The sequence below is a fragment of the Cornus florida genome, unplaced genomic scaffold (genome assembly GCF_030987335.1).
Source record: "Cornus florida cultivar Cherokee Brave unplaced genomic scaffold, ASM3098733v1 CherokeeBrave_3.0.0_Hap2_Chr07, whole genome shotgun sequence".
In the NCBI taxonomy this organism is placed as follows: domain Eukaryota; kingdom Viridiplantae; phylum Streptophyta; class Magnoliopsida; order Cornales; family Cornaceae; genus Cornus; species Cornus florida.
Window position 1 is genome coordinate 51,953,025 of NW_026775577.1, and position 261,643 is coordinate 52,214,667.

The 261,643-nt window shown below is 33.3% G+C and overlaps 5 protein-coding genes and 2 pseudogenes across 10 annotated transcripts; 1 reads left to right on the forward strand and 6 right to left on the reverse strand.

Annotated features, from left to right (window-relative positions):
• Positions 1-21,832: 21,832 nt before the first annotated feature.
• On the forward strand, positions 21,833-28,811 carry LOC132267199 (uncharacterized). Of its 5 annotated transcripts, none has more exons than XM_059768287.1 (6): positions 21,833-22,370; positions 25,147-25,431; positions 25,512-25,596; positions 26,441-26,491; positions 26,819-26,927; positions 28,525-28,811. In XM_059768287.1, exons 1-6 carry the CDS (start codon positions 22,350-22,352, stop codon positions 28,601-28,603), a joined length of 630 nt encoding a protein of 209 aa, XP_059624270.1. In that variant the 5' UTR covers positions 21,833-22,349; the 3' UTR covers positions 28,604-28,811. The 5 variants fall into 5 exon arrangements, with proteins under 5 accessions (XP_059624270.1, XP_059624271.1, XP_059624273.1 ...); XM_059768288.1 differs by having other exon boundaries at positions 25,518-25,596; XM_059768286.1 differs by having other exon boundaries at positions 21,845-22,370; positions 25,503-25,596.
• Positions 28,812-29,393: 582 nt separating this feature from the next.
• On the reverse strand, positions 29,394-48,850 carry LOC132267200 (ras-related protein RABH1e). Its single transcript, XM_059768291.1, has 6 exons — positions 48,560-48,850; positions 31,892-31,962; positions 31,382-31,470; positions 30,794-30,905; positions 30,192-30,282; positions 29,394-30,002 (listed from the first exon to the last, which is right to left on the reverse strand). Exons 1-6 carry the CDS (start codon positions 48,674-48,676, stop codon positions 29,859-29,861), a joined length of 624 nt encoding a protein of 207 aa, XP_059624274.1. The 5' UTR covers positions 48,677-48,850; the 3' UTR covers positions 29,394-29,858.
• Positions 48,851-74,607: 25,757 nt separating this feature from the next.
• On the reverse strand, positions 74,608-159,130 carry LOC132267201 (uncharacterized). 2 transcript variants are annotated; one of them, XM_059768292.1, is made up of 3 exons: positions 158,420-159,130; positions 158,212-158,277; positions 122,427-122,605 (listed from the first exon to the last, which is right to left on the reverse strand). In XM_059768292.1, the coding sequence occupies exons 1-2, from the start codon at positions 159,120-159,122 to the stop codon at positions 158,222-158,224; spliced, it is 759 nt and encodes a 252-aa protein (XP_059624275.1). In that variant the 5' UTR covers positions 159,123-159,130; the 3' UTR covers positions 122,427-122,605; positions 158,212-158,221. The 2 variants fall into 2 exon arrangements, with proteins under 2 accessions (XP_059624276.1, XP_059624275.1); XM_059768293.1 differs by lacking the exons at positions 122,427-122,605; positions 158,212-158,277 and adding an exon at positions 74,608-75,179.
• Positions 128,628-128,726, reverse strand: LOC132267989 (small nucleolar RNA R71; annotated as a pseudogene).
• Positions 159,131-159,354: 224 nt separating the features above from the next.
• On the reverse strand, positions 159,355-183,889 carry LOC132266211 (disease resistance protein At4g27190-like). Its single transcript, XM_059767064.1, has 4 exons — positions 181,595-183,889; positions 179,044-179,292; positions 159,448-159,789; positions 159,355-159,366 (listed from the first exon to the last, which is right to left on the reverse strand). The coding sequence occupies exons 1-4, from the start codon at positions 183,887-183,889 to the stop codon at positions 159,355-159,357; spliced, it is 2,898 nt and encodes a 965-aa protein (XP_059623047.1).
• A 36,081-nt stretch (positions 183,890-219,970) lies between these two features.
• On the reverse strand, positions 219,971-256,407 carry LOC132267672 (uncharacterized). Its single transcript, XM_059768798.1, has 3 exons — positions 255,697-256,407; positions 255,490-255,555; positions 219,971-220,149 (listed from the first exon to the last, which is right to left on the reverse strand). Exons 1-2 carry the CDS (start codon positions 256,397-256,399, stop codon positions 255,500-255,502), a joined length of 759 nt encoding a protein of 252 aa, XP_059624781.1. The 5' UTR covers positions 256,400-256,407; the 3' UTR covers positions 219,971-220,149; positions 255,490-255,499.
• LOC132267815 (small nucleolar RNA R71) lies at positions 226,166-226,264 on the reverse strand (annotated as a pseudogene).
• Positions 256,408-261,643: the final 5,236 nt, after the last annotated feature.

Below are 261,643 nucleotides of genomic sequence, written 5' to 3' on the forward strand. Positions count from 1 at the left end.
TGTATTTAATACTCCTATACCTAATTCATTTACTTTAAGATACTTAATGAGATATTTAAGTGAGATTAGATAGGGCGTATGCCTACGTATTATGTCAGACTTGAACACCATCAAGATAGCCTAAGGAACTCCAGTATGAAATTGTATTTTGAAAATGATTGTTTATTATTAAAAAATTAAACTGGAGGTCAATAGGGCTGACTTGAATGGTAAGTTTCAAATTGATATGATTCTTGCCTTGTTACCAAACTGGTTTGGCTCTTTCAGAGTAAACTAAATAAGGAATCAGTTTGAGTTCACACTTACTGATATTCTTATAGAATTGGTAACAGATGAAGGAATAATTAATAATATGGGCGTTTCTATAAATCTAACCTAGTCTACACCATTTTCTTCTAGGCCCAAGTGGAAGGGTAAAGCAAAGAAGAAGGATGATAATAGGACTAGGCTAGCACAAAACATGGGTATTCAAAAAGGTTAAAGGGAATAAGGCAGTGTATGTTGAAGGCGAAGAAAACTGTTTCTTTTGTCGCTAACTAAGACACTAAAGGACGAGCTATCTAAGTAATGACGTGGCATAGGAAAATATATATTTAATCATTGAGCCATGTTATGTGGTTGCATCTATTAATTCCTGATGGATAGATTCTGGAGCCACTAAACATGTTTGCAATTCATTATAAGGATTTCAGGAATCCAGAAGCCTTGATGATATGGATATATATTTATCTTTTGACTTGATGCCAAGGTTGTACTTAAGTCAGTGGGAGTATTACATCTGAAATTAGAGAGTATGAGGATATTAGTATTAAAGAACTATCTTTATGCACAAAAGTTAGACGCAATCTAATTTTTGTTTCACTTGTGGTTTATAAAAACTGTGTTGTTATTTTGTAAAACTGGTTTTATAAAATTGAATAGATATGCGATTGCTTCTGGTGCATTGAAAGATGGTTAATATATTATAATCACAAACTCTTAAGATTTGCAGAATGTAGAAACTAATGTTGCATCTTCTAAATTGAGTGTCAAGAGAAAATTTGTTATTCTTGACTCATTATATTTTTTTGGTGTCTATTTTTGGGTTGTAATTAATCAAAATGAGATTCAAAGATTGGTCAAAGAAGGTTTATTACCTAGTGAGGTAGAGGAGCCTAAACCAAACTTGTGAATCCTGTTTTGAATGATAGATAACTCTAAGGGCTTAATCAGCCAAATGAAATAGACGTAAAGAACAATTGGAGTCGGTACACACGGACACGTGTGGTCTTATGAACATCCAAGCAAGATTACTCACGTTTTGGATAAATTTACCTGTTGCGACACAAGTCTTATACTTTTGGTATATTCCAAGAGGGTCAAGACTGATGTAGAGCACAAATTAGGTAAACTTATCAAAACACTTCGATCTGATCGTGTATATGAGTATTTCTTGGGATAGTGCAAAGACTATATGGTCAATGAGGGTGTTGTGTACCAGTTTTTCGCAATTGACGCTCAATGGATTGAGGTGTCAAATAGGAATAACAGAATTTCGCTTAACATGGTTAGATCTATGAATAGTTATGCTACATTATCTCTTTCATTTAAAAGTTTAGCGTTAATAATATCGATGTGCATTATAAACTGCATTACATCTTAGTCTGTCTCAAGGATACCATTTGAGCTGTGTTTTTGACTAAATCTTAGTTTGAATCACATGCACATATGGGGTAATCTTGCACATGTGCGCTTGATATAAACAAGTAAGTTGGAAACAGATCATATGCATGATAGATTTGATAGCTACTCTAAATGCACTAGGATGGATTATTTTATGATCTCAACGATAAAAGTTGATTGTTTACACTCACTGTTTATCTATAGGAGGATTATATTGTGAATTACATACCTAGTAGCATAAGGTTAGAGAATATGGTATGAGTACCAAATGTACCACATATGAACACACTTATTATAGAGATTGAGAATAATATATGAATTCCCTGTTGATGCGTCAGTATCATCTAGTACACAGATTCTTGCATCGGTATATTATAGTAGTGGGAAGATTATCATCCAATCCGACAGAATCATATTTTTTTAGGTGAGACCGTTATAGACATCCCTGTTAAACATGAGTTGGACCCAATAAGCTACACGGAAGCGTGAACCGATATGGATGCAGATCATTTTTGGCGAGTTGCTATAAAATCAGAGTTGGAATCTATGTATTCTAATAAAAGTTGGGATCTTGTAGAACTTTCTAGTAGGGTGATACTTATGGAAGGCAAGTTAATCTACAAAAAGATACTAGAAGATTTCTTAGTAATTAAATCATGAGTGTATAAGGGAATGTCATTATTTTTCCTAATTCTATATATTAATGACATCATACTCATTTATAATGACGTGTAAGTTTTGTTATCAATAAATAGGTAATTGTTCAATTACTTTGAAATGAAGGATCTTCAAGATGTAAGCTATATTCCTAGAATCAAACTTTTGCAAGATCAGGTTAAAAGGATAATAGGCTTATCTTAATAATCCTACATTGATAAAGTTTTGACCAGGTTTGGTATGTAAAACTCAAAGAATGAGTTCTTACTTGATTGACATGGATTGCTTTCTCCAGTAGGTAGTTTTACAAGACTGACAAAGCAGATTGAGCAAATAAGACTGGAACTATATGCTTTGGCATATGGGAGTCTCATATATGCCATGGTCTATACCAAACAGGACATCCGCTACATTATAGGGATAGTTGGAAGATATCAGTCCAATCCTGAACTTGGTAACTGGTCTGTTGTGAAAAATATCATTGTACTTAAGGAGAACCAATGATCTCATACTTATTTATGAATGTGATGATGTGGTTCCAGTCAGGTATGATAGTTCTGTTTTCCAATCAGAAGTAGATACTATGAGGTTCATGACTTAGTGTATGGTCACTCAATGGAGGAGAAATCAGTTAGTAGATTGTTAAGCAGATTTCAACTGCTGACTCAAATCTGAAGGTGGAGTACATTGCAGCCTTAAAGGCAGCAAAGGAAACATTTTGGTTTGATCTCACTGATTTAGAGGTTGTGGAGCATATTAACTTGCCTATCGAGCTATATTGCGATAATAGTGCAGAAGTAGTCCAAACCAATGACCCAAGGTTCCATATAGGAACAAGGTATACTGAGAGGAAAGTGTCATGTTCTACATGATATTGTCCGGCGTGGAAATGTACTCGTGGCTATAACATTGCATTGGAATACAACTTTGTTGATCCGTTAACAAAGGTGTTATGATCAAAAGTGTTGATCGTCACCTGGATAACATTGGAGTTAGATGCAATCCGAATTGGCTATGAGGGCAAGTGGGAGCTGTTGGGATTTATATGTCCTGGCATAGAAAATTCCCATTTGGATTATAGTGACATAAGTGCCTGACGTTTCTGAAATATTTATATTTTATACAATTGGTGAATTCAATGTATTATGTTTCGATTCATTATAGAATTGATAGTGTCCACTTGATTACAAGAGATATTTATATATGCATGTGATGGTGATCAATACATGAATATAAATAGTAATCATAAATGGTTTATAGTCGGTAATTATGGATGGACTCATAATTAATTAAGACTTGAACTGGATCCGCGTTAGGTTGAGATATATTGCGAGAGCCGTCGTATGCAATTGCTCCATATCACTGTCATGGCATTTAACTCTTAAGCATGAGAAAAGTATAAACTCTTTTATTAATTAATAATTACTTTGATTTGTTCGGCGGATTCTTCGGGATCCTTAGACCGACACTTTGGGTAGTTATGTAATTAATAGTTAGAGGGTTATATTTTCAATATTTTCATCATTGCTACTTGTATTTATTTTATATTGATAATGGTTGATCACAAAGTAAATTCGAAGGCCTTTGTGAGTTTTTAGACAAAATGATTTATTATATATTTATTTATTTAAATTATTATTTTTGTCAAACAAATGTTTTATTGTGATCAAGCTAGAAATAATCAATGGTACCAAAATATATATATTAATTAAGTAGTCGGATTGATGGTTTTATTTATCCGATAACTAATTATGCATAGAGGGGTCAAAGTGCAATATTGATTTAGAGGTTATTTATTATTTAATTGGAGTTTAATTAATTTCTTTTAGTGGAGTAGAAATTAATTTATGAATTAATTGAATTGGGTCCATGGACCGGGCCAATTATTAATTCATTGTAGCCAATAAAATAATAGGCCCAATGGATTCTCACTCATAACCCAACTTGATATTGGAATCATATTAGATTTGAGATATGTGAATTAGAGATTGAGAATGATTTGTTGTTTCATTTTCTTTATCTTTATGTTGCTTATAAATATACATGGTTTATGTATATTTTTGGTGTGATTTTTAGGAAAAGAAAAGGAATATATTTTCTCTCTCTAGAAAATTAGGGTTTATGTTCTTATCTAATGGAGGCTCCCACAAGCCTAGTTTTCCAAGGTCATTCATGGAGGCTTATGAGTGATTTCTAAAGGCAAAACAATTACCAAGAAGATGGAGATCCAATGAGAAGGCATCTTACTAAGGGATTTACAATAAGTGAGAACATTTACTTTAGAGGAAAGATTTAAAGGTTTACTCAGACCTTTGATGTAAGTATTCAATCCATTAATTGAATGATACATCATATTTTTATTTTTGCATAAAACTGTCTTTATGTGATGAATCAAGATCTATGAATCAAAATCCCTCGAAAAGTTTTTAAAACTAGCACGTTTCCCAACACCATCAATATAGGAAAGTAGTACTCCTCGTTCATTAGGCTTGGGATGAATATTTTGGTGGAATACCTTAACCAACCGGGGGTAGACAAGTGTGCTTGCCGGCTTGAAAAGATAATCAACCTGTCGGCGCCGCAAGTCAGCAATAGACCATTGGGTTTTCGGAATTAACCCAAATAACGTGGCCACATCAAAACGGAGTTCCAAAGTAAGAGGCCGTCTATGCCACCTCTCATCCACGGAGTCCCGAAGAAGTGGCGACGGCATGGCAGGAGATGGATTTGGTCTTGGGCGGCTAGTGGAAGCACTTTATTTGGGTCGATTCCTGAAGAAGTGGCGGCGGCATGGCAGGAGATGAATTCCAATGGGGGTAGGGAAGTGGGTTTATGTGGAAGGAAGTTTAATGGGTTTAGGAAGAAATAAATTGGTAGATGGAAATGGTAAAGATTGAAAGAAGATATGTATATGTAAAGGCGTATATATATATATAAGAGATGTGAGAGGAGGTAGAGTTGGAGAAAGAGAAGAAAATTTCCCAAAAATGAAGCTGCCCGCGCCTGTATATAGACCTGGCGATCGATTGCCTACCCCTGTAGCCGCTTCATTCGGTCGCCCCACCCTCGGCCGAGGGTGGGTATGGTCGCTATGGGGCGATCAATCGCCCAGCCCCAGTACCTCATTGAATTTTTGTTGGTTCTCTTATTTTCTTCATTTATCTCTACTCACTTGCTAAAAGTGTTCACTAGCACATTCAATCACGGGCAATGCATCCCTATAAAGCTAGTATCCTGCAAAAATAACCTGAAAATCTACAAGAAACAAATTAAATTCTTCTAACCTACAAAGCACATGAAAAAGATTAAATCAAATAAAACTAAAAATACACAAATGAAATCCTATCTACAACTCATACAGTTAACGTATGTAGGCGACATGGAACCTAGATGATTAGGTCGAGTAGATGGGATCTATCAAATTGACGAATTCAACACCTTCCTGAGGCATGGACTATTTAATACACAATTTAAGCCTCTGACCATTTACTTGAAGTGTTCTTCCTTTCTTCAGGTCCAAAATGGTGATAGCTTGTAAGGGGTTACCGTTTGAACTGTATACGGACCATCCCATCTTGAGCGCAATTTTCCAAGAAATAGCTTTAGCTTGGAGTTGAACAACCAAACCTTACTACCTGGCTTGAAAAATTTCCTTACAATGTGCTTATCATGAAACGTTTTGGTTTTGGCTTTGTAAATTCTTGCGCTTTTATAAACATCATTGTGAAGTTTTTCCAATTCACTTAGCTGCAATCTCCTCTTGGCCCCAGCTTGGCGCATGTCAAAGTTCAAATTTCTCACGGCCCTAAAAGCTTTATACTCCAATTCCACTGGTAAGTGACATGCTTTCTCGTAGATCAAGCGGTATGGCGACATCCCAATTGGTGTCTTAAATGCAATGCGATACACTCATAAAGCATCAGTAAGGCGTAACGACCAATCCTTTTGATCCGGCCAAACAGTCTTCTCAAGGATGTGTTTGATCTCGCGATTCGAAATCTCCACTTTGCCACTTGTTTGAGGGTGGTAAGGAGTAGCTACCTTGTGAGAGATGGAGTATTTATGAAATAATGCTCGAAGGAAGTGGTTGCAGAAATGTTTTCCACCATCACTAATTACTGCTCTTAGCATTCCGAACCGACTAAAAATATTGCTTTGAAGAAATTCGACCACCACCCTGTGATCATTAGTTAATGACCAAAGAGTTACCTTTCTTTGAATCATTGTAAGTTTCTTTCTCTCCCTCACAGAATCAAACAAAAATACAAATTTTGTTCTTATTAAGTCAGTAGAGCCTTGTTTAGGGCTAAAGTTATAAGGACCAATGAGAGGCTTATTTCTGCTCTGCACAATCGCTGAAGTCAGATAATGTTAAGACTACAGTCCACGTCAGCAGCACCAAAAATATTTGCTTAGCTGTGTATAGTTTGGCCTCAAAGCCAGTTTAGTTACAAATTGAACCAACTATGATCCTATAGTCCTGACACACCAAAAATGAGGAAACTTACATACACGCACTAGCTCAAGCACCCTCTAATATTATCACAAAAAAAAAGTATCGTTGCACACAGTTTTCAAGAGTAATTTTATCATTCTATTCATTAAAAGAATGATGTTCACTATACAACGAAAAAAGTGAAGCCTAAAGCAAAGCTATGCTGAGCATGATAAATTTAGAAATTATTCTAAAATTTAAAATGTAAATATTAGAATATGACTCTTCAAATTTAAAAACACTTTGAATAATAGTATTTGTTTGTTCTTTATAATACACAAAACTTTCAGGTCACTGTGGGCCCATTTTGTTCAGACTTGTAAAAAGCTTCATTTTGAAAATAAAAAAAAGGCATGAAAATATCTCTTGAAATTTTGTATTTGGTGAAGTGAGGACATTCTCAAAATTAAGTAAAAGATATCAATGTCCATTACTTTTGAAACAATCTATCCAAAGCATCACCATGTGTACAAGGCTTAAGCCCAACAGGTGGGTCCATCATTGTGTTCCCAAAGTTTTAATGGGCCTTTCCAAATAAACACCGTTATTGGCCAACAACCAACATGGATACTATTTCTATTATTATTTATTATTATTATTATTTTATTTTTTTATTTGTCCTGGCAATGTTAGAAGTTAGAGGGGTTAGAGGAGTTGGAAGGATGGATGGCTCGAATACTGGCACTCACACCTGAAGATACAAGAAATTTTCTCTCTCTAAATTGACAGAGTTTCATTACACTTCCAATATTTTGATCCCCTCTTTCCTTCATTTTTCACCTATTTATAGATTGTTTACAATGTTTTAGAAGATCCTTAAGTAACTTCCTCCATTGGGCTCATCATCGAGGCTTTTGTATCCATGGATCCATTTGTCTTTTAGGCCTTCAGCTTCACTCTTCAGCATTGGGCTTGCCTTACGATAGCTTGATTTGGGCCCAGGCCATTTACCTGGCCCATTCTTCATCATGTGGGTTAGATCCGGCCTATGCCGCCTTTGGTATCCTCATCTGCCCTTATAATCACTCCCTTATTAATTAAGGTGTGATTATCAATAGACCTAATGATGACTTGACAGCTAATAATGATTCGATGGCTCGAGACGATTACGTGGGGCATCGAGCGGTCAGCCTCGGAATTAATGTCTTTGAAATTTGAATCTTCTTAACTCCCTGACGTCTCGGTTAGCGGTCTATTTCCCCTTTATATACCACTCATTCGTATCCACATCTTCCCTTGTCGTACCCCCCACAAATCACTATCAATTGATTTCAGTTTGTTCTCTCAAGGCAACTCAGATTTTTCTAGTCAAGCCAAATATTCTCCGGCGAATCCAGTGAAAGGTTCTTCTCTCTCAATTCTTTTGCAACATCCCTTGCTGATCTTCATTTTTTTAAGGTTAGTTCTGTTTCTTCTTCTTCTTAAAGTATTTGCACATTTTCCCCAAGGATCATAATCGTCAGCATCATGCCTATAGACTTGGATATTCTGCGTATGAAGCTCCATCTCCCTTCCGATATTCACCTTAGAGAATGTGCCAAAGATGTTAATGTCAGAACTGGTGCCGGTCTTCTTCCCGGTGAAGTCTTGTTTTCCCTTCATCATCTCAACATTATTAGATTCCCTCTTCACCCTTTCTTTTGCTATGTGTTTAATAGGTTGAAACTTTCTCCTCTTCAAGTTAACCCCAATTTTTTTAGGGTTCTGTCCGTTTTGTTGTTTCTAAATCATGACAGAGGCCTAGATATTGACTTGGTTGATCTTCTCCTCTGTTACAAGGTCAGCAAAATCAGGCTGGAGGATGCATATTACCATCTTTACCCTCTTGAAAAGAAATCCATCTGTACAGACAAGCTTAATTCTGAAAAGGGTTAGAAGAAGGGTTTTGTTGGCGTTCGGGGTGCTTGGTTTGCTTTAGCTGCCAAGGACTACCCTATCCCTACCGCCTTCGGTGAATGCTCCATGTCTTCGTATAAGAAATTCAAAACTTATAAGATAGACTGCCCTTGTGAAATTTGCATTCCTCAATTCTGTTCATTTCTTTGCAATTCTTTGGGTATCCCGCAGGAGAACAAACTTAGTTATAACATTTGTAGGGATAGGACCAATTACCTGAAGGACTACGTTTTGAACGACATCTCTTCCTATTTGGAACTCCTCATATCCGAGAATTTAAGTGATATATCTCTCCTCGGCACCACAATGAGCCAGCTTCAGATTCCATCCTTCAACAGGAGGAAGGATCCTCCCAGGGTCAATGTTGCTTCCGCGGCTTCTTCTTCTCCAGCTTTGGCATCTTTATCTGCTACCACATCCAGCACTACCCCGAACGTGGTGACTGTTCGCCCGATCGTCACCGCTCGACCTGTCAACTAGAACTCCGCCCCTCAAGCTCGGAGTACCATTGCCCCCATTGCATCCGTTCAGGATAAAGAACGGGGAAAAAGGCCTCAACCTGAGAGCGAAGGCAGCCCTGACGATATTCCTCTAACAAGGAGGATTCGAACCTCCGGGCCAGGTTTGCTTATCCCTCCTCCGGTTAGGCCAACTGCTCCTTCCGGGTCCAGCACTGCAACCGGCTCCTTCTCTGGTGAGGCTCCTTGGACCCCCAAATTAGTCTGAGCTGACTGCTCGGTAGTGAAGCCGAGCGAAACCATGTTCAGGGAAGGCCCAACAGCCATGGCCTATTATAAGAACTTGTGGTCTCCTAAAGACATTGAGGTCGCCAAATCTCTGTCTCAGAAGGAGGTCTTCAGCCGTTTTCCCCTTGCAGCCATGAAGGTAATTCCCTACCCTCCTACTTATTGCATTTGAAATGCCTTTACATTATAATTTCTCTAGACATGCGTTCGGCTTAATTAGTACTCATGTATTGTTTTACAAACTCTTTTTGGCATGATGGACATGCAAAAGCATGTTGAGGCTGCCAACGCCAAAGCGCGTAAGTTCGCCAGCAGCCTTGAAGCATCCACTAAGGAGAATAACATTATTATCACCAAGAATGTTGAATTAATGGTGCAACTGGACAAGGTTGGGAAGGAAAGGGATGGTCTGAAAAAGGAAACAAACTCCCTTCAAGACTAAAAAGACGCCTTTCAAATCGGGAAGAGCGTTTGGCAGACCGAGCGCGAAGTGCTCAAGGCCGAAAGAGACAATCTTCAGTGCCTGCTTCATGATGAACAAGCAGAGCGCATGGCCTTTGAAAAGAGGGCTCTGGATGAGCGTAATGCCCTGCTCGGTGTCATCGGCAATGGAGGGATGATGGCTCTGCACAGTCGTTTCTCCCGCATTGGGGCCCTCAGGCATGCCGAATGATATCGAGAAGGTTTCAACGATCGCTTTCTAACTGAGGGTTAGACAATCTCAGGCACAGGCCAGGATGATGTTGACAAGGAGCTGGGAATTAATCCTCCAGGAGTCTATGCTGATCCAGACCCTACTCCTGCCGAACACATTTTTGAAGGATGTGATGGGATTGCCTCATCTGGAGTTATCCCTGTTCCTCCTCCCGCTCAGCCTTTAGATATACCTCCTCTCTCTACTGTGGTTCCCCTTGTGACTACCACTGAAGGTGGAACTCAGCAGAATGAAGTGGTGATTTAGCTTGACTCCCCCCCTCACAGGGATGTCGTGACCAATTATGGGGAGGGGAATGCTAACCGTCCTTGGGAGGCTGCCGAGGGTGAACAGGTGAACGAGGAGATAGACAGAACTTGATTGTACCCATCTTATGTATCTCTTTGTAATCTTTCAACTTATAATGAATGAAAGGATAATTTTTGACTACATTTGATCTGAATCTCTGCATCACTTGGTAGTACTTAATAATAATTTTTTTTTTTTTAACACAAGTGTGTGGCCTTCAGCTAATAACACCAACCACTTGTCTTTTTCATTACTTTTAGTAAGTGACAACAGGCACCATGAGCCGAACGCCAAACACTTGCTAAAAAATAATGAAAAAGCCAAGTGGCAAGTGGCAAGTGGCATTCTAGTCGAGCGCCAGGCACTTAAGCAAAGTAAGTGGCAACTGGCACCACGAGCCGAATGCCAAACACTTGCTAAAAAATAAGGGTAGTCCTTCGCAGCGTAACTTTGAGTGGAGTAACCAAATCATCCTCCCTAGGTCTCTTCTTTGCCTTCCAGGAGGTTTGATGCTGCGTAGGAACTTGCTTCTGCCGTATCTTCGCTTTGGACTTCTCTTCTGTGGAGATGATAGATGTCTTCCTAACATTAGCTGCTTCTTCCTCTTCCAGGCGCACGAAACCATCAACTCTCTCATTTAGCTCGTCTATTGTCTTCGGCGTGTTCACCACCAAACTGGTATAGAACGGTGTCCCTCGGGTCATAGCTAACTTAAACGCTTGAACTGCTGTGGAAGGATGGCACTCTATCACCATGCTCTTGGTTAGGTTAAACTTGGTAAGAAAAGCTTGGAGGCGTTCATCGTCATGCTGTTTCATGGTGAACAAACTAGAGATATCTTTTGCTGGGCGTTTATTCCCATAGTACTGGCTTATTAACCGATCACACAAACTACGAAAACTGTCCACTGAGCCCCTTGGCAGGTTCTTGAACTAGTTGAGTGCCGGTTCGGCTAAGCTTGTAGGAAAACATTTGCACATCAAAGGATCATTCTATGTGTTCAGTGCCATCTTCAACTGAATGTGGTATACATGATCAATCGAATCGGTCGTTCCATCGAACAGAATGAAAACAGGCATAGAAAACTTCCTCGGGCTTGGAGCATTCAGGATCTCATCAGTAAACAGCGAATCAACCATCCGCGTTGCCGAAAGGAGGGCCTCATTCTCTCTTTCAAACCTCGTGACGACTCTTTGATCTATAGATCTTCTTTCCGAACTCCTATAATCATATGTGGCCATTGAAGGCCGATAAGGTGGATCGAACGACCTTTCCTCAGTGAACTCTTTCTGCCACGGCGAGTTAATCTTGTGAGAATCAAACTCTATATCCTGTTCACGATTATGCCTTTCCTGATGCGGATTGAAAGTTGTATTTTCTTCCCGCCGGATATGCTCACGATGTGGATCGAGATGTACAGATCCTTCTCGATCCTCAGCTCAACGAGCGTTTGGCGGTAAATTCTCCATCCTAACCTCCTCGCGGTGGAGATCGACTTGGTTATCTCCCTCTTGCTCGCCTTGATGTGCTTCATCAGGTCGCACGCCTCTTTCACCCACCGGAGGCGGTCGCGGCGCAACCGGAACCTCTCGGCGTTCCATTCCAGCTCTCAACTCTGCATTCTCTTTTCTCAGAGCCTCGATCATGTTCATCAGTTCATCAAGCTTCATCTGCTGGCCATTCTCTACTGGATTCGAACTCTGTCCTCCGATCATCATTCCGGATCATAGCAAAGTCATTAACCGCGAATTTCTGATTAGATCTGAGCTTTGCTAATACAGACACTCTAGATCTGGATTCTATCTCAGCTGAATTTCGATCGCGATTAACCAGATCTGAGTTGCTCCGGCGACGAATCTGCCAAATTCAGCAATCTCAGCAACTTTCGACTGCACAGCTCTCCAAAACAAGCACAAATCAGAATTGCGTAGATCGAATGCCAACTTCTCCGATCACGATTTCATCAACCTTGATTTTGCCTTCAACGATCAGGCTTCGTCTTCACGCGCTACACTACTAGATCAAAACAATTTGAGTGAAACAACAATGAATTCTCATCGATTCCGACGGACGGCGCCATTGAAGATGCAAGAAATTTTCTCTATCTAAATTGACAGAATTTCATTACACTTCCAATATTTCGATCTCCTCTTTCCTTCATTTTTCACCTATTTATAGATTGTTTACAATGTTCTAGAAGATCCCTAACTAACTTCCTCCATTGGGCTCGTCATCGAGGCTTTTGTATCCATGGATCCATTCGTCTTTCAGGCCTTCAGCTTCACTCTTCGGCATTGGGCTTGCCTCACGATAACTTGATTTGGGCCCAGGCCATTTGCCTGGCCCATTCTTCATCATGTGGGTTAGATCCGGCCCATGCCGCCTTTGGTATCCTCAACACCCAACCTGAGGCGCGCCCACCACCTGGGCTACATGGATGCTATTTCTATTAAATAAGTGAGACTTTTCAATCTCTTATCTCTATAATAATAAATAATAATAATAATAAAAATAAAAATAAATAAATAAGTTTACCTCCGGAGAATTAATACTTGAGCATATGAGACTGTAGCGGAGCGGCTGAGCCCCTTGCATATGTAGGATGCATTATTGTAATGCAAAGCAGCAAAAGGTTTAATCGAAGATTTTGTCTGTATAATATTGTCGAGTCAATCTGAATTAGATAGTTCTTGATTCGTGTAGTTCAATCAAATCAAAACTATCGAATTAAGAAAAGTAAACTTATAAAGAAATCTGAATATGAATTTTAAGCAACCCGACTCACTTAAATAGCCCAAGTCTAAAAATATCTAATAATTCATCCAACGCGAGAGGCTCAAAAAGTTATCACTAGACGTGGTCTTCGTAATTGAGAATACTTCACCTTTAATTTGACATCGAATGATTGATTATTCATAATCTCAAGACTACATTTTTAGGTTTATAAACGCTTCTAAATTGTCGTCGTTTCGAAGACTGTATCAATGTATCACCATCATTCTTACTATTCAAATCTGTTACATTCATTGCACCATTCATAGGACTCTAATTTTTCATGCCAGATTAGGTTGTAGGGTAGGGTCACAAACATAGGAAATATATATGACAAGAAGTTTTGTTATATAATTGTACTACATTGATTTGAAAATGTCGTCTAAGTAGGAGAGACCAATACAGTTCTACATATTAATTGTTTTAGTGGAAATTATTGCATTGTCAAGAAAATTTCAATGAAACATTTAATTTTATTATGATTTAAACTTAAAATTTTAGTATTTTTATTTTTATTTTTATTTTTTTTTTCGCTTTTTTAGTAAATATGTTTTTCTTCGAGTAAAACTATTTTTTTCTTCTTTTGAAAAGGAGTAATTATTCCAATCACGTGAACTAAACGAGCCTGCAAGGTAAATTTTGAATATACATTTTCACTCACAAACTATGCATATTATTTAAATTCAAGTATTTTTGAACTTCGTGAGAAAGGAGTAGGGGTGTTACTTGGATTGTGCAGTCCGAATCCAATCCAAGCTTAACCTGATTTTTTGTGAGTTTCAACAATCATTTTTACAATTAAGGTTGGGTCTAAATTGAAAAAATCTCAACCTGAACTTAATTAGAATTGTACCTGAGTTGAGGTGCTATCAACCCGAACCCAAATTTTAATATTATTTTAAATACATTATATATAATATTAAAATTACGGTCAACTTTTTTTTTCAACTTCCTTGTTTTTTTTTTATTAATCTTAATTTATTATATGTTAACACTATGGAGAATTAATTTTTAAAAATTTATTTGTAATTTATTAAAAGTTTGCAATAAGTTTTTAGAGTTTTGTGTTTAGTAGTAATTTAAACTGAAACTAACTCTTCAGGGTGGAGATTGGTGACTTTTTAATCTGAAATTCAGCACAAGTTACAAAATCAAGTTTAAAAACAGAAGGATGATTGAGCTCAAGTTGAATAGTTAAGATTGAAAGTCGAGCTAATTTTGAATTAGTTTTAAATATTCAATAAGTGGAATTGGGTTCGAGCTATACCTCTAACCTGTTCAAATTGTAGTCCTAGAGGACATTCAAATTTACAATTTGCCTAGGGAGATTCGTATGCTCTGTTTGGTAGGATAGAAAAAAATTGGATAGAAATGAAAGAATAAGAGACAAATGAAACATTCCTAGGCAATAGACTGCGTACTTCTCTTCTTTTCTTTTTTATTTTTTATTTTATTTTTTTATTGGATGGAAGAGAATAGAGTGAAATAATACATTGTTTTGTGTCTTTCGAGAAAAATTTAATCGAGACGGTTGTAGTCAGGGCTGATCACGGATCGGATCGGCTCGGTTTTGGGTAAATTTCAAACTAATCTGGTCCTCACGGATTGGCTAAATCTGAAACCGAACCGATCCATGGGGACTATCAATCTGAACCGAACCGAACAGTGAATTAACGGATTGGTTTGGTTCGGTTTCCACGGATTGAACTTTTTCAAATAACCCAATATAATTATATTGTAGTTATGCCCAGCCCAATATATAATTATATTTTACTATTTTAATTATGGCTTAGCCAAACAATAAATATGTCAAAATAGTGTGTTGTAACACATTTAATCTAAAAAAAAACAGTAAGAAAGTGAGTGATGGAGATTTGCAAGAATTTTTCAGATGTTAGGGTAATAAATTAATAATATGGTTTCTTCTGGAGATGAGGAACAAAGAGAGAGAGTCGATAAACATGCAAAGAGACAGAGAGTTAGAGGCTGGGAGTAGAAAACCTAGGATTAGATACGCTTATGTAGGGCTAAAATTTAAAAGCAAGTAATGAATAAAAAATAAATAAATAGAAATAATATATTACAGTATACATATAATTATATATATATATTATATAATATAATTCACGGATCGGATCGGTTAACGGATTGGTTCGGTTTTTTCAAGATTCAATTCGTTAACCGAACTGCTCATTGCAAATTGCTAATTTTTAAAACCATCATCGAACCATTAGATCAAAAAACCGAACCGAATCACACGGATCGGATTGGTTCAGATCGGTTTGATGGATTAGTGCATTATTTGAACACCCCTAGTTGTAGTTATGATATAGTATCACTAACTTATTAAATATTATCATGTAGTGATACGATCCATTAAAATAAATCACTTTTACTTATGTAATATAGTACAATTGGTTAATAACACAGATAACGAAGTATTAAAGGTGTAATGAACTCTTTCTTGTGTCTTCCTTCCATATTTGAATTGAAAAAAATTTACGAAGGAAAAAAAATGATTCATTCATCCTATTTTTTCTTCTCTCCTCATCTCCTCTTTAGCAAACGAATAAAGTTTATTTGTTCCTTTTTGTCTTTCATTTACCTCCCTACTTTCCTCCCTACGGGACGAATTCAGCAAACTCAAAGCGGGTCGCAGGGGTATGTGAACACTAGACAACCCGTGACTACCTCTCATTTTCATATAGTAGTATGAAAAAGAGACAACCGGACATTTGAATTCACATGCAGCTATGAGACAACCGGACAAGTCTCGTACAATTCCAACGAAGATTCCTCACTCTCTTATACTCAAATAACCCTCCACTTCCTTCAAATTCCATCACTTTTTACATTTGAATTTTATTAATATGTTTTAGATCAAATCTTTATTATATGAAAAATAATAATATTAATAATTCCTTTGTACAACAACAATTTTGATGGGTTTGAGCCCATTATGGACATTTATGGATTTGTACGTGTATATTTACCTAACCATAAACAAAATATAAAAAAAGATTTTAAAACTTTATGACGGAAATTATTTAACAATGTTGCTTTGAAAATCGTTATTGCTTAAACTTAAATCTAAAATTGTATTCCTATATTTTCCTCTCAAAGCATTTGATGCATATTGCTTAAAATTAAATCTAAATTAAAAAGGGTAAAGTGCCAAAAAATTATATATATATATATATATATATATAAACCATGTTATATTGAATGTGCAAATACCCACATCTTGTTCAAAAAAACCCTAGAGTTTTCAAATTGAGTAAATAAGGACCATTTGTCAATTTGAAGACTGAAATACATAGAATGTCTTTAAGACAAAATAATTAAAAAATAATAATTATTTCAGTTTTTAAGAGTATTTTGGAATTTTTATATATATATATATATATTTGTGAAAATTGACAATCGACAAATGTAAGGGGGCAATTTACAAATATTTTATATGCGCATACTTTTTTTTAGTACACTTTATTCATTAATAAAATCTAATTTGAATTACGCTAGTTCTTAATTAATTGAATATGAATCTATTCATTTTAACTCGTTCAATTTAAGTGAGCAGTGTGTGTGAATTTTTTGTCAATGACAAAACCGAAAAAAAAAATGGAGCCTTAATTTTTTTGTTTAAAAAGGGGTTGACCTTTTGAGTTATTATTATTATTTTGCCCGGCTTTTGCATAATTTATAAAGTATAGATTTAAAGAAGTCTTAAAAGCATACGGAGTTTAGGGGTTCAAAGATAGAGTTGAAGAAGAATTTAAAGGTTGTACATTTAAAGATTTAATAATAGTGACATTATGACATTATCTTAATTGTAGGGTTTGAAAAGTTAAGAGTTGAATAATGGAGTTTTTACCTTTTCAAAGCATTGAGTATTAAATTCTCTTTAAAAAAGTTTGGAGAAAGGTCATTTTTAGTTTTAATTCTAACAATAGTTATTATACTACAATTCAATTTATCAAATACATTCCTCCTTGTTTTAATTATAACAATAGTGTCTAAGGCATTTAATACAATTCAATTCATCAAATACATTTCTCTTCTTAAATAAAGAATCACTAGATATACATAACATCGTAAATTTGACTCACTTTAATTTAAAATTCCAAACAATTAATTCTAAAAAATATATCTAAAACATAAAGAGATTTTTTAATTTTAATTTTCTTATTCTTAATTGTGTCAGTGGTAGGCCTCTTTAAGTTGAAAAAAATTCTCTCCAGTTACTCTCTCTCACTGGATTGGTCTATTGACAGGTGAAAAAAGCTGACTTGGCGATTGAGTTAAATTAATGGGAACGGATCATCTCCAAGAAAAATTCTCTCCAAGCATCTACAGGTATTAATCCTACAACTATTAAGACGCCACATCAACAACTTTTTTGACTCACGGATGTACTAAAAGTTACGCACTTTCTTAAAATATCTAACTATGTTAAATTACAGGTTCAATCACACTAAAAAAAACTTTTTTTTTTTTTTTTTTCTCTTTCTCCTCTCTTCCTTCTCTCTCCTATATATATATATATATATATATCTACATATTATATACGGTTCGAGTCTCGGCGATGGTGTCTCTGGCGTCCATGCGCTCGAATTGGGTTCACTAGAATTTGTTGAAAAGTGGCAAACAAATGCTTCAAACCTTCAATCAACAAAACTTTTCAAGCTTGAAGCCTTCAAATCAATTAATAATTCCAATGCTTGGTGATGGCAATCAACAAAACTGTTCAAACTCTTAAATATATATTATTGGACAACTATAATTTAATTTTCTAAATCGGATATAAATACAAGTTGAAGGATCATAATTAATTTTAATTGGAATTAACAAAAATGAAAAATAAAAAATCAGTAAAAAAGAGAGTTGAATCGTATATAATTTGTATATATATATATATATATATATATATATATATATTTTAATGTGGGTAATTTTGTAATTTAACATAGTTACATATTTTTATAAAAGTGCCGTAACCTTTAGTATATCCAATGAGTCAAATTTTTCTTGGAGAGGATCCGTCCCGTAAATTTATAGTTACTAAATTTTTAGTTAATATACAACTTCCATATACAACATATCTATTATTTAATAAATTGACTTTCACCTCATGAGTCCCAGTTGATTGAAATTTGAACATCCCTAAGAAATAACGAAACCCTAAAAAAGAAATGTAAAATACATTCAAAAATTTGGATTTATAAGATTTTTTATGTTCATCGGACCTAATAACCCAAATTTCAAATTCTTTGGATAACCAAAGTCACCTAAATAAGATAATAGTTGTTTTCTCATTTTGAAAAAAATTACAAAAAAATAAAAATAACATCCTATCACTTACCATTGCCAAATGGCTAGAATATTCTTTCCGAAATAGGTCTGATTTTGTTTCTTTGAAGAAAGAGCTCGTTAATCAAAAAGCATCACTTTATGTAATAATGTGTTCTGGATTTGCTTTATGTTTGGTCTAATTTTGCTTCTTATAAACTTAATTTTGATGAGGTGAAGTTTTCATTTCGTTTGGATACAAATTTGACTTTTTGGTTTTTTTCTTTGTGAGAAGTTTAATTTTCAACTTTTATGCCACTTATTTTGTCCAGTGGGACCCAAAAAGTGAAAATTAAATTCATTAAATATTACAATATATATATGTTGAGTAGTGCTATTTTCCCCGACTAGTTAAAAATTACAAAAATACGACACCAACGTGTATATCATTGTGTGGGCCAACTGTATTTTTTTTTTTCCACCACCAAAGAAATCATGCATCATCTCTGTTCCAATCACAACAAACTCTAATTGTGCAATGACGAGGCTGCTTGATATACGCCAAAATAATGTAGTGAATGTGCGGTTCAAGAAAAGCCTTTTGGGTCAAGTTTAAATTTATAAAAACCATTACCAATACTACTACTAAAGTAGCAAGAGTGAGTAGGAATCGTCCTAAGGGATTATACGTGTTGGAATTTAACTTCAACTCTAGCGTATTACAAGATTGCAAAAGATAGAGATTAATTGATTAAACTAGAAAACAATTAATTAAAATGAAAGTGAAATAAAACTAATTAGAGATAGGGATTTAAGAGATATGAAGAGAGGATTTAAGGTGTTGGAATCACCACTAAGCTCGTGTAATTAACCACTTATTTTCCATTTATGGGGAATACATTGTTATGAACAAAATGCGACTACCAATTGCAATATTAAGCATGAACCATCTAATTTATGTATGAATTGTCTACTTAAACTAAGTGTAGCACAACCCATCAATTTTAAGCATGACCCAACTAAGTAGCAACAATTGTAGCATACATCAATCTAGAGAATCATGGAACTTGCGATAATAAGTCATGGAATATCTAAACAAGCATAGATTGTCTACCTACCTACAAGCATGAATTAAATTATAGAACAACCTCTCAAGTATAAGTATAAACCATCAAATTAATTGACAAATCTATTCAATGAAAACCCATGCTTAGCCATCACTAGATTTTCAATCAACCACACATCGACATGCAATTAATATAGAAAAACCAGTGTATAGATCAATTCTCAAATAATCACACATAAGACAACATGTAATTAAAATAGATAATCAATAGGAAGAATTAAACCATATGAATCATGTGAGACATAATTCATAATTTAATCACACATAGACATGTAAATAAACTAGAGAATTAATAAGAAGAATTAAACCATAGAAATCATAGAAATATACCAAGATTCATTAAATTCACAAGGCCAGAACACTAATCACAACAATATATATAAATCCCCAAAAATAGAAATACAAAGGTTTGGATTACACAAGACTTAGGGCTCATCCAAGCCCTAAGTATAGATCTAGCCAATCATGGAGGAGGTGGATGTAGTCATGGAATCAAGCTCCAAATATGACTCCATCTTCTTCTTCTTTGAAGCTCTAGAGATGGAGATAAAGAGTGGTCTAGAAATGGATCTTGAGATGTGCCTCCACTTCCCCCTTTTCTTCTAACCCTAATCTCTAACTTTGCTAGATAGAAAAATAAAAAATACAATATAAAAATAAAAAAGATAAAAAGCTTCTTTACAAAATGTGTCACTTCCCTTTATATAGAAAGTTCTTTTCTTAGTTACTAAGTCAGGAATATAGCTCCAAAAATATCTAATCCCGTACTATGTGGTAGGTGGACTTTTGGGCGCGCACGGGAATAAGACAGCTCACTGCCAGCAAAATTTCAATCGATCAGAGAAAAGTTTGCTCGATCTAACTTTGATTTTCGATTAATCCAACTTTGATCGATCTCATAAAAAGCGATCAATCTCAGAAAAAGTTGGATCGATCCAACTTGGCAGATTTTCAGCATCAATCTCTTTTTGCTCCAAATCAGCCTCTTTTTGCTCCGGATCATCACTAAGACTTAGTTTGACTCCAAAAAGGCCTTAAGAAACCATTTTTAGCCCATTTTAACATTATTGACCTGAAATAGACAAAAACACAAATAAGTACTAAAATAAAAAAAGATAGATAAATGTCCTAGAACACTCAAGCTTAAGGGGTTTAAATACGCACTTTTCAGCGCTCATCATGCATGTATATTCATCTAGAAAGAAATAATAATAAAAAAATACATATGTATTACCCAAATTCAATCTAGGGACCTCTTTCGATTCGATGTTGTTCAAGTTGATTTTGATGTGATTGTTTGGGCTCTCGTTGGTGTCGAATTCGATGGCGAGGATTAGGGCTAGACAATGGTGTTGGAGAAAACGTTGAGCACTTGCAGGAGAGATCACTGGCAGGTGAGGATGCAAGGCCAAATTTGGAATTGAAACTAATCTCCGATAAGGTGAAGAAAACAAAAAAAAAAATGTTTAGTTTTATAGTCCTAATTGCTTTAAAACGTTAATTGATTTTTTTTCAATGAGAGAGAAATTGGAATATATCTATGAGATTTTGGGATAATTTCGCTCACAGAGATAGATCTCTATCACCAAGTCGCTGTGGTTACGGCCAATGATTTCAAATGAACTATGACAGCAACATAGGAGATCGTGCGAACAAGAGAGAATATTTATGATTATTACGTGGTATTATGTTACTTACCAAGTTAATATTTTTTATTTATGTCGGTTTTAAGTTGTTAGATAGATGTCGCCAAAATTATCATTTTCCCAATATGTTTTATACATGTATAAATTGTGGGACTCATAAAGTGAAAATTTAATTTATTAGATATCGCAATATATGTTTTATACGAACGTTGTATGTATAAATTGATAGCTTGATAAATATGAATTTAACTCAAGTACCAAGTTAGCTTTTTTATCCCTCACTGGACCAATCCAGTGAGAGATTAAATGAAGAGGATTTTTTTTCCCCCTTCATATATCATTTGTAATGTTTTGTTAGGCTTCTCGAAATGGTTCCATAGAATTCAAATTCTCAACCTCCCAAACGAAACTTAAAGAATCGTTACCCTATCCTTTCTAGAATGTGTATTGTTACATAGACTTCAAACTAGTTGGATGTCGCACAAATTCATGAGTCCTACACCACAACATATGTGGTGGAGTTGTGTGTGTAAGACACTCATGGTTGGGTGATATTTCTCTATAAAAATTTATCAAAATATTTTTTGTTTGAAAAGAAAAATCAATGTAAAAAATATATTATGTTTCCTAATGGTTACTCTTAAAAAAACATAATAACAATAATAAAAATATTTGTATCTTGAAAAAAAAAAAGGAGAAAAAAAAAAAAAATGAAGTGATAGTCATAGTTTAGAAAGTGAAGGGTAATTTGGTCCGAAAGAAAGAGAGGAGTTTTGTCGCAGTCATGAATGTCGTTATCAGAGAGCTTCCCTGGCAAATCGTGCCAGTTAGAAAACAACCTCCTTCCGATGAAACCTTCGTATCCCACTCCAGGCGCCTCTCTCTCTCTCTCCTCTCCTCTATCTCTCTCTTTCTCTCTCTACATTGAACAAGTCTATACATCTGATTCAAAAATGCATAACAGAAACTAGACCTCTCTCTCTCTCTCTCCGAATCTGACTCCTGAAGAAATCAATCTCTACTTCTAAACACACTCTCTCTCTTAGCCATCTCTCAAATGGCGGTCAATACCTGCGAGGTCAGATTTCTCATTTTCTCTCTATCCAATCACTGTCAATTTTGCAACTATTTCAGCTCTGATTCTCTAGTTTTTGCTGCATTTCGAGCCCTTAATTTTGATTCATTATTGTTCTCTTTGGAGTGTAGCTCTCACTTTCTATTAATCTGTTCGCATTATTATGGTGATTGATCTTATTGCTGTTCTATTACTGGTTTTTTCTCGTCTCTGCTTTACAATTTGTGCTAGTCTAGTTGTAAATCGTGGCTTTCAACACCTAATAGGTCCGTTTGTTTCCATGGAAAATATTTCCGCCAAACAACGGTTCTTTTTGGGTAAATTTTCCAAGAAAAATGAGAAAACTCAATCCCCACCTTTATAATTTTGGACGAACAAAAGTTGTCTTGTAAAGCATTTATAATTTATAATTGTGTGGTGTGAGTTAAATGAAAGGAGATAAATGATTCTTCCCCAGTCTTTCGAGGGTAAAATTTGTTTAGATCAATGGAGCTTGGGGAAAAAAGAAAAGAAAAAGAAAACTATTCCAACATTTTCAGGAAATTATATTCTGTTGAAACAAACAATGAAAAGATAAATTGTGTATTTTCCCCTGAAAATCTTTTAACCAGCTAATTTCGTCCGAAAAAATGGAGCCTAATGGTTAATGATTGAACTCAATGTGAGTGCCACTTTATAATGGAAGGTATTCATTGCATTGCGATCGAACTCCATTGGATTTATAGGCCCTTGTCGATCCTAATACTGTTGCCTTTGTGGTGTTGAATCTCTGTACTCCCTATTAAGATATATGAACATAAGCATATGAAGAAACATTTGAGCAAGACTGTGAGATATATACTGCAACTCCACTACATGGTGCTCTGCTGTATACGTGGTCCTTTTGATCCATCTGGGACCATGAATTAGAACTAGTTGATTCTTGACTGTAAAATCATGGAATAGTCAACTTCAACTTTAGATCATGGTGCTTTATATGTGGTCCTTTTGAATATCTGGGACCGTGAATTGGAACTAGTTGATTGTTGACTGCAAAATCAGGGTATAGTCAACTTCAACTTCGGATGGCTTACCACCAAAGCCTTGGCTTGAGTGGTATGTCCTCCTCCTCCCCGTTGAGTGTTCAAGCCCCAATAGGGGCATGTGTACCTATCGGGACAAAAAAAAAAAAAAAAAGAAACACTTGGGATAGCTTCTTTGAATTCTAGACAAAGGGTTGGGACTATTGCTACTTGCTATTTTCTGTCTTTGCATAACCATGATTTGGTATATATAGTGTATGTTGAATCATATCGATTATTTTGCTTATCAAAGGCTAGTTTATGCAATGGGTTGACACATATATACTAGTAGGCGAAACCGTACCTGCAGGACATTGCAGAAGGAAGTTGCAATCTACCTGTCACACACTTTCAGTTCCATTAGCAGAGGCCTTATTAATTCAACCACTAGTTTCTGAAGATGATTGTAGTGCACTGAAATCAGTTACATGATTCAATAACCCGGTTGCATGAGAATGTTTGATAGATTTTCTGGAATCTGGTTATGCCCCTTTTCACAATTCACATGTAAATTCTTCTGTGGAACATTGCGGATTCAGTCAGCAGACTAAGTACTACCTTATTTAATACCCCTACCCCGTCACTACTTATTTGATGTTCTCGTTTCAGTTCAAGTATGAGTTTGATGCGTGAAATAGCTTGAATGTTCTATATTACTTGTTTATGTGGTGGTGAATAGAAAATTTGAACTCCAAAAATGGTAGAGAACAAGGATGACATATTTTTGAAACATGGATTGCTGCCTTGGTGAGATGTACACCAGAAACCAACTTTTTGTTCTTTAAGGCACATGAAGGACCCTCAAGTTTCAGTCTCCGTCGAGTAACAGTGTCTCTTGAGATTCAAGTTCTAAGAAATTTTTGACCATGCACTGGTGATCTTGCCATGAATTGTGTTTTAAGCTCCTAATGTCACTCCCATTGAAACGACAAGTTTCTCTATGTAAACGGGGCTTTTCATCATTTTGGTTTTCATCATTGGTCTCACAAATCAATTGCTCTTACCCTTATATGTCGGAATTTCCTGTTTTGGGATTCAGTTATTCCATTAGATTCTCACCTTCTGATATTTTACTAGTTAATACTTGCAAATTCATGTTTGAGTTAAGTAACTCCAGAATTTCCTCTCTCTTTGAGATGCAGAATTGCTTGCATGAGACATACACAGAGACACACATAAAGCACATGCACTGGCACAGCTTGGAGTGGATTTTGTTTTTAAATCAACTTTAACAAGTTATACCAACAGTTTAAATCGTTCTGTAGCAGCATGTAATTATCAAAAAAAAAAAAAAAAAAAAAATCGTTCTGTAGCAGCATGATATTGCTGTATTGAGGCTTCTTTAATTGTTTTACAGGAAAGAAAATCAGCAATTAAATTGACATATCTATTTAGCCCATTTCTTTTTCTTTCTTGATGAATGAATAGAGTACCATTGAATTTTAAGATTTTTGGTATGCATTATGTTAAAGTATTTGTTGTCTACCATTCTTTTGAATATAAGCTCTGATAGAAGTCATTTATCTCCTAATTATTCTTGTTCATTTTAAGTAATTTTCAAATATTTTCTTGTGGATTAATATCTAGATACTTATTCGCTGACCTTCTCCCAAACCTGCTTTTCGTATTTGTTTCCTTCTAAATTGTTGGGCGTTTGTTGGTAAAATAATAATCTAAAAACATTATCTGAGAAGAGCCTATATTTCCCTTTTGTGCAGAGCCAAGATGCCTATAGCATTTCAGTTTTGCCTGACGAGGGCACGACCAATACGCAATGTGAATCACAGTTGGCTTTCGTAACCCTCTTAGAAGTTCCCAATCCATTTAAAAGTCAGTTGTGCTTGGACGCGCAAATGAATTGCCAAAACAACGATCTAAAGATGGAAAATGCAGATGCTCATTCACCATGCATTGTGAATATAGATATTGATAAGAAAAATCTAGAGACACCTAAACCCAAAGACGAAGCTACAGAGAAGTTGAAGACTGAGGGTCCATTAATGGTAAGTTCGTTTTGTTTCCTCTGTTTATAATTTTTCCAATATTGTGTGATTTAAATTCGATGAGTTAACAGCATTTGCAGAGACAGATTAGCTTACAGATGGGAGAGAAAGTTATGCAACTTCTAATGAAATACAGTCCTATGTTACCCAAGTTCATTACTAAAGGTATATTAGCATCTTCTAGCAATATTATTTTTGCTCTTTTTTGCCTTTTTTTTTCTTTCCTTTCTGCAATTTTTCTGGAGTCCATTTCTATGCTATATGGCCTCTCTATGGCTTCCTGTATATTATGTGTAAGCACCAACTTAACTTTTCTTTCTAATCAAATAATCATTCTAAAGTACGGAATGCTCTGTCAGGTCAAGCTGACATTTGGGCATTTTCTGACAAGAAACTGAAATAAGAACAGAAGTCGTGATAAGGAAAATTGAGTATGGAAACTCTTGAATTAGTCTACCACATGTATGCTTATGGGTCCAATAATCAAGCCTAAAATTATAACATGCACACTAGAAGTCTTCAACTGGAAAAAATGGCTGGGTTTGAAAGTTGAAATCCCAGCTTTTGGAATAACGGGGATGGCGTGATACCACCAAGAAAGAGGCTGGATGTCATTACATGTATTGCTAAAAGCATACTTTTAGTTTATCATGAATCTAGATGTTCTTAAAAGAACACGGAAGTCATTGTGCATGATCCACATGCAGGGCTTGGCTAATCCAATTGGCCTGAATATTGATATGTTTTTTGTGCATAAACTTCTTCTCTTGCATAACTCTTCTTCCTTTCTCGTATTTTTGTACCCGAAAAATGACTCGCAAATAGTTGTACGACACATATTTCGGATTTTTGAACTGATAAATTGTTCAGCTTGGAGATCAGTCTACTTCTTCCTGTTATATAAGAAATGTGTATTGGTTTATCATGGAATGCTAAGAATTGTTTACAACTGTGACCTGTCCCTTATCTGAAAATCTACTTGTAAAATGTCACTCATTTGATTTAACAGATGGAGCAACGACTGAGAGAGTTCATGATACCACCAAGAAAGAGGATGGAGGTCATTACATGCATTGCTAAAAGCATACTTCTATTTTATCACAAATCTAGATGTTCTTACAAGAACACGTAAACCATTGGTCATGATCCATTGTATAACTCTTCTTCCTTTCTCGTCTTTTTTACCCAAAACAATGACTCGCAAATAGTTTGTACAACACATATTTTGGATTTTTGAACTGAAAATTTGTTCAACTTGGAGATCAGTCTACTTCTTCCTGTTATATAAGAAACATGTATTGGTTTATCTTGAAATGCTAATAATTGTTTACAAACTGTCCCTTATCTGATAATCTACTTGTAAAATGTCACTTGTTTGATTTAACAGATGGAGCAACGACTGAAAGAATTCATGATACGCCTAATAACAGATTGAGGAAATATAAGCGCTCTGCCTCATTCAATTCGAGAAAAGTTGTTCTCGTGTCCTCAGTCTTGTAAGCTCTGTACCATCATGTCATGCATTTTACTTATCTTACCAGTTATCTATTGGAATTATGGAATGTCAATTGTCATTAGAATCTTAATGTAACCTGACCAGTTATTGCATGATCTGCCTCTTGATCTTTTTAATTGTCTGCATCCTTGAGTTTTGTGGCACACGTGCACGCTCGTTTTGGTGGAGCTTTAACTAGCCTGAAAATAATTGGAGCGATGAATGAATAACCCATGTTCTGTTCTTACATCTAAGGTTAGCATTGAGCCTCCATCTTACATGATATTAGGAATGAACTATCCAATGCTTATCGAGAAGATATAGTGCGGTGCATGTACCTTATTGATGATTTGGCTTTATTAAATGAGGTCAAATTAGTCATAAATTGTTTACTTAAGACTTCATTTAGCTGCTTATTTCAGGATAAGAATAGGTAAGGCACTATATATTTTAATAGCCGCGATGTAATAACCTTGAATTGTATATATGCTTGACCAAAAGGCGCCCATGAGTAAGCATTTTGTTGTTTAGATGAATCAATGAGGAAGTAGTGGGAAGAGAGGGGGAGTATATTCATGGCATATGATATGCAATCTGTTACATTACGTGCTAGTCCAATTAGAATCGAAATATTTAAGAATAAACTTTTAGACGTCATACTTTCTGATACATAATGTTGAATAATTTAAAATTTTGTACCAGAATAAAGAGGGTTTTTGAGAATTAACAGATTCTTACTACTTGAGCGTTAGTAACAAGCCACGGGAGGGAAAACCAGTAAGAGTGCAACTGCACCTAGGTATGCAAAGGTGCCCAATCTGGCACACTAGTAAGAAGTTATACTGAAAAGAAATTATATCCTAAAATTTAACTGAACACAATACCCACATGAAGGAAAATCGTGAAGGATTCTTGTACCTAACCCAAATAGCAGGGATAGATTTCTTGATTTCAACATTTTTTTTAATCGAAATTATGCTGCTGTTGACATTTTTTTTAACTTCTGGTTTTTGTTGGAAATTTGTTCATGAAGCCTATCATTACTGATTTGATTAAAATTTTAATATGGTAAAAGCAAAATTTGTCCTCTTTCTTGCTAAACACTTTTTCTCGCTTCTAACTGGATGGTACCACTATAATTCCAGCAAAAAGACATGCCAAGTAAGTATTTGAACTGCCCATTAAAGGCTAACAACCCCCCATAAAGGATGGGATACCATGCCCAGTGCACCAAGATGAATAGAACCTTAAACTCGCTAGTTGAAGTAAAGTATGCCCCCGCGTGATTAAGCTGCTCTAACTGAAATCTTGATGCTGCATGTAAACATAAATGCTTTGCCACTTTTTTGCATGCCTTTTTCTAGGGCTATTGTTTCATGTTTATAATTCTTACTGCAAACATATTCCCGAAATGAATTTTTAGACTCGTTGATTATCAATATCAAGTTCGTAAAAATTCTTGCTGGCAATTATGAATGGTAATTTTTTGAATTCGAATGCAAGATTTCAGTTTACCTTGAGAAGTTGTTAAATTCAGTTACTGTTTTCTTTAACTGATTTCCAATTATTGACTTGTAACATATATATATTTTTTCCAGGTCCAGTATCGGAACAATTGTATTAATTTACCTCACATTGAGAGTTAGACAGATTGGAGATGGGTCTGTTCATGTCTAATAAGATTTAACTTTTATCGGTGATGAGCCTGTTCATGTCTAATAAGATTCCCTTCCCCGATCTTTTGCGGGAGGAGTTTTTTTTTTTTTTTTAGCATTGCTGTTAAATTTTCTTCCCCTTTAATTTTGTTAAATTCTTTGGGTTTCTTTCTTGTTCACTGTACATAAGTTGGAATCACGATCGTAATTCTAGTTGATGCTTCCTAGCATACCACTATTCCATGGCTACTATAGTTCGATTTTCATTACTTATTATGACGAAATGATGCAGAATAGTTTGAATTTCATTGGCAATGTGATTCAAAAAGCTTCAATTTTCACGGAACCAAAAATAATCTTATTGATAGCAGAACTTGGGAAATTTTGCAGACAAGTATTTGAGCATGCCTTCCTGAGAAATATAGCTGCCAAATCAGAGTTATAGGACCATGAAGCCAGAAATCAAAGTAAATAAGATTCGTAGTAACGAGCATTAGTCCAAATGGTATGATCGCTCCTCCTCCCCAAAGGGAGTTTGAGAGTTAGAGCCTTACAATTTTGCACATATTTTGCTTGAACTATCCCCGCGCGCGGCGGGATGTTTGGAATTAAAACATGAGATAGAGTTGTCTGTGTGTGTAATGCTCTGAATCTGATGCAAACCTAAAACTCTATCAAACTAGTAAAATTAAGGGTTTTCTGCCACATGATTCTGTTTTCATGTTCTACACAACACAAGGTATGGTTATGTAGACAATCCAATTTCAAACTCATAGTTGGCTCTAATGAAATTAAAATAGCTCATATACGAATTGAATTAACTGACAATGGATAACAAACTCGCGCTGCCTATAAATCATCTCTGTTCCTACATTAAGTGTCATCTTCTATTGCAAATAACTTCCTGAATAGAGTTTAGAAATCAAATACAAACATATAAAAAAGAACTCATAAAGAAAATAAAAGTAATTTTCAAAAAAAAGAAAATTATAAAGTGAGAAAACCAAAAAAAATTAAAAAAATAGTAATAGTAACAACAATACCAGAACACTTCTATGAACTACCAATCTCAGTATCTTAAAGCAGACCATTGCCGCCATCTCCTCTCTGGTGACTTGAGTAGCGCGTTGGTACACTAAAGAAAAAGCATCAAAACTGCCGCGATCTTATCTGACACTGGAATTAACAAATTGCAACATCACATTTGCAGGATTTTCATTTGGTGTCCGGTGATTCAAATGCTTTCCTATCTTTTTCTTCCTCCTAAAATACATTCTCTAGCACGCGCAACCTCCTCCCTGCTGCTCTGTTTGGGATGTATGGATGGCAGGTTTCAAATTCACATCAACCATGTCTTCCTGTTTCGTGGAGGAAAGGGTTTCCATTCCCGGCAAGGCAGCAGCAATCTTCCGGAACAGAGGCTGCAATTTTAGATTAGCAAAGAGCAAGCATTTTGCATCAGAATAGGAGGAGATCATTATGTGAGTCATATAAGATCATCATTACAAACTTATTAACTACATCTCTCGGAAATAGCCTACCAAAGGAATTAGTAATTACTACTGGCATCTAACGAGAAAAAAGAAGTATAAAGGACTCGAGGTCTCCACCTTGATATTGAATCCTGCCTTTGCACTGGTTTCGATGAACATGACTCCGGACTCACGAGCCTTGCCATCTCCTTCTTCAATTGAAACTTGTCTGTTTGATCACCAGAACGGCGGCATCAGAAATTCAGAATAAATCTCGAAATAAAAAAATTCGATACGATATTCAGGTATTTATAAATAATTGGTGAATTGTGATGCGTCCCTTCCTATTTATAATAAAAACAAAACTCTTAAAGAACCTGATTTGCTTGATCAATAGCAAAATGCTTAAACTACTTTTTTACTTTTATTTTTTTTGGGGGTGGGGGGTGAAGGCCCAACACTGCCAAGAAATAAGGGAAATAGCTCGAGGAAAAGAAGGAAAATATTGAGTTTCAAAGTTTTAAGCTGCCCAAAAGGGGAACAAATAGAAACTATACGCAGTACTCATGACAATGGCAAAGTATGCATCCCAATGCGATCCAATACAGAAAGCTAAGACAAAACCATCATATTTGGTGATAAAATACAGAGGCATACATAAGTCATAGGTAACTGGTACGTGCTAAAAATTGCCATTCTCAAACAAGAAAATATGTAATTTATCAGTTAATTCCCCCCACCTTTTTTCGACGAGATCAGTCTTATTCCCAACAAGAACAATGATGACATCACTGCCTCGTTCTGTACGTACTTCCTCAATCCACTTGGAAGTGTTCAAAAATGATTGTCGATCTGCATGGTGACAATTGAAAACTACAGGTTTTAATGGATGGCATAAATCGAGGGAAAAAAAAGAGACTACATATGGACGTTTCATAAAATGTGAAATTATATATTAAGACTCGAATTACATGAAAACTTTATATATGCATGTGAGTACCATGTATGTATCATATCGTGCATGCATGTTGTGCATGTAAAAAAAACATGCTAGCACGAGCTTGCACATGTTAATACAGCTTATTCTACTCAAATATAAGAGAAAAATCTAAAGACATAAAAGAATTATGCAAAATGTTTGTCCATTCTCTCTTCAAAATCAGTCTTGATGAACAAAAATAATACCACGGTAAAAAAAAAAAAAAAAAAAAAAAAAATTCTTCCCTTATTTCGTGCATAATGTATTCATACTGACATGAAAATTGGCAAAAATCTAAATTGAAATAATTTGACCAAGATGCCATACTGTAAGATTGATTACTACTCACTTGAAACATCATAGACGATCACCGCAACAGAAGAATCTCTAATGTAGCTTGGAATAAGACTCCTAAATCTCTCTTGCCCGGCAGTATCCCTGTAAATTTAAAAATGTCAAATATTGCATAATAGATATTACATGAACAGAGGATAACAAACACTTAACATATATCTGAGCAAGTTAACTAATAAAGAAAAAAATAGTTTTGCAAAAAGCAACCAGATAATCCACAAGCCCAATGTTCATCACAACTTTTTAAGGCATTATCAAGCTTACAATGAAAAAAGAACAAAACTGTGGACTATTTTTATCTTTTAGAGGAGGATATATATATATTTATTAAAATACAGCAGAAAACACTAAAAGGTTTTCTTATAAATTGTAATAACTGCTTTACTAAATTTTAAGATACATTCGTCAAATTGTTTTATAAAATTTCTACTTCAAAATGTACATGAGGAAGCCCATGGGTGAAAAATCAACTTATTTAGACTAGAAGGAATGGAAGATGTCGTACCAAAGCTGCAACCGAACTGTTCGATCTTCTAGGTACATTGTCTTCGAAAGAAAATCAATTCCAATGGTAGCCTGCAATTCAAATTGCATAAATATAAGCCAAATTAAGCTTCAAATTAATTTGAAAGTTTTAGTGTTTAACTTGAATTAACAAATTTAGAAAAACCATATCATAGAAAGATCAACATGCAAGAGAAAGGGCAGTGCAAGATGCAGAATATGTTGCCAAATAATGGTAGGCAATAGACCAATACATTACGCAATCCATGCCTGCCATCTCTATATTCCACAAGTCCAAGAGTGTGCACATGATCTGATAGGTACAAAAATTCCAAAAATAAAGAAGTAAAACCCATTCTGCATATCATCTATGTATTAGCTACTTTCATGAAGCTTTAACATCTAAAATTGTTTATATTCTACATCAAGATCTTGCCAACTATACGTATTCAAAAGATTGCTATGTCAAGGGTTAATTTAAATAAAAATTCAGTTCTTTTTATTCCCTGATCCAGTATTAATGAGAATATGTTCTTGTGGCAGGAATTGGTAGATGCAATTTTACAAATCCCACCAACGGGTCAGTGGCTTAGAGGTATTAGCCTCTTACCTCCCAAAGGGAGGTCAGATGTTCAAGTCTCAGAAGAGATAAGTGTGTGTACCAACTAGGAAAAAAAAAATTTACAAATCCCATAATTTTAGTTTTAAATATTGTTCTTTGTGCCAAAAGGCAGGAAACATTATCTAGTCCCTAGCAGAAATAACTGCAGAAACTAAAATTTTCACCAAAACCCCTTAACTTTGTAAATCTCCCATATTTCTTTGTGTACAACTTTGCCTTTTTGCTGGATACAATATCTCCCGATTCAAAAAAAAAAAAGCTGCTATAAGAACCTTGTTGGGATTTATATGCCTTGGCATAGCAAATTCTTATTTGGATTAGAATGACATATGTTCCTGACATATCTGAAATATTTATGATTTATATAATTGGTGAATTCAATGTATTATGTTTCGATTCATTATAGAATTGATAGTGTTCACTTGATTACGAGAAATATTATATATGTATGTGATGGCGATCAATAAATGAATATAAATAATAATCATAAATTGTTCATAGTCGGTAATTATGAATGAACTCATTATTAACTAAGACTTGAACTGGATCCGCGTTAAGTTGAGATATATTGCGAGAGCCGTCATATGTAATTGCTCCCTATCACCTTCATGGCATTTGACTCTTAAGTATGAGAGAAGTATAGACTCTTTTATTAATTAGTAATTACTTTGATTTGTTCGGCGGAATTTTCGGAATTCTTAGACTGGCACTTTGGGTAATTATGTAATTAATAGTAGGAGGGTTATATTTTCAATATTTGTATCGTTGCTACTTCTACTTATTTTGTATTGATTATGATTGATCACAAAGTAAATTCGAAGGCCTTCGTGTACTTTTAGGCAAAATGATTTATTATATAATTATTTATTTAAATTATTATTTTTGTCAAACAAATGTTTTATTGTGATTAAGCCGGAAATAATCAAAGGTACTAAATAAATATATTAATTAAGTAGTCGGATTGATGGCTTTATTTATCCGATAACTAATTATGCATAGAGGGGTCAAAGTGCAACATTGATTTAAAGGTTATTTATTATTTAATTGGAGTTCAATTAATTTCTTTTAGTGGAGTAGAAATTAATTTATGAATTAATTGAATTGGGTCCATGGATCGGGCTAATTATTAATTCATTGTAGCCAATAAAATAATAAGCCCAAAGGATTCTCACTCATAACCCAATTTGATATTGGAATTCTATTAGATTTGAGACGTGAATTAGAGATTGAGAAGGATTTTTTGTTTCATTTTCTTATTTTTATGTTGCCTATATATACATGGTCCATTTATATTTTAGGTAAGACTTTTGGAAGAAAAAGAATATATTTTTCTCTCTTTAGAATTTTAGGGTTAGTGCTTATATTTAATGGAGGCTCCCACAAGCCTAGTTTTTCAAGGTTATTCATGGAGGGTTATGGGTGATTCCTAAAGGCAAAACTATTACCAAGAAGATGGAGAAGGAGAAGGCATCTGGCAAAGAGATCTACAATAAGTGAGAACATTCACTTTAGAGGAGAGATATAAGGTTTACTCAAAACTTGATGTAAGTATTCAATCTATTAATTGAATGATACATCATAATTTATTTTTGCATAAAACTTGTCTCTATGTGATGAATCAAGATTTATGTATGAAAATCCCTCAAAAAGTTTTTAAAACTTGCACGTTTTCCAACAGTGGTATCAGAGCATGGTTTGATTCATTACTAGAGATCATGTTTTTATCAAAATCATCATTCATGGATCCAAATTATATATGCATATATACATATATATATATATATTTATTTATTTATTGATGTATGTTGATGTATGATTTAATATGTTGATATATATTAATACATGATGATGATGTATGCATAATTGTGAATGGATGATGATGTTTTTATGGGCCATGGATAAAACTTATAGGTTTAATGTAATTTTATCTTTGGATTAATGTAATTAAAGCTTTAAATTAGCCATTTGAAAGTTCAATGATGTAATTTAATTTTTTCCATTGTATTTCAAGTGTAAATATTTTTTTAAAGCCATGCAATCTTCATCAAGGATGCTATGAAGCTTCAAGAAGGTCCAAGAGGGTTAAATTAGGCTTCAGGAATTTTTTAGAATTTTTCTGAAATTTTTTGAGCCTAATTTAATATTCTGGAATTGTTTTTTAATTTTTCTAGAATTATCGGCGATTTTCCGACAGCCGGAGCGTTGCCGGCGGCGAGGGCAGCGCCGGAGGAGGATTGTATAATCCGGTGCAGCGTAGTACATCGTAGTACCATGCGCCCGGATCCATATCCATTGGATCTAGGGCCCGGATTAGGTGCAGCGCACCTATTATGCATCTGGCGTGTGAGGAGCACGTGCCAGAGTCAACAAGCTTGCTGACGTGTGAGGAGCACGCGCCAGACCAAGCCATCTTTTTCCATGGGCGTGCAGGCGTGTGGAGGTGCATGCCTGCGCGTGCCACGCACTGCAGCGCCTCCCAGGCGCGTGCCAACGCGTGCCACGCGTTGCTGCACTCCCCAGGCGCTTGCCAATGCGTATGGGGTCCTCCGGGCGCGTTCCAAGGGCTGTTTTGCTTCCCTAGCGCGTTCCAACTCCCTACAGGTGTTTTCAAGCCGTTGGTGGACGCCCGTATAGCAAGAATAGTATTTAAATGTTAAAAGCTGATTCCATTGGCTATTTTATTTGTTTTTGTCTGTTGTTTAATTATTTATGTTATGCATGGAATAATTAATTGCTAATTATTATTGTTCATGCATTGGATCCATATTTTTTTTATCTAAATGACTTGATTTATATTAATTAAATTATGAAAATTAATTTGATTTGATTACTAATTAATTAGAGGACATTTATTGGGAAACGAAAAATTATTTTTGTAAATTATTTTTAAAGTGTGCCTCAAATTAAATATTAGTGGATCATTTAAAAGTTCAAATATTTTCTAAATTTAATTGGATTAAAATCAAGGCATTTTGCATGCATTAAATCATGAATTGAAAACCCTAATTATAAATAATTAAAAATTGAGTGGGAGCGGGAATTTTTATACATTACCCCATGGCCTTCGTTATTATAACCATTATAATTAGATATTCAAAAATAAGGCACCACGTATAATTTGAAGAGTCTAAAAATTACAAGAATGGTTGTCTCATGAAAATAAAAATCTTAAATGTTCATTATAATTAGATCTTTAAAAATAAGGCCTCATGCATGATTTAAAAAGTTTAGATTATAATGACAATATATTTAGTGTTTTATTTTTCATTGGAGCATTAATAACATTATACACTCAATTTAATATCAATAGTGTTAGCTCCCCAACGAAGTGGTCTACACTAGGTGATTTTAAAAAGGCTAAACAGAATCGGGAATCATTTCATATATATAGACAAGGCATTGTCTTAAGAGATATGGAAATGATAGGATTTGCCTGCCAATAGCAATAATGAACTTCGTCAACCGAATAAGTTATTGGCGTATTGGTTATCCGATTATTCATGCGCAGTGGTTAAGGGACCCACAGATATTTTAATGGAAGTGCTCACCTAATAGCAAATGAATCTCAGCAATAGTAATAATGAACTCCTCTATCAGGATAAGTTATTGACATATTGATTGTGTAATTTATTATGCTACGAAGTTGAGGGACCCACATTAATTAATAGGGATTGTTCACCAATAGTGATAATGAACTCTTATTCTATTGAGTTTTATTATATTATGTGGTTGACAAACTCATTTTAATTTTAAATATGCATGATAATGTTAAATAATTCACCTTATGTATTGTATTAATGCATTTATATTCAGATTATTTATGTTTAATCCATTTTTATCTGCTTGCTTACATATTCAATGTAATTGGACCTCATTTATACAAACTGAAAAAGGAACTTAGGTATTTTACTCACAACGTAAGGGTACAAAATGTATTTACTACTCCCATACCTAATTCCTTTTTACTTTAAGATACCCAAGATAACTTTAATTCTTTTAGTAAGTGAAATAAGGCAAATAATATGGTTCGGTGCTACATTTCTAGAGTTTATCTCGAATACGCTCTAAAGTTAATATTTGCATTATTTTTTTTTTTTTTTTTCAAACATCGTATTAAATGTCAATGAGATGTTTTGGTGAGATTAGATAGAATGTATGCTTTAGTACTGTGTCAGACTTGAATACCATTGAGATAGCCTAAGAAACTCTACTAAAAGATTAAATTTTGGAAAATGATTATTTATTATTTAAAAATTGAACTGGAGGTCAATGGGGCTGACTTGGGTGTTAAGTTTCAAGTTGACATAATTATTGCCTTGTTACCAAACTCGTTCAACTCTTTTAAAGTGAACTAAATAAGAACCAGTTTGAGTTCACACTCGCTGATATTCTTATAGAATTTGTAACATATAAAGGAATAAACAAAAGTATGGGCGTTCCTATCAATCTAACCTAGTCTATACCATCTTCTTCTAGGCCCAAGTGGAAGGGCAAAAGAAAGAAGAAGGATGATAATAGGACTAGGCTAACACAAAATATGGGTATCCAAAAGGTTAAGGGAATAAGGCAGTGTATGTTGAGGGCGAAGGAAACTGTTTCTTTTACAGCCAACTAAGACACTCAAGGACAAACTGTCTAAGCAACGACGTGGCATAGAAAAATGTATACTTAATCATTGAGCCATGTTATGTGGTTGTATCTATTAATTCCTGATGGATAGATTCTGGAGTCACTAAACATGTTTGCAATTTGCAAGGATTTCAAGAATCCAGAAGTCTTGATGATATGGATATATACATATATATTTGTCTTTTGACCTAATGCCAAAGTTGTAACTAAATCAGTGGGAGTATTATTTCTGAAATTAGAGAGTATGAGGATATTAGTATTAGATAACTATCTATATGCATAGATGTTAGACGCAATCTCATTCTTATTTCACTTTTAGTTTATAAAAACTGTATTGTTACTTTTGATAAAACTGATTTTATAAAATTAAATAGATGTGCGATTGCTGCATTAAAAGATGGTTAATATACTATAACCGCAAGCTCTTAATATTTGCATGATGTAAAAACTAATGTTGCATCTTCTAGATTGAATGTTAAGAGAATATTTGTTACTTCTAACTCATTGTATTTTTAGTGTCTATTATTAGATTATAATCAGTTAAAATGCGATTCAAATATTGGTCAAAGAAGGTTTATTACTCAGTGAGGCAGGGGAGCCTAAACCAACTTATGAATCTTGTATTGAATGATAGATAACTTTAAGGGCTTTAATCAGCCAAATAAAATAGACATAAAGAACAATTGGAGTAGGTACACACAGACATGTGTGGTCTTATGAACATCCAAACAAAACTACTCAGTTTTGGATACATTTACTTGATGTGACACAAGTTTTAAACTTTTGGTATATTCCGAGAGTGACAGGACTGACGTGGAGCACATATTAGGTAAACTTATCAAAACATTTCGATCTGATCATGGATATGAGTATTTCTTGGGATAATGCAAAGACTATATGGTCAATGAGAGTGTAGTGTACCAGTTTTTCGCAATTGACGCTCAATCAATTGAGGTGTCAAATAGGAATAACATAATTCTGCTTAACATAGTTAGATTTATGACCAGTTATGCTACATTATCTCTTTCATTTTAGAGTTTAGCCTTGACGATATCAATGCACATTATGAACTGCATTCCATCTTAATATGTCTTAAGGATATCTTTTGAGCTGTATTTTTTTACTAAATCTTAGTTTGAATCACATGCACATATGGGGTAGTCTTGCACATGTGCACTTGATATAGACAAGTAAGTTGGAAGCAGATCATAGGCATGCTTGATTTGATGATTACTCTAAAGGTACTGGGATGGATTATTTTATGATCTCAATGTTAAAAGTTAATTATGTACACTTATTGTTTATAGGAGGATCATATTATGAATCACATACCTAGCGGCATAATGTTAGAGAATTTGGTATAAGTATCAGTTGTACCACAAATGAACACACTTATTATAGAGATTAAGAATTATATATAAATTCACTATTAATGCGTCGGCATCATTTAGTACACAGATTTCTGCATCGGTATATTGATGTAGTGGGAGGATTATCATCCAATCCGACAGAATCATGTTTTTATTTTTTAGGTGAGACCTTTCTGGACATCTCTGGACACGGAAGCGTGAACCGATATGGATACAAATTGTTTTGGTAAGTTACTATGAAATCAGAGTTAGAATCTATGTATTCTAATAAAATCTGGGATCTTGTAGAACTTTCTAGTAGGGTGATACCTATGGAAGGCAAGTTAATTTACAAAAGGATACCAGAAGATTTCTTAGTGAATGAACCATATGTGTACAGGGTAATGTCATTATTTTTCTAATTCTATATATTGTTGATATCCTACTCATTTATAATGACGTTGAAGCTTTATCATCATTAAAGAGGTAGTAGTTCAATTATTTTGAAATGATAGATCTTCAAGATGTAAGCTATATTCCTAGGATCAAGCTTTTGCAAGATCAAGTTAAAAGAAAAATAGGCTTATCTTAATAATCCTACATTGATAAAATTTTGACTAAATTTGGTATGCAATACTCAAAGAATGAGTTCTTGCGTTATTGACATGAATTGCTCTCTCTAGTAAGTAGTTTTTCAAGACTAGCAGAGGAGATTGAGCAAATGAGACTGAAATAATATGCTTCGGCATATGGGAGTCTCATATATGCCATGGTTTATACCAAACAGGACATCCGCTAAATAATAGGGATAGTCAGTAGATATCAGTCCAATCCTGGACTTGATAACTGGTTTGTTGTGAAAAATATCATAGAGTACCTTAGGAAAACCAGTGATCTCATGCTCATTTATGGATGTGATGATATGGTCCCAGTCAGGTTTGCTGATTCTGATTTTAAATCAAGTATAGATACTATAAGGTCCATGATTTAGTGTATGTTCGTTCAATGGAAGGAAAATCAGTAAGTAGATTGTTAAGTAGATTTCAACTGCTGACTCAAACCTGAAGGTGGAATACATTGCAGCCTTAAAGGCAGCAAAGGAAGCCTTTTGGTTTGATCTCACTGATTTAGAAGTTGTGGAGCATATTAGCCTGCCTATCGGGTTATATTGCGATAATAGTGCAGAAGTAGTCCAAACCAATAACCCAAGGTTCCATAGAGGAACAAGGTACACTGAGAGGAAGTATCATGTCCTATATGATATTGCCCGGCAAAAAAATGTACTCGTGGTTAGAACATTGTATTGAAACACAACTTTGTTGATCCATTAACAAAGGTGTCATCGATCAATAGTTTTGATCGTCACCTAGATAACATTGGAGTTAAATGCAATTCAAATTGGCTATGAGGACAAGTGGGAGCTATTGGGATTTATATGCCCTGGCATAGCAAATTCCTATTTGGATTAGAATGATATATGTTCCTGACATATCTGAAATATTTATGATTTATATAATTGGTGAATTCAATATATTATGTTTTGATTCATTATGGAATTGATAGTGTCCACTTAATTACAAGAAATATTTATATATGTATGTGATGGCGATCAATACATGAATATAAATAGTAATCATAAATTGTTCATAGTCAGTAATTATGGATGAACTCATTATTAACTAAGATTTGAACTGGATCCGCGTTAGGTTGAGATATATTGCGAGAGCTGCCGTATGCAATTGCTCCCTATCACCATCATAGCATTTTACTCTTAAGCATGAGAGAAGTATAGACTCTTTTATTAATTAGTAATTACTTTGATTTGTTCGGCGAAATCTTCGGAATCCTTAGACCAATACTTTGGGTAATTTTGTAATTAATAGTTAGAAGGTTATATTTTTAATATTTGTATTATTGCTACTTGTATTTATTTTGTATTGATTATAGTTGATCACAAAGTAAATTCGAAGGCCTTCGTGTGTTTTTAGACAAAATGATTTATTATATATTTATTTATTTAAATTATTATTTTTGTCAAACAAATGTTTTATTGTGATCAAGCCGGAAATAATCAAAGGTACTAAAATAAATATATTAATTGAGTAGTCGGATTGATGGCTTTATTTATCCGATAACTAATTATGCATAGAGGGTCAAAGTGAAACATTGACTTAGAGATTATTTAATATTTTATTGGAGTTCAATTAATTTCTTTTCGTGGAGTAGAAATTAATTTATGAATTAATTGAATTGGGTCCATGGATCGGGTCAATTATTAATTCATTGTAGCCAATAAAATAATAAGTCCAAAGGATTCTCACTCATAACCCAATTTGATATTGGAATCTTATTAGATTTGAGACATGTGAATTAGAGATTGAGAACGATTTATTGTTTCCTTTTCTTATCTTTATGTTGCCTATATATACATGGTCCATGTATATTTTAGGTGAGACTTTTGAAAGAAAAATGAATATATTTTTCTCTCTCTAGAATTTTAGGTTAGTGTTCTCGTCTAATAGAGGCTCCCATAAGTCTAGTTTTCCAAGGTCATTCACGGAGGCTTATGGGTAATTCCTAAAGGCAAAACTATTACTGATGGATGTATAATTTAAATATCCATGATTAAATAAAGATTGCTAAATTAACGCACGATCTCATAAGATTAAGATAGGTTCTACAGATTACGATAAGGATTAAAGATTATGATAAGGATTAAATCTACGATAAGGTAACTCTACGTGACATCCTGACCTAAGCCCTATAAAGAAGGCGGGCTAATCAACGTTTTGAGGTACGCAAAAAACCCTAACTGAAGTTCTTGATTTCTCCTAAGAGATTAGTTCGCATACTGACTTGTTCGTCGGAGCCTACTCGACCGGTAACACACCGGTGCTTGTAGGATCACTTTTTCTTCTCTCTGTTCAGGAAGTCAGATCAGATCCGGGTTGCATAGAATCCATCATCAACAGTTGGCGCCGTATGTGGGAACGATTTTAGTTCTCTAAACAAAGCATGGTTCGATTGCGATCTGGTCTGGCTGCTAGCGAGGATGAAGCGTTGCAAACTTCTGTTCAAGGGGACTTAACGAGGCAAACCCCCATCATCCCAAACGATCAGGAATGCGTCGCAGCGTTGGAACAACAGGTTCAAACCTTACATGAAGGAATGAACTAGTTAGTCCAGCAAAATGCGACGATTTTGCAACGCTTAGCCGCCCCCAACGAGGAGAGAAACAGTGAAGTACCAAACAATGATTCCCTTAGGGTTAACAACGATGTTGAGTTTAGTCAAATAAGGGGTTAACAGAGGAGCCATCACCATTGGTCTCCTGAGCGGAATACCACCAGGCTCCGTGGAGATACTTCTAGTTATGTTGGTGACAAGACGGAGGACGTCACTTATTTCGATCAAGAGATGGAGGATCTGAAAGCTAGGGTTGAAGACGTCATGCAAGCGATGAAAGGGAAGGGCCAGGCCGCAGTGAACGATATGGTACAGAAGACCAACCTAGCTTTTAGCCCAGCTGTTATGAGTTGTCCTCTACCTAGCAAATTCAAGATGCCAACTCTTGAGAGCTTCGATGGGACACGAGATCCTCTCGACCATTTGGAGACCTACAAAGCTCTTATGTATTTGCAAGCCGTACCAGACGAGATTATGTGCAGGGCTTTCCCTACCACACTAAAGGGTTGGGCTCGTCCCTGGTTCAATAAATTAAAACCAGGCTCCATTGAAAACTTTGAAGAGTTGAGCAAACAATTCATAGGACACTTCATCGCTGGATAGAAGCATAGGAGACCAACAACACATTTATTAAATATGAAGTAGCAGAAGGGAGAGCCTCTTCGTGGTTATATAAGTCGCTTTAACACTGAAATGCCGCAGGTAGAAGAGGTGGATGACAAAGTTGCCCTCACAGCCTTTATGGGAGGACTACAGACCTCTAAGTTCCTGTTTTCCCTGTTAAAAGAAGCCCTTACGAGCATGACAGAGTTAATGGTTAGAGCACGAAAGTACATAAACGCTGAGGATGCTATGACTGCACGAAAAAGCAAGGATGGTGAAGATAAGAGGTCGGATAAAAAGAGGCCAGCACCTAGCACTAGGAAGGAAAGGGAATCGAAGTATAAGAAATTCTTAAACACCCAGGCTGACAGATCGTCTCGCCGTCCAGTGAGCCCAGGCAGGTATAATAACTACACCCCTTAAATACATCAGTAGAGCAGGTCTTTCTGCAGATTTAAGATGACGCGTCATTGAAATGGCCGCCAAAGCTAAAAGCTGATCCAGCAAAAAGGTCTCGAGATAAATACTGTAAGTTCCACTGGGACCATGGACATAACACAAAAGATTGTTTCGACCTTAAAAACCAGATCGAGAACCTTGTTCGTAAGGGTCATTTACGCAAATTCACGACTGGAAATGGAAAAGAAGGCTCCAACCCAACCCGAGAGGGCCGAGATGATCGCCTTCCTCAACACTAACCAATGGGTGAGATCAAAGTTATATCGGGTGGCTTCGCTGGTGGTAGAGAAACGAGTTCGGCTCGGAGGGCACATGCCAGGAGAATTCAGAATTTTTCAGAGGTGAATGAAGTTGGAGTGACAAGTCCTCCAACGAAATTACTGCAAGTTGAAGAGCCGGTTATAACCTTTTCCGAAGAAGATGATAAGGGAATTCACCAGCCCCATGATGACCTTCTGGTAGTTTCCATGGTCGTCGCTAATTTCACTGTGTGACGAATACTGATAGACAATGGTAGCTCGGCTGACATACTATTTCTCGAGGTGTACGACAAATTAAAAATCGGCCGAGAGAAGCTCCGACCCATGAAGTCACTACTGGTGGGATTTTCAGGTGACAAAGTATATCCACTGGGGGCAGTTACCCTTCCAGTCACTGCAGGAGCCAATCCAAAGCAGGTCACTGTAATGTTAGACTTTCTAGTGGTGGACTGCCCATCATCATACAACATTATCCTGGGGAGGACAACATTGAATGCCATAAAAACAATCACTTCCACTTACCATGTCCTGATGCATTTCCCAATCGATATGGTATGGGAGAGCTAAAAGGGGACTAAACAATGGCTCGAAAATGTTATGTCGCCTCTCTCAGAAAAACAAAATCACAAGAGGCACTTATGATTGAAGAGTTGGAAGGCAGAGATAGGCAAGACTTTCATAGAGCGGAACCTACAGAGGAGTTAGAAGAAGTCATCCTTGGTGATGGTGAGCCAGAGAAGAAAGTGAGTATAGGTGCCTACCTTTCTTTCGTGTGCTAAGGAAGGCTTTTAAATGGACCCCAGAGTGTGAACTGGCATTCAAAGAACTAAAGCAATACCTTAGTTCTCCCCCACTACTGTCTCGAACCATACTGGGAGAGGAACTATACATATACCTTGCGGTCTCCACGACAGCTGTCAGTTCAGCTCTGATACGAGAAGAAGAAGGGGTCTAAAGGCCAGTGTACTTCGTGAGCAGAGCATTCAAAGGGTGTAGAGGAAAGATATCCAAGGATGGAATAGCAAGCTTTTGCTTTAATTGTGTCCGCCAGGAAACTTAGACCATACTTTCAAGCGTATATGATAGTGGTGCTAACAGATCAACCCCTCCGACGGGTCCTACACAAGCCAGAGAGCTCTGGTCGACTGATGAAGTGGTCAGTAGAGTTAGGAGAGTTTGACATTCAGTACAAGCCAAGAATAGCAGTAAAGGCCCAGGTGTTGGCTGATTTCTTAGCTGAGCCTACCAGGTTCAAGCGAGTAGATAGGCCCAGAAGTAGTCTAGAACTTATTCGTGGATGGGTCATCTAATGTTCAGGCTAGTGGAGCTGGGCTTATTCTTGTCTCCCCAGAGGGAGAAAGTATATAGTACATACTTCGGTTTGGTTTCAAAGCAACCAATAATGAGGCAGAATACGAAGCCTTGATAGCAGGATTAAATGTGGCAAATGCCCTAGGGGTTGAGCAATTAAAGGTGTACACCAACTCTTAGCTGGTCGTTGGACAAGTTCGAGCGGACTATGAGGCAAGGGACGAGAAGATGAAGAGTTGCCTACAGAAGGTGGAGGAATTAAAGAATCACTTTCAGATTCTCAATTCATCAAATACTACGAGAAGAGAACGGGAAAACAGACACCTTAGCCCGACTAGCTACTGCATTGGAACCTGAGATCAATAAGACTATACCACTGGAATATTTGGACGAACCATTTACATCTCATGAAAGACAAATTGAAGTGCAACAAGTGATATTGAGTATGGAATGGGCAGATCCTATCATCAGATATACCAAGGATGGGGTGCTACCAACAGATCGAGCAGAAGCTCGAAAGGTTAAGATGCTGGTGGCTAGGTATACGCTTATCAAAGGGGTACTTTATAAGAGAAACTTCTCTATGCAGTAATTACGATGCGTTTCTAGCGAGGAAGCTGACTATATTTTGAGGGAGATCTACCTATGAAATTGTGGAAACCATGCTGGGGGTAGGTCACTTGCCAACAAGGCCATCCGATAAGGATACTATTGGCCTACTATGCAGAAAGATGCACTTGACTTCATTAAAGAGTGCGACAAGTGTCAACGATTTGCCAACATCCTGAGATAACCATCAGAGGAGTTGACTCCCATGTCAGGACCATAGCCATTTGCTCAATGGGGAATGGACTTAATTGGCCCTCTCGTCAAGGGCAAGGGCAGATTAAGTATGCCATTGTTATGATTGATTACTTCACTAAATGGGTAGAAGTTGAGCCTCTGGCCAAGATTACAGAGAATAATATAAAGAACTTCATGTGGAAGTCAATAGTTTACAGATTTGGGATTCCTAGAGTGATTGTCACTGACAATACAAAACAGTTCGACAACTCTCACTTTAAAAAATTTTGTTCCAAGCTCGGGATTCAAATTCATTTCTCATTGCCAGGACATCCCCAGGCGAATGGACAGGCCGAAGTTACTAACAGAACAATCCTTCAGATAATCAAGACTCGACTCGATGCTTCAAAGGGACTATGGCCTCTGAGCAACTGCCGAGTGTACTATGGGCTTACCGTACTACTGTAAGGACTCCCACAGGGGAAACCCTTTTTCTTTTAGCGTTTGGAAGTGAGGCAGTAGTCCCTGTAGAGATTGGCCTAACAAGCTTTAGGACGGAGTACTACGAGCCCAAGCAGAATGAAAGGAGTTGGAAGCAAACTTAGACCTGACCGAAGAAATGAGAGACCAAGCCTAGATTAGGATGACTGCCTATCAATAGAAGGTTTCCAAGTATTACAATGCTTGGGTCAAGCCTAGGAGGTTCTCAGTAGGATATTTAGTACTTCGCAAAGCAACTCAAGCAACCAAGGATTCAACATTAGGGAAACTGGGTCCCAAATGGGAAGGGCCTTACAAAGTTACGCGATGTCAGCAACCAGGAACATACTGGTTGGAGGACTTAGAGGGAAAGCCACTACCACACCCATGGAATGTTGAGCATCTGAAGAAATATTATCAATATTCATGTTAAAGGGTGAGCTGGGTGAAGCTCATAGTAATCTACTTCCCTTATTAAAGGGTGAGCTGGGTGACAACATAGTAATCTACTTCCCTTGTTAAAGGGTGAGCTGGGTGAAGCTCATAATAATCTACTTCCCATGTTAAAGGGTCAGCTGGGTGACGCTCATAGTAATCTACTTCCCTTCTAAAGAGTGAGTTGGGTGAAGCTCATAGTAATCTACTTCCCATGTTAAAGGGTGAATTGGGTGACGCTCATAATAATCTACTTCCCTTGTTAAAGGGTGATTTGGGTGAAGCTCATAGTAATCTACTTCCCCTGTTAAAGGGTGAGCTAGGTGAAACTCATAGTAATCTACTTCCCCTGTAAAAGGGTGAGCTGAGTGAAGCTCGTATTCATCTACTTACCTTATTACGAGCTGTGTGAAACTCGTCTTAATCTACTTTCCTTATTAAAGGGACGAGCCGACTAAAGATGTTAATAGGATGAAGTATTAAATTACATAATGCGACAATCGAAATAGCAAAACATAACTGTCCATCCTACTCATGAACCCTACAAATATAAATGGAAACTAATTGCAACAACAAATAATAGTAGGCTGCCAACGTGGCAGCTTGCCAAATAACTGTTAGGCTGCTAGCGTGGTAGCTTGCCAAATAACGGTAGGCTGCCAGCATGGCAGCTTGCCACATAACGGTAGGCTGCCAGCAAGACAGCTTGCCAAATAACTATAGGCTGCCAGCATGCCAGCATGACAGCTTGCCAAATAACGGTAGGCTGCCAGTATGGCAGCTTGCCATATAACGGTAGGCTGCCAGCATGGCAGCTTGCCAAATAACGGTACTACCAGCATGGCAGCTTGCCAGATAACGGTAGGCTGCCAGCATGGCAGCTTGCCACATATACGAGCTGCCAATGTGGCACTACGATAAATATACGAGCTTGCCAATATACGACGAATATACGAGCTTGCCAATATACGACGAATATACGAGCTTGCCAATATACGAGCTTGCCACATATACGAGCTGCCAATGTGGCACTACGACCCCCGACTGTATTCGCGAAGTGGCAATATAGGTCAGGCTAATGGACAAGGCTTTACAATTCTAACTATATATTATTATGTAATATTTTGGAATTAACGTTCTGGTGGTTTGATAAGCAATCCTCCGAAACGGGGGGCAACTGATGGATGTATAATTTAAATATCCATGATTAAGGGAAGATTGCTAAATCAATGCACTATCTCATAAGATTGAGTTAGAATCTATAGATTACGATAAGGATTAAATCTACGATAAGGTAACTCTACGTGACATTCTGACCTAAGCCCTATAAAGAAGGTGGGCTAATCAACGTTTTGAGGTACGCAAAAAACCCTAACTGAAGTTCTTGATTTCTCCTAATAGATTACTTCGCATACTGACTTGTTCGTCGGAGCCTACTCCACCAGTAACACACCGGTGCTTGTAGAATTACTTTTTCTTCTCTCTGTTCAGGAAGTCAGATCAAATTCGGGTTGCGCAGAATCCATCATCAACAATTACCAAGAAGATGGAGAAGGAGAAGACATCTAGCACCGGTGTGTTACTCAAAGGAGAGATATAAGGATTACTCAAACTTTGATGTAAGTATTCAATCTATTAATTAAATGATATATCATATTTTATTTTTGTATAAAACTTGTCTCAATGTGATGAATCAAGATTTATGTACGAAAGTCCCTTAAATCTTTTTTAAAACTTGCACACTTCCCAATAAACCTAGCAGCCAGAAAACCTACCACCAACTCCCAAAACCTGACTACTTTTTGAAATTGAAGGTGAAAAGGAGGAAAACAGGGGAAGAAGCAAGAAGAACATTCACCAGGTCCAAGGCCACCACAGTTGCCGGCATTGGCTACCGTCAGAATCGCCCACAACCTTCATTGTTGCCTTTTTTTCTCTCCTATTTATATGTATAACACTATGAATTACTATATTCCTCATCACCTCCTCTAGTTCTTCAAATGACCAGCCAAGAAGGAAAGAAAGTAAAACTGTAATTCTAATATTTAAAGTTCTGTTTCTGACTCCAAATATGGTAGAAGTATACTCAGATTCAACTATAATTTAACATAATTAGGTTTAAGTTTTTGCCAATAAAATTTGAAAATGACACAAAACAGCTTAAAAATTCAGATCCATCAAAAGCTAGTATTTGCAACACAGCCAAAATTTTCCAAAACACACTAATCTAATAATTAATCACATAATTACATAAAAACAGATAAATTGACTCTCTTCAAGGAGAAGCATCTTCAAATACAAGACAAGCAAGTTCTCGCGAACACACAACCAAATTCAAGAAAAAAACAGTATTGATCCACGTGAATTTCTTCGTAACATTATCAAATTCTTATCTCAAACCCTAATTCCTGAATATAAACGTAATAATCTGATCAAATCTCATTGAAAAACGAACACACACCTCAAGACACCAAATCTGACGAGAATTACGTCAAAATTTTCACAAAATGGACAGAAATGAAAAGGAAAAAAAGAAAAACACGAGAAATTACCTGATATGTGGTATCGAATTTGTCGTACATGAAGCGAGTGATTATGCTGGTTTTGCCTACGGATTGATCGCCCAAGAAGACCAGCTTGTATTTGGCGAGAGGTGAGACAACCGCCATCGAATTGAGTTCTCAATCTCTGTGTGGTGTTGAGACGAGAACAGACGACGAGAACAGATCTGAATCTGAATCTGAATCTGCGTTTTCTCAAAATGTAGAGAGAGAAAGAGAAAAATTTAAAGAAAGAGAATTTCAGAGGAGAGAGAAAGTGGAAGGAAACAACGAAAACGCTGCTCTAATTTCAATCAATTTATAATATATATGGGAGAAGAAACCGCCAACCCAACGACGAGGACGGCAGGTCAAAATCTTTGAAATTGAATGTGGACAATTTTGCCCCTGTTTTTAACTAGAATAACGTTCATGTTCTTTGTATGAGTGTTTGGGATGACGTATTACATGCCCTCATGAAGCTGCAGCATTTGGTTGGAGAAGAATTTTCAATCATCCTCACCATTTTCATTCTTCCTTAATTTATATAAATCAGATTTGCCGCATAAATTTTATTTTTCAACTTTTTTTTAAATACATCTCATATCTTTTATAATATTTGAAAATTTAAAATTATTTTAAATAACTTCTATTAATTTTAATAAACATCTCTATCTTTCAACTTTCTTTATATATATATATATATATATATATATATATATATATATATGTCCATACCACCTAAGTCTATTTTTTCTTTTTAATATTAAAACAAACACACACTTTTGCCCACGTCTTCTTGAAAAATTATTCTTTGCAACCGTTGAAACACTGTTATGATGTATAACGTAAGACTACAAATACTCAACCAGAGTGCATATATGAGCTTTTTGATTTTATTGTAAGTCCACTTTACTTTGGTAAAATGTGTTTGTAGTCGTCTATTACACCACGTCATCGTTGCAACGATTTTAATGAATAATTTCTCATGTCCGAGCTCTCAAGCCCTTATCATCATCTTTGAGGATGGATATGCATGCTGCTGGACTGGAGACCCTTTGATAATTTCTGTTATTTTGTTACCAATAAAAACTACTTCTTTTTCTAATTAGGAACTTTGCCTCTTCGAATATCTTATGTTGTCCTTTTTAATATCTTCATTTTCGCTGCATGACTTTATTAATTTGTTTCTTTTCTTTTTCTTTTTTAACCCATACCCTGCCCCATCATATAAAATAGTTGGCCTAGTAACTGTTTTAAATAAGAAAAAAAAAAAAAAATTCTTTAGATTTGTTTGTTATTCTTTCTTTCTTTCTTCTTCTTCTTTTTTTTTTTTTGCATAAAATACTTGTGGTTTGTATTAGTTTTGTCCAATTTGTTCCAATTTTCTACTAATGATCCAAATATTAACTTTTGATAACCCTCTATGTTATTAATATTTAGCTCTTTATTAGATTGCGTTTCATATTCAGTTTTAATCCTATTAATTTCTAAACCTTTTAATTCTAATGCATTTATCTGAATTCTAAGTTTGAAAAATAAATGAATATACTAATGTTACCTTTTAAAGAGTAGATTGAATCTCTAATTTACCCTTGATAAGGCAACATCAGTATCAATATAACTATTATATAAGGTAGATTAAATCTTATTTTCCTCTCCACAAAAATAAAGAAAAATACATTTTTTTTAAAATTTTTTTTAACAGAAATAAAGAAAAATACTATAATAAGAGTACATTTTGAATACATTGCCACTGTAAATGCATATTCAGCTCACATTTTATTTAATATTTAAATGCATTTTTGATATTTTTAGGATTTCTGAACTGAAAATCAAAACGTTCTACACAAATTTGTTTGGTGGACAATTTTTGAAAAAAAATTAAATTTAAAGTGTTTTATGATTTCTTGAGAATTATTTAAAAAAATTAAACTAAATAGATCTTATATCTCTTTGAATCTGAAGGATCCACACGTGAAATAGAACGATGGTAGCGCCCACAACCATTTCAACTTCGGACTATCTGAATTCGCAGAATCTATTATGACCTTTTGCACAAAATGGTCATCAAAGAGTCGTGATAAAAAAAAATTCTTCAAACTCGAGCCATATTTTCTAGTGTAAATACCAATTTCTTTCCCAAAATAAAATTTTTTTTTAAAAAATTTGCAATAGTTGTGATCCAGTAAAGTATAAGGATGTCAACTATGTGATAGTACATGTCGTCATACGAATTGAATACACTTAGATTTATAATCTGGCATTCTTATTACTGTTGCAACAAAAAAAAAAAAAAATTTGATTAGAACGACGGTGGTCTTCACATTAACCTTTACCCACGTCAAAATAATTTGTTTGATAGACTCCCTATCACGATTTTAGAAAGAAAATAGGACGAAGCCAATGAAAATTTATAAAATAATAATTTGATTATTATTTATGATTTGATAATTAAAATAAGACGTATCAATTTATTATTGGTAACGGTGAGTATGTTGTAAATTCTCATCAATGATGATCTAAATATTGTCCATATTTTAATACAAGAAAGGGAGATGATATTTTTACTCTACTTTTTAACATTTGCACTACAATCTTAAATAAAATGACAATTCTAACATTAACTTTACAAGTAAATAGTTATTACTTTTTAAATAATATAACTGTTCTTTCATATTTTCTTTCCTTATCTCCAATCTTTAATATTTTAAATATTTGTTGATGATAAGAATAAAAATAATAGGCGTCAAAAGAGAAATAAGATAAGGCTAAGGGATTTATCTTACCCAAAATCTCCATGGAATCATAATACCACATGTAACCAGAGTTACCATTCCTGTAAGAAGGGAACGATATCATCTTGGATCAGGGAGAATCTCGCTTGAAAAACTACTACCATTAATGCTTCTATAAAAGAAAGGATCAGTCAACCTAAAAAGGTACGCCATAAATTTCATATTGAATCCTTATCGGATATTGAATCGTCGAGTACTAACTTGACCGTCGGAGTGCACCCGGCCGGCACCACGCCGGTCATCACTTCTCTTGTCTTGTAGGAATTGTCACAGACTCCAGAGCGTGTAGATTTTTGGCATCAACAGTTGGCGCTAGACTCCGGAGCGTGTAGATTTTTGACATCAACAGTTGGCGCCGTCTGTGGGAAAGTATATTAGTCCCAACAAATTATGGTTCGTACAAGGGAAATCTACGACAAAACTTAAAAGCAATTCAGTCCCTTTACAATCTGGCTTTCTCTAAAAGAAAGAGAACAGTTCATGGATTGCATGGCCAAAAGTAAGGGTACAGTTGCTCAATCCGATAAAATTGCTAGAAAGTCCCGCCCGACCGCTAGCAGTTGTTTCATCATCGCTGTTAACCGGGTAAGTTTCATGCATTACGCGTATATCAAAATATATGTGTACACTTCCTCACATGATTTAAAGAGAAACAATTTTTTTATGTGTTTCCAATTGTTTGCAAAATATAGTTGTTCACCTACATAATGATGTAGTTCACCTGGGGACCCTCCGATAAAATACTACGCTTTGAGGGTATTGTTCACAAAAAAAAAAAAAAAAAAAAAAAAAAAAAAAAAAAAATTGTGGGTACTGTTCACAGGGTGTAGAAAAAAAAATATATTTTGTGAGTACTATTCACATGAATAGTACCCGCGGGTACTGTTCACAGGGTGTAGAAAAAAAATATTATTTTGTAAGTACCATTCACATGAATAGTACCTGCGGGTACTGTTCACAGGGTTTTAAAAAAAAAAAAAAAAAAGTTTCTTATTCTAGAGAACAATCGTTAGCTCCATTGATGATTTTGGTCCTATGATGCTCAATGATAAGTTTTTGTCTTAATTGTACCTATTCTGATATATATAAATATGTATATATATTATCCGTTCAAACTGGACATCTGTTCTTTTATTTTTGCTTTGCTAACTTTGCAAATAGAAAGAGAACATTAGTGTTCCGTGTACGTGAGAGGCAAGCTTGGGAATGGGGGCAGAAAGTTAACCTCTCTTATTAAAGATACGAGCTCACGAAATTTTGAAAAATCAGTTAATCACGAGGATGAACCTCTTATATTAAAAGGATAAATTCATGAAACTAGTAATTGCCATTCCCCGTATTATAAGGGATTCATATAAAAGCGCCCCGTACTATAAGGGCTCGAACTGAATAAAGCTCGTAATTGTTGTCCTCCGTATTAAAAGGGGTCGAAATCAACTTGTAAAATATACTTCCCTTTTTAAAGGGCGAGCTGAGTGAAGCTCGCAAAATATATTTTCCTTTTTAAAGGGCGAGTTGAATGAAACTCGTAATTACCATCCCCGTGTTATAAGGGATTGATATAAAAGTGCCCCGTACTAAGAGCCCGAGCTGAATAAAGCTCGTAATTGTTGTCCTTCGTATTAAAAGGGGTCGAAATCAACTTGTAAAATATACTTTCCTTTTTAAAGGGCGAGCTGAGTGAAGCTCGCAAAATATATTTTCCTTTTTAAAGGGCGAGTTGAATGAAACTCGTAATTACCATCCCCATATTATAAGGGATTGATATAAAAGCGCCCCGTACTATAAGGGCCCGAGCTGAATAAAGCTCGTAATTGTTGTCCTCCGTATTAAAAGGGGTTGAAATCAACTTGTAAAATATACTTTCCTTTTTAAAGGGCGAGCTGAGTGAAACTCGTAAAATATATTTTCCTTTTTAAAGGACGAGTTGAGTAAAGCTCGTAAATATACTTCTTTTTTTTTAAAAGGTAAGCTCATTCAGCTTAAAGAAAGCCTACTCCCTCAACTCATGAAATTCGGACAAATCTTAAGAGATCAACCAAAAAAGGTTGCCCAACAAGGGTTAACCTAAAAAAGAGATTGATTTATGCCAAAGAGACGTCACTCAAAAAAACACTTTTGACATTCTCGATACTTGACAAGCAAGCACGAGAATGAAAGACAACTGATAAGGATAAAAATAATAGGCAGCTCAAAGTCAAAAGAGAAATAAGATAAGGCTAAGGGATTTATCTTACCCAAAATCTCCATGGAATCGTAATACCACATGTAACCAGAGTTATCATTCCTGTAAGAAGGGAACGATATCATCTTGGATCAGGGAGAATTTCACTTGAAAAACTACTACCATTAATGCTTCTATAAAAAAAATGATCAGTCAACCTAAAAAGGTACGTCATAAATTTCATATTGAATCCTTATCGGATATTGAATCGTCGAGTACTAACTTGACCGTCGGAGTGCACCCGGCCGGCACCACGCCGGTCATCACTTCTCTTGTCTTGCAGGAATTGTCATAAACTCCGGAGCGTGTAGATTTTTGGCATCAACAGTTGACAACACAAATAAAATAAAATAAAAATTGAATAAATTTTTTGAATAAATTGTCTCTTTTGACCTGATCAAAAAAATAAAAAGCAACAATTTAAAAAATTATCTCTTTTGGCATGAAAAAAAAAAATCCAAAAAATATATTTATTGAAGAAATTACCTCTGTTGTCAATATCCCAAAAAAATGATAACAATAAAAAGTACAAAAGGAAGATGATAAAAAAAAAAAAAAAAAATTTGATTGTCACAAATAAAAAATTAGTATTGAATAAATTACTTTCTTTGAGAGGACTTCCGGAAAAAACAAAAAGAAAGGAAAAAAAAAAAGTAGTAAAGAAAGTAAATAAATTTTTTTTAAAAAAAATTAATGTTATATAAAAGGTACATATAATATTATAAATTAAAAAATTGTACATTACTAAATTGAAGGGCTTTTCTTATCATTTTTCAAATGATAAATAAAGTATAATTGGAAAAAAGCGGGCAGTGAAGACTTTGAATTCAAATTATAAAAATAGCAGTAGGAAAGTAAAGTCATTTCCCTGTCTGTTTTATGAGGTTTGTCATTTCCTTACATATCCTCCTTGCAATGTGTCTTTTCTTTTTGTCATATTTCTTATGTTTGCTTCCAACACTCATTGGCCCTAGAAGCCTCAGATGGATGCTCTTGCTCTTTGAAGCCAATAACGCGGGGCCCACACAAACGATTTATTACATGAGGGACCCCTACCTTTTGGAAGCAAAGCAGCCTCCTGTCTTATAGCAGTAGAACCCAAGAAGGTTCTTGCCGTTTTGATGTCATCGATCCGAGCATTCTCGCATTTGAGATTATCATCTAAGGAATTACTTTATATACATGCATGTAATATAAAATAAAAATTTACCGAGTATAAAATATTGTAATACAAGAAACTAAAAATTGAGATAAAAGAAAGAAAAATATATATGGAGGGGAGATAATGCTGACAGCTGATAAAAGAGATTATTTAGTGTATAAATAGTATTTTTATTGATATTTTGTAATATAACAATAATTGTAGATTACTTTTTCTCTTTACTAGATTTGAATTTAAAAAACAAATTCAATAAACTTTGAAGGCGCACTTGTATTTTATATAGAAAAGAAAGACAAAAGGCGGAGAAATATCCTTGAAAGAGAACATTGAGTTTGTATTTGGATCTACATTGAGACATTGAGTTTGTATTTGGATCTACTTTCGATTCTTTATCAATGCTCAGCTATACTATTTGGAACTACTATATATTGTGTAATTGAGCATTGAGAATGAATCAAAAGTAGATCCAAATACAAACTCGACATATATATTGTTAAATTAACCTCATCTGGCTTAGTATTTAAAGGTTGTGGATGTGGGTCAGGCCACGTCATCAAGAGTCAAATCAAGCTAACCCTATACCAGTGCTAACTTCAAGCAAAATAACAAAATGACCAACACTTGGTTGAGGTAAGGAATCTATCTCAGCAAAAGTAACTGTCGATTGATGGGCCTTGAACCTTGATCCAACCAATCCACAAACTATCGATCGATGGGGCTTTGAACTTTGTCCGACCAAACCACAAACTGTTGACCGACGGGCCTTGAACCTCGATCCGACCAAGCCATAAACTGTCGACTGACGGGCCTTGAACCTCGATCCGACCAAACCACAAACTGTCGATTGACGGGCCTTAAACCTCGATCCGACCAAGCTACAAACTGTCGACTGACGGGCCTTGAACTTCGATCCGACCACCACAAACTGTCAACCGACGGGCTTTCAACCTCGATCGGACCAAACCACAACCTGTCGATCGACGGGCCTTGAATCTCGATCCGACCACCACAAACTGTCAACCGACGGGCCTTCAACCTCGATCCGACTAAGCCATAAATTGTTGATCGACGGGTCTTGAACCTCGATCTGACCAAGCCACAAATTGCCTACCGACGGGCCTTGAACCTCAATTCAACCAAGCCACAAATTGCTGATCGACGAGCCTTGAATCTCGATCCGACCTAGCCACAAACTACTGATCGACAGGCCTTAAACCTTGATCCGACCTAGCCACAAACTACCGATCGACGGACATTGAACCTTGATCCGACCTTGCCACAAACTACCGATCGACGGGCCTTGAACCTTGATCTGGCCTAGCCACAAACTGCCAATCGACAGGCCTTGAACCTTGATCTGACCTAGCCACAAACTGTCAATCAACGGGCCCAAAACCTTGATCTGACTTAGCCACAAACTGTTAATCGATGGGCCAAAACCCCGATCTGACCGGACCACATTCTCCCAAGTAAAATGAACAACAAAGAGTGATGGTAGGATTCTTCGAGGCAAGAGGGAATACAGAAGGGACTTTGGAATGGAGGATGAAAAATTAGCCAAGTCTTGTTAAGGCAAGACCCAATTTGAGGATAAAATCAAAAGACCTATTGGAGTAAGTACAACTACCTTTACAGCTAGCCTTATTTGGGTCATTTAAGGAAAAATGTACACTTAGCAGCAGAACTAGAAGGATAGCGATTAGGGCAACATGACCCATAAATGGACATGGGCCTTGACTTATCTAACCTGGAGGCCCAACAAATACCACCTAAATGACCTAAGGGCTATATAAAATAGGTGACAAGGGCAAGACAAGGACAGAGGATTAGAGGCTCATACCATAAATACTTTAGACTTCGTCTTCTCTACCATCACTCCAATTCTCAGATTGGACTGGTTTTCTCTCCCTAATTCCACTCTTCTGTATTCGTCATATTGTTTTAGTAATATATCCCAGATACTTTAACTATTCAACCATCATCGAAAAACAGGTATATATATACATTTAACTACTCCACTGGGGAATATCCTAGTAAGAAGATGAATCCAGATGAAGTCCACCTTCCACCAGTACAGGCAGAGGTATCTGTCGTTGGAGCTACCAGCACCAAAGCTAACAGTGCCAGAGCTACTGACCCCAGAGCTAACAATGCCAAATCTTATTCGTCAGTAAGGTCAAGGCACAGGTCCTACACAGATGCCATTTTAGAGGCAATGCAGAGCATCAACCACCAACTGATGACTTGAATAGAGAAATTTGAAAAGGCCCTCCATACTCTTGACAGAGCTGCAACTGAGATAGAGCTGGCTCCGGCCAACCAGATGACACTTGCAACTGTTACTCTAGCCATACGAGCTTACCCTTATAGTGCGAGCAGCTGACTATCATGTAGTCACCGATGGACCGGGTTCATAACGCACACTAACTTTCATAGCCCACACCAGAACCCTATAACCCAGCACTACAAGGAACCCTTAGCGCTCCTCACACCCTCCCATCTCATGGCAAGGAGCCAATGTTCTACTCCCTACCCATCTACGCCCAAGCTAACCTTAGGGCACACCTTACTATTCCCTTTCATTTATACTCGACCCTAAAGGAGGTGTTTACACACTCTGAAGTGTGGGACCTTTTCAAGAAGAGCACTCTAACCTCCCGGGCTTTCAAATTTGGCAGTAAGCCCCCTTACCCTTGAGCTATAGCACATACCTCATACCCGTAAGGGTATTTGGTTCCAAAATTCTTACATTTCAATGGCAAAACTAGTGATCCATGAGAGCATTTCATGCGCTTCGTTGAGGCCCTAGGTTATTTTGGCGATAACCACTTAGTTCGGCTGAAGGAATTCTTTAAGTCCCTCACTGATCGCGCCTACCGATGGTACTTCAACCTTGAGCTAGACTCCATCAGCACTTAGGAGCAGTTAAAGGACCGGTTCCTCACAAAGTTCTTTCAGGCTGAAGAATGTGTTACCACACTCTCTCTCTCAACAAGGAAGCACAGGAGGACAGCGAGGATGTTCTCACTTTCATTAACCAATTCAACGACCGGGTTGACAAGTGTTTTAAGAGCAGCAATGAAATGAACATCGTCGACATTTTCATTCAAGGCATGCTGCAGGTTTACAAGCTCTATTTGGTCAATCTCTGGATTGTAAGCTTTGACGAGCTCAAAATCGCAACAAGAAATCTTAAAGATCTCAGACCTACCTCTCCTGCTAAGTATGAAACTACAAAGTACGAGACCCCAAAGTTTGAAGCTCCTAAGGTTTCCAATCGAAGGCCAGCACCCACAGCTGCCCTTGAAAAACGCCTACATAAACGATTCGACAAGACCCCTCAGCCAAAGCCCACATGAGAAGAGCTACCTCCATTCCCTATCCGTATTGAGGAAGTTAAAAATACCCTCTGATGCGAGTAATTTTTTTACCAATTAAAATTACCATTTGCAATAGCACATACCATTGTAGAATAATGCTATTATAAAGGGTTTGTTGAACCACAATGAATGCTAGTTTATGGCAACTAAAGTTGTAAAATTACTTTAAATTTGATAGAAGAGATGATTTTTTGATTTGTTTGTCATTTAAAATTATGAATTGAAATTGCATAAAAATAGTAAATAAAATGGATTTAAATGAATTAAACTTTAGAGAAAAGGTTAAGGAATTGACTTCACCAAAACCTCATAAACATGCTAACTTGCATTTAACTTGGAGATAAACAACTACGTATATAAAATGATGTGTAGAAGTATAAAATAACCACAACATCTTCCAGAAATTCATAACATTTCAGAACTAAGCATAACCCATCTTTAGCTGGAACGGTTCATCCACCTAAACTAAGTTGTGGTATGAACCATCTTCCCTAGGCATGGCCTATCAAGGTCCTTCAATTATATGTTGAAGCACATGAAATTCAATTATCTATCATAAATTATCTTTAGTTGATATAGACCATCTACCTAACATAAATTAACCTAAAGGTGTAACGTGGTCCATCTTCCTTAAGTATAATCTGTACAAATTCTCAATTAACATGCCAATATAACTATTTCATAAATTCATTCCCATTGTCACTATAGGAATATCAAGTATATAATTGTACCAATATGATTTCTAAGACAAGATATGCATATCAACATAATTATATATGCAAATGAAGAACACATACATTAATTCAATGTAAAAGTACATCAATTTAATGTAAACAACTTCTAATTTATGAAATCACATATATACAAAATGAATCCTGTAATACCCCTATATTTTAAAGAAATTATTTATAAGGATTAATTATTTTTATTTCATTTTTAAATGATTTATTTGATTCAATTGGGTAATTGATTTTATTTTATTTTTATATGATTTGTTGAGTGCTTAGATTAATTGTCTTATTAAATTATATTTCGTGATTGATATGGTGATTGTTGTGTGTGTGTTTAATTATTGATTGAATTATTAGTGTGTCGATTTTATTGGTAAGGTGTGATTTGGTTGTAATTTCTTATTTTGTTTATGTGTTTCATGTAATTAATTATTTTAATTTAAGTGTTTATTCAATTATTTGATTTATTTAAATTTATTGGATTTGGGCTTAAGAGAAGTGGGACCAATGGATGTGGTCTTGGACTTTAATGAAGTTTTGTTGGGTTAATTAATAAAGACCCATGATTATGTGATTATTTAAATGATCATGTGTGGATAATTATAAATATATATATAATTATATATATATATATATATATATATATATATATATATATATATATATATATAATTGATATATATAGGTATATATGAATTATTTAACTAATAATTAATTATGGAAGGTGTGTGTGTGTGTGTATATATATATAATATATTATTTAAGGATTATGATTATTACTTTAATTCATAGTCCTAGTAGTAATAGAATTTGGATTTATTGTGTATAACACATAAGACTTTAGGATTAAAATTTTTACACGTTAGAAAAATAAGAAAGGCAAAGAAAGAGAAGAGGAGAAGGCTGACAAAGAGAAGGCCAGATCAGAGAAAGAGGATGCCGGAATGGGAAGAGACAATCAAAGTTTGAAGCGTTGGTTTCGTTTCGAAACCTTCAGGCGAGTTCTTCTCTAACTTTTCTCTTAGAACTCATAAAGATTTCACCTTGAGTATCAGTATTTAGATTAATTTTATTTGCTTAAAAATCATTATTAGATCGGAATAATTAAAAGTAAAAATTATTATATTTGATTTTTGGATTATTGGATTTTAATTGATACATATAGGTGGTATATATATATTTTAAACTCAATCTATAGGTGGATATGTGACCCAAAAGGGTTAATTAGGGTTTCTTTATTTTTTGGAATTTCTGAAATTTTTATGATATTTTTCTATATTTTTAGAATTTATTTAGAATTATTTCTTTTATAATTTTTGGGTAAAATATATTGTGATATATATATATATATAAATGAGGCTTCTGTAATCGGCACATTAAGAGGGCGAGCAATCCAGTACGATGCAAAGTATAGCATAAAGGTGGGCATGCAAATCTGAGCAATATAATGGTGTTGATCGTACGAACTGATTTGGTGCGGCACGGCGTACGTAAGCTATGGTGCACACGGATTTGGGCCATTCAGGAGGCAGATTGATTCGGTGCAGTGCGCGTACGATATAGCAGTGTAACCGGCCAATGAAAGCGCGCCGCATCAGCAAGAGAAACAACTAGTGCGCGTGGCAGCGCGTGTAAGCGTTTGCTCACTTTCCAGCTCATGTAAGGGTGCATGCGCGCGTGAAAAAAGGTGTGGAAGTGCGTGCCGGGTGTCTAGGAGCGTATAGAGGCGCGTGAGGAGGTGTTTAGAGTCCTGGAAAGGTCCTGTGAAGTCCAAAGATGTTCTAGAATTGGTTTCAAGCTTATTAATGCTGAAATCAACCATTAGAGGATGTGTTATTGGTGTTCTGAGAGTTATAGAGTGTTACGAAGATATTTAGTAGTATTTAAATTGCGTAAATATAATTAAATTAATATATTGTTATGGAATGAAGTATATATATATATATATATATAATTATTCTTATATATGTATATATGGTTTAATTGGTTAGGATAAGTATGGAGGGATGTGTGTGTGTGTGTGTGTGTGTATGTATATATATGATTTTAATAATCAAGGATTATTCTGGATGTTATTATACATATTTATATATTATATAATATATGTGTATGTATATATATCATTTAAGATGATTAATATTAATTATTCTTATTTGGTATATCTGGATAGGCTAGTTATTAAAGTAATGTTATACTTATGAAATGCACGAGATGTCTATGTGTGATTTAGTTCATCGTTAAGTTTAAAGTTAGTACATGGTTGAATTGTGGGCATGAATGAGTTGTTATAGGCGTAAGTATATTGCCTAAGTATTTGTATGAAAAAAATATAAATAGGAAGTATGGATGAGTTGCTAAGTTAAAAGTATAAATATATATACTTAAGGAGGCATAGTTGAGTTGCCAATATATAAATAGATATATTTATAATGCCATGGTTGAATTACCAATGTATGAATAAAAAGACTTGTGGAGGCATGGTTGAATTGCCAATATATATAAATAAATATATTTATAATAGCATGGTTACTATGTGTTAGATGATTAAAATTTCATCTATGGTTATTGTATGTATAGAGTAGATTATGATTAAATATTCTTAAATTAGATTAATCTAGTACTTATAGATTAGTGTATTATTTTATAAATATTAATAAAATAATATTAGTGGAGATATCGATGATTTGTCAAAGCGTAGATATTGGATATGTGATTTAAATAATTAAAATCATATTTGGATTTTGGATTAATTATAATATTCCTTTATTTATAATTTATTGTTTAAATGATTAAATAACTGTCTAGGATGGGATTAAGTTTAAATGAGTTTCTTTTTTTAAAAAAATAAGTTTGTGGATTGGTTTAGGTATGATTAGGATTTAATCATTGATTAATGGGTTTGGAAATTCAATGAACGTATTAATGGATGGAATTAGTGTATTACATGTAATTATTTATGTAAATCTGTATCATTATATATTAAATATAAAACTTTATTAGGTTTGATTTTGATCAGAGATGATCTGCTTATTGGTTTTCAAAGGGTTGGTAGAGAGAACTTGTTCATGGGTTTAACCCACTTATTTTTATCTTTCAAGTTATAGAGGTCCAAATCTCAACGTTGAGGATCCGCAGCTGGAGGATTTATTCATTCTTTCTATTTTATTTCAAAGTAGGATATTATTAATTCATTTGACATTAGTTTTTATTTATGGATTTCTGGACAGTGGAAGTTGGTTAAGGGGTCCTTGAATTATGGGATTATTGAGTTGTAACATTTGGAGAAATATTATTTAATGGAATTATTATTTATTAGTTTTTCTTCGTCGAATTATTTATTCTTTTATTTCAATTTGTAATCTGTGTTTGTTTAAATACTTAAATTATTTTGATATCCCTTGGTCTTACGTGCGGACTTGATAAACCCGTGTTCCGAAATCGAGGGGTATCACAAATCTCCAAATTGAAAAGACAATTATAACATGTTTACTTGGTCTAGGATACATCAACTCCCTAGGAAGGGAGTTAGTTCCTAATGGACATGGTAGCAGCTTCACGGATTAAAAAAGAAGAAGAAGATGAATTCCACTCCAACCTCATGGATGCAAAACTCAGCATGAACCCTAAAAATCCCCTCTCTCTTTGTAATATAATTCACTAATAATTCAATGATGATCAATATAAGCCTTTCCCCCCTATTAATCCTAAAATGGGCTGCCAAACACCCTAGCCCATAGTATTTTAAATTCCTTAATAAAAGGGAACAAACTTTGACCAAGAGAGAGGGGGACAACATTGCCGTCCGTAGGTTGGCATCCGGACTCAGAGTGCGCCTTGTTGCACGCGCGCAGAGGAGTGTCATTGTGCAGCTGCGGCATTCGGCGTCCTTCTGCGGTCCTGCATCCGGACGCGGATTTGATTTGCTACTGGAGTGAATTTCTTTTGAACTTTGCAATTGTTTGCCTCGAAGGCGTCCGGACACAAGATTTGTGCATGGAGTTGGCGTCTTGACGTAATGTAATCCTTGGGCTTAAAAGTGCCACTTCTTTGTTTGGTTTTGGGCTTGGCCCAATGAGTCTACTTTCTTCTTTTTACATTGCTGAATGTATCTATTGAATATTTAGGCCATCTCTTCTTGAAAATCACTTGATGTTGAGGCCCGATATGACTTGTTCTTCAAAAGCCCTTATTTTTACAACTCGGGAATCCCATAATTCAAGAATCCAACTGGGGAATCCCATAATTATTATTTAAAAATAAGGATCCCCAAGGATGTTTGTAGATATCCATACCCCAACCATCGGGCATTAGTCATTTCTTGCTATGATGAGCTCAAGTAGACCAACCCAGGCCACAATGCAGAGCCATCTAGTTTAGAGGTGAACGTATGCCCCGTTGCAACCACAGCCAAGTCTACGCCAGCTGGAGCGAAAAAGGTTCTCTCCTTCACAGACACAGACAAACAAAGCCAAGGGACTCAAGGGGGTGGAGTTCAAGTGTGTGTTCCTCGACAATGGCTCATCCATCAATGTCATATCTCTATCCACCTTTCGCAATGCAGTCATTCTAGAGGATCGTTTGGTCAAAGAGCCAATCGAGGTGGCAGGATTTGAAAATGATCTTCGCCGCACAATAGGTTATGTCAACATTGACCTTGCAGTTAACCAGTTCCAAGCCTCCACCAAAGTCCATGTCATTGACAGCGACACCTCCTACCACATCTTGTTGGGGCGCACATGGATGCACCATTTTGGAATTGTGCCATCCACTTACCACCAATACTTCAAGGGCATTTGGAACAATAAGGTTGTCACAGTGCCTTGTTTGAACCGTTATTTTGCCACTTTTGAAGCCCATTACACCGATGCATTGTTTTTCAACGAGCTCGATAAGTATGAGTAATATGTTTCCTCTGTTTCTCATTATCAGTTGCACAAATCATATCATTTGGTTTTCGATAATCAAGTTCCTTGAAGATTGAGTTTAACTCATTGTAGTACTCTATAAGAGGCCGACCATCCTGACGCAATTAAAAGGACTTCTTCATCAGTTCATAAACCTGTGAAGAATTAGAGACATCAATATAACTTCTCTTAACCACATCCCAAACCTCCTTGGTCGTTCGACACTGCACAAAATGGGACATCAGATTAATCGTCATGGAATTGATAAGCCAAGACTTGACTAGGGCATCTTCAGCCTCTCATTCGTCATAGCTTGGATCATCATCTGCAAGTGCAACCTTTCTCCCTATGATATACCTATTTTTCTTTCTACCAGTAATATGCATCTCCAAAATCTGAGACCAAATACGATAATTAGCACTATTCAATTTAATAGGAATGGGAGAAGAAGTTTCGTGAATAGTCATCGTGGAAGACTTCTTGTTGTCAGATGAATTCTCGGTTAGAGGAAGAATAAGTGGTTCTGCCATCAATCGTGGCTAAGAGGTATTGAAGACAAGCAACAGCAACATAAAGAAGTAGATGACGGCTATTATAGGTCTTTAGATTAGGGTTACAAAAGGAAAAAGAAAACAGTAAAAATTCCATTCTTTTTACTCTGATACCAAATTGACAAATGGTTGAAAAGATTATTACTTTCATATATCTCAAGTGTATTTATACAGAATACACAGACGTATTTAAGGTAAGTCAACTATACAATTAAATTGATAGCTAATACATTAACTTCTAGATAAATAAGGAAAAAAACCTAAATATGTAGATATTTATACAGCTGTACACGCTAACTATAACTAGTGCAAAAGTTTGATGTGTTCGAATGTTTTATGTGAGTGAGCAATGATGTCATCATGACGTTATTCCGTATTGCCATAATTTTAGTAGGATGTGTCCGACTCTCGGACTCTGTATCATTACTCATGCCTACATTGTAGGGACACTAGAAATATCACTTCATGCCATTTGTGAAATTCATATACCAAAAATCATGAGAGTCGAGGGCAATTTGAGTCGTGTAGCAATTTTTGTTCTTTTTTATTCTGGCAGTTCTCATAATTTTGCAAGTGAAAAGTTTGCAAAGAAAGTGGGACTAAAGTCAGTATTAGGTGGAAAGTTTGAGGTGGATATGACATCTAGAGAGAAATTAGTATTCCCATGTAAATTTATATAAGGTTAAATTTATAAAACTCCCATTGTATCTTCTAAACTAACAAATAACACCCTTAATTAACAAATATGATCATCTAAGGCAATTTCTTTACCTAACTATTAGTTACAGTATGAAATGATGATAGTGGCACATTACCCTTGTCATACGAATATTAATTTAAAAGCTTAAAATTGTAATTTGGAAATGCCTATTTTAACCTTAAAAGATCACACGACGTCGTTTGGATATTCAAAAGAACCAAAATCACCAAATGACATCCTTTGAGTCTTCAAGCGAGCCAAAAGAATAAAATGACTTTGTTTAGATTTGCAAATCAATTAAAATTATGACAATACTCACTTCTTATAAAACCCAAGTTGGAACCTAAATACCAAAGGCCAACTTTATAATACCCCATGATTTTAAATGATTTATTAAATGGGTTAATTAATTTATTTACTAATTGTTATGTGTGTTTTAATTTATTGATTAATTATTTATATATTTTAATTAATTAATTAAATTATTTATTGGTATTTGTATTATTGCATTTAATTTTATTTATTTACTTTGGGTTGGATTTACGTTACTGGACCATAGGTTATTTGGGTCAGCCTTAGATTTCTATTTGGGCTTTGGTGGGCTTGTGTGGTAAGGTTCTAGTTTATGTTATATTTTGGTTTAACCTTATTTTTACGATTCGAGATTTCAGAATATATAGATTATATTATTATACATATAACATATAGGGTTCGTTTGGTTAGCCAGAAATTGATGGTAGAAATTAAAAGGAAAAGAAAGTGAAGTGAAAAAAAAAAAGAAAATTATGTTTCTATCATGCATTTAGTTAGCATGATTTTTTTTTTTGTAAAACTTTTGTGGGAAAATGTTGTTTAATTAGTTTGGTTAGCAAGAAAGTGAAAAGAAAATGATTTATATGCCAAAACTATCCTTATGAATTCAATACTAAGTAATACACATCTTGCAACAAGCATAATAAAAAAATATAAATAATTGTTTTATGAATAAAAATATATGTGTGTGCATATATATATATATACACAGAGAGAGAGAAAGGGTGTCCTAATTTAAAGATTCAGAAAATTGTAACTTAATTAGGAGTCTTAATTTAAAGAGTTAGAAAGTTGTAATATAATTAGGAGTCCTAATTTATAAAAAAAAAGTCCGCTCCTTTTGTGAGTCTGAAAAAGAAGGAAGAGAAATAACTGAAAGGGTATAATTGAAAACAAACATATAATGATACAATTTTTATGGGAAATTGAAATTTTCGCGTGTTTTATAGAGGAAACATTTTGAAGAAAATGAACCAGTTACGGGAATATCACTTTCCTGAAAACTTTCCTTTTCACGCTAACCAAACTACAAAACAATTTAAAAATTTCCCCTTTTTTTTCCTTTCTAGCTAGTTGATGCTAACCAAACAAACCCATAGAGATAGAGAGAGAGAACGAGAGCGAGAACGAGCGAGAGATAGAAAGGCCAATGACGAACCCTAGGCTCCAGATTTGTGGAAGGGAATCCGAAGAACACTACGACCTAAGATTGGAACCCTACGATTTCTTAAGGCAAGTTCATCTCTTCTCTTCCCCTTTGAATCTATAATCCTTTCACCTCCTTGTAATGTAAATTAGTAGGTTAATCACTGTTTTTATCATGAATAATTGAACTAGAGAATTGTGGATTAATTTATAAATGTTTTACTACTTTCAAGTTTCATAAATCTGAAGATCATGTGTTGTTATTGATTGATTTTGTCTTCGATTCCTCGCACTGCTTTAGATTAGTTGTTATTGCATGATTAGATTTTTTTTAGGCCATTGATGTTACCTTTGCTTTACAAAATTTAAAAGGAAATTGTATAACCTGGATTGAGAACTCGCAGTTTACAAACCTGTTTTTTGGTTCGCATACGATCTATTGCAGGGAGTTTGTGATCAATCTTAGCTAGGCTGTTTGACAATTGATCGCACAAGGATTTTGATCGATCTTAAGAGGTGTGCGATTGATCTTTTCTGGACATAACTCGATTATTACTTGCAATGATCTGGGGTACACTAAGATCGATATTAGGTGGCCTAAGATCGATCCTAGGTTGCATAAACTTATTTTTGGAACCTTTTGAACTTAGAATCAATCCCGAGCATCATCATCTTTCTTTAACTTTAGAATCACATGTATTATTATTATTTTGATTAATAATACTTAGGTTATCATGTTTCTGGTTTGTATGTTGTAATTCGGTAATTTTTCGAAACAGTGAAGTTTTGGCACAACGTTTTGTTAGTGTTTTCTAGTCTATGGAGTGTAACCCCAAACCCCGCCAGGGGGCGCTCAAAGAAAGACTGACCCCCAGGCTCGACTTTAGAGTAATTCGAGTTAAGGTATTAAGCATCACCGAAATCAGTAATGGGAATGGATAAACTAATTCCATCTTATTTGTACTATAAATGATATTAATCATATCGTGAATGTGGAATGTATTATGGAACCACTGTGAACTGAGTATTAACGTAGCTTCATTAGTACCCATTAGTATAGTTGATTTGACAAGGCATGGTTGAGTTGCCTAGGTTGGTGGTCTGGTTTATTGGCATAGTTGATTTGCCTGGTTGAGTTGCCTATTATTTTATGCTTTTATATGCTGATCACATGTTTATGAGTATCTTGTTATAGTTGGTTTTGGTTAGAGATGATATGTTTATCGATTCTCTGTTGGGTTATAGTAGAGAGGACTTGCTCATAGGTTTAACTCACATTTTGTTGATTTCAGCTCCCAAACAGTTTCAGCCATAGGATTGAGGAATTAACATCTCTTAGCTTGTTGTGATCATTCATTCTTTCAGTTATTTCAATGTAGGGGCTCATTATTATTCCTTATAGTCTTTCTTGAGATTATGGATAGTATTTTTTGGTTTTGCATTGAGGGGTTTTTATTTTACGTGATTTCTGAGTTGTAATAAATGGAATTTTAAGGATTATAAATGTTAAGATTTATTTGATTCTAGTATTTCCATTCGCTTTTGTTTCTTTCTTTATTGCATCTTGTAGTCTATGCTTGTTTATTACTAAGTGATTGATATATTCTAATTTTCATATATAAGTCTTGCCAACTTATATGTGGAAATTAGGGGGTGTCACAAAACTGCTTGAGTAAACTGGAGAAATTTGAACTGGTGACTTGGTTACAATTTTCCTAGAACAATGCAAGGGCCCAACGTCCCTTGCTAAAGGCTATGGTTAAACCAATTTGAAGCTGAAGGCTTGGTGGTGTTGGGAAAGGGAATTTTTTAAAATTTGGAAGCATGTATATAAGGAACTTGTTCATGTGTAGAGACCTATTTGTTGGAATAGAGATGATGAAAAAATATATATTTATATAGAAACATTAGAGTTTTACACCTTGAGATTTGGGTAAATTTCAATATCACTCCACAATAATGGTAAATAATTGCTCCAAGCTTTGTCTCTATAATATCCTTGCTTCAAGCCTTCTTCAATGGAATCATTGCCTTCAAGAATCTTCCCTATGACCTCCTTGACGAATGACCTCTTTGATGAACAACCCTCAACCATGTTGTGGGAACAAATAGATGAACAAGTGAAACTCTAGAACTTTGGTAGAGATCATTGATGCATATATGAGAGTATATGTATATGTTAGAGCAACCTATTCTTAAAGATTTCTCTACAAGCTTTCCTTTTATAGTGTTTCCTAGGAGTGACATTATCACTCTCTACAACCAACTAGGGGTCCTCATATCATTGTTTTAATGTACATGGAGTGCTCCTACCAATCTCTGCAAACCACTTTATTAATACTCACTAATCCCTTGATTTAAATTCTAACCTCTTAAAGTTAATTCTCAAGTAACTATGGGGACCTTCGTTTCATGTAGGATTTTTATATAAAATGGTCATTCTATGTGGGTTTTGATATATTTAACGTGACCATTCAATGTAGACTTTCCTTGTGAAAAGCTTATATCACACAAGGGATTTCAATTGAAGTTAGCCTTTAATGCTGCGTGGGAACAATGCCACTGAGCTTTGCTTCAACTTAATCGGGCTCTCACAAAAACTAAAAACTCTAGTAAAGGTGGATGAAATCATTAATGAAATATAATATAAAATAGCTTATTAGTTACCGTTAGACAATATTAAAAAGAAAACACATACACTTAACTTTTCAACTAGCTTAATGGTTTTAAGCTACAAATATAATTGAGTGTTCATCCACACTGAAGCAAAAAAATAGAATACGGTAGAAAGTAAAGCCAATGTATTTAAACATACATTACAAAATGTATGTAAGCAACATGAAATAAAGATGTTTGGAATGGAAATGGACACTAAGAAATGTTGAAGAACTTTTTTTCTTTTTTTTTTTTTTTTTTTTTTTTCCTTTTTCTTGGTGGGGAGAGGAGAAAACTAATACACACAATTACAAGATTTTTTTTTTTTTTTTTTTTTTTTTTTTGTTTTTTTTAAGTGAGGATAGTTAAAACACATACTAACTTGAATTTATTTGTTTATTTAGGCACACGCTTATACCTTGGCACAATAGCGGTCAGTTAAACAATTTAGCTCTGCATGGCAACACTAAGAATTCTTCCATGACTTAAAGCACATTGTTGATGGAGCAAAGCGTGACCGAACAAATCACCTGTGGCAAACATGAAAAAAAAAATGGAACATATAGCCAATATCTATAAGATGAAAACTCATATAGTAGAAATAAATGTAGTAATTCATCTATTTAGTTTCTTATCATATATAAAATTGGACATGCACATATAGAAAACGTCCATCAAAATACTAAAATATTATACTTAGAAAAGTTACATTTTACTGTTCAACACTTATTAAATGTGTCTTAAAATATCTAAGAAGTATCAAACACGCGACTAAAGTATTTGAGGCATATCATGTACGTGCTAGAAATAAATAAATAAATAAAATTTATTTTAAAATTATAAACAAGTTTATGAAGTATTAGACTCACACGATATACGAATTCATACGCTCTATAAGTGTACCGGTTTTTCAAAGATTTTCAAAAAGATTTTCAAAATGAATAGTAATTAACTGATAAACATGTATACTTGTGTTTACAATTTAACTTGTAGTAAGGAAATAAATGTAGGCTCCATGCAAAAAAAATACCATCTTACAGATATTTAATTTATTTGGTGTTTTATGTTGGATTTAATTTTGCAAATCTTTAGCATTCATAAATTCTCTAGAAATGTCTTTAGTAAAATTTAGAAGTAGATTGATGCATGTCTAGACTTCGTTTCCTTGAATTAATTTGGAGAGAAATAATAGTTGTACTAGTATAAAAAATAATGTTTTTGTCTGCACCCAAATTGGATATTTGGACCACCTAGACATTACTTTATGAAGAATGGGGTTCAAAATTGTTGAATGGTGAAAAAACAGGCTAGATCTTACTCCAAGCCACTTTAGTAGCTGACGTGACCAATTAACAATTCTTACGGCCTTGGCTATCTTGGTTGGGTGTACCATACACCAAATAAGAGAGTAAGACAACTATTACTGTTCAATCAAAAGATATAGTCTAGAGTGACAAGTCCAAAAAAAGGCCCTCGAGTACCTAACCGTCAGGTAAATGTCTTTTGTCTTTCACATCAAGCGTGGGTGAAGCCAACATGTCATATTCATGTCAGATAGAGGATGGCACATCACATGCAATGGTAGTTTCTTCACATTAACTTCATCACAACCATACATGTGGCGCCAATCCAATAGTGGTCCTCATTTCTCCAACACTAAATAAAATTCATTTATGATGAAGAGGAGGTCCTGCACCACCACACCTTTTTTTTCGTCTATTGTATCTCCGGCCCTAGGCCTACTATCTTTTGCTTTTACAGTTTTCATTTACATCACCTCACTTCAGGTTGAATGGAGTCCTTTCGTTAAGATTGAAGTGATACAAACCACTAAGACCACTTATAACTGTCAGACGAGGTTATTTGCTTCTTTCTCATTTTGATCTAACACGCCCACACATTGAGAAATTACAAGTGTACTCTTGAGAGCACACCTAAAGCCAAAACAGTTTCCTCCTCATGAGTAAGCAACCGAATTCCAAAAATGAAAAGCAAAAGCCTTAATAATGTACTACCTTTCCCCTTTATAACAATTCTACTTTATCTCAGTAAACTGGGTATCAAAACAACACCATAGAAGTGGTAGCTGAGAAAAAAAACATGTTACGACAAATTAAAAGTTCATGATAAAATGCAACTTTATCTAGAAAGTGATAACCCATTTCTCTCTCTCTCTCTCTCTCTCTATATATATATATATATATATATATATGAAATTTTCACATAATGGACCTATCGATCTCTTTCTAGTTCTTCACTTAAACTAACATTTCATCTCCAACACATCCATCAAGAGCATCACTACATTTGCCTAACGATAAATGCCACAATCAAATCAGAACTCGTTAAACTGAACTAGTATATGAATTAAACCAATAATACATGGTTGATTAACATGTTGGCACGGAAGTGAACTAACTACACAATGATGTCCGAAGAATAAATAAAAGATATACGTGTTTCATCAAAAATTTAGGGTTACGTTCACGGAATGCACTGGACAAATTCCACTATGAAAGTATGAAGGATTACAATGAAGATCTTCCTCTTAAACTCTCAACTTGATCGTTCTCTCTCTCTTGTGCAGACACAAAATTTCTCAACAATTAAGGCACTTACAATTCTTACACAATTGTCCCTTAATTGTCTCTCACAAAAGCTTCACTCACTTTTGCACACAAATCACTTTATGTCTCACCTCCTATAATCTAATTAAGGTTGGTATAAATAGTCCCATAAAAAGGAGCACTAGGCATGTTGGACCGGTCCATCTTAATGAAATTGCCATTTGGACCAGTCCATTTTGTCTAGTAGCCAAAATTCTCCGCAACAAACTAATTTGGACCCGTCTGTTTTGTTCGGTAGCCAAAATCATCTAGAGCAACAGCAGCTGGACCCGTCCGTAAATCATGAACTAGTCCAAGTCACCTAACTTATAGTCCTTCCAAGCGAAAGTCTTCATAACCTCAGCACTACATACTGCATTAGTCCTGACTAAAGAAATTTATTACATTATCCTACTTTAATATCAATCTAGATTTCTAATACTTTATATTTCTATCTGCATGTTTATTTATTGTTGTCTTGACCACCAAGCACATTAACGGAACCTACAAGAACATACAACTGTATGCTAAATTTTTTTCTCGTTTTTTCCCCTTGAATAACAAGAAGTCCAGTTAGATATATTTGTAGGAAATCTAATTGTGTGTTGGCAAATTTTGAAGTCAAAATTTGTGTATTGAATTGTAATTTTTTTTATATCTTTTTTTAGGTCTCAATTTTAAAAGCGGATAATGGTTTGATCATCACAAATTTTAGGCTGTACAAAATTTAGTTGAACAACACTTACGTCAAGTAAATGAGTCTTGTGAGTACACCTTGCACATTATTTTAGTTAAAGTAATTTGTGAAAATTCTATTACTATATTTTGGGGGCACGGAATTGGAGGCTTGGATTCGGAATTAGTGAAATTTAGTTTAAAAGATTTGGGGTTGGAAGAAATTGAATTCAAAATCTCAAATTCAAAGCACGCTCCCAAACACAAGTGTTTTTCAAATAGAATAGGATTCAACCAATTCTATGAATTTTTGTACCAATCAAACAAGCTACTTAGATTTATTGGTTTTAAAACAGAATGCTGTTCTACCGGATGTAGAATGGGCAGAACCGGTAGAACTTAATTCTACTGTAGAATTGAGCAAAATGAACTTCAATTGATTTTCAACTCTCTACTCTATTTTTTTTGGACGGTTAAGCAAATCTTAACGCACCCATGTCCTGTTACAAATTATATGATAAGTACCTTTTTTGGTAAGGAAACTTTGTATTAGAAAGGAATTAACAATTATGGAATATGTAGATCTATATCATCATACACATGTTTGAAATATATGTGTGTGTTTATATATATATATATTTAAAATTTGCATGTGTTTATTTGCAAGTATCTAATGCATACTGACATTAGATTTGCGTCGCAGTACAATTTTGTATAAGTATTCGTCCATCGTAGTTCTTTTTATTTGGTCATCATGACAAAATGTTTCAAAAATTAAATTAGAAAAGAAATGTTCACCATAATAGTATTAATTTGTAAATACATATATATATATATATATATATATATATATATATATATAATTATCATTTTTCTATATATATATATACAATTATCATTTTTCTATTGACCTTTTTTAAAAATAGTAAACCCAAACATGGTCGTGTTTTTCTCTTATTGTGGTATGTCATACGTATTTCATTCTCTTTATGATATTTGTTTTAGTATATATTTTGCGGAAAATATATTCCAAAATATGAGAAAAATGAAACCTAAATAAACAGAGGAAAATTTAATATGAGAAAGAAAAGCCATAGAGTAGAGGAAACAATAAGTAACATGTAAAACTGTAGCGGTAATTAAAGAGAAAATACAGTAAAAAATTAATTAAAAAAAAGAGTACTTTGATTACATTTTGGGAAAAAGTATCATTATTACCTCGACCAAAGATTAATAAATAAAAAATACTATTTTGACTAAACAAAATCTCGCAAATTTGAATAAAATGGAGTATTAAGAACAAAATAAAGAAGTGCTTTAATAACTTTATAAAATTTGTCATTTAGAGAAATGACAACTAAATATATTAGCATATATGATATCATTATTTTTATTGGTATTTTTGATGGACCACAAGTGGAGTTTATTTAAATAATAATTTTTAGAAGTTATACCTTATAATAGAATGCTAGTAATAATAAATTTATATATATATAGCAGGCAACAAAATTACTATTTTAAACTTATAAATGGATACAATTATATGTTTTGAATTTTATACATATCTATATGAGTACAATTATATATATATATTATCATTTTTTTTTTTTCAAGTTCTTATCGCCTGTACTATTGTATCTGGGTGCAGTGTCATGGTTTATATTACAGCAAAAGGGTGAATCAATTTCATGTTTCTCTAAAGTATTGTACAACATTTGTTTCTTTTGTTCCATCCACTTAGTTTCAAAAGTCAGAATTGAGTTCTAGTTAACTATGTTCAACAAAACATATTTAATCATTCAATCCAAGATTCACTAAAAATTGAAATGAATTTTCATTATGTTAATCTGCGACACATTTTGGGCTTGTAGAGGTTCCACAATAAAGTAACATTTTATTTGAGGTATTCAGAGATTGACTTGAATTTTCTGTGTGTTTTCTCTCTCTCTCTTTTCAAAATTATATGGATGTGTATTCTAGGTATATTGTACAATGTTTTACTAACTACAAATGCTATACTAGAGCCAAAGAACAAAGAGTTATTTGTTTATTTCTTGTCAATAAAATTATAATAAAAAAAAGAACAAAACAAAAAAAACACCTGAGTCAAGTGTCCCATGATTTTTCATAAATTCTCATAATGATTTTTATGCCTTTCGTAGTTTTTGAATCAGTAACTTAAAAATTGATAATTGATTTCAAAATAGTGTAACTTTTGGTTCCGTTTGTTTGGGCGTAAAATATTTTTTAGAAAATATTTTTTTATTTTTTGGTGTTTGGTTATCGTAAAATATTTACGAAGAAAAAATATATTAAAATTTAACAAAAATAATTTATCCATAAATTTTCGGCAAGTTATTTTACATGCCCCACCCAATGGACTCGACCTCAACCTCGACGTAAACCTTTGTCAAATACTGACAAAGTAAAAATAAAAAAATATTTTACCCGAAAAAAAAAAAAAAAAAAATATTTTTCGTCGAAACAAACGGAATTAATGAAGTCTCCAAATATAGAACATAAAAGAGTTTCGAATACAATTGATCAAGTGTTTTTCAATTGTAATGCCAACTCTTTTGTAATCTCATTTCTTTGTTACAATTATTTTATTTATGTTTTGGGGGATAATAAACAAATGAATATTTAAGAAACTACCCATAACTTATGCCACCAACAACAAAATTATATAAAAAAAGCATTGAAAGAGAAAAAAGGAACTTACACTTGGTTTGTTATAATTGTTGCCCTGAGCTCTCTCCTTCAACTTCATCCTCATTTGTTTCATCATCTAGCAATTGATATCAAAATGGAAAGCATTAGCTGAGTCATTCCTTATAGAAATTCAAGGACAAATTTTCATACAAATAATAAAAATACATAGTTGACTACTACTATCCTCAGAAAATAAAACTGATAGTCTTTATCATATTTCTTATTAGAATTTTATCAACTCCATATTTACCTCTTGGCCGTTGCCATTCCATGATTAATTTGTTGCTCTGCAAACCATGATTAATTTGTTGCTCATGGGACTTGTGAATATGATGACCAATTATTGTGAATTGGGTGAGACTTGTTGTTGCAATTGAGAGTGAGAATAAATATCTCACACTGTTGCAAAAACCAACTTTTAGACCTGTTTGGTTGTTGAAGACCATAAATCCCTGTCTTACTATGCCATTAAGTCTTTCACGGTTGAAGGCTACTACAGCTTCTAATGAATAACAATAATACATTTTGAGTTCTTCAACAGCCTCAAACCTCTGTAGGAGGTTAGGAGGAAAATGTAATAATTTGCTGCTCCGAGTTACCTCTTAGTTTATGTCTCTTAGTTTTGTAGAGGAGCTTGCTGGAAGCTGAGAATTCCAAATTTGTTCAAAGAGGCTCCCATCAGAGAGTATCAGTTTCTCCAACATTGGAAATGCAACCCGCAGAAAAATCACTCAGTACGCCCATGCATATATACATATTTCCATCAAATAAAGATAACACTATTGAAATCCATTCCCAAATTAAAGATGCAAGGCTTGACTCTTCATTATTTTAAATACCTCGGGTTTGGTTTGGCTCGCCTCGTCTAATAAAAACAGCCAAGATATATTCAGTGTTCGGCCTTGATTTTCGCACTGTGTTCAAGATCACTTTGGCTCGTGCCTACGTTTCATGAACGTTCCATGAGCTTAAAGAGTTGAGCTTAACAATTTTCGGAATTGGCTCGTTTATTTAAGAACGTACCTTGCGGTTGAATAGAGTTTGTATTTGGCGAATGCCTCCTTCCGATGATTCTTCTACTTCAGAACCACAGTAGCAAAAACTTTTCGAGCTTGGCAACTCTTCAAGTGACATTAACTTCAACCGAGTGAACGCGGCAATCTCATCACTTGCTCCTGCTTCTTTTCGTTGTCCTATTTCGAATCCGATTATCTTTTTCAGCTTCTCACAATCTCTTACAACTAATTCTTGGAGATACTGAAAGGAATTTTCCACTTCTTGGACGGGGAGTGATTGCTTGTATCATATAGCTGTAATGCTATTTAATTTTGCAATGAACAATTTCTCGAAGACAGGAAGAGTAACATGTGGTTCATTACATTAAATTTTGTTTATTACATATGCATATATTGTTTCCCTTCTAGGTCTTTTCAACCCAATTCACAATAATAGTTTTGAACACATAGATCAATTCCGACATTCTTTAAGAAAGAAGATAGTACTAGGGGTGGCAAAATGAGTCAAGAACCATCAATCCGCCCATATCCGCTCATTTTTTTAATGATTATGGGTGAACAATATTTAATTTGAGGGTCAAGAAAGGTTGTGTAATTTTTAACCACTTAATTTGAGGGTCAAGATGGGTTGACCATATTCAACCCATATTTCACCCATCACATAATAAACACACAACATACATCTATAAATCTATTTTATATTGTACTCAACTCATTTCTTTCTCTAAAATTCTCTCACTCACAATCCTCTCTCTCTAAATTTGTCTTTTATCAATCCCTTCTATTTAAGTTTCTCTCTCTAGAAACTTCTTCTTAAAAAAACAAATAATTAAAAAATAATTTTAAATAATTAAAATAAAAAATTTTAAAACCTTCCGAAAAAAATAGTAAAAAAATAATTAAATAATTTAAAAATGCAAAATAATTTAAAAATTTTTATGAATCACTATATCCAAGATCATAAAATTTCAATGTATTGTTGTATTTGATAAATTTCAAAACTAAACATTCAAACTAATCACCATTCTTTTTTTTCTTCTTGATGTTTGCGGATAAAAAATAAAAATAAAAAAACCACGTTGTTTTATTGTTTTCTTCTTAATGTCTTTCTTTCAATAACCTTTTATATTTTTATGTTTATCCCTATATTTAATCCTCTTATTTTTGTGATATTATCTTTCTTTTTTAATTGCTGTGAAAACTGCTCCAATCTGCACCAACTCAATGTATTAAAAAAATAAAAATTTGCAAATTGCACAATATTATGATTTTTTTTTTTCAAGGGTAAGAAAACGTTATTTTATTTATTTTTTTTAATGTTCACTTTCCTATTTGCACTTATCTCTAAAATTTTCTAACCTAAAAGAAGAGCTAATCGATACACCAAGAGAACGCACTTAATAGGATTACTCTTTTAATTTTTTACTGATTTGATTTTAATATATATCTGAAATGGTTGGACTGATTTGTAATTTTGTATCTGGTTCATATATGAGCTCTGCAGTATATTTCTGGAACAGTTGACTGATTTTGTCGTCTAGCTTATTTTATAATTTAAAAAGAAATACTTTTAAATTATTTTATAATTACTAATGTAATGTGTTCTACCTCTCAATATAAATGCATATTACCTCTACAGTTAAAGTTTTATTTTATTTTTGAATTAATTAAGTTGCGTTTTCTTAAGACACACATAGTGAATAATCAAATATATAATATATGTTAAATCATGTTAACATTTAATAAAAAAATTTTTAAAAAAATAATAATTAAAAATAATAATTAATAAATTCACGGGTCATAACGGGTTGACCCTACTCATTTCAATCGGCTTATTTTTAATCCGTTCTGAACGAGTTGAATATGGATCATGTCCTATGTTGACTCGTCCATTTTTAATACAACCCAAACTCAACCCGCCCATTTGCCATCCCAAGAGATGCTCTACTTTTTATCATCAACAACCATAGCACAACTTGAGATTTCTGTACAGTTTTTTTTTTTTTTACCAGGAAACAATAGGAATTGAGCCATAATTAAGAAATGTCTAATTCACACACTACACAAAATATAAATAAATAAATCAATTACAACAATAGTTTTATTAAATATCTTCCAAGTAAAAACTAACGTTTTTAGAAAGCAACATTTTATCCGATGGTTCTCCCTTTTGTGTTTTTGGGCTGCCTTTATTAGCTTTGTTTTTTTTCGGAAGGTATGCCTTTATTTAGCTTTGGTGGATGGAATTGCAGACAAGGAACATCTGTGAGTTGGTCTTTGCCTCAGTTTTTTGTTGTGTTAGGTGGCAACATCGAGGCCATTGATCATAGGTGAAATCAACATGGGCTTGGTGGGGACATGGAGTGGTAAGGGCAAGCCTTGGGTTAGGCTGGATCAAAATAAATCATGTCCGTTGGATTTGGGGACCATATGATCTATACATGACCAATCTCCACAGTCCACATTAAAGTATCATCGGCTTTGTCGACTGATTCCAATTTAATTGGGTATTTTATTTGGCAGCAACACAATATTCTCGCATTTAGAAATTCAGGAAAAAATTATTTCATTTGATGATGATTATATTATTTTTTCTTTTTCTTTTACATGCTGATTCAAGAATCTTTGATCCTCTAATTATTTATATTTATATTTATATATATCTACTTATATACACACATCAACATTTTCCTTTTCCCAAAAAAAAAAAATGAATTTGGTATTTTAAAATAAGTATTAGGAGGATATTTTGGACCTGAATAATAGTTTTATATGTATATGTAATCATTTTGCTTAATTCAACCAAAATAAAAAATAAATTTGTTATTTAGTACTTTTAACCTTACTTAAATGTAGTTTTCCCTACATATTATATATTTTCTTTTTTTGATTAGCTTTCTTTTTATTGAATTAAAAATTAGATATTAATGTGTTTACTTCTCTAATTAGATTTTTTAATATTATATATTTTCTTCTTTAATTATATTTTCTTTTCAAATAATATAGTAGTTGGAAAAAGTTATTTGTTTAGTTAACAAAAATAATATACTCCGTACTAGTTAAAATTGAAAAGAAATAGAATTTAAAAATAAATAAATATATATACTGAAATATTATAAATTTCATTCTCTAATTATTTTTCCTTTTAATATAATATAATAATTGAAAAAAATTATTTTTTTAGTTAACAATAATAATATAGCAGTTAAAATTGAAAAAAGAAATTAATTAAAAACAATTAATATATGTACTAAAGCACAAGATTGTACTTTTAATAATAAGTATAAATATAGATAGATATGATATAGGCATTTGCTTAACCTTTTAAAAAAATTGTTTACCTCAATTTGTATCAAAATTGTTTATCCATTTTTGTTGTTAATTTTGGTTTTCAAAATTTAAACGGATTAATAGCTCGACAATAGAGATGAAATATATATATATATTCAGAACTTTCAAACATGAAATCTGAGTAAAAGTTTTTTATTTTTCATTATATATATACATACCTTGCCATTGAAGAGAGCTTGTATTTCGGAAATGCCTTCCTCCGATATTTCTTCTTCTTCATAATCACAACTATTGCATAAACTTTTCAAGCTTGACAACTCATCAAGAATCAAAATCTTTAACTTAGTGAACATGACAATCACATGACTTGTGTCTGCTTCTTGGATTGAGAGTAATTGTTTGTCCCATATAATTGTAATGCTATTTAATTTTCTAATGGTCAATTTCTCCAAAACGGGAAGAGTAACCTGTGGTTCATTACATTAAATTTTGTTCATTACATATGCACATATCGTTTTCCTTCTAGGTCTTTTCAATCCAATTCACGATAATATTTTTGAACACATAGATCAATTCCGACATTCTTTTAAAAAGAAGATACTCTACTATTTGTCATCAACAACCATAGCACAACTTGAGATTTCAATACAGTGTTTTTTTTTACGAGGAAACAATAGGAATTGAGCCATAATTAAAGAGATGTCTAATTCACACACTACACAAAATATAAATAAATAAATAAATCAATTACAACAATAGTTTTATTAAATATCTTCCAAGTAGAATCCATCTCTTTTTCCAATCCACTTCGTCTACCATAAAAACTAACGTTTTTACAAAGCAACATTTTATCTGATGGTTCTCCCTTTTGTGTTTTTGGGCTGCCTTTTGGTGGATGGAATTACAGAGGACAAGGAAGATCTGTGAGTTGGGTTCTTTGCCTCAGTTTTTTGTTGTGTTAGGTGGCAACATCGAGTCCATTGATCATAGGTGAAATCAACATGGGCTTGGTGGGGACATGGAGTGGTAAGGGCAAGCCTTGGGTTAGGCTTGATCAAAATAGATCATGTCCGTTGGATTTGGGGACCATATGATCTATCCTTGACCAATCCCCACAGTCCACATTAAAGCATCATCGGCTTTGTCGACTGATTCCAATTTAATTGGGTATTTTATTTGTCAGCAACACAATATTCTCTCATTTAGAAATTCAGGAAAAAATTATTTCATTTGATGATGGTTATATTATTTTTTAATTTTCTTTTACATGCTGATTCAAGAATCTTTGATAGTCCTCTAATTATTTACATTTATATATATCTACATATATACACATCAACATTTTCCTTTTCCAAAAAAAAAAAAGAATTTGGTGGGTTTCTAAAAATTTTTTGAGTGAAGGAATTATCGAATTTAAGAAGAATAATTTGGTATTTTAAAATAAGTGTTTGAAGGATATCATATCTTGGACCTGAATAATAGTTTTATATGTATATGTAACTATTTTGCTTAATTCAACCAAAATAAAAAATAAAATTTTAAAATAAACCAATTTGTTATTTAGTACTTTTAACCTTTACTTAAATGTAGTTTTCCCTACATATTATATATTTTCTTCTTTGATTAGCTTTCTTTTTATTGAATTTTATATATTAATGTGTTTACTTCTCTTATTAGATTTTTTAATATTATATATTTTCTTCTTTAATTATATTTTCTTTTCATATAATATAGTAGTTGGAAAAATTTATTGTTTAGTTAACAACAATATAATATACTCCATACTAGTTAAAATTGAAAAGAAATCGAATTTAAAAATAAATTAATATATATATATATATATATATATATATATATACTGAAATATTATAAATTTCATTCTCTAATTATATTTCCTCTTAATAAAAATATAATAATTGAAAAAAAAAATTATTATTTTTAGTTAACAATAATAATATAGCGTTTAAAATTGAAAAAAAAAAATTAATTAAAAATTAATTAATATATGTCCTAAAACACAATAATGTACTTTTAATAATAAGTATAGATATAGATAGATATGATATAGGCATTTGCTTAACCTTTTAAAAAAATTGTTTACCTTAATTTGTATCAAAATTGTTTATCCATTTTTGTAGTTAATTTCACACAAAAATATAAATAAATAATTCAATTACTCTCATTAAATATCTTTCAATAAATAATTCAATTACTCTCATTAAATATCTTCCAAGTAGAGTCCATCTTATTTTCAATATACTTCGTCTACCATCCAAACCCCACAGTTAGATTAAGGCAGCGAGGGCTTTAAAAAAAAAAAAATCATAATAATAATAATAATAATAATCATTTCCCAAAACATTTAAATAGCAAAGCAAAATTTTTTCTGGACTCTTGATTATCTGATGGGCCTGTTACTGGGCTTTCTTTCTTTTCGGTCTTAAGGTTCTCCCTTTTGTGTTTTGGGCTGCCTTTATCAGCTTGGGTGTGTATGGCCTCTTTTTGCAAAGCCACCTCTATGGCCAGCACGTATTCTTGCCGTCCCCACCCACACACACACGCACTAGTAAAACGCACATGCGACCGTGATGAAAAGTTATATTATAATTATAATTTTAAAAAATTATATAAAAATTATCAAAATAAATTTACTTTTCAAATAATTGATCAATAACTTGTTAAAAGAAAACATAATGTACCTGTAATAAAAATAAAGAATTTGAACCATGTTGCGAAACAGATCAATCAAAATAAAGTAAAAGATATTTTTTCAAAAATAAATGATGACATGACATAATTAAACAAACACAAAAATAAAAAATAAAAAATTAACTTGATTAATGCAATTCAAAGAATAAAACATAATTAAACAAAAAAGAAAACTCAACATGATTAATGCAATTCAAAGAATAATGTGACTATAATAAAACAAAGAACTTTGAACCATGCTGTGAAACTGATCAATCAAAATAAATTAAAAATAAAGAATTTTGAACTATCATGCGTTATATCACCTGTTCGCTAGATCTCAATTTTTCGTATATAAATGTAACTAATGTATCTCACCACAGCATTATAATAAAACATACGAATAATTTTATTATAATATTATAATGTAATTCAATTAGCATGATTAATTCAATTCAAAGAATAAAACATAATTAAAGAAAAAAAAAATTAACATAATTAATGCAATTCAAAGGATAATGTTCCAACCAAAGGGTCAGTGGCCTAGCGGTATCAATCTCTTACTTTCTAAATGAAGGTCAGGAGTTCAAGTCTCAGGAGAGACAAGTGTGTGTGATTACCAATTAAATAATAATAATGTACTTTTAATAAAACAAAGAATATAAGTAACTTTTAATAAATAAATACTGAAATTTTGTAATTCATAGAAAATATTTTATTTTAATTCATTTTATTTATAAAAACTCTTTTATTTTAATTCATTTTATATCAAATATATTTTTATATTAATAAATAAATACTGAAACTCTTTCATAAAAACTCCTTTATTTTAATTCATTTTATTTATAGAAACTCTTTTCTTTTAATTCATTTTATTTATAGAAACTCTTTTCTTTTAATTCATTTTATATCAATTAATAAATATATTTTTATATTAATAAATAAATACTGAAACACTGCAATATTGAAACTATTTACACATAGATATATATATATATACATTTGCTTAACCTCTAAAAAAAATTTGTCCGGGAAAGTAAGGTCCTAACCAAAGATTGTTAATTCATCTTTGTTGTTAATTTTGGTTTTCAAAACTCAATTGGATTAATATGTCTACAAATAATTTCAAGAAATCACAGAATATATATATATAGAGAGAGAGAGAGAGAGAGTGAGCATACCTTTTCATTAAATAGAGCTTGTTCAACGGTGGAAGGGTTGCACTCTGTAGTTAATGTCTTTTTCATATTGGAATAGATGCTTCTGAGATTCGCCAAATTCACTAACCACAATTTTTTTAACTGACCAAAAAAAACTTTATCCATGACGTCCTCATCACCTCCAACTATTTCTTCCAACATTTCACAATTGCTAATTTTGAGCTCCTGCAGATTTGAAAGACCTCTTGCGGTGGAAGGAGAAAAGAGATACTTGATTGATCTACATTCGCCAACTTCTAGTATGCTGAGTTTACCAAAAGAACCCAATGGGCATGGTGTATGAGGTTTTCCTAGTAGATATTCCACGTCATCACAATTCTCAACTTTATGAGACTCCAAGTCTAAAAACCAGTCTCTGTCTATGTTGTGAAGCACCTTCTTTGCGCCTTCCGAATTAAGCAAAAATAGTACTTCTAACATTCTTCATCAAAACATTGAACTCAATTTTCCAAGGAACATTCTTGAGTCCCAAGATCTTTGTTTCCGTGTATTTACGATTGCACCTCCAATCATCATCCCCAATCCAAATATGAAATGTTGTCAACGATTGAAAGCTGGGAAGGTCATTCTTAGGCAATAAGATGACCGGATAGATGTGATAGGATGGCCGACTGAAATATTTCAAATCTCAACGAAAGGTACAATTCCTCTAGGCCGGATAGATGTGATAGGATGGCCGACTGAAATATTTCAGCCATCTCACAATTACATTTTCTCAAATCCAACTAATGCCGACGATATAACTGTCCTACTTCATCAACCATCAGTTTATGTTGGAAATCCTCATCAATACTTAGAATATCAAGGATTTTAAAATTCTTGAGGAAAGATAGATCCACCAACTTATAGTAGTGCAGACGCAACATCCGAAGATTAACCAAATTTGAAAGTGATGATTGTAATAGATTTATTCTATACAAATTCAAAACTTCAAGATTTTCTACCCATTCAAAAAAGTTACTAGGGAGTTCTAGTAATTGTGATCCACCAGATGTGTTGCATCCCAACACTAGGGTGCGTAGTTCTCAGCAAACTAATTGATCCAGAAGCCGAGTAACATTGTGGGAAGTCCTTAATGATATTGTTGTGCAACATCTATAATCATCTTTTTCGAGCCAAACATTGATAGCATCTTTTACGAAAAACACATTCGGATCTTTTGATGCAATTGAAATAGCAACATCTCGAATTACGTCATGCATTTTGACTGAATTTTTATCTTTACCTTCCAACAATAAATTAGAATTCTTGAAGATATTAACCAACGTTTTTGCTCTATCTCTTTTCTTTTTCATTGTATCCGAGCCTCGAAGAAACCCTGTTTCCACTCCATACTTTACCAAATCATCAATATAAATCTTGCAACCCTGGCTATTATCTATATCATCTGGAATTCCGATTTTCTTCAGTGTGATCTGATCACCCCAAAGGTCATCCAATATCACAAGGATTTTTCTCCCGTTCTTCAATCTATTGCGTAGTTCAGCAGCTCTCCCTTCTTCACTCTTTTTTTTTAGTTCCAAATTTAAACAATCTGCAAGTTTTTCTTGGATTTTCGTCAGATCCGGATTCTGAGAGAAAACTGCCTTTTTCAGCTTGTTTTCCAACTTCTTCCACCATTGTAGTCTTTCCAACACCAGGCATTCCATATATTCCAAATTTGTAATTACTGTCATCTTTCATCGCCTCCATGATCTTGTTAAAAACTGAATTTCTGGATTCAAATTGCTCAAAATTTGTGGAGGAGACATTCCAAATACCAGTGAGATGAGGAGTACGTGCATGTGTCTCAAACTTACCTTCATCTTTTAGGCCAGTAACAACCAAACTCTTCTTTTTTCCTTCCCTACCTAGCTGATGCCTCGAGCAAACATCAAGACAACAGAGGTTCTGTCTGTCTTGCAATAACTTCTTCACTTCTTCAAACGTGATCAACGACCTCTCTACTTTCTCAAGCCACTTCGAAACATCTTCCTCCACTACCATCCCATTGTCCTTGGCCATTTCGACATCGTCTTGGACCCTCTTCATACAAGCTCTGAGATTCTCAACTTCAACTTCAAAACTCTTGATGTTGTGTTTGTAGTGAAACACATAACCAATTTGACGCCGAGTGGATGTGAACAAAAGCTCTATCATTGGCTCTAACATTTTTCCCACAATAGTATCAACAACATCCATTTTCAACCCACTGGCTATCTACCCTTTTTTTTCTTTTTTGGGGGGTGGAAATGATATAATGAAGAGTTCTAACACAGGAAGTCTGATTTTAATTGAGAAACAGGAGAAAGGAAAGTACAGAAAAGTGAAGATTCTCAAGAGCAATAATGCTTACTCAAATTTTCCAGAAAAGTCAAGAGGGTGAGACCTCGAGAGTAATAGATATTGCAGATTGAGAGGTTTTTCTTTCTTTTTTTTTTCGGTAATTGCAGATTGAGAGGTTTGAGTTCACAGACAGACAGAGTGCGCCAAATTCAAGAAAGATTAGAAGCAAACATAAAAGGAAGGAAATTTTTTTTTTTGAAGGAGATGATGCCGTTTTTTTTTTTTTTTTTTTTTTTTTTTTCTAAAGGAAGCAATACAAAAGATATTACAAAACAATTGAGAAAAAGCTTACTCAAATTTTGCAAGAGGGTGAGAGTACGCAGATAGAGAGGTTTGAGTTCACAAATAGAGACAGAAATCGAAGGAGATGATGCAGTACAAAAGTTTTTTTTTTTTTTTTTTTTTTTTTTTTTTTTTTTTTTTTTTTTATAAGCAAGAAATACAAAAGATATTACGAAACAAATTGCAGCAAATATTGTTTTTGAAATTAAGAAAGCAATAGAAAAGATAATACCTCTAGCTTATGGATTTTGTTGGACGGAGCTAGTAAGCGTTTCAAATCCAGCAATAACAGACACACCAAGTTGGATTTTCTGAGTGAGAAACAAGCTAGAGAGAAGTGAAGGTAATTGCAAAAGAACAGAGATGCAAATTCAGATTTAAGAGAAAACCGAGGAAGATCGGAAGAAATGGCAAGGGGGTATTTTCAAGTAGAATATGGTGATAGAGCAGATTTTGCGAGCTTGGAGATGGCGAGAAGAGAATGAGACGTAAATGAAAAACAAATGTAAGCAACAAAGGTTTTACCAACAAAAAAACCACGAATGTAATTGAAATAACCTTTTCGAAGTTTAGTCAATATACACTAAATGTCCCTTGTGTAACTAGGTTGTACTTTCTCTATACCAAAGTAAAGGTCATATTTTTTTTTTTTGTACCAAAATAATTTTTTAAATTTTAAACTTAAATATTCTAAACTTAAAAGAGTAATTTAGTAACTTTTTAAAAAGATACATAAGCATTTTTGTTGTTCACTATGCTTGACAGTTAATAAAGAGGAGATATGTGTGACATCTACATTTTTATTTTTTTTATCATTAGACTGCAACCAATCGTAGCTATTAGTAAGAGTCCTTAAATTATTACTTTTTTATTGTATATTATTATTATTATTTAGCAATATTGTATATTATTAGACTTTTTCATTTTCCAATATTATTAGACTCCTTGAACCAATCATAGCTATTTAATGTTTGATTCATTCTAAAATTTCACTTTGTATCAAAATTCTTAATTTTATCCTTGTCTATTGTTTTTTTTTTCCTCCTCCCCTTCTTCTTCCACGATTTTATTGAATATATTTTTAACTAATAATTTAAAATAATCAAATTTTAAATTATTTAAAATAATCAAAAATTATACAATAGTGAAAAAAAAAAAAAAAAAAAATGTATTCACCTGATTCAAATTATAATCCAATGTGTGAGCCGCCCCTATTGTCAAAGAGTTTCTGTGACAACCCGATTTTTAGGACTTGATTTTATTTTTATTTTGTTCACGGTCGGTTGGTTACTTTTTGCCCTCTGTGTTTCATTTGACTAAAGTGGTTTGATGTTTATCACAAAGTTATCCCCATATATATATATATATATATATATATATAGGAAAGGCACGTGCGATGCACGTGGTGAATATTTTGTAACTTATAAAAATTTTGTCTTCATATTGATTAATAAAAATTTATTTTATATTAATAATTAAATACTGAAATATTTTGAAATTGGTGATAGAGTTTAAGTTTCGTAAATTAATAAATTTTTTATGTTTTTATATTAATACTGAAATATGTATATTTTATTTTTTATTAAATAATAATTTTTTATTTTAATAGTGAAATATTTGAGTTTTTCAAAGTAACAAATTTTTTTAGATAATTTGAATTTTATTATGTAATTTGTAATTTGAATTTTATTAGATAATTTGAAATTTAGTATAATTTTTAATTTATAATAGAAATTCAATTATATTAATTTTTAATTAAATTTTAAAATAGAAATTCAATTATACTAATTATACAATAGATTGAAATTGATATAAAAATTTATTATATGGAATTTGTGGTTTTTGGAAGACCCTAGGTTATATTTTATTTTCTTTAAATATGTAGTTTGAGGTAGAATTTTATAGAAATTATTTTATTTTATTAAGATATATCTTTGTAAAATTAGATTTTCTTTTATTAAAAAACTCATAAAAAATAGATAAATACAAGGGTTATATACTTATACGTGATAGAGTTCTCTTTTGTATTAATTAATGAATATTTTTTATATTAAAAAATAAATACTGAAATGTTTAAATTTTTTAACATTTATATTTTATTTATATGTATTATTATATTATTATATATTTTCTTTAAATATATTCTTGTCTAATGTGATAAAGTTATAGAAATTATTTTTTTTTCTTTAAATATATCCTTATTTAATTAGATTTTATTTTATTAGAAAACTTATAATAAATAGATGAATACAGGTTATATGTGATAGAGTTTTAAAGAAAATAAAATACTTAATTTGTGTTAAATTTTGGTAATTTTTGTTAGAGTTTTATAAAAACTATTTTAAATATATCCTTATCTAATGTGATAGAGTTTCATTGCAAATAAAATAGGTAATTTGTGGTACAATTTTATATAAATTATTTATTTTCTTTAAACATATATATCCTTGTCTAATTATATTTTTTTTATTAAAAAACTCATAATAAAAGATAATTTGTCGTAGAGTTTTAGAAAAATTATTTTATTTTTATACCAATTATTAAATATTTTTTATATTAATAATTCTTGTCTAGTTATATTATATTTTATTAAAAAATTCATAATAAATACATAAATAGGTAATTTTTATTAGAATTTATATAAACACTTTTAAAAATATATTTTATTTTCTTTAAATATATCGTTGTCTAATTAGATTTCTTTCATCAAAAAACTCACAATAAATAGATAAAAACAAGTTATATGTGATAGAGTTTTAAAGAAAATAAAATAGATAATTTGTGATAGAGTTTTATAGAAATTATTATATTTTCTGTAAATCTATTTATAATAAATAAGCAAATAGGTAATTTGTGCTACAGTTTAATAGAAACTTTTTAAAAAACAATTTTTGTATCAATTAATAAATATTTTTTTATATTAATAATTCTTGTCTAATTAAATTTCCTTTTATTAAAAAACTCATAATAAATAAGTAATTTGTGTTAAAGTTTATAGAAACTCTTTTCAAACCTCTTTTTATATTAGTTAATAAATATTTTTTTATCTTAATAATGCTTGTCTAATTAGATTTTCTTTTATTAAAAAAAGTCATAATAAATAGATAAATAGGTAATTTGTGATATAATTTTATAGAAACTCTTTAAAAACTCTTTTAATAAATAATTATTTATATTAATAATACTTGTCTAATTAGATCTCCTTTTATTAAAAAAAAAAAAAAAACACTTAATAAATATATAAATAGAAAATTTGAGTTAAAATTTTATAGAAACTCTTTAAATATTATATCTTTGTCTATTGTGATAGAGTTTCATTGAAAATAAAATTTGTGATTTGTGATAGAGTTTTATAAAAATTATTTTATTTTCTTTAAATATATCCTTGTTTAATTAAATTTAATTTTGTCAAGAAACTCATAATAAAAGTTAATTTATGGTAGAGTTTTAGAAAAATTATTTTATTTTATATATCAATTAATAAATATTTTTTATATTAATAATTCTATTCTAATTACATTTTCTTTTATTAAAAAATTCATAATAATAAATAAATAAATAGATTAACTTAAATTTTATTAGATAGATTTTAGAGTTTGATTGACATTTTTTTTTATTTATAAAAACTCTTTGCATATCAGTTAATAAATAATTTTTTATAAAAATAGATAGTTAAATACTGAAACTCTTTGCACATGTAATAATACTATAGATAAAAAAAAAAAAAATTTATGTCAATTAATAAATATTTTTTTATATAAATAAATAAATATTTAAACACCTTTGCACAACTTTTGTATTTTACTCAGAAAATTAGGTTTTCTTTTATTAAAAAATTCATAATAATAAATAGGTTAATATGAATTTTATTAGGTAGATTTTAGAGTTTTATAGAAGTTTTTTTTCTATAAAAACTCTTTTCATATCAATTAATAAATATTTTTTTATATAAATAAATAAATACTGAAATACTGAAACTCATTCCACATTTAATAAATATTTTTTAAATATATAAATAAATACTGAAACTTTATATTTTCTTTCATTAAAAAATATATAATAATAAATAGATAAATAGGTTAATTTGAAATTTATTAGGTAGATTTTAGAGTTTTATATACTTTTTTTTTTCTTTTATTTATTTTTTTTATAAAACTTTTTTCATATCAATTAATAAATATTTTATATATAAATAAATAAATACTGAAACTCTTTGCACATTTAATATTTTATTTTCTTTAAATATATCCTTGTCTAATTAAATTAAATTTTATTAAGAAACTCATAATAAAAGTTAATTTATGATAGAGTGTTAGAAAAATTATTTTATTTTATATATCAATTAATAAGTATTTTTTATATTAATAATTCTTGTCTAATTCAATTTTCTTTTATTATAAAATTCATAATAATAAATAGGTTAATTTAAATTTTATTAGATAGATTTTGGAGTCTGATAGAGTGTTTTTATTTTTTATTTTTAAAATACTTTTCATATCAATTAATAAATATATATTTTTATAAATAGATACTTAAATACTGAAACTCTTTACATTTAATAGTAGTATAGACAAAATCTTTTTTTATATTAATTAATAAATATTTTTTTATATAATTAAATAAATACTGAAACACTTTGGTAGAACTTTGTATTTTACTCTGAAAATTAGATTTTCTTTTACTAAAAATTTGTAATTTGTATACGTGTTAGAGTATTATAGAAAATATTTTTAAACTCTTTTTACATAAATTAATAAATATTTTTATATTTTAATAATTCCTATCTAATTAGATTAGCTTTTATTAAAAAAAAAAAAAAAACTCATAATAAAAGGTAATTTGTGGTAGAATTTTAGAAAAATTATTTTATTTTTTATATCAATTGAAAATATTTTTATATTAATAATTCTTGTCTACTTAGATTTTCTTTTATTAAAAAACTTATAATAAACAAATAGGTAATTTGTGTTAGAGTTTAATATAAACTCTTTTAAAAACTCTTTTTATATCAATTAATATATAATTTTTATTTTAATAATTATTGTCTAATTACATTTAGTTTGATTAAAAAAAACTAATAATAAATAGATAAATAGGTAATTTGTGTTATAATTTTTTAAAAACTCTTTTAAAACCTCTTTTTGTATTAGTTAATAAATAATTTTTTATATTAATAATACCTGTTTAATTAGGTTTCTTTTTATTAAAAAACTCATAATAAATAGATAAACAGGTAATTTGTATTAGAGTTTTATAGAAACTCTGTTGATAGAGTTTTATGAAAAATAAACTAGGTAATTTGTAATAGAATTTTATAGAAATTATTTTATTTTCTTTAAATATATACTTGTCTAATTGGATTTAATTTTCTTAAGAAACTCATAGTAGAGTTATATAAAAATTATTTTCTTTTATATATCAATTAATAAATATTTTTTATTTTAATAATTCTTGTTCAATTAGATTTATTTTATTAAAAAATTGATAATAATAAATAGATAAATAGGTTAATTTAAATTTTATTATGTAGATTTTAGTGTTTTATCATATTATTTAATAAATATTTTTTTACATAAATAAATAAATACTGAAACTCTTTACACATCTAACAATAGTATAGATAAAAACTCTTTTTATATCAATTAATAAATAAAACTCTTTGACAGAGTTTCTGTATTTTACTCTGTAATTCAACTCTTTTTATATCAATTAATAAATATTTTTTTATATAAATAAATAACATACTGAAACTCTTTGGCAAAACTTCTTTATTTTACTGTGAAATTCTAAATTTCTAGAATTCTCAATTTCTGTACCCCTTCCTCCTTCCTCCTTGCCTCTATTTATAGGTTTCTTGGATGAATAGGATAATGACATGTGTTCTTTTCTGATAATGACATAATCATAATTGGGTCGGGCCAGTTATATTGTAATAATTATTCATAAAAAATAACTAAAAATAAGAGTTTTATATAGAATATGATTGATTTTATTAGGTAATTTTTAGATTTTTATAAAAATTATAGTTATTCATAAAAAAAAACTAAAAATAAGAGTTTTATATAGAATGTGATTGGTTTTATTAGGTAATTTAGATTTTCCTTTATTAAAAAACTTGTAATAAATAAATAAATAGGTAATTTGTGTTAGAGTTTAATATAAACTCTTTTAAAAACTCTTTTTATATCAATTAATAAATATTTTTTATTTTAATAATTCTTGTCTAATTAAATTTACTTTTAGTAAAAAAAACTCAAATTAAATAGATAAATAAGTAATTTGTGTTTTAAAAACTCTTTAAAAACCTCATTTTGTATCCGTTAATAAATAATTTTTATATATTCATAATACTTGTCTAATTAGGTTTCTTTTTATTAAAAAACTCATGATAAATTGGTAATTTGTGTTAGAATTTTATATAAATTCTTTAAATATATTTTTGTTGATAGAGTTTTATTGATAATAAAATATGTAATTTGTAATAGAGTTTTATTGAAATTATTTTATTTTCTTTAAATATATACTTGTCTAATTAGTTTTAATTTTATTAAGATACTCACAATATTTGTGGTAGAGTTTTATAAAAATTATTTTATTTTATATATCAATTGATAAATATTTTTTATATTAATAAATCTTGTCTAATTAAATTTTCTTTTATTAAAAATGGATAATAATAGATAGATAAATAGGTTAATTTAAATTTTATTATGTAGATTGTATTGCTTTATAGATTTTTTTTTTTTTTTTGGTTTTAGTAAAAACTCTTTTCATATCATTTAATAAATATTTTTTTATATAAATAAATAATGAAACTCTTTATACATCTAATAATAATAAAGATAAAAACTCTTTTTATATCAATTAATAAATATTTTTTTATATAAAAAATGAATACTGAAAACTCTTGACAGAGCTTTTGTATTTTACTTTGAAATTCAACTCAATTAATAAATATTTTTTATATAAATAAATAAATTCTGAAACTCTTTGGCAAAGCTTTTGTATTTTATTCTGGAATTCTTGATTTCTAGAATTATCAATTTCTGTACCCCTTTCTCCTTCTTCCATGCCTATATTTATAGGCTTCTTGGATGAATAGGATGATGACATGTGTCCTTTTATGATAATGACATAATCATAATTGGGTTTGTGATAATCTATAAAAAAATAACTAAAAATAAGAGTTTTATATAGAATGTGATTGATTTTATTAGGTAATTTTTATAGTTTTATAGAAACTTTAATTATCCATAAAAAATAACTAAAAATAAGAGTTTTATATAGAATGTGATTGATTTTATTAGGTAATTTTTAAAGTTTTATAGAAACTATTTTTACAAAAACTATTTTTATATCAATTAATAAATATTTTTTGTATAAATAAATAAATACTGAAACACTTTGCACATTTAATAATAGTATGGATATAGATATGTGCAATGTGAGACTGAGATAAAAAAATATATATAAAAATAAAAATAAAAAAGAAGAAGAAGTGAGCAGTGGACTAAATTAGTGGTCAAGATAGTAATAATGTGATTGGCGGGTCCTATTATAGAGATATTTATTAATTAATGAGTTTATTTGATTTGTTGCATATTATATATATATATATATATATATATATATATATATATATATATATATATATATATTTTGTGTGTGGTGTGAAGTGGAAAGAAAGAGAACATGGATAATTTTATTTCAAATATTTTATTAATAATTATTTTATTCAAATTGTATATATATATTTTTGTTCAAAGATACATCTATTATTTTGTGAAGTTAATTTTTATAAAAAATTTTGAAATTCTTGTTATGGTTTTTTTATTAGGATTTTTCCGTCTCACTCCCTTCCAGTTTCAGGTACTGAGATGAACATGAATGGCTAGTTTCGGGCTTAGTGGAAGAGTTGGTGTTGAGAATTTAATTTATTTATTTAGAGATTTTGCATATTATTTGAGAAATTGGATTCTGTATCAATAAAATAATATTTTTATTTTTTATTTTTTTATTTATGATCCTGAGTGTATATTGAAGTATTTGAATTTTGATGAGATTGAGGAATTTTATTAGAATTTTTGAGTCGATTTAAATAAAGATTGTTAACATATTAAGATATTACTTTTATAATTTTTGCCTAAGACCTTAAATTATATTGAGCCATCTCTGGTTAATGTTTGGTGACACCAGCACCTTAAATTTGAAATTGGAGAAAATTTAAGTTATAATCGGTCGCATGGAATTTAAGCCTTGTAATTAAAATTGGAGAAAAACAACTCCAAAAATTAAATTCATTATTTTTGGAGAAAAACAACTCCAAAAATTAAATTCATTATTTTTTTCAAGTTCGTCAATTCTAATTATAAACCTCCAATTTCATACACCCAAACACGTTATTAGTACAAATTTTTAACTAAACTCATTACAATATCATATCCAAAGTACCAATTCAATACTCCCAAATACAATATTAATGGTACCAATTCATATCATATCGGTGAATTTTTTCACCCCCATCCCCGCCCTCATACCTGCGTAAAAATAAAAGATTGTCTGCTAAATTTTAAATTATTTCCACATGTTATATATAAATATATATATTTATATATCTAAAGGTATTTTTGTAAACTTGCAATATAAACCGGCCAGGCAGGATGTGTTTACCCTATCCCTGTCACCCTGAGATACCCCTCGGATCTGAGACACGGGTTGATCAGGCCCAGGCCCAAACCCGAGGGAATATCAAACAATTAATATTTTATAATGAACACGGAATACAAAATAAATTAAGAAATGAAATTAAAGCTGGAAGGAACTAAAAATAGAATCCGCAAAATATTATAATTATTAAAATCCATCAAACCCAAACTCCAAAACTCCATCAGTTTACAACTTGGGAATCTATCTCTAGTAGACCCCTATTAAACATCCAAACGGAAGATAGAACAACTGTAATAAACGTCCAGAAATAAAACTATAGAGAGAGCCCTACATCGTCGGAAGAGTGAATAGAGACCTCTGCTCAGCACGAACACGTCTAAGCCTGGAACTGTCGTGTACCTGAAAAATAGAAGTGAGTCAGGTCCACGCGCAAGTTCTATACTACTACAATCCAAACAGAGGCCCGATACGCATGCACATCCTAAACAATTCAACAATAGCTAATAGTCCGTAATTATATATATATAGTCACACTAAAGGACTCTCACTGGACTACAGGCCGGTTTCAACCTGAATAGAGGTAACATGCTAAAACGCACACGAAGTGGGCATATGTACCTATACCTAAACAGGGTACACCTCCAACCATCGTAGCCAGCTACACATCCCGATGCATATACGCTCCCTATCCATCGGTCCTGAGGCTCAAGCTCATACCGAGGCACCATAACAGTACATATATAAAATCCATCCAAAATCCCTGGTATTGCCGCTCAACAAGTAGTTGCCATGACAATACAAATCCACGGGACTTAACTTTTAGTTAATCCCATCCTTATTCCAAGTAGGTGGGTAATGGTATTGTTTTAAAAACCAAACCCATCCTTAGTATGCCACCGTCCCATACCGGTGCCTACTTTCCAATCCTCCAGTAGTCAATAATACCAATAAATCAAGTATATATCAACTAAATTCCAACATCCAACATTCAATGTTAGCAGTGATAAAATAAACATTGATAAACAGGGTTACAACAACAACATATACATGCCCAATTTAAGTTGTTCCCTTTAGTCTGATATAAAGACAGAATTAATTAAAACTTCCATTTAACACCTTACAAATGATATACAGATATGTAGGGTATGTATCACAAAATCCTAACCTCCACAGTTGATACTAACTGTGATAATGTAAGCATCAAAACAATATTCACAGTATATATGTAGACATGCTCAAATTATAGTGTTCCACAAAACCGATCTAGTGTTAAACTCAAATCCTCTTAGTATTTAAGTTCCAACAGTTGCTATTACAGAAGTTAAGATAGCTATCATCTAGATCCATCCTTTCAATAATTTATACTAGCAGTGGTAAGGATAAACGTGAACCACAGAACCACAATGCATCCACAAACATGCTTAGTCTAGGTTGAACAAGCATACAACACTACTGTAACCACCAGTTTAATAGCAAAACAGATATCATTTTAGTTTGGTTTAATCTTCATTAATCCTAAAATCATTTAAGAGTGCAAAGAGTATGAAGCCTAAGGGAAAGAATAAGGATAGAATCTTGCCTCAGAAACTTTTGTTCAAAGTTTCAACATCGTCTTCTTAAAAAAATCCCGGCGAGTTCCAAAACCCGGTTACTGTTTACGGGTACGAAACACTATTCCCGAACTCAAAATCTGATCTCCACCGTTCAGATTGTGCGACACTGAGTCATGAACCTATCCTCCAAATTTCAGCTCGATCGGACCACGGACGAAGACGGATCGGATGTTTGATGAAATCAGGGCAGAATGGAAAAAACCTGTGCAACCCGGTTACTGTTCATGAGTACGAATCACTGTTCACGAGGTCAAACTCTGATCTTCACCGTTCAGATTGTGCGTCACTGAGTCATGAACCTTTCCTCCAAATTTCAGCTCGATCGGACCACGGATGAAGCGGGATCGGATGTTTGATGAAATCTGGGCAGAATGGAAAAATCATGTGCGACCCAGTTACTGTTCATGAGTACAAATCACTGTTCCCGAGGTCAAACTCTGATCTCCACCGTTCAGATTGTGTATCACTAAGTGATGAACCTTTCCTCCAAAATTCAGCTCGATCGGACCACGGACGAAGCGGGATCGAATGTTTGATGAAATCTGGGCAGAATGAAAAAACTGCGTTTTTCCTTCTTCACTTCCACAAAACGTGTACTTTGTTTAAAAAAAACCCCTACACAGACGTCTACCTTATACTTATAGAGTTTTCCTAAACCCTAGGTTCATTTAAGTCCAACTCACAATCCTAACCGGCCCATCCAATTAACGTAGAAACCCACGACGGCTATAATATAAAACCCTAATTTATGCTGTAATTAAAACACTAGTTAGATGTATTTACCTAATTACCCTATTCACCATTAAATACTTAACAAATAATCTAATTGAACAAAATAATAATTAGTAAACCCAATTAAACCAAATAAGACACACATAAAATAAGACACACATTAAATAATTAAACCAATTACACTTAAACTATTAATGCCAATTAAATAATTAAAATACTAACAAGTAATTCCAATCAAATAACTAAACCAATTACACTTAAACCATTAATGCCACTAAAATAATTAAAATACTAACAAGTAATTCCAATCAAATAACTAAAAATAAATATCATTTAAATAAATTAAATCACCACAAAAGAAATAAATTAAATCACCACAAAAGAAAACAATTAAGCACCTAATAAAAAAATAATGACACATAATCAAATAAAATGCACTTAAATAATAAATTAAATACCATTAAATATCAGGAATATCTTTTTTTAAAATTAGGGGTATTACACACCCCGTCCCCGCCCGGTCTAGAAAACTACTTGTATCCCAATCTCCATTGACATAAAAGAGTCTCTAAACCATCCTAAAATCAAGAATTAATTAAAGCAAAAATAAAATGGTTAGATTGGAAGAAAATTATCATAAAAGAAAGTGAAGCAAATGAAATGAGTAAATTCTTCATTGTGTATTTATTTAGCAATATAGAAAATTATCATTTTATTTTATGGTTTGAATAATATGAACTTACCATAAAAGAAATGGCATTGTTATAAATTCATAAAACTTTTTCAAGAAATCACAATATCAGTGATTTTTAGAAGAAAATTTTTTTGAGACAGTTAGGTAATTATAGAAGTAATTTTTCCTCAATTTCTTTCTTTCCTCCTTACCAAACTTTTGAAGTGGAAAAAAATAGATTGTTTGGAGTCAGTAGACCAAAACGAATGGAGGCAACAAAAATATAAGGAAAAAAAAAAAAACACACACACACACTATATAATTGCATATCACCGCTAATAAATGGCAAAAAGGATATAAAAGATTAAAAAAAATAATAATAAAAATAAAAAACTTGAAACCAATCTGTGACTCTGTCTTTCATTTCATCTTGCAACTTATATAAATAGATATAAAAGATACAAAAATAAAAAATAAAAAACTTGAAACCAATCTGTCTTTCCTTTCATCTTGCAACTTATATAATTAATTACCTTTGGAAAAAAATAAAAAATAAAAAATCTAAATAATTAATTAAGTAAACCACGGATGTTAATGGCACTGGTGAAGATCCCCAGGTTCAATACATGTGGACCATCATTTATGACTTGGCTTTGTGCATTTGCAATGATAAAAATAAAAAAAGAACAATACTTAAAGTCTTCATTAGTGAAAATTTACACCATTCTCACTAGTGATGTGAACCAATAATAAATCACCATCTCTGTGATTTGGTAAGTGAATATTTATACACCATATTAAATTTAGCAACTAAAAATGATATGTATATTTATTATTGGTTCATATCACTAGTGAGAATGAAGACCTAAGCATTGCTCAAAAAAAAAAAAATACATGTGGACGAGTAAGTTTTTTTTTTCCTTTGTAGACGGCTAATTGAAGATATAAAATTGATTGATTTTGTTTAAACTTTATAAATTTTATAATTTATACGAGGACATTATATAAAAAAATGTACAAAAAACACCCGTAGAAAAACACTCTTAGTGTAACTTCATTTAGTATTCATCTTTTGAGCCAATTACCCCCAATCATAAATTTTGACCAAATATTTTATAAAAATCCCAAAATACCATCTGTTCTCTTTCCCAAGTTCCTCTCTTTATTTAAACTCTTTGGATCTCTCTATTCCACTCTCTCCCTTGAACCAGGCAACGGCCCTACATGCATATAAACAGTATACAGAAAGGATTAATACTACAACCCACAATTCTCATAACACAGGAACCATGTCCAGATTTGAAATTTTCTTTTTACTTTTTCTCATTGATAACTAGGGGTCTCACTCTTTTTCTTAGATGCTATTTCAGCCCCTATCATTTATCGATAATCAATTTGAAATTATTAATTAATTAGTTTATAATACTATGCTATCAATATAACATAAGTATTGAAAGTAGATGGTCCTAGTCTCTCTCAATAACATGGTTGGAGTTTTTTGTCACCACAAATAAAAATAATAATAATAATAAATTATTGATTACTCTCAATAAGGACTCACATGTCAATTGTCACCCTATAGATTCAGTAGAAGAAATTGATTACTGACAACCAATATGTAATTTTTGATTTCCACAACTCTTTTTCTTGGATGCTATTTCAGTCTCTCTCTATCAATTACTGACAATGGAATACATGCTCAGGGCTTTGCTACGATGAATTTTATTACATTATGCCACAAAAATATCTCATGCATTATTTTAGACATTTTTAAACACCTAATGGTCAATATGAATTTTAAGAATGTTATATATATATATATATATATATATATATATATATAAAACTTACAAAAGCATTTAACAAAAATATATATTTTTTCTTTTAAGCAGTTCTTGTTGGGTTTAAAAAATAAATAACACGTAGAAATCAAAATTGATCATAAATTAAAGAGATGTTTTAATATCATACCTGATTAGAAAATTAAACTTTTTGATACTTTTGATAATTCCTTATCGCCCTTTGAGAGATCTGAAAATAGAGCGCTTTACCCCCTTCTAAAAGTTGTCGATACGATAGGACTGAATAAGGGTTTTAAAACCCCTATATATAACAACAACAGGGGGGACGACTTCTCTACAAACAAGCATATCTAAGTCTTCCTTCCTATTATGGAAATTTAGATATCAATGGTTAGAATTAAATCACACCAAATAAGTTGGAAAACCACAATCCAACGGTATAAAAACCATACTCCCAATTAGACCACCAAATTGGAAAGTACAACCCAACCTATCAAGTATCAATAATCACATTGCAATCCTATTTTAAAAAACGTAGTACATAGGACCATAAAATAATTTTATTATTTAAATATATATATAAAAATTCCAACAATCTCCCACTTGGTCCATGCACTCTAAGCTTTATAAAATGACATTATGGATTGCAACACACTTTATAAAAGTCGAGTCGCCACTCATTTTTATTTAAAAAACACAATTATCGAAATTGATGGATTGAAACTTTAGAACACTCTCCTCCATAAATTTCCTCAATAGTGAATCATGAATGCGTAGACAAGTAATATATTAGTCTAAACAGTTCCATGGTCTCAAAACTGATTCCATCTAGGATTCAAGCAAATATAGTGGTTTTACTGTATTTCATGAGATGTGCAAACTGCATGGGGTCTAAACGCATATCTCACTATCCGTCCTGCTTCATACTATCACGGTATGTCACCTGAACATATTATAGCAAACCGCCAACCTTCTGTTCAGTGTGAGGGTTTACCGATATGGAGCAAGTCCCATATCTAACCCAAGCTATCCATCCTACTTCATACCATCGCGGTATGTCACCTGAACATATTACAGCAAACCGCCAACCTTCTGTTCAGTGTGAGGGTTTACCAATATGGAGCCAATCCCATATCTAGCCCAAGCTATCCTCATGGAGTATAAAAAAATTCCCATAAGCAAAATTTAATATTTATGTTTGGATTTACCAATGTGGTGTCAATCTCACATCTAATCCAAACAATCTCATGGGTGAAATACCACTCCCAGACAAATCTTATATTTGGATTTACCGATATGGCGTCAATCTCATATCTAGCCCAAACAACCGTATAAGTGAATTATCACTCTCAGACAACCTTTAATAATTATTTTGGATTTATCGATGTGGTGCCAATCTCACATCTAACCCAAACAACCTCATGAGTGAAATATCACTTCAGGCAAACATAATGGCACGTACATAAACCATATATATCAAAATAATAATAATTATGCATCATAACTTTATTTTGGATGCAAATAACTATCACCATAAGGCGTAAATTGGAGGAAAAATAACTGTCACCACAAGGCGTAAAGAAACTAACTGCAATGTAGCATATATAAAAGAAATACTGGACATCATAACATAATGACTCTCGAACACCTATCCGAATCACGTGCTTTATAAATACTTTATTATCTTTGGTTGAACACCTTTAGTGAGAGGACATGTAACAATCTTTCTGTAATCATATGGGAAAATCTTAAAGTCACTTAAACCTTAACTTTCTCATGCTTAAAAATGAACTTTATGTCAATGGGCTTACTACGCTTGGTCACCGTTAAAATTTTTCATATACTTAATTAATATAAGCCTTTTGAGAAAGTCCAAATATTTCAGTAGCATGATCTATGTGGATTCTAAAGCCAATGACATACTTTGCATACCCATGTCCTTCATGTCAAAACTTTACATAAAATTCTTAATATCATGTATCACATGAATGTCATTGCTACCTTGCAAAATATCATCAACATATAGGACAAGGAAAACAAAATGACTCCCACTGAACTTGAGGTATATGCATTTATCCATAACATTCTCTTTGAACTTACAATTAGTAACCACTGTATCAAAATTTTGGATACTACTGCTTTAAAACTTACTTAATCCATAAATGAGTGATAATGAAAGAATGACTCTTAAAAAGTCCTTTAATTAAGCTGGAGAAAATCTCAAAGAAATCAACATTTAACTTTTGTTTAAGCACTTGGCCATCAATTTTTGTCTTATATCCACCAAACATCTCAAAATTACCAACTACAGCATACTTCCAAGCTCTAGAAAAGCTCCTAAGCTAAACTGGCTTAGGAACTAGATTGGAAACTGAAAGAAAGGTCTGCAAAGGAGAAATAACTGAAAGAGTAGGAATATGAGCTTTAACTGAAACCACTAAAGAAAGTGGAATGAAGCCTGGAATAAATAGAATAGATGCTGAAAATACCTTTCTGCAAAAAGAAACTACAATATTTTAAACTCACACTGGATTCACCACTCTCATTAAATATGCATGACATATTCCAATAATCTCCATAGGTCTACAGGACAGTAAAATCTCAAATTCTTTAATCTTTCAAGATGTCTAGTAAAATTATCATTGGTAATATGAGTATTAAGCTCTTTAATATCTGCATTATATAACTATGTCTCTATAAGATATCCCTACACTTTCTATTTTCTGCAACTTTATTTTGTTCAGGAAAACTAGAAATAGTGTATTGTGGCACAATGCCCTACTCTTTAAGTATGTATTGAAAATACTACTATTTACACCCTCCTTATCATTTTCCTATTAAAACTCACTACCTTAGTCTGATCTTAAAACCATAATTTTTATACCAACTACTTTCAACTTTAGTCTAGTAGATTTTATACACATTAAGTGCTTCGGACTTCTGGTGGATTAAGTACACAATCATACCTTGAGAACTAATCAATGAAGACAATGAAATACCTTTGCTGCAAACGAGCTACAATAAGAAATGGATCATAAATGTCGGTATAAATATAGTCTAAAAACCAAATGACCGACTAGCCTCAAAATTGCGTTTCTTAGCATTTGTCCTTTGACACAACCAACGCATAAAATTTGTGGCCTAATAATCTCATCCTTGACCAAGCGTTCAAATCTCTTTTGAGAGACATTCCCCAATATCCTATGCATAACATAGATGAATCCTCTCTGACCAAAACACGATTTTATTCGGATGGTATCGAGTCAATTGAAAAACAAGAAGCAAGTAAGATCACACCCTAATCCATCCACTATGTTTATACCTATATTTTTACCAAGTTAGGCTCAAATATTAATATGGCAATTTTCTTTCTTACTTTGTTTTCTTTTCACCACAATAACCTTTTCTTTTGATGTCCTTTTATTTCTACAGGATCAACATTTATCATTTCATGATCAATGTTTTTATTCTATTTAGCCTATTCACTTTCTTGCCGCCTAGTTTCTTCATGAAACTATTCTTACTATCATCGTAAGATAAGCTGACTCAATTTTAACACCCTTGAGTCGTTTCCATTCAATAACACAAAATGCTAACAGCTGGTTAATGCCATATTTAACTTCTTGTGAATTATAATTCACCTTGAAAAGCTGAAAAATCCTAAGCAGAGAATAGATCACCATGTGGACTAATTAACTTATTAGCAAATATGATTCTCTACTACCTTAGATCATTAACCATCTTGCACATCTTATAGATGTACTCCCTCACTGAACCATTACCATCATATCTCACTAACATAATCCATGTTAGATAATAGTATTGTAGTTACTTCTTAATACCCATTAACTCTTTCTTGATCAAATCAAGAAGCTTCTTGGCAGTATCAAAACTAGAATACCACCCTGAATAGTATCACCAATAGAAGTATAAATTAATCTAATGGCATGGTATTACCTGTAGTTCACTTAAAAAAATGCAACAACTTTTCTACATAAGAAAACAATGCACTGGGCATATGGGTTTCTTTCTAAAACAACAGACACGTAGTCCAAGAAATCCAATATAATATCAAAACCTGTCTTCTAGGCAGTATAATTTTAACCATTTAATGGTTTAATCCTTATAAGATATCTTTAAATTGCGGAAGCGTCTGTAACCTGGATAAATGTTATATTGAATAACATCACATAAACAACATATAGTAATATATCTCAACTTTAGGGATTATAACTTTAATTCGTGCTTGGGGTTTTAAGCCGAATTTATCAGAGTGTTTTACTATGTGCAAAACCATCCACCCTGCGGGAACAAATAAAATGCCATCTAAAAATCACCTTTTGGCAGAATTTTAGATTTTATTTTACCCCCAAACCTACGATCAAATCGCACATAGATCTATTTGATTATACTTGAATTATTGCTAAACACTTCCACTACCTTTTGGCAAGAGGGTTATTTAGTTATAATCCAAACACTCTCAAATATTCTACTCACTTATCCCACACTAAGACATTGATCACCTTTTGGCAGAACTAATGCCTTCATGTAAGTAAATGCACTGTGAGACCTCAATAAGACCAATGTTTTAAAAAAAATTAAAAAAAAAAAAAATAATAGCTTCCGTGAGCGTGTCACCTTTTGGCAAGCATCACCTACTTTAGTTATTACCTTTGAAATGGTCACTTTACCGATCATCCTAAACCCCGAGGAAAGACCTAAACTGTAGATGTTCTATTTTATTTATGTTCATATTTATTTAGTGCACATAAGCCAAACCCAAAATTATGGAACATTTAATTTCACTGTAATATAAATGGCTTTAATACAAATAAAATAAAGCCTTCTCATACATTTTAAGAAATTACAGTGAATAATATAATAATAACATGCACATCAATTAAGATTTAAAAATCTCAATTCTATATATACTTTAATAAAAATAAAATAACTAAACCGTGATGCATGTATATTATATATCCGACAAATAATTTAAAGTACTTTGAATCTTTAAGTTAATTAGGTTAATAATACTTACTTATGGCACTCAAGCTCCTATAAGTTTTCAATTTAAAATTGAACAAGTATCATTAATTACTCAATGTGACTAAATAGGCACACAACCTCGTGTCACACTCAAAGGTCACTGATACATGTAATATAACATGAATTAAAATTCTCAATATCACTGTACTTTAGTTTTAAAAAAAACAACCTTGATATATATACATCATACCAGCATATCCAAGTATATCCAAGTACATATAATTCAAAATTAATCAAAACTTTTGAATTTTACAATTGAAATTAATATAATAAAATAATAAATTTCAATAGTAAAATGCAATTGTAATTGTACATATACAATTGCACGCAAGAAGCATTAAATTAGCAAGTTATTAAATAATTTTATAATACTTAGTTTTTAAGAAAAGACAAAACTGTGACCTAGAGTTTACATCTCAATAGTTTTGTTTTCATACCCTACAATCATATATATATATATATATATATATATATATATATATATTACAAGATTGATGTATGTAATTATAAAATATTATTTTAATACACCAAAACTTACCTGATTCCTATTCCACCACATCCTCCAAATATATGAAGTAAACAGAATTTTAGCAAATCTGTTATGCCTTGAATTCCCTTTGGAACTGAAGCATATAACTTCTATTGACATGAAACAATCTAATATACTCATTGATTATGATGTCTAAATAAGTTTCATCAATATGAATTGGCTTTGTACAATTAGTAGTCCAATTCAAGTAGTAGTGATAAATAGAGCTTGAACTTTTAGATAATTTCTCTTCAACAAGGATATAACACAGTCCAATTTAATTGTTCTGTCTCAGAGCGTCAAGTATATTCATGTTCTATAGAGTCAGATTCTGGGGAGTTGAGCAAATTCATTAATTGTTGTTTTATTCCTCGTTCGGCGTGTAAACTTATAAAGGAGACAAACAGCTTAATTGCATAACAATTCATGTAAAACAAAATCTCGTTTACTGATTAAAGACAAAGTGATTAAATTGCATAACAAATTCATACAAAACTCTCATTTGGCGTGCATGCAATTTGATCACGAAACAAACTGATAGCAATTTGTGCACTACTTTATTTATTTAAAAAATATAAATCAATTACATATTTTGATTTCTACAAACCCTAACCTTGCTCTGATACTAATTGTTGAGTTTAAAAAATAAATAACATGTAAAAAATCAAAATTGATCATAAATTAAAGAGAGGTTTTAATATCATACCTGATTAGAAAATTAAACTTTTTGATACTTTTGATAATTCCTTATCGCCCTTTGAGAGATCTGAAAATAGAGCGTTTTACCCCCTTCTGAAAGTTGTCGATACGATAGGACTGAATAAGGGTTTTAAAACCCCTATATATAACAACAACAGGGGGGGACGGCTTCTATACAAACAAGCATATCTAAGTTTCCCTTCCTATCATGAAAACTTAGATATCAATGGTTAGAATTAAATTACACTAAATAAGTTGGAAAACCACAATCCAACGGTATAAAAAACCATACTCCCAATTAGACCACCAAATTAAAAAGTACAACCCAATCCATCAAGTATCAATAATCACATTGCAATCCTATTTTAGAAAACGTAGTACATAGGATCATAAAATAATTTTATTATTTAAATATATATATAAAAATTCCAACAGTTCTTGCATACTATATATATGTGTGTATAGTTATAAAGGTTTGTGTGTGCTTGTAGCATAGATCTATTATGATTTTAGTGGAGGCAATTTTTTTTTGCTATTTTATTCACTAATTTTACTTATATATATATATATATATAATATTTAGATTATATTATATATAATCTAAATATTTTTTTTCCCCACCTGTCATGCTATCATCTTGCTCTCAATAATTCATTGTATTATTAGCTCTCCCTACCAGTCAATGACCCTTCGTTTTCATCCTTCACTTCTCCATGGACGTACCGACCCAAATTTTTTATATACACACACGAAAAGATAATGCATTTTATTCCCCAGCAGACACACTTTTACACCACTCCACTTTTTTTCCTCAAAAACTATAACCATTTTTTTACAATCTTCTTTTGTTTGGAATTTCTATAATCGTTGGATTAATTTTCCAATGATTATAAAAAATAGCTATATTCTTATATATTTGTTGACAAATTTAAAATAAATAAATCAAAAGGCAAAGGGCTCATTAATTTTTTTTTTCTTTTTTAAGTTTAAAAAAAAAAAATTCACAGTGTAAAGAAGAAGGGAAAAAATAATTGTTCAGTCCAAAAAAAAAAAAAAGAATTGAAGCATGGTTTGCATTCATGGTATCGGTCATGGTCGTGATGTAACAGATTCAGACGAATATCGGTGTAAATTGATTAAATCAGCCAAGTGTGTAACGGTATTGAAACTTTGAAAAATGGTTACGAACTGATCGATATGTTGCGTATTGATTAATACAGCAGAACATGAATCAAAGTGCTATTTGAAAAAAAAAAAAATAAAAAAAAAAAATAAAAAATAAAAAATTCCAAAATATGAAAACAAACCGTTGTAAAAATAAATATATGAATAAATACTTTTTAAAGTGATTGGATTATGACTCGCACCTACGTGTGACTCACATTCAGCCAATTTCACGCAAAAATAAATTATGGTCATTTGAAAGTATAATTGGTTAGCACTTAACCAAACAATTGACAATTCTATGATATTCACACATGACTTGGAAAATGTTCATGTATCATCAACTTTTGTAAAGTATTTAAGGACCTATTTCCAACTAATGTACAAAGTAGATATAGTGTCATTAAAACATCCAACTAGATTGCAAATGTGACATAGAAAAAGTCATTTGCAACTGCTGTACATTGTAAATATAATGGCAATAAAACTCGTACTATATTCTATTTTGCAAATGTTGCATAAAGAGAGAGAGAGAGAGAGAGAGAGAAACTGCAGGGCAAATGCTCTCACTCAATTTTTTATGATTTGATTTTTTATGTATTATTTTTAGTAATTGCAAACACACCTGCTCTCAATAAAAAATAAAAAATAATAATCTTTTGGGTCTTAATTTTTTATGACTTTTATGGTCTGCATTTTTTATTTAAAAAAAACTAAACTTTAGATAATTTGAGTTTGTAACTTTGTTAGGTATAAACCATTTTTCTCTCAAAGAGTTACGGAATCAGAATTGTTATGAAAATTATAAAATGAACACTAAATTAATTATTCTTAAATTTTCGAGAAACATGTTAATCACCAACTACATATTTAAATGATCAACTATACAAATTAAACACTTAAATGATGGTTTCTCTAATGAGTCAGAATATTAACTAAAAACTAATTTGACAAATTGAATGCTTAGCCATAACCATCAATATTTAAATTTGTGTAATTATTGTTTGGTTCATAAAATTTATTACTACTTACTTTGGTAGTTTAAGATCTTGGTTCCCTCCAACTAGTTCTCTAGTTCACTCTCCCTTCATAAACCCCACTCATAAATCTTTTAATCTATGCACTAATTTTCATTGGCAAATCTTATTATATCCTATCAGTAAGAGTAGGAGAAAGATTTTTCTATCACATAGGTATTAGCATTGAAAGGTGGATAATTCTAGTCTCCCAACAACATTGTGGGAGTTCGTTCCTTGCCATCACAAAAATAAAAAAAAATAAAATCAGTATGGAGGAAAAAAAAATTTATAAAAAGAAAAAGAAAGATGGGTTGTCAAAAAAAAAAAAAAAAGGGGTGTGTTTTTTAAGGTAGTGGAGCCACGAGATTTGACTATTAGAACTAATTACATGGTGACCCACAAACTCATTATACTGACACAATTATTTATGTGTCATACATTATTGACTCAAAACCAATAATCTCAAGATTACCTATTAATTTCTCAGCTATTAAATCTGCACCCATTTGTGACACGCATTTTGCTAACCCCTCGATGTAAATATAATGGCATTAAAGTCGTATTTTGCAATTGTGGCATAAAAAGAAAGAACAAAAAAAAAATAAATAAACAAAGGTAAAACCAGCATGGGCAAATGCTCTCACTCATTTTTTTATAATTTGATTTTATATGTCTTATTTTTAGTAATTGTAAACATACCTGCTCCAAAAAATAAAAAATAAAATAAAAATATTTTGGGTCTGGCTTGAGTTTATGGTCTGCATTTTTTATTTTTTAAAAAACTAAAGATAATTTGTGTTTGTAACATTATTAGATATAAACCATTTCTCCAAGACTTATTGAATTAAACTAAAGATAATGAACTGCAGCTAAAAATAATATTATTATATTAGAAAAGAAAGAAAACAGAAACTGATGGTTGACGGCTATAATTATTCTATATCAGTTTTATGGATGACATTGATCTGAGTCCAAGTAGAATAATCACTCTTAGCTATTGCGAACCCAAAGACTCTCTTCCCCATAAATTTATCATTGTTAATTGAGGTCCTTAAGATGGAACAAATTAATTTTTATAGGACAAGTGGTATAAAATTAAATGTTATTTAGGATATTAAGTACTCGTCAAGATGGGACAATTCAACTAATGTGACCCAATGAGTAAAGAAATAAATTTAATTTTATATGACAACTTGTATAAAGTCCATTTATTTTTCAAAAGAAAACAAGATTAGGTAACTTCCTATGATTATATATATATTATAATGTGATCTCATATGGATGAAAGAAAGCTTACATTTATTTATTCTATTCCAAGTCTTGTTCAATTCTTGTTCTTTCACCGTTATATTCTTGAATCAGTCTTGGGTTAATTAATTTTACTATTGCATATGTCAGATTGTTCATTAATCTTGGGTCTTCATATTATCAAGTAATTAATTTCCTTCCAATAATTATATAGAAAATAATAAATATTTAGAATTTAACTTTAGTGGCATTTCATCTATTTTTCAATTAAAAAGTTGAATATCTAATTTTCCATAATTGATAATTGTGATGTGTGTGTGATCTACTCAAAGAAACAAATTTAAATTAAAAATAATAATAATAATTGATTAAACAAAGTTGATGAGCAGTGAAGGATTATAAGCAACGAAAAGAAAAACAATATTCCCTCGTCCCATATTAGTTGTCCAATTCAAAAATTTGGACTCACTATTACTTTTTTATTTTTCAGTCATTTGAGATCATTTTTAGTCATATTTCTTTTATATAGTTATATAATATCTATATCCCATATTAGATGTCTACTTTGATAATTTTGACTCACAAAAATTGTTAGTCAAAATTTTTAAAGATGACAACTAATATGGGACGGAGATAGTAATAAATAAATACCTTTCATGCAAGCCTTTTGTGTCATCAACCTCTACAAGAATTAATAAAAACCAAAATAAGGGTGAACAATAAACATGTAGTACTTGGACTGAAGTGGAGGAGTCGGGTCAGGTAAGCTTGGATCAGAATAGCTTCGGATCTTCTATGGATAGTGGAGATGTTCGATTTCTTCTACAAGTACCTTCATTACTGGCCCCCAATCCCAATGTCTACAAGGTAGTCTATACATTTGTGCGTGTGTAATTTTATATACTCTGCTCTCTCTCTCTCTCTCTCTCTATCTATATATATATATTTATTACAAACGTTTGCTATATCACTTCTTCAAATTTGGGTGACAATGAGGAAAGATAAAGGAGTTTAGAAATTCATGAGTTTAATGGTGTAATTTAAATTGGGAGAAAGTAAACTATTTAACAAGCAAATGATAATAAAATCATTGCATTGTGCATAGTCATGCTTACTCAAGTGGTTATGTTGTTATATGAAGTAACTAGAATTCAGAAAATCAAATTAAGTCCTTTGAGAATTAAAATGAAATGGGACATTCTCTAAAGAAATTTTGGTGGAATTTGGATGTCCAAACTATATATATATATATATATATATATATATATAATTTCCATAAAGATAAATGAACTTACAATTATAGTAATTGTGATCAATTCAGAGACCAAGTGAGCAACTAGTCACTAAAAACATTATCGTCCTCTCCTATATTAATACATAATATACGTGTTATTCCAGGATTTAATAATAATAATAAAATGAGTGGAAGATTAATCTTCATTTGTCTAAAATTTCAATTATTTCATTTGCTTTGGTCTTTTGTTTTTCAAGATAAATGGATCATTTTAAAGCATCTGGAAATGGAGCCTTCGGCTCAGCTTAATTTAATCTATTTCGAACTAGTAAGACATTAGTTCATACGAATAGAATGGATCACGAGACGGCTTAGATGGATAAATGTCATCAGAAGAATGAATAACTGTCTCTACTTAGCACGAACAATCTCTATGCCTGGAACTGACGAACACCTGAAAAAAAAAAAAAAAAGTAGGTTAGGCCCACGCCTGAGCATCCCCAGCACTCTGTTAAAATACTCGTTTGTATAAAATATGCATCGCCACATACGATGTGTAAATTTTTTTTTATCTCCAGCAGTTTGTTAAGATACACTGCCATATCACTAATTTGTAAAATTATTATGTATTTTACACAATCTTTTTACACAATCACATCAGTATATTTCCTTTTTGCTTCCTCTTTCTCATTCCATTAAGGAATCAATTATATATTAAGTAGGTTTGTAAAAATTATGTGGGTCCAGACATGATATTGATTAGTTGTTATTGGGGAATACATTTTTACAAAAAATGTATAAAACAATAGCTGTAATTAAAATTAAATAATTCAAATTTTTTTTTTTTGGTAAATCTATAAAGACACATCAGATTTATATATATATATATATACACACACACACACAACGGTTGGAGATTTGTCATAATAGATTTACATAAAAAAAAATTTGATTATTTATTTTTAGCTCCAACGGTTGTGTTTATACCTTTGTGTAAAAATATATGCCCCAATAACAACCAACCAGTGTCATGCCTGGACCTAACATAATTTTTACAAGCCTATTTAATATAAGGTTGATTCATTAATGGAATAAGAAAGAGGGAGAAAAAAGAAAATATACTGTGTGGTTGTATAAAAAGATTGTTTGAAATACACAATAATTTTATACATTAGTGACATGACAGTGTATCTTAATAGACTGTTAGAAATAAAAAAAATTTATATATCATACATAACCGTGTATATTTTACACAAAAATATATTTTAACATACGATTAGAAATGCTCTTAGCACTCTTCTAATACAAAATCACCACGGGATTTGTATGACCTTTATAGTAATTATATGGGTTGTAATTAACATTTTTTGTTTTTTGAAAATTGTATAAAAATAAAATTGGTTAATAGTTTTTAAGAATTATTTTATGTAAATTCAGTTAAAAAAAAAAAAAAAACCAAATATCTCGTTATTCTTATTAATACACAACCAATAAAAAAGGGTCAAGGAATGCTGGTGGCTGAAAGTTTATGTATATAAGGGTGTGTTGGGTGGGCATGTTTTAGTGTGTTTTTGTTCATGCTTATTACACCATCAGTTATTTTTTTGTTAATGCTTAGTACACAATCAGTAATTTTTTTTCTCCAATAAATAGTACACAATCAATAATTCATGAAAGAGGTATGGTCCATGGGTTCGAATTTGTAACTATCTGCCATCAACTTTATAAAGCTACTTTATGGAGCCATGGGTTTCACATTGTCAAAATAATATGGTCCACATATCCCACTCACAGATATCAATTGTCTGCCGTCAACTTTATAAAGCTACTTTATGCAGCCATGGATTCCAATTTTTCAAAATAATATGGTCCACATATTCCACTCACAGGTATCAATTGTCATAATTTTTTTTTTTTTGTTTTTTTGGCGGTGGGGTGGTGGTGGACATGACAAATTTTTTGGAAGGTTAGTTTTTTGAAAAAATTTATTTGGGAATGGCTTCATGGCCATTTATAGGTTTTTAATTGTGCATGGGTGCAGTTTTTACATCCGAACAAGAGGATGGAATTCCAAAAACACTGTTCTCTCTTGTTAAAATTGTCTATTGTCTCCACCCTCTTGCACCCTCTTGTTCTTAATTTCTTTTGATTTATTCTCAAGTGTTCGGGTATAAAAAACTGCACTTACATTGTGTAATGAATTTTCATTCCAATGGAATGGTCATTTGCACTTTAAATTGCATACCAAACAAATTAATAGTTGGAATGAACATTCCATTCTATTCTATTTCTGCACACCAAACGTAGCATTATAGAAATACTGGGAACATTCCCCCTGCCAATACAGAAGACAATGGGCCACAAGAAAAGAAAATAATATAAAAGTCCACATGAGTGGCCCAAGCAAAATCCACGCTACAAAGATACAAAGAAAATATAAGCCCAGCCCAAGCCCAAGTCCAAACCCAAACCCACATGGTGGTGGATGCGGTGGTGTAGGAGGTGTTACAACCGTACAGGGTATGTTTGGTGGGTATTTGGGAAAGAAAAGAAAACATAAGCCCAGCCCAAGCCCAAGCCCAAGCCCACATGGTGGTGGATGTTTAGTGCCTAGTTAATTTATGCTCTCTTGTTTTTTTGAACTGCTGACTGGGTTTTGATATATTATTTTGTCAAGGAATGAAAATCATGCAAGCTTATCTTGTGATTTTAGCAGTAAAGGTGCAATTATTGGGTGTTGTGACTTTGGCTCGTTTTTTAAATCAAAATATAAGAAGTCTTCCTTTCTTTTACCTCTTGCCTTTGAAAAGAAAAAATCTTAAAAAAAAAAGGAAACAATTATGAATTTAAGTAGAGTTACGTCGTACACATAAACAAGTTCAACATTCTAACCTAAAATTAATTTTTTAAGTTCAACAATCTAACCTAAAATTAATTTTTTTTTTTTTTTTTAATGTATGACTAATTTATAATAGCCGGTTACAAAAAAAAAAAAAAAAAAACTGAACGTACTTGAATTGGTTATGTTTCTAACCAACCGATCGATTTGAAAATCAGGTTGAATAAGTCGTCAATTCTATTATTTTTGTTTTTTTAAAGATTTGAAAAATTAAATACTCTAATGTTAAAATTTAAACAATCTAATGTTACCAAATACTTTTATTTATTTACTTTATATATTGACTTTATTTTATTATCATTTTTTTTAACATTTTAAGATTACCAAATTAAATGATGAAGAAAAATATGAAAACGGTTATAACCAAATCGAACCAAAACAAGGGTGAACAATAAACATGTAATTCTGGGGCTGTGGAGGAGGAGGAGGAGGAGGAGGAGTCGGGTCAGGTGAGCTTGGGTCCGAAGAACTTCGGATCTTCTATGGATGGTGGAGATGTTTGATTACTTCTACAACTACCGAAAATGGCATTATTGGAGGATGTCCTTCACGTGTAAAAACATCCATAAAGTTTCAATTTGGTGCAAATAGGTCCCTCTGATCAATTCAAACCCTAAGTTGACTAACTTACTCTTACTAAACCATTTTATAAAATATATAAAATAAATAATTATGTAAAATGACAAAAAAAAAGACTATTAAAGGACGTCGACAATGGACAAGTAAAAATAAAAATAAAAATAGAAAATAAAAAACAAAAATAAAGTGTAAATTAAAGAAAAGAAATCTGCTCCAAACTTCGAAAACCAGTGCACACTTATATATATATATATATATATATATATATATATATATTTTAACATTGTTGGTACGAAAAAAGAATTAAAGGAAAAAAAAAAAAATATAGAAAACAGTACACTGAAATCTTAAAAAATTCAAATCATTATTTTACAAATTCTCAAAATATACATATAAAAAAAAAGTTTAGAGATATATATAGAGAAAAAAATTAAAAAAGCATATATATAAAGTAATACGCACATAACATCTAGGAATGGCAATTTACCCCAACTCGGTGGGGAATCGCCCCACCCCGGCCCCGTTTAAAGCGAGTTTGGAGAACTATTTATTTAAATGGGGTTGGGAAAAAAACCTGCTGAATTTGGGGTGGGGGAAGGTACTCCTGCCCCACAACTACCTCGATTATATATGGAACTACTCCTATTAACTCCTACCATGTTATTGTAGTTACTGATTTAACATATTATATATATATATATATATATATATATATATATATATATATATATATATATATATATATATCATATTATATTATATATACACTTCTAAATAAACCCTACTCATTCTTATCTTCTAAGGCGGGGCTGGGCAGGGCGGGGGCGATTATGGGAATTAGGGGTAAAAAAATAATCGGTTATGAGGCGGTTTTGGGGGTGTTAAATTTAAACAGGGATGGGGATGAGGAATGAGAAACCTGCCCCAATCTGTCCTATTGCCATCCCTAAACACCCTTATGAGATTAGTAGCATATATACCCTCTTGGACATTATCAGAAGAGTAAGGTTATGTTTGGTGTGAGTGAATGGAATCAAATGAAGGTGGAATGGAATACATTAGTTTTCATTCTTTTATTTGGTGTGTCACATTAAAAGTGGAATGGCCATTCCTTGGGAATGCCCATTCCATCAAAAAGGTGGAATACCCATTCCACTTCTTGAGAGGTGGAATGACCATTCCATTCCCACTAAGAATTAATAAAATAATAAAATAATTTAAAGAGATAATTCACGCATACACACACTACATAAAATATAATATATATATATATATATATATATATATATATATATATATATATATATATATATGCTGTTTGTTCACCCTCTTTCTATCTCGTTTATTTTTCTCTCTCTATTATCTCTTTTCCTTTTATTTTTGCAAATTAATTTTTTTAGTTAATTTTTTTTACTAATAATAAAATGTAATTTAAAGAAACAATATAAATTCATTATATTCTAACTTTCTTACCAAACATAGGAATGAGAATGAGATTCCATTTTTACACATTTCAAATTTACAACCAAACGGTTGAATGAGAATCATTATTCTCATTCCATTCCATTCTCATTCCATTCCCACCTCCATTCTCATTCCATTCCAATTCATTCCACCACACCAAACATGCCCTAAAAGTGCAAAACAAATATTACAGCACTAATTTATGTCAGATGTTTTATTGAGGGGTATTTTTGTACAATGTGAAAAGATTAGACGTGTTTTTTGCACACGTTTTCAAATAGCTAGGGAAAAAAGTGTTACGCGAAATATATTCTAGGGGTGTTTTCTGCACTTGTCCCTCTATACATTTGTGTATTTATATACTCTGTTCTTTCTCTCTCTCTTTATGTATCTATATATATATATATATATATATATATATATATATATATATATATTTTACACACACTGTTGCATCGGTTCTTCAAATTTGGGTCGACTAGAGATTATATATTGTAATGGTGGTCTACAAAATTTGACGATTTTATAAGTGTATATTTAAGGACAATCAAGAAAGATAAAAGGAGTTTAGAGATTCATAAATTAAGTGGTGTAATTTAAGTTCGGAGAAAGTAAATTGTTTAGCAAACAAATGCTAATAAAACCATTGTATGGTGCTAGTCACGCTTACTCGAGTGGTTAAGCTGTTACACGAAGTAATTGGAATTCAGAAAATGAAAGCATATATAATTATTGAATAGGATGGCCATGTGTGCTAAAAAAATATCAAATTAAGTCATTGGAGAATTAATCTAACATATCCGGTGATCTCTGGTGACGGTGAATTTTAAAATTGTCCTTAAATTGCACGTTTTAGATAGTTCAGGAGCACTACTTAATTTAGGGGGATTTTGTGTTATTTATTGATAGTTCATGGGGGTTTATTGTCCTTTACCCTAAATGAAATTAAAACTATACTTACAATTAGATATTAAAAAGAGCAAACCACACCCCCAAAGTCTAGTTTATCCGTACAGGCAACACTATAATCCTCTTGTCCAAGTCCTCATAGCTTGGTATGGAAACTCACTAACTATACCTGAACTAGAGAATTCAAATTAATTTGTAAATATTGGAATTCAAAACAATTTCTTTTTAGCCTTTGATTAATACTCTCTTAATCAGGGACGGACCCACAAATAAGGTAAGGGGGCAATAATGAAATCTCTTAATAATTTCAGGGGGTCAATAGTAATATTTTAGGGATATATAGTTGAAAAAGACCAAATTAGTAGGGTATATTAATAATAATAAAAAAAAAAATTCAGAAGGGCCAATTGCCCTCCTCATGTCAATGTAGGTCCGTCCCTGCAATTAATGTAAATTCTAACCTCTTAAAGTTAACAAGTAACAAATTTCATGTATGATTTTTATGTAAAATAGTCATTTTGTGTGGGCTCTAACAAACCCATGAAGTCTAGTAAAGGTGGATGAAATAATCTATGAAATATATTTTAAGATTTACAAAAGAAAAAAACACACACACATACAGAATGTTCATTCACACTTGAGCAAAAAGGAACACGGTAAAAAGCAAAGCCAATGTACCGCAAACATTGCAAAACGTATATAAGCAACAGGGAAGAAGTCGAAGCCTGGAATGGAAGTGGACACTAAAAAAACAGAGGCAGAACTTTTTTTTTGGAATATAGATAATGAGAAAAAAAAAAAAAAAAAAAAAACCTTATATATAGTGTTTGGGGGGAGCTTTTCAACATCATAAGTCCTTTGATGAATAAGGCCTTTTATAAGGAATTCTGGTAAAATGAATTTTATATGAAAAAATAGGTGTTTGGTGAGTATATTTTTTTGAAAGCCTTTTAATTATTAAATTAAATTTTAGTTGACAATATTACCCATTTCCTTTATTCCCAATTTCTATTGGAACCCGTCTTCTACGGACACCACAATTTTCTTTCACCCATCTCTGGTATACCACCGGTTGCCATAAAACTTTTGAATAATCCTCACTCTTTGGAAAAAAAAAAAAATTAGAATGAAGTAAATAAAAAAAACCAACAAAGCACATCCAATGAAATTTGACAGAAAATTTGTAGAACTATTTTCATTCCCATTTCAATTCTAAAAGAACCCTCAAGATTAGTTGTATAACAGAAGATGAAACCTGATTCCTGATTGTTGTCACAATCTTTTTGTCTCTTCTCTTCTAATTTTCATATCTGTCGCGAATTTGAAAAATTGATCAGAAGCAAAGTACTATTTACAGCTGATATTGGAAGTGTGGCAATGGCAACACCGGCGATGAGGCGGAAGAGGAAAAGTGGTGGCGGTGGATGCGAAACTGATGGTCGTAATTGATGGTGGTAAGGAGAAGGACACTGGGTTGCCGGTGGCCCGGTGGGTAGTTCGTTACAGCCGTCAGCCATTATTGGTGGAAGCCATGGATGTATTGGAGATAAATCTAGAGAGATAAGATTTGTAAAGAGAGAAGAATTATATAAGGAAAGGCATAATACCACCATCCAATTTAATAGGAACGGGAGAAAAAATTTCATGAATAGTCATCGCGGAGGACTTCTTACTACCAGATGAAATCTCGGTTAGAGAGGAAGAATCAGTGGTTCCGCCATGGATCATGGCTAAGAGGTATTGAAGACAAACAAACAGCACTACCACAAAGAAGATAGATGACCGCTGTTACAGGTCTTTAGAATTAGGGTTACAAAAGGAAAAACCAAAACAGCAAAATTCCTTTCTTTTTATTCTGATTCCAAATTGACAAACTGCTGAAAAGATTATTACTTTCATATATCTTGTTGTACATAATATACAGACCAATTTAAGTAAACTATACAATTAAATTGACAGCTGATACATTAACTTTTAGATAAATAAATAAAAAACCTAAATATGTATATAAGCTAACCATAAGTAGTCCAAAAAGTTGATGTGTTTGAATGTTTTATGTGAGTGATTAATGATGTCATCATGACGTCTTTTTATATTGTCATAATTTTAGTAAGATGTGTTCAACCCTCGGACTCTGTATCATTAATCATGCCTAAATTGCAGAGACGCTAGAAATATCAAATCATGAGAGTTAAGGGCAATTTGAGCTGTGCAACAATTTTTGTTCTTTTTTTATTCCGGCAATTCTCATAATTTTGCAAGTTAAAAGTTAACAAAAAAAGTGGGACTAAAGTCACTATTAGGTGGAAGATTTGTGGTGGATATGGCATCTAGAGATAAATTAGTATGCCCATGTAAATTTATATAAGGCTAAATTTATAAAACTCCCATTGTACCTTCTAAACTAACAAATAACACTCTTAATTAACAAATATTATCATCTAAGGCAATTTCTTTACCTAACTATTAGTTACAGTATGAAACGATGATAGTAGCACATTACCCTTGCCATACGAATATTAATTTAAAAGCTTAAAATTGTAATTTTGAAATGCCTATTTTAACCTTAAAAGACCACACGACGTCGTTTGGATATTTAAAAGAACCAAAATCACCAAATGACATCCTTTGAGTCTTCAAGCGAACCAAAAGAATGAAATGACTTCGTCTAGGTTTGCAAATCAATTAAAATTATGACAATACCCACTCCTTATAAAACCCAAGTTGGAACCAAAATACCAAAGGCCAACTTTGTAATACCCCGTGATTTTAAATGATTTATTAAATGGGTTAATTAATTTATTTACTAATTGTTATGTGTGTTTTCATTTATTTATTAATTAATTATGTATTTTAATTATTTTATTAAATTATTTAGGGGTATTTGTATTATTGCATTTAATTTTATTGGATTTACGTTACTGGACCATGGGTTATTTGGGTCAGCCTTAAATGTCTATTTGGGCTTTGGTGGGCTTATGTGGTAAGGTCCTAGTTTATGTTATATTATGGTATAGCCTTATTTTTACGATTCGAGATTTCAGAATATACAGATTATATTATTATACATATAACGCATAGAGACAGATAGAGGGAAAGAGAGCGAGAACGAGCGAGAGATAGAGAGGCCAATGACGAACCCTAGGCTCCCAATTTGTGGAAGGGAATCCGGAGAACACTACGACCTTAGATTGGAACCCTACGATTTCTTAAGGCAAGTTCATCTCTTCTCTTCCGCTTTGAATCTATAATCCTTTCACCACTTTGTAATGTAAATTAGTAGGTTAATCACTGTTTTTATCACGAATAATTGAACTAGAGAATTGTGGATTAATTTATAAATGTTTTACTACTTTCAAGTTTCATAAATCTGAAGATCATGCGTTGTTATTGATTGATTTTGTCTTCGATTCCTCGTGCTGCTTTAGATTAGTTGTTATTGCATGATTAGATTTTTTTTAGACCATTGATGTTGCCTCTGCTTTACAAAACTTAAAGGAAATTGTATAACCTGGATTGAGAACCCGTAGCTTGCAAACCTGTTTTCTAGTTTGTGTGCCTCGATCGCGTTAGGGGGGGTTTGTGATCAATCTTAGCTAGGCTGTTTTACAATCGATCGCATGAGCATTTTGATGATCGATCTTAGGAGGTGTGCGATTGATCTTTTCTGGATATAACTCGATTATTACTTGCAATGATTCTAGGGTACACTAAGATCGATATTAGGTGGCCTAAGATCGATCCTAGGTTACATAAACTTATTTTTGGATCCTCTTGAACTTAGAATCAATCCCGATCATCATCATCTTTCTTTAACTTTAGAATCACATGTATTATTATTATTTTGATTAATAATACTTAGGTTATCATGTTTCTGATTCGCATGTTGTAATTCGGTAATTTTTCAAAACAGTGAAGTTTTGGCACAATTTTTTGTTAGTGTTTTCTAGTCTATGGAGTGTTACCCCAAACCCCGCCAGGAGGCCCTTAAAGAAAGACTGACCCCCAGGCTTAACCTTAGAGTAGTTCGCGTAAGGTATTAAGCATCACCGAAATCAGTAACGGGAAGGGATAAACTAATCATATCGTGAATGTAGAATGTATTATGGAACCATTGTGAACTGAGTAATAACGTAGCTTTATTAGTACCCATTAGTATAATTGATTTGCCAAGGCATGGTTGAGTTGCCTAGGTTGGTGGTTTGGTTTATTGGCATAGTTGATTTGCCAATGCATGATTGAGTTGCTTATTATTTTATGCTTATATATGTTGATCACATGTTTATGAGTATCTTGTTATGGGATTGGTTTTGGTTAGAGATGATATGTTTATCGATTCTCTGTTGGGTTGTAGTAGAGAGGACTTGCTTATGGGTTTAACCCACATTTTGTTGATTTCAGCTCCCAGACAGTTTCAGCTATAGGGTTAAGGAATTAACACTTCTTAGCTTGTTGTGATCATTCATTCTTTCAGTTATTTCAATGTAGAAACTCATTATTATTCCTTGTAGTCTTTCTTGAGATTATGGATGGTATTTTTTGGTTTTGCATTTAGGGGTTTTTGTTTTACGTGATTCCTGAGTTGTAATAAATTGAATTTTAAGGATTAAAGATGTTGAGATTTATTTGATTGTAGTATTTCTATCCGCTTTTATTTCTTTCTTTATTGCATCTTTTAGTTTATGCTTGTCTATTATCAAGTGATTGATATATTCTAATTTTCATATATAAGTCTGGACAACTTATATGTGGAAATTAGGAGGTGTCACAAAATTGCTTGAGTAAACTGGAGAAATTTGAACTCGTGACTTGGTTACAATTTTCCCAAACCAATGCAAGGGCTCAACTTCTTTTGCTAAAGGCCATGGTTAAACCAATTTGAAACTGAAGGCTTGGTGGTGTTGGGAAATGGAATTTTTTAAAATTTGGGAGCATGTATGTAAGGAACTTGTTCATGTGTAGAGACCTATTTGTTGGAATAGAGATGATGAAAAAATATATACTTATATAGAAACACTAGAGTTTTACACCTTGAGATTTGGGTAAATCTCAATATCACTCCACAATAATGGTAGATAATTGCTCTAAGCTTTGTTTATACAATCTCCTTGCTTTAAGCCTTCTTCAATGGAATCATTGCCTTCAAGAATCTTCCCTATGACCTCCTTGACGAATGACCTCTTTGATGAACAACCCTCAACCATGTTGTGGGAACAAATAGATGAACAAGTTAAACCCTAGAACTTTGGTAGAGATCATTGATATATATATGAGAGTATATGTATATATTAGAGCAACCTATTCCTAAAGATTTCTCTACAAGCTTTCCTTTTATAGTGTTTGCTAGGAGTGACAATATCACTCTCTACAACCAACTAGGGGTCCTCATATCATTGTTTAAATGTATATGGAGTGCTCCTACCAATCTCTACAAACCACTTTATTAATACTCACTAATCCTTTGATTTAAATTCTATCCTCTTAAAGTTAATTCTCTCACAGTTAAGCCAAGTATTGTCCTTTAATGACCTACAGTACCTCTACTACAAAGGCTACTTTCTATATGGAGGTCCTAAAGGACCTCAAACTGTGACAAAACCGTATCTTTACGGTTTCAAAGTAATTATAGGGACTTTCATTTCTTGTAGGATTTTTATATAAAATGGTCATTCTGTGTGGGTTTTGATATAATTAACATGACCATTCAATGTGGACTTTCCTTGTGAAAAGCTTACATCACATAAGGGATTTCAATTGAAGTTAGCCTTCAATGCTGCATGGGAACAATATTGCCACTGAGCTTTGCTTTAACTTAATCGGGCTCTTACAAATGCCAAAAACTCTAGTAAAGGTGGATGAAATCATCAATGAAATATAATATAAAATAGTTCATCAGTTACTGTCATAGACAATATTAAAAAGAAAACACATACACTTAACTTTTCAACCAGCTCAATGGTTTTAAGCCATAAATATAATTGAGTGTTCATCCACACTGAAGTAGAAAAAGAATACGGTAAAAAATAAAGCCAATGTATTTAAACATACACTACAAAATGTATGTAAGCAACAGGGAATAAAGATGCTTGGAATGGAAATGAACACTAAGAAATGTTGACGAATTTTTTTTTTTTTTTTTTTTTTTTTTTTTCTTTCTTGGTTGGGAGAGGAGAAAACTAATACATACAATCATAAGACATTTTTTTTTTTTTGGGGGAGGGAAAGGGGGGAGGGGATAGTTAAAACACATACTAACTTCAATTTATTTGTTTATTTAGGCACACACTTATACCTTGGCACAATAGCGGTAGTTAAACAATTTAGCTTTGCATGGCAACACTAAGAATTCTTCCATGACATAAAACACACTGTTGATGGAGCAAAGCATGACCGGACAAATCACCTGTGGCAAATAGGAAAAAAAAAAAATGGAACATATAACCAATATCAACAAGATGGAAACTCATATGGCAGAAATAAATGTAGTAATTCATCTATTTAGTTTTTTATCATATATAAAATTTGACATACACATATAGAAGATGTCCATCAAAACACTAAAATATTATACTTAGAAAAGTTACATTTTACTATTCAACACTTATTCAATGTGTCTTAAAATATCTAAGGAGTATCAAATACGTGACTAAAGTATTTGAGGCATATCATGTACGTGCTAGAAATAAATAAATAAAATTTATTTTAAAATTATAAACAAGTTTATGAAGTATTAGACTCACATCTATGAGTATTCGAGGAATGTTGCATCCAACATAGACAAGATATACGAATGCATACACTCTATAAGTGTACCAGTTCTTCAAAGATTTTCAAAATGAATAGTATACCAATGCTTATTGTTGGACTCATTATAGTAATTAACTGATAAACATGTATACCTATATTTACAATTTAACTTGTAGTAAGGAAATAGATGTAGGCTTCATGCAAAAAATACCATCTTACAGATATTTAATTTATTTGGTGTTTTATGTTGGATTTAATTTTGCAAATCTTTAGTATTCATAAATTCTATAAAAATGTCTTTAGTAAAATTTAGAAGTAGATTGATGCATGTCTAGACTTCATTTCCTTGAAGTAATTTGGAGACAAATAATAGTTCTACTATTATAAAAAATAGTGTTTTTGTCTACACCCAAATTGGATATTTGGACCACCTAGACATGACTTTATGAAGAATGGGGTTCAAGATTGTCGAAAGGTGGAAAAAATAGGGCTAGATCTTACTCCAAGCCACATCAGTAGCCTACGCGACCAATTAACAATTCTTATGGCCTTGGCTATCTTGGTTGGGTGTACCATACACCAAATAGGAGAGTAAGGCAACTATTACTGTTCAATTAAAAGATATAGTCTGGAGTGACAAGTCCAAAAAAGGGCTCTCGAGTACCTAACAGTCGGGTAAATGTCTTTTGTCTTTCACATCAAGCTTGGATGAAGCCAACATGTCACATTCATGTCAGATAGAGGATGGCACATCACATGCAATGGTAATTTCTTCACATCAACTTCATCACAACCATACATGTGTTGGAAGATTAATCTAGACTTGTTTAGATTTATCTTAGAAGACCAAGTGATACTTGGGAAGGTGCAAAGAATCTCATAATAATTGCTAGTACATGGAACATTTTGGTTTATATGAAATATTTTGGTTCATTGTATGGTTCATTGAATGTATTAAATTCATGTATTAGAAGTATCTATTGAGTAGTATAAATAGGTGAGTCATGTAAGTGTATTTCAACACACAAACAATTGAGTAATATAAGATAAAGAATTCAGCTTTATAGAAGTGAGTGTTTTTGAATTGCGTGTTTACTAATTCAGTTGAATATATACGAGTGTATCCCATTTGTGTTCATTTGCCCACCAACTCCAATAAAGTGGTATCAGAGCCTTGTTACAAGATCGGCAAAGAAAAATGGCATCTAACAACATGTTGCAGCCCCAACTTCCCAAGTTTAGTGGGAAGAATTACAATCAGTGGAGTCTACAAATGAAAGTTTTTGTATGGATCCCAAGATTTATGGGAAATTGTTGAAAACAGTTTTAAAGAACCGACAAATTAAGCAGGGCTGAGTCAAGCACAACTCAATGAGTTGAAAGAGAATCGAAAGAAGGACATGAAAGCATTGTTCTTCATTTATCAAGCAATTGATGAAGGAATTTTTGAAAGAATCTTGACAGCCATTTCAGCAAAGCAAGCGTAGGATACGTTACAGGCCACTTATAAGGGTGAAGATAAAGTTAAAGTGGTGAGATTGCAAGCTCTTCGAGCTGAATTCGATACGATTAAGATGAAAGATTCTGAAAGTGTAGAAGAGTAATTTAATCGTATTCTTTCGATCACTAACCAATTGAAGGTGAATGGAGAAGATATTCAAGATCAAAGAATTGTTGAAAAAATCCTCCAAAGTATGCCTAGAAAATTCAAACACATCGTTGTAGCAATTGAAGAGTCGAAAGATTTGTCGACTTTGTCAGTAAATAGCTTGATGGGATCACTCCAATCTCATGAGCTTCGATTAAAGAATTTTGATTCAACGCCTCTAGAACAAGCTTTTCATGCTCAAACTTCTTTTAAGGAAGGTTGGAGAGGAACAAAAAGTGATCGAAATAGCCGAGGAAGAGGAAGAAATAATGAAGGAAGAATTTTTGAGTCTAAGGAAAATGCTAATTTTCCTCCTCATAGAGGAAGAGGAAGAGGAATGAAAAGAGGTCGAGGTCGAGGTCGAAGCAGAGGATAAGGTAGAGGTCGCGGTGACTCATATCATCTCCAATATTTCAATTATGGAAAACTGGGGCATTTTCAAGCAGATTGCTGGTTCAAAAAGAATGATAATGAAGCAAGCAATAGTTCGACATTCATACACAAGGAGGAAGAAAAGGAAGAAGGAATTTTCATGTTGGCTTGCAATACACAAGAAGAAATTTCAGAAAATATATGGTATATTGACAGTGGTTGTAGCAATCACGTTACTGGAGATAAAAATGCCTTTGTAAATTTGGATGAATCTATCCAAAGTGAAGTCAAAACTAGTGATAATAAAAGGCATTTTGTCAGAGGAAAATGCGACATTCTTGTCAAAAGCAAGAAGGGAGTGCAGAAGATTACTGATGTATATTATGCTCCAGGTCTTAAATATAATCTTTTGAGTGTTGGACAGATTCTGCAAAAGGGAAATGATGTACACTTCAACAATGATGTTTGTGTGGTCAAAGACAAAAATGGAAGGCTGATTATAAAGGTACAAATGACACAAAACAGAATGTTTCCATTGAAGCTTATGTACGAGAAGATGGTCAGTTTTAGTGCCTTGATGAATGAAGAATTGATGAGCGCTGAAAAGTGCGCATTTAAACCCTTTATGCTTGGGGATTCTAGGATCTTTATCGATCTTACTTTCCCGTTTTAGACTAATTTCATGTTATTGTCCTTTTTAAGTGCTTATCTCCAAAATAAGTTAATTCAGCAAAATAAGAGCTTAAAAGAAGCTAACTCAAGCTAGATGGAAGAAAGGAGCAAAGTGGAAACAAATTGAAGCAAAATGTGGAAATTCAGCATGTTCGATCGATCTCAAGAATACTTCGATCGATCGAAAGTTCATTGATCTAGACTCTCCAAGATGGATCCAAGCTTTTTTGTCCTTATCCAAAGATCCTACAAAGTTCGATCAATCCAACCATTCTCAGATCGATCGAAAATATTCCATCTTATCCTGTTGTACCACCCCACCTACCACTTTTGTTTCTTTCCTAAAATATCTCAGAGTTGTCTTTATCCAAAAAGGTGCCGCCATGGGAGGATCGATCCAGCCAAAGTTTGATAGATCTCAGCCAAGTTCGATCGATCGAACCCTCTCAAGTGCGAATTAAATCAATTTTCAGCTCATTAAAAGTTATCTTATGGTGCAATCATTGGAGGAGCCCTTGTGTACGAGCCTAAACCATTGGGTGTGACATTTGAGCTACCTATATAAGGATTATGAGCCACTTTTATAAAGGAGTTTTTAGATACAACATTAGATATCATTCTTAGAGAGAAAGAAAAGAGAAGAGGAGGCTAGAGACACATTCTTGGGAAGTTTTCCATCTACCTCAAGAAGAAGAGCACTTCTACCATGGAGATAGCCCTTGAGGGTTGGAGGACACCATCCATGAGTGGCTAGACATCCTCTTGGGGCTAGAGTTAGCTCTAAGCATGCCTTTTTTTTATCTTGATTTATGTATTTTTGAGGGGATTTGTGTTGTAATACATGTTTTGATATTTTTATATACATAGATCTTGTTTATTCAATGATTTGTGTGGTTTAATTCTTCCAATTGATCATTTCATTCTATTCATATGTCTATGTATGCTAGAATAGATGTTTATGTGTTTATCTCTAACTCTTGTGTTGTTGATGCATGTCTATGTGTGTTGATGCTATAGATCTAGAGATTGTCAAAACATAGTGCTTAATAGAATACTCTTGTGGTTTATTTGATGGTTCATACTCATTCCTTGATGGATTGTGCCTCTCCCTTAGTTTAATTAGTTTAATTTTCATTCCATTAGCTTAGATGTAGTATAGTTACCTTAATTGTTAAATGGGAGGACAATCCATGCTTGTTGTTTGATGTTCCATACTTATAAATGCAAGTAGTATATTTCTCTAATCATGTGATGTATTTGGATTGTGAGATTAAAGGAAGGATTAATGGCTTAGTTTGATATATTGTGCTATTCATTGTGTTGTTTAGACAATATATACTTAATTGATCATCCATGCTTGTTGAAGCAACCACATACACTCACTATTGTTGCAACATATGTTTTCCCCCTCATTAATTATGAATTGAGTGTATAGAAAAGTGATGCTTAGTGGTGACCTCTAAGTCCCAAGACCTCTCTTTCTTGTTTTCTCTATCCTTTAATTACTTGTTCTATATTGAGCTTGTTTAATCTTAATTGTAGTTTAATCAACCAAACAACCTACCTTTGATCACTAGACCTACTAAACCTAAGCATTGTTTCCATTACTAGTGCCCCTCTAATCCCTTGGGACGATCCCTATTCACCCTTGCCACATTAGTAGTAGTGGTAGTAGTGGTTTTTATAAATTTAAATTTGACCCAAAAGACTTTTCTTGAACCGTACATTCACTACATTATTTTGGCGTATAGGAATGGCCACCGTCAAATTTTGGTGCCGTTGCCGGGGATTGAATTGGCAACGCCGTGTTTTAGAAATAATTAAGAATTAATATTCTTTTGATCGTGTCTTTACTTTATTTTATTTTTAGTTACTTATTGTGTTTGTTCTTATTGGCTAGGTGAAATTGAGCAAGGAGGTTAAGCAAATGAGAATTGAGAAGCAAGGAGCTAAGCTAAGCATAAAAAAGGCTAAAAATCTAAAAATTGCAAAGCATTACAAAGCTTGGAAATTGAAAATGAATTGAAGTTGCTTAAGGACCCTTTGTGAGATCTTTCTAACTCAATCTCTAGTTAAATTGTCGGCCCGCGTGGAGGCATATTTTTGCATTCTTAGATAAATCATGAGCCCGCGTAGAGGCAATTTACTTTTCTTTGCATGTTGTTCAAGCATGGGGCCATAGGATCATTGTATGTGGAGATTTTTTGATTGAATTGTTATGGGGGTGAAGTGATTGTTATTTGCTTGTTATTTGCTTTGCTAATGTATACATGGTCGTAGGTCATTGAATCATACTCTTGTCCCTCTTAATTTGCATCTTGAATTGGTTGTTCGTAACCCTAGGGGAAGAGGTAGTTCTCATCACTTCATTTCACCAATGGAGGATTTGAATGACGACCATGTGGAGGACCTTGGTCACTTAGACCAATAAGGCATCCTCTACCCTAATGTGCATCATGAAATTGTTTAAGTACCATTAGGTATGCCTAGACTATTCATTCACCCACAACAACAAGGCCAAATTCCATTGGGAATGCCTCAGCCAATATTTGCTCCACAACCTCCCATGGTTCAAGCTAATCAAGGTGTCCATTTAGCACCACCAATTGTGAATCCTCCCATTGCATTAAGAGACCATTATGTGCTTAATGAATACAATGCACCCACTTGCATTCAATTGCCCCCATTTAGAGCACATCACTATGAAATTAAACCACAAACTATTCAAATGCTTCCAAATTATCATGGACTTCCTAGTGAAAAACCTTATAAGCATTTGGATGAGTTTCTTGAACTGTGTTCTACCGTGAAATATACGGATATGCCAGAAGAAGTTTTAAGACTTAAACTTTTTCCTTTCACCCTTAAAGACAAGGCAAAATATTAGTTCAACAATTTTAGGCCTTTTTCGATAACCTCTTGGGGCGAAAATGCAACAAGAGTTCTTGAAAAAGTACTATTCGGTTTCTAAGACCAATGCCATGAGAACTTCAATTAGAGAATTTTCTCAAGGGGATGGGGAAATGTTTCATGAGGTATTGGAAAGGTTTAATGATTTGCCTAGAAAATGTCCTCATTATGACATACCTAAGTAGCAACTAGTTCAATATTTCTTTGAAAGTTTACCGGATAATCACAAGGGTATGGTTGATGCATCCATGGGTGGTTCTTATCTTAACAAGCATGAAAATGATGTGTGACAATCGTATGAAAGCATGAGTGAGAATTCAATGCATAGGTCTTTATCTTCTAAAAATGGTAGAAACCTAGGTGGAAGGAAGAATGTTGGCTTATATTAAGTTGACCATTCCAACGACATAGCCGCCGAGATGAAATCCTTATCTCAAAGGTTTGATCAATTTTTTATTAACCAAAATTCGGTGAATCAAGTATCTTCCTCCCCTACTCATATTCATCATCGTGCATTTAATGAATCTTGCATGACTTGTTCAAGTGTTTTACATTCTACTTCCAATTGTCCACATGGACATATGCAAAGTGAGCCCCATGGGCAAGTCAATGCTACATTTGTTAATCAAGGGAACAATCCCTATGGCACTCATTACAATTCAAGTTGGAGGAACCATTCAAACTTTTCTTGGAAAAGCCAAGGGGAAGGCTCAAACCCTCCCTAAGGTGGTTTTCAAGGGACATATGTTCCGCTACCAATGCAAGGCCAAGGTTCCCAAGGTTTTAAATCATCATCATTTCAATCATATGGCAATCAATTTTCTAATTCTCATTTCCCTAACCAATCATCATATTTTCAAGGAAACTTTAGGAGTCCTGCCTTTGAAGAGAAAGTTTTGACCGCTCTAAGCACTCTAGAGGTGAAAACTCAATTGCTTCATTCCTATTCTCAATCCATTGCTAAGTTAGAAACCCAAGTCGAGTAAATAGCTAGTAACTTAAATGCTAGAGAAAAAGGGAAAATGCCTTTGAATGCACCACCAAAGCAACAATGTGTTGTGGAGACTCATTCCTCATCAGAAGGGCACACAATTGAATATGTTAATGCGGTGACAACCTTGAGAAGTGGGAAGGCTATTGACAACCAAGTAGGTATTCCCAATGAAGAGAGTGAATTGGTGCAACCAAAAGTTGACACTCGTCCCGTTTCTCATCATATTCCTCCTTTATTGCATATGCATGATCATTCAAATGAGAAAGTGGTAGAAAGTGATTTGAAAAGTGAGTTCAAAATTGATTTGAAAGATGAATTGAACAAAGCTTTGAAAAAGGATTTTAAAAATTCTTGTGTTGAAGATTCTTTAAAGAAAATTTTTGAAAAAGATTTTGAGCCAAGAGCTCCATCTCCGAATGCCTTAAAATGCTCCATCTCTCTTGAAAAAACAAAGGACCAAGACAAATGAAATCATAGATGTGTTTAGGCAAGTGAAGATTAATCTTCCACTTTTGGATGCAATTAAGCAAATTATGGCTTATGCCAAGTTCTTAAAACATCTTTACACCCAAAAAAGGAAGAACAAGAGCCAAACACCTAGGAAAGTGGTCTTGACCGAGCAAGTGAGCTTAATTTTGCAACATAACACTCTCCCAAAGTTTAAGGACCCCGGTTCACCTACTACTTCTTGCATCATTGGTGACCATGTCATTAATCAGGCTCTTCTAGACTTAAGAACAAGTGTTAATCTTCTTCCATACTAGGTATATGTCAAATTGGGCTTAGGAGACTTAAAACCGACGTCGGTGGTTTTACAACTTGCTGACCGATCCATCAAAAAGCCTAAGGGTATCATTGAGGATGTTTTGATTAAAATTGATAAATTCTTCTTCCCGGTCAATTTCGTTGTCATTGACACGGAATCGGTTCCAAATCCCAAGTGCCAAATTCCCGTTATCCTTAACCATCATTTCTTGGTAACCGCAAATGCCAACATCAATTGTAGGACGGGGGTAACGAAAATCTCATTTGGGCATATGAAAGTGAAGTTGAACATCTTCAATCCGATCCCAAATTCATTTGATAAGCATGAAGAAGTAAATATTGTAGAAAAATGTCTAGACAATGAATGTGAAAGAATAGAGTTTTTGCTTGAAACCAAAACTTTAAAAGTTTATATCTTTGACCTTGAATCCAAAGAATGATGTTTTAAAAACTTGCTTTGAGAGGGCATGGAAGCTTAAAGATCACATTGACAAAGGACTAACAATCTCCTTTGAACCTAATCCAACAAGTTCTTTGGGGAACCATTTGTTGGGTGGAATTTAAAGTACTTATCATCCCGACAAGGAGGGGATGCATTACAAGATGTTTGATCTGGGCTAAAAGAGCCCAACGTCTTGCTAGAGATGTTAAAGACTAGTAAATACTTCATAGGGATTACAACCCTATTCCTCCCTCATTTCTATTTTATCTTTCATTTCTTGCGTTTTCTAGATATGTTTTGGAATTCATACATATGGCTAGGATTTTGATCGAGTATGCATGCACTTTCATTTTGTTCCTGTTCGATCGATGTCAAAAGAGGTTCGATCGATCGAACACCTTTCCCTGCATCCAATCACCTCTCTATTCCATCGTGCGAATATTTTCTGCATAAATTAGCCCTCTGTGTATCATTTAAAAATTTCATTCGATCGATTTAAGTATTCCAAGATCAATCTTCATTCCACACTTAGAATTTTTTTTTAGATCCATAAAAAGGCCTCTCTGTGCATCGTTCGAGGTTGTCTGTAGGTTTTCATCTGTTCGATTGATCGAAGTATCTTTTCGATCGATCTCAGCTTGATCGATCTGTACCCTTTGTTGACTTTTGTTTTGACTGCATTTTAAATTCAAATTTAAAATTAAAGAAAAAAAAAAAAAGAAGAGAGAGTTTTCAAAATTTTCAAAAATACAAAAATATTTTTGTTTAGTTTGGTTTATTTTATTCAAAAAAAAAAAAAAAAAAACTCCGAAAAGATTTTCATTTTATTTTAATTTTCACTTTTATTTTCAAATATTTGTTTTATTTTATTTTCATTTTAAAATTTTCAAAAAAAAAAAAAAAAAAAAAATCCCAAAAACAATTTTCTTTTGTTTTATTTCCAAAAATTCAAAATATTTTTAACTTTAGTTTTTAATTTCCAAAAATTCAAACTTTTCAAAAATGTTTCAAAAAAATTTTGTCGTTTAGTGAGAGTAGATCGATCTCAACATTTTTCAGATCGATCTATCTTCAATCGATTGGAAATTTTTCTTGATCGATCGAACTTGTCAGGGAATGATTTTAAAAATAAAACCCTAGGGTCATTAGATCGATTTCAAGATCGATCTCAGACCCTTGATCATCTCCCTCGCCGCTGCAAATCCAACGTCTCCCATCTCCGGCGTATCTCCAGCGAGCTTCTCGAGCCTCAAATCTCTCTCCCTCATCTCATATCTCATCTCTCTCTCCTTCGGACAACTTCTCTCGTTAGATTTGGTAAGTTTGTGTTTCATTTCCATTTTCAAGCCTCAATCTACATGATTTTGATGTTTCCATCTTAGATCTTGAGATGCCATGCTTGATTTCCTTCCATTTTTGAAGCTTTGGGTATGTGTATATACGTGTATATGTATATGTATAGATTTTTGTATATATTTCATTTCCAAATTGATTTTGGGGGTCACGGGCCAAACAAGTGACCAATTTTTGTTGTGTTGTTATGTGAGAGGGCCCCATAAGCTTGTTTGGGTGCCCCCGTGCCATCCACGTCACAGATCTATGACTTTTTGAATTTCCCGTAGCAGTTCGATCGATCGAAGTTTTCTTCGATTGATCACACAAAGATCGATCGAACTTATCTCAGATCGATCTCACATTTTTATGATCGATCGAACTTCACAGATTTGCATTCCACACTTCACACACTCTCTTTTATGATTTCATGCTATTTCATACATGCCCAATGCATGTGTTTTTCACATTGGATGCATTCCATACTTATATTGTTTAGCATGCTTCACTTAAAGTCACTGTTTATTTAGCTCTATCATCATTTGTGTAGATTCATGATTCTTATTCTGAGTTGTCTATCTTATTTGACATATATGTTTCTATATACTGTACCTCAAATCTTTATTATCTAATACTAATTTTGCAAGTGTTTCGCTCTTTTGCAGGTCATGGCCCGAGTTAAGACTGTCGCTAAACGACAATATGAGTGGTGAGTTAGGCACTAGATAGAGGGGCCAGGCGAGCCCTCTCATGTTCAGCAGCAGCTAGAGCATCAGGCAGAGCCCTCCCATGTCCAGGATCCAGAACAGTCTATTGAGTCTGAGTAGCCTGAGCAGTTAGAGGATTATCTCAAGGTAGATCCAGCTCAGTCCCCATCAGCCGACTCTAGACTACAGGCTTCAGCCTCTATATCTTCATCATCCTATGATGAGGTTGAGCATACACCATCGCCTTCTCCATCTCCACCTCATGCACAGCCAGGCCAGGCCTTAGACAGACCTCTTCCGAGATACTCACGCTTTTCAGTGGCGCATAAGTCAGTTTTCGATATCTCTTTCTTCTCCCGGTACATTCTGACCCGGGCAGTTTACGAGGACATTGACTGGAGGGGCATTTCAGCCATTCTAGCCCCTGTCACATACCCACTTTACCTTAGGCTTGTTCGGATGTTCTTCCAGAACCTCCAGCCTACCCCGAGTAATCTGGTGGAGCTGCGCACTACTGTCGATGGCCATCCTATCAGTATCACAGTGGAGACGCTGGCCCGATCTTCCAGATGCCCGCATGTCTGCCCTCTTGATCTTGAGCTCGATTATCCCATTCTGGAGAGGATGCCTTCTTATGCAGACATGGCTGTGGCACTTACAGGCCATTACAATGAGGGCGAGACATTTGCTACTTGAAACTATTTGCCCAATGATCTATGATTCTTCGATTCGGTCTTGTACTGAAACATGTTTATTGCCGGCTACAAGATTCAGAGCCGAGGCGACTATTTGACTGCTTTATATGCATTCTATATAGGCTACTGGGTATCTATGCCGGCCTTATATTGGAGTGTCATGATGAAGCTATACACGGACTACATCAGCAAGGTCAAGCCCAAGCGGGCTAAGTTCCTTCCCTTTGGCCACCTTATTACTCAGATCTTGCGAGATCAGCGCTATCCATTCCATTCAGATGAGCGCCCAGAGATAGGAGCTTGCCACTTTGGCAAGAAGGATTGGAACAAGAGTTACAATACTCTTATCAAGAGTCTACTAGAGGATGCTGTGATAGCAGCTGAAGAGGAAGAGATGGCAGCAGCAGCAGCAGAGGTAGACACAGCAGTAGCGGATGACCCAGCAGTCAATCCACCTGCCATACATCTAGACATAGACTTGGAGCAGTATCCTACAGAGGATCTATAACATCACTCTCCGACAGGGTCACCATTACATTCCCAAGAGTAGGCTCAGGATGCACATATATCATTCTCTTGATCTAGTGGTACTTGAGGCTCCAGCACAGACACCCGGCTTTGGAGAGCGCATCCAGGCTTTGGAGGATGCCGTAGTCTCTATCCGTGCAGACACTGTCTCTATCCGAGCTGACATTTCATCTCTTTGTATGGATGTCATGGTTGTACTGCGAGACATATCCCGAGATATCTGTGAAAGTGCTCTGCCCGTCCTACCTCCTCAGCATGATATTCCTGATCTCTCTATTTCTATACCTTCATTTCATATATCTGTAATACATTACTACTGTTATATTATTTTTACGACCAGTTTGTTGGCCCAAACATTGTGATGTACATTATTTTTATTTTTCTATACATGTTATATTTTGGATGTTATATCTTTGTATTAATATATCTATCTGTGATTGGCTCCATCAGGTGCATCACAGTGACTTTAGTGAGAGAGAGTGCTGCCCAAATTTTCAAGACCATCCTTATTCCTCTCTCATTATTTCATTTAACTATCCCATTTACACTTGCATGTCCACTGCGCACTAATATTATCCCTTTTGTTATCTAATGAGTTTTATTCAAGTGCCATCTTTTCAGGACCACAATTAATCCCAAGTTTGGGGGGGTTATACCACCCACTTTGGATACTTGTGTCCTGGCCATTCTTCGCCATAGCTACACTGGTATACTTTTTCTTTTGTTCTCTTTGCACATTAAGGACATTGTGCCATTTAAGTTTGGCGGTAATGGTGTTAAATGCAGTATTTGCTTTCAATTCAAAATTTTAAGCATGACTTGTGTATTTGAGAGATTTTCTATGATTGGTTCATAACTAGCTATGATTTTGATCTTTTGAGGACTATACTACTTAAAATTTAAAAATTGCTTGACTTGAGAGTGTAATACTCCTTGTATGCCTTGTGAATGCCATTTAGGAGTAATTTTTTTTCGAAAGATTATTATCTTGTTTGCACTTGTGATCCACATCATCTTGATTTTGTGATTGTTTTAAGATTCACTCTAGAATTCTACACTAGCATAGGTGCACACTAGCATTCATTTGTAGGGTACATGTTTTGTTAATTATTGAATTGGTTATATTCCAATTGGGCTAGTAGTGTATTGAAAGCTTTCATTTTGATAAAGGTCGATAATAAACCCTTTTCATTGAGTAGCCGGGATTCTAGCCTCGTCAAGCATTGAATTTCTCGCGCCGAAAGGTAGAGAGCTTAAACTCTAGGTTAATAATTGAACTCAAAAAAAAAAAAAAAAAAGTAATAAAAAAGTGAGGACTTCTCCCAAAAGGTGAGAAGTGGGAAATGATTAGATGGAGGTTGTTTTGATTTGTAGCCTAGTTGATTTGAGCTTGTAAGTCCATAGAGGTATTTGAACGCCTAGTGCCATAAAGCCGTCTGGTTTAGGAGTCATTAACTTAACGCTCGACCTCATGGATCACTAGAAAACTTAGTAGATTAACACATTGCACCATGCTTCCATCTTTGATCCTTAGGATAGTTAAAAAAAAAAAAAAATCAAGTGAAAAGAATAAGTGCACCTAGATTAATAAAATTTTAATAAAAAGTCCACTCTTTGTTTTGATGATCGGGACTAGATTTGTGTGCTAGTTTGAGGGTAAGGATGTGGTCATTTCTTTAGTTGGCTTAGATAACAACACACTTGATGCCGGTCCACTCAAAAAGGATTCTAGTGTTGTTTTGATTTGCATGATCATTTTCTTGATGTGTGGAGGACCATACTTTCTTGTTTGATGTTGAAATTTTAGGAGATTGCTTGGAAATGGTTGAAAAATTGCATACTTGAGGTAGTTTTCTCCCAATGCTTGTTTGCAATATTGGTGCCTCTTTTGTGAGAATGAGCTTAATATTTGTGGGTATCATTTCTGGAAACCCTCACGAGACTTCACGCGTCCACTAGGGGTAACCTAGGGATTTAAAAGGCTTGTTACATATGCTAAATGCAATCGTGTTCCCTACGAAAGTGGCGTTATCCATTTATTGCTTTCTAGTTCATACTTGTATAGCTATTCATTTCATTCCTTTACTTTATAGTTCATTGCAAGGGATTAAAAATATTTAATTTTGGGGGTGTGATGAGCGCTGAAAAGTGCGCATTTAAACCCCTTAAGATTAGGTATTCTAGGACCTTTATATATCTTACTTTTCCGTTTTAGACTAATTTCGTGTTATTATCCTTTTTAGGTGCTTATCCCCAAAATAAGTTAATTTAGCCAAATAAGAGCTTAAAAGAAGCTAACTCAAGCTGGATGGAAGAAAGGAGCAAAGTGGAAGCAGATTGAAGCAAAGTCTGGAAATTCAGCATGTTCGATCGATCTCAAGAAGACTTCGATCAATCGAAAGTTCATTGATCTAGACTCTCCAAGATGGATCCATGCTCTTTTGTCCTTATCCAAAGATCCTACATAGTTCGATCGATCCAACTATTCTCAGATCAATCGAAAAAATTCCATCTTATTCTGTTGTACCACCCCACCTACCACTTTTGTCTCTTTCCCAAAATATCTCAGAGTTGTCTTTATCCAAAAAGGTGCCGCCATGGGAGCATCGATCCAGCCAAAGTTTGATAGATCTCAGCTAAGTTCGATCGATCTCAGAATAGGTTCGATAGATCGAACCCTCTCAAGTGCGAATTAAATCAATTTCCAGCTCATTAAAAATTATCTCATGGTGCAATCATTGGAGGAGCCCTTATGTACGAGCCTAGACCGTTGGGTGTGACATTTGAGCTACCTATATAAGGATTATGAGCCACCTTTACAAAGGAGTTTTTAGATACAAAATTAGATATCATTCTTAGAGAGAAAGAAAAGAGAAGAGGAGGCTAGAGACACATTCTTGGAAAGTTTTCCATCTACCTCAAAAAGAAGAGCACTTCTACCACGGAGATAGCCCTTGAGGTTTGGAGGACACTATCCATGAGTGGCTAGACATCCTCTTGGGGCTAGAGTTAGCTCTAAGCATGCCTTTTTTTTTTTTTTTTTTTTTTTTTTTTTTTTTACCTTAATTGATGTATTTTTGAGGGGATTTGTGTTGTAATACATGTTTTGACATTTTTATATACATAGATCTTATTTATTCAATGATTTGTGTGGTTTAATTCTTCCAATTGATCATTTCATTCTATCCATATGTCTATGTATGCTAGAATAGATGTTCATGTGTTTATCTCTAGCTCTTGTGTTGTTGATGCATGTCTATGTGTGTTGATGCTATAGATCTAGAGATTGTCAAGACATAGTGCTTAATAGAATGCTCTTGTGATTTATTTGATGGTTCATACTCATTCCTTGATGGATTCTGCCTCTCCCTTAGTTTAATTAGTTTAATTTCATGTCATTAGCTTAAATGTAGTATAGTTACCTTAGTTGTTAAATGGGAGGACAATCCATACTTGTTGTTTGATGTTCCACACTTATGGATACAAGTAGTATATTTCTCTAATCATGTGATATGTTTGGATTGTGAGATTGAAGGAAGGATTAATGGCTTAGTTTGATATATTGTGCTATTCATTGTGTTGTTTAGACAATATATCTTTAATTGGTCATCCATGCTTGTTGAAACAACCACACACACTCACTATTGTTGCAACATATGTTTTCCCCCTCATTAATTATAAATTGAGTGTATAGAAAGGTGATGCTTAGTGGTGATCTCTAAGTCCCAAGACCTCTCTCTCTCTTGTTTTCTCTATCATTTAATTACTTGTTTTATATTGAGCTTGTTTAATCTTAATTGTAGTTTAATCAACCAAACAACTTACCTTTGATCACTCGACTTACTAACCCTAAGCATTGTTTCCATTACTAGTGCCCCTCTAATCCCTTAGGACGATCCCTATTTACCCTTGCTACGTTAGTAGTAGTTGTAGTAGTGGTAGTAGTGGTTTTTATAAATTTAAACTTGACCCAAAAGGCTTTTCTTGAACCGTACATTCACTACATTATTTTAGCGCATAGGAACTGCCACCGTCAAGAATCGTGGCTATAGCATCACAGATATGGGCATGCAAGTTTCAACTCATTATCTTACATGTGTCAAAAGAACATGGTGAAAGGTTTGCTAAGAATCAATAGAGAAGAAAGAGTTTGTGAAGCCTGCATTTTGCGAAAGCATCATCGAGAGCCTTTTCCCATTGGAAAGGCATGGAGAGCTTCAAAGCCACTTGAGTTAGTATATACAGATTTATGTGGACCAATGCGAACTATGTCAATGGGAGGTAATCGTTACTTTCTGACATTTATAGCTGATTATAGCAGGAAAACATGGATTTATTTGCTGAAAGAAAAGGGTGAAGCATTTGAAAGATTTAAAGCATTCAAAGCCTTTGTCGAAAATAAAAGTGGCTACAAAATCAAAACCATACGATCTGATCGAGGTGGGGAGTACATCAGTTATAAGAAGTTTTTGATCAAGCATGGTATTCGACATCAGAAAACTGTTCGAGGGACTCCACAATAAAATGGAGTTGCCGAAAGGAAAAATAGAACCATCGTAGAGTTGGCTCGACGTATGTTGACAGCAAAAGGGATGCCAAAGATTTTTTGGGGTGAAGCAGTATCATGTGTGGTATATTTACTAAATTGAGCTACAACAAAAGTTGTTCAAGGAATGACTCCTTATGAAGCTTTGAGCGGTTTAAAGCCAATTGTTAGTCATCTAAGAATTTTTTGCAGTATTGCTTACTCCCATATTCCTGACGAGAAGAGAAGTAAATTAGATGATAAATCTGAAAAGTGTGTTTTTGTTGGCTACAGTGAAAGCTCGAAGGCATATAGGTTGTACAATCCTAACCAAAAAAAGATAATCATTAGCCGAGATGTGAAGTTCAATGAAAAAGAAGCATGGAAATGGGAAAATACCATTCAAGAAAAGAATTCAACTGTTGTGGATATGGAAAGCAAAGAAGAAGATCAAGATGTTTAGCATATTGAAACACACCAGATTCTCCAAGCTCGAGTTCATCATCATCAAGTGATGAAGAATCTCCTCCTCCAAAAACAAGAAACATTCAGCAAATTTATGAAGCAGCAAGAAGAATTGATGGGGATGGCTTGATAAATTTTGTAATGTTTGCTGATGCAATAAATTTTAAAGAAGCTGCAAAAGATGAGAATTGGAAGAAGTTATGGACCAAGAAATTGATACAATAAAAAGAATAAGACATGGGAATTGACCGAGCTTCCAAAAGATAAGAAACCACTTGGTGTGAAGTGGGTTTATAAAACAAAGCTAAATGAGAAGGGAGAAGTGGACAAGTACAAGGCAAGACTTGTTGTTAAAGGCTACAAACAAAGCATGGCATCATGAAGAAATTTTTGCTCCGGTGACTTGATTGGAGACATTTCGATTAATTCTTGCAATAGCAGCTCAAAGAGGATGGAAAATACATCAAATGGATGTAAAATCAGCATTTTTAAATGGCTACATCAAAGAAGAAGTTTATGTTGAGCAACCACCAGGTTATGTGAAGTAAGGTGAAGAAGGCAAGGTGTGTCATTTGAAGAAGGCCTTATATGGTTTAAAACAAGCTCCAAGGGCTTGGTACAGTCACCTTGATAGTTTCTTCATAAAGAATGGGTTCAGGAGATGTCCTTATGAACATGCTTTCTACACCAAGGAAAACAAAAGTGGAAATATTTTAATAGTTTGCTTATATGTTGATGACTTAATTTTCACCAGCAGTTATAAGAAGATGTGTGCTGAGTTCAAGATGTCGATGATGAATGAGTTCGAGATGACAGATATGGGTCTTCTTCATTATTTTCTTCGAATCGAAGTTAAGTAAGAAAGTGATAAGATCATAATTTCACAAAAGAAATATGCAAAAGATTTGCTTGCAAAGTTCAAAATGGAGAAAGCCTCACCAAGTACAACACCCATGGAAGTAGGTTTGAAGTTGAGCAAAAATGATGGGAGTGAAGATTTTGATGCTACTATCTATAAAAGTCTTGTGGGAAGTTTTATATACTTAACCGCAACAAGACCAGATTTAATGTTTTCAGTTAGCATGCTAAGCAGGTTCATGGCAGCACCAAAACAAAGTTATTGGGATGTTGGAAAGAGAATTCTGAGATATGTTTGAGGTACAATTGATCATGGAATTCATTACAAGAGGGGTCAAAATTCAGCTCTGATCGGATATAGTGATAGTGATTGGGGAGGTAGTGGAGATGATCACAAAAGTACTTCTGGTTATGTCTTTAACATTAGTTCAGGTGCAGTATCTTGGGCATCGAAGAAGCAACCTGTAGTAGCACTTTCAACTACAGAAGCTGAATATATTGCTTTGTCCACAGCTAGTTACCAAGCACTATGGTTGAAATGGGTATTAGAAGATTTGAAGTATTTTCAGGTAAAAGATAATGTTTTGTTTGGTGATAATAATTCAGCAATTGCACTTAGCAAAAATCCAGTTTTTCATGGCAGAATCAAGCATATTAGAATCAAGTATCACTTCATTAGAGATTTGGTTAAAAATGGAGAAATTGTCATCAAACACTGCAAAATCGAAGATCAGATTGCAAACATTTTTACAAAAGCATTGAAGTTAAAAAGTTTTATCAAATTGAAGGAGAAACTTGGAGTTGCACAAGTCTAGCTTAAGGGGGGATGTTGGAAGATTAATCTAGACTTGTCTAGATTCATTTAAGAAAACCAAGTGATACTTGGGAAGGTGCAAAGAATCTCATAATAATTACTAGTACATGGAACATTTTGGTTTATATGAAATATTTTGGTTCATTGTATGGTTCATTGCATGTATTAAATTTATGTACTAGAAGTATCCATTAATTAATATAAATAGGTGAGTCATGTAAGTGTATTTCAACACACAAACAATTGAGCAATATAAGATAAAGAATTCAGCTTTATAGAAGTGAGTGTTTTTGAATTGTGTGTTTACTAATTCAGTTGAATATATGTGAGTGTATCACATTTGTGTTTATTTGCCCACCAACTCCAACAACATGTGACGCCAATCCAATAGTAGACTTCATTTCTCCAACACTATAAATAAAATTCATTTATGATGAAGAGGAGGTCCTGCATCACCACACCTTTTTTTCATACATTGTATCTCTGGCCCTTGGCCTACTATCCTTAGCTTTTATAATTTTAATTTACATCAACTCACTTCAGGTTTAATTGAGTCCTTTCGTTAAGATTGAAGTGATACAAACCACTAAGAATTCATTTGTTAGCCATATGCACATACACTCACAACCACTTATAACTGTCAGACGAGGATTATTTACTTCTTTCTCATTTTGATCTAACACGCCCACACATTGAGAAATTACAAGTGTACTCCCGAGGGCACACCTAAAGCCAAAATAGTTTCCCTCTCATGAGTAAGCAATCGAGTTCCAAAAATGAAAAGCGAAAGCCTTAATAACGTACCTTTCCCCTTTATAACAATTCTACTCTATCTTAGTAAACTAGGTATCAAAGCAACACCATCAAAGTGGTAGCTGAGAATAAAAAATGTTTACAACACATTAAAAGTTCATGATAAAATGCAACTTTATCCAGAAAGTGATAATCCATTTCTCTCGGTCACTCACACACACTCTCTCTCTCTCTCTATATATATATATATATATGAAAGTTTCACAGAATGGACCTATCAATCTCTTTCTAGTTCTTCACTTAAACTAACATTTCATCTTCAACACATCCATCAAGAGCATCACTACATTTGCATAATGATAAATGCCACAATCAAATCAGAACTCGCTAAACTGAACTAGTATGTGAATTAAACCAACAATACATAGTTGATTAACATATTGGCACGGAAGTGAACTAACTACACAATGATGTCTGAAGAATAAATAAAAGATATACGTGGTTCATCCAAAATTTAGGATTACGTTCACCAAACGCACCGGACAAATTCCACTATGAAAGTATGAAAGATTACAATGAAGATCTTCCTCTCAAACTCTTAACTTGATCACGCTCTGTCTCTCTTGTGTAGACACAAAATCTCTCAACAATCAATGCACTTACAATTCTTACACAATTGTCCCTTAATTGTCTCTCACAAAAGCTTTACTCACTTTTGCACACAAATCACTTTATGTCTCACCCCTAAAGTCTAATTAAGGTTGGTATAGTCCCATAAAAAGGAGCACCAGGCATGTTGGACCGGTCCATCTTAATGAAATTGCCATTTTGGACAGGTCCATTTTGTCTAGTAGCCAAAATTCTACGTAACAAACTAATTTGGACCTTTTTTTTTTGGTCAGTAGCCAAAATCATCTAGAGCAGCTGGACCCGTCCGTAAATGATGAACCAGTCCAAGTCACCTTACTTATAATCCTTCCAAGTGAAAGTCTTCATAACCCCAACACTACATACTGCATTTGTCCTGACTAAAGAAATTTATTGCATTATCCTTCTCTAATATCAAACTAGATTTCTAATACTTTATATTTCTATCTGCATGTTTATTTATTGTTATCTTGACCACCAAGCACATTAACGGAACCTACAAGAACATACAACTGCGTGTTAAATTTTTTTCTTGTTTTTTTCCCTCCAATAACAAGAAGTCCAGTTAGATATATTTGTAGGAAATCTAATTGTGTGTTGGCAAATTTTGTAGTCAAAATTTGTGTATTGAATTGTAATTTTTTATTTTATTTTAGGTCTCGATTTTAAAAGCCGATAATGGTTTGATCATCACAAATTTTAGGTTGTACAAACTTAGTTGAAAAACACTTACGTCAGCTAAATGAGTATTGTGAGTACACCTTGCACATTATTTTAGTTGAAGTGATTTGTGAAAATTCTAATAGTATATTTTGGGGCACGGAATTGGAGGCTTCGATTCGGAATTAGTGAAAATTTAGTTTAAAAGATTTGGAGCTGGAAGAAATTTAATTCAAAATCTCAAATTTAAAGCACCACTCCCAAACGCAACATAAGTGTTTCAAATAGAATAATAAGATAGAATTCAACCAATTCTAAGAATTTTTGTACCTATCAAACAAGCTACTTAGATTTATTGGTTTTAAAACAGAATACTATTATACCAGATGTAGAATGGGCAGAACTGGTAGAACTTGATTCTATTGTAGAATTGAGCAAAATGAACTTCAACTGATTTTCAACTCTTTACTCTATTTTTTGGAAGGTTAAGCAAATCTTAACGCACCCTAACTGTTACCAATTATATGATAAGTACTCTTTTCGGTAAGGAACTAGAAAGGGTTTAACAATTATGGAATATGTAGATCTATATTGGAAGCATCATACACATGTTTGAAATATATATATATATATATATATATATATATATATATATATATATACATATTTAAAATTTGCATGTGTTTATAAAGCATTTGCAAGTATCTAATGCATATTGACATTTGATTTACGAGGAGTGCCCTTTTGGTCATCATGACAAAATGTTTCAAAATTTAAATTAGAAAAGAAATGTTCACTATAATTGTATTTATTTGTAAATATATATACATATATATATATATATATATATATATATAATTATCATTTTTCTATTGAGCTTTTTTAAAAATAGTCAACCCAAACATGGTCATGTATTTCTTGTATTGTGGTATGTCATATGTATTTCATTCTCTTTATGATACTTGTTTTAGTATATATTTTGTGGAAAATACAATCCAAAATACGAGAAAAATGAAACCTAAATAAACATAGGGAAATTTAATATGAGAAAGAAAAGCTATAGAGTAGAGGAAACAATAAGTAACATATAAAACTGCACTGGTAATTAAAGAGAAAATGCAGTAAAAAAATTAATCCAAAAAAAAAAAAACAAGGAGTACTTTGATTTCATTTTGGGAAAAAGTATCATTTTTACCTCGACAAAAGATTAATAAATAAAAAAAGTACTATTTTGACTAAACTAAATCTCGCAAACTTTAATAAAACGCGATTATTAGGAACAAAATAAAGAAGTGCTTTAATAACTTTATAAAATTTGTCATTTAAAGAATGACAACTAAATATATTAGCATATATGATATCATTATTTTTATTAGTATTTTTGATGGACCACAAGTGAAGTTTATTTAAATAATAATTTTTAGAAGTTATATCTTATAATAGAATGCTAGTAATAATAAATTTATATATATATAGCAGGCAACAAAATTACTATTTTAAACTTATAAATGGATACAATTATATGTTTTGAATTTTATACATATCTATATATATATATATATATATATATATATATATATATATATCATTTTTTTTTTCAAGTTCTTATCGCCTGTATTATTGTATCCGGGTGCAGTGTCATGGTTTATGATAGGGAAAAATAAACCTAACGTACCTTGACCAGCCGCCAGATCTCTTCAACATATTTTGTTATCAAAGATAAAGATTTCCATTGGATAAGAATGATGACATTTCTTATCCAGGATAAGGAAAGACAACGTGGTTCAACAGGGTAAGGATAACCTTGGCACAATTTGAGAAAGTCAAAAGAGTAAATCATATTCCCGACAAATCTGACAACAAATGGATCTCCTTTGATCTCGTACAAGCGGATGATAAGGGAGACCTCAACCATCGACATCGGCAGAACCAATTTGGTTCCAATCGACAGCCATAAATAGGGCACTAAGCCATTAAATGAGGTACGAGAAAAAACTCATAAAGAGAATATACATAATTATTATGTGATACGATTACAAATACTAACTTGATCGTCAGAGGGTCCTCGGCTGATATCCCACCGGTGCCATTCGAGGTGACGTCCCTTTGTTTTGTAGGTAAACGCTGTCGTTCCGAATTGCGAGGATTTTTGCATCAACAGCTGGCGCCATCTATGGGAACGATTAGTTCTCTGAAGAAATAATAATCCTGATGCAACTTGGCTCGGACGGCAAGACGAAAGTTTCCGATCATGGAAACCATCCCAAAGTCATTAGTTGACAACGGGTTTCCATGTTCTTATATAAGGACGGGTCTCTACATCATGATTACCCGTCCATCATATTGGGGGCAAAACGGTGGGTTGCGTGATGCCACCCAGTGTACGACGACAATAATCAAAATTTGGCACGTCGACCTAGGCAGTCCAATGTGGTGTTTTCCATCTAGTGATGCTTGGTCCCCTCACTACTGAGGTTTGGTCGTCTAAGACCAAACTCTATCTCATATCTGGCAGCAGCCAACTACGAAGATCTGATCGTTGAAGGCTAAGGCCTGGTCCTTCTGCGCTTACATAAATGAGTAGCTCTTCACCCATCAAGAAGATCACTACCAACAAGGGAGTTTTTACCTACTAGTAAAGCCTCTACCACTGAGGATATCTCTAGCAACGGAGTCTCATTACTCCGTCCATTCGTGCAATCAGGGTGGCCTTCTATACCCAAGAATGTATCGAGGCCTTTAGGTCCAAGGAGGTCCAATGTCCCTCAAGATCCCATGTCTAATGAGGTCTGTATTCCAAAAGAGGTTATTAAGTTAAAGGCGATCATGGACCCAACGAGGTACTGGCCACCAGGCCATCATCTGTCAGCCGTTGGGTACCACGCCCCCATCCACAAGGCATCAAGCCAGTCACTGGACACTAAGCCTCCACCTACCAAACGACAGTCGTTACCTCCCTTCTTTTGCAGGAATTGCCTATCGACTTTAGATTATGCAGAATTTTGGATTGATAATCCATTACAGGTTAATTTTTAGTAATCATTTCTAACACAATCTAATATTTTTAGACAACTGTAAATTGTTATAGCACCTGGCACCTCGTCCGCTGTATAAACGTCTATAGAATGGGTCATCACCCAAGATCCCACCATCGGGGGAGAATAGTGGATCACACGATATCAATCGTCGATCTAAATATGATGACAAGGTTTAGAAGATTGACATACCAACCTTGGTACATCGAGCTAGTCGAGTTTCTAGCTTCTCTCCTTTAGCGACCCCTCGGGGGAACTAGTCGTCCAAGACCGGTGCCCGATCCTTAGAAACCATAACCTAGTAAGTCTCTACACACCGGGAAGAACTTTAAGTCCAGTGAAGTTTCTATAATCAATGAGTCCACCGTGTCCAAGGTGGTCCCATGAGGTTTTTAACCATCAAGCACCAATGATGGTCATTTCAACCTAGAACCAAGCTTAGTCACATGCACTTCAAATTTGACGGGTCACTACCACTATAGCCACAAATCAAGGCAAGCATAAAGGATAAGTCTACGAAAGTGAAAAACTTTGACTCCCTTATTAAAGGGCAATCATATAAAGCTTGGGCAAAACATTCCCTTATTAAAGGGGAGAACTGGGTGAAACTCGTAAAAAATAACCCTTTCTAAAAGTTGCAATATCCCCGTATTACAAGGGATGATAATGAGTGTCCTTTATTATAAGGACCCGGGCCAAATGAATTCCGTAATCAGTGTCCCCGTACTATAAGGGACAGTAAATGAGTGTCCTGTATTATAAGGACCCGGGCTGAATGAATCCCGTAATCAATATCCTCATATTACAAGGGATGATAACAAGTGTCCTGCATTATTATTTCCCTTATCAATAAGGCATGCTGAGTGAAGCTTGAATATATTACAAACCCCTTACTAAAGGGATGAGCTGAGTGAAGCTCGTAAAACCTAATTTCCTTACTAAAAGGACGAGCTGAGTGAAGCTCGTAAAACATAATTCCCTTACTAAAGGAACGAGCTGAGTGAAGCTTGTAAAACCTACTTCCCTTACTAAAGGGACGAGTTGAGTAAAGCTCGTAAAATTTAATTCCTTTATTAAAGGAGTGATGAGCTAAGTGAAGCTCGTACAATTTATTCCCTTACCAAGGGAAGATTACCCAAGGGAAGAATACCCAAAGGTACTAAAAATAGTACCCAAGGGAAGATTACCCAATGGTACTATTTTTAGTATCCAAAGGAAGATTACTGTAATACCCCTAGTTTTAAAAAGGATAAAATTGGAATTTCAATTATCTTTATTGTATTTTTATGTGACTAGTTGCTTAAATGTTTAATTGGTTTATTTGTTTTAAACTGTTAGTTTTGTATTTGAATTACCTTATTTGGTTAAATATATTTTATTAAATTAATTGTATTTTTTGGTTGCTATGGTTACTTTAATTGTATTATAAATTATTTTCTTACATGGACGTAACTGTTAAATTAAATTAAGTATATGAATTATCTTTTAAGGTTTTAGTATTTTTATGGGCTTGCCGACATAATTAATTAGGATTTACGTTTAGGGTTTTTATTGACTTAGGATTTGGAGTTGGTTATAAATATATAACTTATACGTCCCTAGGGTTTGATAACCCTATTCACGGCATAGTGAAAATACATAGGAGAGTTTGGAGAGAACAGAGCAAGAGAAAAACAGAACAAAATTTAGAAGGAGAACAGAGAGGGCCAAGGGAGAGTTGTGGTGGATTAAACCAAAACCGTAGGAGGCTTGAAGGTGGTCAGTGGTTGCCGGAAATTAGGAAGACGACAACATAGTTTTAAGACCAAAGCTACAGACAAGTTCTTCTACTTTCTCCTTCCCTTTGACTTATGTTCTGTGCACCTAGGTAGTCTCTAGGGTTAAATAAATTATAAACTAAAACTTACATGTTAATTGTATGTTATATTGATAATTTGTTTGGGTTGTAATCGAATCTACTACAGGATTCGTACATATCTGTTTTCAGTTTTGTTGGAAAAGCTTGTTAGTCCGGTTGTAATTTTAGACTCTAGGGAATTTGTTGAGTCTTAAATGGATCTTGCATGATTATTATATGTCAAATTTTAACATCTGTTGTCTGAGAAATTGGTCTGAAATAAATTCGTTCTTGTCTGTTCCAGTTTTGCTCTTTAAGCATGCTAGTAAATTGTTTAGTTAAATCTCTGTATTTGATTTCAAATTGTTGTTCTAAAACCATTGGGAGTCTGTTTTGGTATTAATAAGACCTTAGGATAAGTTTTAAAAGTCAACTGAAGGGTGGACATAGGCCGGAGAAGAAGCAGAAGGACGAGGACGGAGCAAACGGGGACTGGAAGCTCTCAAAGGAGGTGAGAGCCGGCTCCATGGAAGTGGGAGCCTGCTCCCAGACTCATTGAGCCGGCTCTAAAGTCCATAGAGCCGGCTCCAGGCTTAAAAGAGCCTGCTCTTGGAATTTAGAGCAGGCTCTCAAATAGTGGTTTTCTATTTTTTTTTTTTTTTTTACGATCTGTTTGCAACTGTTGGAGCATGGGAACTGTTTGGATGGGTCTGGGTCTACACAGAGGTATTAAGAAATTTATTTTGGGTGTAATCAAGACCTTAAGTTGATTAAAGTTGACCTCTAAGTCAATGGGATAAACAGTATAAAATTAAGGAATTTTCTATGCTGTTAATGGATGGAAGAGAAATAAATTGCTTAATTAAATTTCAGCAATTGTTATGGGATTTAGTAAGTTATTAAAACTTATTTTATATGCACAGTGAAGTATTTTAATTAACCAATTGGACTTGTGACATAGTGTATGGCTCTGTGCTAAAAGATGAAACAGAATACGAGTATACAACTTATTACGCGGTTATCGGACAAAAGGAACTAAATTGGCTAGATTAGTTTAGCAATTGATTGGACTATAATATGATTATAAAACTTATTTGTAATGCATGATAGAGTCATTGATATATTAGATGTGATTTACGCATGCTTTGGATGCTAGTTGTTGAACCTTTAAACCGTTTCCTGCAAATACATGGTTTAACTCTTGGATTTAAATTGCTGAAACTATAAATAGTCTCCTGCAAGTATTTGGGATGGTTTTGAATTGTAAATTGCTAAACTGTTAATTATGTGTTGTAATTTACATGGGTTGGATGTTAATTGTGGAATCTCATATATTGTTCTACAATTAATTGGATTATGGTTTCGAACTGTAATTGTTGTGGCATTGTATCAACTATTCTGCAATGACATGGATAATTAGTTTTGGATTGTAAATTACTTGCTTGTTATTTATATGTTGTAATTTACATGGATATAGAGGATTGTATGCACCGGTATGGGACGGTGATATACTAGGTATGGTTTAGCTCAAAACGCTCATTCCTACCTTATGGATTTTAATTGGTGAACAGTTTTATCTGTTCAATCAATTATATGGATTTTGTGGATTGTATGCACCGGTATGGGACGGTGGCATACTAGGGACAGACTGATTCAATATAACTCAGTCCTACCTATTTTGGATTAAGGGTTTGAATTATAAAAACATAATTCTCCTTATATTTAAGTTTGTGCAGCTGAATAAACTGAACGACTTATTGGATTTCCTATGGATGGCTATGAATGGATTTTTAATATATGTTTATGGTACCACGAGATGAGCTTGAGTCTCAGACTCGTTGGTTAGGGTGCGTATATGCAATGGATGCGTAGCTGGCTATAATAGGTTGAGGTATACCCTGTTAGGTCTAGGTATTCATGCCCACATTTGGATGCGTTTTCGCATGTTGCCTTCTATTCAGGTTGAGACCCCTACTGTAGTCCAGTGAATGTCCCTTATTGTGGATATGTCTGTATGTATGGACTACATAGCTATTGTTTAGATATCTAGGGTGTATCGAGTCACTGTTTGGATTGTAGTTAAAGAAGAATTTGCATGTGGGCCTGACCCACTCTTATTTTTACAGGTGTTCGTTAGTTCCAGACTTAGAGCTGGATCGTGCTGAGCAGATACAGTCATTCACTCCACCGATGACCAGGATTTTATTTCATGTTTTAGACTTGGGTTTCATTTCCAGTCTTTTGAGTTTAGTGAGATTTTTAGGGGTCCACTAGATGGATTCCCGAGTTGTAATAGAAGTGGAGAAGTTGGATATATCAGAATAATTCTTTATTAATAAAATTTTATTCTGAGGTTTTTGGATTATTATTCTAGTTTTTAGCAATTTATTTATTCCTGTTTTCTTAATTGTATTATGTGTTCGATTATTGTTAATTGATTTGATATCCTCGAGTTATCGGGCGTGGGCCTGGCCAACCCACATCCAGAAATCCGGGGGTATCATAGTTGGTATTAGAGCACTCCAGGTTCTAGTGTCCTTAGGAGTGTTTTCGTTATAAGACTTCTGCGTTGCGTCTCTTAAAAAGTTAGAGCCATATTAGGACTCGTTGTACTCTTGTTACGGTTCGGTCGGAGGAGCTGATGTTAATTATATTCCATAGTTATGGAATGGTTGACACTAGGAGGAGGATCGGGTTCAGGGCAAAAGCGATACGGACCAAACGGAGTAAAGTAGGATGATGTCAAGTTCTTTGTCAGAAGCAGAACCTAGGATCGAAGGTTTTGTTCCAAGGTTGGCATTACTTAGAAAGTATACGCCAAGAACGGATTAAGGTGTAGGTGTTAGGTCACCACTTATCGGGACCAACACAACTTCAGTTGTTTTCAAAACAGAGACAAACGAAGAGTAGGGTTCTGAAGAGGATCCTAAGGGAGGAGATATCAGCGTCTCCAAGAAAGGGGATATTGAAGCTTGAAGATGAAGGATCGTACGAGGGTGCTCTCATTCACCAGTAGTATAGTGAATGATACTGGCAGTGTTAGTGTGAACCATTCTACATATGGATGAATTTTCGTATCGTCTCTGAGAGTTAATTGAAAAGTACTCTTTAAGAGTTTGGGAATTGGATGGAGTTCTTGTCAGAACGAAGACGTGATTTTATATCACAGTCTGGAGAGTATGGGGTTAGGTTGTGACGTTCTAAGTTGCTTTGTAAAGCCACGATAAGTGGGTTGCATTCCACGTATAAGGAGGATGAGGGTTAAGCCTTTGGTATTTGCTTAGGCAAAAGAATGATGCTTTTAAAGCTATGGTTACAGACAGGTTTCAAGGTTGGATGATTACCAACGAAACTACGAAATGAACTTTTGTGACATAATTTGTGAACTTGAGTTCAAATGAGGTTTTCTTCTCTGGAATGGAGGATGTTTTAATTAGAAATTTTATTTTGGTTATTTTGTTGTATTGTGTGTATCTATGTGTTTGATTTTGTTATTTTGTGTTGCATTCTGATATTATGTGTTTCATTTTGTTAATTTGTCCGGATTGGGAGTATGGAGTGTTGGGGACACAAGTATGCGATCAACCAACTATTATTTTGATGGCATGGATAATAGCACTATGTACGCTAGGATTTGTAAATAAATGGTCATATGATTGGGTAGAGACACAAACTCCTAGCCAATCTATTGGATTTGGATGTGCGTCAATAAGGTACGTTACTTGGGATGGGATAGTTAACTACCAATAAGAGTCACATAATCTACACTGAGTAGTTGGATATGCTCTACGCTAGGTAGGGATTTGTTTTTTTTGCAACGCTATAAGAATGGCGGTCGTGAATGTTTCAGGGGATTTGTGAGGTTGTGGTAGGTAAAGATCACTGTAATGCCACTATGGTTCGGACGGAGGATTTCGAGCTGGTAGGCACTTGTTAGAATAACGCCGAGAACGGATAATGGACTGATTAAAGCTTTATCCGTCTATTCGAAATCTGGACATGATTTTTTGAGGGTGTCATTTGGAGTAGTTGTTGTTATGTACTTGGAGGAAGAACCAAAGTTTCTACACTGTATAAAATGTGGAATATTTTTTTTTTTTTTTAGGGTCCTCATTTGCAACAATTAGTTGTTGCTTTGACATTGATGACTATATGGAGGATGGGAAAAGTTTCATAAGTTTTTGAAGTAGGACAAGGAGTCAAATTGACACTACTTATATTACAAAGGTAGGGTGTGTCAGAGATAGGATGGTGGGACCGGTCACCTGTCATCAGGAAGCGATGCACGGTGTGCGTGAAAAAGGTCATACTGTAGGGTTAGTTTTTAACGATGCTCCAAATTAAGTATTGGGTGCAGACGGAAGCTGGTGGTACCAGACTAATGGTACTTCTGGTAGACGGACTAGGAGGAGGATGTTGGGACTAAGGTTCATAACACTTAGTTCTTTCTTCATTCTGGCGGATAATATGATGCGCTCACGGTCTGGAGCAGTTTTTGAGGGTCAGGAGGAGGGACAACGTGGTTTTCTTCCCGTCTAATAAAATTAGATGGTCGAGATGGATCATCAGAGATAACTAAATCTTTGCAGTCATTTTTCTGTACTGAGGTGGAAATGATGGAGCATCATTACAGATTTAGTTGAGGGTTGATTTCTAAATTAAATCAGCTTAGGTCTTGTTTATTTCGAACTAGTGAAATATCAGCTCATATAAATAGAGGGGATTACAAGACGACTTGGATGCATCAGCGTGGTGATTCGCACTTTGTGTTAAGTTCTGGTTGGTGGAAGGGAACATGGAAGGGGACGCTCGCAACAACCGATAGGAGCTTTCGGTTAGTTCTTGTATTAGGAGTTGGGGTCTTAGTTTAGGTACTAATGACACTTGCTTTTCCCAAGGAAATTAAGGGGGTCGAATTCAAATATCGGAGCTGACCCTGGAGGCGGTATTACTTTATTCAGAAGAGCATAAGGTGCTCGGGGAGGATTTGTTGATTCGGTGAACGTTGTCGGAGTGACTAAGATGTAAAAATTTGTAGAAATTTTCTCAATACACTCGGACGGTTATAGGACATCAAATGTCAGTTCTAGTGAACAGGTTTAGAAAGGGATATGTATATAAACATCTATACGAGTAACACCTGTTAGGAAAAGGGAGTAAGCCTAGTTAGCAGTAGATAGTTGGTCGAGATTATCGACATTTATTAGAGTTATTAATTCCATGCGGATTAAGAGTGGTGGTTTGAGAAAGTTTGCTGCTAGACCTAAATCTCGTAATGTTCACTTTTGGACTTCGCATTAGTTCTATATTTGCACTGATAGCGGAGGTGTAACTGTGATTCATATCTCTCGGCGGGGGATTGGATCGCGAATGTCTATTTGATCATAGAGGAGATACTTGAGATAGATATCCTAGGTTTTATGGGAAGTTGGAAGTGTTTACTTCATTTCTCATCTTGATGGCACCAAGAGGTTTGCATGGGAAGCAAGGTGTGTTGTCGAGGAAGGTCAGTTGTTAGGTATTCGATTGTTTTCATGAATAGTGTTATTAAAACACTAGGGTGGATGCATAGATGTTTTGTAAGTCTATGATATAAATATAACTTACATGTTGGATAGTTTTTGTGTATCCTTTATTTCGGACCTAAATATTTTCTTTAAGATTTGGAATTTGGTGGAGCCTATACACAGAGGCAGAGTCCACAATGGAACGACAAATAATCAATAATTCAAGGTTTCATGAATTCCGAGGACGAAATTCCGTTTGTTAGGGGGGAAGAATGTAATACCCCTAGTTTTAAAAAGGATAAAATTGGAATTTCAATTATCTTTATTGTATTTTTATGTGACTAGTTGCTTAAATGTTTAATTGGTTTATTTGTTTTAAACTGTTAGTTTTGTATTTGAATTGCCTTATTTGGTTAAATATATTTTAATTAAATTAATTGTATTTTTTGGTTGCTATGGTTACTTTAATTGTATTATTAATTAGTTTCTTGCATGGACGTAACTGTTTAATTAAATTAAGTATATGAATTATCTTTTAGGGTTTTAGTATTTTTATGGGCTTGCCGACATAATTAATTAGGATTTACATTTAGGGTTTTTATTGACTTAGGATTTGGAGTTGGTTATAAATATATAACTTATACATCCCTAGGGTTTGATAACCCTATTCACGGCACAATGAAAATACAGAGGAGATTTTAGAGAGAACTAAGCAAGAGAAAAACAGAACAAAACTTAGAAGGAGAACAGAGAGGGCCAAGGGAGAGTTGTGGTGGATTAAACCAAAACCGTAGGAGGCTTGAAGGTGGTCAGTGGTTGCCAGAAATTAGGAAGACGACAACACAGTTTTGAGACCAAAGCTACAGGCAAGTTCTTCTACTTTCTCCTTCTCTTTGGCTTATGTTCTGTGCACCTAGGTAGTCTCTAGGGTTAAATAAATTATAAACTAAAACTTACATGTTAATTGTATGTTATATTGATAATCTGTTTAGGTTGTAATCGAATCTATTACAGGATTCGTACACATCTGTTTTCAGTTTTGTTGGAAAAGCTTGTTAGTCCGGTTATAATTTTAGACTCTAGGGAATTTGTTGAGTCTTAAATGGATCTTGCATGATTATTATATGTCAAATTTTAACATCTGTTGTCTGAGAAATTGGTCTGAAATAAATTCGTTCTTATCTGTTCTAGTTTTGCTCTTTAAGCATGCTAGTAAATTGCTTAGTTAAATCTCTGTATTTGATTTCAAATTGTTGTTCTAAAACCATTGGGAGTCTGTTTTGGTATTAATAAGACCTTAGGATAAGTTTTAGAAGTCAACTAAAGGGTGGACATAGGCCGGAGAAGAAGCAGAAGGACGAGGACGGAGCAAACAGGGACTGGAAGCTCTCAAAGGAGGTGAGAGCCGGCTCCATGGAAGTGGGAGCCTGCTCCCAAACTCATTGAGCCGGCTCTAAAGTCCATAGAGCCGGCTCCAGGCTTAAAAGAGCCTGCTCTTGGAATTTAGAGCAGGCTCTCAAATAGTGGTTTTCTAATTTTTTTTTTTTACGATCTGTTTGCAACTGTTGGAGCATGGGAACTGTTTGGATGGGTCTGGGTCTACACAGAGGTATTAAGAAATTTATTTTGGGTGTAATTAAGACCTTAAGTTGATTAAAGTTGACCTCTAAGTCAATGGGATAAACAGTATAAAATTAAGAAATTTTCTATGCTGTTAACGGATGGAAGAGAAATAAATTGCTTAATTAAATTTTAGCAATTGTTATGGGATTTAGTAAGTTATTAAGACTTATTTTATATGCACGGTGAAGTATTTTAATTAACCAATTGGACTTGTGGCATAGTGTTTGGCTCTGTGCTAAAAGATGAAACAGAATACGAGTATACAATTTTGTACGCTATTATCGGACAAAAGGAACTAAATTGGCTAGATTAGTTTAGCAATTGATTGGACTATAATATGATTATAAAACTTATTTGTAATGCATGATAGAGTCATTGATATATTAGATGTGATCTACGCATGCTTTAGATGCTAGTCGTTGAACCTTTAAACCGTTTCCTGCAAATACATGGTTTAACTCTTGGATTTAAATTGCTGAAACTATAAATAGTCTCCTGCAAGTATTTGGGATGGTTTTGGATTGAAAATTGCTAAACTGTTAATTATGTGTTGTAATTTACATGGGTTAGATGTTAATTGTGGAATCTTATATATTATTCTACAATTAATTGGATTATGGTTTTGAACTGTAATTGTTGTGGCATTGTATCAACTATTCTGCAATGACATAGATAATTGGTTTTGGACTATAAATTACTTGCTTGTTATTTATATGTTGTAATTTACATGGATATAGAGGATTGTATGCACCGGTATGGGACGGTGACATACTAGGTATGGTTTAGCTCAAAACGCTCATTCCTATCTTATGGATTTTAATTGGTGAACAGTTTTATCTGTTCAATCAATTATATGGATTTTGTGGATTGTATGCACCGGTATGGGACGGTGGCATACTAGGGACAGACTGATTCAAAATAACTCAGTCCTATCTATTTTGGATTAAAGGTTCGAATTAGAAAAACATAATTCTCCTTATATTTAAGTTTGTGCAGCTGAATAAGCTGAACGACTTATTGGATTTCCTATGGATGGATATGAATGGATTTTTAATATATGTTTATGGTACCACGAGATGAGCTTGAGTCTCAGACTCGTTGGTTAGGGTGCGTATATGCAGTGGATGCGTAGCTGGCTATAGTAGGTTGAGGTATGCCCTGTTAGGTCTAGGTACTCATGCCCACATTTGGATGCGTTTTCGCATGTTGCCTTCTATTCAGGTTGAGATACCTACTGTAGTCCAGTGAATGTCCCTTATTGTGGATATATCTATATGTATGGACTAGATAGTTATTGTTGAGATATCTAGGGTGTATCTGCGTATCGAGTCACTGTTTGGATTGTAGTTAGAGAAGAATTTGCATGTGGGCCTGACCCACTCTTATTTTTACAGGTATTCGTTAGTTCCAGACTTAGAGCTGGATCGTGCTGAGCAGATACAGTCATTCACTCCACCGATGACCAGGATTTTATTTCATGTTTTAGACTTGGGTTTCATTTCCAGTCTTTTGAGTTTAGTGAGATTTTTAGGGGTCCACTAGATGGATTCCCGAGTTGTAATAGAAGTGGAGAAGTTAGATATATCAGAATAATTCTTTATTAATAAAATTTTATTCTGAGGTTTTTAGATTATTATTCTCGTTTCTTTTCAGCAATTTATTTATTCCTGTTTTCTTAATTGTATTATGTGTTCGATTATTGCTAATTGATTTGATATCCTCGGATTATCGGGCGTGGGCCTAGCCAACCCGCGTTCGGAAATCCGGGGGTATCACAATTACCCATGGGAAGAGTACCTAAGGGTACTAAAAATAGTACTGAATGGAAGATTACCCATGGGAAGAGTACCCAAGGGTATCAGAAATAGTAACTAAGGGAAGAGTACCCAAGGGTACCAAAAATAGTACCCAAGGAATCATTACTCAAGGGAAGAATACCCAAGTGAAAAATTCCCCAAGAAAAAAAAAAAATAAATAAATTACTATTCACATGAACAGTACCCCCGCGGGCATTATTCCTGGGGGAACTATGCCTAGGGCAAAAAAAAAAAAAAAAATTGTTCACTTGAATAGTACTCTCGGGCACTCTTCCCAAGGGAACAGTGCCCAAGGCAAAAAATAAAATAAAGTTTACATTCCCAAAGTTAGACGAGCAAGTTTGGGAATGGGAGGCAACTGATAAAGAAAAATAAACCTAACCTACCTTGTCCAGCCGCCAGATCTTTTTGACATATTTTGTTATCAAAGATAAAGATTTTCATCGGATAAGAATGATTACATTTCTTATCCAGGATAAGGAAAGACGACGTGGTTCAACCGGGTAAGGATAACCTTGGCACAATTTAAGAAAGTCAAAGGAGTAAATCATATCCTCGACAAATCTGGCAACAAACGGATCTCTTCTGATCTCGCATAAGCGGATGATAAGGGAGACCTCAACCATCGATATCGGTAGAACCAATTTGGTTTCAATCGACAGCCATAAATAGGGCACCAAGCCATTAAAAAAGGTACGAGAAAAAACCCTTAAAGAGAACATACATAATTATTATGTGATACGATTACAAGTATTAACTTGATCGTCAGAGGGTCCTCTGCTGGCACCTCACCGGTGCCATTCGAGGTGAAATTCCTTTGTTTTGTAGGTAAACGCTGTCGTTCCGAGTCGTGAGAATTTTCGCATCAACAGTTTATATTACAGCAAAACGGTGAATCAACCTCATGTTTCTCTAAAGTATTGTACAACATTTGTTTCTTTTGTTCCATCCACTTAGTTTCAAAAGTCAGAACTGGGTTTTAGTTGACTATGTTCAACAAAAGATATTTAATCATTCAATCAAGATTCACTAAAAATTGAAATGAATTTTCATTATGTTAATCTGCGACACATTCTGGGCTTGTAGAGGTTCCACAATAAAGTAAAATTTTTATTTAAGGTATTCAGAGATTGACTTGAATTTTCTCTTTGTTTCTCTCTCTCTTTTTTCAAAATTATATGGATGTGTATTCTAGGTATATTATACAATGTTTTACTAACTACAAATGTTATACTAGAGTCAAAGAATAAAGTGGGTGTGTGAGTTATGTGTGTATTTTTTGCCAATGTAAAAGTAAAAAAAATTAAAATTAAAAAAATTAAAAAACTAGAGTCAAGTGTCCCATGATTTTCCATAAATTCTCAAAATCATTTTTATGCCCTTCGTAGTTTTTAAATCAGTAACTTAAAAATTGATAATTGATCACAAAATAGTGTAACTTTTAATTGACCATAAAAGAGTTAGGATTACAATTGATCAAGTGTTTTTCAATTGTAATGCCAACTCTTTTGTAATCTCATTTCTTTGTTACAAGTATTTTATTTATTTTTTGGGGGATAATAAACAAATGAATATTTAAGAAACTACGCATAACTTATGCCACCAACAACAAATTTATATAAAAAAATGCATTGAAAGAGAAAAAAGGAACTTACACTTGGTGTGTTATAATTGTTGCCCCGAGCTCTCTCCTTCAACTTCATCTTCATTTGTTTCATCATCTAGAAATTGATATCAAAATGGAAAGCATTAGCTGAGTCATTAATTTCTTATAGAAATTCAAGGACAAATTTTCATACAACTAATAAAAATACATAGTCTTTATCATATTTCTTATTAGAATTTTATCAACTCCATATTTACCTCTTGGCCGTCGCCATTCCATGATTAATTTGTTGCTCTGCAAACCATGATTAATTTTTTGCTCAAGGGTCTTGTGAATATGATGACCAAATAAACTTGTCACTGGCTTTCTTGTGCCTGATGTGGTCCAAATTTGGTCATACCCCTTAACATAGATGTGAATTAAGGATGGCAATTGAAAAGCAATATTATTTGGCTCACAGAAGCTTCTCAGGTTTGGTAGATCGTAGAGACGCAGATACTCTAACCGAGGGAGCAGAATTCCAATTTTATCTATAGCATCTTTTGCTCCTTCTTCTTCATTTCTCACTATTTCTTCAATCGAACAACAGGAATAAATATATAGTCTCCGAAGTTGGGCGAGACCTGTTGTTGCTATTGAGAGAGAGAACAAATATATCACCCTGTTGCAACGACCAACTGCCAGACCTGTTAGGTTGTTGAAGACCAGAAATCCCTGTCTTACTATGGCATTAAGTCCTTCCCGGTTGAAGGTTACTACACCTTCTAATGAACTACACTCATACATACTGAGTTCTTCAACAGCCTCAAACCTCTGTAGCAGGTTAGGAGGGAAATTTAACAATTTGCTGCTCCGAGTTACCATCAAGTCTCTTAGTTTTCTAGAGGAGCTTGCTGGAATCTGAGAATTCCAAATATGTTCAAAGAGGCTCCCATCAGAGAGTACCAGTTTCTCCAACATTGGAAATGCAACCTGCGAAAAAGTCACTCAGTACGCCCATGCATATATACATATTTCCATCAAATAAAGATAATACTATTGAAATCCATTCCCAAATTAAAGATGCAAGGCTTGACTCTTCATTATTTTAAATAGTTCAGGTTTTGTTTGGCTCGCCTCGTCTAATAAAAATAGCCAAGATATATTCAGTGTTCGGCCTTGATTTTCACACTGTGTTCAAGATCACTTTCGCTCATGCATGAGCCTACATTTCATGAATGGTCTATGAGCTTAAAGAGTTGAGCCTAACAATTTTCGGAATTGGCTCGTTTATTTAAGAACGTACCTTGCAGTTCAATAGAGTTCGTATTTGGGGAATGCCTTCTTCCGATGTTTTTTCTACTTCAGAACCACAGTAGCAAAAACTTTTCAAGCTTGGCAACTCTTCAAGTGCCATTAACTTCAACTGAGTGAACATGGCAATCTCATCACTTGCTTCTGCTTCTTTTCCTTGTCCTATTTCGAATCCGATTATCTTTTTCATCTTCTCACAATCTCTTACATTTAATATTTGGAGATACTGAAAGGAATTTTTTGCTTCTTGGACGGGGAGTAATAGCTTGTCCCATATAGCTGTAATGCTATTTAATTTTCTAATGAACAATTTCTCCAAAACAGGAAGAGTAACCTGTGATTCATTACATTAAATTATGTTCATTACATATGCATATATTATTTATCATCAACAACCATATCACAACTTGAGATTTCTGTACAATTTTTTTTTTAACCAGGAAACAACAGGAATTGAGCCATAATTAAAGAGATGTCTAATTCACACGCTACACAAAATATAAATAAATAAATCAATTACAACAATAATTTTATTAAACATCTTCCAAGTAGAATCCATCTTTTTTCCAATCTACTTCGTCCTACCATAAAAACTAACGTTTTTACAAAGCAACATTTTATCTGATGGTTCTCCCTTTTGTGTTTTTACTTGTTGGGCTGCCTTTATTAGCTTTGGTGGATGGAATCGCAGGGGACAAGGAAGATCTGTGAGTTGGGTTCTTTGCCTCAGTTTTTTGTTGTGTTAGGTGGCAACATCGAGGCCATTGATCATAGGTGAAATCAACATGGGCTTGGTGGGGACATGGAGTGATAAGGGCAAGCCTTGGGTTAGGCTTGATCAAAATAGATCACGTCCGTTGGATTTGGGGACCATATAATCTATACATGACCAATCTCCACAGTCCACATTAAATCATCATCGGCTTTGTCGACTGATTCCAATTTAATTGGGAATTTTATTTGGCAGCAACACAATATTCTCTCATTTAGAAATTCAGGAAAAAATTATTTCATTTGATGATGATTATGTTATTTTTTTAATTTTTCTTTTACATGCTGATTCAAGAATCTTTGATAGTCCTCTAATTATTTACATTTATATATATCTACATATATATATACACACACACACACATCAACATTTTCCTTTTCCAAAAAAAAAAAAAAAAAAAAAGGAAATTTGGTGGGTTTTTTAAAATTTTTTGAGTGAAGGAATTATTGAATTTAAGAAGAATAATTTGGTATTCTAAAATAAGTATTTGGAGGATATTTTGGACTTGAATAATAATTTTATATGTATATTTAATTATTTTGCTTAAGTCAACCAAAATAAAAAATAAAATTTTAAAATAAACCAATTTGTTATTTAGTACTTTTAACCTTACTGAAATGTAGTTTTCCCTACATATTATATATTTTATTCTTTGATTAGCTTTCTTTTTATTGATTTAAAAATTATATATTAATGTGTTTACTTCTCTAATTAGATTTTTTAATATTATGTATTTCCTTTTTTAATTATATTTTCTTTTCATATAATATAGTAGTTGGAAAAACTTATTTGTTTAGTTAACAGCAATAATATACTCCATACTAGTTAAAATTGAAAAGAAATCGAATTTAAAAATAAATTAATATATATACTGAAATATTATAAATTTCATTCTCTAATTATATTTCCTTTTAATTTAATATAATAATTGGAAAAAAAAAAATTTATTTTTTTAGGTAACAATAATAATATTGCTGTTAAAAATGAAAAAAAAAATTTAATTAAAAAATAATTAATATATGTGTTCGGCTCCTAAAAACCATGGTCCTTTCCAAGTGAGGAAAGGAGGGTGAGTGTTGGGTGTGCCAGGAACTGCTATCGTTCTAAAGTAGATATCCAAATAATTATTTAGTAGGAGATTGCAGGGATCAGGCGATTGTACGAAGGACTAGAATTACCACCTTCGAGGGTTCTTTTTGCCTTAAAAAAGGACTTCTGGATTACTTCATGGCTAGTGGAAATGAAAGCGGTATTGAAAGTGTATGACTTCAAAGTAAGGTGCTGGAAAGTAAGAAAGATAAGTGCGGAACTTGAATTAAATATATTGAAAGTGTATTACATGAATGTAAAGATACATGAATGTAAAGTAATTGAAGTGATGTATTGCTATGTGATTTGCACAGGATTTGCAAACTAGCTCTAAATGTTTTATTTATAGAGCTCCTCCATGCATGTTGCAGTTTGATGTGGCAACCTCAGTGATTTCCATGCGGCTTGGCCTGAAATTACCAAATGTCCACGTCCTTGGTGGTTATTCCCAGTTTTACAACCATCTTTCTCTGTCTTCTTCCTTCTTTGTGTTTGTTCCGAACATAATTCCAGCCATGTCTTCTTAGTCTTCCATAATCTTGAATCGTGGGTAGTTTTGGAGTGGGTTTTCCACTTGTCTTCTTTATGAACCTACATGTGTCCCACGTTCCTGTTTTTCTTCCTCATGTTGTCGACTCTTTCCTTAACTTCAGACACGATCTTATCAACTTTAGCCTTGTCACCCATGATCCTTGATAACTTCCCCCGGTTAGTGGTAGTTCCCCTATGAATTTCCACCACTTTCAACCGACGTGTTTATATTTGGCCAAGTATCCCATGATTTTAGGAGTCTTTTCTTTTCATAGCATCGTGGGTTGTATCTGATACGAATCTATATACATATATATATGCATAAATATACATCATCCCCTTTTCTTCTGCACCCACGTTTCCTTGATTTCAGTAACCTCCCTTAACCAGACTTTCCTTTCTGGTTTTTAGACTTCATGACGCCATGGACCCCTTAATTTCAGCGTCCTTCTCATCATGGATTGGCATCCTCAATTTCTATAACTTCCTTTTTTGAGAATTTCCTTCCAGGTTCAAATTTATGGCGTCGTGGTTTCCTTCAGCAACTCCTTTATTTATCGTGGGCTATATATATATATGTATATATATGTAGAAATATATTCTTCATTTCTGGAAAACATCACTCCACTTTCTTTGTAAATAACCACGTTGTTTAATCTAGTCAGAAGTTGTTGTTGAAGCCTCCTAGTTTTTAGGAGAAAATCCAGCCCCACGTATGTCTTGCTTAGTCAACCATGATTTCATAATTAAATGGAAAATATCCATTTAATTGGTATCCTTTAAAAATAAGATTTTCCATGAACCTTCAATAAAACCAACTCTTAAAAGAATTGATCTATCGTGGCTAGCACCATGGCAAGCTCAGTAGAACTCGTCATGTGTTAATAAACCATTGGTTGGATGAACTTTGACTTGGATAAGTGTATGAGGTTGAATATAGTATAGTATTTCTATGTAATCGATTCATTCCATATAGGAAGAGGTGGATCCTTGTTTTAAAGATGGCAAGTCCTAATAGGACTTACCTCTTTTCCTTTTAAAATAAAAAACCCCACATGGTAGGATTATACTAACCCACTTGTCTAATTACTATGTAATATTACATAGCTTTTAATAATAATTCATAAGAGTTACAATCCATTGTGGTAAGTTTTATTAGAACTCGCCACATACTTCCTCCTTATTGGTGGATAACACAAAATCAACCTTCACCAATTCCACACTATGCTTCCTCTTTTGGACATTTAAAACACCAATTCAGTGTGGCAAGCTAATTGGAACTCGCCATAAGTCGCATTTCCATTGGGCAAAAATAATGGAGTAAACATATGCCCCTCAAATTCCATGTTTTATGGAACAACTTGATGATAAGGCATGGGATTTAAATTCCGCCATTTGACCCACTTAAATTCTAAGGCAACTATCATAGCTATATAACTTCCACCTTTTCATGTGGCTAACTCCTTGGTTCCTTCCACATTAATTAATTTTTTCCACCGCCAATTTGAAAAGTATAACATATCCCAAAAAGATCTTATCCATTTATGGCTAACAACCAAAAACCTCATTACTTCCCTTTTAAATTTTGAACTTTCCAAACAAATCCCCTTTAAAGTCGTCATTGAATTGGACACTCATAGTAATCATTAAAGGAAGAGTTTTTATACAACATGTTGTTGGCTCCTCGATTTCCTCCATGTCAATCTTCATCTGCCGCCACTTTCAAAAGGAACAATCTGTATCCCAATATAAGTCTTATCCATTTATGGCCTAAACCATCAAACTTCCTAATCTTCATTACTCCCTTTTGAATTTTGAAAATCCCAACTACTAAACCTCAATAAACGTAACTCTTTCATTGCTTCTATATATATATATATATATGCATATATATATATATATTTCCTGCCATTACCGCAAAACCTTTCTCTTTTTTCCCACTTTCTTCTCCTCCAACCAAACCCTAAAATCACAAACCCTAATTTTGTGGAAGCTATGAACCATGGCTCCTGTCAAAGTTAAGAAACCTTCCAAACAGACCACTAGTTCCTCTCTTCCAGCCCCTTTAGTTCATACTAAAACAAAAACTCGAAGCCATCAAGTCCAATTACTTCTGCAATCCTTAAATCTTACTAAGCTGCATCTCGTTCCCTTGGTTCCCTTTGAAGATTCTTCAGTTGAACTTGGACTGGCCTTTGCAGGTGTGGCCCCTTCCGAGTTGGCAAAGTTCTACCCTTCCAGTACATCCCCTCTTCCCTTTGATTCAGAGTTCCCTCTTATTTTAAAGAAGGGAAAGAAAGTAAAACCCTCATTCAGTATAAAGAATTGGCCACCATATCATTCCTCTTGGACTTCTTTGGTGAATCGTCTTTCCAAAGATGAAAAGATTTCCTCACAATGAAGAAGACAAGGAATCTTTGATATTATCCAAATCAGCAAGGTCTCCATCATACTTGATCCAAATCTCCTCTTTCCATCCCTTTTCTTCTGGTCCACAACTACAAATGCCCTCCACCTGAAATGTGGAATGATGTCTCCTACTCTAAGGGATATTTGTTGTTTTACCGGCCTCAAACCTCATGGAGATGATGTTAGTGCCACTCTCTATGTTGACTAATTTCATTTTCCTACCAAAACCACTGGCAATAAGAAATTTGTTTCATCCCACCTTCATTTCATCAAACACTACAAGAAAACTGGCCAGTCGAAGAGGACGAGCACATAGCTTTCCTAATCTGTTGACTTTCTGGTTACTTGCTATGCATTCCATTCGGCCAAGTCACCAAGGAATTTGTTCAAGTTGCCATATCTTTAGCCAGGAATGGAGATTTGGCATTGGCTCTTCTCTTACTCTCCCATTTGTACAAAGGTCTGAATGACCTCCTCGCTTCCAAATTCTCAAGATTTCAAGACCCTTTCTGGTTATTCTAGATGTGGCTTAAGGTATATTTCCAAGATAGAACTTCCCCTCTTGCCATGCAGACTCGAAAAACCCTTCTATGCTATCCCTTGGCAACAACATCCCCTTTCACTTTCAACTTTGCTAAAAACTTTAAGTATTTTTACAACCAATGTGAAACTGGAGATGACAAGTTCTTCGATCCCTTTACTTTCCTTGGTCGTATGCCATCATGGTTAGTTAATTCTCCGGGGGTTTCCACCAAAAAACATTCTGGAGAGTGGAAAAGTATTTGGGCAAGCTTTTTACTTGCTCGAGACCTTTATTATAGCACGACCAACCCTAACCTAAGGAATAGCTTTTGTGGTGTGGAATTCTACGATCCGGCTCAACTGGTTAGGCAAATGGGGTTCACCCAGCTTATTCCCTTGCCACCATATAAATCTCAAAATAGATACTTTGATAAACGGGTAAGAATCATAGGATGTTGCAAAATTTGTAGCAATTGATAAGGCTTATGAAGTGGAACGGTCGGTTTTTAACTTTCAAGGCCATACTAACAAGCCTTAGTCCTCTAATGAGTTTACTATACGGTGGACGGCCTACATTTCTTCCACTAGAATAAGAATCATAAGGCCATTTGTGACACTATTTTAGCCTCCTTCAAACCCTTGTCTCTAGGTATAAAAGTGTTTCACTTCAAACTTTCTCTTTTCTTTTATATTACTGTAAACTTTCCATACTCTGAAATTTAAACTGTTGAATTCCAGATGGAGAAGAAGAAATGCCTGAGGAAAGTGATGACGACGAGGGTGGAGAAAAAACTGTTGTCTTACCCAGCAAGGTTAAGGGTGTGGCTGAAAGCAGTGATGTGAGTCATGAAAGTATTTCTTCTAGTGATGATGGAAAAGAAGAAGAAGTTGGGGAAGAAGAAGAAGAGGATGTTTTGTATAAGGTAAATGGAAAAGAAAAAATCTCTCAGGTATTTCCAACAAAACTAGACTTAACTTTTCCAACTTCTGGATTCCCTAATATCTCCTTTGTAGGGACTGGCTATTGTGAAGAAGGAGTTTCAACCCCAACTTTCTTCCTCTGATGAAAATTCTTCCGATGATGATCATATTTCCAAAGGGCAAACTCATACTCAACATTCTAGCAAAACGCTCACCAAGTGTAGCCCCTCTGGAAAAGTTGCTGGAAAGGCAAAAAATGAAGATTGACTTGGAAAAGGCCGAGGACTTCAAATAGCCTAGAGACTTTCCAAAAGTGAAAAAGTTAAAACCAACCAAGGAGATTGTTTTGGTAAGTCTCATTTGCTATCTCCTTCACCCTTTTAATTTCTTAAAGTATTCATAATTCCCTTTTATACTTGATCAATAGGGCTCTACCAACATTCAACCAGATGTACAAGTTGCCTATGGAAAGGACTTAGACATTCAAGCCTCTATTATGGAAATTCTGGCTGGTCAAAGTGGAAAAAGTCTGCCCATTCCAACTCCCACTATTGGAACATCTATTCCTTCTGGTATTGGTGGAACTTCTACAGGCCCTCCTCCTTCCAACCCAGAGGCAAGTCTTTATGCTTTTAAACTTTGCCTCATTTCTTACTCTGTCTAATAAGCAAAACTTTTCTTTCCTTCAGGCTACCCTCTCTTTGTCAACATCAACATCTTTCACGATGCATAGAGGATCTCTTCTTGCATTGGCCGATCTATACAAAGTGATCAAGGCCACTCAATCTTCAAGCACTTCAACTTCAAGTGCCAATGTACTCATACTTCCAGATCCTTCAGAGTACCCTATCACAGCAGCCAAAAGAAAATTGTTATCTTATCTTATGATGTGTAAAAAGTTGTAACCTTCCATCAAGACTTGGCCAGCACTATAGTTACTCTGAAGAAACACCCTAGATTTCCTGATCACACTCAAACTTCCTTAACCATTTTGTAGCATCAACTTCAATTTCTTGTTTCATATATGAGTTCCAGTTCTTCCTCTCTCTCAGAATATGAAAGAAAAGCTAAACTTAGGGACAAAGCCTTTGAAAGCTTTTATCTTGCTTTAGAACCCTACCCAGAAATCAAGGCACGAGCTGAGGAGTTTGTAGCCAAGAAAAATATGTTGACTGAGGAGCTAAACAAAATTCAAAAAGAGTTAGAACAAGTAGAATATGATGAATTTGAGTTGGACCAAACAGCTAGTGCCATCCTCACTGAGTCTGAGCCTTACAGGAAAGAATGGGAAAGTCTGGTAAACGAATTTCCTCAACTTAAAGAAACAAAGAACAAGGCACTAGCTAATCTTGAAGAAGCAAGGAAAATTTAGATGGCACTTGGAGGCGTCCTTGCCGCCATGTAATATGGTTCTTTACAAGATATTTATGTGTTTGTTTTTGGAAAGAACTTGTGGTTGTTAGTAGAAAATAATTAAGTTAGTTTTGAAATCTATTGCATGGCTAACTTTTAGGTTTAGCGGCCAATTTTGGAACATGTCATAAAATCAAGTATCTAATAGAAGTGATGTTCATTTCTCAATTCTTTTGTATGTGCCTCTTGCATGGAAAATTTCTAAATCATTGAAACTGGAAAATTCCGTCACATATATTAACAATAAGGCTTAGTCATAAAATGACTTTCCATAACAAAGGAATTCAGAAAACAAAAGAACTTACTAACATGGAAAAACATGTATATACAAGCAAGATCAGTAATATCCAAGACGAATAAAACCTGGACCATGTAATGTAGTCTCTTTTCTATGAAATGTTCCATACTTAGGAAATTAGCTGATCCTTAAAATTCAGCTAAGTCAGCTTCATGGTTCTAGCCAATGTACCCTTTCAAGTGCTTAGCATTTTCTCTTTGAAATGAATTTTTACTTAACTATCAAAAATGGTCAAAGTATGGCCATTATGTTTCCTTTCCAGGTTTCCAATTTACTTGGAAAAAAAGGTGCCAACCAAGTTATGTGACTGGTAGCATAATTGAGAATTTTCAATTTTCATAGATAGAAGGGTGATACTCTTTTAAGTATACACCATTCACAGGATGCTTGTGGGATCCTCCATCTATATCCATCAATCTATAAGCCCCTTTTCCAAGGACTCGTTCTACCAAGTAAGGACCATTCTAATTTGGGGTCCACTTTCCATATTCCTTGTCTTTGACTCCTAGTGGAAAATCTAACTTGCCATACCAGGTCTCCTTCAACAAATGTCTTTGCTTTAACCTTCTTGTTATATGCACGCATGGCTTTCTTCTTTTGAGCAATAATATGGTCTAAGGTATTAAGACGGACTTCATCAAGGTCTCTAATTCCACCAACATGATATGGTTGTAATCTATTAGAGTAAGCTTGTTTTGGAAAGCCACCCTTGTAGACTTTATGGTTATTTCCACTGGAAGAACAACATCATGTCCATATGTAAGCATATATGGTGTGATGCCAGTATTTGATCTTTTTGAATTTCTGTAAGCCCAAAGAGCCTCAGAAAGTAGGTGATGCAACTTCTTTGGATGATTCTCAATCATCTTTTCAAGGATGTTAAGAATTACTTTGTTGGAAGCTTCTGTCTGTTTATTTGATTAGGCAAAATATGGAGTGAAACTGATCACTTGGACGCCACACTCAGCACAATAATCAAGAACTTTGTTTCCAACAAAGGAAAGACCTCTATCAATGGTGAGAGTCTCTGGAATTCCAAACCTATGTGTAATGTGCTTCTTAATAAAATCAATCACTGTTGACTGTTCACATGTATTTAATGGAATGGCCTCCACCCACTTCGTGAAATGATCTGTTGCCACCACAATATGAGTATGGCCATCTGCAGATTATGGTGTTAACTTTCCAATAAAGTCCAAAGCCCACCCTTTGAATGGTCATATTTTCACTACTGGCTATATGTTGATAGTTGGAACTCTTTAGACCGGGCCAAGTTCTTGACATGCCGTACAAGTCTTTGCAAACTCTATGCAATCTTTCAATATACCTTTCCAATAATAGTCGCACCTTCTAAGATGCCACCTCATCTTGATTCTAGCTGATGAGCTCCACATTTTCCAAGGTGTGATTCTGCCATTATTCTCATGGACTCATTCCAACCAAGGCATCTTAGCAAGAGTCCATCTTCTTTATTCTTTTTGTAGAGATATCCATCAATCAAAATATAATAAGGTGTCATAAACTAAACTCTCTTGTCCACATTGGCACTAGGATCCTGCAAGAAATGGATAATTGGTGTTCTCCAATCTTCCAAGTCTAATCCATCTATATCAACATTGAAAATCTTCTATGTCTTTTTGGCAGGATCTTTTCTGGCTCGTCAGTCTGGAAGTGACCTACCATCTCATGCTGTGACTCTACAAAAGGGAAAGTCCCTTTTTATTATTTTTTTTTTTTTATTTTTTTTATTGTGATCAAAGTCTCTTCTACACCCAGTGGGACTTTCACTCGAGAAGCTAATTGTGCTAGATCATCAGCCTCCGTGTTCAAATGTCTTGGCGAATATTTGAATTGGAAATCATTAAACTGGCATAGTAATTCTAAGGCCAAAGAGTGAAAAGGTCTCAAATGCCAGTTGAGACATCTATATTCTTCAGAAAGTTGGCTAAGTATCAAGTTGGAATCTCCAATAATCTGAACCATATCCATCTTTAGCTCAAGCAGGATTTCTAGCCCAATAATTAGTGCCTCATACTCAGCTTGGTTATTTGTACACTTGAAATCCAAGAAGAAAGAAAATGTGAAATGATGACTATTCTAGCTCCTCCTCCATCATGAGTGCTTCATCGTTCAAACATGAGAGTCCAATGTGTATAGTCAAGGTAGAGATTATCCACCACATCACATACTTCTGAATCTATCTTAGCAAAAGGATAATCTGCTAGAAATTCTGCCACCTCCCTTCCTTTAACTGCCTTTTGTGGAATATACTTAAAAAAAAAACTCCATTAAGGCCAATAAACACTTTCTAATACATCCAGTAATCAAAGGCCTCGAAAGCATGTACTTAATCAAATCTGTCTGAGAAATAATATACACGGCCACTGGCAACATGTAGGTTCTCAACTTCATAGCTGCATAATATAAGAAAAGGCATAACTTTTCAATGGAAATGTACCTGCATTTCACTAGAGTAAACACCCTACTTAGATAAAAGATGGCTTGCTCCTTTCCCCATTCATTATTCTGGGCCAGAAGGGTTCCAATTGATTCATCAGTGGCCAATAAGTATAATCTTAAGGCCGCTTCTTGATTGGAGGCATCATCATTAGAGGGTTGGCTAGGTAGCTTTTCAAACCTTCAAAGGCTTGCTGGTGCTATTCTGTCCACTTGAATTCTACAGCACCTTTCAATTTCAGCAATGGAGAGAAAGTATGAGTCTTTCCAGCATGGTTGGCAATGAACCTCTTTAAATATCCAACCTGGCCAAGAAATCTTTGTAATTCTTTCTTAGTGGCCGGTAGCTTTGCTTCAATAATTGCCTTTACTTTATTTTGGTCAATCTCAATACCTCTCTAATGGACTAGGAAACCCAGGAAGTTTCTAGCTGAAACTCCAAAGGCGCACTTCAAGGTATTCATCTTCAACTTATGCTGCCTCATTCTTTCAAAAGCCATCTTTAGATTATGGAGATGTTGAACCTTGGCCGAGAATTTGATGACTACATACAATGTAGACTTCCAAAAAATGGCCGATCATGTCATGGAAAATGGCATTCATGGCCCTTTGATATGTTGCTCCGGCATTCTTCAACCCAAATGGCTTAGCGACCCATTCAAAGGTTCCAATGGATCCTGGACATCTGAAGGTTGTCTTAGCAATATCTTCCTCTACAATGTAAATCTTGTTGTACCCGAAATTTCCATCCATGAATGAAATAATTTCATTCTTAGCAGCAGAATCTACTAACTGGTCGATCAGTAACAAGCATGGGGTATTCATCTTTTGGAATTGCAAGATTAATATTCTGGAAATCCACACATATCTTTAGCTTGCTATTTTTCTTAATAACTAGAACTATATTGGAAATCCAGTCAACATACCTTGCGGTTCTTATAAAACCAGCCTTGTGTAGCCTTTCTATCTCTTCTTTAACCTTTAGAACAACTTATTGGGATATCTTTCTTGGAGGCTGCTTGAAAGGCTTGAAACCTTCCTTGATTGGCAGCTTATGCTCATCAACTCTGGAAAGTCCTGACATTTCCTCATACGTCCATGCAAAACAATCCTTGTATTCATAAAGTAAGGAAATCAATTTTTCTCTAAAGGTTGGTTCCAGAAGCTTACTGATGTAGGTAGGCCGTGGGTCTTGCTCCATTCTAAGATTGACTTCTAACAAGGAATCTTACACTTCGGCCCTAAGATCATCAAGCTTTATTGATGCTGCCTTTAAGTCTATCAGTTGGATAACATCTAATTTGTCTTCAGTATCTTCCATAATCTCCAAAACATTGGTTGAAAATGAAATACTGGTAGCTGCAGTCCTTTCTAGCCGTAGTTCAGTTAGATATGCTTTCAACCTGGCAAGGCAGCAATTAACCGCCTGGCCAAGTATTCTATCTTCATTAGGTTTCTCTTCCATAAAAACTTTTGTTTGAAATGTAGTGTTGGACACCAGCCTTGGGTAGAATTGTTGGCCTTGGTGTTCCTTGGAAAAGCTCCCTTATATCCTCTTCGGTGAGGGTTCTCCTCACAATGGCCTTCCTTGGACGGCCCTTGCTATCTTTTCCAATAAATCTGTTTAGAACGAATTCTTCACTGTATAGCTCGGCATCTGCATGGTGGACCCTTGCCACAAATGACAAGTTTTCAGTCTCCACCACTTTTACCTCATCTCCATCCCAAAATATCAGCATTTGATGGAGTGAAGATGGAATGTAAAAGTTTGGGTGAATCCATTCGCGGCCTAAAAGCAAGTTATAGGCTATTGTGGACTCAATGACGAAGAAGGCTGTGATTGAAGTTCTATCTCCCACCGTTAATTCCAACGGTAGAATGCCTTGTGTCTTTACTATTCCTCCCGTAAATCCACTAATGGATACGTCGGTTGGAATAATGTCTTCAGGCGACTTTCCAAGCATGTGCATGACATTGACTGGAACAACGTTTAATATTGAACCGTTATCTACCAGAATAGGGGCCTCTTTTCCACCAATACCTTGATAAATAAAGGTTTGAGCTGTTGAGTCATGCCATATGATGGCTTTTCCAAGACAATTTTCTTAAGAGCTGTGGGGCTTTTTTTTTCAACTACAACCCCTTTTAATTTTTGAAGATGTTCAGCTTCATCCTGAAAAACTTCTTCTATATGGATATCATTATTCGGTTCCATTATGAATGGCCCAAAACTAGACTGTCCAGGGCTTTCCATAGGAGGACTTGTATCTACTACATTTCCTTCCATTGAAGTTGGTTGATTTGGCTGTGGCTCAAAAAATAAAGGGAGAACCACTACCATATTGCAAGTAAATTCACCTGGAAGGCTCCCAAAATAGATCTTCTTGCTGCTGCTAGAACTGTTGGAGATTTTCATGTCTGTTCCATCTTTTGTAGGAGGGTCGTCTGCCAACAAGGAATTTTTAACTTCTGAATCAAGATTTAGCAAATCATCAAGATCTCTAACTCCTCATTTAGCTGGAAGTTCTGATAAGCTTGATGGTTTAGGTATCTTCTTTGGCCAGTTAGTCCAACCATGGTCTTTCTCCCATAATTTCCTTCTGTCAGCCCTTTTCTTTTTATGCCTTTGTTTTTGTGTTCGGGTCAAATAGGAATCATCATGAACTGGAAACTTGGGATGATTAACCCTCTTCCACTTATCATTTTGCAAGGTGGGAGGCTTAACCATTTTTGGACGGAGATGCTCATTCCCCTTTCTGACCCACACTTCCGAGGCCAATTTTGGCCTGGAATGCCTATCACCTTCAGAATTTTTTCCTTACCAACTGCTGTTTTCATTCTTCCTGCTAGGATGAAAACTTGCCTCATAAGGAAGCCTATTCCTTTCCATGCTTCTTGGAAGGAATTCTGATTTCCTTGCTGCGGACCTTCTTTCTGTATAGACTCGGCTTTCCTTCTCTAGAGTGGTCGCAGTAACTGAGTTTTTTACCTTTTGGAAAGTTTATCGGTCATGGACCTTTCGTTTCTATCCTCTGTCAGTGTTGGAAAGCCTTTCCTTCTGCTCCTCTTTTGGAAAGTCCCTATGGCATCCTCTATTCTGAATTTTAGACTTGGGACAACAACCTTACTGGATTAAGGCAATCTGAGCCTAATGAGTTACTTTTTCAACTCGGCCACTGTTTTCTCCATGGATGTTGCATCGTCAGGAATTTTTAGTTTTCCACTGAACCCTGGACCTGCTAAGTCCACCTTCTTCTTAAGGTGTTCTGAGGCTAAAGAAGTAACATTTGTGGCAACGACCTTGGGGAAAGGATTTCCATCAACACCCATGACTTCTGTCTTTTTTAGAAACTTCAACCTGCCATCTTCAATTGCCTTCTACACAATATTGCGGAAAATTACACAATTATTAGTGGAATGCCTCCATGAATTGTGAAATTTGCAATACTCTTTCTCGGCCATTTCTGAGGCTGTTGGTATCTTGTGGCCTGCTGTGAAAATCAGTTGCTTGTCAACCATGAGCAAATCAAAAATTTACTCGGCTTTATACTCTGTTCGGTAGGAAAAAGGGAAGGAGGGTGGAAGGAAAATATGAGGGAAGGAACAAAGTTCTTTTGTTCGGTAGGGAAGAGACAGAGAGAGAAAAGAAAAGAGGAGGGATGAGTCATCCCTCCTCCTTCACAAATATTAATAAACTCCACAATCACATCTTAAGCAAAACCCTATCAAGAAGAACTCTGACTCTCTCAACCGATCTCTTTCACGCATATAACAAACTCTTGCTTGCTATCACTCTCTATATATACATGGATCCACATATAAATATGATTAATTTATTGATATTGGCAATATTTATAAACTGATCAAATTCATGTGATATCTATATATATATATATATGTCAGGGAGGATTAGATTAATTACTTCAATTGGAGCATTTCGGTAAGGACATTTCCTAGGTATGAATCAAAGTGGCTGCCAAGGAATTATTGTAAGGACGATTCCATGGAATGAATCAAAGTGCTTTCCAATAAGGACATTTTAATTGGAGCATTAGGTATTTGATTAAATTATTCTCTCTCTAAAGTGGCTGCCAAGGAATGAATCAAAGACCTAATTTCTAAGGACGTTTCCAATACTGCTGCTCCGGCTGAAACAATTGTAGCTCTCAGCAAGCTATTTCTTCTGCATTTGAAGAGAAATATAGTATAGAATTATCATAACCTTTTCCTTTGTTCTGAATTTCTCTCCCTTCATAATTTACAAGAATCATTTTAATGGAGTATAGAATTATTAAAATCAATTCAATCTATCTTTTTCTTAATAATTTATAATTGACATTCTATGATTAATGGATTTTTTTTTTTTTTTTTTTTTTTTCAACGCAAGTGGCCTATTTTTTATATTATTTTTTTTATGATGAAATATGATTCTAACGACAAATTATAGTAAATTAATTGTACTTATAACATAATAAAGGGTCAAATGAGTAGTAAAAATAGGGATGGGTAAAAATAATTTGAAATTCTCTCTTCTCTCTTTTCCTAAATGAACAAAATAGGTTGTTATCTTCTTCTCTTCTCTTCTATCCAACTGAACAAAGTGAGAGAAGTTCATAATATCTTTCTTAGGGATGTCTCATCATTCTCTTCTTCTCTCCCTTCCGTCCAATTTTTTTTCGTTCCTACTGGATGGAGCATTAGAGATATCAAAAGAGTAGCTTCTGGAAGTGTCTGCCCCATTCACTTGGAACTAGAGGCGGCTTGCAAGTTGGCCATAGGCTGATTTTGGTTTTGCCAAAGCCTCACAAGTATAGGCCTTCTCTATGTTGAGCTCAGCCATATTCACCTCAAACTCTCTTTCAACTTCAGTGGTATACACCTCATAGCTAGGATCACGATAGTAAGTGCCCTTGGAGGAGCTCTTCTTGTCTTGCTCCTCGTGAAGGAGCTCTTCATACTTGGCCACTACTCTGCCGGCCAAGTCGAACAAATCATGGAATTGTATTCCTTCAAACTTCTTACAAAGTTCAAATTCTAGGCCATTTACAGCCATCTTTACATATTCTTCTGGTGGCATAGATAAATTACATTTATACTTGGCCCTTCTGAATCTAGAAAGACAAATTATATAGTTGATGAAGTCTGGAAAGGTCTGCCATAGACACTTCAAGCTTAGCTCTACAGAACTTAGTATGGAATGAATCCTCAAATTGCTGCCAACTTTAGATGGAGTTGGCTGGCAAGTTGGAATACTACCTGAAAGCATAGCCAGTCAATGTGTTTGGAAATAAGCGTACCTTCAGCCATGGATTGGCTATTGCTTCTCCACATTGGATAGTGAAAAAACTGATATGTTCCAATGTGGACTGTTTGCCCTCTCCATTGAACGTTGCAAACTCTGGAATTCTGAAATTCCTTGAAAATTCAACTTCATCAATGAACTCTGGATAGGGCTTTCTGTAGGTTGGCCTTCTACCCCTTCGAGTTAGGCCAACCTTGAGGTGGATTGGCCACTTGATGCCCCAAACCCACCATTAGCAGTGGGTTGGCATCTGTATAATTATTCCTGCCACGGTTCCTTCCTCCTTGGTTAAAAAGTGGCTTCCTTGGAAAAGGTTGCCCCCCAATTGCCATAGGAATGACCATTGGTGGCTTAAAGGAATAGGTGCGGCTAGCTGAATATTTACAGGTGGAACATTCCGTTGTGCTTGAGGAATGTGATATGGCCATGGTTGGCCAGACTAATCATGCCAAGTCTGTTGTGGAAAAGCCATAGGTTGAGGGTTCTGGACTTGCTGAATGGCTGGCATGGGTGCCGTTTGTGGAACAGTCATCTGTGCCACTGGAGTGGTCATAGGTGCAGTTGGAATGTAAGTCTGTGCCATTGGAAGGGACTGCACCTGCTACTGAGTTGGAGGGAACGGCCTTGCATGTTGTTGAGAGGAAGTACCTTCAACAAATATGGCTGGCTTGCTAGCTTGGAAGGTCGACTGTTGAAACCCTTCAGAGTTATTTGACCGAAGGGCCAAACCTTGAGTCAAACCTCAAAGGGACCGTTCCAACATGGACTCAAACTTATGAGAGATTTGGTCCACCATTTCTGTTAGATTCCGTTCTTGAGAAAGAACAGCTTTAGATTGGTTTTGAGCAACTCTGGCTAAGTCTTGAGTGACTTTTCCTTGGTCTTGCGCAAACCTATCTTAATGCATTGCCACCATGCAGATAATGCCCATGATGGGTCTATTTGCCATTGTTTGAGCAAAATTTTCCACCATATCATTTTCATCAGGTGCAAATCATGAACTTTCCACTGGAAGTTCACTGGCTTGCATCTTTTCTAGTTCGGCAGGGTCTTGGACAGACTTGCCTTGCCTTCTTCCACAGGACATTGAACAATCTGTTGATATGTCCACCGGGCTTGCCAAGATGTTCGACTCCTAAAAACCGTGGTCCTTTCCAAGTGCGAAAAGGAGGGTGAGTGTCGGGCGTGCCAGGAACTGCTGTTGTTTAAAAGTGGATATCCGAACAATTATCCAATAGGAGATTGCAAGGATCAGGCGATCGTACAAAGGACTGGAATTACCACCTTCAAGGGTTCTTTTTTCCTTGAAAAAGGACTTCTGGATTACTCTATGGCTAGTAGAAAGGAAAGCGGTATTGAAAGTGCAAGACTTCAAAGTAACATGCTGGAAAGTAAGAAAGATAAGTACGGGACTTGAATTAAATATATTGAAAGTGCATTACATGAATGTAAAGATACATGAATGTAAAGTAATTGAAGTGCTGTATTGCTGTGTGATTTGAACAGGATTTGCAAACTAGCTCTAGGTATTCTATTTATAGAGCTCCTCTATGCATGTTGCAGCTTGATGTCGCAACTTCAGTGATTTCCACGTGGATTGGCCTGAAGTTGCCAAATGTCACATGTCTTTGGTGGTTATTCCCAGTTTTACAACCATCTTTCTCTGTCTTCTTCCTTCTTTGTGTTTCTTCCGAACATAATTCTTGCCATGTCTTCTTAGTTTTCCATAATCATGAATCGTGGGTAGTTTTGGAGTGGGTTTTCCACTTGTCTTCTTCATGAACCTCTATGTGTCCCACGTTCCTGTTTTTCTTCCTCATGTTGTCGACTTCTTTCCTTAACTTCAGACATGATCTTATCAACTTTAGCCTTGTCACCCATGATCCTTGATAACTTCCCCCGGTTAGTGGTAGTTCTCATATGAATTTCCACCACTTTCAACCGACGTGTTTATATTTGGCCAAGTATCCCATGATTTTAGGAGTCATTTCTTTCCATAGCGTCGTGGGTTGTATCTGATACGAATATATATACATTTATATATATACATAAATATACATCATCCCCTTTTCTTCTGCACCTACATTTCCTTGATTTCAATAATCTCCCTCAACCAGACTTTCCTTTCTAGTTTTTAGACTTCATGATGCCATGGACTCCTTAATTTCAATGTTCTTCTCATCGTGGATTGGCATCCTCAATTTTTATAACTTCTCTTCTTGAGAATTTCCTTCCAGGTTCAGAATTTATGGCGTAGTGGCTTCTTTAGCAACTCCTTTATTTATCGTGGGCTACATATATATATATATATATATATATATATATATATATATATATATATATAGAAATATATTTTTCATTTCTGTAAAACATCACTCCACTTCCTTTGTAAATAACCACGTTGTTTAATCTAGTCAGAAGTAGTTGTTGAAGCCTTCTAGTTTTTAGGAGAAAATCTAGTCCCACGTCTTGCTTAGTCAACCCTGATTTCATAATTAAATGAAAAATATCCATTTAATTGGTATCCTTTAAAAATAAGATTTTCCATGAACCTTCAATAAAACCAACTCTTAAAAGAATTGATCTATCGTGGCTAGCACCATGGCAAGCTCAGTAGAACTCGCGATGTGTTAATAAACCATTGGTTGGATGAATATGACTTGGATAAGTGTATGAGGTTAAATATAGTATGGTATTTCCATGTAATCTCTTCATTCCATATATGAAGAGGTGGGTCCTTGTTTTAAAGATGGCAAGTCCTAATAGGACTTACCTCTTTTCCTTTTAAAATAGAAAACCCCATATGGTAGGATTATATTTACCCACTTGTCTAATTACTACGTAATATTACATAGCTTCTAATAATAATTCATAAGAGTTGCGATCCAGCGTGGTAAGTTCTATTGGAACTCGCCACATACTTCCTCCTTATTGGTGGATAACACAAAATTAACCTTCAGCAATTCCATACTATGCTTCCTCCTTTGGACATTTAAAGCACCAATTTAGTGTGGCAAGCTCATTGGAACTCGCCACATGTTGCCTTTCCATTGGGCAAAAAATAATGGAGTAAACAATATGTATTGAAACACAATATTGTACTTTTAATAATAAGTATAGATATAGATAAATATGATATAGGCATTTGCTTAACCTTTTAATAAAATTGTTTACCTCAATTTGTATCAAAATTGTTTATCCATTTTTGTTGTTAATTTGGTTTTCAAAATTTAAACGGATTAATAGGTCCACAATAGAGATGAAATATATATATATACAGGGGCGGAGCCAGTAATTTATGTCAGAGGGGGCACAATGCACTTATTAAAAAAAAAAAAATACGACAATATAATTTTTTAAATCAAAAGGCCAAATAAGAAAAAAATAATAATAATAGTTGTAAAATAATATGCTAAATAAATACCGTAAAAAATATATAGTTACCAATATAAGAATCAAAATATTAATTAATAATATTTTAATTAAATACAATCACCAATGTCATCGATAAAAAGAAATAAGTTTTAAAAAAATAGAAAAATACATAATTATACATAAGTGAAAAAAGAAATTTTTTGAAAAAGGAAACAAAAATTAGAAAAGGAAAAATATATTGTATATTTGAAGAAGGGATATATGTAATTTTTTTAAAAAAAAAAGGAAATTAAAAGAATTTGAAAATTTGAGGAGGGGGGGAGGAGGGGCACTATTTAAAATTACCATGTAAGTATATATATATACAAAAAAATATGTACATATGTATAGAAGGTTGGAGCAAAGTGAGGGGGTACGTGATATATATATATTCAGAACTTTCAAACATGAAATTTGGGTAGAAATTAGTTTTTTTATTTTCCATGATATATATACGTACCTTGCAGTTGAAGAGAGCTTGTATTTCGGAAATGCCTTCCTCTGATATTTCTTCTTTTTCAGAATCACAACTTTTGCAGAAACTTTTCAAGCTTGGCAACTCGTCAAGTCTCAAAATCTTCAACTTCGTGAACATGGTAATCTCATGACTTGTGTTTGCTTCTTGAACCGGGAGTAATTGATTGTCGCATATAGCTATAATGCTATTCAATTTTTGAATGTCCAATACCTCCAAGACAGGACAATTAATCTGTGATTCATTACATTAAATTTTGTTAACTAATGAACTTGTACGTATACGATTTTAACTATAAAAAAAAAAATGGTATATCATTAACAACCATATTTGTCTCTCTTAGTTACAGTCTACTATAAATACATATATATTTCATATATATTTTTTGGTTCTATGTTCACACAAAATATAAATAAATAATTCAATTACTCTCATTAAATATCTTCCAAGAAGAGTCCATCTTATTTCCAATCTACTTCATCTACCATCCAAACCCCAGTTACATGAGAAACAAAAAAAACAAAAATCATAATAATAATAATAATAATAAGCATTTCCCAAAACGTTTAAATAGCAAAGCAAAATTTTATCTGGACTTCTGATTATCTGATGGGCCTGTTATTGGGCTTTCTTACTTTTTGGTCTTAAGGTTTGCCCTTTTGTGTTTTGGGCTGCCTATATCAGCTTGGGTGTGTATGGCCTCTTTTTGCAAAGCCGCCTCTTCGGCCAGCATGTATTCTTGGAGTCATACACACACTAGTAAAGCACATGTGCAATCGTAATGAAAAGTTATATTATAAACTTAATTAAAAAATTTATATAAAAATTATCAAAATAAATTCACTTTTTCAAATAATTGATTAATAACTTGTTGAAAGAAAACATAATATACCTATAATAAAATAAAGAATTTGAACCATGCTGCGAAATCAATCAAAATAAATTAAGGTATTTTTTTAAAAATAAATGGTGACATGACATAATTAAACAAATACAAAAATAAAAATAAAAAAAAAACACGATTCAAAGAATAAAACATAATTTTTTTTTAAAAAAAATCAACATGATTAATGCAATTTAAAAAATAATGTACCTATAATAAAATAAAAAACTTTGAACCATGCTACGAAACCAATCAATCAAAATAAATTAAAAGCAAAGAATTTTGAACCATCATGTGTTATATCACCTGTTCGCCAAATCTCAATTTTTCACGTACAAATGTAACTAATGTATCTCACCATTTATTATAATAAATCATAAGAATAATTTAATTATAAAATTATAATATTATAATGTAATTCAATTAGCATGATTAATGCAATTCAAAGAATAAAACATAATTAAAAAAAATCAACATGATTAATGCAATTCAAAGAATAATGCACCTGTAATAAAACAAAGAATATAAGCAACTTGTTTAAGTTGTTATAAGAAATGAAACATCTTGATTGAATTTTAATTAACAATTACTTATTTAATTTTAATTTGTAATTTATTTAATGATTTGAAACATCAATAGGATTTATTTTAATTGGTAACTTATTTTATTATTTGGTAAATTATTTTGTTCTTTTACCTATAAATGATTTGAAACATCTTGATTGAATTTCAATTAAACAATTACCTATTTAATTTTAATTGTTAATTTATTTAACGGTTTAAAACATGTTGATAAAATTTCAATTAAACAATTACCTAATCTTAAATGAATTGAAACATCTTAATTGAATTTTAATTAAACAATTACTTATTTAATTTTAATTGGTAATTGATAATTAATTTTATTATTTGATAAATTATTTTATTAAAAAATTATCTATTTGATTTTAATACGTAACTTGTTTTAGTTGTTATAAGATTTGAAACATCTTCATTGAATTTCAATTAAACAATTACATATTTAATTTTAAATGGTATTTATTTAATGATTTGAAACATCAAATTTCAATTAAACAATTATCTATTCAATTTGTAATTCATTTTATTTATATCAATTATTAATTATTTTTTATATTAATAAATAAATATTAAAATACTCATTTTATTTTATATCAATTATTAAATATTTTTTATATATTAATAAATAAATACTGAAATTCTATAATTCATTTTATTTATAAAAACACTTTTATTTTAATTCATTTTATATCAATTAATAAGTATATTTTTATATTAATAAATAAATACTGAAACACTGAAACTCTTTTATTTTAATTCATTTTATTTATAGAAACTCTTTTATTTTATTTCATTTTATATCAATTAATAAATGTATTTTTATATTAATAAATAAATAAATAGTGAAACATTGAAACTCTTCACACATTTAATAATAGTGTGTGTGTGTATATAAATATATATACATTTGCTTAACCTATGAAAAAAATTGTCGGGGGAAGTAAGGTCGAAACCCAAGATGATTAATTCATCTTTGTTGTTAATTTTGGTTTTCAAAACTCAATTGGATTAATAGGTCTGCAAATAATTTCAAGGAATCATAGAATATATATATATATATAGAGAGAGAGCATACCTTTTCATTAAAGAGAGCTTGTTCAATGGTGGAAGGGTTGCACTCTGTAGTTGATGTCTTTTTCGTATCGGAATAGATGCTTCTGATATTCGGCAAATTCACTAACCACAATTTCTTTAACTGACCAAAAAAAACATTATCCATGACGTCCTCATCACCTCCAACTATTTCTTCCAACATCTCACAATTTGTAATTGTGAGATTATGCAGATTTGAAAGACATCTTGCGGTGGAAGGAGAAAAGAGATACTTGATTGATCTACATTTTCCAACTTCTAATATGCTGAGTTTACCAAAAGAACCCAACGGGCATGGTGTATGAGGTTTTCCTAGTAGATATTCCATGTCATGACAATTCTTAACTTTAAGAGACTCCAAGTCTAAAAACCACTCTCCGTCAATGTGGTGAAGCACCTTCTTTGCACCTTCCGAATTAAGCAAAAATAGTACTTCAACATTCTTCATCAAAACATTGAACTCAATTTTCCAAGGAACATTCTTGAGTCCCAAGATCTTTGTTTTCGTGTATTCATGATTGCACCTCCCATCATAATCCCCGATCCAAATATGAAATGTTGTCAACGATTGAAAGCTGGGAAGGTCATTCTTGGGCAATAAGATGATATGTTTTGGTATACGAATATGTAAACTGGTTAAGCTACTCAAACAATGTAGCTCTGCAATACTTACATTGCCTTCATCACCCCATGTGTCAAATCTCAACGGAAGGTACAATTCCTCCAGGCCGGATAGATGTGATAGGACGCCCGACTGAAATATTTCAGCCATCTCACAATTACATTTTCTTAAATCCAACGAACGCAGATGATTTAACTGTACTACTTCATCAACCATCAGTTTATGTTGGAAATCATCATCAATACTTAGGATATCAAGGATTTTAAAATTCTTGAGGAAAGATAGATCCACCAACTTACAGTAGTGCAGACGCAACATCCGAAGATTAACCAGATTTGAAAGTGATGATTGCAATAGATTTATTCTATACAAATCCAAAACTTCCAGATTTTCTACCCATTTAAAAAAGTTACTAGGGAGTTCTAGTAATTGTGAACCACCAGGTGTGTTGCATCCCAACACTAGGGTGCGTAGTTCTCGGCAAACTAATTGATCCGGAAGCCGACTAACATTGTGGGAAGTCCTTAATGATATTGCTGTGCAACGTCTATAATCATTTTTTTCGGGCCAAACATTGACAACATCTTTTACGAGAAACACATTCGAATCTTTTGATGCAATTGAAATAGCAACATCCCGAATTACGTCATGCATTTTGACGGAATTTTCATCTTTACCTTCCAACAATAAATTAGATTTCTTAAGGATATTACCCAACGTTTTTGCTCTATCTCTTTTCTTTTTCATTGTATCCGAGCTTCGAAGAAACCCTGTTCCCACTCCATACTTCACCAAATCATCAATATAAATCTTGCAACCCTTGCTATTATCTATATCATCTGGAATTCCGATTTTCTTCAGTGTGATCTGATCACCCCAAAGGTCATCCAATATCACAAGGATTTTTCTCCCGTTCTTCAATCTATTGCGTAGTTCAGCAGCTCTCCCTTCTTCACTCTTTTTTTTTAGTTCCAAATTTAAACAATCTGCAAGTTTTTCTTGGATTTTCGTCAGATCCGGATTCTGAGAGAAAACTGCCATTGCAACCTCATCAAATAGGCCTTTTTCAGCTTGTTTTCCAGCTTCTTCCACCATTGTTGTCTTTCCAACACCGGGCATTCCATATATTCCAATTTTGTAATTACTGTCATCTTTCATCGCCTCCATGATCTTGTTAAAAACTGAATTTCTGGATTCAAATTGCTCAAAATTTGTGGAGGAGACATTCCAAATACCAGTGAGATGAGGAGTACGTGCATGTGTCTCAAACTTACCTTCATCTTTTAGGCCAGTAACAACCAAACTCTTCTTTTTTCCTTCCCTACCTAGCTGATGCCTCGAGCAAACATCAAGACAACAGAGGTTTTGTCTGTCTTGCAATAACTTCGTCACTTCTTCAAACGTGATCAACGACCTCTCTACTTTCTCAAGCCACTTCGAAACATCTTCCTCCACTACCATCCCATTGTCCTTGGCCATTTCGACATCGTCTTGGACCCTCTTCATACAAGCTCTGAGATTCTCAACTTCAACTTCAAAACTCTTGATGTTGTGTTTGTAGTGAAACACATAACCAATTTGACGCCGAGTGGATGTGAACAAAAGCTCTATCATTGGCTCTAACATTTTTCCCACAATAGTATCAACAACATCCATTTTCAACCCACTGGCTATCTACCCTTTTTTTTCTTTTTTGGGGGGTGGAAATGATATAATGAAGAGTTCTAACACAGGAAGTCTGATTTTAATTGAGAAACAGGAGAAAGGAAAGTACAGAAAAGTGAAGATTCTCAAAAGCAATAATGCTTACTCAAATTTTCCAGAAAAGTCAAGAGGGTGAGACCTCGAGAGTAATAGATATTGCAGATTGAGAGGTTTTTCTTTTTTTTTTTGAAATTGGTGATAGAGTTTAAGTTTCGTAAATTAATAAATTTTTTATGTTTTTATATTAATACTGAAATATGTATATTTTATTTTTTATTAAATAATAATTTTTTATTTTAATAGTGAAATATTTGAGTTTTTCAAAGTAACAAATTTTTTTAGGTAATTTGAATTTTATTAGGTAATTTGTAATTTGAATTTTATTAGATAATTTGAAATTTAGTATAATTTTTAATTTATAATAGAAATTCAATTATATTAATTTTTAATTAAATTTTAAAATAGAAATTCAATTATACTAATTATAAAATAGATTGAAATTGATATAAAAATTTATTATATGGAATTTGTGATTTTTGGAAGACCCTGGGTTATATTTTATTTTCTTTAAATATGTAGTTTGAGATAGAATTTTATAGAAATTATTTTATTTTATTAAGATATATCTTTGTAAAATTAGATTTTCTTTTATTAAAAAACTCATAAAAAATAGATAAATACAAGGGTTATATACTTATACGTGATAGAGTTCTCTTTTGTATTAATTAATAAATATTTTTTATATTAAAAAATAAATACTGAAATGTTTAAATTTTTTAACATTTATATTTTATTTATATGTATTATTATATTATTATATATTTTCTTTAAATATATTCTTGTCTAATGTGATAAAGTTATAGAAATTATTTTTTTTTCTTTAAATATGTCCTTATTTAATTAGATTTTATTTTATTAGAAAACTTATAATAAATAGATGAATACAGGTTATATGTGATAGAGTTTTAAAGAAAATAAAATACTTAATTTGTGGTAAATTTTAGTAATTTTTGTTAGAGTTTTATAAAAACTATTTAAATATATTCTTATCTAATGTGATAGAGTTTCATTGCAAATAAAATAGGTAATTTGTGGTAGAATTTTATATAAATTATTTATTTTCTTTAAATATATATATCCTTGTCTAATTATATTTTTTTATATTAAAAAACTGATAATAAAAGATAATTTGTCGTAGATTTTTAGAAAAATTATTTTATTTTTATACCAATTATTAAATATTTTTTATATTAATAATTCTTGTCTACATATATTATATTTTATTAAAAAATTCATAATAAATACATAAATAGGTAATTTTTATTAGAATTTATATAAACACTTTTCAAAATATATTTTATTTTCTTTAAATATATCGTTGTCTAATTAGATTTCTTTCATCAAAAAAACTCACAATAAATAGATAAAAACAAGTTATATGTGATAGAGTTTTAAAGAAAATAAAATAGATAATTTGTGGTAGAGTTTTATAGAAATTATTATATTTTCTGGAAATCTATTTATAATAAATAAGCAAATAGGTAATTTGTGCTACAGTTTAATAGAAACTCTTTCAAAAACACTTTTTGTATCAATTAATAAATATTTTTTTATATTAATAATTCTTGTCTAATTAGATTTCCTTTTATTAAAAAACTCATAATAAATAAGTAATTTTTGTTAAAGTTTATAGAAACTCTTTTCAAACCTCTTTTTATATTAGTTAATAAATATTTTTTTATCTTAATAATGCTTGTCTAATTAGATTTTCTTTTATTAAAAAAAGTCATAATAAATAGATAAATAGGTAATTTGTGATATAGTTTTATAGAAACTCTTTAAAAACTCTTTTAATAAATAATTATTTATATTAATAATACTTGTCTAATTAGATCTCCTTTTATTTAAAAAAAAACACTTAATAAATATATAAATAGAAAATTTGAGTTAAAATTTTATACAAACTCTTTAAATATTATATCTTTGTCTATTGTGATAGAGTTTTATTGAAAATAAAATTTGTGATTTGTAATAAAGTTTTATAAAAATTATTTTATTTTCTTTAAATATATCCTTGTTTAATTAAATTTAATTTTATTAAGAAACTCATAATAATAGTTAATTTATGGTAGAGTTTTAGAAAAATTATTTTATTTTATATATCAATTAATAAATATTTTTTATATTAATAATTCTATTCTAATTACATTTTCTTTTATTAAAAAATTCATAATAATAAATAAATAAATAGATTAACTTAAATTTTATTTGATAGATTTTAGAGTTTGATTGACATTTTTTTTTATTTATAAAAACTCTTTGCATATCAGTTAATAAATAATTTTTTATAAAAATAGATAGTTAAATACTGAAACTCTTTGCACATATAATAATACTATAGATAAAAAAAAAAAAAAATTTATATCAATTAATAAATATTTTTTTATATAAATAAATAAATACTTAAACACCTTTGCACAACTTTTGTATTTTACTCAGAAAATTAGGTTTTCTATTATTAAAAAATTCATAATAATAAATAGGTTAATCTGAATTTTATTAGGTAGATTTTAGAGTTTGAAGTTTTTTTCTATAAAAACTCTTTTCATATCAATTAATAAATATTTTTTTATATAAATAAATAAATACTGAAATACTGAAACTCATTCCACATTTAATAAATATTTTTTAAATATATAAATAAATACTGAAACTTTATATTTTCTTTCATTAAAAAATATATAATAATAAATAGATAAATAGGTTAATTTGAAATTTATTAGGTAGATTTTAGAGTTTTATATACTTTTTTTTTCTTTTATTTATTTTTTTTTATAAAACTTTTTTCATATCAATTAATAAATATTTTATAAATAAATAAATAAATACTGAAACTCTTTGCACATTTAATAGTTTATTCTCTTTAAATATATTCTTGTCTAATTAAATTAAATTTTATTAAGAAACTCATAATAAAAGTTAATTTGTGATAGAGTGTTAGAAAAATTATTTTATTTTATATATCAATTAATAAGTATTTTTTTTATTAATAATTCTTGTCTAATTCAATTTTCTTTTATTATAAAATTCATAATAATAAATAGGTTAATTTAAATTTTATTAGATAGATTTTGGAGTCTGATAGAGTGTTTTTATTTTTTATTTTTAAAATACTTTTCATATCAATTAATAAATATATATTTTTATAAATAGATACTTAAATACTGAAACTCTTTACACATTTAATAATAGTATAGACAAAATCTTTTTTTATATTAATTAATAAATATTTTTTTATATAATTAAATAAATACTGAAACACTTTGGTAGAACTTTGTATTTTACTCTGAAAATTAGATTTTCTTTTACTAAAACATTGTAATTTGTATACGTGTTAGAGTATTATAGAAAATATTTTTAAACTCTTTTTACATAAATTAATAAATATTTTTATATTTTAATAATTCCTATCTAATTAGATTAGCTTTTATTAAAAAAAAAAAAAAAAAAAAAAAAAAAAAAAAAAAAAAAAAAAACTCATAATAAAAGATAATTTGTGGAAGAATTTTAGAAAAATTATTTTATTTTTTATATCAATTGAAAATATTTTTATATTAATAATTCTTGTCTACTTAGATTTTCTTTTATTAAAAAACTTATAATAAACAAATAGGTAATTTGTGTTAGAGTTTAATATAAACTCTTTTAAAAACTCTTTTTATATCAATTAATATATAATTTTTATTTTAATAATTATTGTCTAATTACATTTAGTTTCATTAAAAAAAACTAATAATAAATAGATAAATAGGTAATTTGTGTTAGAGTTTTTTAAAAACTCTTTTAAAACCTCTTTTTGTATTAGTTAATAAATAATTTTTTATATTAATAATACCTGTTTAATTAGGTTTCTTTTTATTAAAAAACTCATAATAAATAGATAAACAGGTAATTTGTATTATAGTTTTATAGAAACTCTGTTGATAGAGTTTTATGAAAAATAAACTAGGTAATTTGTAATAGAATTTTATAGAAATTATTTTATTTTCTTTAAATATATACTTGTCTAATTGGATTTAATTTTCTTAAGAAACTCATAGTAGAGTTATATAAAAATTATTTTCTTTTGTATATCAATTAATAAATATTTTTTATTTTAATAATTTTTATTCAATTAGATTTATTTTATTAAAAAATTGATAAATATAAATAGATAAATAGGTTAATTTAAATTTTATTATGTAGATTTTAGTGTTTTATCATATTATTTAATAAATATTTTTTTACATAAATAAATAAATACTGAAACTCTTTACACATCTAACAATAGTATAGATAAAAACTCTTTTTATATCAATTAATAAATAAAACTCTTTGACAGAGTTTCTGTATTTTACTCTGTAATTCAACTCTTTTTATATCAATTAATAAATATTTTTTTATATAAATAAATAAATACTGAAACTCTTTGGCAAAACTTCTTTATTTTACTGTGAAATTCTAAATTTCTAGAATTCTCAATTTCTGTACCCTTTCCTCCTTCCTCCTTGCCTCTATTTATAGGTTTCTTGGATGAATAGGATAATGACATGTGTCCTTTTCTGATAATGACATAATCATAATTGGGTCGGGCCAGTTATATTGTAATAATTATTCATAAAAAATAACTAAAAATAAGAGTTTTATATAGAATATGATTGATTTTATTAGGTAATTTTTAGATTTTTATAAAAACTATAATTATTCATAAAAAAAAAACTAAAAATAAGAGTTTTATATAAATTGTGATTGGTTTTATTAGATAATTTAGATTTTCCTTTATTAAGAAACTTGTAATAAATAAATAAATAGGTAATTTGTGTTAGAGTTTAATATAAACTCTTTTAAAAACTCTTTTTATATCAATTAATAAATATTTTTTATTTTAATAATTCTTGTCTAATTAAATTTACTTTTAGTAAAAAAAAACTCAAATTAAATAGATAAATAAGTAATTTGTGTTTTAAAAACTCTTTAAAAACCTCATTTTGTATCCGTTAATAAATAATTTTTATATATTAATAATACTTGTCTAATTAGGTTTCTTTTTATTAAAAAACTCATGATAAATTGGTAATTTGTGTTAGAGTTTTATATAAATTCTTTAAATATATTTTTATTGATAGAGTTTTATTGATAATAAAATATGTAATTTGTAATAGAGTTTTATTGAAATTATTTTATTTTCTTTAAATATATACTTGTCTAATTAGTTTTAATTTTATTAAGATACTCACAATATTTGTGGTAGAGTTTTATAAAAATTATTTTATTTTATATATCAATTGATAAATATTTTTTATATTAATAAATCTTGTCTAATTAGATTTTCTTTTATTAAAAATGGATAATAATAGATAGATAAATAGGTTAATTTAAATTTTATTATATAGATTTTATTACTTTATAGATTTTTTTTTTTTTTTTTTTTTTTTTTTGGTTTTAGTAAAAACTCTTTTCATATCATTTAATAAATATTTTTTTATATAAATAAATAATGAAACTCTTTACACATCTAATAATAATATAGATAAAAACTCTTTTTATATCAATTAATAAATATTTTTTTATATAAAAAATGAATACTGAAAACTCTTGATAGAGCTTTTGTATTTTACGTTGAAATTTAACTCAATTAATAAATATTTTTTATATAAATAAATAAATCCTGAAACTCTTTGGCAAAGCTTCTGTATTTTATTCTGGAATTCTTGATTTCTAGAATTATCAATTTCTGTACCCCTTCCTCCTTCTTCCATGCCTATATTTATAGGCTTCTTGGATGAATAGGATGATGACATGTGTCCTTTTATGATAATGACATAATCATAATTGGGTTTATGATAATCTATAAAAAAATAACTAAAAATAAGAGTTTTATATAGAATGTGATTGATTTTATTAGGTAATTTTTAGAGTTTTATAGAAACTATAATTATTCATAAAAAATAACTAAAAATAAGAGTTTTATATAGAATGTGATTGATTTTATTAGGTAATTTTTAAAGTTTTATAGAAACTATTTTTACAAAAACGATTTTTATATCAATTAATAAATATTTTTTGTATAAATAAATAAATACTGAAATACTGAAACACTTTGCACATTTAATAATAGTATGGATATAGATATGTGCAATGTGAGACTGAGATAAAAATATATATATAAAAATAAAAATAAAAAAGAAGAAGAAGTGAGCAGTGGACTAAATTAGTGGTCAAGATAGTAATAATGTGATTGGCGGGTCCTATTATAGAGATATTTATTAATTAATGAGTTTATTTGATTTGTTGCATATTATATATATATATATATATATATATATATATATATATATATTTTGTGTGTGGTGTGAAGTGGAAAGAAAGAGAACATGGATAATTTTATTTCAAATATTTTATTAATAATTATTTTATTCAAATTGTATATATATATTTTTGTTCAAAAATACATCTATTATTTTGTGAAGTTAATTTTTATAAAAAATTTTGAAATTCTTGTTATGGTTTTTTTATTAGGATTTTTCCGTCTCACTCCCTTCCAGTTTCAGGTACTGAGATGAACATGAATGGCTAGTTTCGGGCTTAGTGGAAGAGTTGGTGTTGAGAATTTAATTTATTTATTTAGAGATTTTGCATATTATTTGAGAAATTGGATTCTGTATCAATAAAATAATATTTTTATTTTTTATTTTTTTATTTATGATCCTGAGTGTATATTGAAGTATTTAAATTTTGATGAGATTAAGGAATTTTATTAGAATTTTTGAGTCGATTTAAATAAAGATTGTTAACATATTAAGATATTACTTTTATAATTTTCGCCTAAGACCTTAAATTATATTGAGCCATCTCTGGTTAATGTTTGGTGATACCAGCACCTTAAATTTGAAATTGGAGAAAATTTAAGTTATAATCGATCACATGGAATTTAAGCCTTGTAATTAGAATTGGAGAAAAACAACTCCAAAAATTAAATTCATTATTTTTTTCAAGTTCGTCAATTCTAATTATAAACCTCCAATTTCATACACCCAAACACGTTATTAGTAAGAATTTTTAACTAAACTCATTACAATATCATATCCAAAGTACCAATTCAATACTCCCAAATATAATATTAATGGTACCAATTCATATCATATCGGTGAATTTTTTCACCCCCATCCCCGCCCTCATACCTGCGTAAAAATAAAAGATTGTCTACTAAATTTTAAATTATTTCCACATGTTATATATATATATATATATATATATATATATATATATATATATATATATATATATATCTAAAGGTATTTTTGTAAACTTGCAATATAAACCGGCCAGGCAGGATGTGTTTACCATATCCCTGTCACCCTGAGATACCCCTCGGATCTGAGACACGGGTTGATCAGGCCCAGGCCCAAACCCGAGGGAATATCAAACAATTAATATTTTATAATGAACACGGAATACAAAATAAATTAAGAAATGAAATTAAAGCTGGAAGGAACTAAAAATAGAATCCGCAAAATATTATAATTATTAAAATCCATCAAACCCAAACTCCAAAACTCCATCAGTTTACAACTTGGGAATCTATCTCTAGTAGACCCCTATTAAACATCCAAACGGAAGATAGAACAACTGTAATAAACGTCCAGAAATAAAACTATAGAGAGAGCCCTACATCGTCGGAAGAGTGAATAGAGACCTCTGCTCAGCACGAACACGTCTAAGCCTGGAACTGTCGTGTACCTGAAAAATAGAAGTGGGTCAGGCCCACGCGCAAGTTCTATACTACTACAATCCAAACAGAGGCCCGATACGCATGCACATCCTAAACAATTCAACAATAGCTAATAGTCCGTAAATATATATATATAGTCACACTAAAGGACTCTCACTGGACTACAGGCCGGTCTCAACCTGAATAGAGGTAACATGCTAAAACGCATACGAAGTGGGCATATGTACCTATACTTAAACAGGGTACACCTCCAACCATCGTAGCCAGCTACACATCCCGATGCATATACGCTCTCTATCCATCGGTCCTGAGGCTCAAGCTCATACCGAGGCACCATAACAGTACATATATAAAATCCATCCAAAATCTCTGGTATTGCCACTCAACAAGTAGTTGCCATGACAATACAAATCCACGGGACTTAACTTTTAGTGAATCCCATCCTTATTCCAAGTAGGTGGGTAATGGTATTGTTTTAAAAACCAAACCCATCCTTAGTATGCCACCGTCCCATACCGGTGCCTACTTTCCAATCCTCCAGTAGTCAATAATACCAATAAATCAAGTATATATCAACTAAATTCCAACATCCAACATTCAATGTTAGCAGTGATAAAATAAACATTGATAAACAGGGTTACAACAACAACATATACATGCCCAATTTAAGTTGTTCCCTTTAGTCTGATATAAAGACAGAATTAATTAAAACTTCCATTTAACACCTTACAAATGATATACAGATATGTAGGGTATGTATCACAAAATTCTAACCTCCACAGTTGATACTAACTGTGATAATGTAAGCATCAAAACAATATTCACAGTATGTATGTAGACATGCTCAAATTATAGTGTTCCACAAAACCGATCTAGTGTTAAACTCAAATCCTCTTAGTATTTAAGTTCCAACAGTTGCTATTACAGAAGTTAAGATAGCTATCATCTAGACCCATCCTTCCAATAATTTATACTAGCAGTGGTAAGGATAAACGTGAACCACAGAACCACAATGCATCAACAAACATGCTTAGTCTAGGTTGAACAAGCATACAACACTACTGTAACCACCAGTTTCATAGCAAAACAGATATCATTTTAGTTTGGTTTAATCTTCATTAATCCTGAAATCATTTAAGAGTGCAAAGAGTATGAAGCCTAAGGGAAAGAGTAAGGATAGAATCTTGCCTCAGAAACTTTTGTTCAAAGTTTCAACGTCGTCTTCTTAAAAAAATCCCGGCGAGTTCCAAAACCCGGTTACTGTTCACGGGTACGAAACACTATTCTCGAACTCAAAATCTGATCTCCACCGTTCAGATTGTGCGACACTGAGTCTTGAACCTATCCTCCAAATTTCAGCTCAATCGGACCACGGACGAAGAGGAATCGGATGTTTGATGAAATCTGGGCAGAATAGAAAAAACCTGTGCGACCCGGTTACTGTTCATGAGTACGAATCACTGTTCCTGAGGTCAAACTCTGATCTCCACCGTTCAGATTGTGCGTCACTGAGTCATGAACCACTCCTCCAGATTTCAGCTCGATCGGACCACGGATGAAGTGGGATCGGATGTTTGATGAAATCTGGGCAGAATGGAAAAACCCTGTACGACCCAGTTACTGTTCACGAGTACGAATCACTGTTCCCGAGGTCAAACTCTGATCTCCACCGTTCAGATTGTGTATCACTGAGTCATAAACCTCTCCTCCAAAATTTAGCTCGATCGGACCACGGACGAAGCGGGATCGAATGTTTGATGAAATCTGGGCAGAATGGAAAAACTGCGTAGTTTTTCCTTCTCCACTTCCACAAAACGTGTGTTTTGTTTAAAAAAAACCCTACACAGACGTCTACCTTATACTTATAGAGTTTTTCTAAACCCTAGGTTCATTTAAGTCCAACTCACAATCCTAACCGGCCCATCCAATTAACGTAGAAACCCACGACGGCTATAATATAAAACCCTAATTTATACTGTAATTAAAACCCTAATTAGATGTATTTACCTAATTACCCTATTCACCATTAAATACTTAACAAATAATCTAATTGAACAAAATAATAATTAGTAAACCCAATTAAACCAAATAAGACACACATAAAATAAGACACACATTAAATAATTAAACCAATTACACTTAAACCATTAATGCCAATTAAATAATTAAAATACTAACAAGTAATTCCAATCAAATAACTAAACCAATTACACTTAAACCATTAATGCCACTAAAATAATTAAAATACTAACAAGTAATTCCAATCAAATAACTAAAAATAAATATCATTTAAATAAATTAAATCACCACAAAAAAAATAAATTAAATCACCACAAAAGAAAACAATTAAGCACCTAATAAAAAAATAATGACACATAATCAAATAAAATGCACTTAAATAATAAATTAAATACCATTAAATACCAGGAATATCTTTTTTTAAAATTAGGGGTATTACACACCCCGTCCCCGCCCAGTCTAGAAAACTACTTGTATCCCAATCTCCATTGACATAAAAGAGTCTCTAAACCATCCTAAAATCAAGAATTAATTAAAGCAAAAAATAAAATGGTTAGATTGGAAGAAAATTATCATAAAAGAAAGTGAAGCAAATGAAATGAGTAAATTCTTCATTGTGTATTTATTTAGCAATATAGAAAATTATCATTTTATTTTATGGTTTGAATAATATGAACTTACCATAAAAGAAATGGCATTGTTATAAATTCATAAAACTTTTTCAAGAAATCACAATATCAGTGATTTTTAGAAGAAAATTTTTCTGAGACAGTTAGGTAATTATAGAAGTAATTTTTCCTCAATTTCTTTCTTTCCTCCTTACCAAACTTTTGAAGTGGAAAAAAATAGATTGTTTGGAGTCAGTAGACCAAAACGAATGGAGGCAACAAAAATATAAGTAAAAAAAAAAAACACACACACACTATATAATTGCATATCACCGCTAATAAATGGCAAAAAGGATATAAAAGATTAAAAAAAATAATAATAAAGATAAAAAACTTGAAACCAATCTGTGACTCTGTCTTTCATTTCATCTTGCAACTTATATAAATAGATATAAAAGATACAAAAATAAAAAATAAAAAACTTGAAACCAATCTGTCTTTCCTTTCATCTTGCAACTTATATAATTAATTACCTTTGGAAAAAAAAAAAAAAAATCTAAATAATTAATTAAGTAAACCACGGATGTTAATGGCACTGGTGAAGATCCCCAGGTTCAATACATGTGGACCATCATTTATGACTTGGCTTTGTGCATTTGCAATGATAAAAATTAAAATAAAAATAAAAAAAGAACAATACTTAAAGTCTTCATTAGTGAAAATTTACATCATTCTCACTAGTGATGTGAACCAATAATAAATCACTATCTCTGTGATTTGGTAAGTGAATATTTACGCACCATATTAAATTTAGCAACTAAAAATGATATGTATATTTATTATTGGTTCATATCACTAGTGAGAATGAAGACCTAAGCATTGCTCAAAAAAAAAAAATACATGTGGACGAGTAAGTTTTTTTTTTTTCCTTTGTAGACGGCTAATTGAAGATATAAAATTGATTGATTTTGTTTAAACTTTATAAATTTTATAATTTATACGAGGACATTATATAAAAAAAATGTACAAAAAACACCCGTAGAAAAACACTCTTAGTGTAACTTCATTTAGTATTCATCTTTTGAGCCAATTACCCCCAATCATAAATTTTGACCAAATATTTTATAAAAATCCCAAAATACCATCTGTTCTCTTTCCCAAGTTCCTCTCTTTATTTAAACTCTTTGGATCTCTCTATTCCACTCTCTCCCTTGAACCAGGCAACGGCCCTACATGCATATAAACAGTATACAGAAAGGATTAATACTACAACCCACAATTCTCATAACACAGGAACCATGTCCAGATTTGAAATTTTCTTTTTACTTTTTCTCATTGATAACTAGGGGTTTCACTCTTTTTCTTAGATGCTATTTCAGCCCCTATCATTTATCGATAATCAATTTGAAATTATTAATTAATTAGTTTATAATAATATGCTATCAATATAACATAAGTATTGAAAGTAGATGGTCCTAGTCTCTCTTAATAACATGGTTGGAGTTTTTTGTCACCACAAATAAAAATAATAATAATAATAAATTATTGATTACTCTCAATAAGGACTCACATGTCAATTGTCACCCTATAGATTCAGTAGAAGAAATTGATTACTGACAACCAATATGTAATTTTTGATTTCCACAACTCTTTTTCTTGGATGCTATTTCAGTCTCTCTCTATCAATTACTGACAATGGAATACATGCTCAGGGCTTTGCTACGATGAATTTAATTACATTATGCCACAAAAATATCTCATGCATTATTTTAGACATTTTTAAACACCTAATGGTCAATATGAATTTTAAGAATGTTATATATATATATATATATAAAACTTACAAAAGCATTTAACAAAAATATATATTTTTTCTTTTAAGCAGTTCTTGTTGGGTTTAAAAAATAAATAACACGTAGAAATCAAAATTGATCATAAATTAAAGAGAGGTTTTAATATCATACCTGATTAGAAAATTAAACTTTTTGATACTTTTGATAATTCCTTATCGCCCTTTGAGAGATCTGAAAATAGAGCGCTTTACCCCCTTCTAAAAGTTGTCGATACGATAGGACTGAATAAGGGTTTTAAAACCCCTATATATAACAACAACAGGGGGGGACGACTTCTCTACAAACAAGCATATCTAAGTCTTCCTTCCTATTATGGAAACTTAGATATCAATGGTTAGAATTAAATCACACCAAATAAGTTGGAAAACCACAATCCAACGGTATAAAAACCATACTCCCAATTAGACCACCAAATTAGAAAGTACAACACAACCTATCAAGTATCAATAATCACATTGCAATCCTATTTTAAAAAACGTAGTACATAGGACCATAAAATAATTTTATTATTTAAATATATATATAAAAATTCCAACAATCTCCCACTTGGTCCATGCACTCTAAGCTTTATAAAATGACATTATGGATTGCAACACACTTTATAAAAGTCGAGTGGCCACTCATTTTTATTTAAAAAACACAATTATCGAAATTGATGGATTGAAACTTTAGAACACTCTCCTCCATAAATTTCCTCAATAGTGAATCATGAATGCGTAGACAAGTAATATATTAGTCTAAACAGTTCCATGGTCTCAAAACTGATTCCATCTAGGATTCAAGCAAATATAGTGGTTTTACTGTATTTCATGAGATGTGCAAACTGCATGGGGTCTAAACGCATATCTCACTATCCGTCCTGCTTCATACTATCACGGCATGTCACCTGAACATATTATAGCAAACCGCCAACCTTCTGTTCAGTGTGAGGGTTTACCGATATGGAGCCAATCCCATATCTAACCCAAGCTATCCATCCTACTTCATACCATCACGGTATGTCACCTGAACATATTACAGCAAACCGCCAACCTTCTGTTCAGTGTGAGGGTTTACCGATATGGAGCCAATCCCATATCTAGCCCAAGCTATCCTCATGGAGTATAAAAAAATTCCCATAAGCAAAATTTAATGTGGTGTCAATCTCACATCTGTACAAACAATCTCATGGGTGAAATACCACTCCCAGACAAATCTTATATTTGGATTTACCGATATGGCGTCAATCTCATATCTAGCCCAAACAACCGTATGAGTGAATTATCACTCTCAGACAACCTTTAATAATTATTTTGGATTTATCGATGTGGTGCCAATCTCACATCTAACCCAAACAACCTCATGAGTGAAATATCACTCCAGGCAAACATAATGGCATGTACATAAACCATATATATCAAGATAATAATAATTATGCATCATAACTTTATTTTGGATGCAAATAACTGTCACCATAAGGCGTAAACTGGAGGAAAAATAACTGTCACCACAAGGCGTAAAGAAACTAACTGCAATGTAGCATATATAAAAGAAATACCGGACATCATAACATAATGACTCTCGAACACCTATCCGAATCACGTGCTTTATAAATACTTTATTATCTTTGGTTGAACACCTTTAGTGAGAGGACATGTAACAATCTTTCTGTAATCATATGGGAAAATCTTAAAGTCACTTAAACCTTAACTTTCTCATGCTTAAAAATGAACTTTATGTCAATGGGCTTACTACGCTTGGTCACCGTTAAAATTTTTCATATACTTAATTAATATAAGCCTTTTGAGAAAGTCCAAATATTTCAGTAGCATGATCTATGTGGATTCTAAAGCCAATGACATACTTTGCATACCCATGTCCTTCATGTCAAAACTTTACATAAAATTCTTAATATCATGTATCACATGAATGTCATTGCTACCTTGCAAAATATCATCAACATATAGGACAAGGAAAACAAAATGACTCCCACTGAACTTGAGGTATATGCATTTATCCATAACATTCTCTTTGAACTTACAATTAGTAACCACTGTATCAAAATTTTGGATACTACTGCTTTAAAACTTACTTAATCCATAAATGAGTGATAATGAAAGAATGACTCTTAAAAAGTCCTTTAATTAAGCTGGAGAAAATCTCAAAGAAATCAACATTTAACTTTTGTTTAAGCACTTGGCCATCAATTTTTGTCTTATATCCACCAAACATCTCAAAATTACCAACTACAGCGTACTTCTAAGCTCTAGAAAAGCTCCTAAGCTAAACTGGCTTAGGAACTAGATTGGAAACTGAAGGAAAGGTCTGCAAAGGAGAAATAACTGAAAGAGTAAGAATATGAGCTTTAACTGAAACCACTAAAGAAAGTGGAATGAAGCCTGGAATAAATAGAATAGATGCTGAAAATACCTTTCTGCAAAAAAAAACTACAATATTTTAAACTCTCACTGGATTCACCACTCTCATTAAATATGCATGACATATTCCAATAATCTCCATAGGTCTACAGGACAGTAAAATCTCGAATTCTTTAATCTTTCAAGATGTCTAATAAAATAATCATTGGTAATATAAGTATTAAGCTCCTTAATATCTGCATTATATAACTATGTCTCTATAAGATATCCCTACACTTTCTATTTTCTGCAACTTTATTTTGTTCAGGAAAACTAGAAATGGTGTATTGTGGCACAATGCCATACTCTTTAAGTATGTATTGAAAATACTACTATTTACACCCTCCTTATCATTTTCCTATTAAAACTCACTACCTTAGTCTGATCTTAAAACCATAATTTTTATACCAACTACTTTCAACTTTAGTCTAGTAGATTTTATACACATTAAGTGCTTCGGACTTCTGGTGGATTAAGTACACAATCATACCTTGAGAACTAATCAATGAAGACAATGAAATACCTTTGCTGCAAACGAGTTACAATAAGAAATGGATCATAAATGTCGGTATAAATATAGTCTAAAAACCAAATGACCGACTAGCCTCAAAATTGCGTTTCTTAGCATTTGTCCTTTGACACAACCAACGCATAAAATTTGTGGCCTAATAATCTCATCCTTGACCAAAAGTTCAAATCTCTTTTGAGAGACATTCCCCAATATCCTATGCATAACATAGATGAATCCTCTCTGACCAAAACACGATTTTATTCGGATGGTATCGAGTCAATTGAAAAACAAGAAGCAAGTAAGATCACACCCTAATCCATCCACTATGTTTATACCTATATTTTTACCAAGTTAGGCTCAAATATTAATATGGCAATTTTCTTTCTTGCTTTGTTTTCTTTTCACCACAATAACCTTTTCTTTTGATGTCCTTTTATTTCTACAGGATCAACATTTATCATTTCATGATCAATGTTTTTATTTTATTTAGCCTATTCACTTTCTTGCCGCCTAGTTTCTTCATGAAACTATTCTTACTATCACCGTAAGATAAGCTGACTCAATTTTAACACCCTTGAGTCGTTTCTATTCAATAACACAAAATGCTAACAGCTGGTTAATGCCATATTTAACTTCTTGTGAATTATAATTCACCTTGAAAAGCTGGAAAATCCTAAGCAGAGAATAGATCACCATGTGGACTAATTAACTTATTAGCAAATATGATTCTCTACTACCTCAGATCATTAACCATCTTGCACATCTTATAGATGTACTCCCTCACTGAACCATTACCATCATATCTCACTAACATAATCCATGTCAGATAATAGTATTGTAGTTACTTCTTAATACCTATTAACTCTTTCTTGATCAAATCAAGAAGCTTCTTGGCAGTATCAAAACTAGAATACCACCCTGAATAGTATCACCAATAGAAGTATAAATTAATCTAATGGCATGGTATTACCTGTAGTTCACTTAAAAAAATGCAACAACTTTTCTACCTAAGAAGACAATGCACTGGGCATATGGGTTTCTTTCTAAAACAAAAGACACGTAGTCCAAGAAATCCAATATAATATCAAAACCTGTCTTCTAGGCAGTATAATTTTAACCATTTAATGGTTTAATCCTTATAAGATATCTTTAAATTGCGGAAGCGTCTGTAACCTGGATAAATGTTATATTGAATAACATCACATAAACAACATATAGTAATATATCTCAACTTTAGGGATTATAACTTTAATTCATGCTTGGGGTTTTAAGCCGAATTTATCAGAGTGTTTTACTATGTGCAAAACCATCCACCCCGCGGGAACAAATAAAATGCCATCTAAAAATCACCTTTTAGCAGAATTTTAGATTTTATTTTACCCCCAAACCTGCGATCAAATCGCACATAGACCTATTTGATTATACTTAAATTATTGCTAAACACTTCCACTACCTTTTGGCAAGAGGGTTATTTAATTATAATCCAAACACTCTCAAATATTCTACTCACTTATCCCACACTAAGACATTGATCACCTTTTGGCAGAACTAATGCCTTCATGTAGGTAAATGCACTGTGAGACCTCAATAAGACCAATGTTTTAAAAAAAATTAAAAAAAAAAGAAATAATAGCTTCCGTGAGCGTGTCACCTTTTGGCAAGCATCACCCACTTTAGTTATTACCTTTGAAACGGTCACTTTACCGATCTTCCTAAACCCCGAGGAAAGACCTAAACTGTAGATGTTCCATTTTATTTATGTTCATATTTATTTAGTGCACATAAGCCAAACCCAAAATTATGGAACATTTAATTTCACTGTAATATAAATGGCTTTAATACAAATAAAATAAAGCCTTCTCATACATCTTAAGAAATTACAGTGCATAATATAATAATAACATGCACATCAATTAAGATTTAAAAATCTCAATTCTATATATACTTTAATAAAAATAAAATAACTAAACCGTGATGCATGTATATTATATATCCGACAAATAATTTAAAGTACTTTGAATCTTTAAGTTAATTAGGTTAATAATACTTACTTATGGCACTCAAGCTCCCACAAGTTTTCAATTTAAAATTGAACAAGTATCATTAATTACTCAATGTGACTAAATAGGCACACAACCTCGTGTCACACTCAAAGGTCACTGATACAGGTAATATAACATGAATTAAAATTCTCAATATCACTGTACTTTAGTTTTTAAAAAAACAACCTTGATATATATACATCATACCAGCATATCCAAGTATATCCAAGTATATATAATTCAAAATTAATCAAAACTTTTGAATTTTACAATTGAAATTAATATAATAAAATAATAAATTTCAATAGTAAAATGCAATTGTAATTGTACATATACAATTGCACGCAAGAAGCATTAAATTAGCAAGTTATTAAATAATTTTATAATACTTAGTTTTTAAGAAAAGACAAAACTGTGACCTAGAGTTTACATCTCAATAGTTTTGTTTTCATACCCTACAATCATATATATATATATATTACAAGATTGATGTATGTAATTATAAAATATTATTTTAATACACCAAAACTTACCTGATTCCTATTCCACCACATCCTCCAAATATATGAAGTAAACAGAATTTTAGCAAATCTGTTATGCCTTGAATTCCCTCTGGAACTGAAACATATAACTTCTATTGACATGAAACAATCTAATATACTCATTGATTATGATGTCTAAATAAGTTTCATCAATATGAATTGGCTTTGTACAATTAGTAGTCCAATTCAAGTAGTAGTGATAAATAGAGCTTGAACTTTTAGATAATTTCTCTTCAACAAGGATATAACACAGTCCAATTTAATTGTTCTGTCTCAAAGCGTCAAGTATATTCATGTTCTATAGAGTCAGATTCTGGGGAGTTGAGCAAATTCATTAATTGTTGTTTTATTCCTTGTTCGGCGTGTAAACTTATAAAGGAGACAAACAGCTTGATTGCATAACAATTCATGTAAAACAAAATCTCGTTTACTGATTAAAGACAAAGTGATTAAATTGCATAACAAATTCATACAAAACTCTCATTTAGCGTGCATGCAATTTGATCACGAAACAAACTGATAGCAATTTGTGCACTACTTTATTTATTTAAAAAATATAAATCAATTACATATTTTGATTTCTACAAACCCTAACTTCACTCTGATACCAATTGTTAGGTTTAAAAAATAAATAACATGTAAAAATCAAAATTGATCATAAATTAAAGAGAGGTTTTAATATCATACCTGATTAGAAAATTAAACTTTTTGATACTTTTGATAATTCCTTATCGCCCTTTGAGAGATCTGAAAATAGAGCGCTTTACCCCCTTCTGAAAGTTGTCGATACGATAGGGAATAAGGGTTTTAAAACCCCTATATATAACAACAACATGGGGGGACGGCTTCTCTACAAACAAGCATATCTAAGTTTCCCTTCCTATCATGGAAACTTAGATATCAATGGTTAGAATTAAACCACACTAAATAAGTTGGAAAACCACAATCCAACGGTATAAAAAACCATACTCCCAATTATACCACCAAATTGAAAAGTACAACCCAATCCATCAAGTATCAATCCTATTTTAGAAAACGTAGTACATAGGATCATAAAATAATTTTATTATTTAAATATATATATATAAATTCCAACAGTTCTTGCATGCTATATATATGTGTGTATAGTTATAAAGGTTTGTGTGTGCTTGTAGCATAGATCTATTATGATTTTAGTGGAGGCAATTTTTTTTTGCTATTTTATTCACTAATTTTACTTATATATATATATATATATATATATATATATATATATAATATTTAGATTATATTATATATAATCTAAATATTTTTTTTCCCCACCTGTCATGCTATCATCTTGCTCTCAATAATTCATTGTATTATTAGCTCTCCCTACCAATCAATGACCCTTCGTTTTCATCCTTCACTTCTCCATGGACGTACCGGCCCAAATTTTTTATATACACACACGAAAAGATAATGTATTTTATTCCCCAGCAGACACACTTTTACACCACTCCACTTTTTTTCCTCAAAAACTATAACCATTTTTTTCCAATCTTCTTTTGTTTGGAATTTCTATAATCGTTGGATTAATTTTCCAATGATTATAAAAAATAGCTATATTCTTATATATTTGTTGACAAATTTAAAATAAATAAATCAAAAGGCAAAGGGCTCATTAATTTTTTTTTTCTTTTTTAAGTTTAAAAAAAAAAAAAAATTCACAGTGTAAAGAAGAAGGGAAAAAATAATTGTTCAGTCCAAAAAAAAAAAAAAGAATTGAAGCATGGTTTGCATTTATGGTATCGGTCATGGTCGTGATGTAACAGATTCAGACGAATATCGGTATAAATTGGTTAAATCAGCCAAATGTGTAACGGTATTGAAACTTTGAAAAACGGTTACGAACTGATCGATATGTTGCGTATTGATTAATACAGCAAAACATGAATCAAAGTGCTATTTGAAAAAAAAAAAAAAAAAAAAAAAAAAAATTCCAAAATATGAAAACAAACCGTTGTAAAAATAAATATATAAATAAATACTTTTTAAAGTGATTGGATTATGACTCGCACCTACGTGTGACTCACATTCAGCCAATTTCACGCAAAAATAAATTATGGTCATTTGAAAGTATAATTGGTTAGCACTTAACCAAACAATTGACAATTCTATGATATTCACACATGACTTGGAAAATGTTCATGTATCATCAACTTTTGTAAAGTATTTAAGGACCTATTTCCAACTAATGTACAAAGTAGATATAGTGTCATTAATGTTGGGATTTATATGCCCTGGCATAGCAAATTCCTATCTGGATTATAGTGACATATGTTCCTGACATATCTGAAATATTTATGATTTATATAATTGGTGAATTCAATGTATTATGTTTCGATTCACTATGAAATTGATAGTGTCCATGTAATTACAAGAAATATTTATATATATGTATGTGATGGCAATCAATGCATGACATATAAATAGTAATTATAAATTGTTCATAGTCGGTAATTATGGATGGACTCATAATTAATTAAGACTTGAACTGGATCCGCGTTAGGTTGAGATATATTGCGAGAGCCGTCGTATGCAATTACTCCCTATCACCGTCATGGCATTTGACTCTTAAGCATGAGAAAAATATAGACTCTTTTATTAATTAATAATTACTTTGATTTGTTTGGCGGATTCTTCGGGATCCTTAGACCGACACTTTGGGTAGTTATGTAATTAATAGTTAGAGGGTTATATTTTCAATATTTGCATCATTGCTACTTGTATTTATTTTGTATTGATTATGGTTGATCACAAAGTAAATTCGAAGGCCTTCGTGTGTTTTTAGACAAAATGATTTATTATATATTTATTTATTTAAATTATTATTTTTGTCAAACAAATGTTTTATTGTGATCGAGCCAGAAATAATCAGAGGTACCAAAATAGATATATTAATTAAGTAGTCGGATTGATGGCTTTATTTATCCGATAACTAATTATGCATAGAGGGGTCAAAGTGCAATATTGACTTAGAGGTTATTTATTATTTAATTGGAGTTCAATTAATTTCTTTTAGTGGAGTAAAAATTAATTTATGAATTAATTGAATTGGGTCCATGGACCGGGCCAATTATTAATTCATTGCAGCCAATAAAATAATAGGCCCAATGGATTCTCACTCATAGCCCAACTTGATATTGGAATCATATTAGATTTGAGACATATGAATTAGAGATGGAGAAGGATTTGTTGTTTCCTTTTCTTTATTTTTATGTTGCCTATAAATATACATGGTCTATGTATATTTTAGGTGGTGATTTTTAATGAGAAGGAAAAAGGAATTTATTTTCTCTCTTTAGAAAATTAGGGTTTATGGTCTCATCTAATGGAGGCTCCCACAAGCCTAGTTTTCCAAGGTAATTCATGGAGGCTTATGAGTGATTCCTAAAGGCAAAATAATTACCAAGAAGATGGAGATTCAAGGAGAAGGCATCTTGCTAAGGGATTTACAATAAGTGAGAACATTCACTTTAGAGGAAAGTTTTAAAGGTTTACTCAGACCTTTGATGTAAGTATTCAATCCATTAATTGAATGATACATCATATTAATATTTTTGCATAAAACTTGTCTCTATGTGATGAATCAAGATTTATGAATTTAAATCCCTCGAAAAATTTTTAAAACTTGCACGTTTCCCAACAATTAAAACATCCAACTAGATTGCAAATGTGACATAGAAAAAGTCATTTGCAACTGCTGTACATTGTAAATATAATGGCAATAAAACTCGTACTATATTCTATTTTGCAAATGTTGCATAAAGAGAGAGAGAGAGAGAGAGAGAGAAACTGCAGGGCAAATGCTCTCACTCAATTTTTTATGATTTGATTTTTTATGTATTATTTTTAGTAATTGCAAACACACCTGCTCTCAATAAAAAATAAAAAATAATAATCTTTTGGGTCTTAATTTTTTATGACTTTTATGGTATGCATTTTTTATTTAAAAAAAACTAAACTTTAGATAATTTGAGTTTGTAACTTTGTTAGGTATAAACCATTTTTCTCTCAAAGAGTTACGGAATCAGAATTGTTATGAAAATTATAAAATGAACACTAAATTAATTATTCTTAAATTTTCGAGAAACATGTTAATCACCAACTACATATTTACATGATCAACTATACAAATTAAACACTTAAATGATGGTTTCTCTAATGAGTCAGAATATTAACTAAAAACTAATTTGACAAATTGAATGCTTAGCCATAACCATCAATATTTAAATTTGTGTAATTATTGTTTGGTTCATAAAATTTATTACTACTTACTTTGGTAGTTTAAGATCTTGGTTCCCTCCAACTAGTTCTCTAGTTCACTCTCCCTTCATAAACCCCACTCATAAATCTTTTAATCTAAGCACTAATTTTCATTGGCAAATCTTATTATATCCTATCAGTAAGAGTAGGAGAAAGATTTTTCTATCACATAGGTATTAGCATTGAAAGGTGGATAATTCTAGTCTCCCAACAACATTGTGGGAGTTCGTTCCTTGCCATCACAAAAAAAAAAAAATAAAATCAGTATGGAGGAAAAAAAAATTTATAAAAAGAAAAAGAAAGAAGGGTTGTCAAAAAAAAAAAAAAAAAGGGTGTGTTTTTTAAGGTAGTGGAGCCACGAGATTTGACTATTAGAACTAATTACATGGTGACCCACAAACTCATTATACTGACACAATTATTTATGTGTCATACATTATTAACTCAAAACCAATAATCTCAAGATTACCTATTAATTTCTCAGCTATTAAATCTGCACCCATTTGTGACACGCATTTTGCTAACCCCTCGATGTAAATATAATGGCATTAAAGTCGTATTTTGCAATTGTGGCATAAAAAGAAAGAAAAATAAAAAAAAATAAACAAAGGTAAAACCAGCATGGGCAAATGCTCTCACTCATTTTTTTATAATTTGATTTTATATGTCTTATTTTTAGTAATTGTAAACATACCTGCTCCAAAAAATAAAAAATAAAATAAAAATATTTTGGGTCTGGCTTGAGTTTATGGTCTGCATTTTTTATTTTTTAAAAAACTAAAGATAATTTGTGTTTGTAACATTATTAGATATAAACCATTTCTCCAAGACTTATTGAATTAAACTAAAGATAATGAACTGCAGCTAAAAATAATATTATTATATTAGAAAAGAAAGAAAACAGAAACTGATGGTTGACGGCTATAATTATTCTATATCAGTTTTATGGATGGCATTGATCTGGGTCCAAGTAGAATAATCACTCTTAGCTATTGCGAACCCAAAGGCTCTCTTCCCCATAAATTTATCATTGTTAATTGAGGTCCTTAAGATGGAACAAATTAATTTTTATAGGACAAGTGGTATAAAATTAAATGTTATTTAGGATATTAAGTACTCGTCAAGATGGGACAATTCAACTAATGTGTCCCAATGAGTAAAGAAATAAATTTAATTTTATATGACAACTTGTATAAAGTCCATTTATTTTTCAAAAGAAAACAAGATTAGGTAACTTCCTATGATTATATATATATTATAATGTGATCTCATATGGATGAAAGAAAACTTACATTTATTTATTCTATTCCAAGTCTTGTTCAATTCTTGTTCTTTCACCGTTATATTCTTGAATCAGTCTTGGGTTAATTAATTTTACTATTGCATATGTCAGATTGTTCATTAATCTTGGGTATTCATATTATCAAGTAATTAATTTCCTTCCAATAATTATATAGAAAATAATAAATATTTAGAATTTACCTTTAGTGGCATTTCATCTATTTTTCAATTAAAAAGTTGAATATCTAATTTTCCATAATTGATAATTGTGATGTGTGTGTGATCTACTCAAAGAAACAAATTTAAATTAAAAATAATAATAATAATTGATTAAACAAAGTTGATGAGCAGTGAAGGATTATAAGCAACGAAAAGAACAACAATATTCCCTCGTCCCATATTAGTTGTCCAATTCAAAAATTTGGACTCACTATTACTTTTTTATTTTTCAGTCATTTGAGATCATTTTTAGTTATATTCTTTTTATATACTTATATACTATCTATATCCCATATTAGATGTCTACTTTGATAATTTTGACTCACAAAAATTGTTAGTCAAATTTTTTAAAGAAGACGACTATTATGGGACGGAGATAGTAATAAATAAATACCTTTCATGCAAGCCTTTTGTGTCATCAACCTCTACAAGAATTAATAAAAACCAAAATAAGGGTGAACAATAAACATGTAGTACTTGGACTGAAGTGGAGGAGTCGGGTCAGGTAAGCTTGGATCAGAATAGCTTCGGATCTTCTATGGATAGTGGAGATGTTCGATTTCTTCTACAAGTACCTTCATTACTGGCCCCCAATCCCAATGTCTACAAGGTAGTCTATACATTTGTGCGTGTGTAATTTTATATACTCTGCTCTCTCTCTCTCTCTCTCTCTCTCTCTATATATATATATATATATATATATATATATTTATTACACACGTTTGCTATATCACTTCTTCAAATTTGGGTGACAATGAAGAAAGATAAAGGAGTTTAGAAATTCATGAGTTTAATGGTGTAATTTAAATTGGGAGAAAGTAAACTATTTAACAAGCAAATGATAATAAAATCATTGCATTGTGCATAGTCATGCTTACTCAAGTGGTTATGTTGTTATATGAAGTAACTAGAATTCAGAAAATCAAATTAAGTCCTTTGAGAATTAAAATGAAATGGGACATTCTCTAAAGAAATTTTGGTGGAATTTGGATGTCCAAACTATATATATATATATATATATATATATATATATATATATATAATTTCCATAAAGATAAATGAACTTACAATTATAGTAATTGTGATCAATTAAGAGACCAAGTGAGCAACTAGTCACTAAAAACATTATCGTCCTCTCCTATATTAATATATAATATACGTGTTATTCCAGGATTTAATAATAATAATAATAAAATGAGTGGAAGATTAATCTTCATTTGTCTAAATATTTCAATTATTTCATTTGCTTTGGTCTTTTATTTTTCAAGATAAATGGATCATTTTAAAGCATCTGGAAATGGAGCCTTCGGCTCAGCTTAATTTAATCTATTTCGAACTAGTAAGACATTAGTTCATACGAATAGAATGGATCACGAGACGGCTTAGATGGATAAATGTCATCAGAAGAATGAGTGACTGTCTCTGCTTAGCACGAACAATCTCTATGCTTGGAACTGACGAATACCTGAAAAAAAAAAAAAAAAAAGTAGGTTAGGCCCACGCTTGAGCATCCCCAGCACTCTGTTAAAATACTCGTTTGTATAAAATATGCATCGCCACATATGATGTGTAAATTTTTTTTTATCTCCAGCAGTTTGTTAAGATACACTGCCATATCACTAATTTGTAAAATTATTATGTATTTTACACAATCTTTTTACACAATCACATCAGTATATTTCCTTTTTACTTCCTCTTTCTCATTCCATTAAGGAATCAATCATATATTAAGTAGGTTTGTAAAAATTATGTGGGTCCAGACATGATATTGATTAGTTGTTATTTGGGGATACATTTTTACAAAAAATGTATAAAACAATAGCTGTAATTAAAATTAAATAATTCAAATTTTTTTTTTGGTAAATCTATAAAGACACATCAGATTTATATATATATACACACACACACACACACACATACACACACACACAACGGTTGGAGATTTGTCATAATAGATTTACATAAAAAAAAATTTGATTATTTATTTTTAGCTCCAACGGTTGTGTTTATACCTTTGTGTAAAAATATATGCCCCAATAACAACCAACCAGTGTCATGCCTGGACCTGACATAATTTTTACAAGCCTATTTAATATAAGGTTGATTCAGTAATGGAATAAGAAAGAGGGAGAAAAAAGAAAATATACTGTGTGGCTGTATAAAAAGATTGTTTGAAATACACAATAATTTTACACATTAGTGACATGACAGTGCATCTTAATAGACTGTTGGAAATAAAAAAAATTTATATATCATACGTAACCATGTATATTTTACACAAAAATATATTTTAACATACGGTTGGAAATGCTCTTAGCACTCTTCTAATACAAAATCACCACGGGATTTGTATGACCTTTATAGTAATTATATGGGTTGTAATTAACATTTTTTGTTTTTTGAAAATTGTATAAAAATAAAATTGGTTAATAGTTTTTAAGAATTATTTTATGTAAATTCAGTTAAAAAAAAAAAAAAAACCAAATATCTCGTTATTCTTATTAATACACAACCAATAAAAAAGGGTCAAGGAATGCTGGTGGCTGAAAGTTTATGTATATAAGGGTGTGTTTGGGTGGGCATGTTTTAGTGTGTTTTTGTTCATGCTTATTACACCATCAGTTATTTTTTTGTTAATGCTTAGTACACAATCAGTAATTTTTTTTCTCCAATAAATAGTACACAATCAATAATTCATGAAAGAGGTATGGTCCATGGGTTCGAATTTATAACTATCTGCCATCAACTTTATAAAGCTACTTTATGGAGCCATGGGTTTCACATTGTCAAAATAATATGGTCCACATATCCCACTCACAGATATCAATTGTCTGCCGTCAACTTTATAAAGCTACTTTATGCAGCCATGGATTCCAATTTTTCAAAATAATATGGTCCACATATTCCACTCACAGGTATCAATTGTCATAATTTTTTTTTTTTGTTTTTTTGGCGGTGGGGTGGTGGTGGACATGACAAATTTTTTGGAAGGTTAGTTTTTTGAAAAAATTTATTTGGGAATGGCTTCTTGGCCATTTATAGGTTTTTAGTTGTGCATGGGTGCAGTTTTTACATCCGAACGGGAGGATGGAATTCCAAAAACACTGTTCTTTCTTGTTAAAATTGTCTATTGTCTCCACCCTCTTGTTCTTAATTTCTTTTGATTTATTCTCAAGTGTTCGGGTATAAAAAACTGCACTTACATTGTCTAATGAATTTTTATTCCAATGGAATGGTCATTTGCACTTTAAATTGCATACCAAACAAATTAATAGTTGGAATGAACATTCCATTCTATTCTATTTCTGCACACCAAACGTAGCATTATAGAAATACTGGGAACATTCCCCCGGCCAATACAGAAGATAATGGGCCACAAGAAAAGAAAATAATATAAAAGTCCACATGAGTGGCCCAAGCAAAATCCACGCTACAAAGATACAAAGAAAATATAAGCCCAGCCCAAGGCCAAGTCCAAGCCCAAACCCACATGGTGGTGGATGCGGTGGTGTAGGAGGTGTTACAACCGTACAGGGTATGTTTGGTGGGTATTTGGGAAAGAAAAGAAAACATAAGCCCAAGCCCAAGCCCAAGCCCAAGCCCACATGGTGGTGGATGTTTAGTGCCTAGTTAATTTATGCTCTCTTGTTTTTTTGAACTGCTGACTGGGTTTTGATATATTATTTTGTCAAGGAATGAAAATCATGCAAGTTTATCTTGTGATTTTAGCAGTAAAGGTGCAATTATTGGGTGTTGTGACTTTGGCTCGTTTTTTAAATCAAAATATAAGAAGTCTTCCTTTCTTTTACCTCTTGCCTTTGAAAAGAAAAAATCTTAAAAAAAAAAGGAAACAATTATGAATTTAAGTAGAGTTACGTCGTACACATAAACAAGTTCAACATTCTAACCTAAAATTAATTTTTTAAGTTCAACAATCTAACCTAAAATTAATTAATTTTTTTTTTTTTTAATGTATGATTAATTTATAATAGCCGGTTACAAAAAAAAAAAAAAAAAAAAAAAACCGAACGTACTTGAATTGGTTATGTTTCTAACTAACCGATCGATTTGAAAATCAGGTTGAATAAGTCGTCAATTCTATTATTTTTGTTTTTTTTAAAGATTTGAAAAATTAAATACTCTAATGTTAAAATTTAAACAATCTAATGTTACCAAATACTTTTATTTATTTACTTTATATATTGACTTTATTTTATTATCATTGATTACCAAATTAAATGATGAAGAAAAATATGAAAACGGTTATAACCAAATGGAACCAAAACAAGGGTGAACAATAAACATGTAATTCTGGGGCTGTGGAGGAGGAGGAGGAGGAGTCGGGTCAAGTGAGCTTGGGTCCGAAGAACTTCGGATCTTCTGTGGATGGTGGAGATGTTCGATTACTTCTACAACTACCGAAAATGGCATTATTGGAGGATGTCCTTCACGTGTAAAAACATCCATAAAGTTTCAATTTGGTGCAAATAGGTCCCTCTGATCAATTCAAACCCTAAGTTGACTAACTTACTCTTACTAAACCATTTTATAAAATATATAAAATAAATAATTATGTAAAATGACAAAAAAAAAAAAGACTATTAGAGGACGTCGACAATGGACAAGTAAAAATAAAAATAAAAATAGAAAATAAAAAACGAAAATAAAGTGTAAATTAAAGAAAAGAAATCTGCTCCAAACTTCGAAAACCAGTGCACACTTATATATATATATATATATATATATATATATATATATATATTTTAACATTGTTGGTACGAAAAAAGAATTAAAGGAAAAAAAAAAAAAAAAGAAAACAGTACACTGAAATCTTAAAAAATTCAAATCATTATTTTACAAATTCTCAAAATATACATATAAAAAAAAAGTTTAGAGATATATATAGAGAAAAAAATTAAAAAAGCATATATATAAAGTAATACGCACATAACATCTAGGAATGGCAATTTACCCCAACTCGGTGGGGAATCGCCCCACCCCGGCCCCGTTTAAAGCGAGTTTGGAGAACTATTTATTTAAATGGGGTTGGGAAAAAAACCTGCTGAATTTGGGGTGGGGGAGGGTACTCCTGCCCCACAACTGCCCCGATTACATATGGAACTACTCCTATTAACTCCTACCATGTTATTGTAGTTACTGATTTAACATATTATATATATATATATATATATATATATATATATCATATTATATTATATATACACTTCTAAATAAACCCTACTCATTCTTATCTTCTAAGGCGGGGCGGGGGCGGTTATGGGGATTAGGGGTAAAAAAATAATCGGTTATGAGGTGGTTTTGGGGGTGTTAAATTTAAACAGGGATGGGGATGAGGAATGAGAAACCTGCCCCAATCCGTCCTATTGCCATCCCTAAACACCCTTATGAGATTAGTAGCATATATACCCTCTTGGACATTATCAGAAGAGTAAGGCTATGTTTGGTGTGAGTGAATGGAATCAAATGAAGGTGGAATGGAATACATTTGTTTTCATTCTTTTATTTGGTGTGTCACATTAAAAGTGGAATGACCATTCCTTGAGAATGCCCATTCCATCAAAAAGGTGGAATGCCCATTCCACTTCTTGAGAGGTGGAATGACCATTCCATTCCCACTAAGAATTAATAAAATAATAAAATAATTTAAAGAGATAATTCACGCATACACACACTACATAAAATATAATATATATATATATGCTGTTTGTTCCCCCTCTTTCTATCTCGTTTATTTTTCTCTCTCTATTATCTCTTTTCCTTTTATTTTTGCAAATTAATTTTTTTAGTTAATTTTTTTTACTAATAATAAAATGTAATTTAAAGAAACAATATAAATTCATTATATTCTAACTTTTTTACCAAACATAGGAATGAGAATGAGATTCCATTTTTACACATTTCATATTTACAACCAAACGGTGTTCTCATTCCATTCCATTCTCATTCCATTCCCACCTCCATTCTCATTCCATTCCAATTCATTCCACCACACCAAACATGCCCTAAAAGTGCAAAACAAATATTACAGCACTAATTTATGTCAGATGTTTTATTGAGGGGTATTTTTGTACAATGTGAAAAGATTAGACGTGTTTTTTGCACACGTTTTCAAATAGCTAGGGAAAAAAGTGTTACGCGAAATATATTCTAGGGGTGTTTTCTGCACTTGTCCCTCTATACATTTGTGTATTTATATACTCTGTTCTTTCTCTCTCTCTTTATGTATATATATATATATATATATATATATATATATATATATTACACACACTGTTGCATCGGTTCTTCAAATTTGGGTCAACTGGAGATTATATATTGTAATGGTGGTCTACAAAATTTGACGGTTTTATAAGTGTATATTTAAGGACAATCAAGAAAGATAAAAGGAGTTTAGAGATTCATAAATTAAGTGGTGTAATTTAAGTTCGGAGAAAGTAAATTGTTTAGCAAACAAATGCTAATAAAACCATTGTATGGTGCTAGTCACGCTTACTCGAGTGGTGAAGCTGTTACACGAAGTAATTAGAATTCAGAAAATGAAAGCATATATAATTATTGAATAGGATGGCCATGTGTGCTAAAAAAATATCAAATTAAGTCATTGGAGAATTAATCTAACATATCCGGTGATCTCTGGTGACGGTGAATTTTAAAATTATCCTTAAATTGCACGTTTTAGATAGTTCAGGAGCACTACTTAATTTAGGGGGATTTTGTGTTATTTATTGATAGTTCATGGGGGTTTATTGTCCTTTACCCTAAATGAAATTAAAACTATACTTACAATTAGATATTAAAAAGAGCAAACCACACCCCCAAAGTCTAGTTTATCCGTACAGGCAACACTATAATCCTCTTGTCCAAGTCCTCATAGCTTGGTATGGAAACTCACTAACTATACCTGAACTAGAGAATTCAAATTAATTTGTAAATATTGGAATTCAAAACAATTTCTTTTTAGCCTTTGATTAATACTCTCTTAATCAGGGACGGACCCACAAAATAAGGTAAGGGGGCAATAATGAAATCTTTTAATAATTTCAGGGGGTCAATAGTAATATTTTAGGGATATATAGTTGAAAAAGAGCAAATTAGTAGGGTATATTAATAATAAAAAAAAAAAAAATTCAGAAGGGCCAATTGCCCTCCTCATGTCAATGTAGGTCCGTCCCTGCAATTAATGTAAATTCTAACCTCTTAAAGTTAACAAGTAACAAATTTCATGTATGATTTTTATGTAAAATAGTCATTTTGTGTGGGCTCTAACAAACCCATGAAGTCTAGTAAAGGTGGATGAAATAATCTATGAAATATATTTTAAGATTTACAAAAGAAAAAAACACACACACATACAGAATGTTCATTCACACTTGAGCAAAAAGGAACACGGTAAAAAGCAAAGCCAATGTACCGCAAACATTGCAAAACGTATATAAGCAACAGGGAAGAAGTCGAAGCCTGGAATGGAAGTGGACACTAAAAAAACAGAGGCAGAACTTTTTTTTTGGAATATAGATAATGAGAAAAAAAAAAAAAAAAAAAAAAACCTTATATATAGTGTTTGGGGGGAGCTTTTCAACATCATAAGTCCTTTGACTATTTACAGCTGATATTGGAAGTGTGGCAATGGCGACACCGGCGATGAGGCGGAAGAGGAAAAGTGGTGGCGGTGGATGCGAAACTGATGGTCGTAATTGATGGTGGTAAGGAGAAGGACACTGGGTTGCCGGTGGCCCGGTGGGTAGTTCGTTACAGCCGTCAGCCATTATTGGTGGAAGCCATGGATGTATTGGAGATAAATCTAGAGAGATAAGATTTGTAAAGAGAGAAGAATTATATAAGGAAAGGCATAATACCACCAACCAATTTAATAGGAACGGGAGAAAAAATTTCATGAATAGTCATCGCGGAGGACTTCTTACTATCAGATGAAATCTCGGTTAGAGAGGAAGAATCAGTGGTTCCGCCATGGATCATGGCTAAGAGGTATTGAAGACAAACAAACAGCACTAACACAAAGAAGATAGATGACCGCTGTTACAGGTCTTTAGAATTAGGGTTACAAAAGGAAAAACCAAAACAGCAAAATTCCTTTCTTTTTATTCTGAATCTCTGATTCCAAATTGACAAACTGCTGAAAAGATTATTACTTTCATATATCTTGTTATACATAATAGACCAATTTAAGTAAACTATACAATTAAATTGACAGCTAATACATTAACTTTTAGATAAATAAAAAAAAAACCTAAATATGTATATACGCTAATCATAAGTAGTCCAAAAGATTGATGTGTTTGAATTTTTATGTGAGTGAGTAATGATGTAATCATGACGTCTTTTCATATTGTCATAATTTTAGTAAGATGTGTTCAATCCTCGGACTCTGTATCATTAATCATGCCTAAATTGCAGATACGCTAGAAATATCAAATCATGAGAGTTAAGGGGAATTTAAGTTGTGCAACAATTTTTGTTCTTTTTTTATTCCGGCAATTCTCATAATTTTGCAAGTTAAAAGTTAACAAAAAAAGTGGGACTAAAGTCACTATTAGGTGGAAGATTTGAGGTGAATATGGCATCTAGAGGTAAATTAGTATGCCCATGTAAATTTATGTAAGGCTAAATTTATAAAACTCCCATTGTACCTTCTAAACTAACAAATAACACCCTTAATTAACAAATATTATCATCTAAGGCAATTTCTTTACCTAACTATTAGTTACAGTATGAAATGATGATAGTAGCACATTACCCTTGCCATACGAATATTAATTTAAAAGCTTAAAATTGTAATTTTGAAATGCCTATTTTAACCTTAAAAGACCACACGACGTCGTTTGGATATTTAAAAGAACCAAAATCACCAAATGACATCCTTTGAGTCTTCAAGCGAACCAAAAGAATGAAATGACTTCATCTAGGTTTGCAAATCAATTAAAATTATGACAATACCCACTCCTTATAAAACCCAAGTTGGAACCAAAATACCAAAGGCCAACTTTGTAATACCCCGTGATTTTAAATGATTTATTAAATGGGTTAATTAATTTATTTACTAATTGTTATGTGTGTTTTCATTTATTTATTAATTAATTATGTATTTTAATTATTTTATTAAATTATTTAGGGGTATTTGTATTATTGCATTTAATTTTATTGGATTTACGTTACTGGACCATGGGTTATTTGGGTCAGCCTTAAATGTCTATTTGGGCTTTGGTGGGCTTATGTGGTAAGGTCCTAGTTTATGTTATATTCTGGTATAGCCTTATTTTTACGATTCGAGATTTCAGAATATACAGATTATATTATTATACATATAACGCATAGAGACAGAGAGAGGGAAAGAGAGCGAGAACGAGCGAGAGATAGAGAGGCCAATGACGAACCCTAGGCTCCCAATTTGTGGAAGGGAATCCGGAGAACACTACGACCTTAGATTGGAACCCTACGATTTCTTAAGGCAAGTTCATCTCTTCTCTTCCGCTTTGAATCTATAATCCTTTCACCACTTTGTAATGTAAATTAGTAGGTTAATCACTGTTTTTATCACGAATAATTGAACTAGAGAATTGTGGATTAATTTATAAATGTTTTACTACTTTCAAGTTTCATAAATCTGAAGATCATGCGTTGTTATTGATTGATTTTGTCTTCGATTCCTCGTGCTGCTTTAGATTAGTTGTTATTGCATGATTAGATTTTTTTTAGACCATTGATGTTGCCTCTGCTTTACAAAACTTAAAGGAAATTGTATAACCTGGATTGAGAACCCGTAGCTTGCAAACCTGTTTTCTAGTTTGTGTGCCTCGATCGCGTTAGGGGGGGTTTGTGATCAATCTTAGCTAGGCTATTTTACGATCGATCGCATGAGCATTTTGATGATCGATCTTAGGAGGTGTGCGATTGATCTTTTCTGGATATAACTCGATTATTACTTGCAATGATTCTGGGGTACACTAAGATCGATATTAGGTGGCCTAAGATCGATCCTAGGTTACATAAACTTATTTTTGGATCCTCTTGAACTTAGAATCAATCCCGATCATCATCATCTTTCTTTAACTGTAGAATCACATGTATTATTATTATTTTGATTAATAATACTTAGGTTATCATGTTTCTGATTCGCATGTTGTAATTCGGTAATTTTTCAAAACAGTGAAGTTTTGGCACAATTTTTTGTTAGTGTTTTCTAGTCTATGGAGTGTTACCCTAAACCCCGCCAGGAGGCCCTTAAAGAAAGACTGACCCCCTGGCTTAACCTTAGAGTAGTTCGCGTAAGGTATTAAGCATCACCGAAATCAGTAACGGGAAGGGATAAACTAATCATATCGTGAATGTAGAATGTATTATGGAACCATTGTGAACTGAGTAACAACGTAGCTTTATTAGTACCCATTAGTATAATTGATTTGCCAAGGCATGGTTGAGTTGCCTAGGTTGGTGGTTTGGTTTATTGGCATAGTTGATTTGCCAATGCATGATTGAGTTGCTTATTATTTTATGCTTATATATGTTGATCACATGTTTATGAGTATCTTGTTATGGGATTGGTTTTGGTTAGAGATGATATGTTTATCGATTCTCTGTTGGGTTGTAGTAGAGAGGACTTGCTTATGGGTTTAACCCACATTTTGTTGATTTCAGCTCCCAGACAGTTTCAGCTATAGGGTTAAGGAATTAACACTTCTTAGCTTGTTGTGATCATTCATTCTTTCAGTTATTTCAATGTAGAAACTCATTATTATTCCTTGTAGTCTTTCTTGAGATTATGGATGGTATTTTTTGGTTTTGCATTTAGGGGTTTTTGTTTTACGTGATTCCTGAGTTGTAATAAATTGAATTTTAAGGATTAAAGATGTTGAGATTTATTTGATTCTAGTATTTCCATCCGCTTTTATTTCTTTATTTATTGCATCTTGTAGTTTATGCTTGTCTATTATCAAGTGATTGATATATTCTAATTTTCATATATAAGTCTGGACAACTTATATGTGGAAATTAGGAGGTGTCACAAAATTGCTTGAGTAAACTGGAGAAATTTGAACTCGTGACTTGGTTACAATTTTCCCAAACCAATGCAAGGGCTCAACTTCTCTTGCTAAAGGCCATGGTTAAACCAATTTGAAACTGAAGGCTTGGTGGTGTTGGGAAATGGAATTTTTTAAAATTTGGAAGCATGTATGTAAGGAACTTGTTCATGTGTAGAGACCTATTTGTTGGAATAGAGATGATGAAAAAATATATACTTATATAGAAACACTAGAGTTTTACACCTTGAGATTTGGGTAAATCTCAATATCACTCCACAATAATGGTAGATAATTGCTCTAAGCTTTGTTTATACAATCTCCTTGCTTTAAGCCTTCTTTAATGGAATCATTACCTTCAAGAATCTTCCCTATGACCTCTTTGACGAATGACCTCTTTGATGAACAACCCTCAACCATGTTGTGGGAACAAATAGATGAACAAGTGAAACCCTAGAACTTTGGTAGAGATCATTGATATATATATGAGAGTATATGTATATATTAGAGCAACCTATTCCTAAAGATTTCTCTACAAGCTTTCCTTTTATAGTGTTTGCTAGGAGTGACAATATCACTCTCTACAACCAACTAGGGGTCCTCATATCATTGTTTCAATGTACATGGAGTGCTCCTACCAATCTCTACAAACCACTTTATTAATACTCACTAATCCTTTGATTTAAATTCTATCCTCTTAAAGTTAATTCTCTCACAGTTAAGCCAAGTATTGTCCTTTAATAACCTACAATACCTCTACTACAAAGGCTGCTTTCTATATGGAGGTCCTAAAGGACCTCAAACTGTGACAAAACCGTATCTTTACGGTTTCAAAGTAATTATGGGGACTTTCATTTCTTGTAGGATTTTTATATAAAATGGTCATTCTGTGTGGGTTTTGATATAATTAACATGACCATTCAATGTGGACTTTCCTTGTGAAAAGCTTACATCACATAAGGGATTTCAATTGAAGTTAGCCTTCAATGCTGCATGGGAACAATATTGCCACTGAGCTTTGCTTTAACTTAATTGGGTTCTTACAAATGCCAAAAACTCTAGTAATGGTGGATGAAATCATCAATGAAATATAATATAAAATAGTTCATCAGTTACCGTCATAGACAATATTAAAAAGAAAACACATACACTTAACTTTTCAACCAGCTCAATGGTTTTAAGCCACAAATATAATTGAGTGTTCATCCACACTGAAGCAGAAAAAGAATACGGTAAAAAAAAGCCAATGTATTTAAACATACACTACAAAATGTATGTAAGCAACAGGGAATAAAGATGCTTGGAATGGAAATGAACACTAAGAAATGTTGACGTTTTTTTTTTTTTTTTTTTTTTTTTTTTTTTTTTTTTTTTTTTTTTCTTTTTCTTGGTGGGGAGAGGAGAAAACTAATACATACAATCATAAGACATTTTTTTGGGGGGGGGGGGGGGGAGGGGATAGTTAAAACACATACTAACTTGAATTTATTTGTTTATTTAGGCACACACTTATACCTTGGCACAATAGCGGTAGTTAAACAATTTAGCTTTGCATGGCAACACTAAGAATTCTTCCATGACTTAAAGCACACTGTTGATAGAGCAAAGCATGACCGGACAAATCACCTGTGGCAAATAGGAAAAAAAAAATGGAACATATAACCAATATCAACAAGATGGAAACTCATATGGCAGAAATAAAGGTAGTAATTCATCTATTTAGTTTCTTATCATATATAAAATTTGACATACACATATAGAAGATGTCCATCAAAATACTAAAATATTATACTTAGAAAAGTTACATTTTACTATTCAACACTTATTCAATGTGTCTTAAAATATCTAAGGAGTATCAAATACGTGACTAAAGTATTTGAGGCATATCATGTACGTGCTAGAAATAAATAAATAAAATTTATTTTAAAATTATAAACAAGTTTATGAAGTATTAGACTCACATCTATGAGTATTCGAGGAATGTTGCATCCAACATAGACAAGATATACGAATGCATACACTCTATAAGTGTACCGGTTCTTCAAAGATTTTCAAAATGAATAGTATACCAATGCTTATTGTTGGACTCATTATAGTAATTAACTGATAAACATGTATACCTATATTTACAATTTAACTTGTAGTAAGGAAATAGATGTAGGCTTCATGCAAAAAATACCATCTTACAGATATTTAATTTATTTGGTGTTTTATGTTGGATTTAATTTTGCAAATCTTTAGTATTCATAAATTCTATAAAAATGTCTTTAGTAAAATTTAGAAGTAGATTGATGCATGTCTAGACTTCATTTCCTTGAAGTAATTTGGAGACAAATAATAGTTCTACTATTATAAAAAATAGTGTTTTTGTCTGCACCCAAATTGGATATTTGGACCACCTAGACATGACTTTATGAAGAATGGGGTTCAAGATTGTCGATAGGTGGAAAAAATAGGGCTAGATCTTACTCCAAGCCACATCAGTAGCCTACGCGACCAATTAACAATTCTTACGGCCTTGGCTATCTTGGTTGGGTGTACCATACACCAAATAGGAGAGTAAGGCAACTATTACTGTTCAATTAAAAGATATAGTCTGGAGTGACAAGTCCAAAAAAGGGCTCTCGAGTACCTAACAGTCGAGTAAATGTCTTTTGTCTTTCACATCAAGCTTGGATGAAGCCAACATGTCACATTCATGTCAGATAGAGGATGGCACATCACATGCAATGGTAATTTCTTCACATCAACTTCATCACAACCATACATGTGTTGGAAGATTAATCTAGACTTGTTTAGATTTATCTTAGAAGACCAAGTGATACTTGGGAAGGTGCAAAGAATCTCATAATAATTGCTAGTACATGGAACATTTTGGTTTATATGAAATATTTTGGTTCATTGTATGGTTCATTGAATGTATTAAATTCATGTATTAGAAGTATCCATTGAGTAGTATAAATAGGTGAGTCATGTAAGTGTATTTCAACACACAAACAATTGAGTAATATAAGATAAAGAATTCAGCTTTATAGAAGTGAGTGTTTTTGAATTGCGTGTTTACTAATTCAGTTGAATATATATGAGTGTATCCCATTTGTGTTCATTTGCCCACCAACTCCAACAAAGTGGTATCAGAGCCTTATTACAAGATCGGCAAAGAAAAATGGCATCTAACAACATGTTGCAGCCCCAACTTCCCAAGTTTAGTGGGAAGAATTACAATCAGTGGAGTCTACAAATGAAAGTTTTTGTATGGATCCCAAGATTTATGGGAAATTGTTGAAAACAGTTTTAAAAAACCGACAAATCAAGCGGGGCTGAGTCAAGCACAACTCAATGAGTTGAAAGAGAATCGAAAGAAGGACAGGAAAACATTGTTCTTCATTTATCAAGCAATTGATGAAGGAATTTTTGAAAGAATCTTGACAGCCATTTCAGCAAAGCAAGCGTAGGATACGTTACAGGCCACTTATAAGGGTGAAGATAAAGTTAAAGTGGTGAGATTGCAAGCTCTTCGAGCTGAATTCGATACGATTAAGATGAAAGATTCTGAAAGTGTAGAAGAGTAATTTAATCGTATTCTTTCGATCACTAACCAATTAAAGGTGAATGGAGAAGATATTCAAGATCAAAGAATTGTTGAAAAAATCCTCCAAAGTATGCCTAGAAAATTCAAACACATCGTTGTAGCAATTGAAGAGTCGAAAGATTTGTCGACTTTGTCAGTAAATAGCTTGATGGGATCACTCCAATCTCATGAGCTTCGATTAAAGAATTTTGATTCAACGCCTCTAGAACAAGCATTTCATGCTCAAACTTCTTTTAGGGAAGGTTGGAGAGGAACAAAAAGTGATCGAAATAGCCGAGGGAGAGGAAGAAATAATGAAGGAAGAATTTTTGAGTATAAGGAAAATGCTAATTTTCCTCCTCATAGAGGAAGAGGAAGAGGAATGAAAAGAGGTCGAGGTCGAGGTCGAAGCAAAGGATAAGGTAGAGGTCGTGGTGACTCATATCATCTCCAATATTTCAATTGTGGAAAACTGGGGCATTTTCAAGCAGATTGCTGGTTCAAAAAGAATGATAATGAAGCAAGCAATAGTTCGACATTCATACACAAGGAGGAAGAAAAGGAAGAAGGAGTTTTCATGTTGGTTTGCAATACACAAGAAGAAGTTTCAGAAAATATATGGTATATTGACAGTGGTTGTAGCAATCACGTTACTGGAGATAAAAATGCCTTTGTAAATTTGGATGAATCTATTCAAAGTGAAGTCAAAACTGGTGATAATAAAAGGCATTTTGTCAGAGGAAAATGCGACATTCTTGTCAAAAGCAAGAAGGGAGTGCAGAAGATTACTGATGTATATTATGCTCCAGGTCTTAAATATAATCTTTTGAGTGTTGGACAGATTCTGCAAAAGGGAAATGATGTACATTTCAATAATGATGTTTGTGTGGTCAAAGACAAAAATGGTAGGCTGATTATAAAGGTACAAATGACACAAAACAGAATGTTTCCATTGAAGCTTATGTACGAGAAGATGGTCAGTTTTAGTGCCTTGATGAATGAAGAATTGATGAGCGCTGAAAAGTGCGCATTTAAACCCTTTATGCTTAGGGATTCTAGGATCTTTATCGATCTTACTTTCCCGTTTTAGACTAATTTAGTGTTATTGTCCTTTTTAGGTGCTTATCTCCAAAATAAATTAATTCAGCCAAATAAGAGCTTAAAAGAAGCTAACTCAAGCTAGATGGAAGAAAGGAGCAAAGTGGAAACAAATTGAAGCAAAATGTGGAAATTCAGCATGTTCGATCGATCTCAAGAATACTTCGATCGATCGAAAGTTCATTGATCTAGACTCTCCAAGATGGATCCAAGCTTTTTTGTCCTTATCCAAAGATCCTACAAAGTTCGATCAATCCAACCATTCTCAGATCGATCGAAAATATTCCATCTTATCCTGTTGTACCACCCCACCTACCACTTTTGTTTCTTTCCTAAAATATCTCAGAGTTGTCTTTATCCAAAAAGGTGCTGCCATGGGAGGATCGATCCAGCCAAAGTTTGAAAGATCTCAGCCAAGTTCGATTGATCGAACCCTCTCAAGTGCGAATTAAATCAATTTTCATTAAAAGTTGTCTTATGGTGCAATCATTGAAGGAGCCCTTGTGTACGAGCCTAAACCATTGGGTGTGACATTTGAGCTACCTATATAAGGATTATGAGCCACTTTTATAAAGGAGTTTTTAGATACAACATTAGATATCATTCTTAGAGAGAAAGAAAAGAGAAGAGGAGGCTAGAGACACATTCTTGGGAAGTTTTCCATCTACCTCAAGAAGAAGAGCACTTCTACCATGGAGATAGCCCTTGAGGATTGGAGGACACCATCCATGAGTGGCTAGACATCATCTTGGGGCTAGAGTTAGCTCTAAGCATGCCTTTTTTTTTATCTTGATTTATGTATTTTTGAGGGGATTTGTGTTGTAATACATGTTTTGACATTTTTATATACATAGATCTTGTTTATTCAATGATTTGTGTGGTTTAATTCTTCCAATTGATCATTGCATTCTATTCATATGTCTATGTATGCTAGAATAGATGTTTATGTGTTTATCTCTAACTCTTGTGTTGTTGATGCATGTCTATGTGTGTTGATGCTATAGATCTAGAGATTGTCAAGACATAGTGCTTAATAGAATACTCTTGTGGTTTATTTGATGGTTCATACTCATTCCTTGATGGATTGTGCCTCTCCCTTAGTTTAATTAGTTTAATTTTCATTCCATTAGCTTAGATGTAGTATAGTTACCTTAATTGTTAAATGGGAGGACATTCCATGCTTGTTGTTTGATGTTCCATACTTATAAATGCAAGTAGTATATTTCTCTAATCATGTGATGTATTTGGATTGTGAGATTAAAGGAAGGATTAATGGCTTAGTTTGATATATTGTGCTATTCATTGTGTTGTTTAGACAATATATACTTAATTGGTCATCCATGCTTGTTGAAGCAACCACATACACTCACTATTGTTGCAACATATGTTTTCCCCCTCATTAATTATGAATTGAGTGTATAGAAAGGTGATGCTTAGTGGTGACCTCTAAGTCCCAAGACATCTCTTTCTTGTTTTCTCTATACTTTAATTACTTGTTTTATATTGAGCTTGTTTAATCTTAATTGTAGTTTAATCAACCAAACAACCTACCTTTGATCACTAGACCTACTAAACCTAAGCATTGTTTCCATTACTAGTGCCCCTCTAATCCCTTGGGACGATCCCTATTCACCCTTGCCACATTAGTAGTAGTGGTAGTAGTGGTTTTTATAAATTTAAATTTGACCCAAAAGACTTTTCTTGAACCGTACATTCACTACATTATTTTGGCGTATAGGAACGGCCACCGTCAAATTTTGGTGCCGTTGCCGGGAATTGAATTGGCAACGCCGTGTTTTAGAAACAATTAAGGATTAATATTCTTTTGATCGTGTCTTTACTTTATTTTATTTTTAGTTACTTATTGTGTTTGTTCTTATTGGCTAGGTGAAATTGAGCAAGGAGGTTAAGCAAATGAGAATTGAGAAGCAAGGAGCTAAGCTAAGCATAAAAAAGGCTAAAAATCTAAAAATTGCAAAGCATTACAAAGCTTGGAAATTGAAAATGAATTGAAGTTGCTTAAGGACCCTTTGTGAGATCTTTCTAACTCAATCTCTAGTTAAATTGTCGGCCCGCGTGGAGGCATATTTTTGCATTCTTAGATAAATCATGAGCCCGCGTAGAGGCAATTTACTTTTCTTTACATGTTGTTCAAGCATGGGGGCATAGGATCATTGTATGTGGAGATTTTTTGATTGAATTGTTATGGGGGCAAAGTGATTGTTATTTGCTTGTTATTTGCTTTGCTAGTGTATACATGGTCATAGGTCATTGAATCCTATTCTTGTCCCTCTTAATTTGCATCTTGAATTGGTTGTTCGTAACCCTAGGGAAAGAGGTAGTTCTCATCACTTCATTTCACCAATGGAGGATTTGAATGACGACCATGTGGAGGATCTTTGTCACATAGACCAATAAGGCATCCTCTACCCTAATGTGCATCATGAAATTGTTTAAGTACCATTAGGTATGCCTAGACCATTCATTCACCCACAACAACAAGGCCAAATTCCATTGGGAATGCCTCGGCCAATATTTGCTCCACAACCTCCCATGGTTCAAGCTAATCAAGGTGTCCGTTTAGCACCACCAATTGTGAATCCTCCCATTTCATTAAGAGACCATTATGTGCCTAATGAATACAATGCACCCACTTGCATTCAATTGCCCCCATTTAGAGCACATCACTATGAAATTAAATCACAAACTATTCAAATGCTTCCAAATTATCATGGACTTCCTAGTGAAAAACCTTATAAGCATTTGGATGAGTTTCTTGAGCTGTGTTCTACCGTGAAATATACGGATATGCCAGAAGAAGTTTTAAGACTTAAACTTTTTCCTTTCACCCTTAAAGATAAGGCAAAATATTGGTTCAACAATCTTAGGCCTTTTTCGATAACCTCTTGGGGCGAAAATGCAACAAGAGTTCTTGAAAAAGTACTATTCGGTTTCTAAGACCAATGCCATGAGAACTTCAATTAGAGAATTTTCTCAAGGGGATGGGAAAATGTTTCATGAGGTATGGGAAAGGTTTAATGATTTGCCTAGAAAATGTCCTCATCATGACATACCTAAGTAGCAACTAGTTCAATATTTCTTTGAAAGTTTACCGGATAATCACAAGGGTATGGTTGATGCATCCATGGGTGGTTCTTATCTTAACAAGCATGAAAATGGTGTGTGGCAATCGTATGAAAGCATGAGTGAGAATTCAATGCATAGGTCCTTATCTTCTAAAAATGGTAGAAACCTAGGTGGAAGGAAGAATGTTGGCTTATATTAAGTTGACCATTCCAATGACATAGCCGCCGAGATGAAATCCTTATCTCAAAGGTTTGATCAATTTTTGATTAACCAAAATTCGGCGAATCAAGTATCTTCCTCCCCTACTCATATTCATCATCGTGCATCTAATGAATCTTGCATGACTTGTTCAAGTGTCTTGCATTCTACTTCCAATTGTCCACATGGACATATGCAAAGTGAGCCCCATGAGCAAGTCAATGCTACATTTGTTAATCAAGGGAACAATCCCTATGTCACTCATTACAATTTAAGTTGGAGGAACCATTCAAACTTTTCTTGGAAAAGCCAAGGGGAAGGCTCAAACCCTCCCTAAGGTGGTTTTCAAGGGACATATGTTCCGCTATCAATGCAAGGCCAAGGTTCCCAAGGTTTTAAATCATCATCATTTCAATCATATGGCAATCAATTTTCTAATTCTCATTTCCCTAACCAATCATCATATTTTCAAGGAAACTTTAGGAGTCCTGCCTTTGAAGAGAAAGTTTTGACCGCTCTAAGCACTCTAGAGGCGAAAACTCAATTGCTTCATTCCTATTCTCAATCCATTGCTAAGCTAGAAACCCAAGTCGAGTAAATAGCTAGTACCTTAAATGCTAGAGAAAAGGGGAAAATGCCTTTGAATGCACCACCAAAGCAACAATGTGTTGTGGAGACTCATTCCTCATCAGAAGGGCACACAATTGAACATGTTAATGCGGTGACAACCTTGAGAAGTGGGAAGGCTATTGACAACCAAGTAGGTATTCCCAATGAAGAGAGTGAATTGGTGCAACCAAAAGTTGACACTCGTCCCGTTTCTTATCATATTCCTCCTTTATTGCATATGCATGATCATTCAAATGAGAAAGTGGTAGAAAGTGATTTGAAAAGTGAGTTCAAAATTGATTTGAAAGATGAATTGAACAAAGCTTTGAAAAAGGATTTTAAAAATTCTTGTGTTGAAGATTCTTTAAAGAAAATTTTTGAAAAAGATTTTGAGCCAAGAGCTCCATCTCCGAATGCCTTAAAATGCTCCATCTCTCTTGAAAAAACAAAGGACCAAGACAAATGAAATCATAGATGTGTTTAGGCAAGTGAAGATTAATCTTCCACTTTTGGATGCAATTAAGCAAATTACGGTTTATGCCAAGTTCTTAAAAGATCTTTACACCCAAAAAAGGAAGAACAAGAGCCAAACACCTAGGAAAGTGGTCTTGACCGAGCAAGTGAGCTCAATTTTGCAACATAACACTCTCCCAAAGTTTAAGGACCCCGGTTCACCTACTACTTCTTGCATCATTGGTGACCATGTCATTAATCAGGCTCTTCTAGACTTAAGAACAAGTGTTAATCTTCTTCCATACTAGGTATATGTCAAATTGGGCTTAGGAGACTTAAAACCGACGTCGGTGGTTTTACAACTTGCTGACCGATCCATCAAAAAGCCTAAGGGTATCATTGAGGATGTCTTGATTAAAATTGATAAATTCTTCTTCCCGGTCAATTTCGTTGTCATTGCCACGGAATCGGTTCCAAATCCCAAGTGCCAGATTCCCGTTATCCTTAACCATCATTTCTTGGTAACCGCCAATGCCAACATCAATTGTAGGACGGGGGTAACGAAAATCTCATTTGGGCATATGAAAGTGAAGTTGAACATCTTTAATCCGATCCAAAATTCATTTGATAAGCATGAAGAAGTAAATATTGTAGAAAAATGTCTAGATAATGAATGTGAAAGAATAGAGTCTTTGCTTGAAACCAAAACTTTAAAAGTTTATATCTTTGACCTTGAATCTAAAGAATGATGTTTTAAAAACTTGCTTTGAGAGGGCATGAAAGCCTAAAGATCACATTGACAAAGGACTAACAATCTCCTTTGAACCTAATCCAACAAGTTCTTTAGGGAACCATTTGTTGGGTGGAATTTAAAGTACTTATCATCCCGACAAGGAGGGGATGCATTACAAGATGTTTGATCTGGGCTAAAAGAGCCCAACGTCTTGCTAGAGATGTTAAAGACTAGTAAATACTTCGTAGGGATTACAACCCTATTCCTCCCTCATTTCTATTTTATCTTTCATTTCTTGCATTTTCTAGATATGTTTTGGAATTCATACATATGGCTAGGATTTTGATCGAGTATGCATGCACTTTCATTTTGAAAATAAACATTTTGTTCCTGTTCGATCGATATCAAAAGAGGTTCGATCGATCGAACACCTTTCCCTGCATCCAATCACCTCTCTATTCCATCGTGCAAATATTTTCTGCATAAATTAGCCTTCTGTGTATGATTCAAAAATTTCATTCGATCGATCTAAGTACTCCAAGATCAATCTTCACTCCACACTTAGAAATTTTTTTTAGATCCATAAAAAAGGCCTCTCTGTGCATCGTTCGAGCTTGTCTGTAGGTTTTCATCTGTTCGATTGATCGAAGTATCTTTTCGATCGATCTCAGCTTGATCGATCTGTACCCTTTGTTGACTTTTGTTTTGACTGCATTTTAAATTCAAATTCAAAATTAAAGGAAAAAAAAAAAGAAGAGAGAGTTTTCAAAATTTTCAAAAATACAAAAATATTTTTGTTTAGTTTGGTTTATTTTATTCAAAAAAAAAAAAAAAAACTCCGAAAAGATTTTCATTTTATTTTAATTTTCACTTTTATTTTCAAATATTTGTTTTATTTTATTTTCATTTTAAAATTTTCAAAAAAAAAAAAAAAAAAAAATCCCAAAAACAATTTTCTTTTGTTTTATTTCCAAAAATTCAAAATATTTTTAACTTTAGTTTTTAATTTCCAAAAATTCAAACTTTTCAAAAATTTTTCAAAAAAATTTTGTCGTTTAGTGAGAGGAGATCGATCTCAACATTTTTCAGATCGATCTATCTTCAATCGATCGAAAATTTTTCTTGATCGATCGAACTTGTCAGGAAATGTTTTTAAAAATAAAACCCTAGGGTCATTAGATAGATTTCAAGATCGATCTCAGACCCTCGATCATCTCCCTCGCCGCTGCAAATCCAACCTCTCCCATCTCTGGCGTGTCTCCGGCGAGCTTCTCGAGCCTCAAATCTCTCTCCCTCATCTCATATCTCATCTCTCTCTCCTTCGAACAACTTCTCTCGTTAGATTTGGTAAGTTTGTGTTTCATTTCCATTTTCAAGCCTCAATCTACATGATTTTGATGTTTCCATCTTAGATCTTGAGATGCCATGCTTGATTTCCTTCCATTTTTGAAGCTTTGGGTATGTGTATATACGTGTATATATATATGTATAGATTTTTGTATATATTTCATTTCCAAATTGATTTTGGGGGTCACGGGCCAAACAAGTGACCAATTTTTGTTGTGTTGTTATGTGAGAGGGCCCCATAAGCTTGTTTGGGTGCCCCCGTGCCATCCACGTCACAGATCTATGACTTTTTGAATTTCCCGTAGCAGTTCGATCGATCGAAGTTTTCTTCGATTGATCACACAAAGATCGATCGAACTTATCTCAGATCGATCTCACATTTTTATGATCGATCGAACTTCATAGATTTGCATTCCACACTTCACACACTCTCTTTTATGATTTCATGCTATCTCATACATGCCCAATGCATGTGTTTTCCATATTGGATGCATTCCATACTTATATTGTTTAGCATGCTTCACTTAAAGTCACTGTTTATTTAGCTCTATCATCACTTGTGTAGATTCATGATTCTTATTCTGAGTTGTTTATCTTATTTGACATATATGTTTCTATATACTGTGCCTCAAATCTTTATTATCTAATACTGATTTTGCAAGTGTTTCGCTCTTTTGCAGGTCATGACCCGAGTTAAGACTGTCGCCAAACGACAATATGAGTGGTGAGTTAGGCACCAGATAGAGGGGCCAGGCGAGCCCTCTCATGTTCAGGAGCAGCCAGAGCATCAGGCAGAGCCCTCCCATGTCCAGGATCCAGAACAGCTTGTTGAGTCTGAGTAGCCTGAGCAGTTAGAGGATTATCTCAAGGCAGATCCAGCTCAGTCCCCATCAGCCGACTCTAGACTACAGGTTTCAGCCTCTACATCTTCATCATCCCATGATGAGGCTGAGCATACATCATCGCCTTCTCCATCTCCACCTCATGCACAGCCAGGCCAGGCCTTAGACAGACCTCTTCCGAGATACTCATGCCTTTCAGTGGCGCATAAGTCAGTTTTCGATATCTCTTTCTTCTCCCGGTACATTCTGACCCGGGTAGCTTACGAGGACATTGACCGAGGGGCATTTCAGCCATTCTAGCCCCTGTCACATACCCACTTTACCTTAGGCTTGTTCGGATGTTCTTCCAGAACCTCCAGCCTACCCCGAGTAATCTGGTGGAGCTGCGCACTATTGTCGATGGCCATCCTATCAGTATCACAGTGGAAACGCTGGCCCGATCTTCCAGATGCCCGCATGTCTGCCCTCTTGATCTTGAGCTCGATTATCCCATTCTGGAGAGGAGGCCTTCTTATGCAGACATGGCTGTGGCACTTACAGGCCATTACAATGAGGGCGAGACATTTGCTACTTGAAACTATTTGCCCAATGATCTATGGTTCTTCGATTCGGTCTTGTACTGAAACATGTTTATTGCCGGCTACAAGATTCAGAGGCGAGGCGACTATTTGACTGCTCTATATGCATTTTATATAGGCTACTGGGTATTTATGCCGGCCTTATATTGGAGTGTCATGATGAAGCTATACACGGATTACATCAGCAAGGTCAAGCCCAAGCGGGCTAAGTTCCTTCCCTTTGGCCACCTTATTACTCAGATCTTGCGAGATCAGCGCTATCCATTCCACTCAGATGAGCGCCCAGAGATAGTAGCTTGCCACTTTGGCAAGAAGGATTGGAATAAGAGCTACAATACTCTTATCAAGAGTCTACTAGAGGATGCTGTGATAGCAGCTGAAGAGGAGGAGATGGCAGCAGCAGCAGCAGAGGTAGACGCAGCAGTAGCGGACGACCCAGCAGTCAATCCAGCTGCCATACATCTAGACATAAACTTGGAGCAGTATCCTGCAGAGGATCTACAACATCACTCTCCGACAGGGTCACCATTACATTCCCAAGAGTAGGCTCAGGATGCACATATATCATTCTCTTGATCTAGTGGTACTTGAGGCTCCAGCACAGACACCCGGCTTTGGAGAGCGCATCCAGGCTTTGGAGGATGCCGTAGTCTCTATCCGTGCAAACACTGTCTCTATCCGAGCTGACATTTCATCTCTTTGTACGGATGTCATGGTTGCACTGCGAGACATATCCCGAGATATCTGTGAAAGTGCTCTGCCCATCCTACCTCCTCAGCATGATATTCCTGATCTCTCTATCTCTATACCTTCATTTCATATATCTGTAATACATTACTACTGTTATATTATTTTTACGACCAGTTTGTTGGCCCAGACATTGTGATGTACATTATTTTTATTTTTCTTTACATGTTATATTTTGGATGTTATATCTTTGTATTAATATATCTATCTGTGTTTGACTCCATCAGGTGCATCACAGTGACTTCAGTGAGAGAGAGTGCTGCCCAAATTTTCAAGACCATCCTTATTCCTCTCTCATTATTTCATTTAACTATCCTATTTATACTTGCATGTCCACTGCGCACTATTATTATCCCTTTTGTTATCTAATGAGTTTTATCCAAGTGCCATCTTTTCAGGACCACAATTAATCCCAAGTTTGGGGGGGTTATACCACCCACTTTGGATACTTGTGTCCTGGCCATTCTTCACCATAGCTACACTGGTATACTCTTTCCTTTGTTCTCTTTGCACATGAAGGACATTGTGCCATTTAAGTTTGGCGGTAATGGTGTTAAATGCAGTATTTGCTTTCAATTCAAAATTTTAAGCATGACTTATGTATTTGAGAGATTTTCTATAATTGGTTCATAACTAGCTATGATTTTGATTTTTTGAGGATTATATTGCTTAAAATTTAAAAATTGCTTGACTTGAGAGTGCAATACTCCTTGTATGCCTTGTGAATGCCATTTAGGAGTAATTTTTTTTTGAAAGATTATTATCTTGTTTGCACTTGTGATCCACATCATCTTGATTTTGTGATTGTTTTGAGATTCACTCTAGAATTCTACACTAGCATAGGTGCACACTAGCATTCATTTGTAGGGTACATGTTTTGTTAATTATTGAATTGGTTATATTCCAATTGGGCTAATAGTGTATTGAAAGCTTTCATTTTGATAAAGGTCGATAATAAACCCTTTTCATTGAGTAGCCGGGATTCTAGCCTCATCAAGCATTGAATTTCTCGCGCCGAAAGGTAGAGAGCCTAAACTCTAGGTTAATAATTGAACTCAAAAAAAAAAAAAAAAAAAAAGTAATAAAAAAAAGTGAGGACTTCTCCCAAAAGGTGAGAAGTGGGAAATGATTAGATGGAGGTTGTTTTGATTTGTAGCCTAGTTGATTTGAGCTTGTAAGTCCATAGAGGTGTTTGAACGCCTAGTGCCATAAAGCCGTCTGGTTTAGGAGTCATTAATCTAACGCTCGACCTCATGGATCACTAGAAAACTTAGTAGATTAACACATTGCACCATGCTTCCATCTTTGATCCTTAGGATAGTTAAAAAAAAAAAAAAAAATCAAGTGAAAAGAATAAGTGCACCTAGATTAATAAAATTTTAATAAAAGGTCCACTCTTTGTTTTGATGATCGGGACTAGATTTGTGTGCTAGTTTGAGGGTAAGGATGTGGTCATTTCTTTAGTTGGCTTAGATAGCAACACACTTGATGCCGGTCCACTCAAAAAGGATTCTAGTGTTGTTTTGATTTGCATGATTATTTTCTTGATGTGTGGAGGACCATACTTGCTTGTTTGATGTTGAAATTTTAGGAGATTGCTTGGAAATGGTTGAAAAATTGCATACTTGAGGTAGTTTTCTCCCAATGCTTGTTTGCAATATTGGTGCCTCTTTTGTGAGAATGAGCTTAATGTTTGTGGGTGTCATTTCTGGAAACCCTCACGAGACTTCACTCGTCCACTAGGGGTAACCTAGGGGTTTAAAAGGCTTGTTACATATGCTAAATGCAATCGTGTTCCTTACGAAAGTGGCGTTATCCATTTATTGCTTTCTAGTTCATACTTGTATAGCTATTCATTTCATTCCTTTACTTTATAGTTCATTGCAAGGGACTAAAAATATTTAATTTTGGGGGTGTGATGAGCGCTGAAAAGTGCGCATTTAAACCTTTTAAGATTAGGTATTCTAGGACCTTTATATATCTTACTTTTCCGTTTTAGACTAATTTCGTGTTATTGTCCTTTTTAGGTGCTTATCCCCAAAATAAGTTAATTTAGCCAAATAAGAGCTTAAAAGAAGCTAACTCAAGCTGGATGGAAGAAAGGAGCAAAGTGGAAGCAGATTGAAGCAAAGTCTGGAAATTCAGCATGTTCGATCGATCTCAAGAATACTTCGATCAATCGAAAGTTCATTGATCTAGACTCTCCAAGATGGATCCATGCTCTTTTGTCCTTATCCAAAGATCCTACATAGTTTGATCGATCCAACTATTCTCAGATCAATCGAAAAAATTTCATCTTATCCTGTTGTACCACCCCACCTACCACTTTTGTCTCTTTCCTAAAATATCTCAGAGTTGTCTTTATCCAAAAAGGTGCCGCCATGGGAGGATCGATCTAGCCAAAGTTTGATAGATCTCAACTAAGTTCGATCGATCTCAGAATATGTTCGATCGATCGAACCCTCTCAAGTGCGAATTAAATCAATTTCCAGCTCATTAAAAATTGTCTCATGGTGCAATCATTGGAGGAGCCCTTGTGTACGAGCCTAGACCATTGGGTGTGACATTTAAGCTACCTATATAAGGATTATGAGCCACTTTTACAAAGGAGTTTTTAGATACAAAATTAGATATCATTCTTAGAGAGAAAGAAAAGAGAAGAGGAGGCTAGAGACACATTCTTAGAAAGTTTTCCATCTACCTCAAAAAGAAGAGCACTTCTACCACGGAGATAGCCCTTGAGGGTTGGAGGACACTATCCATGAGTGGCTAGACATCCTCTTGGGGCTAGAGTTAGCTCTAAGCATGCCTTTTTTTTTTTTTTTTTACCTTGATTGATGTATTTTTGAGGGGATTTGTGTTGTAATACATGTTTTGACATTTTTGTATACATAGATCTTATTTATTCAATGATTTGTGTGGTTTAATTCTTCCAATTGATCATTTCATTCTATCCATATGTCTATGTATGCTAGAATAGATGTTCATGTGTTTATCTCTAGCTCTTGTGTTGTTGATGCATGTCTATGTGTGTTGATGCTATAAATCTAGAGATTGTCAAGATATAGTGCTTAATAGAATGCTCTTGTGATTTATTTGATGGTTCATATTCATTCCTTGATGGATTCTGCCTCTCCCTTAGTTTAATTAGTTTAATTTTCATGTCATTAGCTTAAATGTAGTATAGTTACCTTAGTTGTTAAATGGGAGGACAATCCATACTTGTTGTTTGATGTTCCACACTTATGAATACAAGTAGTATATTTCTCTAATCATGTGATATGTTCGGATTGTGAGATTGAAGGAAGGATTAATGGCTTAGTTTGATATATTATGCTATTCATTGTGTTGTTTAGACAATATATCTTTAATTGGTCATCCATGCTTGTTGAAACAATCACACACACTCACTATTGTTGCAACATATGTTTTCCCCCTCATTAATTATAAATTGAGTGTATAGAAAGGTGATGCTTAGTGGTGATCTCTAAGTCCCAAGACCTCTCTCTCTCTTGTTTTCTCTATCATTTAATTACTTGTTTTATATTAAGCTTGTTTAATCTTAATTGTAGTTTAATCAACCAAACAATTTACCTTTGATCACTCGACTTACTAACCCTAAGCATTGTTTCCATTACTAGTGCCCCTCTAATCCCTTAGGACGATCCCTATTTACCCTTGCTACGTTAGTAGTAGTGGTAGTAGTGGTAGTAGTGGTTTTTATAAATTTAAACTTGACCCAAAAGGCTTTTCTTGAACCGTACATTCACTACATTATTTTAGCGCATAGGAATTGCCACCGTCAAGAATCATGGCTATAGCATCACAGATATGGGCATGCAAGTTTCAACTCATTATCTTGTTTCAACTCATTATCTTACATGTGTCAAAAGAACATGGTGAAAGGTTTGCTAAGAATCAATAGAGAAGAAAGAGTTTGTGATGCCTGCATTTTGGGAAAGCATCATCGAGAGCCTTTTCCCATTGGAAAGGCATGGAGAGCTTCAAAGCCACTTGAGTTGGTATATACAGATTTATGTGGACCAATGCGAACTATGTCAATGGGAGGTAATCGTTACTTTCTGACATTTATAGCTGATTATAGCAGGAAAACATGGATTTATTTGCTGAAAGAAAAGGGTAAAGCATTTGAAAGATTTAAAGCATTCAAAGCCTTTGTCGAAAATGAAAGTGGCTACAAGATCAAAACCATACGATCTGATCGAGGTGGGGAGTACATCAGTTATAAGAAGTTTTTGATCAAGCATGGTATTCGACATCAGAAAACTGTTCGAGGGACTCCACAATAAAATGGAGTTGCCGAAAGGAAAAATAGAACCATCGTAGAGTTGGCTCGAAGTATGTTGACAGCAAAAGGGATGCCAAAGATTTTTTGAGGTGAAGTAGTATCATGTGTGGTATATTTACTAAATTGAGCTACAACAAAAGTTGTTCAAGGAATGACTCTTTATGAAGCTTTGAACGGTTTAAAGCCAAGTGTTAGTCATCTAAGAATTTTTGGCAGTATTGCTTACTCCCATATTCCTGACGAGAAGAGAAGTAAATTAGATGATAAATCTGAAAAGTGTGTTTTTGTTGGCTACAGTGAAAGCTCAAAGGCATATAGGTTGTACAATCCTAACCAAAAAAAGATAATCATTAGCCGAGATGTGAAGTTCAATGAAAAAGAAGCATGGAAATGGGAAAATACCATTCAAGAAAAGAATTCAACTGTTGTGGATATGGAAAGCAAAGAAGAAGATCAAGATGTTTAGCATATTGAAATCACACCAGATTCTCCAAGCTCGAGTTCATCATCATCAAGTGATGAAGAATCTCCTCCTCTAAAAACAAGAAGCATCCAGTAAATTTATGAAGCAGCAAGAAGAATTGATGGGGATGGCTTGATAAATTTTTTAATGTTTGCTGATGCAATAAATTTTAAAGAAGCCGCAAAAGATGAGAATTGGAAGAAGTTATGGACCAAGAAATTGATACAATAAAAAGAATAAGACATGGGAATTGACCGAGCTTCCAAAAGACAATAAACCACTTGGTGTGAAGTGGGTTTACAAAACAAAGCTAAATGAGAAGGGAGAAGTGGACAAGTACAAGGCAAGACTTGTTGTTAAAGGCTACAAACAAAGCATGGCATCATGAAGAAATTTTTGCTCCGGTGACTTGATTGCAGACAGTTCGATTAATTCTTGCAATAGCAGCTCAAAGAGGATGGAAAATACATCAAATGGATGTAAAATCAGCATTTTTAAATGGCTACATCAAAGAAGAAGTTTATGTTGAGCAACCACCAGGTTATGTGAAGAAAGGTGAAGAAGGCAAGGTGTGTCATTTGAAGAAGGCCTTATATGGTTTAAAACAAGCTCCAAGGGCTTGGTACAGTCACCTTGATAGTTTCTTCATAAAGAATGGGTTCAGGAGATGTCCTTATGAACATGCTTTCTACACCAAGGAAGACAAAAGTGGAAATATTTTAATAGTTTGCTTATATGTTGATGACTTAATTTTCACCAGCAGTTATAAGAAGATGTGTGCTGAGTTCAAGATGTCGATGATGAATGAGTTCAAGATGACAGATATGGGTCTTCTTCATTATTTTCTTCGAATCGAAGTTAAGCAAGAAAGTGAAAAGATCATAATTTCACAAAAGAAATATGTAAAAGATTTGCTTGCAAAGTTCAAAATGGAGAAAGCCTCACCAAGTACAACACCCATGGAAGTAGGTTTGAAGTTGAGCAAAAATGATGGGAGTGAAGATTTTGATGCCACTGTCTATAAAAGTCTTGTGGGAAGTTTTATGTACTTAACCACAACAAGACCAGATTTAATGTTTTCAGTTAGCATGCTAAACAGGTTCATGGCAGCACCAAAACAAAGTTATTGGGATGTTGGAAAGAGAATTCTGAGATATGTTTGAGGTACAATTGATCATGGAATTCATTACAAGAGGGGTCAAAATTCAGCTCTGATTGGATATAGTGATAGTGATTGGGGAGGTAGTGGAGATGATCACAAAAGTACTTCTGGTTATGTCTTTAACATTGGTTCAGGTGCAGTATCTTGGGCATCGAAGAAGCAACCTGTAGTAGCACTTTTAACTACAGAAGTTGAATATATTGCTTTGTCCACAGCTAGTTACCAAGCACTATGGTTGAAATGGGTATTAGAAGATTTGAAGTATTTTCAGGTAAAAGATAATGTTTTGTTTGGTGATAATAATTCAGCAATTGCACTTAGCAAAAATCCAGTTTTTCATGGCAGAATCAAGCATATTAGAATCAAGTATCACTTCATTAGAGATTTTGTTAAAAATGGAGAAATTATCATCAAACATTGCAAAATCGAAGATCAGATTGCAGACATTTTTACAAAAGCATTGAAGTTAAAAAGTTTTATCAAATTGAAAGAGAAACTTGGAGTTGCACAAGTCTAGCTTAAGGGGGGATGTTGGAAGATTAATCTAGACTTGTCTAGATTCATTTAAGAAGACCAAGTGATACTTGGGAAGGTGCAAAGAATCTCATAATAATTACTAGTACATGGAACATTTTGGTTTATATGAAATATTTTGGTTCATTGTATGGTTCATTGCATATATTAAATTTATGTACTAGAAGTATCCATTAATTAATATAAATAGGTGAGTCATGTAAGTGTATTTCAACACACAAACAATTGAGCAATATAAGATAAAGAATTCAGCTTTATAGAAGTGAGTGTTTTTGAATTGTGTGTTTACTAATTCAGTTGAATATATGTGAGTGTATCACATTTGTGTTTATTTGCCCACCAACTCCAACAACATGTGACGCCAATCCAATAGTAGACTTCATTTCTCCAACACTATAAATAAAATTCATTTATGATGAAGAGGAGGTCCTGCATCACCACACCTTTTTTTCATACATTGTATCTCTGGCCCTTGGCCTACTATCCTTAGCTTTTATAATTTTAATTTACATCAACTCACTTCAGGTTTAATTGAGTCCTTTCGTTAAGATTGAAGTGATACAAACCACTAAGAATTCATTTGTTAGCCATATGCACATACACTCACAACCACTTATAACTGTCAGACGAGGATTATTTGCTTCTTTCTCATTTTGATCTAACACGCCCACACATTGAGAAATTACAAGCGTACTCCCGAGGGCACACCTAAAGCCAAAATAGTTTCCCTCTCATGAGTAAGCAACCAAGTTCCAAAAATGAAAAGCAAAAGCCTTAATAATGTACCTTTCCCCTTTATAACAATTCTACTTTATCTTAGTAAACTAGGTATCAAAGCAACACTATCAAAGTGGTAGCTGAGAATAAAAAATGTTTACAACACATTAAAAGTTCATGATAAAATGCAACTTTATCCAGAAAGTGATAATCCATTTCTCTCGGTCACTCACACACACACTCTCTCTCTCTCTCTCTCTCTATATATATATATATATATATATATATATATATATATATGAAAGTTTCACAGAATGGACCTATCAATCTCTTTCTAGTTCTTCACTTAAACTAACATTTCATCTTCAACACATCCATCAAGAGCATCACTACATTTGCATAACGATAAATGCCACAATCAAATCAGAACTCGCTAAACTGAACTAGTATGTGAATTAAACCAACAATACATAGTTGATTAACATGTTGGCACGGAAGTGAACTAACTACACAATGATGTCCGAAGAATAAATAAAAGATATACGTGGTTCATCCAAAATTTAGGATTACGTTCACCAAACGCACCAGACAAATTCCACTATGAAAGTATGAAAGATTACAATGAAGATCTTCCTCTCAAACTCTCAACTTGATCACGCTCTGTCTCTCTTGTGTAGACACAAAATCTCTCAACAATCAATGCACTTACAATTCTTACACAATTGTCCCTTAATTGTCTCTCACAAAAGCTTTACTCACTTTTGCACACAAATCACTTTATGTCTCACCCCTAAAGTCTAATTAAGGTTGGTATAGTCCCATAAAAAGGATCACCAGGCATGTTGGACCGGTCCATCTTAATGAAATTGCCTTTTTGGACAGGTCCATTTTGTCTAGTAGCCAAAATTCTACGTAACAAACTAATTTGGACCTTTTTTTTTTGGTCAGTAGCCAAAATCATCTAGAGCAGCTGGACCCGTCCGTAAATGATGAACCAGTCCAAGTCACCTTACTTATAATCCTTCCAAGTGAAAGTCTTCATAACCTCAACACTACATACTGCATTTGTCCTGACTAAAGAAATTTATTGCATTATCCTACTCTAATATCAAACTAGATTTCTAATACTTTATATTTCTATCTGCATGTTTATTTATTGTTATCTTGACCACCAAGCACATTAACGGAACCTACAAGAACATACAACTGCGTGTTAAATTTTTTTCTTGTTTTTTTCCCTCCAATAACAAGAAGTCCAATTAGATATATTTGTAGGAAATCTAATTGTGTGTTGGCAAATTTTGTAGTCAAAATTTGTGTATTGAATTGTAATTTTTTATTTTATTTTAGGTCTCGATTTTAAAAGCCGATAATGGTTTGATCATCACAAATTTTAGGTTGTACAAACTTAGTTGAAAAACACTTACGTCAGCTAAATGAGTATTGTGAGTACACCTTGCACATTATTTTAGTTGAAGTGATTTGTGAAAATTCTAATAGTATATTTTGGGGCACGGAATTGGAGGCTTCGATTCGGAATTAGTGAAAATTTAGTTTAAAAGATTTGGAGTTGAAAGAAATTTAATTCAAAATCTCAAATTCAAAGCACCACTCCCAAATGCAACATAAGTGTTTCAAATAGAATAATAAAATAGAATTCAACCAATTCTAAGAATTTTTGTACCTATCAAACAAGCTACTTAGATTTATTGGTTTTAAAACAGAATACTATTATACCGGATGTAGAATGGGCAGAACTGGTAGAACTTGATTCTATTGTAGAATTGAGCAAAATGAACTTCAACTGATTTTCAACTCTTTACTCTATTTTTTGGAAGGTTAAGCAAATCTTAACGCACCCTAACTGTTACAAATTATATGATAAGTACTCTTTTCGGCAAGGAACTAGAAAGGGTTTAACAATTATGGAATATGTAGATCTATATTGGAAGCATCATACACATGTTTGAAATATATATATATATATATATATATATATATATATATACATATTTAAAATTTGCATGTGTTTATAAAGCATTTGCAAGTATCTAATGCATATTGACATTTGATTTACGACGAGTGCCCTTTTGGTCATCATGACAAAATGTTTCAAAATTTAAATTAGAAAAGAAATGTTCACTATAATTGTATTTATTTGTAAATATATATACATATATATATATAATTATCATTTTTCTATTGAGCTTTTTTAAAAATAGTCAACCCAAACATGGTCATGTATTTCTCGTATTGTGGTATGTCATATGTATTTCATTCTCTTTATGATATTTGTTTTAGTATATATTTTGTGGAAAATATAATCCAAAATACGAGAAAAATGAAACCTAAATAAACATAGGGAAATTTAATATGAGAAAGAAAAGCTTTAGAGTAGAGGAAACAATAAGTAACATATAAAACTGCAGTGGTAATTAAAGAGAAAATACAGTAAAAAAATTAATCCAAAAAAAAAAAAACAAGGAGTACTTTGATTTCATTTTGGGAAAAAGTATCATTTTTACCTCGACAAAAGATTAATAAATAAAAAAAGTACTATTTTGACTAAACTAAATCTCGCAAACTTTAATAAAACGCGATTATTAGGAACAAAATAAAGAAGTGCTTTAATAACTTTATAAAATTTGTCATTTAAAGAATGACAACTAAATATATTAGCATATATGATATCATTATTTTTATTAGTATTTTTGATGGACCACAAGTGAAGTTTATTTAAATAATAATTTTTAGAAGTTATATCTTATAATAGAATGCTAGTAATAATAAATTTATATATATATAGCAGGCAACAAAATTACTATTTTAAACTTATAAATGGATACAATTATATGTTTTGAATTTTATACATATCTATATGAGTACAATTTATATATATATATATATATCATTTTTTTTTTTCAAGTTCTTATCGCCTGTATTATTGTATCCGGGTGCAGTGTCATGGTTTATGATAGGGAAAAATAAACCTAACCTACCTTGACCAGCCGCCAGATCTCTTCAACATATTTTGTTATCAAAGATAAAGATTTCTATCGGATAAGAATGATGACATTTCTGGCAACAAATGGATCTTCTTTGATCTCGTACAAACGGATGATAAGGGAGACCTCAACCATCGACATCGGCAGAACCAATTTGGTTCCAATCGACAGCCATAAATAGGGCACCAAGCCATTAAATGAGGTACGAGAAAAAAACTCATAAAGAGAATATACATAATTATTATGTGATACGATTACAAGTACTAACTTGATCGTCGGAGGGTCCTCGGCTGATATCCCACCGGTGCCATTCGAGGTGACGTCCCTTTGTTTTGTAGGTAAACGCTGTCGTTCCGAATTGCGAGGATTTTTGCATCAACAGCTGGCGCCATCTATGGGAACGATTAGTTCTCTGAAGAAATAATAATCCTGACGCAACTTGGCTCGGACGGCAAGACGAAAGTTTCCGATCATGGAAACCATCCCAAAGTCATTAATTGACAACGGGTTTCCATGTTCTTATATAAGGACGGGTCTCTACATGATGATTACCCGTCCATCATATTGGGGGCAAAACGGTGGGTTGCGTGATGCCACCTAGTGTACGACGACAATAATCAAAATTTGGCACGTCGACCTAGGCAGTCCAATGTGGTGTTTTCCATCTAGTGATGCTTGGTCCCCTTACTACTGAGGTTTGGTCGTCCAAGACCAAACTCTATCTCATATCTGGCAGCAGCCAACTACGAAGATCTGATCGTTGAAGGCTAAGGCCTGGTCCTTCTGCGCCTACATAAATGAGTAGGTCTCCACCCATCAAGAAGATCACTACCAACAAGGGAGTTTTTACCTGCTAGTAAAGCCTCTACCACTGAGGATGTCTCTAGCTACGGAGTCTCATTACTCCGTCCATTCATGCAATCAGGGTGGCCTTCTACACCCAAGAATGTATCGAGGCCTTTAGGTCCAAGGAGGTCCAATGTCCCTCAAGATCCCATGTCCAATGAGGTCTGTATTCCAAAGGAGGTTCTTAAGTTAAGGGCGATCATGGATCCAACGAGGTACTGGCCACCAGGCCATCATCTGTCAGCCGTTGGGTACCACGCCCCCATCCACAAGGCATCAAGCCAGTCACTGGACACTAAGCCTCCACCTACCAAACGACAGTCGTTACCTCCCTTCCTTTGCAGGAATTGCCTATCGACTTTAGATTATGCAGAATTTTGGATTGATAATCCATTACAGGTTAATTTTTAGTAATCATTTCTAACACAATCTAATATTTTTAGACAACTGTAAATTGTTATAGCACCAGGCACCTCGTCCGCTGTATAAACGTCTATAGAATGGGTCATCACCTAAGATCCCACCATCAGGGGAGAACAGTGGATCACACGATATCAATCGTCGATCTAAATATGATGACAAGGTTTAGAAGATTGACATACCAACCTTGGTACATCGAGCTAGTCGGGTTTCTAGCTTCTCTCCTTTAGCGACCCCTCGGGGGAACTAGTCGTCTAAGACCGGTGCCCGATCCTTAGAAACCATAACCTAGTAAGTCTCTACACACCGGGAAGAACTTTAAGTCCAGTGAAGTTTCTACAATCAATGAGTCCACCGTGTCCAAGGTGGTCCCATGAGGTTTTAAACCATCAAGCACCAATGATGGTCTTTTCAACTTAGAACCAAGCTTAGTCACATGCACTTCAAATATGACGGGTCACTACCACTATAGCCACAAATCAAGGCAAGCATAAAGGATAAGTCTACGAAAGTGAAAAACTTTGACTCCCTTATTAAAGGGCAAGCATATGAAGCTTGGGCAAACATTCCCTTATTAAAGGGGCGAACTGGGTGAAACTCGTAAAAAATAACCCTTTCTAAAAGTTGCAATATCCCGGTGTTACAAGGGATGATAATGAGTGTCCTTTATTATAAGGACCCGGGCCAAATGAATTCCGTAATCAGTGTCCCCGTACTATAAGGGACAGTAAATGAGTGTCCTGTATTATAAGGACCCGGACTGAATGAATCCCGTAATCAATATCCTCATATTACAAGGGATGATAACAAGTGTCCTGCATTATTATTTCCCTTATCAATAAGGCATGCTGAGTGAAGCTTGAATATATTACAAACCCTTTACTAAAGGGACGAGCTGAGTGAAGCTCGTAAAACCTAATTTCCTTACTAAAAGGACGAGCTGAGTGAAGCACATAAAACATAATTCCCTTATTAAAGGAACGAGCTGAGTGAAACTTGTAAAACCTACTTCCCTTACTAAAGGGACGAGTTGAGTAAAGCTCGTAAAATTTAATTCCCTTATTAAAGGAGTGATGAGCTAAGTGAAGCTCGTACAATTTATTCTCTTACCAAGGGAAGATTACCCAAGGGAAGAATACCCAAAGGTACTAAAAATAGTACCCAAGGGAAGATTACCCAATGGTACTATTTTTAGTATCCAAAGGAAGATTACTGTAATACCCCTAGTTTTAAAAAGGATAAAATTGGAATTTCAATTATCTTTATTGTATTTTTATGTGACTAGTTGCTTAAATGTTTAATTGGTTTATTTGTTTTAAACTGTTAGTTTTGTATTTGAATTGCCTTATTTGGTTAAATATATTTTAATTAAATTAATTGTATTTTTTGGTTGCTATGGTTACTTTAATTGTATTATAAATTATTTTCTTGCATGGACGTAACTGTTTAATTAAATTAAGTATATGAATTATCTTTTAAGGTTTTAGTATTTTTATGGGCTTGCCGACATAATTAATTAGGATTTACGTTTAGGGTTTTTATTGACTTAGGATTTGGAGTTGGTTATAAATATATAACTTATACGTCCCTAGGGTTTGATAACCCTATTCACGGCATAGTGAAAATACAGAGGAGAGTTTGAAGAGAACAGAGCAAGAGAAAAACAGAACAAAATTTAGAAGGAGAACAGAGAGGGCCAAGGGAGAGTTGTGGTGGATTAAACCAAAACCGTAGGAGGCTTGAAGGTGGTCAGTGGTTGTCGGAAATTAGGAAAACGACAACACAGTTTTAAGACCAAAGCTACAGGCAAGTTCTTCTACTTTCTCCTTCCCTTTGACTTATGTTCTGTGCACCTAGGTAGTCTCTAGGGTTAAATAAATTATAAACTAAAACTTACATGTTAATTGTATGTTATATTGATAATCTGTTTGGGTTGTAATCGAATCTATTACAGGATTCGTACATATCTGTTTTCAGTTTTGTTGGAAAAGCTTGTTAGTCCGGTTGTAATTTTAGACTCTAGGGAATTTGTTGAGTCTTAAATGGATCTTGCATGATTATTCTATGTCAAATTTTAACATTTGTTGTCTGAGAAATTGGTCTGAAATAAATTCGTTCTTGTCTGTTCCAGTTTTGCTCTTTAAGCATGCTAGTAAATTGCTTAGTTAAATCTCTGTATTTGATTTTAAATTGTTGTTCTAAAACCATTGGGAGTCTATTTTGGTATTAATAAGAACTTAGGATAAGTTTTAGAAGTCAACTGAAGGGTGGACATAGGCCGGAGAAGAAGCAGAAGGACGAGGACGGAGCAAACGGGGACTGAAAGCTCTCAAAGGAGGTGAGAGCCGGCTCCATGGAAGTGGGAGCCTACTCCCAGACTCATTGAGCCGGCTCTAAAGTCCATAGAGCCGGCTCCAGGCTTAAAAGAGCCTGCTCTTGGAATTTAGAGCAGGCTCTCAAATAGTGGTTTTCTGATTTTTTTTTTTTACGATCTGTTTGCAACTGTTGGAGCATGGGAACTATTTGGATGGGTCTGGGTCTACACAGAGGTATTAAGAAATTTATTTTGGGTGTAATTAAGACCTTAAGTTGATTAAAGTTGACCTCTAAGTCAATGGGATAAACAGTATAAAATTAAGGAATTTTCTATGCTGTTAACGGATAGAAGAGAAATAAATTGCTTAATTAAATTTCAGCAATTGTTATGGGATTTAGTAAGTTATTAAAACTTATTTTATATGCACGGTGAAGTATTTTAATTAACCAATTGGACTTGTGGCATAGTGTATGACTCTGTGCTAAAAGATGAAACAGAATACGAGTATACAACTTATTACGTGGTTATCGGACAAAAGGAACTAAATTGGCTAGATTAGTTTAGCAATTGATTGGACTATAATATGATTATAAAACTTATTTGTAATGCATGATAGATTCATTGATATATTAGATGTGATCTACGCATGCTTTGGATGCTAGTTGTTGAACCTTTAAACCGTTTCCTGCAAATACATGGTTTAACTCTTGGATTTAAATTGCTGAAACTATAAATAGTCTCCTGCAAGTATTTGGGATGGTTTTGAATTGTAAATTGCTAAACTGTTAATTATGTGTTATAATTTACATGGGTTGGATGTTAATTGTGGAATCTTATATATTATTCTACAATTAATTGGATTATGGTTTTGAACTGTAATTGTTGTGGCATTGTATCAACTATTCTGCAATGACATGGATAATTGGTTTTGGACTGTAAATTACTTACTTGTTATTTATATGTTGTAATTTACATGGATATAGAGGATTGTATGCACCGGTATGGGACGGTGACATACTAGGTATGGTTTAGCTCAAAACGCTCATTCCTACCTATTTTGGATTAAGGGTTTGAATTATAAAAACATAATTCTCCTTATATTTAAGTTTGTGCAGCTGAATAAACTGAACGACTTATTGGATTTCCTTCTATTCAGGTTGAGACCCTTATTGTAGTCCAGTGAATGTCCCTTATTGTGGATATATATATATGTATGGACTATATAGCTATTGTTGAGATATCTAGGGTGTATCGAGTCACTGTTTGGATTGTAGTTAGAGAAGAATTTGCATGTGGGCCTGACCCACTCTTATTTTTACAGGTGTTCGTTAGTTCCAGACTTAGAGCTGGATCGTGCTGAGCAGATACAGTCATTCACTCCACCGATGACCAGGATTTTATTTCATATTTTAAACTTGGGTTTCATTTCCAGTCTTTTGAGTTTAGTGAGATTTTTAGGGGTCCACTAGATGGATTCCCGAGTTGTAATAGAAGTGGAGAAGTTGGATATATCAGAATAATTCTTTATTAATAAAATTTTATTATGAGGTTTTTGGATTATTATTCTAGTTTCTTTTTAGCAATTTATTTATTCCTGTTTTCTTAATTGTATTTTATGTTCTATTATTGCTAATTGATTTGATATCCTCGAGTTATCGGGCGTGGGCCTGGCCAACCCACATCCGGAAATCTGGGGGTATCATAGTTGGTATCAGAGCACTCCAGGTTCTAGTGTCCTTAGGAGTGTTTTCGTTATAAGACTTCCGCGTTGCATCTCTTAAAAACTTAGAGCCATATTAGGACTCGTTGTACTCTTGCTACGGTTCGATAGGAGGAGCTGATGTCAATTATATTCCATAGTTATGGAATGGTTGACACTAGGAGGAGGATCGGGTTCAGGGCAAAAGCGATACGGACCCAACAGAGTAAAGTAGGATGATGTCAAGTTCTTTGTCAGAAGCAGAACCTAGGATCGAAGGTTTTGTTCCAAGGTTGGCATTACTTAGAAAGTATACGTGAAGAACGGATCAAGGTGTAGGTGTTAGGTCACCACTTATCGGGACCAACATAACTTCAATTGTTTTCAAAACAGAGACAAACGAAGAGTAGGGTTCTGAAGAGGATCCTAAGGGAGGAGATATCAGCGTCTCCAAGAAAGGGGATATTGAAGCTTGAAGATGAAAGATCGTACGAGGGTGCTCTCATTCACCAGTAGTATAGTGAATGATACTGGCAGTGTTAGTATGAACCATTCTACATATGGATGAATTTTCGTATCGTCTCTGAGAGTTAATTGAAAAGTACTCTTTAAGAGTTTGGGAATTGGATGGAGTTCTTGTCAGAACGAAGACGTGATTTTATATCACAGTTTGGAGAGTATGGGGTTAGGTTGTGACGTTCTAAGTTGCTTTGTAAAGCCACGATAAGTGGGTTGCATTCCACGTATAAGGAGGATGAGGGTTAAGCCTTTGGTATTTGCTTACGTAAAAGAATGATGCTTTTAAAGCTATGGTTACAAACAGGTTTCAAGGTTGGATGATTACCAACGAAACTACGAAATGAACTTTTGTGACATAATTTGTGAACTTGAGTTCAAATGAGGTTTTTTTCTCTGGAATGGAGGATGTTTTAATTAGAAATTTTATTTTGGTTGTTTTGTTGTATTGTGTGTATCTATGTGTTTGATTTTGTTATTTTGTGTTGCATTTTGATATTATGTGTTTCATTTTGTTAATTTGTCCGGATTGGGAGTATGGAGTGTTGGGGACACAAGTATGCGATCAACCAACTATTATTTTGATGGCATGGATAATAGCGCTATGTACGCTAGGATTTGTAAATAAATGGTCATATGATTGGGTAGAGACACAAACTCCTAGCCAATCTATTGGATTTGGATGTGCATCAACAAGGTAGGTTACTTGGGATGGGATAGTTAACTACCAATAAGAGTCACATAATCTACACTGAGTAGTTAGATATACTCTACACTAGGTAGGGATTTGTTTTTTTTGCAACGCTATAAGAATGGTGGTCGTGAATGTTTCAGGGGATTTGTGAGGTTGTGGTAGGTAAAGATCACTGTAATGCCACTATGGTTCGGACGGAGGATTTCGAGCTGGTAGGCACTTGTTAGAATGACGCCGAGAACGGATAATGGACTGATTAAAGCTTTATCCATCTATTCGAAATCTGGACATGATTTTTTGAGGGTGTCATTTGGAGTAGTTGTTGTTATGTACTTGGAGGAAGAATCAAAGTTTCTACATTGTATAAAATGTGGAATATTTTTTTTTTTTTTTAGGGTCCTCATTTGCAACAATTAGTTATTGCTTTGACATTGATGACTATATGGAGGATGGGAAAAGTTTCATAAGTTTTTGAAGTAGGACAAAGAGTCAAATTGACACTACTTATATTACAAAGGTAGGGTGTGTCAGAGATAGGATGGTGGGACCGGTCACCTGTCATCAGGAAGCGATGCACGGTGTGCGTGAAAAAGGTCATACTGTAGGGTTAGTTTTTAACGATGCTCCAAATTAAGTATTGGGTGCAGACGGAAGCTGGTGGTACCAGACTAATGGTACTTTTGGTAGACGGACTAGGAGGAGGATGTTGGGACTAAGGTTCATAACACTTAGTTCTTTCTTCATTCTGGCGGATAATATGATGCGCTCACGGTCTGGAGCAGTTTTTGAGGGTCAGGATGAGGGACAACGTGGTTTTCTTCCCGTCTAATAAAATTAGATGGTCGAGATGGATCATCAGAGATAACTAAATCTTTGCAGTCATTTTTCTGTACTGAGGTGGAAATGATGGAGCATCATTACAGATTTAGTTGAGGGTTGATTTCTAAATTAAATCAGCTTAGGTCTTGTTTATTTCGAACTAGTGAAATATCAGCTCATATAAATAGAGGGGATTACAAGACGACTTGGATGCATCAGCGTGGTGATTCGCACTTTGTGTTAAGTTCTGGTTGGTGGAAGGGAACATGGAAGGGGACGCTCGCAACAACCGATAGGAGCTTTCGGTTAGTTCTTGCATTAGGAGTTGGGGTCTTAGTTTAGGTACTAATGACACTTGCTTTTCCCAAGGAAATTAAGGGGGTCGAATTCAAATATCGGAGCTGACCCTGGAGGCGGTATTACTTTATTCAGAAGAGCTTAAGGTGCTCGGGGAGGATTTGTTGATTCGGTGAACGTTGTCGGAGTGACTGAGATGTAAAAATTTGTAGAAATTTTCTCAATACACTCGGACGGTTATAGGACATCAAATGTCAGTTCTAGTGAACAGGTATAGGAAGGGATATGTATATAAACATCTATACGAGTAACACTTGTTAGGAAAAGGGAGTAAGCCTAGTTAGCAGTGGATAGTTGGTCGAGATTATCGACATTTATTGGAGTTATTAATTCCATGCGGATTAAGAGTGGTGGTTTGAGCAAGTTTGCTGCTAGACCTAAATCTCGTAATGTTCACTTTTGGACTTCGCATTAGTTCTATATTTGCACTGATAGCGGAGGTGTAGCTGTGATTTATATCTCTCGACGGGGGATTGGATCGCGAATGTCCATTTGATCATAGAGGAGATACTTGAGATAGATATCCTAGGTTTTATGGGAAGTTGGAAGTGTTTACTTCATTTCTCATCTTGATGGCACCAGGAGGTTTGCATGGGAAGCAAGGTGTGTTGTCGGGGAAGGTCAGTTGTTAGGTATTCGATTGTTTTCATGAATAGTGTTATTAAAACACTAGGGTGGATGCATAGATGTTTTGTAAGTCTATGCTATAAATATAACTTACATGTTGGATAGTTTTTGTGTATCCTTTATTTCGGACCTATATATTTTCTTTAAGATTTGGAATTTGGTGGAGCCTATACACAGAGGCAGAGTCCACAACGGAACGACAAATAATCAATAATTCAAGGTTTCATGAATTCCGAGGACGGAATTCCATTTGTTAGGGGGGAAGAATGTAATACCCCTAGTTTTAAAAAGGATAAAATTGGAATTTCAATTATCTTTATTGTATTTTTATGTGACTAGTTGCTTAAATGTTTAATTGGTTTATTTGTTTTAAACTGTTAGTTTTGTATTTGAATTGCCTTATTTGGTTTATTGTATTTTTATGTGACTAGTTGCTTAAATGTTTAATTGGTTTATTTGTTTTAAACTGTTAGTTTTGTATTTGAATTGCCTTATTTGATTAAATATATTTTAATTAAATTAATTGTATTTTTTGGTTGCTGTGGTTACTTTAATTGTATTATTAATTATTTTCTTGCATGGACGTAACTGTTTAATTAAATTAAGTATATGAATTATCTTTTAGGGTTTTAGTATTTTTATGGGCTTGCTGACATAATTAATTAGGATTTACATTTAGGGTTTTTATTGACTTAGGATTTGAAGTTAGTTATAAATATATAACTTATACGTCCCTAGGGTTTGATAACCCTATTCATGGCACAATGAAAATACAGAGGAGATTTTAGAGAGAACTGAGCAAAAGAAAAACAGAACAAAACTTAGAAGGAGAACAGAGAGGGCCAAGGGAGAGTTGTGGTGGATTAAACCAAAACCGTAGGAGGCTTGAAGGTGGTCAGTGGTTGCCAGAAATTAGGAAGACGACAACACAGTTTTGAGACCAAAGCTACAGGCAAGTTCTTCTACTTTCTCCTTCTCTTTGGCTTGTGTTCTGTGCACCTAGGTAGTCTCTAAGGTTAAATAAATTATAAACTAAAACTTACATGTTAATTGTATGTTATATTGATAATCTGTTTCGGTTGTAATCGAATCTATTACAGGATTCGTACATATCTGTTTTCAGTTTTGTTGGAAAAGCTTGTTAGTCTGGTTGTAATTTTAGACTCTAGGGAATTTTTTGAGTCTTAAATGGATCTTGCATGATTATTATATGTCAAATTTTAACATCTGTTGTCTGAGAAATTAGTCTGAAATAAATTCGTTCTTGTCTGTTCCAGTTTTGCTCTTTAAGCATGCTAGTAAATTGCTTAGTTAAATCTCTGTATTTGATTTCAAATTGTTGTTCTAAAACCATTGGGAGTCTGTTTTGGTATTAATAAGACCTTAGGATAAGTTTTAGAAGTCAACTGAAGGGTGGACATAGGCCGGAGAAGAAGCAGAAGGACGAGGACGGAGTAAACGGGGACTGGAAGCTCTCAAAGGAGGTGAGAGCCGGCTCCATTGAAGTGGGAGCTTGCTCCCAGACTCATTGAGCCGGCTCTAGAGTCCATAGAGCCGGCTTTAGGCTTAAAAGAGCCTGCTCTTGGAATTTAGAGCAGGCTCTCAAATAGTGGTTTTCTGATTTTTTTTTTTTTTTTTTTTTTTTTTTTTTTTTTTTTTTTTTTTTTTTACGATCTGTTTACAACTGTTGGAGCATGGGAACTGTTTGGATGGGTCTGGGTCTACACAGAGGTATTAAGAAATTTATTTTCGGTGTAATTAAGACCTTAAGTTGATTAAAGTTGACCTCTAAGTCAATGGGATAAACAATATAAAATTAAGGAATTTTCTATGCTGTTAACGGAGAAGAGAAATAAATTGCTTAATTAAATTTCAGCAATTGTTATGGGATTTAGTAAGTTATTAAAACTTATTTTATATGCACGGTGAAGTATTTTAATTAACCAATTGGACTTGTGGCATAGTGTATGGCTCTGTGCTAAATGATGAAATAGAATACGAGTATACAATTTAGTACGCTATTATCGGACAAAAGGAACTAAATTGCCTAGATTAGTTTAGCAATTGATTGGACTATAATATGATTATAAAACTTATTTGTAATGCATGATAGAGTCATTGATATATTAGATGTGATCTACGCATGCTTTAGATGCTAGTCGTTGAACCTTTAAACCGTTTCCTGCAAATACATGGTTTAACTCTTGGATTTAAATTGCTGAAACTATAAATAGTCTCCTGCAAGTATTTGGGATGGTTTTGGATTGAAAATTGCTAAACTGTTAATTATGTGTTGTAATTTACATGGGTTAGATGTTAATTGTGGAATCTTATATATTATTCTACAATTAATTGGATTATGGTTTTGAACTGTAATTGTTGTGGCATTGTATCAACTATTCTGCAATGACATGGATAATTGGTTTTGGACTGTAAATTACTTGCTTGTTATTTATTTGTTGTAATTTACATGGATATAGAGGATTGTATGCACCGGTATGGGACGGTGACATACTAGGTATGGTTTAGCTCAAAACGCTCATTCCTATCTTATGGATTTTAATTGGTGAACAGTTTTATCTGTTCAATCAATTATATGGATTTTGTGAATTGTATGCACCGGTATGGGACGGTGGCATACTAGGGACAGACTGATTCAAAATAACTCAGTCCTACCTATTTTGGATTAAGGGTTCGAATTAGAAAAACATAATTTTCCTTATATTTAAGTTTGTGCAGCTGAATAAGCTGAACGACTTATTGGATTTCCTATGGATGGATATGAATGGATTTTTAATATATGTTTATGGTACCACGAGATGAGCTTGAGTCTCAGACTCGTTTGTTAGGGTGCGTATATGCAGTGAATGCGTAACTGGCTATAGTAGGTTGAGGTATACCCTGTTAGGTCTAGGTACTCATGCCCACATTTGGATGCGTTTTCGCATGTTGCCTTCTATTCAGGTTGAGATCCCTACTGTAGTCCAGTGAATGTCCCTTATTGTGGATATATCTATATGTATGGACTAGATAGCTATTGTTGAGATATCTAGGGTGTATCTGCGTATCGAGTCACTGTTTGGATTGTAGTTAGAGAAGAATTTGCATGTGGGCCTGACCCACTCTTATTTTTACAGGTGTTCGTTAGTTCAAGACTTAGAGCTGGATCGTGCTGAGCAGATACAGTCATTCACTCCACCGATGACCAGGATTTTATTTCATGTTTTAGACTTGGGTTTCATTTCCAGTCTTTTGAGTTTAGTGAGATTTTTAGGGGTCCACTAGATGGATTCCCGAGTTGTAATAGAAGTGGAGAAGTTAGATATATCAGAATAATTCTTTATTAATAAAATTTTATTCTGAGGTTTTTAGATTATTATTCTAGTTTCTTTTCAGCAATTTATTTATTCCTGTTTTCTTAATTGTATTCTGTGTTCGATTATTACTAATTGATTTGATATCCTCGGATTATCGGGCGTGGGCCTGGCCAACCCGCATTCGGAAATCCGGGGGTATCACAATTACCCATGGGAAGAGTACCTAAGGGTACTAAAAATAGTACCCAAGGGAAGATTACCCATGGGAAGAGTACCCAAGGGTATCAGAAATAGTAACTAAGGGAAGAGTACCCAAGGGTACCAAAAATAGTACCCAAGGAATCATTACTCAAGGGAAGAATACCCAAGTGAAAAATTCCCCAAGAAAAAAAAAAAAGAAATAAATTACTATTCACATGAACAGTACCCCCGCGGGCATTATTCCCGGGGGAACTATGCCTAGGGCAAAAAAAAAAAAAAAAAATTGTTCACTTGAATAGTACTCTCGGGCACTCTTCCCAAGGGAACAGTGCCCAAGGCAAAAAATAAAATAAAGTTTACATTCCCAAAGTTAGACGAGCAAGTTTGGGAATGGGAGACAACTGATAAAGAAAAATAAACCTAACCTACCTTGTCCATCCGCCAGATCTCTTTGACATATTTTGTTATCAAAGATAAAGATTTCCATCGGATAAGAATGATTACATTTCTTATCCAGGATAAGGAAAGACGACGTGGTTCAACAGAGTAAGGATAACCTTGGCACAATTTAAGAAAGTCAAAGGAGTAAATCATATCCTCGACAAATCTGGCAACAAACGGATCTCTTTTGATCTCGCACAAGCGGATGATAAGGGAGACCTCAACCATCGATATCGGTAGAACCAATTTGGTTTCAATCGACAGCCATAAATAGGGCACCAAGCCATTAAAAAACGGTACGAGAAAAAACCCTTAAAGAGAACATACATAATTATTATGTGATACGATTACAAGTATTAACTTGATCGTCAGAGGGTCCTCTGCTGGCACCTCACCGGTGCCATTCGAGGTGAAATTCCTTTGTTTTGTAGGTAAACGCTGTCGTTCCGAGTCGTGAGAATTTTCGCATCAACAGTTTATATTACAGCAAAACGGTGAATCAACTCCATGTTTCTCTAAAGTATTGTACAACATTTGTTTCTTTTGTTCCATCCACTTAGTTTCAAAAGTCAGAACTGGGTTTTAGTTGACTATGTTCAACAAAAGATATTTAATCATTCAATCAAGATTCACTAAAAATTGAAATGAATTTTCATTATGTTAATCTGCGACACATTCTGGGCTTGTAGAGGTTCCACAATAAAGTAAAATTTTTATTTAAGGTATTCAGAGATTGACTTGAATTTTCTCTTTGTTTCTCTCTCTCTTTTTTCAAAATTATATGGATGTGTATTCTAGGTATATTATACAATGTTTTACTAACTACAAATGTTATACTAGAGTCAAAGAATAAAGTGGGTGTGTGAGTTATGTGTGTATTTTTTGCCAATGTAAAAGTAAAAAAAATAAAAATTAAAAAAATTAAAAAACTAGAGTCAAGTGTCCCATGAATTTCCATAAATTCTCAAAATCATTTTTATGCCCTTCGTAGTTTTTAAATCAGTAACTTAAAAATTGATAATTGATCACAAAATAGTGTAACTTTTAATTGACCATAAAAGAGTTAGGATTACAATTGATCTAAGTGTTTTTCAATTGTAATGCCAACTCTTTTGTAATCTCATTTCTTTGTTACAAGTATTTTATTTATTTTTTGGGGGATAATAAACAAATGAATATTTAAGAAACTACGCATAACTTATGCCACCGACAACAAATTTATATAAAAAAATGCATTGAAAGAGAAAAAAGGAACTTACACTTGGTGTGTTATAATTGTTGCCCCGAGCTCTCTCCTTCAACTTCATCTTCATTTGTTTCATCATCTAGAAATTGATATCAAAATGGAAAGCATTAGCTGAGTCATTAATTTCTTATAGAAATTCAAGGACAAATTTCATACAACTAATAAAAATACATAGTCTTTATCATATTTCTTATTAGAATTTTATCAACTCCATATTTACCTCTTGGCCGTCGCCATTCCATGATTAATTTGTTGCTCTGCAAACCATGATTAATTTTTTGCTCAAGGGTCTTGTGAATATGATGACCAAATAAACTTGTCACTGGCTTTCTTGTGCCTGATGTGGTCCAAATTTGGTCACACCCCTTAACATAGATGTGAATTAAGGATGGCAATTGAAAAGCAATATTATTTGGCTCACAGAAGCTTCTCAGGTTTGGTAGATCGTAGAGACGCAGATACTCTAACCGAGGGAGCAGAATTCCAATTTTATCTATAGCATCTTTTGCTCCTTCTTCTTCATTTCTCACTATTTCTTCAATCGAACAACAGGAATAAATATATAGTCTCCGAAGTTGGGCGAGACCTGTTGTTGCTATTGAGAGAGAGAACAAATATATCACCCTGTTGCAACGACCAACTGCCAGACCTGTTAGGTTGTTGAAGACCAGAAATCCCTGTCTTACTATGGCATTAAGTCCTTCCCGGTTGAAGGTTACTACACCTTCTAATGAACTACACTCATACATACTGAGTTCTTCAACAGCCTCAAACCTCTGTAGCAGGTTAGGAGGGAAATTTAACAATTTGCTGCTCCGAGTTACCATCAAGTCTCTTAGTTTTCTAGAGGAGCTTGCTGGAATCTGAGAATTCCAAATATGTTCAAAGAGGCTCCCATCAGAGAGTACCAGTTTCTCCAACATTGGAAATGCAACCTGCGAAAAAGTCACTCAGTACGCCCATGCATATATACATATTTCCATCAAATAAAGATAATACTATTGAAATCCATTCCCAAATTAAAGATGCAAGGCTTGACTCTTCATTATTTTAAATAGTTCAGGTTTTGTTTGGCTCGCCTCGTCTAATAAAAATAGCCAAGATATATTCAGTGTTCGGCCTTGATTTTCACACTGTGTTCAAGATCACTTTCGCTCATGCATGAGCCTACATTTCATGAATGGTCTATGAGCTTAAAGAGTTGAGCCTAACAATTTTCGGAATTGGCTCGTTTATTTAAGAACAACCATATCACAACTTGAGATTTCTGTACAATTTTTTTTTTAACCAGGAAACAACAGGAATTGAGCCATAATTAAAGAGATGTCTAATTCACACGCTACACAAAATATAAATAAATAAATCAATTACAACAATAATTTTATTAAATATCTTCCAAGTAGAATCCATCTTTTTTCCAATCTACTTCGTCCTACCATAAAAACTAACGTTTTTACAAAGCAACATTTTATCTGATGGTTCTCCCTTTGTGTTTTTACTTGTTGGGCTGCCTTTATTAGCTTTGGTGGATGGAATCGCAGGGGACAAGGAAGATCTGTGAGTTGGGTTCTTTGCCTCAGTTTTTTGTTGTGTTAGGTGGCAACATCGAGGCCATTGATCATAGGTGAAATCAACATGGGCTTGGCGGGGACATGGAGTGATAAGGGCAAGCCTTGGGTTAGGCTTGATCAAAATAGATCACGTCCGTTGGATTTGGGGACCATATAATCTATACATGACCAATCTCCACAGTCCACATTAAATCATCATCGGCTTTGTCGACTGATTCCAATTTAATTGGGAATTTTATTTGGCAGCAACACAATATTCTCTCATTTAGAAATTCAGGAAAAAATTATTTCATTTGATGATGATTATGTTATTTTTTTTTATTTTTCTTTTACATGCTGATTCAAGAATCTTTGATAGTCCTCTAATTATTTACATTTATATATATCTACATATATATATACACACACACACATCAACATTTTCCTTTTCCAAAAAAAAAAAAAAAAAAAAAGGAAATTTGGTGGGTTTTTTAAAATTTTGAGTGAAGGAATTATTGAATTTAAGAAGAATAATTTGGTATTCTAAAATAAGTATTTGGAGGATATTTTGGACTTGAATAATAATTTTATATGTATATTTAATTATTTTGCTTAAGTCAACCAAAATAAAAAATAAAATTTTAAAATAAACCAATTTGTTATTTAGTACTTTTAACCTTACTGAAATGTAGTTTTCCCTACATATTATATATTTTATTCTTTGATTAGCTTTCTTTTTATTGATTTAAAAATTATATATTAATGTGTTTACTTCTCTAATTAGATTTTTTAATATTATGTATTTCCTTTTTTAATTATATTTTCTTTTCATATAATATAGTAGTTGGAAAAACTTATTTGTTTAGTTAACAGCAATAATATACTCCATACTAGTTAAAATTGAAAAGAAATCGAATTTAAAAATAAATTAATATATATACTGAAATATTATAAATTTCATTCTCTAATTATATTTCCTTTTAATTTAATATAATAATTGGAAAAAAAAATTATTTTTTTAGGTAACAATAATAATATTGCAGTTAAAAATGAAAAAAAAAATTAATTAAAAAATAATTAATATATGTGTTCGGCTCCTAAAAACCATGGTCCTTTCCAAGTGAGGAAAGGAGGGTGAGTGTTGGGTGTGCCAGGAACTGCTATCGTTCTAAAGTAGATATCCAAACAATTATTTAGTAGGAGATTGCAGGGATCAGGCGATTGTACGAGGGACTAGAATTACCACCTTCGAGGGTTCTTTTTGCCTTAAAAAAGGACTTCTGGATTACTTCATGGCTAGTGGAAATGAAAGCGGTATTGAAAGTGTATGACTTCAAAGTAAGGTGCTGGAAAGTAAGAAAGATAAGTGCGGAACTTGAATTAAATATATTGAAAGTGTATTACATGAATGTAAAGATACATGAATGTAAAGTAATTGAAGTGATGTATTGCTATGTGATTTGCACAGGATTTGCAAACTAGCTCTAAATGTTTTATTTATAGAGCTCCTCCATGCATGTTGCAGTTTGATGTGGCAACTTCAGTGATTTCCACGTGGCTTGGCCTGAAATTACCAAATGTCCACGTCCTTGGTGGTTATTCCCAGTTTTACAACGATCTTTCTCTGTCTTCTTCCTTCTTTGTGTTTCTTCCGAACATAATTCCAGCCATGTCTTTTTAGTCTTCCATAATCTTGAATCGTGGGTAGTTTTGGAGTGGGTTTTCCACTTGTCTTCTTTATGAACCTACATGTGTCCCACGTTCCTGTTTTTCTTCCTCATGTTGTCGACTTCTTTCCTTAACTTCAGACACGATCTTATCAACTTTAGCCTTGTCACCCATGATCCTTGATAACTTCCCCCGGTTAGTGGTAGTTCCCCTATGAATTTCCACCACTTTCAACCGACGTGTTTATATTTGGCCAAGTATCCCATGATTTTAGGAGTCTTTTCTTTTCATAGCATCGTGGGTTGTATCTGATACGAATCTATATACATATATATATGCATAAATATACATCATCCCCTTTTCTTCGACACCCACGTTTCCTTGATTTCAGTAACCTCCCTTAACCAGACTTTCCTTTCTGGTTTTTAGACTTCATGACGCCATGGACCCCTTAATTTCAGCGTCCTTCTCATCATGGATTGGCATCCTCAATTTCTATAACTTCCCTTTTTGAGAATTTCCTTCCAGGCTCAAATTTATGGCGTCGTGGTTTCCTTCAGCAACTCCTTTATTTATCGTGGGCTATATATATATATGTATATATATGTAGAAATATATTCTTCATTTCTGGAAAACATCACTCCACTTTCTTTGTAAATAACCACGTTGTTTAATCTAGTCAGAAGTTGTTGTTGAAGCCTCCTAGTTTTTAGGAGAAAATCCAGCCCCACGTATGTCTTGCTTAGTCAACCATGATTTCATAATTAAATGGAAAATATCCATTTAATTGGTATCCTTTAAAAATAAGATTTTCCATGAACCTTCAATAAAACCAACTCTTAAAAGAATTGATCTATCGTGGCTAGCACCATGGCAAGCTCAGTAGAACTCGTCATGTGTTAATAAACCATTGGTTGGATGAACTTTGACTTGGATAAGTGTATGAGGTTGAATATAGTATAGTATTTCTATGTAATCGATTCATTCCATATAGGAAGAGGTGGGTCCTTGTTTTAAAGATGGCAAGTCCTAATAGGACTTACCTCTTTTCCTTTTAAAATAAAAAACCCCACATGGTAGGATTATACTAACCCACTTGTCTAATTACTATGTAATATTACATAGCTTTTAATAATAATTCATAAGAGTTACAATCCATCGTGGTAAGTTTTATTAGAACTCGCCACATACTTCCTCCTTATTGGTGGATAACACAAAATCAACCTTCACCAATTCCACACTATGCTTCCTCTTTTGGACATTTAAAACACCAATTCAGTGTGGCAAGCTAATTGGAACTCGCCATAAGTCGCATTTCCATTGGGCAAAAATAATGGAGTAAACATATGCCCCTCAAATTCCATATTTTATGGAACAACTTGATGATAAGGCATGGGATTTAAATTCCGCCATTTGACCCACTTAAATTCTAAGGCAACTATCATAGCTATATAACTTCCACCTTTTCATGTGGCTAACTCCTTGGTTCCTTCCACATTAATTAATTTTTTCCACCGCCAATTTGAAAAGTATAACATATCCCAAAAAGATCTTATCCATTTATGGCTAACAACCAAAAACCTCATTACTTCCCTTTTAAATTTTGAACTTTCCAAACAAATCCCCTTTAAAGTCGTCATTGAATTGGACACTCATAGTAATCATTAAAGGAAGAGTTTTTATACAACATGTTGTTGGCTCCTCGATTTCCTCCATGTCAATCTTCATCTGCCGCCACTTTCAAAAGGAACAATCTGTATCCCAATATAAGTCTTATCCATTTATGGCCTAAACCATCAAACTTCCTAATCTTCATTACTCCCTTTTGAATTTTGAAAATCCCAACTACTAAACCTCAATAAACGTAACTCTTTCATTGCTTCTATATATATATATATATATGCATATATATATATTTCCTGCCATTACCGCAAAACCTTTCTCTTTTTTCCCACTTTCTTCTCCTCCAACCAAACCCTAAAATCACAAACCCTAATTTTGTGGAAGCTATGAACCATGGCTCCTGTCAAAGTTAAGAAACCTTCCAAACAGACCACTAGTTCCTCTCTTCCAGCCCCTTTAGTTCATACTAAAACAAAAACTCGAAGCCATCAAGTCCAATTACTTCTGCAATCCTTAAATCTTACTAAGCTGCATCTCGTTCCCTTGGTTCCCTTTGAAGATTCTTCAGTTGAACTTGGACTGGCCTTTGCAGGTGTGGCCCCTTCCGAGTTGGCAAAGTTCTACCCTTCCAGTACATCCCCTCTTCCCTTTGATTCAGATTTCCCTCTTATTTTAAAGAAGGGAAAGAAAGTAAAACCCTCATTCAGTATAAAGAATTGGCCACCATATCATTCCTCTTGGACTTCTTGGGTGAATCGTCTTTCCAAAGATGAAAAGATTTCCTCACAATGAAGAAGACAAGGAATCTTTGATATTATCCAAATCAGCAAGGTCTCCATCATACTTGATCCAAATCTCCTCTTTCCATCCCTTTTCTTCTGGTCCATAACTACAAATGCCCTCCACCTGAAATGTGGAATGATGTCTCCTACTCTAAGGGATATTTGTTGTTTTACCGGCCTCAAACCTCATGGAGATGATGTTAGTGCCACTCTCTATGTTGACTAATTTCATTTTCCTACCAAAATCACTGGCAATAAGAAATTTGTTTCATCCCACCTTCATTTCATCAAACACTACAAGAAAACTGGCCAGTCGAAGAGGACGAGCACATAGCTTTCCTAATCTGTTGACTTTCTGGTTACTTGCTATGCGTTCCATTCGACCAAGTCACCAAGGAATTTGTTCAAGTTGCCATATCTTTAGCCAGGAATGGAGATTTGGCATTGGCTCTTCTCTTACTCTCCCATTTGTACAGAGGTCTGAATGACCTCCTCGCTTCCAAATTCTCAAGATTTCAAGACCCTTTCTGGTTATTCTAGATGT

Bases quoted from the DNA above. Each gene is read 5' to 3' on its own strand.
- LOC132267199 (XM_059768286.1), top strand. From the start codon at position 22,350: ATGGCGGTCAATACCTGCGAG. The intron at 22,371-25,146 runs GTCAGATTTCTC...CCTTTTGTGCAG, and splicing joins TGGCGGTCAATACCTGCGAG to AGCCAAGATGCCTATAGCAT. The intron at 26,492-26,818 runs GTCATTACATGC...TTGATTTAACAG, and splicing joins CACCAAGAAAGAGGATGGAG to ATGGAGCAACGACTGAAAGA.
- LOC132267200 (XM_059768291.1), bottom strand. From the start codon at position 48,676: ATGGCGGTTGTCTCACCTCTCGCCAAATACAAGCTGGTCTTCTTGGGC. The intron at 30,906-31,381 runs GTGAGTAGTAAT...GTCACCATGCAG, and splicing joins GATCGTCTATGATGTTTCAA to ATCGACAATCATTTTTGAAC. The intron at 30,003-30,191 runs GTGGAGACCTCG...CTAAAATTGCAG, and splicing joins AGGCAGGATTCAATATCAAG to CCTCTGTTCCGGAAGATTGC.
- LOC132267201 (XM_059768293.1), bottom strand. From the start codon at position 159,122: ATGTTGGAGAAACTGGTACTCTCTGATGGGAGCCTCTTTGAACATATT. The intron at 75,180-158,419 runs GTAAATATGGAG...ATCAATTGCTAG, and splicing joins GGAATGGCGACGGCCAAGAG to ATGATGAAACAAATGAGGAT.
- LOC132266211 (XM_059767064.1), bottom strand. From the start codon at position 183,889: ATGGATGTTGTTGATACTATTGTGGGAAAAATGTTAGAGCCAATGATA. The intron at 179,293-181,594 runs GTATGCTCTCTC...AATGAATCACAG, and splicing joins AAGCTCTCTTTAATGAAAAG to ATTAATTGTCCTGTCTTGGA. The intron at 159,790-179,043 runs GTACGTATATAT...AATGAATCACAG, and splicing joins AAGCTCTCTTCAACTGCAAG to GTTACTCTTCCTGTTTTGGA.
- LOC132267672 (XM_059768798.1), bottom strand. From the start codon at position 256,399: ATGTTGGAGAAACTGGTACTCTCTGATGGGAGCCTCTTTGAACATATT. The intron at 255,556-255,696 runs GTAAATATGGAG...ATCAATTTCTAG, and splicing joins GGAATGGCGACGGCCAAGAG to ATGATGAAACAAATGAAGAT.